The 288,358-nt window shown below is 37.4% G+C and overlaps 3 protein-coding genes and 1 long non-coding RNA gene across 4 annotated transcripts; 1 reads left to right on the top strand and 3 right to left on the bottom strand.

Annotated features, from left to right (window-relative positions):
- The first annotated feature begins 98,444 nt into the window (after nt 1–98,444).
- SULF2 (sulfatase 2) lies at nt 98,445–161,200 on the top strand. The gene is made up of 20 exons (XM_082491217.1): nt 98,445–98,669; nt 104,069–104,308; nt 117,472–117,623; nt 121,055–121,224; nt 125,670–125,820; nt 127,648–127,823; nt 130,886–131,014; nt 131,979–132,035; nt 132,761–132,890; nt 143,119–143,326; nt 149,540–149,783; nt 151,602–151,698; nt 153,309–153,403; nt 155,981–156,040; nt 156,476–156,645; nt 157,129–157,271; nt 157,492–157,615; nt 158,940–158,970; nt 159,274–159,330; nt 160,374–161,200. Exons 1-20 carry the CDS (start codon nt 98,495–98,497, stop codon nt 160,402–160,404), a joined length of 2,640 nt encoding a protein of 879 aa, XP_082347343.1. The 5' UTR covers nt 98,445–98,494; the 3' UTR covers nt 160,405–161,200.
- A 4,008-nt stretch (nt 161,201–165,208) lies between these two features.
- On the bottom strand, nt 165,209–188,492 carry NCOA3 (nuclear receptor coactivator 3; the record flags this gene model as incomplete). The annotated part of the gene is made up of 22 exons (XM_082491238.1): nt 165,209–166,104; nt 167,130–167,271; nt 167,840–168,014; nt 168,222–168,447; nt 168,925–169,029; nt 170,169–170,465; nt 171,254–171,425; nt 172,589–172,715; nt 174,162–174,401; nt 174,944–175,132; nt 175,972–176,107; nt 177,723–178,603; nt 178,857–179,245; nt 180,162–180,309; nt 181,516–181,656; nt 181,905–181,944; nt 182,447–182,580; nt 182,835–183,023; nt 183,584–183,758; nt 184,764–184,864; nt 186,576–186,748; nt 188,395–188,492. The coding sequence occupies 22 exons, from the start codon at nt 188,490–188,492 to the stop codon at nt 166,093–166,095; spliced, it is 4,290 nt and encodes a 1,429-aa protein (XP_082347364.1). The 3' UTR covers nt 165,209–166,092.
- A 4,882-nt stretch (nt 188,493–193,374) lies between these two features.
- LOC309678252 lies at nt 193,375–245,823 on the bottom strand. Its single transcript, XR_014269739.1, has 3 exons — nt 245,746–245,823; nt 226,405–226,446; nt 193,375–194,165 (listed from the first exon to the last, which is right to left on the bottom strand). It is a non-coding gene; the product is annotated as an uncharacterized lncRNA (long non-coding RNA).
- Nucleotides 245,824–252,611: 6,788 nt separating this feature from the next.
- Nucleotides 252,612–271,115, bottom strand: LOC309678310 (translocating chain-associated membrane protein 1-like 1). Its single transcript, XM_082491310.1, has 11 exons — nt 270,925–271,115; nt 265,789–265,849; nt 262,958–263,076; nt 261,853–261,969; nt 261,708–261,766; nt 259,701–259,785; nt 259,301–259,371; nt 259,127–259,216; nt 256,808–256,951; nt 255,809–255,969; nt 252,612–252,760 (listed from the first exon to the last, which is right to left on the bottom strand). The coding sequence occupies exons 1-11, from the start codon at nt 271,042–271,044 to the stop codon at nt 252,699–252,701; spliced, it is 1,089 nt and encodes a 362-aa protein (XP_082347436.1). The 5' UTR covers nt 271,045–271,115; the 3' UTR covers nt 252,612–252,698.
- Between the last annotated feature and the right edge of the window lie 17,243 nt (nt 271,116–288,358).

The following is a 288,358-nucleotide window of genomic DNA, read 5'->3' as shown; positions in this document are numbered from 1 at the left end:
TACCTCAGAGTTACTGCCATTCGGTGGAGGTGAAGAGCATGGGTCAAAAAGACAGAAGTGTGTTTTGGGGTGGGTTTTTTGTTGTCCTGTTTTTATAGCTTTAATATAAGAATCCTAAGCCAACACTGTGACTTGTTCTTGCTCCAGCTTGTTGCTTTTGCCTAAATTATCTTGGGGACCTGAGGAAATATCTCAAGTACTTAAAGTTGGGATTTTATGAATGTGTGCAGCAAATTGAGAGCTTCTTAAGGTGCAGACAGTTTCTAGATTGTGCTGTCAGGAACATTATTCTTTCGTTATGCTGGGGTTTGAAATCCTTTTAATGCTCCAGACTTACAAATCTTACTGTCCCAGGCATGTGGTATGTGCCTTGAGTCAGTTGTTGGGAATATGAGTGTTTCTAAAGATTCGTTACTTTGGGAGAGGTAGAGGTCTCTCTCAGAGAAAGGTGTATGTTAAGAAAAGATCAGCACAAAACTAGATGGGTTACCTAATGGACTGTTTGCTTTCTTTGACTCACACCTCAGTTTGGGGTGTTCTGAAGAAGCTGTCCCAGTTACTTTCTTGTGATATTGATGTGTTTTGAAATAAGACATTTCACTGTGGTTTGTATGAATTAAAAAAATTAAAGCTAGGCCAAGTCTACTTAGGTGAGCAAAACCTAAGCAAGGTGAAATCTAAGATTCTCTGCACCGTTGAGATACTCAGTCAGCTTGGTCAGATAAGAGTTCAAACAAGTTTGATGAGGTAAATTCTGAATGGTTGTCACTGCTTGGTAATGCCTTGGTTCCAGAGCATTTTTTTTTTTTTTAACTTTATTCCACAGTGAGTCAAATTCATTGCTAGTTTTCACCATCCCTGTGGACTTGTAACCATCGTACAGCTTGTGCCGTTGAGTAGGGAAAAAACAAAAAGCCAGCTATGTTGCTGACTATAATGTTTAGTATTATCAGCTTATTTTTTTAATAAAAATATGCTATATATATCTGTTACTAATCAGATTAAGGGCAATACCTGTTATTGATAAATGCCTGATGATCATCCTGAAATTACCAGCTCCTGTTTTTGCAAATGAATTGCTTTGCGCTTCCCTTCCCCCACCCTTATTTTTGGGCACATTCAATGCATAATTGGTTTTGTGTGTTATTAATTCTGTTTAAAACAACTTAACCTTTTAGTCTTCATCAAGTTTTATTTTCCCCTATGTTCCAGTACCAGCAGCATTTGAAGGACTTTCTAAAGAATCTGGCTCCTTTGTCATCCTTTCTTTGTCAGAAGATGCATGTAGAAGGCTTCAGTGGCTTAGAGAAAAATTGTATGGTTCCACTCTTAGCGTTTTTTCATTGGTAATATATGCAGAGACAAATTACTTCACAAAATGTAACTCAGTTGTGCATCGAGAAGGGTGAAAAGGCATAGTTGCAACTGAAGACAGCACTGCAATGTGTCTTCTGCTGTCTAATTCATTGGGTAAATCTTTGGATCTTGCTGTACATCTAGAAATACCATGATGCAATGGCTTCTGTGATCCACTTGGATTCTTTTCTGACTGCTCCTAATACTAGTACGCTGATTAAAGTGGAGGCAGCTGTAAGAGTGTAGATAAGTGAGTTACAATTAGTGCCTCTAAATCCCTATCAAATGATCTGTCTTTAGTCACATTTCTCTGGTAGCCTAACTACAGAATTGAAGCAAATTTTATTGAATTTCCTTGCATGTGATATTTGCATGGGTTATCTTCTTGGTGCTGTCTGCTGGAGAACAGACTTGCAACCAGTAGAGCTTAGCTATGATACAAGACCCTGTAGTTTCTGTAGCTGTTCACAGTGTGACATTAATGGTGTTAAATTAGCAAAATCAGTGATATTGACTAATTTCCTCATTCTGACTGTGACATTTGTTTGGTAAAATGATCATTGAACGTATGCAAACATCCGATGTGCAGTGAAAGATCTTTGGACCCTGACAAATGATAAATGAGAAAATTACAGGTTGTAGGAAAATGTAAATATCATTCTTTGGAAATCTGTCCTCTGGCAAGACAAAAATGTTCCCTCTAAGCAGTGAAGGATTCATTATATTCTTTTCACATCAGTAAAGAATGCTGGAGACTATTTTACATACTTAATGCGTATCTTGATGTCTCTTCCTTTTTTTCAGGTGCTGCTGTTGAATTGGGATTTGTTCTGGTTTTGTTGAGCAAGTACTCGAGGAGTGCACTGTAAAAAAGTGCTGTAGCCTCAATTAACTTCTCCTGTAATTTTCTGGGTAATTTTGAATGTTTTCCGTATTAACAGCTTTAGGTCACTCTTTTTAATCAGCTATTATGCAAGGGATTAAAGTAGGCGCTCACATAGTAAGTCCCTTTCCGTCCGATGACTACATATAACACAAACTTGCATGTTAACGGATGAATGCATTTACCATGGCTTTAGGGAAAAGATTAATCTAGTTTCAGATGATCCTTGTGCCTTTCTTACCCTTCCTGTCTCTAGCTGTGTAAGGATTTGTAGTGTCAGGTTAGAGTACTAACATCACCGGCTTCAGAACATAAAAGCTTCAACAATATGATGCATTTGCAGTAGCTTATTACCTAGTGCAATTCAAGAGTAAATTTTCTAGCTTCTGCACCAACGTTCTAGTGTGACTGAGTACAGTACTTCAGCCACTGCTGTTTATCTCATTAAAGCTATGGCTGAAGTTGCTGTGCTATCAAACAATAAAACTAAATTGTGAGTTCGTCCTGCTTTTTATCTTGTAAGATCACTGCAGTTTAAAAGGAACCAGACAGACTTGATAGTTTATTGTCATTTTCAAAATGACAAAAATAACTTTTGGAGACTTCAAAGCGTTTTGCCAATCTTTGCCAGAATGGAGATGGTACAAGCAATTAAAATAACGGTTCTACTAAATTTTAAAAACTTAAAAATGCTTGAAAGATTTAACTTTTGATTACCTAGCAACAGTATCTTTCTTCCCTTTGCCTGGAAGCTAGATTTGGAAATAGCAACCCTATAAGATTATTAAATACCTATTTAAAAAACAAAACAACAACAACAAAAAACCCCAACCAAACAAAAAACCCAAAGCTCAAAAAACAAACACCAAAACACAGAACCAGAATTCAGTATTTTTCCAAATTGGACCATTCAATTCCATTGACTAGAATGTCCGATACCTCTGTTTTTGAATGTGGATTCTCACTAATTTTTCTAGGATGTGATTCCCAACCTATTAAGGTGTGTAATTTGATGTATGCTAAGATAACTAATAGCCAAGTGCAATCTGATATGTTCGTGGTTATTTGGATGCATCTGAGATGGACCACTATATACCAAACTCTGTCAGTCTGATTCAGAAACAAATGTTTTAAGCAAGAAAGTGTTCTCCAGCATAGCAGAATCTTCAAAAAAGTGAAGACTGATTTTTAAACAAACACTTGCTGAACTGTGGAAAGGGAGAAGAGGGAATGGGAATAGAGCCTGAATATGGCAAGTTTTGTGTAGGGAAATGTCACATATGCCCCATGATATTTTGGTACCAGGAGGTGAACGGAGCACCTTGGCACCAGTAATGCTTAAAAGCTTAACCTGAAATGAAATGCTTCCCTCATTTAAGTCTTTGGCTATATTTCTAGAGATTGAGGATCTGGTTTTCATCCCATATTGTTGGGAGCTGTCAAATATCAGCATTTTTTTTCCTCTTATCTATCTTGAAAACATAACACAGGAACTCCCTAGGAGGAATCTAGAGGAAAGGAGTAAAATGATCTATGATGTAAAATAATCATTCCAGTAATGGAAGACTGAATGAGTTGGTTTCCTTAATCTAGAGAATCTAAGATTGCCAAAAATGGGTCAGCTTTGCATATACTGTGGATAAGACAAGGTAGAACAAAATTGCAGCAGAGTGACGCTTTGGGGAAGCATGGGGCATTTTGAGATAAAACTTCAGAATCCAACTTATTGAGACAGGTTGAAAGAAAACTATCACAGCTGGCAGATGGTGTTTTGTGATGGCTTTTTATTTTACAATTTCATGCACCATGGCTTTTACTAGTTGTGTTCTGGGACTAGTTGTTGTTCCCCTTGTGTAGCTCTGCTTTTATTGGACTCTCCACCACTCTCTAATGGAGGTGAAATCTTGAGCACTGGAGGGCAGGCAGAGGATCTGGATGTTTCTTTTAAAGGTAGATCACACTCGTGCTTTTGCATAAACTGACTGCCAGATTTGAGACTGAGAGAATACTGCTTCCATGTCAGTTGGTGCAGACTGTGGACAAAAGGGTGACACTGTTACATGATGGAAATATGTAATATCCATGTTCCTGGAATTAGATGATAAGCTAAACAGAATTCCTTCATTCTTCAAGGTCTAAGACTTTGAGAAAGCCTGTGATTTCTCTTCTGTCCTTTTACAAGATAGTGTACTCTCTTTGTTTCTAGTGATCTTGAGCAGGGGGTCCTTATAATAAGCTTACGGTATTTCATAGCTTGCAGAATCAACTTGCACTATGTCTTTGTACTTGTGGGGTGAACTTTTTCTTCTACCACACTGCATTCAAAGAGTAGGAGCAGAATATCCAGTAAAGTTGTGAAACCTTGTGAGAACAGGTTGGACAGATGTCAGAGAGGGAGAAAAGCTTTATATAACTCCTTTCTCCCATGGATCAAAGGCGTAGGCTGGCTGAACTCCAGTGATCCCTTCTTTTTTGAATCAGCCCTCTGTGATCAGGTTGTACTTAATTGTATTGCTGAGGTGTAAATATCTAATGCTTCCCATGTTGCTATTTAGAAAGTGTAGTTACTTGTTAGAACCACATATCCTTCCCTTAGTGTTCAGCAGAGTTATAGTAGTTAATGTTAAATTTGAAAAGAAATAAATTCCAATACTCTCTATCAGTTACCTGCTTAATCAAATTTCTGTACAGAAGTATCTGAAAAAGTATTCTTTTGAGTCTTTTGATATATTTTAAATATTTCTGCTCTATGTGTTAACAAAACTCTTTCAGCTATGAAAGACGTGATTTAGATTTGTGGATTTTACCAAATTCAGTTAGCCCTGATTTCTTGATCTTAAAGTGTCACTAACAGGATGAGTATGTTTATACTGTGGATTCTGTTTGACCATATCTCTGATTTTATGTTCCTGATAGAGAATGGAGACAATGCAACTGTGGTGGCAGAGATGAGTATGGCAGAACCATCTGAGATCAGATTCAATTTATTGGTTTTATAGTGCTTGCTTATTTTCAGGCTGCTAATAACATCAAGGAAAGTCAGTTTAAGACTAGATGAGGCCAAAATCAGCATAGTGATAGGAGGAGTAAGACTGTGAAAGTAATATTTTGGGTGATTTGGTGAGCAGGAGCATTGTGGTGTCTTAGATCTTAGTTGTAAAGATGTTTTACAAAAAAAGGCACTAGTGCCTTTCCTACTCTTCAGCATATAAATATTTATCTTTATGCAGGATTTTAAGTTTTCTTCCTGTTTCCCTGGTATGATATTAAGGAAAGAGGAGTGTGTGTGTGTGTGTATAGAGGAAACCTCCTGCAAACTAGAAAGAGAATAGTTGAAAGACAGATAAAAAATAAACTCTGATAAAAAGTAAACTCTTTGCAGTACTTACTTCTGCTTGACTTTTTCTGTGTGTGTATATAAAATCTGTAAGTGGATAACTTACCACTATCAATTCCACTGCAAGGTAAGAATATCTCTTTATTCTTGTGTGAATCAACATTAAATCAGCTTGCCAGCCAGTAAAGTTTTAATGCTCAATAACTTTTCATCATGCTAGAATTATAAGTGTTTCATCATCTGTGTGCTGAATTTTACCGTTCTCTTTGGTCTCAGGGCAAAGGCTGAGGTACCAACATTATCATGTTGATATCTTTACTTTTGTTAGTCTTCCACATGTGCATTCATCGCATCTGCGACAGCAGTCGGCGTGTTCAAGATGCTTATTGGGAGCTACTGATTCTTAGAACCTAATGCCTGTCTCATAGGGCCTAGTCTTAAAGCTCAGTGGGAGTTTTGTCTGCATGTGGAATCTTAAGCAATCCTCCTGTGACAGGGCTACTGAGCGAGTTGTGAAAAGGCAAAAGGGTTCTCTAACTTGTTAGAGCAAAAATGTACTGTAGTGGCTAGCTGGGATTCTCTATCATTTTGACACCGTCATGCTAGAATTAGTTGTTTCTTTCAGCTGTATACTATCTCCTCTTTGGCTTTCACTTTTGTTTTCTCTTAGACCCCCACCTCATCCACCTTGATCCTAACTCTAGATTGAAAGTAGATTATATGAAAGGATACAATATGGCAGTTTCTGCTTTGTCTGTGATCCTTCTTAAGTTGTGGTATGTATTTATTTATTCAAATCTTTTGAGGTATGCTTAACAAATAAGTATCTCGAAAGAATAACCATGCCAGAATATTTTCTTATAAATACAATATTGTTGAGGAGTTCCAGAATTTATGGGGCTTTTTACATATGAAGTTCAGTTAAAACAAACAAACAAACAAAAAACAACCCCCCTAAAAAAACCTAACTCCCCGCTACCCCCCCCAAAACCCTAACCAAAACCAACAAGAAACCCACCCAACCAAACACTTCTTGATAGAGGTTTTTGTCCTTTCCTGTAGGTAGCTGAAATATACACAGTCAGTAAAACATACAAAACAGTTTAAAACCAGGATATAACATAGGAAGCAATAAGGTGGGTTTTTTAGGTTTATGGGGAGTGATGTATCATCAACATAAGGAAATAAGCTTTTATGCTTGCTGAGCTTAACTGTTCATGAATTTACAACCTAGAAAACTTGGAACAACTGGCAGTAGACAAGATAAATAGTAAGAAAGGGTAGATAAATATTTAAGATTCGATATTACTAAATAATTTAATATTTGTCATTGTCCAAAATCCATTCAAACATTAGTTGATCAGCCTTCACTGCAACTCAATGAACATTCCAAAGCGACATTTAATACGTGATGATTCTTAAGCCAGAGAAGCTAAACTAAAAATTTTTAAATGCAGGTAGAGTTTCTGTTCCTTTTGTGACTGGCTCTAGATTTAGGATACTGAATGCAGCTGTATCTAGGGTAGGCACAAATGTGCACGAGACTTTCCAGAAATGGAACCCCAGACACCTGTACCCTGGCTTGGATGATCTGATTCTTAGGGTTAGGGTGCTTTTGATTCTTGACTAAATGAAACCATAAATGTTTTGGTTGTCCTTGGATGTTTGGGTCAGTCTTTGTCTATGTTCTTAGAAAAGCAGACTACAGTTACAAAATCTAGAAGCTGTGGATTATTGTGGTTTTGCAAAGCAAAAAGGAGTGAATGGTAATTGAGCCAGTAATGTGCCCTTGTGGTAAAAGGAGCTACTGTTATCTTGGGCTGCATTAGGAGGAGTGTTTCCAGTGGGTCAAAGGATGTGATCCCTCCTCTCTATCAGCACTGCTAAGGCTGCACCTGGAGTACTGCATCCATTTCTGTGCTCACCAGTACAAGAGAGATGGACCAACTGGAGAGAGTCCACTGAATGGCTACCAAGATGTTTAAGGCTGAGAGAGCTGGGACTGTTCAGCTTACAGAAGACAAGGCTCTGGGGGGATCTCTGCAATTTAGATAAATACGTGAAGGGAGGGTATAAAGAAGACAGAGTCAGGCTTTTCTCAGTGGTGTTCAGTGACAGACAAGGCAATGGGCACAGGCTGCAACACAGGAGGATCTGTCTGAGCATAAGCAAGCAGTTCTTTACTGTGAGGGTGACTGAGCACTGGACCAGGCTGCCCGGGGAGGTTGTGGAGTTTCCATCCTTGGAGATATTCAAAAGCTACCTGAACACGGTCCTGGGAAACTGGCTTGGGGTAGCCCTGCTTGAGCAGGGAGGTTGGACCAGATGACCTCCAGAGGTCCTTCCCAACCTCAACCATCCTGTGACAAACTGCAGACTACTTCCAGTTCTGTTGCTAGTCCCTCTGCTGAATTTGACTGCCTCCAGCATATCATTTCTTTTTTGTTACAATTGTGTTTATGCACTTGAATTTTGCTTAGACGTTACTGCAACAGCCAGTTGCTTAACTTCTAGAATTGGACTCCTTTGAAAGCACTGAATTAGTAAAGTTGCTGTACAAAAGTGAGAACTTTGCAGAATGGGGAAGGGAGAGCTTCCAGAAGAGTGGTGCTTTTAGATGGTATGTAAAAAAAAAAAACAAAAAAAAAAAAAACAAAAAAAAACCCCAACAACAACAAAAAAAACAACCTGGGAACTCTATACTCAGACCTCAGAAGTTTCAGATGACTTGCTAAAGGACCATGAAAATGACGATCTCTTCTGAATAGTCTTTGTTTTTTTTATATTGGTAGACAGTGGTAGACAGTAAATTATCCATGGCCCAGCAATGTGCCCTTGTTGCCAAAAAGGGCAATGGAATCCTGGGCTGCATAGGCAAGAATGTGGCCAGTAGGTCGAGGGAGGTCATTCTTCCCCTCTGCTCTGCACTGGTGAGGCCACAACTGGAATACTGTGTCCAGTTTTGGGCTCCCCAGTTCAAGAGGGACAGGGAACTGCTGGAGCGAGTCCAGCGAAGGGCAACTAAGATGATTAAGGGCTTGGAGCATCTGCCTTATGAGGAAAGGCTGAGAGAGCTGGGACTCTTTAGCCTGGAGAAGAGAAGGCTGAGGGGAGACCTTATTATGGCGTACAAGTATCTAAAGGGTGGGTTGAAGGAGGATGGAGCCAGGCTCTTTTCAATGGTTCCCAGTAACGGGACGAGGGGTAATGGGCACAAGTTGGAACACAGGAAGTTCCGTTCAAATACACGGAAACACTTCTTTACGGTGAGGGTGACAGAGCACTGGCACAGGCTGCCCAGGGAGGTTGTGGAGTCCCCTTCTCTGGAGATTTCCAAGACCCGCCTGGATGCAGTCCTGAGTAATGTGCTCTGGGCAATCCTGCTTTAGCAGGGGAGTTGGACTAGATGGTCTCTAGAGGTCCCTTCCAACTCTGAAAATTCTGTGATATTAGGATCCTGTTTACCTGGTAGATGTTCCCAGACTGAGAATAGCATGGCACAGGGGACACTGCAGTAAAAGTGTTTAAGCTCCTTTTCTTTGGTATGTTTTCACTCACAATGCATTTGTAACAAAATGCATTGCATTTATAACGTGAGTTATTGCAGATGTATCTGCAAAATAATGATGTGAAGCCACAATAATCTCAATGCCAAAAAAAAAAAATATCAATTGTTGCATTTCTGTCACTTGATGGCTTATTTAAAATACTTTTGGAAGAGGTGATTTCTGAAGCTTTTACATTCATTGAATAATTATGATGATGCGTTAAGATAAGTAATCCAATGCTATAAATTCAGTGCTCTACCACTGAAAGCATTTTGCCTCATGAGTTTACCTGTAGGAAAACTTTCTAGTTCTTCTCAAGGCATTAAAACTTGAATTTCTGCTGTGGTTCTGAGGAACTATAGGGGGACTGAGTTCCAGGTAATTTCTGAGATTCTCATACCCATTGCAGTTATTTAAAAATACGTGCATTCTTAATGAGGAGGTATGCGTACATCGTGCATCTCAGGAAGATGTGGAAATTGTCTTAATCAGCCATCTTTCAGTGTGTACTAGTCTTTTAGAGACTAAAATACCTGCTTCTTAAAGCTAATAAAATAAATTCTTCAATGCAGAAAACCCTAAACCCCTTAATTAACAGGAAAATTTAATATATGCTTAAAGGCTCTGGTGAGTTTCAGCCTGCTGCTTTTATGGATGCAGAACTGTTGCCAGAAAGATTCCAGTTTAGCTGGGTACGAATCTTAAAACATAAGACTGTAACTCACATAGGATAAAATGGAGCTTAAATAAACGGGCAGCTGAAGGATAAGCATGAGTACCCTCTTTGCAAGGAGTTCTTTGATTCTGTTTTAATATATCAGGTAGTTTAGCATTGTTCTCTTTCTGAAAACCCCTTGGCACAGGTGAAGCCAACACTACCAAAGGCAAAGACAGTGAGTATCTCTGGATTGGTTGGTGAAGTTTATTTCTTTGCAAGAATTTGTCATAATGTCAGTTTTCTTGGTTTCATCCACAGCAGAGGGTAGTATTTACACTGGGAGAGTCAGCAGACAAGATGACCTCTGCTCATCAAGTATCAACATAAATTCCATTAGGAACTGGGACTGTAAACTTCTAGAGTTCTAGGGTAGGCTTTCCTTGCCTGAAGTTTTTGCTTCTACTGTGCTGTAAGGCAGTCATTTCTGAGCACTGACTGTTTTAAGCCTCATGTTGAACAGCAAGACTTTTTCCTCCTCTTCCTGTCGCTGATACTTTTACTTGGATTTGTTAGGGTGGGTTCAGAGCCAGCAGCAGAATTTCACTGAATTGAGTAGCAAGTGTCTAATTCTTGGATTTTCTATTATTAAGATACTTCTAAAACAACTACCGCTAGCCCATATGCTTGGCTATTTCTAGTCCCCTGCCATTCCTACTTTGCTTTAAGGCAAGAAAGGAGGAGTTCCCTTGCATAGAAAAGTCTCTAGCATAGATCTAATGCAACATCCCTATGTTGGATCTACTGCCTCAAATCCTGTTTCATTATTTGCTACAAATGCATTGGAATATCTTGGTGAAGGGACAAAAATACTGTGTGTTTTGGTCACACTGTCTGCTAGAAAGTCCAGTTAACAGGAAGGAGGATATCGGCACCATTTTCAATTGTAATGTGTCCCCCTGATATTTTTTGTGTGCTCCTTGCTGCCCCCACTGTTACTTGGATACTCCTGGGAATCTCGCCTGGGTTACTCTTACCCATCTAGGCTGTGGATCACCACAGATACAGCTGCTCTGCATAATGTGGTACATCTAAGCTAGCTCCAAATGAGATTCCTTGAGTACTGGAAGCACTGTGCCTGTGTTAGTGACCCGAACAGAGCTCTGTGTTTGCCTTGTTAGGCAGACCTTGATGCTAATGTGGTTAAATTACTTTGAACTAGTTTGAGTATCTAGTTTGGGCTGGAGCACCTTTCCTATGGAGACAGGCTGAGACAGTTGGGATTGTTCAGCCTGGAGAGAAGGCTCTGAGGAGGCCTTACATTGGCCTTCCAGTACCTAAAGGAGGCCTACAGGAAACCTGGGGACGGACTTTTTACAAGGGTGGGTAGTGATAGGACAAGGGGTAATGGCATTAAACTGAAAGAGGGTAGAATTAGATTAGACATAAGGAAGAAATTTTTCGCTATGAGGGTGGTGAGACAATGGCCCAGGTTGCCCAGAGAAGCTGTGGCTGCCCCATCCCTGGAGGTGTTCAAGGCCAGGTCGGATGGGACTTTGAGCACTCTGGTCTAGTGGGAGGTGACCCTGCTGATGGCAGGGCAGGGTGGAACTAGATGATCTTTAAGGTCCCTTCCAACCTAAACCATTCTACGATTCTATTCTGTCTTTAAGCTGAGCTATGGTTTGTAGAGACAGGTAGTCCAGATTTTGCACATCTCTGCACTCTTGGAATTAGCTCTTGTACAGCAGGTTAATGTGGGGTTTTTTTGTACATTTAATAGATACATTTAGATATCTGTGTCTAAATTTTTGAGGGGAGTTTAAACATCAGTGAAGTTGTATTGATTTCACTGGAAGCAGAGAGCTCGACAAATTAGGTGTCCAAATAGAATTTCAGAATTAAGCCTCCTTCAAATTAGTGCCTTTGTTATTTTCTTCTCTCCAACCTGCTGGTCTACCAGAGTAATATTTATTTTTTTTAAATAATGTTTGAAGACTTTTGAAGATAACCAAGTAAAAAGTATAGTGCCAGTAGTGTTCTGAAAAATAAAACTACTGAGGCTACTGACTTCAAGCTGATTTATTTTTAAATTTGTCTTTGATAACCAAAGATGAAATAGGTCTCTTCTGCCACTGTAACAAAGCAGAAAACTTTTTTTTTGGGTGTATAATGCACTGTTGCAGTTGTTGACTGCCGACCCTGTCTTTGCACAACAGGAATTTTTGGAACTATGAGTGAGCAGTCAAGCAGAAGCCAAGCTGAAGCAAGAACTCTGGTGAATGACATCTCAAAGCAGAAAGAATGTTTTTTAATAACTTAAGGCATTGCCTTTAGAAAAGGAAAACAAAGGATTTGCAGTCTATTCATAATCTTAATTTCTGAAAAGCCGGGGGGGAGGGTGGTGGTTCGTGTGTGTTACAGGTCTAACATTATTTAGAGAACCCAGAGAGAAAAGATGATGAACCTGAAACTTCTAATGCTTTTGATGGTTTTTTTTTTGTGACTACAGACTGTGGTGGGTAAGCTAGGTTACTCCCTTGTTTTAATTGCGTGTGTGAAGAAATTTAATGGAGACTGTGCCTATATGGCATGGGAGCTTTGTATCAAAAGCAGAGAAATTATTAACGTTAAATTTGAATTCTTGATTTACATACTAACATATGCTAAGCTACTTCATCCTTCATCAGCTAACATGTAGTTAGATGCTATTCTGCATTACTAAATAATGCAATATAAGCAACCCTGTAGAGGAAGATTGTTGGTGCTGACACTTGGCATCCATGCTATGTGTTTTGTGGGTTTTTTCTTTATACCAGTTCTAGTCTGGTCCATTCAGCTGAATTTGAATTAACATTTGTAGTAGGTTTTTAATGGGCCTCTAAGGTACATCTTCCAGCTTACTTTCATCTAAACAGTGTCCTGTTTGAGTGCTTTGAGGTGTCTCCACAGCATAAGCCAAAGCACAGTAAGTGGGGGCAACTGGGAAGTTTGTTGTGCATGACAGATATATATTCAACCGAGTTATCTAAGAATTTTGACTGAAATAAATCACGTTTTTCTTGTATGATATTTTGCACTGAAAGCATTCCAGAATAGGATTTGTTTTCTGAAGAAGCAGTGAAATCAAACCAGAAACAATGACTTATAGAAGAATGTGACTTTTAAAAGTGAATGCAGTCATGTGATGTCATCAATGACGCGTGTAAAACCATTTCAGAAATGTTGCGTTAAAAGTAGCTATGCTGCCAGTATGGAGATAGTCTGTTTTAATTTCTTTAGCAGCTTTGAGATGACAATAGCAGCTCAAATGTTGAAAGATAGAATAGCAGAATAACTTTTCTCCCCCTTTACTCTGGGGGCCCTTTCTGCACACATGGTGACATGGTTTAAGTAACAAGTATGCTCAAATGCCCTGGAAAATGTGACCTATGAGGAAAGACTAAAAACTGGTATTTATTCTAGGAAGGACAGGTAGACATGGGTTTGGTTTTCAGATGCATCTAATCTTACTGTAAAGAGGAAGGGAATAATCTTTTCCTTGTTCATTGGAAACAGAACAGGAAATAATGACCTTAAGTTTCACTAGAGATTAAGGCTAGGGAGTTAGAAGAGCTTCTTGTTTGCAAGTATAGAATACATTTTTGAAAGAGGCTTGAAACCTCTGGAGGTTTAAAGAATAGGCAACAAGCAGGGGGCAGAATGGCTCAATGTAGCTAGGCGTGCCTGGGAGAGCTAGACGGATTGGACAATTTCTTGAGGAAACCCCTCTAGATCTATTCAATGATGGGTAATAAAGCATTAGTCTGTCTTCTGTGAACAGCGCTTTTAATGTGCAGTGTGCAATAGAAATAAGATATGACTAAAATCGTAAAGAAAGGCAGACTACAGTTAGGGTTCAGTCTAGTGAACCAAGAAGCTGATTTTTTTTTTCTACATTTGACAGATTCCAAACTATTGGAAAATGATGTTGATTTAAACCAAGGTCCAAATTTTCTGACGTGCTGATTGTCCTTACTGACGTGTGTTTGTCAGTCATGTAAATTTAAGTATCTTATTGACACTGGTGTCTACCACATACATCACAAATTCTAATGCATGCAGAACTTATGTGGTGTAATATTAATTTCTAGTTATGCTTTTGAATTAAAAAAAAAAAAATCAGTAAAACTCAAACCTGAAATAAAATTTGAAAGCTTCATAGGTAAAGACAGTTAAATGACTTTCAAATGTCTGGTGTCTTTTAAAATAGATTCCAGAAGTTTATTTTAAAAAATGCACCTTGTGGATTTGTCTTGGTCACCCAGTTCATTTGACTGTTGATCACACTTTTATTTTATTTTTTTTTCCTGATGAGATTGTCTCAGTTAGAATTAGCTAAACCAATTTGCAGATCAGTATTTAAAAACACTGAACCACAACATGCCAGTTTCTATACTCTTGATTTCTCCTACTCCCCATCCCTTCCTTATATGCTAGGAGAAAATGATCTGTCTAGTTTTGATTTATTTTGCACAACACAAACTAAGCTTGTTAAGTCCAAGTCAATTATAATGAAATCTTTGAGTGTATGTCAGCTTCCCAGAAAATTGTATTGTGTAATCCAGCACTTCGCTATTCTGACAAGCCAAAGAAATGTTTCCAGTAGAGGAATCAATCAGAAGAAATGAATCATCATCTGTGGGGAGAGGAGGGGAAAAAAAGGCACAAATATTGTCCTGTATGAATTAGACTTAATTTACTTTTGAGTGAACTCAGGCTACCTCTAGAAGGGTTATAACCTAGAATAGCCTATGACATTGCAAAACAGCATTCAAGTTGTTTGTTGTATTCACCTTCTGTATTTTGCTGACACAGAGGGAAAGATCAGCAGCTGAGGAAGTAACTTCCTCTGAACCTTTGATTCCCAGATTCTGTTACTGTTCTTACCATAGCATTAGGAAGAGTAACTGACAGGCTTTTCGTGCTTAAATGTATCTTTAGCATTGCATTGTGTTCTGAAGGAAATAGTCCAAGTTTACTTGTTCCGTTATATTATCTCTTGTTGAAGAAAAAAGTGTTGAACTTGTTCTATATTAACCTCTTCCTTTGTAAGCCTGTGTTCTGTAGAAACCACTGATAGGAAAGTTTCTGCACTTAAAGTAGAAATCTCTGAAGATGATGTCAGCTGTTCTTTGTGGTAGGAACCTTAAATAGAGTTTCAAGGTGAAACTATTTATTGCAGATATGAACTTGTCATTTTATTTCTAAAGTAGGATTTGATCACTAGATTACAGTAATCCTATTCTTGGCGCATAAATTGCGGAAAATATAAGGCTGAGATCAAAATCACTTTCAATACAATGTTGTTCACTGAATTTTTCTGATATGTCAAGGTTTGGACTTCTACTTGAGTAACTTCATTTGCCTTTACTTCGTTAGAATGACTTGTGTGACAATGTCTAAGTAGTTGTTCTCTTCAAATGATAGTAAAAGAAGTAGTAGCTAGGAAAGTGGCTAATGCGGCATGCTGTGTCCATATTTATGTAGTTCGAGACGGGGGACATTATCTATTTCTGCCTTAGTAAATAGGGAGATGATGTTGCATAACTGTTTCAAGACTTTCTATTTTGGGGTGGTTTTATAAGCAATACTATCATGCATATACTGAAGGTGTTGATAACATAATTTGAACAATGGAGTTTGTTTCAACATAAATTTGAAAATAACTTGTCGCGTATTTTATTGGTCTACTTTAAAAATATCTTTTTAGGAATCTCAGAAGTAAAAATAGCTGAAGATAAATAATACTGTTCTTATCCAGTATTCTCCTTCTCGCAGCAAGGCAATCAAAGATCTGTCAAGCCCAGTGTTCAATCTCTGGTTGCGGCCGATAATAGGCACTTAAGTGTGTAGGAACATAAACATAGAGAGGTATGCTACTGAGAAGTCCCTCTGGCTCAGCAAGTTCTACAAGTTGTACTGTGCCTACGCTGTTGCAATTAATAATCCTTGATGGATTTTCTTTGCCTACAAATGTATTTTTTCACTAAATTGAACCTGGTTTACTTTTTAAGTTTTTTGAGCATTTGTGTTTGGATTGTGCTTTTCACAAAGACTTCCGAAGCTTTCTTCTGGGTGGTAACTCTTAGTTCTGAGCCCTTCACTTAGTATCAATCAGTAAGGTGATATGAAGAGAAGGGAACTTCAAGATAACTTATTAACTGTGATTAGAATAAGGTTATTTAGAAAAACAAAAAGATAGCAGCTGAAAAAGAGAGAAAATTCTTTGTTAGTCAGAAAAATGGCAGGTTGAAAGATAACATTGCCAATGAAGGAAGAATCTTAAAGATTCTCTGTGACTTAGTTTAAAAAAAAAAAATACAGACTTGTTAATTTAAAACTATATTCCAAGTCCGATGTAAACTTTGTATTCAGAAGAAGCAATTAAAATTGCTTACCTAATGACCTACAAATGTATTTGGTATATTGTGAATATGATTTTGTTCAAGTTGGAATATGGTAAGGATTCTTTGACTCTTGGTAGGCAAAGAACTGAAGCAGTTAATAAACTCATTTCCCACAAAGCCTTTTTGTAAACTGCACTTTACAGGTTGATTTACTACTGTATCATTAAAAAGTGGCTTAGAAACATGATATAATTCAGTTGGCTATAAATGTTAGATGTTGTTGAACATTTCACATATGTTGGAGGAGGGGGAAAACCAAACTGTAAACACAGTGACACTAAAGCATATGGTGTGGAAACCCTATTGGACAGGATGATGATTTGGTTAGTGGAACTTATGATGTCTAAACACTATTATGTTTCACATCATCTACTTTACGCTGTAGAAATTGTATATTCACCTGGGCATGAAGCTAGAATGGATAATACTATAGAATTTAGTTTAGTTAAGCACTGATTTTATTGGTGGTTTGTTTTTTTGTGGTTTTGTGTTTGGTTTTGGTTTTTGTTTTTTTTTTAATTAGGATCTTGATGTGGGTTTCAGCAAGAGAACTCCTGAGCCACACTTCTGTAGCTCTGCAAGAAGTGGAGAAGGAAAAATGAGGTTTACAAGCTCCTAATGCAGGTGCTATATGTCTCTGAATTCTGGGAAAGCTTCGTGATTATAATAAGCTTTAAAAAATTGTACTGTAGAGAATTAAAAAAAAAAGTCTTTAAATTCTTGCTTTGGTTTTATTTATTTGTTTATTCCATCTTATCCCATTCCAAGACCTTAGGATCAACCTATAAAAAAAAAAAAAGTAAATTGACACATTTAGTTTGAAATCCATTATACTTAAGTGCAAAACCAGACAGTGTTGTTTTGCTTTTGTTCTTTAAGCTGTCTAGGTATATATTTTTGAACTTTTTCTACAGTTGTGCAAGATAAAACTAAGTGATTCATGAGATCAGTTTTTTAAATCTTGGTTATTTTTTAGCAGGTGGAGCTTTAAGAAAATCACCAAACAGCAATGCAGTCTGCATTTGCAATGATATGCAAACCTCTCTGACACTGTGACTGCTGTCTAATACTGGACTATTGCTTGACAGATTTATTTTTTTGAGCAATGATTTGTTAATATATTAACTGCGCGGATATTTTGTTGTGCAAAACATGATCTTGCATCCATGTGTAGGCAGGTTTTTTTCTCTAGGAAATTGCACCTTTTGCTTTTTGCCTTCCAGTGCATTTATCTTAGTGTTCTATTCATGGCCATACAAAGCTTTAAATAGAACTTGCCGTTTGTGTCTCTCATGAATCATGCATTCATCAGCATGTGTGCTAAATTATTAATCTTTAATCTGAGGATTCAAGTGTTGTCACTGAAAACATGCATCTTAGCCTGTTTTAATATTACCAAGACAGGAGAAAAATACCAAAATATTCATGACACTTGTTTTTCTTATGAATGGTTTAGATGAAAATTTAATTGCTCTGTTTATATTTATGAAAACTTACATACTGAGACACAGGTGGAAAACTAATATTTAAGGAGGGAGATGGAGTATGCAGTTGCTTGATTTAACATTATTCTGTCTGTAAGAACTACCAGTCATTAGTTAAAGCTCATGCACTCAGACCATGAAGTGTACCTTTTGTTTCTCTAGGTGTATTGTAAGCAATGTCAACTTTAGAAGTAGGAGATTGTTCAAATTTTGGGAAGCTTCAGTGGAGAGTGTTATGGTGTACTGAACTGTAATAATGTCTTCTGAATTTAACATGATTTTTGTTGAGAACAAAGATATAGGAAGAGAAATGCCAAAATCTACAAAATGTCTACAAAACTTCCAAGAAATTGTCCAGACCATTTCTAACTTTGATCTTCAATTTAGTTTACTCATCTGAGACAATAAGTTAAAAAGAAATGGAGATGAGTTTTCTTCATTATGAAGCTGTGTGACCACTTGGATTTCTTGTAAGCTGGTTCTAGGTTCAGCTTGATTCTGATTCAGTTTCAATTTCTTTTTCTCAATGTTTACAAGGTAGACCTTTTTTAAAAACAAACAAAAAAAAACAAAACCCAAAACTATTACGTGCCCTAAGAAGTCCTATTTATGGCCAGTGGGATCTATATAGGAAGAAAATAAGTTCAAATTCAAAAACAATAACATAGAGAAATTTTACATGGTGCTAAGCTCCTTCTGTGAGTCATTGCAACTAATTGTAATAGGAATTAGTTGAGATGCCTTGTTAATTTTCAGGCAGATGTTTTTATTCTGCAGACTGATATTTTAGTGAAATTTAACAGTGATAATTTAGGAATTCAGTGAAAAAATAAATACAAAGAATCAAGTGGACGCTTGATCATTCCAAAATGCAAATGCTAGAGATGGTAATGCTAGTATAGTGGCATGGAATAGAGGAGATATCATTGAGCCCAATGGTGTGGTTGCTATAATTGGACTCCTGGAGTGACAATTTTAAGATTCTTAAAGACATGCTGTTGCAGAACAGAATAACTCTTGGAGATAAAACTAGAGATGTTTTAAAATCATCTTTGCAAGAAGTTAAAGGGAGAGAGGGGTGAAAGGACTTGAACAAAAAGCAAAGTTTGAAGCTTTTGGTCTTTTCTGTTATCCGTACTGTTCTCAGTGCACACCATCGCTGTCTGCTGATCCCGTGACAGGACTTCAGATTCTGACTTACAATGCCTGCCTACCACTAAGGCTGTAGTCTGACTTCAAGGAGTTGTAACATGAGAGGTCAATATGTTTGTGTAAGTTAAATGTTTGAAGTGTGTGTGTGTGGGATTCTTATGTAGCGGGAGCCACTGGAGATTTCCAGGTGGGGAGAAAAAAATCTTGTTGGTGTGGGAAATTTCTGGGAAATACCTGGGATGTTCAGCTGAAAGGGTGCTGGGAGAATGTCCCCAGCTAAAGTAGAAAATGTAGGTGCTGTAAATTGAAATGGCTGTTCAGAGAGCTACTAGGAGGTGGAAGGACTGGGCTACCAAATAGGTTTGTCCCAGTGCTTGGCTGGGGTGCTTGGCAGAAATCATTCCTTTCGCTGCTAAACAGGAAGTGTTTGAAACCTCAATATTAAAGGTAATGGAGGATTTTCTCCTCTCCCCTGTAAACTAACACTTACTAAACAAGGGAAAAATTTTTTGTTTATGTACAAAAATGCCTTCTTTGAACGAATGGAACTGTTGCGCTCTCATTCTGTAATTCAGGTCCTGAATAATTATATGCAGTTTTAAAAATGCAATTTGGATGAAGCTACAGTATTCAAGCAGAATTGTTTGATTCTCAAAGTTATTCTTGGTAAAGAAATACTTGCTGCCTTGTGATTTGCTGATGTACTTTAAATTATTTGCTGGGTGCTGGAGTCACTATATACTGGACTGCATCAAAATACAGTACCTGCGTTGCTAACTTATTCTCAAGCCTAACACTGATTTGACTTTGACTTATTTTTCACTTTAACTTTGGATTTTAGACTGAGTATGAGTTTATTGACACTGGATTCTTATACCTGCTTGTTACTTTTATTGAAAGGGTAGTATTTCAGATTCAGGTGGCCTCTGAAGGAAAACAATCAGCTCATCTCTACCTCAAAGTTTTAGTTCCACATTACAGCTAAAACTTTGATCCACACACTCCTACCATTCAGCTACTTTTGTTTGTTTTCTCTATGTAATTACTAATACATCTTGTATGAAGCCACTTCTGATGTTTTTTTGTTACACAGCAACAAAAGAGGAGAAAGTATTGAGAACAGGAAACTAGATGCAAACATGACAGCAGCCATGGAAATTAAGGCAGTTTTGGTACTCCTAACAGACCAAGTTGGTAGTCTCTTAATTAAACCTGGTGTAGCTACAGCTATCTTTATAATTCATGCAGTCTTTCTGAACCCTCTTTTTAGTGCAGACTTTCCTAAAATGATGTAAATCCACTGCATGCAAACCAGTCCTAAATATTTAATATTATTGCCAATTCTTGCAATGTTTGGGCTATTGGGTGGCTTCTGTCACAGCTATTGAGATTTTTTTTCCTCATAAAAGACTATATTGAGGCAAAATACTTATAGATGAGTTATTTAGGTCCTAATCAAACTCTCATGAAAACCTAATGTTTTGGCCTTTTTCTAAACTCATCTAACACTTTTTAGTCTCGTCTATTAATTACTTCCTTGGCAGTCCTGTTTTGGGAAGGAAAGCTTACTTAAATATTTTTCCAGTATTAAAACAAGGCAAAAAAGCAGACCGTATACAATGTTTCATACTCTGTATTTGTGTGTGTTTGCATATTTACATTCAGAATCATTTAAGTTGTGTGCATGTGCATATACACTGTACTTTGTTTCATCAAAATAATGTGAAATTAGTTAAAAGTGGTATGAATCATAATGACAGACTTGGTGCCTTGGTATCCAAGATACGTTAACATGCTGATAAGTTACTTGTTTTCCTGCTGTGAGAACTGGTTGCTGTATTTGATTCTTTAGCTGAATACAAACTAAATTAAATCTGCAGTGACCTATATTGTGCTCTAGCTAATGACCCAGTTAACCTCTGGTTAATTTTCTGTCTCTTGGTGTCCTGGGAACAGGGACATGTTTACTTCAGTTGCCACAAACCTTTAGAAATGTGCCACTGGCATTTATTATTCTAGAGTTGTGTGTTTTAATAGAAATTAGCTAATGGGCCATGGGGGTCTGCAGAAGTTGTAGAATGCCAATGAGGAGTTTTCTTTCATTTTTTTTCTCCACCCTGATTTACATGACTAAGCTTCTAGCTTTTCTTCGGTTTGTTTTTGTTTCTTGAGTATTGATCTGTCTCCTGTGGAGGAAACAAACTATTTGCTTAACGTGCAGGAGGACATTATTGTTGGCAGCTTCCCAGAGAATCCCCTCTTCTGCATGTTTAATATTAAACTAGAACCAGTACAGACATTGTTAGGGAAGTTTGCGACTAATGCAGTTTTATTATTGCATTTTATGTTATGCAAATAAATCTGAATATAACCATAAAATAATAATAATGAAGATCTTGTATGAGGGCAGATCTGAATATCACTTTTCTGATGCAAATAGGATTCTCTAGCAACTGGGTGGGCTCATCTATGAAATATACATTTTTTTCAGGAAATGAAGTTATACTGACACAACAACTGGCAGAGCAAGGCAGAATGATTATCCACACCCATTCGTAGTAACAGTCCATATTGTCTGTGTCACAGATCTATTAAGTAATGCGTAGTCCAAAACAACCTGAACCTTTTCTGACACGTAGAACATCTAGTGTGTTGAGGCCTTGAGAAACAGCTGTTCTAGAGCCAATCCTTTCTGCTCTGTCTGTTCATTGAAGTTTTTTACCACTAATTTCCTTTGGAGACGAAATCCTTATTTTTTGTTTTGCCCATGGCAGCAACAAGAACAGGTAGAAACAGCTTATTGAGTGCTCAGCCTTCTCCTGTAGCATAGTTGCTCTGCAAAGAGCAGATAGGAACAGTCCTACAGCAATCCAGAGTCCTGTGTTGGCTGTGTAAACAGATGGGGGTGGGGGGAGGAAGTTGGGAGGCTTGGGCTGTTTTGCTGAGCTATAGGGCACTTGTTCAGACACTTGTTAGTTTTATTTTGGGACTTTTTATGACCGAAGAGTCACTGCTTGATGGTGATATGTTAAAAATATGCAATGCTGAGAGGAAGAGGAGAATTTTCCATGAAAAGATTCTTGGGAACTTGCTCTGTTCAGCCAGGTGGCTTAGAGCACCACACACAATAAGCAGTGTCTGTAGTGTGAGTGTGCCTTGGGTATATTCTGCAATTTTTGCTAGAGCCCAGCTACCTCCACTAGCTGAGGAGAACTGACGTTCTCTTTTTATCTGCCCTCATTTCCTTGTTACTGAACAAAATTGGTCCTGTTTTACCTCAGACCAGGACACCTGTGAAACATTAAACATGGAAAAAACATTCCTGAGATGACTATACAAGGTTTATTACTTGCTGTGAAACCACTGCCCTGCAAATAGGACTTTGCATATATTCTATGTGGTGGTTAAACCAATTTTTTCCTCTCTTCTAAGCCTGTCTATAAAGGGTCTACCACATCGTATCCTAGTGGGCACTGCAACCCTTCTCCTTCTTATTGTAAAGGGCAGGGGGGAAATTATGTGACTCTGTAGAAATAACACTGAAGTTGTGGTTTGTTATGTTGTTAAATATGCCTTTCTGCCTGAACTTAAATGATTAAGAAGTGTCCTGTATTCTTCTGGCTTGCTTTGTTTGTGACGGAGAAAGAAGCAAAATATCAGCTTCTGTGTTGTTTCATTTTTCTTGCAAATTAAGTTTAAACGAAAGGAATTTTTAGTTGCAAGATATTAAATCCCTCCCTCTTTAGTGACTGGAGCATCTTGAAAATGAAAGCTTTTTCTGTCAGTCATCAAAGAGTACATGGAATTCTTTGTACAGAGGGAGCTACAGTGCCCAACAGCTTAGTCCTCAGTCTTTTTTCTGTTTATGAGCTTATTCTGTCAGGGTCTGTTAGTTTTGGTATTGTTAGCGGTTTAAAAGGATTTCAAACTTGGTGGTGGTCTCCATGGGTCCTTTCCCTGTTTTACCTCTGAGTATTCCTACTGCTAGTGGGGAAGAAAGTAACTGTCACTGAGAAGATTGGAATTACACACAGTGTAATTCCCTTATTCATGAATTTATAAGGGAATAGCTTCACTAGGTTTGTGCTTGGGAGAAACTAAATCACAAGCTTCTGTAGGGGAGAGAGAATATACTTTTAAGATATTTCAAATCCTAAGCTCCATGACTTGTTTTTATTGTCTTCTCTTGTGTTTAAAAAGAAATCCATGAGAGAAGTTATTCCTGTGTAGATATATGTGGTGTTTCTATTAATTTGTACAAATCTGGAATCAGTGCTATTGAGCCACTATAAGGAGAAGAACTTGTTCAGATTGAAGGCCTAACCTGAGTTCCTTCAAGACCAGAAAAATTGAGTATATTACACTGTGCTCTGGATAATGTTCTTATGTGGTATGTGTTCAGATTAAGTTTTGTGATTAGAAATAGTTTTGCCCTCTTGTTGAAGGGGCAATCTGACATCATGTATTGATCTGTCACAAGTAGTTTCTGAATACCATGCAATGCAATGAATTGTGATCAGCTTTCAAAGATGAAGGTATGGAAGCATAAGAAAGATGAAGGAAAAAGCTAAAATGTTTCTGAAATAGGATTTCAGAAAGAAATTTCAGAAATACTGTTCACTGAATATGACTTTCATTGCATGTCTATTTGCAAAGAGGGGAAAAAATATTTTTAATATTTTGAATTATCACAAGAGACTTCATAAGAGGCTTCACTTGATGAATATCATAATAAATAACCTCTCTGAACTGCTTTTCTTTATAGAAAAGAAATTACCTTTCTAATGGTTCTTTATTTCAAATACTTAACTTTTCAGAGCTTTTGCTCTTGTTTGATTTCCTTCTTCAGTGCACCTTTACATTGACACCTACTGGAAACTTAATTGACACTGCCTATGGTTTGGACACAGTTTGGAATTTAGATACTACCTCTGTTTGTCTCAGGACTGAAAATACTTTGCATAACTATTCTGTCATGTCATGTAACCATGAATCTACTTGTTTAGCCTGATGGATATAACTTCAAAAACCTTCTTAACAAAATTTAAAATGTAAATTGCCATGTAGCTCTAGAGGTAAGGAATACAGGATGTTAGTGCTGGCTGTTTATGGATACTGATTCCATTACTGTCCCTAGGATTTAAATACCTATTTACTGTATTGAAATCTATCCTGTTACAGTTTTCTTTTTTTAAACAATATACCTAAAACCTCTGAAACAAAATACCAAGCTTTTAATTACCATCTACCTTTTTTCCTCTTTTCTTTTCTTGGTGCTCCCTAATTATTGTGAGCAGAACAACAGTTCATTTGCCAAGTAGTTTTCAACGCAGAGTGCAGAATTCAAGTAACTTTTGCTAAGCCACTTTTCTTCAAGGCAGAATTTAACAAGACATTATGCCCTCTCCAGGTAGTGCAGATGCTCAAGAAAACACTGATTAAGGAAACTCATCTCAATCTACAGTGTTTTCCTAAACCACAGCGATGCAGAAGCAATACTTTTCTCAGAATGTTTATAGAAAGAGTAAAGCATAACTGGATCAAATTTTGTTGAATTAGTTTTCATAGTTTCAGCCCTTGAATATACATAGATTAACTTGAATTTTTTTCCCCATCCAACTGACTTGAAGCCTGCAAATGTCACTTTTCCATAACACCTGTCAGAGTACAACTCAGCAAATCGAAAAGAAGATACATGGGAAAATATTCTTAGTTTGGAAGGTGGGGGGGAGAGGAAGCTGTTAAATCCATGAGTTTAATACCGGATTTAAGCTCTTATTTATGGCGTATTCTATTCTTGCCCCAGTATTAATTTGGAGTCAAGTGACTTCAGTACAGCTGCACTAAGATACTTCAATATGAAGAGAAAAGGCACTAACTCTTACCTCTTTAGACCATTTCTCTTTGAAAATGTCTTTTTTACCATTCAGGAAAAAAGTTGGTGTTTGGGTAGATGTACTCTGTTGTATATGTTGTTGTTGCTTGTACCATGAGTAAGCCTCTTCCTATGTTTCTTTGCATGGGGTCTTTTGGAGTTTTGTTTATTTCACGTTTATTAAAACTCGAGAGGAGGTAATGAAGGGAAGAAATGCTTTTTTTTTTTTTTCCCTAATGATAAGGGTGAATATGCCACACATCCAACCACATGGGCTATATCAGAGCTACTCTGAAAGGCCTCCGCTGTTGAACTGTGTAGCCTTCTAAAGAGATGCCCGGTAGATCCAGGAGGTGCATTGCTCCCTTGCTGCTGCACAGTGCTGTGGCTTCTTTTATTTTCAGATGCTGTTATTCAGATGCAGCTGGTGAATTTTCTGAACATAGGAAAGGAGAGGCTGTGGTGTACTATAAATGTGAGCCTTTGCTTTTAGCTCTGTAGCCACTGAGTTGGGATGTTTGACTGAGCCACAAGTGAATGTATGCGTGTGTTCTTGGCATTTATCTGAGGGATGCTTAGTGGAGGGAATAGCCTTGTCAGTCTTTCAGCATTGCTCTAGCTGTGGTCATTTGTCCAAGGGCTCCATATGTTTCTATGTGATGATACATGTGTTATGGAAACTTGGAATTCATTATTTTGAATTTACTGTGAAGTGTTGTTAAATGAGTGTACAAAGCCTATAAACAATTAAAGTGCAAATGCTTTTAATTCACTTGCGTGTTGAACTTCAATCTGCATCTTTTCTGATGTTGGCTGCAAATAGAACTCAAAGAGGTTTCCAGAATTTTATTAAAATATGAAATCAGAAACACTTTTATACTTGTGGTATTCGGAACTTCCCTAGTGCTTACTTCAGATACGACCTTGCTGTGCCTAAGGTATTAGATACACACCGATAGAGGGAAAAGAGCTCTATATTCAATATAAATGTAAAAAAGCTTTAGATGCTGCTGATTATCTGTTGCTTTGCATGAATAACTACAGCAGCTTGCAAATACGTGGGATTTGGCAAGGAGACCAAAATTGCAAATCCTTTGCAATACCACTGCACTCAGATTAAGTTCCTGTGAAATCTTTTCTCAGTCACTAATTTCACACTCTTGGGATGGAACCGTGAACAGTTTATACCATATAAATCTTTTAATAACAGCTTCCTTAAGCTTTAAAATGTTTTTAGGAATTGTTGCCTTTTGATAAGGAAATAGTGTATAATGCCCTTGAAGTAAATATTGTAGGTTATTAGATGTTTTGTTTCATAATCATAGCATCCCTGGCAACTTAGAGAATGTTGGGAAAGTGAGGTGCAAAACATGTTATTCTACCAGTGCAAGTTCTATTTACTGTGGCAGTTATATGCAGAAATAATTTAAAGTAACTTATTAATATCCGCTTTATTTGGAAAATAAAACTTGATTTTGCAACATGGTTTTTTATGCAACAGGAAAAGAATGTAAAATTATTAAAGTAGCTTGTGAAAACTTATACCAATTTTTCATGTGTAATATTTTAATGTAATTGTCATATGAGCCTTCTGCATCCTTTCGTTTAAAAAGGAGGTTCTTGGTGGTAAGATAGAACACCTGCCCCTGAAACTGGAAAGTTGGTAAGGGCTATTCTAGCATAGCTAGCAGCCATGCAGGGGAGGAGGAGGAAGCAAACCCTTTAACTGGCACATAAGGGAATGGTAGAACTGAGACTGAAAACTTTCTTCCCCATTTTAACCATTTGCCATGTCAATGGGGTATTAGGGAAGTGTATCTGACACCTCACCCCCCTTTTTACCCAACAACTCTTATCCTCCTCCCATTCCCTTACCTAGAGGGTCTTGATTTTATTTTGATGTGGCTGATTTTGAAGTCAATGTGATGTGACATATGACACAATATGATGAGATAGGCAAAATGCTTCCTGGGAAGCCCTAAAAATAATGCCATGTGAAACCTGATGTGCTCTATTTGGGGTACTGTGCAAAGAACATTCAGTCCAACACCGTTCCCATTTACACGCTTTGCAGCTGTGTTTGACAGTGCCCCAGTATTTACCTAATGCAGTTAAAATTAGATTTTTTGTGTAATCTATAGGTTTTACTTTTTTCAGAAGAAAGTATTTTCTTGATTATGAAGTATAAATCTACAATTAAAAATAGTTGGAAAAAATGGAAATGAATGTTCCTGGAAAAATAGGGTTTGTATTTGGTTTTAGTGAACAGAAGCAATAGATTTCATTCTTCCATCCTAGAAACATAGCAATATGTTCTTTGCAAAGCAACAAAATTTTCATACTGTCAGACATCCAGTTGGGCTTGACTTCAGTCAATGAAAAATCCTGTTCTGGCTTCTTGCTTCATGTGTTACAAAGTGAGCAAATATGAGTGTGCAGCAGTTTGTATCTAACATTCTTTATGGGTTGGTTGCCTTATGGACTGATGGTGTAGCCTTTTACTGGGTTTGAATCTGTCTCTTACCTCCTGCTACCTGGGCTGGCCGTGTGAATGTGAGAAGTAAATAGTGCTTAGGCTTCTAGTAGTGTGTAGCTACTAGGACAGACTGGTGAAGTTATAGGCACCAAAATTTGTTTGCTGGTGAAGGGCCTAGCAAACAAATCATATGAAGAGCGGTTGAAGGAGCTGGGACTGTTTAGTTTGAGGAGGAGGAGGCTGAGGGGAGACCTCATCACTCTCTACAACTATTTGAAAGGACACTGTAGAGAGGTTGGTGCTGGTCTCTTCTCACAGGTAATTAATGACAGAACAAGAGGGAATGGCTTCAAGCTCCAACAGGATAGATTTAGACTGAACATCAGGAAAGAACTTTTCACAGAAAGAGTGGTCAGGCATTGGAATAGACTGCCCAGGGAGGTGGTTGAGTCACCATCCCTGGATGTGTTTAAGAGACGTTTAGATGTGGTGTTGGGGGATATGGTGTAGGGGAGAACTTTGTAGAGTAGGGTAGGTGGTTGGACTCGATGATCCCAAGGGTCTCTTCCAACCTAGACAATTCTATGATTCAAACTGGCTCATAATCCTACAGGATTAAGGTTGAGGAGCTGAAAAAGTGGCATAATGGAATTGAATAATCTGGACTGTCTGTATTTACTGTTTCAGAACACTGTTTAATTTAGCCCTTTATCTGTGTTTGTGGCCTGTTTTCTTCAGCTTTTCTTTTGCCTTTTTTTTACTTCTGTGCTGCACGTTTATTTTGGGAAAACGTTCTCTCTAAATCAGCTGAAAAATTGGCATTAGACTTTGACTCTTGCTTCTGTGGGTTGCAGGACCGTGATCTCTTCTCTGACATGGTGCACAGCTGATAAGTTTTAATGTTACTTATGTTAGCAGATGTTAGATGGGGAAGGATCTTGTAGGGAACTAGATGTTGAAGTAGATAAGCTCTTAATGTTAATGGCTAGGCATAAATGACTTGTCTATGGAACAAATACTTCTCAGTCTGCTTTTATTTAGTTAGTTGGATTTTAAATAGAGGGATTCTTTTTTTTATTTGTCTAGTCTGAGCACTTAATGTTAGGAAGTGATGAGTTGTCTAAGAATTAGGAAATAAGTATAGGACTAGACTTTCAGACAATGCACTTCTTGGTGTTTATTACTTTGATAATAATATTAGGAATATATGTATGGGGGTGCACTGTTGTGTGTTTTTTGTGTTGGGTTTTTTTTATACCAACTGTTCCTCATCCCCCCCATATGTAAAACCAGAAGTGTGGTTTTCATTACATGTTTATGGCTGGGTAGTTCCCTTTGTATTAAAATTCCTTAACTGTATAAAGATTACCTTACTGCATTTTCTATGAGCATTCATGTTCATTAGAAATATGAAATCTAAGACACTTTCCTGGTAAATTTAGGAATGTGCTTCAGCTGTTTATCCCCTAGTATGGGCTCTACCCTACATGTATTTGGGCAAAATCAAAGATGAAACAGATCAACAGAGAAATGACAGCAAGGAATACAACTTGTTATAAAATAAGTAAAAGTGTCCAAGTTACTTTGTGTATTACATATTGCCAGGCAAATGCCTGGCAGAGGGTGCAATTGTGTACGCTGAATTAGGTTTTTCATTGTACGTGGGACACCATAGATGTTGTATTGATTTTTATTTTTTATTATTTATTATCATGTGGCTCTTAATCCTCCTCTTTTTTTTTAAATTAATATTGCAAGTGCATACTGTTTGTATGATAGTGCTGCAGCTTAAAATGTCCAAAATGCAAATATGTTTTTAAGACAATTCTTTTTATATCTGTTACTTTAAATGGACCAAGCACCGGCATTTTTATGCAGAGATGAATGTCAGCTTAATCTACATATTCTGCAGATGATGTTACCTTCTTTATATCTCAAAATGCAGTAGACATTTTGATCACTTGATGTGAAATTATGTCTTGCAAAGTTACTATAATTGTGACTGCATTTGTGACAATTACTCATTCGTATATGAGTCTGTGCTGATGGCAAAGTTCAGGTGGTGTGCTTGGTTGAAGTCTGGCTAGAAAGCTGTTTGTCTTCAGCCTTAGCTGTGATTCAGTTTTGTGCTGCCAATGTAGCCCCCAACTAAAAAGCAAGAATGTTTCAATTTTAACATGTCTTTCAACTAGAGACTTTTGTCATCTCATCAGTCTAGACAGTGTTGGTTCTGCTTTTTGCTAGTGCTATATTCCGAATGGCTGTTTAGAAATATGGAGAGTTTTATTTAATGAGAAGCTTTGACATGTTGTTTTCTATTTTCAACCAAATTGTTAAGAGGAACAGTATTTATTTCTTACTAAAAACCTAAAGCAAACTCCATCCATAAATTTGTGATGCCACCTTATAATAAAGGAAGCTGCAGTGACACATCTGTACCAGAACTCTGTTCTTTTTAATGCTAATTCTTCATGTTTCTCCAGACCTTGCCTAATGTATGTTGTGTATGATGAATTGTGTTGTGTCTGAATGAACTATGCTTCAAATTTAAGATGTGCTTAATTAACTGCAAAAAAAAAAAAAAGGAAGACTGGATAAGCCTTCTCCTTTGACACCAGATCTGTTCAGAATTCCCACTGAGCATTCTTGTAATATTATAGAAATTGTTTGAAATTCAGTGGCAATTAATAGTTTTTGTTTGGAAATAAGATGCAGTAGATTCTGCTTTGTGTAGCTTTACATGCACAAAATAATTAGTGCTTGTTGTGTTGTGCTGTACATACCACCACCAATAACAATAACAAAAAACTTGCTGTGATTTTATGGTAAACTGAAATATTGTAACATACTTCTTAGCTATACTTCTCTATCACAGAATCATTTAGGCTAGAAGCGGCCTGTGGATGTCGTATAGTTGAATTCCTTCCAAGCAGGAGATGACTTCAAAATGAAATTGTAATTTATTGCCCCTGCCTCTTGCTTAAATATGGACTGTCTCCTTCCAAGTGAGGTGCAGCTGAAGTAATAGTATGTCTGACCTATTAGTTCCATCCAGCCTCTGTTATGAAGATTAGTATCTCTGATGTTTCTGGTATCTCTGCTAATGCAGAGTGCAACAAAGATACTTGACTGCAACAGAGAGATGCCTTCATTTCACTTAAGTTGGAGAAGCTACTATGGAAAACCTAGAGCATTTCCTGACTCCTTGTACAACCAAGTTCTCTACACATCAAGTCTAGAATATGCTGCGCTTGCCAAAAGCATGTGCCAAAGCAAATGAGGAGACAATGTGGCTTATGTGGAGATCTGTGCTGTTACAGCTAATTGATTTTTACTAGGTTATTGTGTTGCTCCTCTAGCAGAGGTGGCCTGTGTAATAGCCTAACATAGGACAGAGTAATCTTCTGTAAGTTATTACCTATCCTAAAAAAGGGAGAGGAAGCTGAACTAAATGCAGTATAGGATGCGAAACGGGTACTGTGAGTTCTTTGGTTTGTTGTGGCTGTATGGTAGTTATTTACTAGTTGATCAAACTGAGTCATCCTGTCATCTGTAACTGGAAGGAAGATGCTTAAGGTGGTTTTGGCTGTCTGAGTCAATGGTAACGATTAAACTAGGGTTACCCAAAGGGTGCAGACTATTTTATCCACTTTGTCCTTGCTTGAACTCATGTGCTGTTTCTTTGATAACTCCTGTTCTCCTCCACTAGCATTGCTTCAGCTTTTGCTGGGTTCAGTGAGAGCCTGTTCTTATTGGAACTTTATTTTGTACTTAGCTAATTTAGCCATCAAACATATTTCATCCTGGCGGCTAAAAAACGAGTTATAGCTGAAAAGCGTTGGCAAGGACAAGAGATTAAAGAAGACCAGAATTTCAGACCAGAAAAGACAGTCTTTTCTGTTCAGTTATTCGTACAGAAGGGATGTGATGGTTGGAATGAAGTTACTGATGGGGGAAGTTTGTGCATTGTATTTTATGTCCTTAATGGTTCTTATGCATAGGCCTATGTTATAGCTCTGTTTTTTCTTATTTAAATAAAACAGCAATTTTTTTTGATGGTAACAATGAAAATGAGAAACCACAAATTGTCTGTTCTGCCTGGTATTAGGATATTTGAGGCTGGAATCCTTTTTTTCCTGTCATTCTTTTTTCTGTGTTCTCTGTTGCAGTTTTTTGCTACCACCATTAGTTTTGAAAGTAGCTGCCTTTCCCTGACAGCTTATGGCAGAGAATACTGTATTCCAAGTGGTCCTCAAAATGTTTACAATTCACTCTTATTTTCTTCAAATGTTATATTATCTAGGCTGTAGAATAAAATAGCAATGTAAAGAAGTTAGTATCAAGCTTTTGGGAGCTTTACATTGGACCTTCTAATATTAAGTGCATTCCAGTTTAAAGTGAAACTTCACAAAAACAAATAACAAATAGCAGACAGTATCCCATAGAAAAATATCTCTAACTTTTTTATTTTGGGAGACAAATGTCTGCTTAAGTGGTTAAACTTGTGGAAAATGTGATAGATGTTTGTTAATGTCCACAGAATAATGCTGAATTTTTTTCCCCAAATGAACCTTTTTTTTTCTTAAAGAATTTCTCACAATAAAAATATACTCCATAATAGACTCCATAATAGACATTTATATCAAAATCAATATGCAAAGCATGTGATTAAAAGACAAGCACAGTTGGCATTTGAACATCAGTTTTAATTGAGGCTGTTCCTACATTCTGTATGCTTCAAGGAAATTAATGGCAGTGTTGTAGTCCTTCAAGGAAAATTAATTATCCCTGCTGATTCCCAGTTCCCGTGCTTCCTTCTTAACCCTCTTTTCTGATAGCCCAGCAGGTTTGGAAAGCCCCTGTTTATTTATACAGAATATCTCATTGCTTTGGGGGGAGGGTGTGGGCATTTAAAAATTTACCAGCTGTTTCAGGTCACTTACAGCTTAAGCAGCTCTTTCATTTTGAATGATTTATTTAGTTGGCCTCTCATTGAGTTGTCAGTGGTTTGCAGAGACTGTAACCATGTGAAGAAAAGATCCTAATTTGTCAGCCTGAGAGAAGGGGAGTTGTTTGTAGTCAGAGAGAAAAAGGAATTAGTTCATTTTGTGATTCTGACATGTTGGCTATCCCCAGATGAAGTACTGAAATAAAGGTGGCTGTCAGCCATGCATTTGTGATTGGAGATTGAAAAGAGAAGAAGGGGTGAATGTGTGAGGTTAAAGGAAGGTAGCAGAGATTGGAGTAGGACATTTCTTCTGAAAGATGTGAGAGAATGTACATGTGTGCACATTTTATGCCTCAGAGGGAAAACTAGAGGGAGATGTCAGAACTAAGAGCAGATATGAACAAGGAACTGAGCTTTCCCCAGCCTGAGAATAAGATGGTATATGGTGTTAAAAAGAAATAACTGCAGAATGTTAAATAAGATGACTGTGAAGTATATCTCCTAACTCACGCATCTGGTATTGCAGTTCATGACAGTAGGAAATTTGTCAGATGTACGGCACAGTTGCTTTTTTTTTTTTTTAAAATAAGTTTGATAGTAATGCTGAAGTAATATGAGGCAAGCCTTATGCCTCAAATGTAAATTGATAATTTCTAGAAATCAAAAAAGAATGATGCTTGTCATCTGTGCAAATTGGCATGCTTTGGCTGAACATGTGTTATCAGGGTGATAAAGGGTTTCATCTTTCTCTGAGATGTTATGAAGGCAAGATTCTAGCTTCTCCGTAATTTTTGTATCGGCTGTAAATATATATATTTTTGGAAAAGGGTGGGTGGGTCAGTTAAGTGGCTTGTTACAGGGAAAGGCTTCAGGTAAAAGCTTCAGCTGAACAATTTTATTTTCTGTTAGCCATTTTTTGTCAGTCTGTGTGTGTATTAATCAGTTAGTGCAAACACAGGTTGGCATCAGGTGTAATAATTCTTGGTTTGGTTATAGTTTGTGGAAGTTTAGGTGGAGCTGGGACCAGGGCTGAAGAAGAGTGACATGTTGCAGAAGGCCATTTATGAATGGAAGGCGAGAAAGGGGTTGTGTTTGGTTGTAACAGGCAAATCCACATGTAAATGATGTTAGTTAATTTAATGGCTTACAAAATAAGTTGTTTTGTAGTAGAGCTTAAGTGCTAGACATGTACACAGCGCTAATGAGAACTACTTGAAAACAGAACCTGGCTTTGCAGACATAACATCATGATTCAATATATGTGATTAAATTCTGTCACATCACACACTTCCAAACTAAATTTGTTAAGAAACCCATCATCGTTAGTGTGAATTAGTGAATTTCCTCTACTGTGTCTGGCATAATGGAAAAGTGGAGTCATGTAGAGATGCATCAAACTACCATTCTGCAAAGAAGAAAATGTTAAAAAACTTCAGAAGGTAATCACTCTAAACCTGTATTTGGTAATCGCGATAGTCTAGATACAGCCAGCCGTTCATAACTGCAGTGAGCAACCATTCCATTTCAACCATATGGCAAATAATAATCCATTACGATAACAGTAGCAGATAGCAACGTATGCATATATAGATGTTATCAGTTCTTCAGGTATAACACATGGCTCATTGTAGAATGAATTATGAATGCAGTAACTGTAACAACTTTTGTAGTTGTGTGTTCATTGTGTTGCTGTGAATATATATCCTTGCTTGTGTAAAAAAAAAAGTTCACATGCGTCTTCTCTTCCTTGAGTTTTTTCTTATATGTATATGATAAAATACACATTGTGCTTGTTATTTTGTGAGCATTCTGTGATGAAATTCTAGGGTAAAGACGTTTACCAACTATATAAAGTAAAAAGTGAAAGTTGCTGAGATTTAATTTTGAGGTGTGTTCAGACTGATTCAGAATTGAGTTTCAAATTGGAAAATATTTTTCATTTGTGGCCATGCGAATGACAAGTATTTGTCACATCTCTATCTTATCTCCATGCAAACTAATCACAGAAGATATGAAGGGAAGCATGCATTTAATTACTTCTTTCTGCTAAGTCTTCTGTAGAAGGTAGTTTGTGTCCTCAAAATTACCAGCCAGTTTCTGGGAGGTGTTTGCTTATTTTCCAGAGAATCCCTGATGATACAAATAAATAAAAATGATCAAGGGTTCTGCCAGGAAAACAAAACTTATGTTCCCTAGTCCTGCACCCATTACTCTGGTGAGAAGATTTAATGAAACCTTATCCAAGTTATAAAAGTTAGTAGCATATTTCCTCTTGATCATAAATGTGATCTGCATAAACAATTTGTAGTGTGCTGTATAGAATCCATCTTTGGAATTAGTATGCCATACAAAGTAGTTCTGGGGCAGTCACCTACAGCAGTTCAATTACTGGCTGTTGAATTTTTCATATTTTCTCAAATCTTAGCTGTATATATAAACTTTATTTCTCAAATTCCATATATAAGACATTTAACTGTGTGTATGCAGAATGATATACAGTTTTCTCTGAATTAGAGAGAGATGCCTTGTTTAAAAAAAAAAAAAACACAACCAAACCCCAATTTTAGACATTTTAGACTTGCCAACAAATGCAATAAATAATGTTTTCCTTGGAGGGGAAAAGTGGATGCTGGTATCTTATCTGAAAGGCTTTCATCATCTTCCTTGTTCTCAGAATTATGTAAGACTGCGATGTGGAAATGTTGACCATTCCACAGATTTCATGGTATTTCAGTAAAGCTTGGGTTTTATCTATTTGGTTCTCATGTAGCCTTCTGTTTCATCGAGTTTTTACTTTCAGCAGAATTGTAAAAGGTGAAGGACAGTAAGTGTTTCTCAGTGCTAGATGAATCCTGACTTTCCAATGTTACATAAATTTCCAATAAGAAGATTATATGAAAGAAAAAAAAAAAACAAACGCTTCTTAATAATCTCAGCTACAGTATTTCTACTAGACAGAGCTTTTAACTGTGGTGTCATAGATAGGAAGAAGTAGGATTCCCGAGATGCCTGGCTGGTTGACAGCTTTAGATAGCGTGGCAGAACATAGGAATTACTTTTCTTCCATAAAGAAGGAAGGGGTGCTCTTCAAACCAGCTAGAAGGCAGAAGTCTTGTGACAAACAAATCAATTATTTAATATATAGAGTCAAAAAGCTATTTTGATTCTGGGTCACAAGGAAACTGATTAGGATGTTTTTGAAGTTGGGCTATTTTAGCACCAATCTGCTACAGCACTAAATTTTTGTATGAATGTTGTAATTTTGACAGGAGTGCTATAAATTAATGATCCTTAATGACAGCATATTTCACATCATGAAGGGCCATTTAAGAAACAATTCTTTGAAACTTCCAATTTGTAATGGTTCTACTTCCTCCTCACCAGGACTATGGGGATCACAGAGGGCAAGCAGGTAAAGAAATGCTTGCAGATTTTCTAGGAGATGGCTTATATTTCTTTTTTTGTTGTGTGTGTGGTATATTTAGTATGACTACTTAAGACTACGGTATCAAGCAAAATTAGTAAATTTTAATTAAGTTTGTCTGATCTCAGTCATCTGAAGGTTGTTAGGAAGGACAATGATTCAGTGCTATTGGAGCTACAGAAGTGGAGGAGATCTGAGTATTTATAATTCAAAGCAACACTTTTTGAGATTGATGTCAGTGTAGGCTGTCAAACTGGAAAAAAAAATAAAATATTGCTGAGTGAATACAGAATTCTAGCAGCTTGCTTGAATTTGAATTTCCTGTGATTACTCAAGGGCACGGTAAATCTGTTTCACAAAGTTTACAATGGTCCTATGCTATAGTCAGTAAAATGTACAAAAATCTTAATCCACAATAGAAACCAGTTTTCTGAACTCCAAGAAAATAGAAAGTATATAAAGGATGTAAGCCTTGTTTTATTTTTTACTGTGTGTGTCTGTGTGCTGTTGTTTATGTTAGGCTGGCCACTAAACGAAAGACACATGCTCTCCTTAACCTCCAATCAGGACATATCAATATGTATAGACACCCACACATACGTCTTTATGTGAACAAAGATAAATGTGTGTTTGGGGGAGTGTATATGTGTGTATGTATATCTACATATACATTTATACTTTGAAATATTCTTTTAAATATTTTTTTGCCTTTCTTCCCATGCTTAGTAGACGAGGTTTCACCTCTTTCAGGGACTGTTGTGCACTCTGTCAGTCGTGGGATGGAAGTTAAGATCCGTGTCTCTGCCTATCTACACATCTGCCAAGCCATCTCGGCATACTCCCTTCTGGAGTGATGAATCAGCAGTAAGTTCTTTAGTGCTATTGAGGTATGCAAGGTGACTAAACAATAGCTGATGGAAAGAATCCTTGTGAACGAGAGGGCGTTCCTCATGTGTTGCGCTTTGAGTCCATTCCTTTGATGTATGAGGAGCTCAGCGTGAAATCTTCCTCTACTAATAGCTGGACTGTAAGAACTGTGAGTTCTCTTGCTCTTTTTTGCCTTCAGCTGCTACCACAAAATAGACAACAAGAATTCAAGAACTTAATCTCCGTCTGAAAAGTCTCATTCTGAACTCTTGGTACATGGTAAACTCAAGCTCTCCAGTATTCTGAGTTACTGTATTGCTTCTTGATTAAACTGGCGGTATAATCCTCAACTACCACAGTAATCCAGGAAGGCAAAGCTGCAGTGTAGACTGAAAATTTAGAATTAATGTAATGTGCTGCAGCACCTTTCTCAGTGTCTACTCAATCTCTAACCTCGGTACACTTCCTCAGTGAAGTTTCTTATGCTTGGCAGCACTCTGTATTTGACCAGTGTTTTCTAAACTTTGCGGACTCTTAACCTACTGTTCCTATTTCTTGATGAGTTTATCATGGGCTTCAGAGGTCAAGATGGGATTTACTTCTATTTAAAATTATCCATGGCTTTTATCATGATTGTTAAAAAGAATATATATGTGGCAGATGGGGAGTACAGAGTACAAGAAAGTACAGCAGTCGGTGACCCCTGACCAGAAAGCTGTTTTCTTAGCGGCTGACAGTGGTTTGTACCCTTTTTAACATACCCTTACTGGTTTGCTTGTGACATAATTCAGCTGCCGTTTATGGTATGATCACATTGGGCAAAAGACTTGTTGCGGTTCATACTTAATGAAACTATCCATGTGTCTAAACTGCTTATCAGTGTACATGAAGGGTTCATGGTTCAGTTCACCAGTAATCATTTCAGGTAATTTCTTGCCCGATTTTAATCATCTCTACCAAAAATGGTACATATTTGTTTCCTGTAGAGCTTGACTGAGAAAATAAAGCATGTGTTGACATTTAACCTGGAGGCCATTTGCTAAGGTTTATTTCAAAAGGGAGTTAGGCACCCTACCACTCATAAAAGTGTTGGAAAGTCTTTAAAATGTTCCTGTCAGATATCAAGTCTGTTGGTGAGGGAGAATTGTGAAATAATATTCTGCTTTAGCATTTCAGCAAGCTGTCAGAAATAAACACCTGCAAATATCAAGATGCTTGCACTGTCAAAGAACCTTGGTTTTAAATGCTACAACAACATGCTCTACTCAGTAACTTTATTGTCTATCAATGCCTATGGGAATAAATGATTATGGTAAAATGTAAGAGTGTGGAATTCTGACATTGACAAAACAAAAATGACACAGTAAGAGTTAACAATGTTATCTAAGCAATTTATTAGTTATTGAGATCACAGACTGCATGATTACTTCACAGAGAATATTCTTGTTGTAAAAGTTGCATCAGGTAAATTAGATATCCAGGCTGGAATGATGCTTTTTCCTCTATTTAAATTTGGCTCCTAAATTAGCGGTCCTGAATTGATTTAGGGAGAAACCTGCCTTTATTCCATTTCCTATATACTGAATGCAGTATCATAGCTTGGACATCTAAAGACGAGGGCTAATATGGAGTAAGCAATAGGTCCTCACACTTCTTAATACTGGATTCCTAAAATTATTTTGTCCAAATTATGGGGGGGGGGGGGGGGGGGGGGGGGCAGAAAGATTTGGGAAGTTCGTTATCTGGAATAGATAATACCAGTAACAATAATAGTACTTGTTATCATTTGTCTTGCACATGAGCAAAAATGAAATTTGCTTAATTGGTAACGGTGTAAATGATAACAAGTGTTAGTTATTCTAATCACAGATAATATATAGGCATTCCATTTCTTTTATTCTTCCCCTTTTAAAAAAAACTTACTCTGCTGTATGTGAACAATCAATTTTTCAGCAAGTGTGACAAGTCATTTGTTGTTCTTTGTGCTGTTTTGACTAGCTTGAGTTCTGAGAAAATGAGAAATACACCTGTTCATAATGAATATAATAGTTTTCACATTTGATCGTAGTCAATACTATCTTCAAATAGTGTCATCATCATCAGATACTAATGATTGTGCATTTTGCAGCTGCTACAGCTCTGATTATTGTAAATACATTTTGAACTTGAAAATGTCTTTAAGCAGGGTGATATTTATATATGAATCATAAGAAAATTATGGTTACAAGGAACCTCAGGACATCATCTAGTCAAGCCCCCTGCTCAAAGCTGGAACAGCTATGAGCTTTACTCGGGGCTCTTCCAGTCTGGTCTTGAAAATCTCCAAGGGTGAAGATTTGTGTGTGTGGTTTTTATTTATATATACACACACGTATAGGAAAAAGGTACACATATATGTATATATATTTAAATAGAAATATAAGCATATATGTCTATACACTTTAATACACTATACTGCAACACTCAGAAAAACACAACTAAAAGCCTTAAACAATCTCTGCCCTCAAGATTCTATGCAGAAGGATGCTCACTAGGAATGCAGTCCTGAAATTTGATGCCTATACTATTCATTATCTTGCTGAGCTAGGTAGGACTTGCCTGAGTAAGTCAAGTTCTAAATTACTGCCGTGTTTGAGCATGCTTTCTAATACTTGATTAACTGTTTAATAATTCTTCAGCTTCTTTTCTCTTAGTAATACAACTGATTGGCTTTCTCATGCCACTTGGTACAGTTGTGCTAGAAATCAGTGGTTGTTCGGCATCAGCAGAAGCTTAATTTTTGATATTTCTGGCACGCTTTGGGTACACAATCTAAGTGTTGTTTCACAGTGATCTTCTGTGTATTTTTTTGTATGCAACATACACCTTCAGTCCACATTTGTCTTTTCCTAGAGGAAACAGAGGATAAAATTTATGAAATCATAAAGAACGTGATAAGAAGTTACCCTTGGAAACAACACAGACAAGAATCTTGGATGAAAAGGGAAAATGTTTACACCTTCACTTAAGATGAGAGCATGTCCTGTTCATGAGCAAGAATATCTGCAATACTGATAGCTGAGATGCAATATAGTCAAATCTTGAACAACATGATCTTGGACAGGTGACATGTCTTAAGGCTGCATGCTCTTATGCAGCTGTTGGTGTTACTATACAGCTTGCAGAATACCTGAAATATTTCTGATGTCAGTGATGCCACAATCTGAAATTGAAACTTCTCAGCTAAAGGAAGAAGAGACTAAACTTGGAATTTACTCTGCTTGTAGACAAGATACTAATGAATCGTAGTAAACAAATTAAACATTCTAATGTGCATCCTCAAATTTGTTATCCTTTTATCTCTTTGCCTCATTAAGTGGAACTGGGAATAGCATTTAGAATGAAATTATGAGGAACTGAATGTTAAGTAAAACTTAGTCAAAAAAATTCATACATGAAAAGTGCCAGGGAAATCTTCTTGTAGATAGTGTTTACTCTTGAATATATCTTACAAATTTCCCCCCATTTTATGCAACTGTTCTGCTAAATACTTACCTGCAAATCCCTTGTATCAAAATCCATATTTTTAATGGACTGACTTGGTAAAGATTTCTTCATAAATGCTTTTCCAGACAAGCTGTAGGTAGTTTGGCATAATAACACCTTCATAACAGAGATACATCTCTCTAATAGAAGTAGGTTTAGTAATTGCAAGAACGCTGTGTTGTTGAGCTGCAACGTTGATAACTTAAGATGTCTGCATCGTTTATGTAAATGTGAATAGTAACTGTGGCACTGGGAAAAAAAGTTCATGATAGCTGTTCTTGTGCAAAAATTTAATGAAAATAGGCCTTCTGCTTTTAAACGTGCAGTTCTTAACGGCTGCTTGTAAGTAAAAATTTTGTCTGAGATAGAAGAAACCTCACAGACAAGTACCCATGAAAGAATATTGAGACTGACTAATAATTGAACGATATTCTAGCTAAATTTATTTTGGCATCCTGTAGTAACTATCCTTGAAGTGAGGAAAAAGTAAAATACTAATAATGCTTGTACTACAGTGTATAGCTTCTGCACGCATGAAGGAGTGAAAAGTGAAATGTTCCAAGGTTTGCCTCAAAGTCAAGAAGGACAGATCATTGTGGAAGAATGTAGTTTTCTGGTTACACATTATCACTGTGAAAGAGGTGCACAACAGGTTTAAATAGGGAAGTTTGTGTGTTTAAGTTTAATCACATGGATAACTTGTTATGATAACTTTTTGAAGTTTTAGTGTTTAAAATCCCCTATAGCAACAGTCTGTGGTGCCTCAGAAAGAAGATAATGTCAGACCTGGTGTTTTCTGCCCTATCACATGCCTGAAGATAGCTACTTAAAGGGTGGTAGGAAAGGAATGACAAGAAATAGTTTGCGTTTTGGCTGAGCAAAGTGTTGGAGTACCCACTTAGTACATTTCAAATGCATTTGACATTTTTTTGCATTTAAATATTTTAAACAATACAGCTTTTATGTAGTACTTTCTAGTCTCCACTATTAAATGCATTTGTATTCAGCTTTCTTATAAAAATTCTTTTTTCAGTTTATGAATTGATACTAGTTGTGATCAGCGTACGACAGGCTTGAGTCCTGATCACAGTCTGTGATGTGTCTTCTGTGACTTTTGGAAGTAGAGCCTGAAACCTTAGATGGAAAATTTCACTTTAATACAAAAGCATCTTTTTATGCATCTTCAAAGATGCAAAAGAAAAACTCTCTAAAGACTCATGAAACAAGAGGAGGTCTAGAACCGAACTTAATTGCATTAACACTCTTTGAATGTTAATAGTTGCCGTCTTCAGATCTTGCCTTATCCTGTGACAAAGAATATCATTGGAGAATAGAGATCACAGGAAACTTCAGTTTTATTATGAACTGTTTAATTTTTTAAGCTGTTAACTGTTAAATTTCTGTATCTTAAAGAATACAAACTAAAACTTAGTTAATAACATTTTTGTTTGTATCTAATTCTAAAATATCGTTAGTAACAGTTCTTGTTTTCTGCTGGAATGATGTAGCCTCCTTCTCTTGTGTACAATAGATTTTATGCAGTTTTCTCAGCTATGTGTTTTCCTTTCCCCAAAACAGTTATTAATCTAAGACTATCCTTTTTCATCTTGTCGCAGACTAGCTGCACTTCCTGTTTGTACCACACATCACTGGTCTTATCTACAATCTTAGCTGTCATGGATCATGTGCAATATTTGCTTTTATCGGAGATGTCTGAGATGCAGGGATAACCAGACAGTGTTACTTGGAAATAAAACATCAAAAAGGAAAAATTACAACTCTTAGTTTTTCACTTCCGAATTATTTTCCTCAACATACGCTGCTGAGTCAAAGGATGCATGCGTGTTATGCACTGTATTCCTCAGGGTGATCTGGACATGGATTTGATAATTTATAGTAATTTTGAAATTCCACACAAAATACGTATTCTTTATTCCCTAAGCGAGTGTTTCTCCTGATGTGAAGTTTGTACATCTTTTGTTTTCTAATTCTCATTATGTGTACAGTTATAGGGGATATAGAATTTCAAGGCTTAAGACTAAATTTACTTCCTACAAAGTGTTCTAAATGTTGTAATTCAGATATCATGTCTATATACTTATGTTTCTGTAGTGAAAGGTTTGGAAATATTGTCTATTATAGGAGAAAGATCTACTTGGAAACCCATGCTTATCCCTGAATTTAGACATGAGTTATGTGTGTAAATTAAGAATACGTGTCATGGGGAAAGAAAGAAAGAAAGAAAACATGCATAGCGACCTGATTTTGTTTGCCATTGCCCTTTCAGATACTGCAGTATGGTTCAGTGCTAATGGTGCTACTCCGGAGCTCTGTAATAAGAGTAATAAGCCTTTTGACCCTGGACTGAAGAGTCTACATGTAAGAAAAACTGAGAAAACGGTGGCAAAGCTCGTGTACTCTCTTCACAAGTTATAATGTGCACACAAATGAGCTATCTGATACTCCATTTCAGGAGTAATTCCAGAAAAACTTCTGGGAAACTTGTATTTTGCAAATAGAGCCATCAAATCTGTAAGAAGCAGGGCACAATATTAATCTTGCCAGTTTACAATGCCGTCCCTCTTGATGCTGAAATGATACCATAGCTGTGCATTGAGACAACTACAAACATTGTGTCGTTTTAACTCTGAGTCAGATTCTTGATCTTCTGAGGTATCTTAGCTTTTCTTCTGATGCTGAGGGACTAATGATAGCCTTGAGAATGTCCTGGGAGAAAGGAAGATGAAAGATTTATAATTGCCCCATAAAAATGCAGCTAAACAGGTTTGTGAGAAGCTATGATTAACTGTAAACAAATGCATTCAGTTTTATCATATTTCTGAGAAAGCAGGGGGGGTTCCTCTACCTGTCTGCTCTTCTCTGTTTCTAAAATGTTATCTTGTGAGGGATGAAGGCTGACCTCTGTTAATTGATAATTTTCTGCTGGACAGTTTTGCATGTTATCTTTTAAATCTCACTTGGATTTGAAATTTGGAATCAGAGCTATAGCAATATGATTTACATCATGCTAGCCCTGTTTGCAAAGTGCAGAAACTCAAAATGCTTTGTGAATCTATGCAAAAGCTACTCAGGTTTCTAAAGACTCATAAATTTTAAAATAAGTAAGTGATAGTGAGGGCTTCTTTGCATATGACTAAAAAAAGAAATTGCTACTTGTACCAAGCCAAGTTCTCCCAAGGATATGGGAGAGATCATAATTTACCTCATCATCATGCAATAGGTGCTTACTGTTGGACTTAAACCCTATTCTGACATTAATGCAACTGTACTTTTATTATCAAATTAATGAACTAGTATTTTCACTGTCAAGGTGTAAAACCTTCAGCCCTCTTCTCTTGGGCACATTATTCCTCCACGTAACAAACACTGATCGTAAGCTGTTCCCTGCTCCAAGAAATTCAAAGGTGTAGGTGACACAGGACAAGCCGATGGAAAATCAGTTTCTCAGACTCTTTATGCATAAAATACTGTGACCTACACCATTCCTGGTAATTTTAAAACTAAATGTATTTCTAAAACTGGTGAGTTTTCAATGTTCAAAAAGGCAAACATGATATGAGAGTCAGTGCAGAATATGTTTTCAAGCAGTATCAGTTCTTTTTGCCAGCATCACTGCTAAAAATGAGATTCTTACTTTATTCATAGGACTTTTGGCACACTCTATCCCAAAGTGCTTAAAGTTTTATTTTAGTGAGCCTTGCTTACTAATGTGTTAAAACAATTCTCTTGCAGTGTTGCAGAATCCAGCAGTGGAGAGTTGAGAAGTACCAGTATAGAAATTACTGCATACAGTCTGAGCAGGTTACTTAATACAGATTTCTTTGCAGAAATTTTTCATCATTCCCATCAAATAGTATCCTAATACTTCACAAGAATTACTAATTTTCCTAGTGCAATGAAAAACGTTACAGTTGCACTTTTTTAATGGAAAATGTTATAGTTGCCCTTCACAACTGATGAATTGGTACAAAGACACAAGTCAAAAGTATCCTTTGTGCATTTTTGTTGCTGCTCTTTTGGCAGGTGGAAGGCTGCTCAACTGGAGTTAGTTTACTCTTATGCAGCTTTTTCTACATAGCAAAGACACTGACTTCAGCAACAGTTCTAAGTTCTCAGCAACTTTTCAGAAGTCCCAGTTCCAATCCTCCCCTTCCCCTTGCCTCTGTAGGGAGAATTATGAGTACACAGTCATCAGCTGTGGAAAAGTTTACAGTTGGATTAATTAGCCCTGCTCAGATTCAGGGCTCATTAATTGTGTTTGGCAATGCATTAGCATACTCATTGTGCTTGCATTTTTGAAACTAGCATATTACTGCACTGCATTGCCATCTGAATGTATTAACCCAATCAGATGTAGCACATTGTACCAACCAAGTAGACATATCACTTAGCTCCTCCTAAAACATCTTTGCTGTTAAGCAAAAAAAAAAAAAAAAAAAAAAATCCCAAACCAACCAACCAAAACCAAATCAACCAAAAAAAACCTGGGTGACAGAACTAGTAAGTTGTCATCCTCTATTAGAACGAGCACTATAGGAGAATGAAATGCACATATTGCTACGTGCTTGCTGACAAGGGAATGGTCAGTCTCAGGAAGCACAGGTTTGTTCTTTGCTTTTCTCTTGGGACAATTCAGCATCAGACTATCTGAACCTAATGTTGTATCTTGTGTTTGCCTCCTGCAATGATTTACTATAGTAACAGCTGTGTAAATAGTGAAATATATACTGCTGGACAAAAATTGTCAATAGAATTTATGGGCTAATCAATGTATTATATATTTTGTAGTACTGTGAGAAAATAGCTGGGTACAGTTTACCATATTGCTCATAAAAAGCTGTAAGTACACATAATAAAACCAAGAGTACAAGTAGTATGGAAACTGGAATTTGGCTGTAAACTGTTTACATCTTCCTTTGATTGCTGGGGAAGGTTACTTAGCACATTAATTATTTAGGGTTTTCAGTTATGCTGATTCAACTTGTGATCTTGTTAAGACACAAGAGGTAACAAATTTATCAGTATAACACTGTGGTCATGCACTCTAGAAAGAACTGCTTTTGGGAGACAAAGTACATGTCAGATCTTACTTATTTAGGGTCCTCTGGTGTTTGTCAATAGGACAGGACAAATTCCAGCAAAGCTCAACAAAATTTTATATAATATTTTTTCCCTTTAAACTTTTGTTAGTCTTCACTTCTGCTTTCTGCAGAAGATGTGGTAGACATTTACTTCAGTCCTTACCGGAAGAACAGAACTGCAAATTCTTTGGGTTGTTTTAAGATCCAAGTTCTTCATGAATTCATGAATTTTTCTGAGGTTTTTCTTCTTTCTGTGGACGCATTATTAATAATGACATAATAAAACAAGTGAATCATGTATTTCTTATTTTATTAGAAAACAGGAGTTGAGTTTAAAGATCCAGGCTGAGTAGTTCCCTACTTGTAGGGTTTATGCTTTGAAGCAACAGAGCAGCAGTGGATGACTGTGCAGGTGCAACATGGCTTAATCGGGATGAAAAAATACAATTTATACAGGAAGCATGCTATTTTTGGATACTTACGTTGACACGAATCCCTTGTGAATTAAATCATTTAATATATGAAATGGAAAAAGTCCTTCTAATCTTCCTTTTGAATGAGCCATGAAATAGGATACGTGAACAGCTTGAAGTGTGAAGAGGTTGCTATGGCTTGGTTCCAGTATTTTTTAAAAGATATTAAAATATTTGCACTAGCCAGGAGCTTAAAGGAGAACTTAACATCTATAAAATAATGCAATATGTATCTGAAAATATGTCCATTTATCATGGCAAAAGCTTTCAGTACTCTTTCAGAAAAAGTGATCTTGACATTCTCTAACAAGTGCATAATGGACTTAACTGCAAAGTATCACTTTCAAGTAGAAAGTAGTTAAATAACTGTATTCACTGTCTGTTGTTGCACCTCTTTTCAGGAAAAAAACAATGCTCACGTTTCATGTCTTTTGTAATAAACACTAGAGTGACTAAAATTAAGAGATTTATATGTAGTCAATTTTGTTTAAAACATCACTTATAGAATCATAGAATGGTTTAGGTTGGAAGGGAAGATCATCTAGTTCCAACCCCCTGCCATGGGCAGGGACACCTTCCACTAGGCCAGGTTGCTCAAAGCCCCATCCAGCCTGGACTTGAATACCTCCAGGGATGAGGCAGCCACAGCTTCTCAGGGCAGTTTGTTCCAGTGCCTCACCACCCTCAGAGTGAAAAATTTCTTCCTAATGTGTAACCTAAATCTACCCTCTTCCAGTTTAAAGCCATCACCCCTCATCCTTTCAGTACATGCCCTTGTAAAAAGTCCCTCTCCTGCTTTCTTGTAGGCCCCTTTCAGATACTGGAAGGCTGCTATAAGGTCTCCCTGGAGCCTTCTCTACTCCAGGCTGAACAGCTCCAACTCTCTCAGCCTCTCCTCATAGGAGAGGTGCTCCAGCCCTCTGATCATCTTTGTGGCCCTCCTCTGGACTCACTCCAACAGGTCCATGTCCTTCAAATGCTGGGGGCCCCAGAGCTGGGTGCAATACTCCAGGTGGGGTCTCATGAGAGCAGAGTAGAAGGGCAGAATTACCTCCATTGCCCTGCTGGCACACTTCTGATGCAGCCCAGGATGCAGTTGGCTTTCTAGGCTGCAAGTGCACATTGCCGGCTCATGTTAAGCTTCTCATCCACCAACACCCCCAAGTCTTTCTCGTCAGGCCTGTTCGTGGTCTATTCTCTGCCCAGCCTGTATTTGTGCTTGGGATTGCCCTGACCCACAGGCAGGACCTTGCACTGTGCCTGGTTGAACTTAATGAGGTTTGCACAGGCCCACCTCTCCAGCCTGTCCAGGTCCCTCTGGATGGCATCCTTTTCCTCTAGTGTCTTGACTGCTCCACACAGCTTGGTGTCATTGGCAACCTTGATGAGGGGTGCGCTCCATGCCACATTCTGTGTTGCCGACAAAGATGTTAAACAGTAGCGGTCCCAGTACCAACCCCTGAGGAACACTACTTGTCACTGGTTTCCACTTGGACATCGAGCCGTTGACTTATATTAAGTAATTTTCGGTTAAAAATCCCAAGTGTATGGTGTAGCTGGGATTTTTATCATAGTGAACTGTTTTTGTAATGCATTCACCTCTCAACATGGTGCCAATTTTTAAGCCTCTGTCCCTTCAAGCAGCATGTTTTGTCTGACATTAAGCTTGTTGTTTCTGGTGTGCACATAAATAATATTAGCTGAATGGTAACTTTTAAGACTTTTCTTAATACTTGTTATTAAAAAAAAATTAAATCTTCCTCTTCACATGAGTAACCTATTCTTATCATGACTTGATTTAGACTTAAAAGCTAAGCCACAGCAGGTGTATAATATGAATCACAGTTGCTTCTTTGAACACGTTTTTAATGATCCAGGGTTTTCTGTTGTGCTGACTATTTATAGCTCTACTTCCCCTGTCTGCAGGTTTGAGTCTTCAGCACTTCTGAAAATTAAGGCTGTCTGAGAATTTGTGAAAATGGCAGTGTCTGCGTATACAGATATGCTTGCTCCACTGCCACTATTGACAGTGCAGTGCCCCAGTGGGGCCTATTTCTGCTTTCCTTGGGTGTATGCATGCAACACTATACTAGTATCATCAGAAATAACTCCCTGTATTTTTGTCTATAACAGTAGAGATTGAAAATTCTACCCACATACCAGATCTGGAGATTATCATAATAGGAAAGAGTCAATGTGTTAGGAGCAAACTTGTTGACTCAAAGAAATTGTGCTGTTGTCATGTGTCAGAGTTGCAGTCTGCAAGAATGCACAACAGAGACTGCAGGCTGTCCTGGTGAAGAATCTTTGATTCTCAACTTGTATTAGTAATAACAAGTTCAGCAAGATTTAAATTCTTTTTGGAATGCCTAAGTACCATCAGTACTAAATATAATGCCCGTTCACGATCAGTGATAGAACTTGGAAGTGAGCAGAGTAGCATATCAGTCCTTGTTTAATGCTGGTAGGACAACTGCGTGCGGGAAGTGTGGCAGAAACTAGCTAGCACTGTATACCAGGAAAAAAAGCCACTTTTGTGTTTTGAAGGAGAAGAGAATGCCTGAGAGGCTAAAGTTAGGACCAGCATTTTCCAAAACTAATTCTACAACAGGGAAATAAAAGACTGCTTATGGATAGTTTTGCAAAATGGTGTGATTTCTTTGGTGGTGGTGTTCTCATCCTTGCCTGATGCTTTGTCTAAAGAAATCGGTCATATCAGTATTTACTTAATGCTAGTTAATAGTTGCGTGGAAGTCCTTCCTGCAGGTGTTGTACACTCCTTGTACAGAGTGCTGTTCATAGCTTAATGGGTACAGTTTTTCATGTCCTGAGTAAATCAGTACCTTAGAAGGGGTAATATAACAATGCTGTTATGCTGCCTCTTTGGAGGAAACCTCTGATTAAGGTATTTGCTGTGTATTCCTAAAGTCTGACTTTAAGTGGACTGCTTTAGTTGTATGTGTAAATTGAAGAAAAATTGTGCATGCTAGTGAATCACTTACCAATATGTTCATGTTAATATTTTACAGCTACTGATACTGGAAAGCTTGATTGCTCACCTCTGTTCCTATATAGAAGACCAATTGCTGACCTTGTGAGTGTGAAAACCCTCTTGTACTATGTTAATTGCCTAGTCTCTGTGGCACTTAAAATTCACTCATGTATTCCATGAGGACACTTGTAGACATGTACAAAGTTTATTTACTGATGAGTAGTTTTGCCTGAGGAATAGAGCTCAGTTTCCTTTTTTTAATGCAAAAAATAATTTAATTTCGGTTTCCAGGAAATCTCTTGTGTCAAATAATAGAAAGCAAGTATTCTCCTGACAGTCGAAAAATTGTCAAGTATCTTTTTGATGGTTGATCTTTACAGGAAGTGCTGCTTTTCTGAGAAAGCTTGGAAAAAGTCACCATTATTGTAAATCAGTGTAGTTGTATTACACTTAGTAGATGTATTGATTTCTGACAATTGATGATCTGGTGTGGGCAGGAGGGATTTAAAATTTTGAATGTAGTTCATTGACACTGTGGCTTCTAAATCAATTAGTACTAAAATACACTCTGAACTCTATGAAACTATCAGGTTTGTGGTTCCAATGTTCTAAGTTGCCAAGATAATCTGCTAAGATACAATTTTTTAACTATGTCACATTTGCCTTATATTGAAGATCTGTCCTGTGTCCAGTATTCTACATGGAATAGTGAATCTCTTTCATGTACTTTCAGACAATTATCTGTCCCTCTTCAGTTTAAGACCTGTGGTCCAAATATGAAACCAAGGCTGAGAGTCTGGTAGTATGTACCAGCATGATGTAATGGAAATATAGTCCATCTTTCTCTTCTTTGATTTTTTTGTTTCATGTACCTCACTCTGGGAGATGGCCTTCCTGTTTGATGTCTGACTCACGGAAGGATGTTACAAGAATGACTATTACAAATAAGGTTGTTGCAGTACATTGGTTCTAAATGCTGGTTTTCACAATAAATTCAGATTACATATCGCTGTAACTAATAATAGCTGAGCTCTTGGCCAGGTTGGTATTTTTAAAACATGTCCTATTTAAAGATCAGTTCATTTACCTTTTATTGGAGCAGAGAAGCAAACATCTGTGCTGCTCTTTTCCTAATTACCTCTGATGTTTCTGTTTAGACAAGCTGTTCATATTCCTTCTCTTCTGTACTGTTCAATTTCCTCACTCTTGCATTTTGAGAGATCTCCTTTGTCTTCATCACTCCCTTCTCATTGCTTTCTGAATACTCTAAAATTCAGTTTGGTATGTTTTCCTCTTTCTCCCCTTTGCCCTCCCTTCCCACCCTTTGCCTTGTTACTTTGGAACCACAGTTTTAGGCAAGAACCTAGTATTTTACTGTGATGCTAATGTAAAACAACACAGTACAGGGTAAATACACATAAGGAAGTAGGGGGAAGTAACCACCAGTGGGTGGAAGTAACTGTCTTGGAGTTGTGCCATTGCCAGTCTGAAGATTTGGCGACCCATTTTTTTCATGTCTGGAAGTGTTCTGTGGTTAACAATCCTCACAGGAGGAGAGGAAGCTTTCTTATTAAGAAGTGACTAGATGAACTGCTCAGTATGGTTTTCTGTCCCATCTGTGCAATGACCCTGAAGAGGTTTTGGTCTGTACTTTCAAAATTATTCCAATTTAAAAAAAAAAAAAAAAATTACTTTTTAATTTTTACATTTTTTTTAATATTTCACGTCATAGTATATATCTATAAGGGATAAAATATGCCCAAATTGAAATGCAGCCAATCAATATTGGGGAATTTGGACTTTCTTGAATATGAGGTAGGATTTTATTCCTCCATTTTTGCCATTCTATGTGTCTTTACCCCTTGTACAGAGGAAATTTGGCATAGAAAGTTTCTTATGCTTCCATTTAGGGCATGACTGAGAAATTACTTAAAATATTGATTAATTTGGATTAAGTGTTAGTTTCAGGATATTATAAATTTTTTTTCAACTGAATACATGGTGTTAGCAATGCATCATTATTAATCTATTGCAAAGGGTCTCTTTTGTCATTTTTTAAATAACAAATCTCTTGCCTAATATTCAATATAAACAGTTGTGGAGTGTGGTGGCAGTTGGATTTGCGTGCAATTTTTTGATTAATGTTTTTGAACAAACCATATCATGTGGTCATAAAAATTGAGCATCTCTCTACTATATATATATAAAAAAAATCTTCACCGCAAGAAGCGGAATAAAGATGAACAAACTTCACCTTTCAAGCCTTTTGTGTTTCACTGAATATTTTGCATGGCTTGTTATCTTGTAGACCAAGGAAGTAATTGCACAGCCTTTGAGCCTGATTGAACTTAAGTATATAAATAATGAGAAACGCTACAAAAGCTTTCTAATTAAAATAAAATTATTTACAACATCAGCAGCTGCTAGTTGTAGTGGCTGCAAATTTCTTTATGGCTGTTCCAATCTTGGGAATTTGGAGCATGTAGCATTTAGCTTTGCTACAATTCGGGCTTTTGGCAGTAACATAGAGGCTATGCTCAATCCTTCAGGAGTTAAAGAAATACAACAAAGCTCATTTAAGGGGTATTTTAGATTTTGGGGCTTTTTTCTTACATAATGTGGTGTTAGGCATTTTCTTTGCTTGACATACTTATTACTGTATGATACAGCAGGAAAGGAAGAAAAAATTGCTTAGTAGTTCACATGTGAGCTACTAGAGAAACCTATTATAAGCGTAATTCTAAGTCATAGAGAGACACCACTCTGCTGACCTTGCTATTGTGTGTGGCTTTCAGTAGAACTACATCTTTATTATGATTATTTCACCCGCTGTCCTAGGAATCTGGCTTTGTCTCCCTTTTTAACGGGGAGTTTTAATGGAAAGCAGTGGTACATTTGGCTCCCATCCTTGATTTTTCTGCAGCCAATAATGCTGCTAACAAGAGTTACTCATGGAGAAATGTGCTGCTCTTGCATGCACAGATTCAATTTCATTATACTTGTGTACGGTCCTTGACTGTGTAGTCCTCAAAAGCTGCAACCTTGTCTCTGCTTACTGGAAAATTTAAGCTCAAAGGGGTTGGTGAGTGAAAAATGATTGGCAGTGGAGAGAGGTTGATGAAAGAGATATGAATGTCTTTGTGACAGTTGCAATTTTGAATTTGAACTGATTGTGAATGAGCATCACAACTGTTTTAGCAGCTGAGGTTCGGCTGTAGTTAAATACTTAAACATGCACTGACCCCCTTTTAAAGTTAATTTTATGCCTGTAAAGTTGAGCACTCAAGTATTCTTATAGACTGGTCTCTTGCATAGGTATATTTTTGTATGTGACCATGTCTTAAATGTTTGTTTCGTTTTCCCTCGTTCAATATGTGGGACAGGTGGAGCTTACTGCGTTGGATAACTGCAGCACTTTCTTTTTACAGTCCTGATGCCTGGCTTATCAGGCACTATACAATAGCGAACCTGAATGCAGGGTTGTTAACTACTTTTGTTCTTTTTACAGTGACTACCAACATAATATTGAACTACTTTGTGATTATTACAGTAATTTCAAATCGGGTATCATTATTGATACTATCAGACAAGATACTTTTCAGACAAGGGGAAGATAGGTGTGATGCAATTTAGATTAAAATTTAGTGATTATCTTAAGAATTTGGGGGCTTGACTTATCTAGATGACTTTGCATTTTTATAGCATTTTTCAGCATAATTGTCATAAGCACATCTCTGGCTTCATTTGCAATTTAGCACGTACAATGCTTCTGAAATAGTCAGTTAAACACCCAGGAAATGGTGGCCATTGTAATCTAAACTATCAACTGTGGAAAAGCCTTGCTTTAAGTAATTTCTCAGACATTCAACAGAAGTCACTAACAGCTAAATGTTTGTGTAATCATTTACAGGTCAACACGCTTTTTGTAGCGGAGGGTTGTTTGGTTACTGCTTGAGGCTTTTTGGTTCTGTTTAGTTTGCTTTTTCTGTCATGTGGAAGACTACTGCAGGCTAGCCTGCGAGAAGAGTGATGGCAACCTTCAGGTTCAAACCATTGTGTACTACTTGATGAGTGGAGTAAGTGCTGTAGTAACAGCTTGTTATCCTCTCCCTGTGAGCCAGCTGCATGAAAGCACTGAGGTGCATCTTGCCAGCAACCTAAACAGCATTTTGCTGACAGAAAGAGGGCTTCAGCAACTGAGGGCTTCTAGGTTTACTTTCAAGTTCCAGAGGGAGGTATACAGGTGTAGTTAAGGGACTGATATCTGGTAGAGTCTCCCACTCCGTTCCACCCTACCTGTCTGTTTCTATCACCCTTTCACCTTTCTGGCTATTAGAAGTAATTAACAGAAAATGGGTGCCTCGATTCTAATAGAAGAAAGGAAACAGGTTAGACATGTGACATGTTGGCTCTGTGCCATCAAATACATGGAGCATTTTAGATGAGTTCTGAGGATAGTATATAATAATATAGTTCACTAGAGACTAGTAAAGGGTGTGTACTGTTTCAAAGATTCATTAGTAAGCACTTGGAAGTTGAATGATGATAGATGCATTGCAAGCCACAATAAGTTTTGCTTTTCATTCTATCTTTTGTTTAGTGATCTCATAAATTAAAAAACAACACTGTTTAAAGGGAAAGGATCAATTAAAGATGACTGGGACAAATTACACTGTCTGTGTTACAAGTAAATTTATTTGATTGTTTAACAGGGTGCATATTTGTTGCATAAGAATTGTGGTTGTTGCTGTGCTTGAGTGCAATCATTTTAATGTTTTTGTACCCTATGAAATACAGTACTTATATCAATAACACAAATGCCAAATTATGTCCTGGATCTTTAGTCCCATTCAGTTTCAACCAGGCAGGGTGGAATAATTTTCAAGTAATCTGCAATAGCATTATGTTTTGGTGAACTCCAAATATATTATACCTGGTGTAAACAGTTTGCTACTAAGATAGCAGGCGAGTTAGCCATTTGACTCTCTTTCCATGGATTTCTAACCCTGTTGGTCTTGAATTTTTCATCTTTGGAAAGGCATAAATATGATTTTCTCCAAAACTGACATTTGTGTTATACTTTTAATGGGTTTTGACTCACTGAGAACAGAAAATATTCTAGTACAGTGGGAGACTCTATCAGATACATTAAGTGGATTATACTGTGCATAGTTAGATGCATCTAGATACAGGTTGTAGGCTGTCCTAGTGGTTCTGTGTCCTTTGGAAGAGAAGTGGAAGCAACTGGCACAAGGAGCTTTATGGTTTTGATGAGGTGGATTGAAGGTAATAAGAGATGACAGTAAAAACAGAGACTGAACTATACAGGGCTGTGGATCAAAGTAAGCTATACTAAGTGAAACACTGGAATATGATTTGTGAAGCACCCCTAATACTGGCAAGGGGATGAACTGAATAATCTAATATGTAACAAACACAGCTGATAGTTATGCCCTTCATTTTGGGCTGTCTGTAGAGCTGAGTAGAGATTAGTTATAAACATTTTTTTTTTCTGTATGGTTTTGTTTGTACCCATGAGCTTCGCAAACACATTTTAATAAAAGCTGAAGTTTCTTATGCATTTTCTCAGGGTGTAGGTGAGTAACTAGCACACTTATACCACAATATAATACTACCTCAAAGGTGTTTTATATTTCTGACAGTATCTGTGTATCAGTATAGGCGTTGCCCTGTTGAAGAACTTCAGGACCCCTATGTTTGCTAATTGTAGGTGGATTTTTCCCTTTCAGAGTATCTGAGTATCTCCAAAAAGCACTGTCTGTGAAGCAGTAATTGTCAAAGCCCTGCTGGTGAAGTCCACTCTACCCCAGAACATAAAAATGAGCTGTTTGTTACCTGTAATGTCATGACTTGTTTCCTTGAACAGTAATTGATGTCAATTGTAGATTATGTCTATGAACTTGAAATCGTGTTGTTTATCTGCTAGGGACCTTGAGAGTGTGATCTTCTAACTCAGTCACGGTGGTATAGATTACATCTGTAGTGCAAGAATTGTCTAGGGACATAAATTACAGCAATTAAAATTAGCTAGAGGAGAGAGAATGATGCATTATTAATTGGTATAGTCATTAAAGGGCTGCAAAGAACCTAAAAGAGATACCATGTCAATACTCAAGCACTAAAAGTGACAGGCAGTGTGCAAAGACCAATGATTGTATTCAAAGCCTGAGGTCATTAAGACATGGGCAATTACATGGAATTTTATGGCTGCAGGTTAAGATCACTCCAACATACTAATAATATGTTAAAATGGAAATTTCTCAAGAATGATAATATTCAGATGACTACTTTGAAGACTGCAGTAACGCAATTAATTTCTATGTAAAGAATGTATAGCACTTCAAAATAAAGAAGTTGGAAACAACAAAGAATTGTAAGGAAATCCTATCAGCAGTCTAGGGAATTTAAGCAGAAAATGACCACTTTCCAGCATTAAATATAATAATCTGAGCTTATATAAAGAAGGCTAAATCTTGGTACACTGAAGAATGAAAACTTTAATTAAGAGCCTCTTTATAATGCAGAAACAAAGTCTTGCCTGTGTCATGCTGAGAAATATGGCAGTCTGAATAAGAGGCTGATGGTAATGCAGCTGTATATCAGCTACTTAATTATTCATAAACCTGCTTGTCAGTAAGTTGCAGTGATTTACCTATCTCGACTAATTTGCCTTATTGGAAATACTGCTTGTTTTATAAAATAGTTCATTTATAGTGCTAGAAATGAGGAATAAATGCTGAAAAGGAAGTGTCTTTCATGAGAGAGAAGTTTTAATAATTGATTTGCAAAACAAAGTAAACTTTAAATATTGGAAGTGCTAGCACAGCAATGTATTTGTTTTGACAACTAATGGAAGAATGTATGTCTATTGGGCGGAGAGTTAAAACTCCACAGCAAACATCTTAGCCTTTTCTCATCTAAGGGATCCTTGGAAAGTTTCAGCTTTTTAAAACTTGCCAATGCTTTGCTATTCTACTTGCTAAGAATTCAGATTTCTAATTCATCTCACTGTCTACCCCAACGTTTAAACACTGAATGTGATTAGCTTTGCTGTGCAGATGCCAAATTGAATGGCCTCTGTTGATTCAGAGAAGCTGAGTCGTGTCAGGGTTCAGTTACTGTGCTTTCAGGAAGGCCTCCTGTTGCCAAAATGAGCTTTCTTTTTTCTTTTTCCAAGCTGCATGCCAGAGTCTGCATCAGCATGCAACTGGACTCAAGAAAAGCATGTATGTATAGCCACTGAAAAAGCAACACAAATGTACAGCTACACCTTCCCTAAGAGCAGCCACCCACACATTAGTTGTTCCATGAGTAAATTAGGGGGCTCTCTGTTTGCCTATATTAGATATATACCTGTTTGCTTACATAAATGTTTTTGACCGTTTAGTATCCTTCTGGGCACTGAGAACCAGATATGCTGTGACTTTGCTATTTATTCTTTGAGCTGTGGTTAAAAACTATCATGTAACACAGCCTTTCTCCTGCTATCTCTAAGGTTATCCCTGTGTTCAGAGTAATAGAAGAGTTTACGTGTTCCAAGTGTAATGGTTTAGCACTATCTCACCGAAATGTGTCTGCTTTATTGTATCCAGCATTTTATTATTTTGGCTTTAGATACATTTCTTGTGTTACATCCTCAAAACTCTGCACTGATTTGAATTAACTGCTTAGTAGTCAGAGCAGGTATCGTATGATGCGGTGTACTTCATTGGTTTTGTTCTCTCTAGGTGTTTCTATGATTCAGTGCACGATGCCAACCAGGAACTGTGGAATTCAAGGTCTCTGGGGTCTAAGTAACTAACAAGCTTCCATTATTCCATTCCTGGCTTCCATTAATTTTGCTGCTGCTCTTTTCAGGCTTTCAGACTGTGTGGGCAACTCAATGCTGGGAGCTATAATCATGTCAATCATCAGAATTGAACCAGAATGGTGAATATTCATTTTAAGTCATATAGGCAAATAGGTTTGGCTTTTGTGTTCAAACAGTCTTTGGGGTTGAATGAAAAAAGTTAAGGAGATAAGTGACAGGGAAGCAAAGAATTAACTCAGAAAATTCTGAAGAGTTTTTCTGGAGTATAGCAGTTCAGAGGCTCGGTGAAGCACTATTTGTGCGTTCAGCCACTGTGTAGAGATTGGCAATGTAAGGATAATGATGTAAAAAAGTGGTGGTGACAGGTTATTTGCCCTAGGACAGCAAGCAACAGACCATAAACCTAACTGCTTTTGTTTGCTTAACGTAGTATATTGCTCTTCCTAGGTGTGAATTTACCACCATTCCCTCTAGTTGGCAGTAGTGACCCAATTTGGGAAAATCTAGGCATTGTCTTGGGATCATGAAGATGACCAGTGCTACATGTAACTGGTACCTGCCAGTGTTTTCAACATTATGAACACTGGGCAGTTTCTGTCGTCTGAGCCAAGTTATGAAAGTGTAATCACAAAGCAATTGTCAGAAACCTTGGCTGTGCTCAGGAAGCTATTGACAGCGTTGCATAGATAACATTCTTGATTGGCATTTGATGAGTCACATGTGTCTGTCCTATATGTCACTGAGATAGCAGTGATCTAGTCTTACCGAAAAATAGTCACCTATTGAAAAAGGAAATGTGTCCATCATCTCAGCTATGTTCCACTCTGCTTCTATAGCTCAGAAGTTCTGCAGTGCAGTGTAAAATTAAATCAACTGCACAAAAACCAACCAACCAAAAGGCTTTACCATTTATATATTAAAAAATAACATTTATTTAATACAAAATAGCAGTCCAGATTAAACCGGTTTTACTGAGATTTACTGCTGCTGATCAGTGTGAGCACTGAGCATTTTGCTTTGGCTTACTCAAATTATTAATATAATAGGGGAATATTTGTGTTCTATTATTGTAGTGTAGTGTACTCCACAACATCTGACTGCAATAAAATGGCAGTACTTTGCCACAGAGTATCAGAAAAGTAGTTATTGTAAGCATTGGCTCACTCTGCTTCCAAAGCTGTTTTTTCTGTTAGTGGGGATCTGAAAATCATGCAGAACATGAATTGATAGGATTATTAAGATGACGACATTTTTGTTTTAAAAAAGAAATATATAAATGTTACAAATGCACTATAGCAATTGGTGAGAAACATTTATATTCTTCATATTCTTGTTTGTAACTGGGGCTGGGGGAGGAATAATGAAAAATACAGAGAACTTTGTTTTTTCTCAGTCAGTATTTAGTGAACAGTATCCTTTTGATCAGGTTGCAAACAGCTGTGGAGCCAATTCTTACTTCCCTGCCATTTGTTCAAAACTCCTGCATTGAAGTTAGTCACAGCATTGCTATGAGCTAATCTGACAGTCCAGACAAATTAAGAGAGCTCATGAAATGACTTGATTGAAGTAAGGTTGGAAAGTGATGCTGAACTTCTGTGATGCCTGTCAGAATGGTTGCTTATTGCAGATATGTAGCACCATGTGTTTCCATTTGAGTAAACAGGAGGCTCAACTGCTCAGAAGTGCTGTAAATAATGATAATACGAAAAAAAGAAATATCAGATACAGTCTTTTATCAGATACTGTAAATGAAACCTATCTTTTTAAAAGTCTTTGAAAGCACAATTCTGATAACAATTATAGGACACTGTCTTACAGTTCTCAGACAACAGAACATAGGACATAGAACACATTCTTGCTGCAGAAGGAACAGGTACTATCTCCTATAACTACATTGCTCACTCTGAAAACAAACAAAATCATGAAAACAAACAAAAATGATTACATGATCAGTACTGTCATTTGCTTGTCTGGCAGCTGTCGGGGGGGGGGGGGCAGGAGGGAACAAATCCTGTCAATTTTCAAACTTCGTTTTTCTCTTTTTACTTTCTGACCAATTCATTTTTGCATGTGCTGTCTTTAGAGTGACTGACCATGATTTATCCCAGCAGAGCAGGGTTCAGAAGGCCTTTCCACCAATTGTTCTTCTGATCTGCTAAGACACTAAACACCTTCAAAAATACATACCTTCTATTTTGTTATTGTACTCTCTGTACTGAAGCATATGTGAAAATATTTTTTTAACCATACAATTAAAGTGAGTATGCTATACATGAATTGCAGTGTAGGAACAGTAGCATCTCCTAAATTTGATGTCTTTCACTCTGTAGTTTTACTTTCCTTTTTGAAAGGGTTTTAATATAAGAGCTTGTAAGTTTTATCGATGTTCCTGGATTAGCAACACTAATTTTATTTTCCTATGTTATGAAGTTACATGTTAATGCATCAGACTGTGAGAAACTAACAATGCAGAGAACTTGTAGATATAACCGGGCAAGCTTTGAAAATCTGCTAGTACTTTGTGTATATGGTATGTTTATATACAACTTGAAATACCCAATTTCAAAATTTTTCTCAAAGGACCCTCTCTTCTTGAGAATATCTTTTGCCAGATACATGAAAATCTGGCCAGGCGAGTTACCCCATGCTGTTTGCACCTATGCAGGCTTATGTGTACAATGTTTAAAGATTCATCGTTACTGATTTTCCTTTTTTGAGCTCTTGTGTCATTTATCACATTTTAAAAGATCAACTTCACTTTCATAGACAGTTTATTGATGATCTCCATTCAGTTAACATAGCCAGGGAACAACAGTTCCCCTGCAATAGTGCCACCTTTCATACCACAACTACTTTTCCTGAATTCTTTGAGCCATATTAATGTCATGCTGTGGATGATACACCTCACGTATTCCCATTTCACGTGACAAAGTAAGTTATACTAGAAAGTTTGCAGTGGTCTTTGCCAAGATGTATTTTAATCATCAGTTGGAGATACTAGAGTGGTCAGTGGTATGTGACCTGAACTACTCCCTGCAGACTAACCCTAGCTTAAACAGTTATTGATAGGTAAGTGGTGTGGATGTAGGGTACGTGACTGAGACTTTATGGGTGCAAAGCAATTGACTTCCGCTTCTTGCCTGTAACAAGAAATATTTTTTTTAGCCTTAAGAATGGGGTGGGTTTTTTTTACATTCGTTTATATACTAACAGTGGTTACTGTCCCATTACCCCCTTAACCTCCTCCCCCTCAATTTATGGCAATTAGGTATAAAAGATGTGAGACCTGAACTGGTGAGGTGCTCAACAAAGAGGAGAGTTTTACTGACCACGTATTTTGGTCTCAAGAATATTTTTTGCTAGTGCTACACATTTTAATAATGCAATATGTGGGGAAAAAATGTGTTAAATATATTGCTTAATAATTTATTCCATTTCCTCTGGTTCTTAAAAGTGGTGAAAAATCATTCCCTCTTCACCTTCTCCATGCATTTATGGATTTTTTTTTTTTTATCATATACCCCATTATATTTCCTGTCTCCTACCCATCTTCACAAAGTTCTCATGTATGTCCTCCTACAGAAGACATTCCTTATCTTTGATTATCTTTTTTTGTTGTTCTTCTTCTCTATACTCTTTCTAGTGGTACAGTGTCTTGACATGGGAGGAGAACAGAACTGTGTATAACACTCAGGCTGTGGGAAAATTCAGGATCAATATGGTGACGTAGTTATGCTTTCTGTTTTGTTCTGTAGTCCATTCCTGTTGTTTTCTGTTGTGTTGTTCAGCATGGGGCATTGAGATTACTTTTTCGCAATGTGTCTGTCACAAGTGAAAGTCTGTTTTGAAAATTAATATCTACTTTCACTGAGTATGAATACTTAATCTTGTTTTTCTCCATATACGTTACTTTACATTATTGACTTTGAATTTCACCTGTTACTTTATTGCCAATTACTCAATATTATGAAATTCTTTTGCAATTTTCTGTTAAATTTAACCTACCCTGAATAATTGTTGTGTGAACAAATGTTGTCATACCACTTATTCATCTGTTCCTAGGACACTTACTAATATATTTTATGGTGTGGGTCCCAATATGTATTCCCACAGGTCCCTTCTAAAGGTCTTCTCCACTGTGTAAGCTAACAATCTGTTTTGACCTTTCGTTTCCTGTTTCAACCACTTGAGTCACATGCTAGGACTCCTATTCATCCCATTACAGCTTAATTACTTTAAAAACCTTTAATTGAAGGCATTTTGTCAAGAATTTTTTGGGAAACAGGTATGCTTTGTTAATCAGATCACTTTAATCCCTATGCCAACCGACTGCTTCAAATATTTTTAATAAACTTGTGGGGTAGTGACTTCTGGCTTATAACATGGATTGCCTTCCAATATTTCATATTTATCTGTATATTACTGACTGTCTTGTTTTCTAACTTCTGTATTCATTGGTTTAGTCACCATAGCTTGAAACTGGCATAACCCAGTGAAGAATGAGCCTGGCTGTGCTCTGTTTTACCAAGCAGAGAGCAGATGCAAAACTGAGAGAAGACAAAATAAAATAGATGCAAAAGAGGAAAAAATTGGGAAATCTCAAAAGTAAAATTAAATGGTGTAGCACTCTGCTGTAAAAGAGCAGGGACATGTTGAAAGTCCTTCAGGTGTTTTTGGCCATCATAGCTTTGTTTAAATCCCATCACTGAAACAATGACAGTTCATTCCAACCAAGTATCTTTCTGCTGGGTCTTTGAGACAGCTTTAGCCATTTCCTTCTCTCCTCTTCCTCCCATCCACACATCTCTGTTCTTCCTTAACTTTTGGTAATGATGCTATGTGTGGCAGAGACATAGGGAATAGAATTCTCTCTATTATTGTTGTAATGTTTAGTTTTAAGGTAGTATCTTGTATGTGCCACACAGTGCCAAAAATCCATCCGTTAAATAGTAGTCTTATCTCTCTTTCAGATGGTAACAGAGCAAATCTGAGGGAAAGACACTAGTCTAACTTTCAGAAGTGCTCAGCATGTATGGCTTCAATTGTGTTTGCTGGAGTGCTCAGCACTCTGAAGTTCAGTATGTTAATACCCCAAACCAACAGTAGGAAGTTGATATTAGTGGAAAATTAAATTTGAACTGTGCTTCCAAGCAAAGATCTCCTAACAAAAAGTCCCTTAATTATTAACAAAATTACTCAATTTCCAAAATATTTAATTTTTCTCATTCATGTTCTGGTGGTCATATTGCTGTTACGTTTTGTGTGGGTGTTGGTACCTCTTAGAATCAGCTCATGTTGTCAAAGATTCAAAAGCTTACCACAGGAGGGAAAATATTTAAATACCCAAGTCCATTGAAGACATTTAGAAACTGTGGCTCAGAATAAGTGCACAGATCCCACTACGTCCAATAAGGATTAGCTAACTCTTGTCCCAGATAACGTGTGTATGCTACAGCTCAGGTAAGAGCTATGAGCATGAGTAACCTAGTTCAAGAACTCTTAGTTCCATTCAGGTATCTCATTTGAGCCAAGATCTGGAAAATAAGAAATCGACTCAGGCTTGTTTGTTGTGATGGCGTCTTTTTCACAGTTCTGAATTGTCTTTGATGAAGCTTACAGAATGTGATTGCATTTACTATGGATATCTGAAATCATTGGGGATCTTACTGTAAAATATGAAGTTAATACAGGTGACACATTTACATGGGAATTAATAGGTGATGGATAATGTCTTTCAAGAGAAAGAATGTGGACTTGTTGCTTTAACATTAACAGGAGAGGCCAGCATGACTTGCACTACTGGACTGGTATTATGAACAGACTTCTGCTTATTTATCTTACTGTGACTACTATGTAACAAGCAGAGGTTTCTTTTCATACCTTTGCTGAGATGACTTGTAAAATCCAGAGCAGCAGAGGGTAAAATATGTCAGGGAACTAGTTCAGGAGATACCTGCTACTTGAATTTTTAGTTTTGCAGTTGTTCTTCTGACCGTATAACATGTGGGCAAAATGGTAATCAATATATATTTAACCAAAAAAAAGCCACACTGGTTTGATAAGGCACGATATTCTACGCTGACATTAGTGGAATTGGGGTGGCATAACTTAGGATAAATAGGTTGATGATATTAAGGGCCACACACACACACAAAAAAATCCTGAGTGAGGATTCCAGGAAAGAGCAATAGGATCTTGAGCTCTTTCATTTTTAAGTCCACAAGTTCTCTCACTTTTGGTTCCTCCTCTCTAAAGAGCAAATGTATATGTAACTGGGTTATATAAGAAGCTGGACAATTTTAACCACTACCTTATGCATTTTTATTTTTTCACCTCTTTTCTAAAATATGAAACCATCATTACCATGCTGTTGATATGGAGTCAATAACTGTGCTTACATCTATTGTTTATTGCATAATTTGCTAGATAACATAGCAGAAGTTAAGGGTTTATCTGCACTTTTTTTTCAAGGTATGAATGGGGTTCTTTTGGCTTTCTTAAAAATCTCACTTTTCTGGTAAGCAGAAAATAAGCCAGCTATCAAAATATTACATTATGTGTTATTCTTGTTGCATGCTTGCTAGTTGGGTGCTGAAGTGATGCTCTATTAGAGGAAAAAGGCTTATAAGCAACTGACAATATACTTCAGCCAAATTGCATTATCTGACACTTTTGTAACAGACGATGGCTTGGCATTTTTCTTTTTGTGGGAATTGGAAGTTGTAAATCTTTGTGCTTAGTCTTAGTCTCCCCTTTCCCAGAAATGTGTTTTGCTAGGCAGAGGAGTGCTTTGTACTCTATGGTCTCTTGAGGGTATCCACTTAAATTTTCAGTTGATTATAATTTGCTTTCTTTGTTGACTCTTAATTTCATTTCATCATAACTTGGCACGTTGTTTAGCTGCTATTTCCCAAGGTCTGCAGCTCCCCTGCCCTGGTCATGTCATTTTTGATTAAGCAGTTGCAAAGCCCTTTACCCAGCTTCTAAAGGGTAAAAGTCAAAAATCAATAATGTGCCAGTCCTCCCCAAGTGCAGTAGCAGTCAGAGGTAAATGAATGATTAAACATGATGAATAACAGTGTAATGGAAGACGCAAAGTAGGGAAAAGTGCTCACTTTAGCCTAAACTCAGAGATTTATTGCTGAGTACTACAAATAATGGAATCATCAATCTTCCAAGGACTAAAAAAGGCATCCACTGCAGCCAGTTTAAAATGCAGTGAAAGAAATCTTACCTCCTCATCATTGCCTGTTGTGGTCCAATTATTCAGTAGTATCGAATACATGCTGCATAAGGAAATCAGTATGTGAACTTTGTAGTTAAAATTGGGTGCTTCTTGTACAGTTTACGGTTTTAACGCTGTTTGGCAGAGAAGAAAAAATAGCCAATATCAATTACTATGAATGTGCGTACAAGGATGCCAATATTCAAATGTTTAAATGGTACCGAAGGGCTGACGTAGATGAGTTTTGTAATATGGGACTGAGATGGTAATTATACTTACTAAAATGGGGAGAAAAAAGGGATATTGCTTAAAGAGTGAAGAAACTTTTCAAGGACATAAGGCAAAGGTGATAATTTAAAAGTTAGAGCTTCTGCAGAATAATGGGAGTAATTTAATGACAGATGCTCAACAATGCCTAGCGTTTCTAAGTTAATTCTTCACTTGGCCATTGACGAAGGAGAAGACTTAACTAGAGACGCAACAGCTTTCCTTACCTTGCTCATGAAAGAACATGAAAATATACAGAAATGGAAGAGTGTGTTACTGTTGCATTATTAGAAAAGATTTGTTGGCTGTTTGTAGCTGTAGCTTCAGAGTTAGAAGTAGCCTATACCAGAGAATAAAACCTTCCAGGACAGTCCAGCTGCTGCAGGAAATAGTGCTGTGGATTTCGGTTGAAATCCTGTATTTTGAGTTTTAAATTTGCAGCCTGGCAAAGAATAATGTCTAAGGTATCTTCAGGCCATCCTTACATACTGAAGTATGTCTCTGTTGCTAAAAGTGTGTGGGTGTGAACAAGCTCAGGGAAGTGCAGAAATCTCTTCTGGGGCAGACATAATAACAGGAAGTCTCTAAGGACTGTGTGGTGCAGCACAAAGCAGCATCTCTATAGATGTGGGGCTGCAGCCACCTCTTTCAGTGAAGAAATCTCTACTGGCAAACTGAAGACTTCTAAAAGCTCTACATTTGGTAGGGGAAATAGAACAGTGGTGAAGCTTCCGTCTTTTTCTTTCTACCTCTTGAATAAACAAAAACGTAGTGTTAGGAGACTTGTTCTATCTTTAGTATGAGAATGCTTGGGTAATGCCAACTATTTTGAATTCAAGAACTCATCGTTATCTTAGTTTTCAGTACCAGCTTCTCGCACAGTTACATTCTAGATGCTTAAATTCATCCTGTGGTTTTTAATGGGATGCATCATCACTGTTGTGGGTTTCATCATCACCATCGTGTCTCTTGTGTGCTTCCTTGCTTCTTCCCTATAATAAACCCTTTAACTCTGAGATCTCTTCACTCCTTATGTTTCACATGACCGATTAGCTCTTCAGAGAAATTCCTACTCTGATCTATTACTCTTGTACTCTCCTCACCCCAAGTACTTATAGGGAATCCACTTACTTAATATATATGTATGTCTTCCATAAATATATGGAAACCACTTATACAGATCTCTCTGGGGGATTCATAACTTCTCTGTGGAACTCTAGAGATGCTGTACACTTAATTTTGTCTAGTGGTTCTGATATTTAATTCACTTTCACAGTGAGGTCAGGAAGCTGGTACAGAATGGCCTGCAGCCTTCTTGGGTCCCGAGATCCCTTGCCCAGTGACCCTTTTCATCAGTCTGGTAGCAACCTCTTTTCATTTATTACACATATTAATTTGCCGTGGGGTCTGATATTGATCTTTCAGTCCCATTAAAATCAGCTATTTTAATTTTAACCCTTTTTCCTTGGAAGAACAGAACTTGTATCCTGAGGTGTTTCCCAATTACTGTCAAGTAGTTAATCCACCCCTTCTTTAATATTCTTGAATGAACTGCGGTGCAAGAAATAAAAAGAAGCTTTCTTGAAGAGCTTGCAAAAGCGCTGTCAGAAACAGTATTCTACCAGTAAAGAGCAGGAAGACATTGCAAACAAAGGCTGTGACTGATTTGCTTCCTAATCCTGCTGAGTAGGGTGTTACCTATGTTCCTGGGCAGTTCACTTATGTTTGATATGATCAGTCAGACTGCATCATTAAACTCCTAGGTCCATTTGAATGGGAACTGCACTGTATTAAATTTTATTACATGCAGTCTGTTGTTTCTTGTTGGCTTTCATTCTCTGCCTGATTTCCCCTCTTTCTCATCTTTTCTAGCTTTTGCTGCCTTTTGGAGCTGTTGTAGGGGAAGGGATCTAAACACATGGATTTATTTATTGTCTGCATGGACAGTTTAGATATATTTGATCCATCTTAAGTATTGTTGTCTTTCTGCCAGTTTGGAACATAGCTGGGACAAATATGTTCTGGCAGACACATTCTTGGGTTGACCTTTTCTCGGTCAGTGAACTACCACCAGGGATACTTTTAATGTAAGATTATTAAACAAAACAAATCTAGATTTCCATTTTCAGAAAACAAAGCATATATCCTGCTGTAGTGTATCTCATCGCTCTTCCTTCATAGGTGTGGAATTTGGAGGTGGATCAGTGTTCTTGCTAGAGGCTCTGGGACTGTGGTCCATGCTGTAGCTCAGGACATCAAATTTTCTGCCTTCAGCCGTGAAATAAATTGCCAACGGAACTTCTCTCAACCATTTTGTCTTTTAACCTTTATTCATTTTAGTGAGTAATTACTCTTATATGAGCTTCCACCATTTTTCTTCTGAGGTGAAGAGTGACCAGAGAACTCTTGCCCCCCCCTTCCATTTGGTACATCATCTCTATGCCTTACTGCAGCAGCAGGGAAGATGAGAAGGCATGGAGCCAAGTCGGAGGGCTATGGGCACTGTTAAGATATTGACTTTTAAGTTGGACATGTGGAATTCCTCAAGTTTCCTGTGAGCTGCAGCTCTATTCTGTGAGGCTTAAACTGGATGTGAAGATTCTCATGGAAAGACTTCCCTAAAGCAAGGTTAAGTCTTGTGACGCTGGACCCTGCAGATGCACCAGTGCTGCCAAGCAAGTGACATCAAAATTGGACAACAGACTTTACCTTTCTGTTGTGAGGAAAGTTTTTGTGGATTTCTTCTCACAGCAGCTCTTTCAGTATTCTGTATTAGGCTCTGCCACAAATCAGGCTTTTCACAAATGCTTGGACTACTTGTGAAACCTAATACTGGGATCTAACAGAACAGTCTGACTTGCATTTCACAGACTCTCATGTTGAGGGCTTAGAGTCTGACCAAGCAAAAGGAATGTGTCTGTCTTTCCTCTCAATGAGCTCACTCTGTATTGAAGCAGAAAGAGTGCTTCAGGCAATCTGTGACCAAATGAAGGGCAGATGAACTCTGCATTCCCTATGCAGATGAATCATCAGGGGATTAGGCATAAAACTAGGAAAACATTTCTTATGTTTTAAAGTGACTGTGATTTATCAGGGCTCAGGTGAATAGCATACTGCCTAGAACTAGCCAGGGAGAATCCTGCACACAGCCACGAGGTGGTATGCTCCTGCCCCATTCTTTCTGGAAAGGCTGTCAGTGCCTTGCAAGGAACTCCTTAAAATGTAGAATCTTTTCCCTCAAACATTATAAAAGAAAGGATTTTGTGTTCAAACTCCATTTGAGAATCTCACAATAGCTAAATGAAGATTTATAGTTAAAAAAAAACCCTTTTATTAAAAAAAAAATCATTACCTTTTACTTTCCAAGTTTGAGAAACGGGAAAAATATGGATTTTCTTTTCCTGAGGTCACATGCTGATTCTGTACAAACTGTCCCTTCTCACACAGACACTAAATAAGAATCATCAGTTTACAGAGTTGGCACAGAGAGGAAGAAAGCAGGTTAGAGGACTTTAATCCTCTAATTCTCATTCCTCCTCTGTGGTGTTGGTATTTTTGTGTTGTTAGTACAGGACCACAGGTGGTCTTTAACCTCTGACTCTGAATGTCAGATGTGGGGAGCTGGAGAAGAGCGTATGACACTTCACAAAGGACAGTGGGCTCATCCCTGCCAGCAGCTCCATATTGTGGGAGCATGTGTCTGTTACATGATATGGTGCACTGGAATGGAGAGAGACCTTTTTCACCTTTATTCTGAGGCTGCTTCCACCCCTTTTTATGCATCTGAATTCAGAGGGGCTCAAGGAAGTTCAGGGAAGTATTAGCTAAAAAAGTAGGCAGAGCTCAGCCTTCGCTATCAAAGGCGGCATCATGCATTGCAGATCTCTGCTCACACTGAGGAGCATTGTGATTAAACCACCACTTTGCAGAGAGGTCAATCTTGATATCTAGCAGTTATGGTAACAATTGGATTCTATTAACCTTCTCTGTCATGAGTAATTGCAGATCTACAATTAAGCATCTTAGAAACATGGGCATAGTTTTTCCTTGTGTTCCTTGGGCAAACACGCTTACGATCAAGTCTCGGGTGTTGGTAAGTCAACGTACTAGATAAACTATACCAAACATTGTGATTATTGTTACCTTTTTGAAAGTTGAATTTGATTGTTTCCTCTGTGCGTGTAAAGTATATTATGTCTTTTGTCTGCAGCAAAAGTTGCTTGATTTTTGTCTCCTCAAGGCAAGTTCTTTCTGTGCATACTGTGAAATAGTTTCTACATCATGCTAGAACCCTTACGGCTTATCTGGAAGGCTTGGCTTCGTGGAATCTCAAATAACGTGGTAACCATGTCAATCAAATCCTGTTCATCTTGCTCCTCTCAGAATGATTCATGGTCTCAAAATTGCTGCAAGCGAGATATTAAAATCACTCAGCAGCTAACATACAGGACATCTTGGAAATTTCTTCCAAAGTATGAAACAAATTTTCTTCCTCAAAGTCCCCTACTGACATTCCTGAAAAAAGCATGAGACACATGATGATTTGGAAAGCAAGTTAAAATTTGTTTGTGCTGGCATTTTTTTGTGGGGGAAGTTGCTACTGGATCAGTTCTGGCATCATTCTAAACAGTCTAAACTTCTGTTTTATATGAATGGTGTTGCTATACCCAAGAGACATTTTCTTCTGGAAAATTTGGTGGATAAGAAATTTCTCATACTTTTAAACATTGTTGATCAGCTCATCTGGAACTTCTGATTGACAAGGGTTTTGCATTAGTGTATTTCTCTGTAGAGCAGAATGAGCATTTGATCAGTTTATGCTGCTCTGTCCTCCTGGGCAGTAATATTTTATTTACTCAATAACAATTTATTTATCTCACCTTACTAGAAGACTCTCACTTTGTGTACTCTTTACGAATCAACTTCATTTCAGTCCATTATATTGTTTTACTGATTTGCACACACTTTCAATGCCAGGAAGAGAGTTACAGTTCCAAGCTCGATGCCTTTTGCTGTTGAATGTCAACTTGCATCTTCGCTACTGTTTGTCTCTCGGGAGCTGCTTCCAGAGTTCCTAGTGTTCAGCTGACTTCTTTCAGTGGTGACCTCAGTTGCATTAAAAACATGTTGGAACAGACATTGTTTCAGAAATCCTTAATGATGACAGCACCTTTTCACAAATGCAGCGTCCATTAATCACACAATGGACGTTATTTCAACGCTGAAGGCTAGAAGAGCGTGGCCATACATCTTCATTGTTGCTTATCTGACAGTGTCAGTGCGCCACTATCAATGGGTTTTACTCAATATGCAACAGTAGGAACCTGTATCAGGAGGGGCACACTGTTCCTAGGAATCTTAGTTAGTTATTCTGATGGTTATTTCAAAGTTAGCTTGTCAGGTCCCTTATTTACTTTTAAACAGACTGTAAAGGTTCTTATTCTTTGAGCATTATTTAGTAAATGCTCAATTCATGTTAAGATTTCTGTGAAAAAAATCTTCTGAAGCCTTAAATAATTAAAAACCATTTTAACATGCACCTATTGACTTTCCTCATACTTCACAGAAAAAAGCGTGCATTGATGAGGAATGGAGTTGATTCAGTTAGGGTAGCAGTGAATGCTGTTAGAAATGACAGGTATGGGCAAAAATGCAAGCCTGGCATATCAGTCTCCACTCTAACAAATACCACTACATTTCAAACGGCATTTGAAATGGATTTCTTTCTTTGCAGGTCCCTTACACCTTAAAGCTGTTAATTTTTTTTTTGGCAGTATCTTATCTTCTAAGTGATGAATTTATATATCAGAAGAGCCAAAAGAGACTGTATTTTAATGAAGGCGTCAGATGCTAAGTCCCACAGAAATGCATAAAAAAGATGCAGCCTCTGATCTCATCTAATTTGATTACAAACAATAAGTGTGAGGCTGGAGGACAAACAATACAGGTTGAATTATCGGCTTTCTGGGTGGCTTTTTACTTAAACCAGTCTCTTAACAAGCCTTCCACTGTGTTTTCTTTTTGCTTTAAGTTAACAAGACTCCTGATTACAGTTATACCAAGAAAATAAGGAAACAGTCAATATATAAAATGAATTTGCTATCTAAATCAGAATATGGACAATAGTCTATCTTGTAGGTCTTCATAGTTGCCTCGTAAGGCCAGTGTATGTACTGTGCCTGCTGTTGTGCAGTATGGTTTACAGGAGTATAAACAGATTAGTATCTTTTCTTTAAAATATCTGGCATGTATTTGCTGTACAAATCCCTAGAGTGCCTCATAAATATGCCGTGTCAGGCTCATTTCTTTAAAGAAACATTGGCACTCACTCTGTGCTGCTTTGAAATAAAAAGCTTTCCTCCTGAAACTGTTTAAGATGACCCACAAAACTTTCTCTTTTTTTTTTAATGTCTGTTTCTTAAATACATGAACCTGGCTGCTTTGCGATTTGTCCCTCTTGTCCTTTTTTCCATTTATTTGTTCTAGAAATGAACAATTTTGCTAAAGGATTAATTTCTTCTGCTGGAATTTTCCAAGCTAGAGTTTCACAGAGTATCTTTGGCTCATTTATTGAGCTTGTCAGGGGCATACTTCCTTTGAAAGCTCAAAACAGTCTTGTAGATCCCATATTTTTCTTTCGGAGAGTGCAGTATGTGGTGATATTTGTTCCTGGAGAGGTTCAAAGGACAAGATATGATTAACTTTTTTTCTTTTAAATTTCACAAGAAATGTACAGGATTCCAAGAGGATTTTTTAATTCCCAGTTTTGCATTGGGTCAGACACATGCACCCCTATATACTCACATTAAGCTGCTTCTAAAGTGGAAAGGGCATTTGCAACCTATGCTTATATGTGGCTATCCACCAACCTAGGGAAACAACCTTGGGCTCTGAAAACACAATGTTGTACTCTGTGACCTAAATGAACAGCAGTAGTAACTGAAACAAAAAAGTGCTACAGATGTATAATGGATATGCTTCCTAGTGTGACAGCAGAAAACTGTATGCCTGGCATCTTATCCAGTTGAGACTCATTAATGAAGGGACACAGCAGTATATTGCTTAGCAAATGTAACCCAGTTGTTTTTCATACAGTTTAAAATAATAATATAACCCTATCTGTTTAGTCACGCTGTTCAGTTAGGTTTGGCCAAGGAGCGTGCATGGGTAAACCCTATAGCGTTTAGGTGCAGAAATGGAAAATATATAAACAGAAATAAAACTTCAAAGTTTTCATTGTTAGAAATGTCAATAACCATTATTTGGTGTTTCCAAAGTCACGCTAAGGCGAGTGTGTCACTGTGATGAATGTATGCTGCTGCCATAAGTGCTAGGAGGGCTTTCACTTTAACATCTCTCTATTGACAGATATTTAGGTGAGCAGATCCCTGCAAGTGATCAAACTTTGTGTGCTAAGCTTTACAGGGCTCAGAATAAAATACTAATTAATACTAATTACAGCCTCACTGCTTGAATTCTGTTATATGGTAAAAGTGCCTTCTATTATGTCTTCTGTTTTTCAGGTGCTCCTTAGTTTGGAAATTAAGTTGTTGGGCCTTTTTCAAGCAATAGTGCAAGCAGTATCAAAGACTTGAAATTTGCTTAGTTTTGAAGTATAATGCACATGAGTGAGGGGGAAATCTTGTATTCTAGGAATTAGGTATGTGGCTCGCTTAAAAAATGTGTTACATTCATATATAATTGCAAAGAAAAGTAGTTTTATAAAGGGCAAAGGTACTTAGGATGGTAAACAACTTTTCATATGAGATGACTGACAATCAACTATTCAGAAACTGTAAGCTAGTGTTTCCTAAAATGCTGTAATTTGATTTAAGGTCTGACTGGAAGAATATGAGTTTACACAATGTGGGCTCTGTCTAGCATACTGGGTTTTTTCTTGATTTTTTTTTTTTTTTTTTTTTTTTTTGAGGTGAAAGTTCATGGATTCAATGTACTCTGAGTATTTGCTCTCCAGCATATCTGGTACACTGCAATAAAAGGAAAACAGAACTGAAGAATAAGCATAAAGGGAAAATGTGAAAGTACCTAACTAAATATGGACAAATGCTTGTCAAGGCATTGTGATAAGGCCTTCGCTTTGACAGATACAGATGAGAGAACATCAAGGGAAGTAGAGTTGATATGAGCTTTGTGCTGCAAACAGACGGTGCACCAATTTTGGGTGTACTGCAAATTTATGACTTGTCTAGAAATCTGGAGCAAGTGTGTTGAAAAGATGGGATCATTTGTCATATCCCAGAATACAGCAAGCCTGGTAGCCATCAGGTTTGCTGACCGTAAGTGACTCAAATCTTGGAACACTTTTTTGAAGTGTTGAAACCATTCAGTTCCTGTTTGATTCTTGTACCATCCAGATCAGCATAATGTCTTAGCATCTTGCAGTATGCTGTCACATAAGTAGCAGTTGTCCTTTGAGTTAATTCTCTTGTTCATTCTCAGTTTAGATAGAGAAGTGGATGTGCAATGCAATCCTTGGTTTCAGTAGGTTTGGTTTTTTGAGTTAACGATACATTGGATGAGATTTTTATTGTTTAAAAAAAAACAAACAAAAAAAAAAAACAAAAAAAAAAAACAAAACCCAACCAAGTTTGACGTGCACTTTGATCTTAAGGGAGGTGAGGTTTGAATTTTTTTCACCATGGAAAGGTTTTGTCACAAAACCAAGAGGAATCGGGTGTTCTTGAACCTTGTTCCCTGTTGCTCTGCATGCGTATGCTTATGTTGGTACATGTGTAAAATGAGATGGATAGCATTACATGTAAATGTTTTGCGCCTTGTTACTTAGCTACTCAAAGCAGAGGTCAGGTACTGCTGCTTTCTAATGAATCACACTGTGATTTTGAACAGATGACCACCTTCTTACACTGGCTCCCACTGAAAAAAGTCAGGGTAAGAGTGGTCAATCACAAGAGTACAAGGACTGATAACTAGGTTTCTTAGCTAACTGGAAAATGAGCAAACTGTGCAATTTCTAAGAATGAGTTTGAAATTGTGAAACTTGAAAGCCTCAGGTTAGTCTCCACTGCTCATGTTTCTTTATATCCTTAAACTGTTTTTGGGGGGACCAGAGCTTTAGAATTTTGAGATTCCAGATTTTTGCCTTTTTTTTTTTTTTTTTTCTCTTCCTGTGTGCCCCTGAAACTCTTGATTAAGACACTGAATCTTACTTACAAACTTCTAGTCTGTAGTAGTGCTTCTTTAAAAACTTTGCTGACAGACAAACATGTTAAGTCTCTGTTTAGGTGCCACTATGTAATACTGTTGTATTGGTAAGATCACATCAGGTGGGCAGACAAGATATTATGAGTGTTTTCTGTTGTGTATGAAGAAATACTGGCAGCAACAGGCAGATGTAAGCTAAGGTGAGACTTTAATATTGCGTTCATTTTCTTTTAAGTGTATTCTAAAAACATTGAGTATATATTTGATAATTATTTTTCTAACCTCTTCTTATCACAGAAAATCTTTAATCATATATATGTTATTTCAGTTAACGGAATTAAGGAAGATGGGTAACTAGAGGGAGGAGTCTCTGGCTACTAACTACTTTACCTACTTATGTAGATCTAGTTGTCTCTTCTTTCTAGGAATATTTACTTATCTAGGTCTGTTTGGCGCCTCTGTCTAGGAATACTTATTGTTTTTTCTAGCCTGGTTTCCCTGTTGCAATTGCTTGCCTTCAGTGTTAGAACGTGCTGTTTTCCCCCTGCCTGTAGACCAACTGAGGGAATGGGTCCAATACAAGATAGTCAGACTGCATCCCAAAGAGTTTCTGAATTACAGGAAAGTAGATGTGACAAATATATGATGTTCTCTATTTCAGTAAAAGTGGTATGGGGAAAAGCACCGAGATAGCAGATTGTTTATGTCACAGAGCTGACATGGAAAGGGGGCAGTCAGGGACTGATGTGTGTCTTAAGTAAAATCAAAAGCAGCTAGACAACAAAAGGAGGTTAAGTGTGAGCTGAATGGCAGTGTACATTATAGTGGTATGAAATATCTTAAATCCACAAGTCTAATTTCCAAGGAAGCTTTCAGAGAGGGAGATGAAAACAGTTTGACTCCTATCTATTCTGTGTATTACTAGTGGCTATCAACTTTGAAAATTACTTTGTGTTACTGTTATATTTCTCAGATTTGCTGGTTACTTTCTTCTACTTTTGACTGTATAGAATCATAGAATTGTCTAGGTTGGAAGGGACCTTGAAGATTAAGTCCAACAATCAACCTAACACTGTGAAAACCACTACTAAACCATGTCCCGAAGCACCACGTCTACCTGTCTCTTAAATACCTCCTGGGATGGCAACTCCACCACTTCCCTGGGCAACCTGTTCCAATGCTTAACAACCCTTTTGGTGAAGAACTTTTTCCTTATATCCATCCTAAACCTACCCTGGCTTAACTTGAGGCCATTTCCTCTTGTCCTATCACTTGTTACTAGTGAGAAGAGTATCTTAAATTCATGGAACACTGGGAGAAAAAGGTACCTTTTGTTGTCATAAATATCAGCAGCAATAATTTCAAATCATAATAAACATATCTTCCTGCTTGAAGATACTTACTGAGGCATCCACTCAGACTTCATCCAGTTCTCCAGAATTACTTAATAATCTGCTTGACCTTTGTGGTCAGTTGTGGTAAGACTGTTCCCATGTGTATTACTAGGTCAGAGAAGGTAGAAAGAAGTATTAATAATGTTGTAAATATAAAAGGTGGTGGAGAGTATTTACAAGCTTTTGAGGATGCATCGCTGTTGATTTATGGAGTTATTAAAATTTAGTAGGAGCTAAATGTATGAGAGTGTTGTCCAAATTTTTGGAAACCGTTTCTTCATTGAGGTCAAGATAGTATGAGACTGGAGTGTTACTTGTGTTTGTCATGTAGGTTCATATGTGTGTTTAATATTGAATTGCAGCATTGCCTGAATATTGGTATGCGTGAAAGTGTGTGAAAATGCAAGCTTCAAATTATACTTGTTTTAATTTTACTTGCAGAATTCACAATGCTGTATTAAATTTGTCTGTTGTAGTTCAATCTTTTTAACTTAGGAACTGCTGCAAAGCTATTCAAGTCACTCAGCATTTATTTCTAGAGCTGTAGGTCAGCAAGAGAACTTCTAATGCTTTGTTATAGTAGAGATAGTGGTATTATGCTTCATTGTAGTTACCAACATCAATTTCATATGCAGCTAATATGCCCCTAGGAATAGTCATCCTTACTGAAATCCTTAGACTTTACAATAATGTGTCAGAACGGGGACAAAATATTTCAATGCTTAAATTGCAGAGGGATTCAACATCACATAAAGACAGATGTAGAATGACCTGTAAGACTGTTTTAAAATGCAATACGTTTGTAAAAGTTAGAGGTTGGTTACATAATAGTGCTGCTGAGCATAAACTACGATTTCATATACGCTGCCTCAGACCACTGTAGTTGGACCATTTATATGATGTTCTCTATTTCAGTAAAAGTGGTATGGGGAAAAGCACTGAGATAGCAGATTGATTATGTCACAGAGCTGGCATGGAAAGGGGACAGACGGGGACTGACGTGTATCTTAAGTAAAATCAAAAGCAGCTAGACAACAAAAGGTTTAAAAACCCAACTTAAGTTAATAGTATCTATATCTGTGCTATAACTATTTGCCACAGTATTTCATTTTTCCCTTGTATTAAACTGATCAAGCTACTAAGAAACTTAAGCTTCTAACTTACCTTAGTTCATCACTCTTACAGGCACTGGGGAACTTTTCCCTGAATTCGGTTTTGTCAGACTTAACAGTGAGAGGATAAGATCAGCACATTGCAAACTAAAGGAAGAGAAATATCTGCTATAAACTTTTTGGCAAGGCTTGCTATGAGATTACTGTTGTAAAAGGTCTGAGGAGCTCCTGCTTCATAACACAGCCTATTAAATAGATAGTTTCAATCTTATTGCCTTGTGTTTAGGTCTGATAAGCAAATGTTAACACTCCCACTCCCTAGCTGTTTTAAAGCAAGGAGAGTAACATTTGCAGATTGCATTTGTGATCATTAAGATTAGATATGTGCACTACTGGATTATCTGGAAGTATAAACTAGATTTAGATCTGTCTTTTTGCCAGATTGAACCAAGCTCATAACTTATTCTGGTGAACTATGGGACGGGAAGTGATACCTGATCTAGCACAAAGTCTCTTGGGATGAAGTTAACAACATTTTTAAACATGTCTGAACTAGCAGAATAGCTTAAAGTCAGCCATTTTGTTATTGGTTTGATCCATTCAGGCCATCCTAAAATTCAGTAGATTTTTTTTTTTTAAATTTGGTTTCAACAGCAAAGAGCTTTCCATCACTCAACTTGTGATTTGTACCTCTAGATTTGTCAGCGACATGCTCACAACTGGGAATATGTGTGGAAAATTAGAACTTGCAGAGACTGTTGAGGAGGGAATGAAAGAAAAGATGTGCTACTTGAAGAAAAAGGTTCTAGTCTAAGAAAGAAGTGCTTTCAAAAGTCAAAACAAGCCCTTGAGGTTTTTCTGATGTTCAAATTTGATCTCAGAGTAAAAACTGATGAGCCATGCTTTCTAACTTCAGATGCTGTTAGCAGCAGTGGAGTCTCTCAATGATTTGAAGAGTGCACGATGCATATGTGTCAGCATCCTCAAGGCAGTTTGTTTCTAAGTACAAACTAGTAAAGCTATGCAAATGTTGTGAGTTATCACCATTGCTTATTATCAACTCTGCAACAGACAAATCTGCATTATGCTTAAGTTTTAATAAATGTTTTACTCTTAAGATCTCTTATAGCAGAGGCATCAGTTAAAGATTGATGAAAGGGACTTGGAACGTGGTATTTTTTTCTGAATCTGGAGTACGCATCTGCAAATTTTTTTTCTGTCCTTTTTGTTCTTGGGCTCAGTGCCTGTGATCCTGTTGTGAGTTAACCCCAGTGGGCAGCTAAGCCCCACACAGCCACTTGCTCATTCCCCACAGTGGGATGAAGGAGAGAATGGGAAGGGTAAAAGTGCAAACCTTGTGGGTTGAGGTAAAGACAGTTTAATAGGTAAAGCAAAGCTGTATGCGCCAGCAAAGCAAAATAAGGAATTCCTTCACTACTTCCCATTGGCAGGCAGGTGTTCAGCCATTTCCAGGGAAGCAGGGCTCCATCACGCATAACGGTTTCTTGGGAAGACAAATGCCATAACTCTGAATGTCCCCTCTTCCTCCTCCTTCCCCCAGCTCTTTATTGCTGAGTGATGTCGTATGGTATGGGATAGCCCTTTGGTCAGTTGGAGTCGGCTGTCCTGGATGCGTCCCCCTCACAGGTTCTTCTGCACCCCCAGCCTACTCGCTGACAGGGTGGTATGAGAAGCAGAAAAGGACTTGATGCTGTGTAAGCACTGTTCAGCAATAACTAAAACATCAGTGTGTTGTCAACCCTTAATTTCATCAGAAATGTGAAACATAGCACCATATTAGCTACTATGAAGAAAATCAACTCTATCCCAGCCAAAACTAGTGCAGATCCTTAGGGGATCAAGGTAAACAGAGTGTTGATTGGCTGTTGTAGCAAGATCCTGAATTGTGACTTTCCATCCTAAGTGCATTGGTGTTTGCCTACTTGCCATTTTCCTCACAAACTGGACAGGGCTTGGATGAGTTGTAAGTACCTGAAGTTATGTGATTATAGCAGAATCCTAGTTATTTACTTATTCTTTGAAACTTCCTGTTCTGTTTACTTCATGGTCTTGAGCAATTGAGCACTTGAGCATTGGGTCATCAGTGTAGATGTGTCTACCTGAGACTTCAGCCAGCCCAGAATACCAGATATGGAAAGTATAAACTGCTTTACTAAGGTTGTGTTAAGGAATTTCCGTTTTAATTTTAACACCAGTTGGTGTTAAAGGTTTGTGTGTTGCATAGGAAGGTTGTTACTGCCTTGGGTGCTGTACCCCACCATTCCCCTTGTCCTTCTCCCTCTCTCCTGCCCTCTACCTCACCCTGCACCCCAGAAACATATTGCCCACTGCAGTAAGTACTGGAGCATACCTTAGTTGGCACTCAACAGGTGCATGTGCACACACATAGGTACCTTCTTTGCTCTGTAGGCTTCTCCAGAGTATGGGGCAGTTCATAGAATCATAGAATGGTTTAGGTTGGAAAGGACCTTGAAGATCATCATATGCTTGCTCCTCAGAAGCATATTTGAGTGTTTATTGCCTGTCACCCTACGCTATTGCTCTGGTTATCTACATGGCTGAAAGTTCAGAGCATAATTGTCTGAGACCTTGATTGGCAACACTAATCTGAAAGACCTTCCATGTGCTGGAGTATCTAGGAGAGCTATTAGCACAGGATAGCTGATATGTTCTGATGCACGTATAGAAACTATGGTAAGCAAAGCAATTGATTCCTTATTATGTCTGTTCCTAGGTGGATCACTCACCTGTTGAATTGACCTTGAGAAAGTCATTTTACCTTTCTGCAGCTCAGTTTCTCAATCAGTGTCACAAATATCCCATATCTAACTTGTAAAACCCTTTGAGATCTAATTAGGAAAAGCAGTAGGTAAGAAGTAGTTACTATTAGAGGATGTAAGATTTGCAAAACCAGTTTAGCTAAAAGTGTAATGGAATTATAACTTTTATATTTTCATCTGGGAAAAGCTAAAGATGGTCAAGTTTAATTTAACTGCAGAATGGCCTCAGATCTGAACTACACTGCTATACGATAATATAGTGTCCTAATGCAGATGTTATCTTACTGTTACTCAGTGTCAGCCAAAGAGCAGTCTTAGGGTTTGCAAAAGATCAAATACAGTGGGAAATGGCTGGCCGCTCCACCTTATACTCAGATCTGGCAGTCTGTAATAGTAAGTCTGGAATAGCTTTTCTGTTGTTTCTCTCTGCAGAATTTCTTTAAACTACCTGGATTCACCCAGGCAATTCTGCATGGGCTTGTTCCGGATGATTGGTATGTGCAGTTCATGCACTGGCATAGGTTGAATTTACACTGAACTGCAAAGGAAGCGGCTCAGCCCAAAAATATTGTTCTAAACTAAAATTTGTGATCAAAAACTCATGCCTCATAGCAGGAAAAAAAAAAAAAAAACCATAACCACCACAGCGCCACCAAACCAAAACAGCTCTAGAACAATACTAACTTTAGTGGTTTGAATTCCAAATGGGAACTTTTTTTTTTGGGGGGGTGGCAAGAGAGGATGTACGGAATTGGCTGATTTTCAGGAAAAGCTGCAAGCTACAAATTCTGGCCCTTGTCTATTTGGAGTACAGATCCAAGAATTTATTTTAGGCATATCTATAGCAGTGGAGTAAAAGGGGAAATTATCAGGTGGGGGAAGGAGCAGAAGGATGAGTTAGCTGGGAGGAGAAGGTTCCAACCCTAACGTTTTTGCCTTTAAAAATCGTAGCTGAGTATATCAAATGAATATATATCATTCAACTCTTTTTCAAGCTGGTTTTGACAAATTGCTGACTGAAATCTAAGAACACTTTGAAAATGCTACCTTTTTTCCTTTGCACATATTATTTTTAAACAGAAGTATTTCCATATTTTGAAAGGTTACTTGGGTGCTTTTGCTTTTGACTGTTTTGAATTTTAATAGACTGCATTTAAAAATAGGTAAAACCAAGCGTGTTATTTTTTGAGACAACACTTCAACCCAATTGTTAGTGAAAAGTTTTTCACAGACTCTTTGTAGGGCATAAACAATATCTTGAAAGATCTGGACAAGGAGAAGAAATATCGCTTCTAACTTCTTATCATTGAGTTTTAATATAGTTCAATTAAAGATGGTTTTAAGAGATATTATGAGTTTTTTATTTTAAGAGATATTACTGCCCATAAAAAATTAACATGTTTTCCACTGTTGTTAGCATTTGAAGTGTTATCAGCTTCCTTCTAGCAGATGACACACTGCTTTAAGTTTCAAATACCTACTAATTCATACAGCATTTAAAAGCAAACGTTCTAAACAGGTGCTACCTGATATAACTCATTTTGTTTTTTCACTTGATGAGCCTGAGACTGGGATATTATTTGCATATATTTCTCCTTTTTCTGTATCTCAGATATTGGAACCACCATGTTTTGCAAGAATTTTATGCCCAAGATAGTTTTTAAAAAATTTAAATTCCCCTAGGCATTTTAGAGGTTTTAATCATAAAACTGGGAGTGTTGAACAGATTCTCATTTAGCAAGTGTGTCACAGTGCTTTTGGTGAAATACTCTTTTGTTCATTTAAAATACTTTCTTCATGGTAAAATATACTAGGATATTTCAGTTATTTTTTTATTAAGCTGATGCAAGTCAGAGCAAAATTTGGTGTGTGATCATGTGTGCATTTAGAAATATGCAAGACAAAAATCTGCTGGTGAGGGGGAAATCTACCTTGGAATTACATACTACTATAGCCAGAGCTCTTCAGATAAAACATTCCACTTTACTTCCCAAAAGATTTTGGCCTTTTTAAAATCCATTCAGCTGGAAATTATTAAGTCTGAAGTTTGTCTTGACCTATTTCATTGATAGTAAAATTCAAAACATTTTAATACCATGCTATAAATATTGATTGGCGCTTTACCTTAATTTATTTGGTTTTACCACTGTTATTACTAAAAATCTCTGTGGTGACTTGATAGGTACCTCCAGGAGCCTTATGCTGATACTATGTGGTTTTATTCAGAAAAAACTAAGAGCCAAATCTGCAAGAATAGTGTTTTGAGTATAAAATCTCATTCTAACTAATTGTTCTGTATCTGAAGTTTCATAACAACTTTTCAGTGTATTGTAAGAACTTTTTCCAACTAAGAGCATCCAGTCTAGTCTTGAAAAATAGTGTCTTCAATTTCTGAAGAAATACACTCAGATATTCTCATATCAGACATTCCTCTTTGGCAAGGGAGGTAGCTGATCTCTGTTATACTTTGGGACTAGCAAGTTTCTCAAGAATTATTACTGTAATCAACCATGAGAGTGATGAGGCATACAAATAACATAAAGCTAGCTAAAGTACAAATAAAAAGGTTGCACTGCCAAACATCAAGAGTGTTTAGCTACAATTTCAGGACACGAGGGAAGCTACATAATTTTTCAGAACTGTTTCCTGTGGGTGCTAACCACTTCTGGAAAATCAATTCCCTCTATTTTAGGTGTGTAAATGAGACTTACTGACCTGTAATTTGTTGCTTACTGGTAGTGCAGAAGTTTTGCAGGGATAACCCATATAGACTGTGCTTCTACTGAAGTTAGTAATGAAATTCTCTCTGAATTCAGGATCAGACGTAATTTTCAAGGAATGATTGAAACCAGAAATAATACATATTTGAAGCCAGAAAGGGCAGCTGTGATGTTTAAAAATAAAAAAATCAAAAATCAAAATTATGTTTAGAGGGACCAATCAGGCTCAATTTGTTCTTTGCCAAATATAGCTGCAGCCAGCTTTGCCCCTACAATGATGATGAGTTAGACTTTTTCTTAAATGGCAAATAGAGAGGATGCTGCTTGTGAATCTAGAGAAAATGACATAGAGCTAAGTATTTTTCTCAAATGAAAAGAGAAATTATGATTACAAATAATAACTCAAAGTGACAGTATTGAATAGCAAAGGGGCTCAGTTGGATCTTGTAATATGCTGTACACATGAAGAAAACATAGATATAAATTGTATGAAATAGGTACTTACGTGATAGAAAATAAAAGGCTGAAACTAAGATAATTAGGTAGAAGACCAGGATGCTAGTCAGATTCCAGAATTGGAATCTTTTACCTTGTTATATAAAGTATGAAAGAAGAATCTAATTGTACAGGACCGAACACAGTAGCTGAAGACTTATTTTTAGCACTTTAGACAACTCTATAATCAGCCTGAAATTTTGGAAGATGAACAAAAATCAGATCTATTTATACATATGTATTAAAAAAAATAAACACAAAAGATGAAAAGAGAAACAAACAGGCTTGCAGGGTATATTTCAGACATCACCAAGTCAGTGGCTGTTAATAGTATAGTATTGCAGTTGTGATCTAGGTTTTCTTGCATGCAGGAATCTTGCTGCTTCCTTACAGGAGGTTGTAAACTCGAAAGCTAGGGGAGTGATGCTAAAGCTCACATGTAGATTCAACTCTAGTTTTAACTTTCTGGAAATGAAAGTAAACATTCTTTAGCAGGGCTGGGACATGTTTCTGTTTCAGTATTTCTCTCGTCTTGAACGAAGTAGAAAGCATTTGGATGGCTTTAGTGTCCTTTGGACATTATATAAATAATCTCTGCCCTTGGGACCTAGGAAAAAAAAAATGGAAATTTTTGATTTCTAATTAAAACCCAACTTTTTCAAAAGACAATAATTTATATTTTAAGAATGCATAATGTATGCATTAAGTCTTTCAAATGACTGCACACTATCTGTACTGAGCTTCCATAACACTATCAAAACTGCATATCTACTTGCTGATATATCTCCATAGTCCCCAGAGGAAATAACCTGTATAACCAAATGACCTTACAGAAGGGGAGTCAAGAAACCCCCGAGGTCCTTGCAGATGATCAATAAGTGAGAGATGCCAATGACTGGTAGGTGAACGCTTCTCATAAAGTAACTGCTCTATCACTGATGAATCAGTTCTGACCCTCAAGGGACATCTACAAAGCACCTTCAAACGATAAGCCTCAGTATTAAAATTCATGACTCTGTTAAAAGGTAAAAATGATAGACTTGTTAGAGATACTGGTTTCATAGGTATTATAATTTTCTTAACCTCTCTTCTGATTTCTCCTGTATCCCCACCTGAGTAATAAGTCTGTGTTTTTCAGGAGATGAGTTACTACTTTGTTTAAACAGATCAAGCTGTGTCTCCTCTTTCTTTGTTAGCAAGGCTCCCTATATCAGAGATACGAGCTACTTTGCTTTCAGATGGCTTGGTTAACACATTAGTTAAACTCAGAGCAGTGTAGCTTTGAAGATTGCTGCTTCTATTTCAGACCTGAAGAAGCACTTGCCTGAGAGCATGTCCATTCCTTCCCAGGTGTAGGAGTTGAACTAATGACAGGTATTGCATCCTACCATAAGCTTTGCCTCACTTGTGCTATTGAGGCAACTGAACAAGAAAATTACTTAGCCTTCTTTGTGTGTACGAAATGCTGGCAATTGTGTAACTTGCTCTCCTAATATTTCTTAGAATTGTGCATTTGAAGTCCAGCTTAGAATATATAAATATTCAGTAAGATCCAGATATCTATATTATTATTAAGACTATTTGAGGTAGAGAAGGAGAACTTCTAAACAGTAATGATTAGAAGATGTAATGAAAAGCAGAGTGAGTAAACAGTAAGCTGTAGCTTTCCTGATGGAGGTGATGACCAATTGCATCCCTTTGGACTTCGTGCCTACAGAATAGGTCTTTGTAAGTGAAGGTACTTCTCCTGAAGGTGCAGCAAATTCATCTGAACCTAAAAATTGCAAACCAAACATTTATATGGTGAAGAGTATGTAACTGTCATGGTTTAACCCCAGCATGCAGCCATTCACTCACTCCCCCTGCCACACCCCCCCCAGTAAGGTAGGGAGAAGAGGGAGAAAAATGAGAGGGGAAAAAATCCAACAAACCTCATGGGTTGAAATAAAGACAGTTTAAATAGAACCATAAGGGAAAAGAATAACGATAATGTTAAAAAAATATACAAAATAAAGTGATGCACCACATATTGCTCCCATTACTCTATGATTGGTTGCCCAGCCCGACCCAAGCAGTGATCACAGATCCCTGCCCCCACGCCAACCTCCATTTATATACTGAGCATATCTGTGGTATGGAATATTCCTTTGGCCAGCTTGTCCTGTCTATGCTCCCTCTCAGTTTCTATGAGAAGCTGAAAAAGTCCTTGACTTACTATAAACATTGTTTAGCAAAAACTAGAACAATATATGTTATCAAAGTCATTCTCATACTAAATCCAAAACACAGCAGCTACTAGGAAAAAAATTAACTCTATCCCAACTGAAACCAGGACAATGACATGCACTGGATACCTGCTCCCATTTGGGAGCTATTCAGAGGCAGGACATGAAGGTGACCATTCAGGGTGCCAGGAGCGCCCTACTGGAGATAGATGGAGATAGTGTGGTCACTCAGATAGATCCTTGACTAACATTAAATGCACAGTGGGCCATAGAAAAGAGTGGACATTTGTAGTGTTATATTAAGGTGAGGCCTCCTGTTCTATCCATTCGCTATCAGTAGATGATACATTTTTCTGCTCTAATACTTTCAAATCAGAGCATAGATGTTTTTAGATAGGTACAGAATATTTTATCATTACATACTTTACTACTTTCTTAGGAAATATAATTTAAATGAAGGCAATGGCTATTGACTTCTCTAAAAGAAGTTTTACTAAAAGTGAAGGTAATAGTCTCTCACGTTTTCCATTGCATACCAACTTGTGCTGAGATTGCAGTTAATCATTGGGGAAGGCCAACAAGGCAGATATCGCAGTGGAAGTTCGTTACAGACCACCCAATCAGGAAGATGAGGCTGACAAAATAATCTAAGCAGATGGGAGAGCTTTCACAATCACTACCTCATGTTCTTGGGGGGCACTTCAACTTCCCAGATGTGTGCTGGGAATACAATACAGCAGAGAGGGAACAGTCCCAGAGGTACTTGGAGTGTGTGGAAGATAACTTCCTGACACAGCTGGTGAAGGAGCCAACTAGAGAGGGTGCCCTCCTGGACTTGCTGCTTGTTAACAGAGAAGGACTTGTAGGAGATGTAATGGTTGGAGGCCATCTTGGGCACAGCAATCATGAAATAATAGAGTTTTGATTCTTAGCGAAGTAAGGAGGGGGGTTACCAGAACTGCAACCTTGGACTTCCGTAGGGCAAACTTTGGCCTGTTCAGGAGACTGACTGGTGGAGTCCCTTGGGAGGCCATCCTGAAGGGCAAAGGAGTCCAGGAAGGCTGGGCACTTCTCAAGAGGTGCAGGAAAAGGCCATCCCCATGTCCCAAAAGGTGGGCTGTGGAGAGGTGGAAGACTGGCCTGGCTAAACAGAGAGCTTTGGCTGAAACTCAGGAACAAAAGGGGAGTTTATGGCCTTTGGAAGAGGGGACAGGCCACTCAGGAGGACTATAAAGACGCAGTGAAGCTATGCAGGGAGAAAATTAGAAAGGCCAAAGCCCAACTAGGACTCAATCTGGCTATTGCTGTAAAAGACAATAAATTCTTCTATAAATACATTAACAACAAAAGGAGGACTAGGGAAAATCATCCTCCTTTATTGAATGCAGGGGAAACAGAGCAACTAAGAATGAGGAAAAGGCTGAGGTACTAAATGCCTTCTTTGCCTCAGTCTTTAATAGCTGGACTAGTTGTTTGTTGGGTACCCAGCCCCTTGAGCTAGAAGACAGGAATGGGGACCAGAATGAGACCTCCATAATCCAAGTGGAAATGGTCAGTGACCTGCTGCGCCATCTAGACTTACACAAGGCCATGGGGCCAGATGGGTTCCACCCAAGAGTGCTGAAGGAGTTGACAGATGTGCTCCCTCGACCATTCTTCATAACTTATCAGCAGTCCTGGCTAACTGGGGAAGTCCCAATGGACTGGAGATTAGCAGATGTGATGCCCATCTATAAGAAGGGCCGGAAAGAGGGTCCAGGGAACTACAGACCTGTCAGTCTGACCTCGGTGCCAGGAATGCTTATGGAGCAGATTATCTCGAGTGCCATTACATACTATTTACAGGACAACCAGACAATCAGGCCCAGTTAACATGGGTTCATGAAGGGTGGGTCCTGCTTAACGAACCTGATCTCATTCTATGACAAGGTGACCCACTTGGTAGACGAGGGAAAGGGTGGGGATATTATTTATCTAGACTTCAGTAGAGCCTTCAATACTGTTTCCCACAGCATTCTCATGGAAAAACTGACTACTCAAGGCTTGGATAGGCGTATGCTCTGCTGGATCGACCACTGGCTGGATGGTTGGGCCCAGAGAGTGGTGTTGAATGGAGTTAAATCCAGTTGGCAGCCAGTCATAAGTGGTGTTCCACAGGGTTCAGTGTTGGGGCCACTCCTATATAATGTCTTTATTAATGATCTCAATGAGGGGATTGAGAGCACCCTCGTTAAGTTTGCAGGTGACACCAAGTTAGGTGAGTGTTGATCTGCTTGAGGGTAGGAGGGCTTTTCAGAGGGACCTGGATAGGCTGGATTGATGGGCTGAGGCCAATAGTATGAGCTTCAACAAGGCCAAGTGCCGAGTCCTGCACTTGGGCCACAACAACCCCATGCAACGCTACAGGCTTGGGAAGCAGTGTCTGAAAAGCTGCCTGGCAGAAAAGGACCTGGGAGTGTTGATTGACAGCCAGCTGAACATGAGCTAGCAGTGTGCCCAGGTAGCCAAGAAGGCCAAAGGCATCCTGGCCTGCATCAGGACAAGCATAGCCAGCAGGACTAGAGAAGTGATTGTCCCACTGTACTCAGCACTGGTGAGGCTGCACCTTGAGTACTGTGTTTGGTTTTGGGCACCACAGTATAAGAAGGACATTGAGGTGCTCGAGAGGGTCCAGAGAAGGTCAACGAAGCTGGTGAAAGGTCTTGAGAATAAGTCTTAAGAGGAGCAGATGAGGGGCTTTGGGATTGTTTAGTCTGAAGAAAAGGAGGCTAAGGGGAGATCTTATTGCTCTCTACAACTGTCTGAAAGGAAGGTGTAGAGAGGTGGGCATTGGTCTCTTCTTACAAGTTACAACCGATAGGACAAGAGAAAATGGCATCAAGTTGTGCCAGGGGAGGTTTAGGTAAGACATTAGGAAAAACTTTTACACTGAAAGGGTTATCAAAGACTGTAACAGGCTGCCCAGGGAAGTGGTTGAATCGCCACCCTTGGATGTATTTAAAAGCTGTCTAGATACTTAAAGGCCATCTAGGTGTGGTGCTCAGGGACATGGTTTACAAGTGGGCTCAGTAGAGTTAGATAACGGTTGGACTTGATGGTCGTAAAGGTCTTTTCCAGTCATAACAATTTTATGATTGGTGGAACAATGCATTCAGTTGATTATTGTCCCATTGCTCCATATCCATACATTTTCAGCATCCAGGTATCAGCACAGGAGGCACTCTGGGTACCTTACTAAAATGTGTTGAAAGCCTACAAGGGAAAATTAGATCAGGATGTCAAAAAAAAAAATCTGAATTCTTTATTAAGAGAAAAATTCTTTATTAAAATAAATTATTAAATCATTACTGTCTTACAAGCAGCTATTCTAAGGGTAATTTATAAATGGGGGAAAAAGGATGCCTGCTTTTTTCACTACTGTTCTCTTTTCTTCTTTGTATGGGCTGTGTGACCAACAATGATTCATTAAATTGACATCCTCTGTGTAGATCTTAAGATGCATCTTTGAGCCTTGTTAATAATATTAATGCTCAAAACACATTTATTAATTCTGTAGGCGAACTTCAGGATCATTCTAATAGTGTTTTCTTAAGAATTTCTGTTTGGCTTTCCAGGAAAGATTTGTTTTGAGTTTGTTGTCCAAATAGATAAGTTATCACTTTTATCAGTGCACGGAGGTGTTATTTTTACAACTTCCCCATCATCTTTCCTGCTTCAATATTTCTGTAAGTAACTTGCATCCACTGTTGTGAGTTATGATCAAAATTCATTTGATTAATCTTAAACTAGAATTATATCATCTTGACATTGTAAACTCATAGTTGTAACTAAATTCATGCAGTATACTATACTTAATTTTTATTTTCACACTGAAGAGTATAATGCATTTTGTTGCTTAGCATTTGGATCAAGCAAGCAAGGTGAATTTTTCCCTTCTCTTTTCCTTTTCGTGGCTGTGTTCCTCTTTTCCGTTTTCATAGTACCTCAAAATATAGAAAAAAATTTCCCCCCATATGTGATTGCGTATTTATAGAAAGTGCAACTTGACTTTAAAAGATAAGACTGGAGCAGTCGCCCACAAAATCATGTTGAGCTGGACCCCGTGATACAAAACGCATGCAGTGTGAGGGAGGGATCAAGGAGTGGAGCATATTGTGCAGTTTATGCCTTCCTAATAGCATTCTGATTTGCTCTTGAAGCAGTATTTACACATTTTATGCAACTGAAATGCAGTCATTTAAAGAAGAAAAAAATTTAAACTCTGCCATAAGGTCTCTGACCAGTGTAATTAGTATAACTCAGGACTGGTTATTGTAATAAATTACACTGAGGAAAGGCAAGTGAGATCAGACTTGTGTTCTGTTGCTGGCTTTATTTCCAGCTCTGTAAAAGTGGCTCAGAGCATGTGTGCATGCATGAAAAAATATGAAAGCAGAGAGGAGAAATCAAAATGACTAATGGTTTGAGAGGTTTACATATGATGAGTAATTGTAAAGGTAAAGATTAAGAAGTCTGAAGCGGAGTTGGAAGGCATTGACTGAAGTATTTAAAAAATGTGAAAGCCAGCCTTTCTTTTCTATTTCATGTAACGTGAGAAAAGAACAATATTTGAGCTCTGAAAGCACAATATATTTGGCAACAGTGAAAGACATGCCTCACACAGCATGTGGCCTATCTTCTATTTTGGGGGTGTTTTTTTTTTTTTAATGACTTTGGACGATCTCCGACTGTCTTCTCATTTCCCAGAAGTTGCTTCTCTGTATCACTGACATGCTGCTCTTCCTATTGTGTTCCGTTCTGGGGGTACAGTTCCCCAGGGGTGCTTGTTACACCCTGGAGTTTCAGCTGTTGTCTCAGAACTGAAGAAAATATAATGGTGTGGGTCCCCACTGTCTGCCAACTGGATCAAAGTGGATCCCCTTAATGTGCAAATCCATAGTTTAGTTTACAGTCCAACATGTAGTGTTCAAATTTTCTGTGCTGCACTACTTGAAACTGTAGTTTTAGTTTTCTCGTGTGGGCAGAGAAACTGTAGGTTACATTTTTGGAGGGATTTATGTGCCTAACAATGCAGATAGATGTGTGATGATATTTAAAGAAATGTCTGCACATCTGTTCTTTTCCTAATTTTAATAGGTATATCTTGGGATACTTTTTTTAGACAAATTATTTAGATAATAGGCAACACTTGTTATTATCAAATAACTCCAAGCTGTTCAGTGGTATACTGAGAGAGATCTGAAAATTACTTGGTCATGCACAGTGAAAAAGCTCTGTTGTGGGAATGAAAGGGAATGATCTTGCTTCTTCATTTTATCTTTTGCACTCCAGATTAGTTTGATGATCCATATACGCCAATGGAATCCTTTTCCAGGTAGTGAATTAAAAGAGTTTGTGTTATTTAAAAATTAGATACCTAAAAAGTTCCCTCCCCATTGCACCAGTAGGCTTTCAGACCTTCCTGTTTTACCAGTAATTTCACATGATTTTGTTGCCCTAGACTTCAAATAAACCACAGTGTTTTAAATAAGTCTATATCCGTCTATATACCTTGAATTTTTGGCAGTAGGAAAACTAGCTGAAATCACTAAACTGCTTTAACTTAGGAAGCTAGTCACCAAGTATGCATAAATAGTTGTTATCCATTCTGGTTTGTAACAGTGCCAGAACAAGTTCTTTTGAAATGCATGAGATGGAAACCCCATTCTCTTCAGGAGGAAGCACCTTTCACTTCGCAGAGTTGTCTCAGACCAGGGGGTATATTATCCTCTTAATGCACTTGCATAACTCCCATTAACATTAATGGAAATTACATGCACTCACTGTGAGGTGAATATAGCCTTTTGTTGAAATGAGGGATCTGTTGCAACAGATTTTCCAGTGATGTTAAATCAAATTTAGATTGCTGCACTAATGTCACTAATAGTAGTTTTAGGACCTTTGTTGCTTGTAGTTTATATTAATGAAAATTCACAATGCTCGTGTTTCTTATAATGGAAAATCCCATTTACAGTGCTCTAGAAAAATTACATTTCAAACAGGGAGCTTGTCCATTTCCTTCTCCGATGTAAAATGTGGACTATCGTGTAGCAAACTATTTTCTTTTGGCTTGCTGATTCCTGTTTGTGGTCCCTTTAGAGACAGTTTGTAGAGGTTGGGTGTCGCAGATGGCAAACTGGTGGCCTGTGGTTGGGACGGAGGGGTGCTGGGCTCCTGGTTCTGTTCCTGGCCTTGCTGCTGAAAGACTGTTTGGCTCTGGGTGACTCAGCTGCCTTATCTGACACTAATTCATGTCTAAAATGTGCAGAATCAGAACATTGTAGCTCACAGGTGTGTTGTAAAAATTAATTGCCTGTAAATTGTTTTATTGTGAGATGAAAGTTGCTAGTAAAAGGTCAAATGTTATCTCAGAAAGCAATATAACAATTTTATCAAAATGTTAGCAAGATGTAGCTCCTGTTTTACGCACAGCTTTTGTTAGTGTAACGCCCTGCTAGGGAGCGGTTTATTTATACCAGTACAGTTATACTGTTGCAGCCCCTAGTGTGGACACAGTTGTACTGACGTGAAGTGCTGCACTTGTGTTGTTTATTCCTGTCTGTACAGGAGCACACAGGGCACCTTAGTGGTGACATACACGTATTTGGAGGAACTGTGCCTTTTTTTGTTGATTTAGGGTCAGTCTATGTGTAGCCAAGAATGGAGCCAACAATGAAAAAAGGTTCAAGACGATTAGCCTTCTCCAGCAAAGTACAAATTAGCTCATTGGAGGCAATGCTTGTTTTAAAGCAAAAATCCAAATAAATCACAGATGTTACAGAAGTATTTATATATACATATATATATCTTGCACTGCTTTTCAGAATACGTTTAGAACTCTATAATTCTTTCTGAGTCTCTTCTGCTCTGGCTTTTTTCCTTAAAACTATAGCCAGTTATTTTCCTATAGCATTTTCGGGAACCATCATATTTCCTCGCTGGTTCTGCAGCTGTGTAAGTGTGTATTTTGACTTGAGTAGGGAAATGCTAGAATCTTCTTTTTCTATCTGTGTCTTACTCCTCCTCTTCCATTGATTGCTGTTCTTGCACAGGAAAACCCAACCGCTATCCCATCCGCTTTCAGCCACATTAACCATTTTCAGGATAGCATCATTTTATGATAAAAATAGTGGCGATAAGTTCTTTTTATTTTCAGATTTACATTTTCTAATTCATATTTTAAAGATACAGATTCAAACTAAAAACTTAGAGATACACTGGAATTTGTGATCTGTGGCCTCCTCCGTGGATAATTCAGTATGAGATGTAGAAATAAGTGTCAGGAGGTTCAGAGGTGACCTGTGTTGCCTGTGTGGCATTATCAGCATGAGAATGCTAGAAGAAAATGTTACACTCTTACATTTTTTAACAGATTAATGTACCAGTATCTCTGAAAGATATGTATTTAAAAGGTCCTTAAAGAATCCACTGGAGATAAACATCTAAATATGTAGTATCCAAACACTGTTGAGTTCCGGGAGTGGAATGTAACATGTTCTGAGGAGCGTAGACAGCACCTCCTGTAAACACAGTCCCTATCTCGAAGGGCTTGATGAAGCTTTTCTTAATTACTAATGAATATTGGGTCCTTTAATTTCAACCGCACGAGTGGAACGGGGTCTGTGTTACCCACACAGCGAGAAGCCGTCAGGCTCTGCTTCCACAGGTGTCTCGGCGCAGGGCCCCGCGCAGCCCCCAGCCCCTTCGGCCGCTGCCCGCCCCCCCCCGCGGCCCGTGGGTGGGGGACAGCAAGAGCATAAAATACCGGGGGCGACTAATTCACTCTCCCCACCCTTCCGTGGACAGTCCGCTGTGCTTATAAAGGCTCAGTGCATCCGGCGGCAGCGCAGCCTCGGCCCCTTCCCCGCGGAGGGGGGCTGCCTCTGCGGCCTCCCCGCTCGCTCGCTCCCCCCGTGCGCGCTGGGCTGCGGGGCCGCGTCCCGCCGGGCGGGCAGAGCCGCAGCCCGCGGTGCCGCCGCCGGACTTTGAACGAGCCGGGGGCTGGTGGAACAGGTTTCCTCCCCGCGCGCCGCCGGGGCATTGCGTCAATTCTGGGAGGAGGATCCTCGAGGTAAATGAACTTTTTTTAAACGGGAAAAGGAGAAGAAGGGAGAGGAGGAAGAAGCGGGGAGGGGGGAGGCGGCAGCACCCGCCCGAGCCGCTTCCTCTAAACGCTTGTTCGGGAAACAAACGGGCTGCGGCCGCGGCCCGGCGCCACGGCCGGAGGATGTGTTTCTCCGCCGCGCCGGGCGCCGGGTTCCGCCGGCGGGCTGTGAGAGCGCCGGCCCTGGCGCGGCACGGCTGAGCGCCAGCTCCGTGGGTGAGTGTGCGGCGGCGGCGCTGCCCGCGCAGACAGCGCTGGAAGGGGAGGCTGGAGCCCTCCCTCCCCGGCGAAGGGCGGCGCGGAGCCTGGGAGCGGCTGGGCGGCGGTGCCCTCGCATCTGGGGCTCCCGGAGGCCGAGCCGGGCTGCCGTAGCGGGGAGCCTGGGCGGAGGGTCTAATGGAGCAGGCAGCGAGTGGGTCTGGCCGCGCTCCTGCTGCATAGGTAACGGGCGGGGCTGGAAGTTGAGTGAGGCGTTCGGAGAAAGGGGGCTCAGGGCTGGGCGGGCAGGCAGGGGCGAGCCGGGGCTGGACCGGCGGAGGCTGGAGGAGAGGCGAGGCGATGCGGTCCTGCCGTCGGGATGGCTGCGTCCCCGCTGCCAGCCCCGTCTGGAGGGCCCCCCCCCCCCGGAGCGCCACCGCCCTTCGGCCCTCCCGGCCTTGGGGCTGCTACCCGCCCCGGCACGGCAGGGCGGGTGACCGTGCCCGCCCGGTAGCTGTTAACCCTGCCGGGGGGGCACCGCGCACCGGGGGCACCGTGCCGCGCCGGCCCTGTGCGGGGGAGGAGAAGGTGGTGCTGGCGGCGGGGAGTGCCGGAGGGGCCGTGTCCGTGCCACCCTCTGCCGCAGCCATCCCCGGGCTCGGGGAGAGGCAGCCGCGCCGTGCCGCGCCGCGCCGGGGGCTGTGCGGACAAGAGTTTCCAAAGACAACTGATGCCATAGCACTTACTTAGCTTCTCGTTTAACAAATTACCGTGCGCATCCGGGTAATGTGTGTATCTGAATGGCTATATGTGTTTGCGTGTGTATACACAGCATGATTTTTCTTCTGTATGCGGCTACAAAAAATTATGTTTACTTGATGGAACGGATTTGTGTGATGGTAACTGTTCTTGCTTACTTTTTCTATCTGAAAGCACTTGCATTCATTCCCTTCTGGTGTTTCTAGAAGTGAAAGTCTATGGTTATTACTGTACTTAATACAAGTTAATATAATTACCTTTAAAGTCAAAGACCATGTATCTTTATCATTTATAAATATGTGAAGATAATAAGTGTAATAGGGAAATAATTCTTAAGCTCTTTCAAGTTGTTATTGGGTTATCACGAGGTGCAGAAAAGTGTGTTTATTATTGTGGGTTTAGGGGATCCAAACATCAGTTTAACCTATCTGACTAACTAATTTCGTGCGCATTACTGGGAAGCTTTAATAATAACATGCAAGCAGCGAACAGAAAGAATAGTATGGATTTGTGGAAAGCATATTGTGCTGTGGAAAACTGTAACTAATTTAAAATTCAATTTTATTTAAAATAAAGTTACAGAATAGGGAAGAGATTCTGTAATGCAAGTAAGCTTCCCTGTGATAAATATTTAGCTTTGGTATAGCGTTCACCAGTATAAGGAAAGCGAGTCAGACAAACAGATCTGAAATAGTAATTCAGTGCTCTAATAAGTCTGGAAGCTCTATTCCTGACTTCTGAAGAAGTAGTAGATACTTGCTAATAAAAATACTTTAGCCATAGTTTGTGTAGTTGAATGGGCACAACTGTCATCTTTGAGAGTCACATTTTGCCCTGGGGGTTTGATTTTATACTTTCTTTTAAATTTTTGTCTGTCTGCGGAAAAAAATCAGAAAGTACAAAACTATAAGAAAACACAGCATGTTTGTTAGGTTGCAGCAGTAATGTTGATATCAGCCTTCCCCTGAGAACCTTGTTTGATTGCAAACAAGATTCTTCCCAATCCACATACAAAAACCTGTTTATCTCTTACAAACAAAATATAATGGTTTCAAATGGTGGTTGACAGCTTCAGTGGAAAAGGAGTTATCATAACCAAACCTGGAGGTATAGGAGTGACTCAAGAGTTAAAAGAACAGCAGCGCCATTGAATCCATTTAACTGGCAAAGTGGTTTTAATTGGGTTTGTTGCTAGGGAATGGCTCCAGCACCATCTATTTCAATGAATTTAAACATTGGACAAAGGGCACACCTAAGTCTGCTTAAATAATACACCTGGTATTGGCTCCAGCCATATTTAGAGCAGGTGTGCACTGCTTTTTGCTAACCAGTTTTCCCTTCTTCTGCAGTTCCACTGTGTGGCTTATATGCTGTTACCATGTTGTGTGGTGGCTGCTGGGCCAGTTGAACCTGCTATATCAATTCTGTATTTAGTGTTTTGCAGTATGCTTATTTAAAAAACAAACCAACAACAACAACAAAAAAACAGTTAATGTAAACTAATTAGAAACAGCTTTCAAGAAGTAGGCTCCAAGCAAGATTAACTTATGTATTTGATACAAGAATTAATTTGATACGTGTTTGTACCTTTGTTGTTAAAGGAAGAGTCAGATACTACTCTTGATTATATTGGAATAACTTAATTATTTGACTTAAGTGAAGTTGCACTGGGTTTAGGCATGGGACAGTTGTGCTGGGACTTGCATTAGCAAAGTTGGGGCTGCCAGTGTGTGCAAGCCACTGTCAACTGTAACAGGCAACGCAGTGCCTGTTACATCTGTGCCGAGCAATACTAATCAATAGCACATTAAAAATACCATCTGGGGGTAGAACTGACACCGGTCATCCCTGTGCATCCTGCCTGTGCTGCAGTAGAACTGACATTAATTACTGAGGGCAGTATTATAAAGAAGTCTTTCCTTGGTGTAAATGCTACTTGGGAACAGAACTTGGCTCCGTTCTTTTATAAATAGAATAAATGTACTGCAGTCTGGCTTTAAGTCACATTATAAATGTTGAAGAGATAGTGTAATGTTCTGCGTTGCCACACACGAGAATTAAGTTTGGCTTTTTTCTCATTCCCCATACTAGCAGGAGTTAAGAACAAAAAGAGGCAGCTGACTCTAATTCAGGCTATGAAGGGAGTCAGGGACTTGTTAAAGTCGACCGTAAACCATAGAAAATAAGAGGACTAGACTTTCTCTAAAGCAGCCTGCTAGGAGGTTTCATAGACTTAATAAAGCTCAGCTAGATGCTCCAGCTGAAGAACATTTCATAAATTTCTCATAGCACTTTCCTAAATATAAACCAGGAGTGACCAGACTTGTCAAGTTTGTATGTGTAATCTGGGAGAAAATGAGGCACACCTAATTCTCATGAGAGCCACTACAGATTAAGCATCTTTAATATTGGAGGATGGCCTGCAGAGGCACATAAAGCACTGGACCATCTGTACCACTCAGATCAAAATGCATCGTTGGAGAGGGTGCTATATTAAAAGTGAAGGCAGATTGGGACACTGCTGTGGAAGTGTTCTGGTTTTATCTATGAGTCACAGATTAAACTTGTTGACAGAATTGGGGAAAGAACTGTTAATAGAGACTTTGTCTTTTTTTTTTTTTTTTTTTTTTTTTTTTTTTGTTCCCTGAAGTTCACTGAAGACTAAGGGTTAAAAATCAATCTATATTTGACCACTGGCAATCCATGTGAAAGATGTTTCAGTTGCTATTCTGAGCACTATTTGAACCTGGCTTTTAGATTTTACTGCATATATGCTGTTAGTTGTAGCATGTCTGTCTTTTATGAATACATGCTTCAAGAAATGGGTTATTTTCTGAAATTGCTTTAATTTTCATACCTAGTTACTGGTATGAGTTTTGTACATAATTACATACTTTTAAGTTGGTTCCCAGCAGTACTTATCCTGATAATAATAGGAACATAACGTACCAGAGTAGCTGAAAAATCTTCATTGAGGAGGAGATAACAGGTAGAAGATGCCTGTTGTGCGTGACGTGAAATCCTCTCAGAGATAACTAATTCTTTTAACTATAAATATACAAACATGGATGAAATAGATGTGGAATAGCAGTTTATGTACATCCCCAAGTGTGTTAAGTATTTTATAGATAGATAAGCAGCTCTCTCAGCTGGGACAACTTCTATTTCTAGATACAATGGAGTGAGTGAGGGGCAATAAACTGTGAGGAAGAGTGGCTGAGGGGAGAGAGGTAATGAGGTCATGAGGTTACTTCCACACGTTTCTTTAAGAAAAAAAGTGAGAAAAATGTAAGGAAGACTGTTACATGCACAGTACTCTACCGTGAATGTAGTTGTGAGCGGATATAACAAGAGTGGACAGCCTTCTAAATGCTGCAAGAAAAGTCAGCAAATGCTATTATTCTGAGAAGCTATTGGCTAACATAGAGCAGAAAAAAATACATTAACTTTTAGACCTTCAGAAAAATGTTTGTGTGTAATGAAAACACCTATATTGTCAGTTTCTTTTTAAACAGAAGCATGTACGGAGTAATTTCTGAAGAGCAGAAGTCATTTCCATACTCCCTTCCTGAAAAAGCTGGTGTCCAGGAATATGTGCCTGCTAAACTAACTTTTTTTTTTTCCCTCTTGCCTTTTGAAACAGATCCAGGTTTGCCTTTCAAGCTGCTTTTGACTACTTTGGACAGTAGCAACACATTGACTCTGACATGATTCTTCCCAGTTGTACTGCTGCAGATGGAATTCTGAGTACAAGCAATGAAAATTGATAGGACTTGTTGGTGTTTCTTCTGCTATAGCCTGGCAAATCTCTGAGCAGCAGCAGAGGTACTAAAGGTGTATCTGTAAACTTAGGAAGTTGGACTTTTCTCTTTCCCTACCCATTGGAACAAGTGCTAGGATATTTAAAATCCATTTTTAGTTGCTATGAAAAAAGTTAATTTCACCTGCCTGTGAAACTCATTGGAGAGAATAGTAAGGAAGAAGGATTTTTCGTTTCCTCAAAACACTATTAGTTTACCTTATTGGAAAGCAGCCTTAATAAACGTTGCATCATACTATAGCTACATATCTGTTGACTTATATGAAAATTCAATATGCATTTCTTAAATAAGCATAGAAGCTCAGTATAATTTTTCAGACCAGTGGTTTTGCTATTACATGAGAACTTTCTTAATCAAAGTTTATCTCAAAGAGCAGACGCTGACAAAGATGAAGTAATAATGTAGCTATGAAATAATCTGCTGGAGGAAAAACTGTTTTCCCAAGTGACTTTAGGGACAGAATAGCCAGTGTATTTCTTTGGGTAAAACACACTGTGCTAAGTTCTTTCTATTCAGGCATTCCTAATCTTTACAAAAAGCAGATCATTTCCTTTGTGTCATTTTTAATTGATTTTTCACTGCATTACAAGGGATTGTTGGCACCAGTCCAGGAAAAGGCAGGCAGCAAGTAGGGAATTAATCAAAACCTGACTCATTGATCACTGGATCTGATGAAATAGTTAGTACTTGATATTTTCAATACAGTTTCATACTGTTATTTTGACTTCTGAAAGCAAGAGAAAATCCCTTTATACCAGAAGACCACTGAGCAAAACAATTACTTCAAAAATTTTTCAGCACACTTATTCATTTTTGGGAATTTTCATGTAGGAATTGCTAAGAATTTTTTATTGTCTCATTAACAGGAGCAGTACCAGTTAGACGTGCTCTGTTTTGCAAACAAGTCAATTTTGGGACATTGTATTGATGACAGAGAGAAGTCGTAGACAGTGCAAATCTTTTTGGTGCATCCATTCCCAAACATTTGCAGTAGTGGGTCTTCAAATATGTTCAGTAATAAGAATGATTTTTTTTTTTTAAGTAATAATCTTGGAAACCAAAAGAAATGCTGAAGGGATATCACGCTAACATCAAAGCCGTAGTAGACTTCAAACAGTACTGTACCATAGTTCCAAGATCTGGGCAGTTCTACTCTCTAATGAAATTTGTAAGATAAATCAATGTATAACAAGTCTTCTATCTGTGAATCCTCTATGAATTTGCAAACGGGTTGTTAACTCAGTAAAATTTACCACAGGCTTGTTTAAAAATAAGGATAGACGTGGGTTTTTTTCCTTCAACATCTGCATTTTTGAGGCAGTAAACAAACATGTCATCTCAAAACATCCCAGAACCTTAAGGAAGAAGATTGCTTTTTATACGTATCAAAGAAAAAGTAAGAGTTTGATACCCTGCTAAATCCTTGAACTTGCTGCCAAATTTGAGCATGGAGTGAAACTTCATTGTCTGCATTGGTAACAGCTTATGAACTGTGAATTTTTCATGTCTTTGCTTCTAGCTGATACTAGAAAAACATTCAGTTGCTTTGTTGTTTTGATTATTGCTTCTTTTTTTTTTTTCAAAGGAGTTAGATTATTTCTAGTATATTGCTTTTTACTTCTTTGGAGAGAACCTTGCTGTTCACTGGCGGGGCGGGGGGGTCAGGGTATAAATAAATACTTGTTTCCCTCTCCCTTACAGGAGACCTACAAACAAAAAAGAAATAGAAGCCATTAACCTACCTTGTTCAGAGAGAACACTAAATCAGCACAATATGGCACAGCATAGTATTGTCCTTGGATTATTCATGATGACTGTTTTAGCACTGTTGGATGGAAGTTCAGCTTTCCTGTTAAATCAGCGTCTGAAGGGAAGATTTCAAAGAGACCGTAGAAACATCCGCCCAAACATCATCCTTGTTCTTACTGATGATCAGGATGTAGAACTTGGTAAGAGCCCAACATAAAGTGAATTTTAGCTAACGAATGTGGCACTGCTTTTCCTTAAAGCTTGATTCCTGCATTCAAAATAATTATTTTTTTCCAGTGTGAAAAAGGATAGGAAGAACAAGTAGCAAAAGTTTAAACCTACCTTTATGTAGAAAATACTTTCTGTCTGTGTGCAATTCAAGGACAGCAAAAGTTAGCCTCAACTTAAAATATCCAACTTCCTGTTTCTGGGGAAATAATGAGATTCCTGCCTATCTGTCTTCATCTACACCCCTAAACTATGCTGCTGGCAATTACAAGTATAACCTGGGAAGCTATGTGCCAAAGCAGGAGGATTAAATTCATAACTGATTATCGCTCCATGTAATTACCCGTTATTTTGGGTGTGTAATTGCAGACATTCATTACATATACAATTTTAATTTTAATGACTTAAATGTTACCCAACATAGTCATACTATTCTTGGTATTGTCCATTTAGAGGTGTAGTTAATTACTGACCAAAATAATTTAGTATGAAAAGGTTCTGCTGTGTTATTCAATGCTATGTTAATTGTTGAAGAAAGGAGATGAAGATTAAACACACACTTTGCCTAATGATTTGGGATAATGAATTAACTGACGGAGTTTGGGTTTTGTTCTGTTACCTGCACAAGCTGATATTTACCAAATGTTGTCTGTAGTTAGGAGAAGTGATTAACGTGAACCAGTTTACATAAATAATTTTGCATTAGAAATATGGTTTTAAGTTAGGTATAAAGCCTGTATCATCTGAATGATGAGAGCTTGTATATGTGTGGTCTGCTGGGGTTTTTTTTTGGCAGTTACTGCATCAAATTTCTAGTATGGATGGGAAAAATTGGGAAACAGACCTCACAGAAAAAAAAGAACACAATAGTAAAGTTAATCAACTTGTATTACTTATACACTTAGTCATCCAGCTGAGAAGTTAATCACAGCAATGTGGCAGTATTCTTACAGATGCTTCCTTGTTATCTGCATTACTGCATGTCTGCAGTATCACGGATGTCACATTTTTCTCAAGTGTGGTGAGAAAGCCTGCTATGGCAGTAACCCTGCTAAGTACAAATGTAATTCAAATTAGTAGGATCAGAAGAGTTGTTATTGTCACTTTTTTTTTTTTTAAACGGTTATTTGGATCAAAAGTAAAGCAGTTTCAATAATGTCTATTGAAAAGAACATTATCTTGCACACTCAGAAGGTGGTCCTAAAAAATTTATCATCATCTTCTGTTCTATGCTAGCCTGCTTGTTTCTGATGCAATTGTCTAAGTCCTTTGGGCAGTATATTTCTCTTCTCTGATAATCTGATGCTTTCCGATTTCAAGCATAATGGGCATGTGTCCACACAAATTAGGATCTGACTAAGGAAAATCCATTTGATGAAGCTGAGATTTGATATTTGTCATTTGCCACTAATGGCTTGTGAGACCCAATATTTGTTTGAATTAATTTTTATTCTTGTCTGTTGTCTGGTGAACTGTCCGAGTTAATCAAAATTGCCATTTGTGGGGATTGTGGTTAATGCATTTAAGAAAGATGAAAACAAGATGTGAATTATAAATAAAAGATAAAGGAAACTTGGAAGCTATGAAAGTGTAGCAGAGAAAGCTGTGCATAACTAAGAATTCATCTGTTTCTAAGAATATTCTTAACTGATGGGTGTTGTAGCTCATTGTTCTTTTGTGGCTACTTCTGAGGCAAAAGGGAAGACAACGCAATTTCAAGTGTGCTTAACAGCCTTTCCTTTATTTAATTTAAGATAGATTTGACAATGCAGCAGCAGCAGGTGGAGTTTACCAGAAAGAATGTCATCCTTTCAGAAAAGGAGTACAATTTTTTTTTTTTTTTTTTAATTTGCACTACTGTTAATCATGAGTTTTACTTGGGAAACCAAACTTCAGCCTTGAATTGAATAAAGAAAAAGACTGATGAGGAGCTGATGAAAAGGATGCAGAATATCCAGGTCAAAGGCGAATGAGTGTAAATTGTAATGGATACAAATGGGAGAAGGCAAATGAGAACACCAAGAACTACTGAAACATACACACTCAGTTGACTGTCTAATCAAAAGAGTTGTACTGACAAGCAAAATATAAAGAAGAGGAATATACTGACGAGGAGAAAGAATTAATTAGAAAGAAAGACCTTTTTTTTTCCCCATTAGAGCCATTTAAGTCCAAGTTCGTATAAAGCTGATGTCCCCTGTGTGATGGACTCAGCATCTCCAGTTTAATTAGGTTTGCCTACCGTATTGCTGTCGTTTAACAAACGAGCTTATTTCATTATCTCATGAGTTGGAGAAAGACCTGATTATTTAGAAGATATTTCAGCCATGTTAGAGAAACCTGAGTGAGAGATGATTTGTATGTTCCTACATCTTCCTCTGAAAAACCACAAATGTGGCACGGAAGATAATTTTTCTTAGTTATCATACATGGAGATTAGGGCCTTAGAGCTTCGTTAAAATTAAATATGAGGGGGGAAAAAAAAGGAAATGAAGATGTGAAAAGGGTGTCTAATGAGTTTCAAATAGGATAAAAATAGAAGGCTTTAGGGGACAGTTAATTAACATTCTGGGGTTCAGTTAACTTGCATATGGATATCACTTCTGCATATGGATATCACTTCTTAAATTGTGCTTCAGAATAGACTAAGTCACTTGGGCCTTAATACAAGTTCTTCAACATCTGGAGCTCCCAAAAACTCATGTAAATTATGACCTCTGACAACAAAACATAACAAATGAGAAATTCAATATTATTTCATAAACGACTAGTATGTTTTCTCCAGTGATATTAGTCAAAATATCAGCCGTGTCCCTAAAGTGAACTGTGAAGACACACTAAGCAAAGTTACAGGTCCCACACAAATTTCAAGTGGACTTTCAACTTGGGTTTTGCTTCATTTTGTTCAGTGAGCATCCTGAATGCATCAAATTGATTAAACTTTCATATTTTCACTGTAGTTCCAATGGATTATTTTTTTTAAATAGCTTAGGCTAAATAATTTTTTTTATTATCAGTCATTTTACACTGGTAACAGAACATTTTCTGAATTAAATATTGGCACTTCAAAGCATGAATTCCCTTGGTACGTCCACTAATGAAACCCCAGAAGGTTTTCCAACTCAAAAGGTGATTTGGTGAGGTTCCAGTTGCTGATTAACACATAACTAATCTTCTGCCACAGAAAGATCAGTTTCTACTTTTTCCTCACAATTCTGTGTTTGGATTGGAGGCAAGCTGAAGAAAATAAGTTTTGGTTGGCTGGTTTAATACTGTTTAAAATATTTAAAGCTGGCCTATTTAAGATTGTACAGAAGACTGCTGGATTTTTACCTTCCACTGATCTGTCACTCTGTATTAGTTCTCAAGCTGGGGAAGCAGATTAGATCATGTGTTTTTGTATTAAAGACTGTTGATATATAGGGCCTTGTCATTACAACGGTTTTATTAAAGGAGGTTACTGTCCCCAAGGGGAGTCTTAACATGTACTGTTATTTATGCACAGATGCCTCTGTCATTTAAAGGGGTTGTTAAGTTGTATTTTAATATTGGGATGACAAAACATCCTTTCGCTCTGCCTATTTATGCTTGGGCTAGCTCATAAGACAACACAGAGGAAACGTCCACAGTTTCCAGGCTCACGTAACGTATAATTGACCGTTATAATTGTTAACTGTGTTGTTAGTGCCTTTGAGCACTAACACGTACCCCACAGTTATGGAAACAAAAAATCTTGCTTTCTTCAGAAACTTCTTTTTGATATGTGAACTTTAGCAAGTTCTAAAGGAGGAGTGCAGTAACCTGCCTTGGTTCTTGTCACAAAGGGATGTGACAGAGATGTGCTCTGACCTGAGAAATGCACAAACATATTTTGAAAAATTTTTAATATTCATTCCAACAAAATAATATGAAGAAAACTAAAACCATGGCAATTTTTAGGTGAAATGACCTACAGTAGCAATTAGCCTTCCTTCCTGGTACCAGAGAGTCAGATTTTGTATGTGGCTTATGACCATTTTTCCTCTAGGTTTTGACTCCTGGTTATATCAAAGTGCCCTGTATCAAACTGGCTTACTGTTGCAATTTCATAATGAAATCTCTGCCTAAAGAGCTTATAGAGGAAACCTAAACTCATTACTGACAGAAACAATATATAGTTTGTGCCAGATGGTTGCAGGATGCATTGATCAAAGCTGAACTATTAATCCAACTCAATCTTGGGTAAGTTAGCCCCAACCCTACTCCAGCATACCTTCACCTCCATGTTGCCTGTTGGTTTTCCCTGCTCATAACAAGAAGGGAGGGTTGGTGATGGAAAGGTTTGCTCTCTTTTGCAAGGTCATGCTGATGACAGGTGTCATTACAGGTTCTATGGAAAATGAAAATTCTTCCTAGGTCAAGTATAACTCAGTCTGATGCAGTTCTAACTGTCAGGCACCGATAGATGAGGGAAACTAAATGTCTTTTCTTCTGATCCTTGGCATTTCTGTGTGTAGGAAGAACTCTGATATGGATCCAGATTTAGCTCGGTGGATGTCTATGGTAAAGATTCAGTCTTTGTCCAAAGCTGCCTCTCAAATAGGAAACAGAAGAGAGTTTTAGGTAACACTATTACAAAAATGAATCAAGTGGATAGATAGATAGAACTCAGTGAATTGGTTATGGAAATTATTATGAGGGCTTTACTTTGTCTTTGGTTCGGTGAAAGTTAAAGAAATAAATACCTATTAGTACCTCACATTAGGGAAAAGAATATTCTGTCTAGAGAACAACTATCAGACTCTGGTTGAGCAGGGGGTTGGACTAAATAATCTCCAGGCATCCCTTCAATCTCAATGGTTCTGTGATTACAACCCTCAGCCTTTTGCAGAAGGTTGGCATAAAATGCAGTGCATCAGGTATCTTCTGAAACCAAAGATTAAATAATGCTTAAGGAGTATGGAAACTTCAGTCAGGGTTGCTGCACAAAGCGAGTTTCACTCTCAGACCCCATTGTCTCAGCCTAATTCGTGCTGGTTCTTGCCTTCAGCTACTGGAACAGTGTTAGTGACTCCAAAAATGCTGCACGGATAGTGCAGGTAGCGACAGTGGTAAATACTGAGCTTAGAGAAAGAGAAATTAAAAAAGCATTGTGATCTCTGTCAACAGGTTTGAGTCAAATCTTAAGATTTCAGTATTTGGCCCTTCTTAAAACAACGGGAGAACTTTGCTAGAGGGGAGAGAATAATCTCTTTGCGTTTGGGTTCACTATGAGATTACAGTGCCCTTACTACCTGTGCTTCATTCTGGTCTCTGATGTAACCCATGAACTCTTTGCTAGCTCTTGTGACTGAAACAAGAAAATAATTCTGCGATGGTTTTCTTCTTCCAGGTTCTATGCAAGTGATGAATAAAACAAGGCGGATCATGGAACACGGAGGTGCTCATTTCATCAATGCCTTTGTGACAACACCCATGTGCTGCCCATCTCGTTCCTCTATTCTTACGGGGAAGTACGTTCACAATCACAACACTTACACTAACAATGAGAACTGTTCTTCTCCGTCCTGGCAGGCTCAGCATGAAATACGTACATTTGCAGTGTACCTCAACAACACAGGATACAGGACAGGTAAGATCAAGGCTAGCTCTATCTGAAAGCTTCCTTAGACTTACTAGTACAGAGGCTGATGTATATAATATTTGAATTTGTTCTCCTAATGGACTGCAGCAGTGCAGAATGCCAGAGCTTCAGTTGTGCATGTAGGCTTAGCTTCCTTGTGCTTTTACTTGAGGACATTCTAATAACAACAACAACAAAAAAAAGTCAGACTTTTTTCAGAAGCTGGGAAGGATAAAATAATGTGCATGTTTGAACTGAAAGCATAGCACGTGTAGAGTATGTCTTCATCTTCAAACAAATAGGTAATTTCCTTGTTTTGTTTTTCTAAAATAAACACCTGCATTAATCTGGAAAGAAATAAATTAGGGGAAGTATACATACCTTATTAATTGGTTGCTGTTTCCCTCCCATTTATCATTCCTGGCACTACTATCAATGATTATATGAATACCACATCAAGGTTAATATTTTATTCTTCGTAGATTATTTGTTTTATGTTTACTGCTGTTTGTCTATTGTAATAATTTTTATATTTAGTGACTATATTTCAGGCACCTGCAATTTCTACTAACTTTGTGACTGTCCTTGTATTCATATGTCTTACATTTTTACCTTAACTTAGTGTTTAAATTTAGATCAAAGATCTTAGTGAATCTGTATCGCATTTTCAGTCTGCCTCTCAATTTGCAAACTAAAATTATTGGAACACATAGAAACAGTACTTTTACAAGTACAAAGCAATCTTCAGGTGTAAATGAGGTCCGCATTCATGTAGTTAAGTGTGATAGTTATTATGCAAATTTAACTGGGAATTGCCATTATTGGAGGTTGATGTTCATTTCCAATCTCTTGTTAAAGTCTTGAGTTATCCACTGTGAAGGATAACAAGGTATTGGAGTAAGAAGTAAGAAGGTTTTTTTTCTTTTACACTCTCCCACCTCTCCAAAGATCTGATCAAATTTCCCTGCTTCAGAAATGGCAGGAAATTGTACTTCAGAACTCAGTTTCTCAAGTTTCAAAAGTAACCTGCTAAGGAGACCATTTTGGACATTGTGTTTCTCTGAAACGGGGAGTCGTCCTTGAACATGACTGCAGTGAACAAAGGAAGATCTGGAAAGCACAAGAGTTCATTTGTAGGGTTTTTTTAAATTTATTTTATTTCATTTTATTTAGGTCCATGGTAGTACTGGTTTGCCCTGCAATCATACAGTTTAGCTTCTTGATCCCTTTTTTTTCTTTTTGAGAAGAAAAAGAGGCCATGAGGAATAAAGCCTTTTGAGGCTTGTTTTTGTATTTAAGTTCACAACCTTCAAGACAGAAAGGGAGAGGATGGTGGTTTTTTTCTTAATTCATAAGCCAGGCCTTCTCCCTGTGTTTCTTTTTTGTTCAAACTTGAAGGAAGAAATTGTACTCTCCTACTCCACTTAACCTTCCCTCTGTTTTTCTTTTCTGCCACTCGCACTCGCTCGTTTCACAGCTCCTTGCCCTCCTCTTTATTCATTGTGATCTCCTTGTGTTTTGTTCTGTTACACCGTTCTTACTGCATTGTAGTATTTTCCCTGTGGTAGCGGCATTTGCGGTTTGGATGCATACAGACTTGTGCCGCTGCTGACACCTTTGCACCTTTGGGAAATGTGCTGGTGGTATGTGGGCAGGAGGGAGAAGAGTAGTACAGGTTTCTCCTGTGCAAGTTGCAAGTAAAAATATGAGACGAGATGGAAAAGGTGCGACTTTCCTATAATTGTTTCTCACTTTCAGCCGTGGTTGTCAGTTTTATATTTTTCAACTATGGCACTTTAAAAAATTTGACCAACTTTGTTAGGCACTGGACTTGGCAGAATAGAGATGAAAGGAAGAGGCTGAGCTCAAGGGAAGTTCTGTCTTTGGCTTTAATAGTCAGGATTTTGACCATCATGCATTGGGCTCACTGTCACTTTATGTGGATCAATTAAAATAAATATCATGACAGTGCAAAGGATGGATTTTCCTTCTACAGTGGAAGCCATTGAGGCAGTAGGTGTTACATGTATGTCGTCTTTTGCATTAACCTGTCTCACAATCTAAAAAATGGCAATGTCATGAATAGCGACTGGAAGGCCGTGTTCCTGTTACACAGCCACTACATGTAGACAAGTTCTGAATTTCAGTGTGTTAACCAATCCGTCCAATTTTGAAGAGCTTCTGACATCGTTAGCCTATTACGTATTGTGGGAAAATGGCCAAGAAGGACAATTTATGTAAACAAACCAAGTCAACTGATGAATTATAGAAAAGTCAATTTTAGAAAAGTCAGTGTAAGAGAGATCTGAATCTTCACTGACTTAAAATAGTGGATGGTAGTACTTTCAACTTGGAGCAGGAGATGATTTGAATGGAAAAGAAACAAAGAGATCCGGTGACAAACATTTCTGAATGTCAGGGACTTTCTCTGCCAAAGGTTCCTGTGTAAACATTTACAAAGAAAAGGTTCTGTTTTCCATGAACATACACGTCTCTTTCTGTGAGACAGTTTTTAAAATGCACAATACATTGTTGCATGCTTGGGTCCTGCAGCAACAAATACCAAGCTGTTTTATTGGAATATAGATTTAAACTTTTCCTTAGACATTACTTAATGAGAAAAACTTCTCTTTTCCATTTGCCTGGCTGGCTGAATGATTAGGTCTTAAAATTGGTGACTGATTCCAGAATATTTTGTCAGCCTTATCTGCAGTCAGGAAATGAAAAGACATGTTTATCTTATTAAATTCAACAGAATTAGGGATGGTGGGCCAAATTCAGCCTGGCAGAAGGACAGTTTTGGTTCAGTGAATCTTCTGAGAGAGTTCTGTTAATTTATGTTAGGGCTTAATGTCTCTCGGTGTGCAGCAAAGGCAGGACACATTTTGGCTAACTTACCGTCCTTGTTCCTGTTGAGCAGTACCCTGTAGTACAGCTAACCCTGTTCAGTTAAATGAACCTATTACTAAGGAAAAAGCTGCTACTTTTATGGTGATATGTCAGTATCTCACTCTGATGATAAGTCCGTACTTGAATTATGCAAAGAATTAATAAATGCCATTTTGCACCAGTCATGTATTTTGAACATAGAGAAAAATCATTGTGGGAGGTCCACATCTCTGCCATTATAAAAAATTTCTTGGGAATAAAAGTAATAATCATTCTTAGCACTTTCACAGGGCTTTACAATAATTAACTAATGAATTCATTAAAATTCAGTGACAATCTTCCATTTCCTCCCATTAATATTAGACGAAGAAGATACAGTGGCTGACTGCATTCAAATAATTATTTTTCCACTTCAATGTCTGAGCCTTTGACATTTTAAAGTGGTTTTAACATTAAATTGTAAGAAAGAGGGAAAAGGCTATTGGTAAATGTTTATTAAAGGAGGAATGAACCTGAAAAATATGTGTCCAGATTTTAATATCTACACAGATGCCAGGAGAAATGTTCTTCAATTATTAGTTCCCTGCTGTAGAATTTGCTGTCCACGATAGTTGCTGGTTCCTTTTTTTTTTTTTTTTTTTTTTTATTGCAGAAATACTTAAAAACTTAACTGAAGTCGATCTCTGTGCATAATTGCTTGGTAGGGAATAATTGGTGACCTAAAGAGTCAAAGGGTAGACAGAAGTAGAGACAGAATAGTGAAGTATTTTCTGCAAGGTCACGTGCAGGTGAAGAGCAGCACTAAGAAGAGATGCAAGGTTCGATTCACACTCCAGTGCCCGAGCCACTGTGCCATGCTGCACGTGTATATGCAAGCATGTAACATGCATATAAAGGAATCAGATTATCCAAGTCAGAGTAACATCCTATATGCAGGACAGATCGCTTTTGCAGCTGATGGAGAACTGAAGGCCGTTTTTAAAAATAATAACCAAGTGATTTAAGAGTCAGAATTAATTTTCAGATGTGATTGGCACAATTAGGAACTGAAGTATTATGGCATTCACCTCTGAGACTTCTAGGTGACTTTTCAAAACTGGATATCACGTTTCTGAATTATTTATCTTGAAGGTAAATTGGTTTCCTTAGATCTTTTGCTTTCTATGTAGAAATATTATCGTAGCAAGGTCTGTCAAATTGTATCTGTTAGAAGGTTTGAGACCGTTAGACTTGAAAATAGTGTGAAAGGAGGATGCAGCATAGTGGCTATATCGTGATAGTTGTTATTGCAAAAGGAAACCAAGGATCTATGCTGGAAAGGATATAAGTAGAGAAGAGTCCTGATGTATAGCCCAAATCCACTGGCTTCATGTTACTACTTTTGGCAGGCTTGGTCCATGGCGGTGCATTATTGAGCTGGAATATCCTGCAAATATTCTGCAGAATGACATTTTCAAACAAAAAAGACAGTTCTGGATTTCCTTCCTCATGTGCGTTAAAGACTTCTTTTTTTTTCTTTCCTGGTTCTAACTTTAGTTCTGTACTATAAGTTGGTCTGAGATCAAACGTGTGTGTATCATTTCCCTGTTTCTATGAATTGAGTTCTAAGCATCAGTAATTCACTTTAAACATACTCTAATGTATGGTAACTTAAAATAAGAACACATTAAGTAGAGCTGTGGTCTCCTGAGGATTATGCAGAGATTGTAAAAGGGAAACTTACCTGTACAGCTACTGTCTTCTGCATGTAGCTTTGTGTTATTTAAGGAACATTGTAACTATCCTGAAGAGAGGACTATATACACTTCTGTGAATAACTCACGGAGTAAAATCCACAAGATGGCCTGCAATCCAGTCAGACTTTCCCAGGAGCCTGAGGTGAAGGGGTCCACAACTATAGAAATAAGCCAGTGTCTGTGGCTCCCTTATTTCCAGTCAGATTTTGTTTCCTTCCTCTCTCTTGTTCCTTCCCCTAAATCTGTTTTCAACATAAAATGGTGTAGATTGTGAGAAACACCTCATCTTTTTCTTTCCCCCTGCTATAATGTACTCTTCTGATAGGATGCCAATTCTAGCATTTAAAGTGTAATAGCTTTGTTGTACTGCTTTATCATTTCAAGCAAGAAGTAATTCATATCTTGATATTTCTTCAGAAATAGGATTATCATTTCATAGCATTCAAAACAGCTAAAAGTTAAATGGATTATTTGCACATTTTTAAATCTTTGTTAGTTTAGATCTTTCAGGATGACAGTATGTACAAAGTAAAAGAACCTATTGGCTTATTAAGTTTTTCATCTTCCAGTGCCATTTGTGTTCAATATTAGGTAGCTTATCAGCCAAAAGTGAGAAGAGGTTCCCTCCTTCTCGCTTCAATTTAAAATCTTTTGGTTTATCCAGTTAGCAACTTAAGTCTTTGTGGTATCTTCTTGCGTTCTTTATTCTTTGCTTTTCTAGAATGCTGGGGTTTTTTACATGCGTCTTTCAAAATAATCAAATTTAATTTAGCAATGTAATTTACTGAATACAGTTTTCCTAAGTTTTCTTTCCTATGTGCCCAAAGATGTGAGTGTTCCATGTGGCACACATGGTTATATACTTGCCCTGTGCAGCAGTGCCACACAATTTAGTGGGCACTGGAAAAGCGTAGTGATGTGGAAGTTCAAAGCTAGAACAATAAGCCATATGCCATCTTTTAATAAAGTGCATAGGAGAACAGTGATGATTTCAAAGACTCGCCAGTGCCTGCTGTATAAACTTTGCAGATAGATTCTAATTCCAGTTTCTGGAAGTTGAATTCCAATTTCTTTGAATTGGAACATCCTCGTGTCTTTTTCTGTGGTTTAGTAGCGTGAGTACTGCCCTGAGACCTTTGTCTCATCTTCCAAGTTAGAGACAATGGCACTTCCCATCCTTGTGTGTATGTTATGCATGGAAGGACTATAGATGTTTTTGAGATGGACACATTTCAGGACTGTAAGAGGTGACTGGTAATTTACAAAAAACAAGAGTGTCAAACTTTTTTTTTCTTTTTTGTCAAATGTAAAAGGTAAATACACAAATTTACCATACACAAATGAACTACTGTAGAACCTAGATTTCTTCTCTTTCCGTGAATATCTTGTTGAAAGAAATTCTGTGGTTATATTGGACCAGGGTTGGACTTTTCTCCCAACTAGTTTCAGTAAGTCTTTATTGGTTTTATTTATGAAGTAATGATTTTAGTAGTGTTCTTCCGAGTTTATTGCTGGATGGAAAAAAAACAGCTTTGTTAAAGTATAGCAAATATTTCTTCTTGTACAGCATATCTCAGTAGCTCCCTGAAAGTTGGCAATCAGGTTTTCTTCAAATCCTAGAGACAAAATGGCTCTAAATGAAATTCTTTTGGAGTTGGCCCAAATAGCATGGTGCATGCAGCCTTTGGTATTTTAGTAAAGATTCAGCATTAAGCTAGATAAGCTTTTGCTTAGACTGTTTATTATTAAAAAAAGTCTCAATCCACTGCTGGGAGGTTTTGGGTTTTTATGTGTGGAGGAGGAAACCTTGCATGTGGTGACAGCAGGATAAATCTAAAGGTTAAGATTCTTCCATGACTGTGATACATAAAAGGGAAGAGTGAAACCCGTGGTAATTTTTTAATAAAAAGTCTCGTTGTTGTGGTGATTTTGACATTGGGAAAGGTTTTGTGGAAAATCTGAATGGTCAGAATTGGCCACCAAGGAATATGAGTAGACTGACCTAGTGATGGTGAGCCATGTTGTAGAGTAGTCCTCTAAACCACGTAGCCAGCCAGCGCTTCTGCTTTCTCATGTGCTGCACGGTATAGGAAATGATGCTGTTGCTATACATTAAGTCATCTTGTCCTGAATTGTAATAAACGTTGATGACATGAAGGGTGGCATTTCTAGATTTTTTTCCTTTAACTTTCAGAGGAGTTGTGTGAGAGGGATGTTCAGAAAGGTATTTATGCCTTACAATTCTAGTCCTGCTTAAACTGGTGTAATCTGTGCCATAGACGTTAGTGAAAGGGGGCTTTGGCCCCAGTTCCATTGGGAATTAGCTCACCTGAGAAAGACAAGCAAGACTTGGCTCACCATCAGCGTTCTTCTGTTTGATTCCTTGTTGACCATTTAAAAATATTTGGTTTGAGCCCTTTTGTTTTATTTGGCTTCATCTGCTCCCCTTCAGCCAATTCCCCTGTTTCATTAAATAGATCTTGGCACTGATCTTTGGCCACAACTGAGAAATGTACAATGCAAATTCAGGAAGAGAAACAAAGGTGTCATAAAGATTACTGTGCATTGCCTTTGTCCCGCTAGATATCAGACTAGTCTCCTGGCACAATAAGAAAGCCTGTAGGCTATTCTAACTGCAGTGCTTACCAGTCACTGTGCAACATGGGTTTTACAACTGTTATGTTTCATGAATTGTAATGATAATTCTTATTCCAGTTACAGAGAGGAACTGTGCATGTAAAGGCTTTTGCATTTAGTGCTACTCTTTTTATGGCCCTGTGATAGTGGATGGAGCATGTGATCTTTAAGAACATTTTGTACTATCCCTGTGCTGTAGGTTAGAGAAAAACCGGGCTACCATGTGCAGTAGACTAAAGTGTTGTGTGTATACTTGTCCTTAGTCTAACTGATTAAGTACTTGAATTAATTCATCGTTTCAGGCATACAAAAGAAAACGAATAGTAAAAAAAACTATGTGGAGCCCTGTCCTCCTTAGAACCCAGAAATTGATGGAACTGAAGGGATCTGAGAACAGACTGGGGTCTTAATCCCCTCTTTTCCTCCTTAAAAATACTCTAACATTTACACTCACTGTATTTTTTGTGCAACTCATTAGATTTACTGCAGTTACTGAGGTATTAAGACTAATGCTGTATCTTCTAATCTTTGCAGTAGAGTCATATTTCCTGTTGTCATTAAAAGTGCCAACTAGGACCATTTTTTCAGGTGACACTTAGGAGTTACTGTTTTTTGGAAAATCGGGTCAGTTATTTTGATACTACCTACTGAGAAGTGATGTCTCTTGGAAAATCTTTCCCATGGAACCAAACTTAATACTAAATGGCAGGATTTTATCTCAGAACCCCCATACTTCTGCTGTAAATCCATTAATTTCGCTGGGTTTATTCCATTGTACGTTGTCAGTTTAAGAGTGTATTTGGCCATGCTGTGAATGTAAGGCAGAATTGACCTTTGGACATACTGCTTGTTGCATGCGTACTTAGCCATGCTGAGAGTGCGTTCTCATCTGCCTTCCTCTGATTGTCTCGTACAGGACTAAAAGCACTAAAAGTAACTTTTGCTAGATATGCAGCAGAAATAAGATCAGAAATGCTCTCCCTTCTCCCCCCACCCAATCCAAAATTAGGAGATTGCTCAAATGTAGCTAATTGTTCAACTTTGAGCTGGAGAAAACTAGTTTCAATACAGAAGTAAAAGATTTTGGAGGGGTAAACAAATCCCTTTGAGCAACTAAGACTTGCAACTCGAAACCTAAGATAAAACTTGGAAAGTTGGCTGTTGAAATATGGCAGGAAAACAGTGCTTTAAGTATGTTGCAGATATACATATGTTTAAATGTGGAGAGTTAATAGCTTAAAACATGAGTTTAACTTCGCAGTCATGGTGGTAAGTACAATTTAATGTGGTGCTAATAGGTGGATACAGCTAAGCAGCATGAAGGAATTGAAGAGAACAGTCCAGGAGGAGGGCTGTATGGTATAAATACTGAGCTTACTGTCCAGGAGCAACAAAAAGCTGAATGTTACTTTTTTTCAGCTTCAGGATTTATTATGACAGCATGAATGTTTACAAATTCTAGTCATTCCTCCTAAATTCTAAAATCCTGGAGTCATGTGCATTCAACTGAAGATGGGCCTCATATGTCACCTAGTCCATCGTAGGATCACTGGCTAATTCAGTTTGGAAAGGACCTCGGGAGGTCTCTTTTCCGCCACCTGCTCAAAGCGTGCCCCAGGCCATGTTGCTGTGGGCTTTATCCGGTCTAGTCTTGAAAAATGCCAAGGATTGGAATTGCACAGTCTGAGCAACCTATTTCACTCTTTGACTCTTTCTCTTTGTGAAAAAGCTTTTTTTTACATCCCGGCTGAACCTTACTGCTTCTTTCTTGTCCTGCTACTGTGCACCACCATGGCTTTGTCTTCTCAATAATCTTCTCTCTGGTTAAAAGGTTATTAGGTCTCCCTGAAGCCAGGCGAACTGTGCTCCACTGAGTGTATTTTTCTAGTCCGTAGCCTGACTTGGCTTTACGTATAGCTAGAGCTTTATCTTTCACTGCTTCCCAACAGAATGTAACATATCACTGTCAGGAAATTATTACCAGTACTCCTCTCATACATTCCTTTCTTGGTTTCATCTTACTTTATTTGAAATGAGTGTAAATACTATGATCATATTGTTAAGCAGGTTTTTAGTGGAATAGATAAGTGCTCTTGGCCAGTAGTTAACAGAACTGTGTCTAAACAGGCAACTAACTATGGTCAGAATCAGAGCTACCAAATTAAGGAAACTGAATGAAAGACTGAAATTGTGTGTCTAAAGCTTCTCTTCTGGCAGCTTTACACTGGTGAATCTCTGTTGACTTCCACCGCATTCCTGTTTCTAGTTGAGAACTAAAAAAGGTTTTTTATATCCAACTGCCAATGTTGGGCAGTCCATATGGAATAAAAAGGGACGAATGATCCCCTGCATCATTTTATTGATGCACCCTGAATTATCTTAGTTTTCAGTTTAATGCAGAGTTTTGTGAATATCCTTTGTAGATGCTTTTTAGTTATGTTAAGTATTTTTAGGTAGGTATTAGGAAAAGAATTAGTGTTTAAAAAAGGGGGGGGGGGGCGAACCCCAACGAGCTTGTAGAGTTTGGTAGATGATATAGATAGGTGAGAGAACTAGCTTGAACATTTCCAGTGGGGTTATACGATGCCTTGATGTCCATTCTTTTCATTGTGCTTTTACACTACATTTGACACTATGCTAGATCTGCTTTTTAAGCAATGAGTTGTGGCTGTGATATGTCTGTGGTTGTGTTACATTCAGAGCAGACCTTCGTATTAATTGATAGCACAGGGAAAATTCTTTTGTGTGCAAATTTTTTTCCTTACAGGAAGAGTTTAAAAACAAAACCGCTTGTAAAAATTCCTCTCTATACCAAAGAATTTTCCAGGTGCTTATCATCGAAGGGTGAGACTCTGAGAAAAGAACCTTAGAAGGTTATGAACCCTTGCGGAAGTGGTAACAGTGTACAAAGGACTCAATTCTTGTATATCCTGTTTTCTGTAGTCTTAGGAGAAACTACGTTGTATAGTATTTAAAGCAAAGGAAAATCCCATTCTTAATGCAGTTATTAAAAACGGCTACTTGGATGTTTTTTAGTGATCATTTCATAGACTGGATATAGGAACATGGCTGAGCATATCAAACAGCAGCCTCTGTGAATGTTTATTAATGAAATCTTGGAGCGGTTTGAAATTGGATGTACCAAAGGCATGTGTACTCTAGTGAGCAGCTGTCTCTGGTGGTGAACTAATCTGATGAGGGGAAAAAATGTGTTAGAGAATCTTTGCAATCCAAAATCGAAATCTTTCACCAGCATGAAGAGAGCTTTATTGTAACCCAACATTTTATACTGCAGAGGAGTGACGTTTAAAAATTTTTGAATAACAAGCCTTTAAACAGCTGATAAGGAGAGGGAAAAGAAAAAGATGTGAAATGGAAGACTGGAAACAGCAGAGAAAATTATGTAAAGCACTTTGACATCCATGAAAGATTATAAAGACATCCTGAATGTACAATGGGGGGTATGCAAAAGGTGCTGGAAGGAACTTCCGCCAGACTTCCCTTTAATGCCTCTGCAGAATAACAATGAGGTAATTCTTTACAGAATGCCTCTTTCCCGAGTTCTTCAGCTGGCTCAGCCAAAGGTTTTAGGAATGGATTGGCTCCTGTGAGCAGAAATGCCAAATATATCTCTGTTTGGATATAATATGTTGAATGGGGGACAAAAGGCTTTGGACTGCCTTGTGCATACCTGCTACTGTAGACAGGGGTCAGTGTTTCAATCCTGTGTTCTTTGTTACTAGGACAAGAAAAAAGGTGCATCTGTATTGTTTTATCACCCATAGCCACTGTGAGTTGCCTTTCATTCTAAAGCAAAATCATTTGGAAAAGTGTATATACTGTATACACGTAGTCCCTGAGTAATGTAATAGTTTTCATCTACAGTGGTGTAGATTTTGCTTTCTTCATTGCTGCTAGTTTATTTTTCTTGGTTAAAGAAGACATCATGAGGTGGTTCAGGACAGCGAAACAAATTCTTTTCTGCAGCATGCTTATCAGTCACTAAACCCTTTTGCAAGTGGCTCATCTGTAAAATAGCATAGCACCTCACCTGCTTTTGCAAAATATTTTGAAGCACAGTGTAAATTTAAGGAATCCATTGTATCCCAATAGATGAGTCCTCCTCATCATCTGTGATGTAGATCTTAATTTTGTCAGCACTTTCGTCTCTTTCAAACACTTTGAATGATCTCACTTACTTTGTCTTGGCTCATCTTACATATTAACTGAATACATTGAAATTTGTTGATGAGGATGATTCAAAATATGCTGTTGCATTCTACCTAAGCATTTTGAGTTGGATCTTATGGACATTCACTGTACAATGTGCGTACTCCCTGTAGATTTCTTTAATTCCATTCCACCGTATTATTATGTTGCTAACATCATGTTTCCCATTTTTTTAGAAATAAAAAACCTATCAGGTAATGATATGTAGGTGTCTCAAATACTGTTTTAAATAGCAGTTTCTCACTGTGTCTATCTTTTGGACAGATATTCAGCCTGCTACAAAAAGATGTAAATCCATTGCCGTCAGTGAGGCTGGCCCTTTTTACACTGGCTGAACACCTGTTCTACTCTATCCATGGTATTGCTCCTTGCATTTGTATAAGTACAAGAAGGTGCATTATCAGACACTATAGGCTGCAAGCTTAAAAAAAAAAAATCTTTAAGAACCTGGGAAGTGTGAATTGTGTGCTCAAGTCCTGTAGATTGACGTGAGATTTAGTCTTAAGTCTAAGAACAGGATGTTAGATATTCTGTCATTCTGTTGAACAGATGTTCACTGCTAGATGGCCAGTGTGAGCTGCTGTAGACACTATGCGCCTCTGGGTTAAAAATATTTGTAATGACAAGTGTAACAAATGTAAAGATCTTTGTGCTAATCACTATGGTAATGCTAACTTGTATTGCCAGACCATTCAAAAACTGTGATCTGAACTCTAATCACAAAAAGTCAGATGCTGAATTGTGGTGCATTCTGCACACCCAAGAGCAGAATTTTGCCTTTAAGCTTTAAAAAAACCTAGCTAGACAAATGGAGTCTTACAGCATAATTTATCCTGTAATTGCATAGTGATGATATAACATATAAACTAATACTGAAGAATACGTTCCTTTAAATTATTTATTTTTTTACTGGAATAGTGTGAAAGCATCTCTGGGTACATCATGTACTTTAGAGAATTTGTGTTCTTCTCATAGAAATCTAATGCTTTTCATTTTCCTTAACCATTTTCTGGAAGATAATTTGCATCTGTACACTTGTGGCTTACAGAGCAAGGCTAGCATATACATAGCTTTTCTGGGAGGACGGCTCAAATGCCTGCCCTGTGTTCTGCAAGAATCCTTGTACTCATTCTGCATTTGTTCTGCCAAACAGGCTGCTGCTTCATTTCTTCTATGCAGCAAGTTTAAAATCTCATCATATTTATGGTCCTTACTTGTCATTATTTCTCCCAAGCCAGCCTCCTATTAGTGACTTCATGCTTCTGCCAGTTCCTTAGGTGGAGACGGCTTAAGTGGGTGTAACCAAAATGAAAAATGCAGCTAAATTGGGTGATTCAGAGTAGGATGAGATAATGTGGCAACTGGCACTATTTTAAGCATTCTCTGTTTTGTTCGTATGACTTTGAATGTATCAGACACTAAAGAGAATATAGTGGTAATTGTCATCCAGTTTCTCACATATGTAGTCGGGTTGTAAATCAAAAGATCTGCATTATGGAGACAATAAAGAAACACAGGCAAACTTATAACTCGACTTATGTCTTGTCTTAAATACATCAGCATGAAGAAAACCAAGCTCCTCCCAGAAGAAACAGAAGGGAAAGAATTTGGTTAAATGTGGTGTCTTTGAAGTGTTTCTCTTACACCTGCTTACTATGCTTCTGCTTTTTCTACCTCTAGCTTTCTTTGGAAAGTACCTTAATGAATACAATGGCTCCTACGTGCCTCCTGGTTGGAAAGAATGGGTTGGATTACTTAAAAACTCTCGATTTTACAACTACACACTCTGTAGAAATGGAGTGAAGGAGAAGCATGGATATGACTACTCCAGGGTAGGTCCTACTGATTTGTTTCTATTTTTTTTTTAACATTTGGACGTCACCACAAGAGAGCTGCACATTATGGTTTCAGTCTGACTAAAGAACTCTTTTTGTCCTTGAAAGCTGCTACATGTAACATTATCTACAAGCCAATAGGCATGGTGTTTGGACTTTTCCTTAGCTTCCATTCCAGGAGGGTCCTGTTACTGAAAACATTATTAGCAGCAACGGAAACAAACAGGATGTCCTAAGACCGTGTTATATGTTATTAGCTGAAGGTGTGAAAGTGGATTTAAATGCTGCATGATAACTATTTCTGTGCTTTGCACTTTCATTATTGTGTGCTGAGTCTGATTGTCATCTATTCCCCTGGTATAGAACTGACTCCAGTGGAGTTACACAAGGGTAAATGAGACAAGAATCCAGTTCCTTCCAGCTAGATCCATCTTTTTGTGTCAGTTTAAGGAACTTGTTTCACAGCCATAATATGCTGGAGAATTCATAATATCTTGGTATATCTTATGATGATTCTAAATGAGTAGAGAATTTAAATATTAAATTTATATCTCCGTGCATTGTTACAGGTGCATATGTTTCCTAATATCCTTGCAAGGATGTTATACCCTGGCCAAACTTACTAAAATGCTTGATAATCATTGTCAAATGCAGTATCATTTTTTCCTCATCCAGCACCTGTTTGCAGTCAGGAACATGTTTATTTCAGCCAAAAATGTTACCTTTCCAAAGGAACCAGCTTTTGTGAATTCCTAGAATGACCTGAATTGTCTCTGAAGTACGATGATAAATAAATTTATCCATAAACTGCTGTAGTTTAAGTAGTATGTAACTTATGAAGTTGACTTGCTCTGGAGTGATGCTAATTTGTAAGGTGTATTTGCTTGACAGGGAGCCGGTTTGCTTTCTCTTATTGAGCTCAAATCCTGCCTCGATATTGTGGTTTATTAGCAATGTGTTCACAGTCAGTTTTTCCTTTAAAAGGCTGATGTCTGTGTGATTTCCCCCGTCCCCTCCCCTATTTGCTATTTTTAATTGAATGTACTTTGTGTCAAAAGGTAAAACTTAACAGGCTTTTAGGGTTTTCTTTTCTGTCACCAGCTGCTAAGGGAAAGGGGCAACTGATGTACAGAATTCTTTGTCTTTTATTTCCCCTCTGATCTATGAAGAGTGAGAGAGCTAATCTTTGCAACCATGTACCAAAAATGTTATGATGGAATTGTATCTTATGTGGAACAACGTCAGGCAAGTGATTTCGTAGGGCACTGTTCCCCATTGTACCAAGAACCCAACAGGGAACTTTATGTTCCAGTATCCTCAGCTCTGTTCTGTGTATGCCATACTTGAGAATGTTTAGGTTTTCATTTGGTTTATTTTTTTCTTACCAAGTTTGGTAATAAATACAAAAAAAAAAGTCTGATGAGAATATAAATGTTTTGATAATCTTCATATTCTTGCATAATACCCAGCTATGGCAATAAACAGATGATGGTGTGCAGAGCAACAGCACCTGTTGATGTTAACACTGGAGTTCAAATGAACAAGCAAAAGATGAAATACAGGACTGCTTCTCTTTCTTTCCTGCCGTTTTTGTTGCTGGAAACTTGTAGTTTTTAGCCCTATATACTTGACATAGTTAATTTTAATTATGTGTCAGTGGAAAACTAGAAAAAAGCATTACTGATTCAGTCCTCCAAAGCAACTGCTAAGCACTTATCCTCTGAAAATCAAATCTTTGCAAATTCTTTCAGATTTTATAACAAGTTGTATTCTACTTTGATTTTTTTCTTTGTCAGTTTCTGTCAACTTTTTTAGATGAATTTTTAGTTTTGTATGCATTCACATAGTCTACTGCAACCTCTAAAATCTCGAGCTTAAAAAAAAAAAAAAAAAAGAAATCAGTTAAGGGAAATGTTTCTGTTTAGTCTTTTGGCCTGGTAAACACTGGTTTTGCAATGTTGAATTTGAACGATTTTCACTTTGACCAGGTGAAAACCTTCCTCTTCAAAATGAAGTTTGAAAACTATGCTCTTGTAACAGCTAAATCAAAAATTAGTTACACACTTAAAGTGAACAACCAGCTTAAAGAACAGGCCCATTTTAAATGTCAGTGCATTTTTGAGAGCACTCCAGTATTCTCTCTCAGCTCTGAGTATGGTTTCAGGTATTGAAAGTACGCTCAGAAGTCAGTTTTGCTTTGGTCTGACTTATTTTACATTCTCCCTTCCCCTGCATATGCTTATGAATGGAGGTCTTTCAGTTAACTTTGATGGAATTATGCCTATTTACACCTGCTTTCATGAGTGAAACTATCATATCCACAACAGTCATAATGATGGCAGTTTCATAATAGACACACCTCATATTTGGGACCAATGTGTAAAATTATAATGGAGACTTTGCCAGCCTTGTTATGGGATACACAGGAAATAACTTGGGGAAAGTAAACACAGTCAATTAAAAAGGCTTCCTTTGGTGAATGGTAAGCTGACTTCTCAGACCAAGGAAGTCAGCAGTGGGAAAGAGGAGCAAGTGTCTGAACCACAGACAGAAAGCTGTACTGAAAAGGAGATGCAATCCAGTATGTACCACACCTTGTACTTGTTCACTTGACCAGAGGCAGATGTTATGTCTGATTTATACATTCAGATGTGACGTGGCAGTTGTTATTTTGTCTTATAAAGGTGCAGTTTCGTATCGTACTCATGTTTGAGGGTTATTATTGCAGAAATTCCTGTGAATGCAGCCTAAGAGAGAACGTGGCTTGTCATTAACAATACTGTCTTCAGTCCGTGTAACTCCAGCAGATATCAGAAGAATGACAATGGTACATCTTAGAAAATGGAAAGATAGTCCATAACTTCCAAAGGAAGTTTTCTAAATTCTCAGCAATTTATTTGATAGGGTATATCTCTATCAGTCACTGTGTCTGAATATTGAATGAAATTTTTGGTCCACTTAGCCCAGCATCTTCTAGCTTTAGTGACTTCTGATTCAGAGGGAGGATAAGAAGAATGAACGTAATGGTCAGACTATACACCCTGAAGATATTGACACCCAAAAGTGTAGAAATTGACCTGTAATTTTCTTTTTTTTTTTTGATAACTGGTCATTGTATTTAGTATTGTGATCTTCATTGTGTAATTACACATTCTGAGGAGAGAGAGTCCTATTTGATCTTCTTTAACGTCATTCATTTCTGAGAGGAAGCTGTTGCTTTTCATATTTCTAGGCAGCGAAAAAGGACAATTTGGTTTTAGGTTTTGAAGTTTTAACATCTGTAACTTACTCCCTCCTCCTCCCATTCTGAGTGAAGTAGCTTCTTTTTTCCTGTTTCTTGTGATACCTCAGACCTCCCCTTCCCATCTCACCCCCCAACTTGAAATTATTTTTCAAGTATCTCATTATACTTTTACTTCTACTTGCAGGATTATCTAACTGATCTGATTACCAATGACAGTATTACCTTCTTCAGAATCTCAAAGAAGATGTATCCTCACAGGCCTGTACTGATGGTTATAAGCCATGCTGCTCCTCACGGCCCTGAAGATTCAGCCCCTCAGTACTCACATCTCTTTCCTAATGCCTCACAGCACATGTAAGGAAAGATAAAACCATTTCATTTCCAGGTTCAGGAGCATAGAAGCCCTGGGTGCCTCTGGGGGAACAATGTTTGCATTATAATACTCTTGGACTAAGTTTGTCACAACTATATAAAAAGAGGTTTGAGATTTTTATTTTTTTTTATCTCTTCAGACTAGTTTAAGTATCTTGAGAAGGGCTACTGCATGTAGAACTTGGAATTGTAGCTCACTGAGATAAATGGAAAGATTCATGTTGAATTCATTGGACATTGTTACAACTTATTTGGGAAGTAAAGCACTGTTATGCTTTGAGCAGTGGGATCAAAATCTGGTTCTTGGGCTGTAATTTCTTCACGGGAAGAAATGCTACCTCCCTGTCCTTATATATTATTTTATGAGCATTACCAAAAATCATGTAGTATGCAATACTTATTACTCGTGTTTCATATATGGAAAGAAAGGAAATACAGGTGCCTGCAGCACCAAATTAGACGAGCTATTTCTGAATGAGCTGGTATGTCTGTACATGACCCAGTGCAATGTCTTGAACAGGTCCCAAAAGCAGTCTCACCCGGCTCCCGAGTTAACATGTTCATAAGCTCCATGATGAGATGGTTCTTGTTTATAGCACAGAGACATTTTACAGGTACAGTTCTGTAATGCTCCATTACAGGCATCTCCTCACAGGCTGATAAAATGAATGTTCTCCCAAATCACCTTTTGGCACAACTGAAAACATTCCAATATTTTTATAATTACTGGCTACGTACCTTCCTTGATGTTCAACATTTATAACTTTCTTCCTATGTGCCCTTTTTTATTTTAAGGGGAAGTTTTGGATTTTTATTTTGGATTTGTGAAGGAACTGGGAACTGATGGAAATATTAATAAATTGGTAGCCAAAGCTGCTCAAGACTAGTCCAAAGTCCAGTGAAATCCATTTGAGCTTTTTCACTTTATTTAAAATAGAGTCTGAGCGTAAAAGCTTCCTTTGTTCTATTGTCTAGGTATTGCGTAACTTGGAATTATATATTTCATTATTTTGTGCTGTGTAGATCTGTGTCCTAGATCTACAGCCATGCAGTATTTCGTGTTTGTTTGCCATCTTATGTGTATTTATTTTCTTTGAAATGAAAATTACAGAAATGCCAAATGAGCAACATCCTATAACTTATACCCAGTATTGACCTCAGTCTTATTAGAAGTTCTTTTGGGAAGGCATTTGTATCTCAGAGATGATAATCATTTATCAAGCAACATTCTGTAGCAATTTAATGATGCTAGTAGGATGAAGAGCAGTAGAAGGATTTGTGGAAGGCCAGCAATGAAAATATGAGCTACGTCTACTTTTTCTTTTGCTCATAGTTTAAATCTTCTTTTTTTTTTTTTTTCACACAAACTAGGTTTATCTTCCTGATTGTAAAGTAGTTACACAAACCTGGTTTTAATTGTAGGTGACTTTTCTTACAATGATTACAATTATACAGGAAGAGTCCCTTTGTGGAAACAAGTTTTGTTTGTAAAGAAACAAATTATCTTAGTAGATTAAGGAACTGTGTTTTTCTTTTGGATATGAACATAAAATATGATTTTAAGTACATCTTGTGCAAAGAAACTGTTGATCTTGCTCTAAACAATTTTCCCGGCACTATATAATAATAATCTGTAAGGCTTTTCATTGGCCTGGGTTTAAGATTAAATGTAAAAATGCAGAACGTGCATCATTCCCTCACTGTATGTACAAATTAGTTCCCTGCTTTCAATTTTTTCCCTTGTTCCCACATTCCAGGGAATCCCTCAGTGACAGATAAATCTGTCGAAGATAAAGAGGTGTAGACATTTCTCACTGCTTTCTTGTCACATGGATATGGTAGGGAAGGATCAGAACACAGGTAGAACACTTATTATGAATTGACCGAAAGCAGTAAGCAATATCCTGAACGAAGTCTTTGCCTAGCCTCAGAATCAGAAGGCCATACGCCATGTGGCACATCTCTGTACCTCTTCTTGTGGCAGCGCTGACAAAGTCTGCAAGTGGATCCTTGAGCTATATCCACAAAGCGAAGTGAAGGTGTGACTGTAATGCTTGAACTGGTTGATGTACATACTGCATTGTGTAGCATTGCTAATAATAGCTAAAAGTTAGTGGTGTGGATTTTAGCGTAGACTGACAATCAGAGTACTACTTTGCTTGGGAACTCTGGTATGTACTTCTGTTGCTAATTTATGCTGTTGTTCTCTTGCTTCTATTATTACACGTACTAGCTGGTATGACCACTCCACCCTACACTGAAGTCTCTCTCCATCTTGTTCTGTCATGTGCATCTGCTGTCTTTTCTTGTTTGAAAATTATTCACATCAACCAGCATTCACACAGCAAATCCCTAGGCTACATGGCTGGTTTTCCTTTTTTACTGCCTATACTGATAGCTGTAGAGAATGCAACAGCTGGGCAGTTTAACAGTGATCAGAAATGTTATTTCTATAGAGGGTACTAAAATGTACCCATCTTTTCCAAGGTCAAATGCAATCAGACTAGAACTTATCTTCTGAGTACATTTGAAGAGGTTATCTTAACCAACTTCTAGGAACGTTATATTTGTGTATTTTTCCCATAAGACAGACAAATCTGTTAAGTGTAAGAGGGTTACATTTGTAGTAATCAAAGAAAATCACAGGCTTTGGTTGGATTAAACAGCGGGAGGTTTCAAATCAGCCAGGAAATCACAAAGTAAGCTGAAAAGGAGTTTGCCAAGCATTTTTGATTCATTCTGGGCATCACGTAGCAACAGTTTCCATAACTGTCAGCATTTTCAAAGGAGCAATGTCATTATTTCAGCCACAATAACATTCTGAAATTCAAGAGGCTATTAACAATACAGAGAGAATAAACACCAGCCCTTTCCTCCCTATATGAAGAAGCCTCCATTTGCCGCCTACGCACATTTTTCAGATAGCATCTAACAGTGGCTTTCGGCATAGAACATTTCACTGTCAGATTATTAATTTCATGTTTATATTAAAACTCTTAAGACTACCTGTCATATTCAGAGAGACATTAGATACACAGTATTTTAAGAAGTAGTTTCAACTTCTATTACTATTGTTTATCTTAATAACTTACCCTGCTGCATATGCAAAACTAACAGTAGATATTTGCCAAATAAGAGCTGACTTTATCAGGAAATTTTGTGTTGGGAAGAAGAAAATAACTGAATATCTGCTATTTTTTCCTGTGTTACTGTGTCACCCTCTTGGCTTGCACATTTGCATAGACTGAAGTCGTTGCTTCGAATGAGAAAAGGAAGCCTCAACAAATCACTTCAGAAAAGTAATTTTTAATATTTTAGACTCTGCAAGTGATGTGTTTGAGCCAGGGTACGAAGAAACTGACAAAGGTGGTTCTCGATCTTAAGTAATAACAGATTTTTTAGTAATAGATATAATAGGTAAAAATATTATTTATTGCAAATGTAAGCTATAATACAGCTTTCTAGTGAGTTGGACATGACACAGAAACTCAACATCATGGTAATAATGATATATTAAATTTAATCTTTTCTTTAGATCCAGCTAACCTAGAGCAATACAATTATGCACAGAAAAGCAATCTCTGGAACTGCCAACAACATGAAATTATGGACAATGAGTGATATTTATCCTCATCACTTTAATGGTGTCCTAGGATCACGAGAACTTGGAGGGGCAGTGCGATTCCAGGAGGACGTTGAATCCAGCTCTTGGGATTTTGCAGGAACTGTAATTAAAGTTTCTGTTTGTCACAAAGGAGTTGGTGGCTGGAAAGTGTCTGCAAAATACAGTCCTAGTTCCCCTCACCCCTGCTTTTCTTGGCAGATCTTTATAATCTGGCTGTATCCACTTCTGCTTGCCGTGAGCTCACAGGCAGTTTGATACCACTAGGTAGGGTGCCTGTGCTCCTCTAGGTACACGAGTGTGAATGTATTCAAGTAGCCAGTCACGCTGAATTCAAAAAAGCCATTGAAGAACATAGTGGAACCTTTTCAGCAAGTTTTATGGTTATTATTAAACAGCTTGCAAAAGCCATAGTATTTGGTGCTAAGGTGGGCAGAGTGAAAGCAAAGCAATTAGATGAGTAGGAACCCTATAGTACATGCTTCATCCAGATCATACTTGCGGAGTTAGACTTCTCAGGCTAGTCTTTTGGCCTTGAAATGTAGCCATGTTAGTCTGAGGACACTGCAAAAGCAATGTGTACTTACTCTTCAATAGATTTTATTCCCCACAGGGTTCTTTTCATTCTCCCATCTTTCATATAGAACATAAAAGTATAAGACTTTTCCAAAGTAAATCTAATATTTTCTTGTGCACCTCAGAGAGTAAGTCCTATAGTGTTGATCAAATAGAAATTGTTGCTAGACATTACTATGACTTTTTTTCTACACTGCTAAAACATTCTGGTTTTCTCTCTGTTCCTTAGCACTCCCAGTTATAACTATGCTCCAAACCCAGACAAGCACTGGATAATGAGGTATACAGGTCCCATGAAGCCTATACACATGGAGTTCACTAACATGCTGCAGAGAAAGCGCCTTCAAACACTCATGTCTGTGGATGACTCCATGGAGATGGTAAGATTAGTACTTTTTTTGGCTAAACAGATCTTGAGTTAAGATCCAAGCTGTGCTGTATATGAAGATAAGGGGGAGCGAAGGAGGATGAGGAGGGTGACTGCATCAGTTTCTTAATAGTGTATAATCCTCTCACGTCTGAGGATTTTGTGTCCCTATTCGATGTGTAAGGATCCTCATCTGCCAAAGACAGGTACTGTGAGTTTGGTGGTATGAGCAAGCTGATTTGTTGCCACAGAGCCACTACTGATGAAGGGGAAGAGGGAGGGAATCACCTGAAAAAATGTACATCATAAATTCTGAAGATGTATCATCTGATAATGAAAAGTCATCCTACAAACTGTTGGAAATAACTACCTGACTGTGCGCCTATTTTGATGCTGTAACACTGAGTTTCTGAGAGAAGAACAGCAGCAGCAAAAAATGATGCTACAGGAGTCTTAACTAGAATGATCACATGGTAAACCAGGCCCATGATGTTAGATGTTAGAACTAAATAAATATATAGGTGTTTTGTTTTTTTTTAATTAAGTGCATAATGTAATAATGAAATCTCTTAGTGCAAGCTGGGTGTCTTGAACAGAAACATCTGAATTAGCTAAAAGCTACTCTGAAAAAGAATGGGTTTCCAGTTGTAAGAAGGCAGATTTAAAGGTGTTGCAATTTACTGCTTATCTCTTGGCATTCTTATTCAAAAAAGGCAGAACAGAAAATAAGAGATTCTTGTAAGGCAAAGATGAGATTATCTGGATGGCATTGCATCAACTTGCTCGTAATGTCTTATAATTACTGATTGAGGCAAGTATGAGCTCTACTTCATATTACTGAACCTGTTTAGATGGATCAGATACCAGCATTAGGGGAGATCGGCTGTTTTACTCCGCTATTTTGATTTTCTGTTTAGTAAAACGGTTTTGCTTTGGGTGGTCTACCACAGGCAAAATTAATTGTGTTGTTTTTTAGTTGCAATTCCCAAGTTAGCCTGATTCTTTCCAGTGAATTATATCTCACTCTTTCAAAATTTGAAAAAAAAAAACCCAAAACAAAACACCAAAAAAACCCCAAAACAAATCCAAGCCCACAAACAAAACAACCCAAAAAGGAATCAAAAAAATCCCAAACCAAAACAACAAGAACAATAGAGTTTGTTTTCTTCTGTGCTACTATAAAAATTGATCTTTGGTGCTCAAGTTGGTACGTTTCACGTAAAGATTCTCATGTAAATCCATAGAAGCAACCACAAACAGAGTTAAAGCTCCTCTTAATTCTCAGTGTTAGTTCTCCAGCTGGTGAGAGAGTATGACTGAGTGATATTTATCTGGAAGAGATTTTGGCAATATTCTGCATAATGGGGACTCATTTGTCTGAAGGCAAGATCATTGAGCGTTGCTTAAATAAGCGTGAGATTCAAAATACTGTCATCTTATTAAAATTGTTTGCTGCAGGAAAAAGATAAAGGTGGAGAGAAAATTTCAAAAATGCTTATCACGTTGAAACTTTTCTCTCTGTTACTGTATGTCTTTAGTACTATCTTGACAGCTCTCGTGCAAAATACTGAACCCAAACACTTTTGAAAATATGTCATGCTAATGTGTTTACCTTAAAATAGAAAACAGAAGTTTGCCTTGTAATAGCCACAATATTCAGTTAATAAAATTATTATGTGATTATGGATTATTCAGAATGGTTCATTGTGATATCTCAGTGTCACCCTGAACTGCTGTTATGTATTTCTATATTAGACATAGGCAGAGAAATATATCCAATATTCTACATATAGTATTACTCCGTGGAATTAATTTCATATTTTGTTTTCCTGTTTTTCAGATTTACAATACATTGGTTGAAACAGGCGAACTGGACAATACCTATCTAATATACACAGCAGACCACGGTTATCATATTGGTCAGTTTGGGCTGGTGAAAGGAAAGTCCATGCCATACGAGTTTGATATCAGAGTTCCTTTCTATGTCCGAGGTCCAAACGTGGAAGCTGGGTCCTTGTAAGTTCTTGGCTATTGTGTGCTTGTAAGTGTATGTAATTACCAGAAGAATCCTTTGTGTTCACATGTCTAGTCATCTTGACTTGGCATCCAAATAGAGGCACAAAGTTCTGCCCATCCTGACTGACTTCTTGCTCATCTTTGGCAGAAAAATATGCCTACTCAGAAAGTAGAACTGATAGCATGTACCGATATAACACAGGCAAGGGTTTATGCCATTGCTTTTGCTTGTGTGTGTGCAGCACAAGCCAGTACACTTTTGTCCATGTAGTTGAAAAAGCCACTTTGAAATATGTCCAGTCTAGGAGAAGCTTATTTGCCACCTTTTGAGGGATGCAAATAATACACATAACTACGGCATTTTCAAGGTAAAAAATACATTGTATAATGTTGACTGCCGCAGTAGATAATTATTGCTGAACATATAAGTGGAGTCACTTGTTTCAGTTTATGAAGAAGAACGTACATAATAGTTATCATCCCCAAAAGATTCTTTTTGGTTCATCCTTTGAGATTACATAGTTAGGGCTGTTTGCTGGATGCACGCAAGCATGCAGAATGTGACTGTTAATTAAAATGGTCGCTTTGATCAGCTAAGAAATTATGTAAATACACTTTCTAAGCAATTATTTCAATAGCAAATATTTGCACTTAAGTAATGATTTTGGACAGAGTGCCATAATTTGCTGCCTTTTTATTTATATCAGTGTGCATGTTTTAGCATAATTAACACACACAAAGTCTTCCACACGCAATTTTTTTCTTTACTGCAGAGGAGCAGATCTAGTGTATAATATGGTAGCAAATAGTTATGACAAAATCTCGTTCCATTTGCTGGTTAAATTCCCTGATTCACATTATCAGTAGGCACAAAAATGTTAAATTCTGTAGATGCTTCACTGTGCATCTAATTTATTTACAGCAGTTATGCATGTGAAATAAGCAATGTTACTTCTCTAAAGAGCAGGGGAGGGATTCCTCAGGTGGAATTAAACGTATTACCTCAGCACTGAAAGAAGTTTGTCTGCAGCAGCACAGAATTTCAAGTGAGCTGGATTAGCCTTCTAAGAACGTGCTCTCTTTCTTTTTGACTGCAGTTTTTGGTCTTACTGGAGAGGCAATGCTAATATGGCCCAAGTAGACTGAGCTAGTTTTTCTGCAACATGCAATACTAGAGACCAGCTGCTTCACGCCTGCTCTAGTTCAAGGATCTTTACACCCAGACATATGTAAAAGCTGTGAAACCTTCCCGCTCAAACTTATTTTTCAATGGCTTCTGAAGATGAAAAAATACTTCTGTTAGGATGAGAGGAGTCAGCCTGACGGTCTAACTGAACAGAGCCCATCACAGTACAACAAATAGGAAGAACAGGATAAAATACCTTGGAGGGGGAATGTATCAGATAATAAATTGATCCTCCCTTTCAGCCTGATTTTCTTTAAATGGCAGAACTTCCATCATCCATGTTTTGTGTGAACCTTATGTTTTTCCTGCAGAGTAATTGTCATGACTCCCTTTTGATACCAAAGAAGATTTAATAGCAGTCACTGTAGCAAGTCATTACTAAGCTCTCATTTCTATTACCAAATATGCTACACCACAATTACCAGTAATTAAAATCAAATTAGGTACATCAATTTAATTCATCATCCATGCTCTTGTCAGTGCCTGTTTGCTCGCTTGTTCAAAAATGTAGTAATTTTTAAATGGTGTCTCATTAATTAGTGTGAATTTAACAGCTTTCTTCTGTCCTGTATTTTGAGCTAGAATTCTGCACTGACATGTATAGCCGCCCATCTGGTCCCATCCCTCCTTTGTGCCCACAAATCGTGGCACAGTGATTCTTTATGTTCAGTGCTGTAGAAGACTGGCTGTATAGCAGTATGCTCACTTTCTTTTTTTCCCACTTTTAAGAAATCGAGTGCCTTCCTTGGTATTCTTTTTTAAAGAAATAAGGAAAAGAAATAATACACAGCTAATAAACAGTACGTATATATGTAATATTGTGGGTAATTACACAACACTGTCCTAGACATATTTGAAATGAGTTTTAAGGTTCAACATAAACTGAAAACACTTCTGCAAAACCAGACCCATAGTAAAACCAAGTCATGTGATTAAAAATTTGGGCATTAGTTTAGCTGCTGAATGCTGGGCTGTGCAACCAGATGCTCTGATGCGTGAACTCACATTTAGCTGTGGTAGTTCAAGGGATTTGGGGATAAGGGCTGTCTGTGCTACTCAGGAGTTGATGCCAATGTTTTAACCAAATTTGAAATCAGTTAAGGTTCAAATATTGTCCTCTTAACTGTGGTGGCCGAGGACCGTATGCCATACTCTGCTAAGTAACAGGGCATGCCTCTTTGCAGAATGGATAACTGTGCGCTTGGGAAGATTGGTATCACTTCAATTAAAGCTGTACTTTTATTTTCTCTCTCTTTTTTTTTTTTTTCCTCCATACTGCTTCTGCTCTGCTCTTTCTTCACTGATCCCTTTCCTTTTTCTGTCTCAAACTGTACAGTAACAGCAGCTTTTAGTTATTTACTGTAGTGTCTAGCAATATATTTCTTCTCATGTTCTCTTCAGAACATGCTTGTTGTGATATGAACCAAGATACTTATTTCTATACCATATTTTGAAACAGATGAAGCATGTGTTTCCTGCCAAATCTACTTTTTTATAAAGTCATCAGCATATTTGGAAGACGCTTTGATTATATAAGACACCCAAGGAGTTTTTCAAATGCTTTCTCATGTTTTGAAAGACTTTTGAACCCTGTTTTGCAATAATTAACTAACTTTGCCTTATGAACTACTTTGTTTTCTCGAAATGCTCTGTGCAAAAGTATTGAATCTTCATATTAATCCCTCTTGAGGTTATGCAACTTCCCTATATTTTACATTTTAATTCCCTTCATGGAAAGGAGTTGGATTGTGTCCTCTTTTCTTTTTTGCAGATGTCACAAAATAAGCCTTTTCAGATCCCTGGTCTCTGTGGAAGAGCTGGAGTTGCTTGGTATCATTGCATAGACTTTAAACCAGATCCTTGTATGTTTTTTCAGGAATCCTCACATTGTGTTGAATATTGATCTTGCACCTACAATTCTAGATATTGCTGGATTGGATATTCCATCTGATATGGATGGTAAATCAATTCTAAAGCTTCTGGATTCTGAGAGACCCGTGAATAGGTAAGAAATAGAAATGAGTGTGTAAACATGGTTGTGTTTGTACAGGAGACCGAGCAAGTATTCAGCAACGTACAGCAAATTTAAAGGAAAATATAATAAAATTACTATCTATATGAGTACATCATTCACTGGAAAATATTAAGACCTATTTGACAGTATGTGACTGACTTTAGTTACTTACTTTAATTTTGTCAGGTTCACGTACTAGCTATGTGGCATGTAGGGCATCTGGATATACTAAATGTAATCTGTGTAGCAGTGAGGGCTGCACATGAAGGTCTTTAGCCAAATGAGTTATAGATTTTAAATGTCTCTGTGGCATCATTTGTAGCAAAGCATTTCATATTGAATTAATTATAGAATAACTGAGTTGAAAGGATTGGTTGTATATTAGACTATAATATAAAGAGAGGTGAGCACTCAGAATTGCAGCTATTATTTGAGACCTTACAACAATACTTTCATTGGAAAAAGACTGAGGAAGAGAATCAGACTGGACACTTGCTGGAGAAAATTAGCAGAAAAAGGGAAGAAGGAGATTTGCTTTACAAGTAGTTGGGTGGAGGGAGAGGGGGAAAGAGCAGCTGCTTTAGAATAGGATACTTTGGGGGTAGGGTACACGTTAAGAGCCCAAACTGGAGTCAGGAAATCCTGATTTAATTTGCGATCCTTTGTGATCAAGGACAATTCAGTTAATCCCCTGTGCCTTAAACATGCTTATGTTGGGATAGTTGTACTGTGTGAATCTGTTGTGAATTTTGTCCCTGTGAGAACAAATCTATCCTGTGTTTGTTCATGATTTGCACTGGAGAGGCATCTGTGACTGCTTTGTAAAGCTGGATGTCCCCTTGTGCAGTTATATGTAACATTTCTCATCTGAATTGGGGGTGGGAGAGAAAACTGGGGCATGCCTTGATTACTGGTTTTGTGGGAATTGCTTCTTCCTCTCCTTATTTCCTCCCAGGTTCCATTTAAAGAAAAAGATGAAGGTGTGGAGAGACTCGTTCCTAGTAGAAAGAGGGTAAGGAAAGCGTTAAACACAAAGCCCAGTCTTTTTAAATAGAATGATACTGAATAGCTAAAGCCAAAGCAGCACTCCACCACAGACCTAAAGCCATTTAGCTGTGCCAGCAGGGACAGGGCTGCAGTATGCCTAATGGCAGTGATTGTGTGATAGGAGGGGATGTATGGCCTTTGCCTACAGCCTGCATAAATGTGCTGTTGGGGTGGGGGAAGGGGAATTTTACTTGGATTGAGAGATAGAAAGGCATCCCGTTTTTCTTTAAGCTACTGCTCAACCCTCCTGCTTGTATCATGGGGGTACGAATAAGGCTATTCCTCTCTGCACGTTCATCTGCTGGCCATTCCCTCTGTGCCTCTGCTTTAATACGTAACACGGGGCATGAAAGGTTTGCAAAGTGCAGCCCTGTAGAGTGAGGAGGATATGGTCTCTTTATATCAGCTGTTGTTACTGCCTGCCAGTCAGACCTGAAACACACTGTCTGGGTTTTGTATGTTTTTGTACACTCCCTGAGAGCATGATATGAATAAATTTTGTGTTATCAGAGATGACAATAAGTGCTAGTTTCTACTGGACTATTAAGATTTGGCTGTCAGTGATGCCGAGGACTTAGCAGATAACCTGCTCCTCTGAGCCTTTTCAGCAAACTGTATATGTATTAATACATGCATATTAATGCAAAAATAAGTCTTTTTTTAATGTCTTTTTTCTTTTTTCCCCCCTAGTAAACTACTGCATAAGAGAGAGAATGAGAAGGTAGATGGCCAAGAAGAAAACTTTCTACCCAAGTACCAGCGCGTGAAAGACCTCTGTCAGCGAGCTGAGTATCAAACGGCCTGTGAACAGCTTGGTCAGGTAGGGCATTGCACCCCTGACTGAAAGTAAGCAGTTGTAGTTGGGCTAAGCTTTACACCTTAACTGTGACAAAGTCCTTCACCTTGTCGTTGATGCCACCTTACAAATCAAATGGCTTATTCTGTGGCTTTTCCTCAAAACTGTATTACAGCATTTATGAGCTTGACTGTCAGTCAGGAAATTGCTGATTCAAGTGCCTTCTGTATTGATTCCTGGCTACCGTTAAGAGAACTGCCTATGCTGTTTTAACATTTTATTATTCTAAAATAGAATGTGGTTGGGATTCATTAGTATTGAGAAGCTACAATGAACCTAATAGATCAGCCCCCTCTGAATACGTACAGCTCCCTTTGCTTTGAATTCTTAATTTAACTCATTTTGTTGCTATTGTTTGGAATTACATATAATACTGGAAAACACGTTCTGTGAGTGCAATATATCCCTCCTCTTAACTAAAATATACTGTGAAAACACACATGCAATTATGACTGCAGGCAGCCTGTGTGCATATGGGCACAAAGCTCATTGATTGTGTGTCATTTCTCTTGTTACTTAACTGCTCTGGGCAGATATGAAAATGCGCTCACTTTAGATCCAAGTTAGGTAGAAGAAAACCAGGAAAAAACAATTTAGGGTAGTATGAATACAAGAAGGTTTTGCAAATTTACCACAGCAGTGCAAAGGCATAGCAAAGCCATCTCCAGCAGCTCCACACGTGGGGAGATTTACCCCCTCTTGGGGAGATTCTCATCCTCTGGAAACAAGGCAAAATTGACTCTGTGCCATTGCTTTCTCATCCAGGTACCAGTCAGAGTACCCCCTTCCGACAACTGTAACACATTCTGCCTGTGGACATGTGGACAAAGGGGTGAAGGTAGATGGGTCCACATGCTAATGTGTCTGTTATTAGACTGGCATTACCTCATATCCTGGCAGCTCAGAGGGCTGTCAGAATACATCAGTCTGTGGAATATAACCATTCTTGCAGACATGATCTGAATGGCTTACCAAGGCTATAGTCAGTAATGGGCTACTTAGGCTACAGTAGTTCACTTTCCACTGTCGGAGGCCAGACTCCCTGCTTCTGGCTGTACCAATCGTGTAGTTCAGTGCACCTGTGAAATGAGTCCATTGTTCCTTAGGTGTTTGGATCCAATTTATACGTATAAGCGTTTTCCAGATGCTTTTTTCCTCCTGTGGCTGCTTTGTCAGATTTAGTATACAGAGAGAGTATAACGTCCCGTTCTTCCTAAAAATACTGAACTGCAGTAGTTTATTGTCATCAGATGTCTTGAGCTGAAATTTTAGATGGGTGGGAGCAAGCCATTGTTTTTTGAATTTGCAGTGTTCTTTGAGAAACTGGGGGAAAAGTCATAGTTCCTACTACAACATCATCCAGTAAGTAGTTTGGGGAAATACAGCTTTTCTTTTTCCATCAGTATTTTCCCTTTGAGAAGTGTTTCAACTTCTTCCTTTTGTCTTCATCTTCCCAATTATTTTGAACATTATTGTAAGAACAGAGGGGAAGAGAGACTTTCCAAGCCTGTGTTGTCACTGAAGCTGTCTCTTTGCATAAGGTAACTTAGCTACATTCAGGCTTTCTTACTCTAATTACCACATGTCTCAGTTATGGAAGAAAGGGGGAAGGCCTTGTATTGTCTACACACGTTCACAGGCTTATGTTTTTTTCCATGGATAACAAAATATCTTTGACATCTGCAAGAAGTGGGCATAAAATGTCAACTCCATATTCAGAATTGCCAATAAATTCCGAAGTGAAGGTGTGCTAATAAGAAATCCGTGTGCTGCATCCTCATTGTCAGGAGACAGAGAGGAGAAGAATTGTTTTGAGTAGTTCAGTCAGATGTAATTGGAAGTGATAGGATGAAATTGAGCAAAAAAGAAATTTAAGTTGGACATCAGGAAAAATTGCCTAACAATCAAGGCAATTAGAGTCTGGGAAGGGCTCTCAAGGGAATCTCAATCCATCTAACCCCTACTCGAGAGAATATGTCCTAGTAGTCTGTCTAGACTGCAGGAATAGTGGGAGATGAATGTGCTTATTTGAGGATAAACTGTGTCTAAATATGGGTGCACCCAAAAGTCTTTTCAGAGTGAAGCAAGAATAACTTCTCAAATGACAAATGGGTGTTGTGTGTTTGCTGGTGCTGTTCACAGCTCTGCATAGTAAGTAGAATGAACCCAAATGAGAAACATACCGCTGCCTTGGGAGAGTTTATGGTATACAGATACACTGGTTATTTAGCAGATGTCTCCTGATCCTGCAGGACACTTTATTATTGTGCATTTAACAGTACCTGGAGTGCTTAGTGCATAAGGTGAATTTTCTGATCCCGATGCAAAGATGAAGACAAGTCTGGGTCAGAATTTAGGTGAAAGCTTGCTAAAGTCATTGGGAATCTTTCTTTTGACTCAGACGAGTTTTGGGGACCTGCTATTCCATGCACAGAGAAGTCTGAGCAGTGCCAGGGAATCTGAAGTGCGATCAGGAGACCAGAAGGACAAATGAAGGACAAACACTAGGAAGGGGAGTGAATGAGAAGAAACAAGGACAGAGCTTAGAGTAAAGGAGAGGGAAAAAAAGCTCTGAATTGTGGGAGGGATAATTTGAAATTCTGCTTTGTTGAGTGTGCAAGTTTGTGAATACAGTTCTATCACCACAAAATGCTCTTCCTTTGCAAATCTCTGTCACCCTCCTTGACCTATAATCGTTTTGATAAGAGAGCACCAGGACCATGGAGATGAGGCTATTCACGCTGTGTAAAACCTTGTTTCAGAGTGCATTATGTGGGATTTTTTTGGCAACACTAATATATGTAAATTCTTCTGAGTGCAATGGGAGTCTGTGTGTTGCCATGTTTTCTTTTTCAGTTAGTAGGGTTTGGTCTGTGTTAGTTATTTGCATCCAACAAAGGGAGACTGTAGGCTCAGATGAAAGAGCAGCTCAGCATTTATATTCAAGGATTTAAGAGATGAGCTCTTTCTTCCCACATGAAATAAAAAACATTTATCCTTGTACCTAATGGCTTCCACACAAATTTTTTCTCTTCAGTGTAGTTCAGCCTTTCATTCTAAACTGGCTGTTAAGTGGAAGCTGACCCACTTTTATCTGGCGGCCTGCATTAATGTGCTTTTGTGGAAGCCAATTATGATATCAGCATTGCTCTGTAGAGTATTCCCAGCAACTCCACAGTATCATAACAACAGCTGCACAAAATCTCCCTCTAAGTCATTTGCCAATTTTGTGCACATTTGCTAAACATGCAATACCTGCTGCACTGCTGATTGCTATAGGGAATCTATGCTGTACATATGGAAAAAAAAAAAAAATACTAATTTTGTCTTTAGCGGGACCTAGTATAGTGCAGTAATATTGCTGATGTGTAAAGAAAAATAGTTTTCTGAATTCACATTCTTTCTTTTTCAAATCCTTTTTATTTTCAAAGCTCTATTTATGTGCAAATCTGATAGAAGTAGAATTTGCCTTTAAATAGTATTAAAAAATATTATTTTATGACAGTTTTCACCAGGAGAACATTAAAAATGGAAAAATTTGCACTTTCTTTCCTTCAGATATTCTGCAAATGAAAGGTTTGATACAGTCTTCTCTCTGATTGCTTTGGGATGTACCAGTATCAGGAAGGGATATTCTCTTTTGGCAACTGGCATGAAGATATCATAACTAAAAGTATGTCACGTATGCGACTGGTCCCCCCAGTTATCTGACATAGCATGGCATAGCAGTGATGAAAACTATTCTGATCAATGTGTGCTCCCCTACAGCAGTTCATAAGCAGTACCTCTATATCATATTCCTGCCACCATAATCATTAGCCATTGCCTAGTGCCAAGGGTGGAGCAGCAGAAAAAATTACTTACGTTTTCTCCCTTTCCTGACGGCACTGTAGCTTGAACTTACGTTAGCCTGACCTAGGAAAGTAAGTCAGGTTTTAAAAGCAATTTCTTTAAAAACTGTGAAGAAAGCTTTTGATCTGTGTATCTTTTGTGGTTGTCTGGATCTTTTGTACCTAGTAACCTGAGGTTACTAAAGAATTTTCGTTCTGTTGATAAGTGAAGCATATCAAGCCAGCTAGAATCCAGATAGTTTTAATAGCTCATTACGCAGATCTTTGGAGTTCCTGAGCTCCAGTGCGAGTTGCACATGCTCAGCAACTTTCAGGATCCGGTTCTTAGTCTGTGATTGCAACAAGAAGTGACTTGTTGATAACTTCATACATTAAAAATTTTATCAGCTCTCAAACTGGTAACGTTAGGAGGCAACAAACCATGAAAATTAAAATCATGATGATTTATTAGGGGCTGTTATTCAAGGATTGTATTCCTTATCAAGAATTATAATTAACAAAATTGTTTTTCTCCTTTAGCCAGAAATAGCCTACAATGATTTCCAGAGGCTATTTTACTTATGGGTTTTTTCTCTTGTTGTTGCTTCACAAACCCAAGAAATTTGCATCTCTTGTTAACTGAGATTTTTAAACTCCTTGTCATTACAGTAGCAGATGTTCCAATTCGCTTGCCAAAATCAATAGTAACATTTAATGAAACCCCGAAATTTTTCAAATGTCCAGGCATGAGTAGCAGTGTAGTTTAGTTCAAAACACAACGAGCTGGAGGTCAGGAGACTGACTTCACTCTCAGAACTGTTACGGACTCAATGTGGGACCTCAAACAAACCAATTCCCCTTGTGTTGCTGCTGGTTTTTCCTCCACCACTAATGTAATTTCTGCTTAGGCTGGACTCGCTCCTCAGCTTCTGCAGTACCTAACACAGCAGCTGGGACCACTTGATACCACAAACCAATTATTATATTAATAATAAATGAATTATATAATTGTAATCTTAAATTTAGCTGAATACCTGATTTTTCATTTGCATGCTAGATGATTGTCCCACCTGCCTCACTTCAACTACAGTTTGGGGCATTAAAAAACCCTCCAAATTTTCTGTCAGTAAATTGTTCCTTTATCTTAGAATTTTAAGGTTTGAGTGATCTGTAGTGTGTGACAACTGAAATTGAGCTGAGAGCCCAGAGGTCTGAATTTCCAAAAGTCATGACTCAGTGTAATGAAATAATGTCCCATTTGGAATGAAGATCAGGCAGTGCTACTTGTATACTGATGACATGAAATAGAGGCAGAAAAAATGATGAGTCTGAAAAAAAGCAGACTCATCCTTTGCCAATGGATAAATTGGATAAAAAAAAGGTATGGGGCCGGGGGGGAGGGTGTAGTTAAAAGATTAAGAAAATAATACCTATGGGAAAGAGCTAAGGAACTGGGCAGATTCAGTCAAAAAAAACCCCAAAACAAAACAAAAAAAAACCAAAACAAACAAACAACAACAACAACAAAAAACCCAGCTGAGGAGGGGGGAATCTGTCTGCATGAGTCTAAGAGATGCTATAGAGAAGATGTGACCCAATTATTTTCAGTTAACAAGAACAGAAGAGTAGTAATATGTATGAAACAAACAAGGGGAAAGTTCAGGTTGACAGTCTCCTGAAACCTGTCGCATCTGAGCAGCAGGACAAGCCACCAGCAAAAGCAGTAGAACTACCTCTTGTGGAGAAGGGACTTGTGTCTCTCTGGATTTTGCTGTTTGTCCTCATTAGCCCAATAAAAAATAACACAAGGAGCAAACCACAGCAAAGGAGAAGAGCTAACTGAACTGTAACCTCAACTGTTTCATAGTAACTAAACTGTAACTGTACTGTTTTATATAAGAAAAAAATGTATCTGGATTACTCATGAATCAGTTTGGACTGGGAGTAGAGTATTTCTAGTGATTAAAGCAGTCTGTTTCTAGCTTGCCATCCAATGTGGCAGCAAGGATGGGATTCAGAAAACATCTGCATAAACTGAAGATGATGTATATTGCTGAAGTGTTTTTGTCAGGTTGGTGACAGGGACAGAGGACCTTATTATCCTGCAGAAATTTTGATTCCTAGAGCCTATATTCCTCAAACTGTTAGGGAGGGAGCCTTGCTGGCAACTAACTGATCAGAGAGTTTCACTTTTCGCTTCTCTGTAAAAGGGAATGGAATCTCTTTCGCCTAACAGAAAGAGGAGCTGATGAGGCACAGCATGATGATTTAGGGCTCAGCTCTGAGAGCTGTATGTTTCAACGGGAATCTTTTCTTAGCAAGGCTTGTGTGATCAGCCCTTTTCCCCTAAAGAAAACAATGTCAACTGAGAGAGATTCACTGAGGGAAATGAGTGAATTGTAGGAAAAAATCCTACAGGGAAGGTCGTGGCTATTTGTTTCTGATTGGGGCCTCAAGTAATGACTTTGAATTAACGTCTGTGATTGCTATAGTGGTAAGAAGACATTGATGCACAATAATGCAAAAAACACTTGATGGTGATGACGGCTGTGAAGGAAATAATGGGGTTTTGACACACAGAAAAATACATGTCTTTTTCTGCTAAGGGGTCATTTGCATGTTCAAGGTGAAGAGTGTTACTGGAGGGAATTAGGGCATCTGTTCAGTCTACGACTGCTGCTGTTAAGATTAATGTTTCATAGATATTGAAGTCCTAATTTACTGTTGTTGATATATAGAGCAGGTAGTTTGGTCTGGAGTGGAGAATATGTGTTACAAACTGTCTTCTCTTTACCTTTGCTGTGTACCCTTGAACAGGATTTCTGTTCAGTAGCACTAATTTCTCCATTAAACTAAAGCCCAGACTCTTCTGCTTGCACACAAATAACTGAGTAGCCTGTGTTGTGCAGTGGGAGGCAGGGCAGAGGATGGAGTAGAAGTGTTAGAACAAGCCCAGCACAGTAGGTGGCAGAAAGCACAAGCACAGCAGCTAACTTGGCCTGCCTGAAGATGGTGGGAAATTTCCAGCTGGAACGGCTTTAATGATTAAATGAGGTGTCTGGAAAGTTTTGCACAACGTGAGCTTGATGGACTTCAGGACATATTGCAAAAGCCATTTATTTGATGGTTTGAGTAGCTGTTCTGCAAGGCTTTACAGGAGGAAGGATAGGTTCTTCCTTTGGAGTTTTGATGTGAGCTGGGAGCAAGGTTGTGGGGGAGTCTGCACTTTCCACTGACTTTTAGTTTGTGTTAAACTGCCCTCCCTTTCAGGACTTGGCTCTTGTGAGATATTATGAGCTATAGAACTTGAATTAGGAACACATCTTTTGGCCTAATGAATAGAAGACCTGAAAAGTTGGGGGCAAGTGGTGAACTAAGGGCACTTTGTTTTCTTGACTGGTTGAGTTAATCCACTATTTATATGTAATTATGTTTTGCTGCTGGATGGTTATCATTTGTACCTGTGAGCCAAAGTATCTCTGGGGCACTCTGGAGTTCTTCATATAGGGACTTAATTATTTAGGTGATTACCTCTTCTAAAATATTTTAGTTGCTTCCAGGGGTTGACGCAGGTTTCTGCATGATGGTATGCTATGTGCTAGAAACCAATTTAAAATGCCAGAATTCACAATGTTTAACACTTCTTGACTGTCAAGCAGGGGTTTTCACAGTTCCTTTGCAATTACTGCCCTTTTCCCTAAGTTTGAAAGCATGCTGTGGAAATGACTGCAACTAATATAGCTGTGATACTGACCTAGAGAATTTGTGTTTGTACTTACAAGCAGACCAAGGGTAAGTTGTTGAATCCCAGACCCATTCACACACATGCCTGTATCTGTTTTGAGGAAAAAAGTAAAAGCATGGGACTTTAGGTTGTTCAGAGGTTTTTTTTTTTCCCCTCCACAGGTGTTCAACGTCTGCTTCTAAAGTCATTTACGTAGTTCTGCACTGCAGTCCTTCAGCAGTGGGCCTGTTAATGCATACAACGTGCCCTTCCAGCAAAGCCTTTAAGATGTTTTCACTGTAGCATACAGCTGCCTTGGAAAGATTTAAACTGCACCAAAAATTAAAGGATTTTTTCCAGTTCACCTGGAGGGGAAAAATGAGCATCACTTTCTTGACAGGAGATGAAAGAAATAGAGAAAAAATATTTTTGGGCTACACATCAGAGCACTTATTTACAGTAGTTCTCATCATGGTATTTAACCTGCCCTCTGTTGAATCTTCATTTTTCATGTATCAGACACGTAGAGCATAGAGCTCTACTGAGTAGAAAATGCAGTTTGTTCGTATATTTTCAAAAATAAGACTTAGAGGAACTGAAATGGGAAATGGCAACAAATATTTTTACATGTTTTTTTCATTGTGAAAGAGACCATTGCTTATTCTAGTAAAATAACTTTTACTTCAAACCTCAGCCTGTGCATCAATCAATGTTAGACATTTATAAAAAAAAAAGATAAAATTAAGACTCAACAATTTATTCTTCAAAGGTTTTTTTTTGTTCTACACCTCATCTAGGAAAATGTGTCCTGCTTTACAGATGAAGGCAGTCATGCAAAGGTGTCTGATGCAAATGTCTTATTGTCAGTATCTCTCATTGATTTTTCTGTGATTTCTTGTGCTGAAAGTTAAGCCAGGTTTATCTGCATCAGTGCAAGGCTTGGATTGTACAGGAGGTTGGACACAATATCTGCACCGGAGAAATAATTATAGCTCAGGAGAGTTGGCATCCGATTGTTTGAGGAAGTAAGCGGACGCACCATAAAACAGCAATTGTTTTAAATGACAGGATCTCCCGTGGACGTAAATAAATCCACTGTAACTAGCCAGTTCACTTCTGACTCCTTTTAAATTCTGTATTATAAAAGCACAGTGATGCTGTTTTCTTACTTTGCTGTCATGCAAACAATGGAGTGAATTTCAATGGAGAATGTAGGCTTTGTTGTCCTAGCCTGGGCGCGTCTCTGTGGGAATGGAAGTGACTGAATCTCCCTCGTAGAGCTGCAGGCTGATGTAAAATGTCATCTCACTTGGGAGCTGTTGCTGGTTTTCCTTCTGTTCTTTTATTTGGAAAATTCTCAATATTCCAGTGAGTCCTGGAGGCACAGACTTAGGATTTTGTAATAGGGAAAAAGAGGAACGCCTCTCAAGACTCAGCAAAAAGCTGAAGTGTTTCTGTGAGTCTCTACTTAAAACAGTACCAACTGCTACTGTGAGGGTTTTTTTACGTATCTCAAAGCCTACCTCTGAAGCTAATAGTGTGTTGGTAAATAAAGGAGTAGGTGAAATTATTTTATGATGTATCTGGGAAGTGAGTAAAACTTCTGCGCCAGATTGAAGGCGGCTAAATTCCCTTGCCCTCGGCACGGCTCTGACAGCAGCACAAAGGGAACTATAAGCAAGTTACTTCAGGTTTTGAGTAACACAAAGAATTGGATATTAGAGATGAGATTTTCTGTAGTTTGAGTGGAAGAGGGAGGAGATTCTCACTTCACAGGCATCCGGTGCAGCTCACCATTGCTTTTTAAGCCCAAGGGTGTTGAATGGGAAAAGCTCTTAAAAGAAACACTCACGATGGAGATAAACGCGTGGAACTACAGACTTCCATAGCTGATCCACTCATGCCACCCCTTTTAAAGATCAGTAAAGAGAAACGGGCACTTCTGCAGGGTAATCCTTTTTCTTAGCTCTGTTGCACGGCCACCTTAGGATGAAGTGAATTATACCCTGGAAGTGACTGTTCCTCCTCTTTGAATGTTGAACGAGTCTAGATAACCAGCTCAGACCAGATCTTTACAGTAGTGGAATCCACAACTCGGATAAAGTCATCCCACCATCAGGCATTTGAACTAGGAAAGAGAAGGAGGCTCTTCTCAAAAGTATTTTCCCTTCCTGTAGAGTATGGGATGGGGCTGAGATTATATGCAGGCCTGGAGCTTGGTGCTGTTTTAATGGCAGAATAGTGACATAGATTTCTGCCAGCCTGACAAACACACTTGCTGGTAGGCAAGGATTCTTTTCAAACCTGTGGCTAAGGCTTGAACAGCCTTGGTTTATGCCCCAGTTACGCTTCTGAAAGTTGTCACTTGTCACCTCCATGTTTTCAGCTGTAGTATTGATTTTGTTAAGAAATTCCCATTGTTCTGCCTGCGAGAAACAAGACCCAAAGCAAACGTAAGAGTGTTCCGAAGACTTCCTGTTTTGTCTGAAAATGGGATTACAAAAAAATTCTGGTTTGGTAGTAGGTGATAGATGAGTCCCAGCTTACTACAACAAGGAATCTCTGATAGATCACTGGAGCTGGCCATTAGACAAAGCACAGTTGGGACAGAGTTTTAATGACCAAATTTTTCTTCCAGAAATGGCAGTGTGTGGAAGATGCCAGTGGAAAGCTCAAGCTACACAAGTGCAAGGGAATGGCGAACTTGGCAGCTGCAGGCAACAGCAAAGGCACCTCCAATATTTTGCCCAAGTATTACAACAGGAATAGTGAAGACTGTAATTGTGAAGAGAACGAATACAAGCTGAGCCATGTCGGACGGAGAAAAAAACTCTTCTCCAAGAAAAGTAAGCGAATCCACTGTACCTTCTGTCTCTGCCTTAGAAGACTGTTATTAGTTTGTTCGCTAACACATAAATTGCCCTGATTTTCATGGGCATTGAATTCTATCAGCATATTTACTGTGCATCTGACTGTGAAACAGTGGGCCTTGTACTGAACAATGAGATTTGAAAATATCTCTGTCTGTGGGAAGAGGAGAGTTTTGATCCAAAATAGGGTCCTATATTTATGTCTTTTAAAACTGGGATTTGCAGTGCACACACTGAAGTGGCAAGTAGCACATCCTTACGTAGGCCGTGAAACACAGTGGTTTACAGCAAATACTCCAGTTTTCAGTAGGTACTGCAATGCTTGGAGCCATTACTGCAGTAATTTATTTTTAATAAGGATGCGTGTACTTTGTTACAGAAGCTGTTTGCTTCTAACATCCTTTCCTTGTGCTCAGTCAGCAGAGACAAGGCTGACTTTTAACCAGAGATCACGTCCAAGGGGGATGACTCTGTTTCTAGTTTCCTTGGCACAGATCAGGTGCTTTTTCAGAAAGCCCATTCCACTGGCTCTGTATTAAACCTTAGTCAGACTAACATCTATATTTGAAGTACATAGTCTAATTATAGATTAAAGAGGCAAACGGCAGCACAGAATTATTATTCACTTGTAATGTTACTTTCGTCTCACTCCACAAACACAGAGCCTTAATTATTTAGCAGATTAGTCTTTCTGTATAATGACCTGGCACAAGCTTCAAACAGAGAGTTTAAATTGATTTTCTCCCATTATATTTGCCTTGCAAGCTGATTAGTACCTACTAAGCTAATTTTTAGTTGAAAAAATTATTGGTTCCAGGATGAAATTACTCAACTATACTTGCTGTTTAAATATGTGGCACAGCAGATAATCTTTAAATAACACTAGAACTTGCAGTTCAATTATCTTTTTTTTTTCCCCTTGAAGTCACACAGAAGAAAGTTCAGTCATGGGGAGTCAAATAACAGTAGATCGAAGGCACTTAAATGAGAAGAGGAAAACAATTAGGTGAGGGCAACAGAATGCCATCTGATAATACTTAACACTTACTTAAGTACTGTTCTTCTCTGTTCTGCTACCTAAACATTAACTAATTTTCACAACATCTAGAGGAGGTGGTTAAGTGTATAATTGTGCATGAAGGAGATTGAGGTAAAAAAAGTGAAGGTTGCTCCCTCTAGCAGAGGGATCAGAATGGTGTTTTTTTCCCCTGTTCTGCTCAGAAGAGTTTATGCTATAGCCTTCAGCTAACTTGCCTCATTGAACTGTAAGGCATAAACTTTAGCAGCATAAGATAGGATCTTGGCAATCATGTTCCCATTGCGTGTGTCTTGAGTAAAATAATTGACTCCGCAGATTCTTTGTTTTTCCTCCTACCCACATCTAGGGTGTGCCATACAGTGGAAGAGGTTAGCTTGGACCTGTTGACGTAGACTCTTTGATTTGGTGTTGGCTATTTTTTCACATACACTTATCTAATAAATCACACACTGAACGCAAATGAGCACAAAGCAATACAAGTCAAGGTAACATACCAAGGTTTTTCTAAACAGCTTACCTAGAAAGCTGCATTGTGAATGCTAAGAGGGTGACCTGAATACTGATGATGTGTATGTGGATTTTCATGACCTGTTTCATGAGACTTGGGGATAAAGTGCAGTCTGTGCTGGGTTGCATAGCTCTGAGGGCATCTTTGGGGTCTGCTACTCAGAATTTGGTGAGTGCATGGGATGATACTGCAGCCCTACTTGAATGCCAGTAAATGCTATGCATGGGATTGAACCGTAGCTAAATAGAAGTTTCAAACTGGACTAAGGTCACGTCCACATTAATGCTTTAGTTGACAGCAATGGTGTAGTTTTGAAGGAAACACCCTGATCACCCCCTTCTATCATGCACAACAGAGATGGATTTGCAGAGAGCAGTTTTGACGGATTCTAATCTACAGTCATTTGCAGAAAACTAAATTGGATGCTGTGCTTCTGAGGTGCAAACCCTAATGGGGGTGTGAGGATTGGCCTTTCAAAAGGATTAAAACCAGTCATGTGTGGTGAGAACATGTGGTCTAAAAGACCAGATTGAATTGCTGACAGGGGAGCTGGAGCAACAAATATTGTGATAAAATAAGGACTTTCTAATGTAGGCACGGTCTAGACCCATTGTCAGGTGCACCACTGCATTTAGCAGGCAAAATTTTTTTCTAAATTGAGTAAATTCAGTTGCAAAACAGGGTCTTGTCATGTACATGCTATTTGGGCCATGTACAAATAGACAACTCCCCTGCAAAGCTTTTACATGCTAGAAACACATAAGCATTAATGTTTGGGTGTCAGGGGATGTTTGCATTTCTGTGCCGCCTTTATTTTCTTTAGTATGTTTTTATTTTTATAAGAAAGATGAAACAAAGCTTTTCAGTAGGAAGAAAGCTTAAAGTAATAGTGAGCTCTTAAAATCTTTGGCTGTGTTGTGGTCTGTTATGTTTTGCTTGCTGTGGATTTGATGTCCTCCTCCTCTGATGAACAAGTGCATGTGATTAAAGGAGTTATTAAGCTACAAGTAGAGAAATGATGATAGGCCACACAGATTTGTAAACAACAAACAGAAGTGTGTACAAAGGGGCTAGAGCATTTTTATTCCAATTTTCATGTCATTAGTTTTTCTTTTGAGGTAGTCTCAATGCTGAAGCAAAATGACCTCCTTTGTTACTACAAAAAAAAAAAAAAAGAAAAACAAACCTGAACATCGGCTACGTTAAAGAGAATGCATTTGAAGTATAATTTTTAATGGCAGTTGGGAGAAACTGGATGTGAGAAAGTTTTTTGGATTGGCTTTTTTTCCTCTTTTGAAATATCTAAGGACACAGATTGAAAATAAGATTTCTAGAAATCCCTAGGTACCTAATGCCCAAGAAAAAACACCTCTAAACCTTTATCTGTATTTCTAGATACTTGAGATATTTTAAAAAAAAAAATTACTTCAAAGTGCTTAATTTTCCTTTGGTCTTACAGAAAAAAAAATGCTTCTTCTCTACAAAATTCTGGAAAATAGACATTATTGGGAAATGTCAAGCAGGAATTCATGAGGCTAGTGGTGGATATTTTTCTTGTGACACGTGTAGGAGCAGAATCCTTGCATGCTGGTTTACTCTGTCGTCATTGTGATGCTGGAAAATACATCAGATCCAAAATACCTACGTAAAGTGTCAACAGGGAAGACCCAAGAGTTCTGGGTCTTCTGCAGTGTTCCTGCTGAGCAGTCACACTCTTGCTTTGCAGAAATCGCCATGGAGTAGTTGTAGTTGGGTACAATCTTCTCAGTTGTCCCTGAGTGATTATCATTTCCAAATGATCTTGGTGTTAAATCATGAATTTGGCGGCTGCAAAATAAGTAATAGGGCTTGGGTGACGAGGAGGTGAGGCTGGGCGTGTTTATGTCAGATACAAAGTTTCTGGTTTTATAATACAACATTGCCTCACTTTATACAGTTGAATACTAATTTGGGATACTGCAGTTCATGCTTTCACTAGACAGTGTTGCAACCTGAGATGCTACCGAAAAATAGTTGTGAAAAATCAGGTGTGTTTGAGTCTCTAGACTGTCTGGGGGAATCTGGACCAGAACAGTGTCCTTCCTTTCAGGTTCCAGTGAAGACAAGCATGCTTGTCAAGTGGTCCAAGAAGACTCAGCTGGATGAGTGGCGCACTGAAATGTAGACAGCTTTCTTAGCCTTAAATTTCTCTAGCCATTTCCAGACTCAACTCCGAAGGCGCAACTTTTCAGTAATACCATCTATCAGACAGATGGCTTCTGGAAGACCAGAGGAAGAGGGGCATCGAGACTCACAGAGGTTACCAAAGCCAAATTTTAATAACTTGAAAAAGGGAGTATAGGTGTGTTGGGCTGAATATTTAACAGCCCTAGATCTTTGTTTGTGTGTTGTGTACACAGGGACATGAACTGGAGAGTAAAACTTAAACCCGGGGGAGGATCAACTCATATGTAATTAGATATTGGTATTTATGCTTGCAGTGCACCTTACAGGGGGGAGAGCACAACACAGATGAATGTTGATCTTTTAAAATATTTGAACCACTTCCTCTGAAAAGAATGGAGTTTGGTACTAATCACAGTGCTGAGTCAGCACTGTGATAGCGCATTGTGATACAGGAAGTCCTTTATGAGCTGTCTTACTCCAGACCAATTTGTTCACTGTAAGGCTGGGTTAGTTTGGCTGCAAAGCAGGAGAAACTCCTGGCTTCTAATTCTTCAGGGACGTGTGTAGACGACAGTTCCCTGCAGCTATCTGCTGAGGTTCAACATGCTGGATTGGCATATTAGACTTGGAAGGAAGGTAAATTGTTAGTTGGCTGAGCTTAACAAGGTGAAATGAGGGAACAATTAAAGAAATGGGAGTTTATACTTTGAATATAATTGTTAGGGTGTAGCTTTTTGGAACTTCCTCCTACTTCTGAAAAGGTGGGAGTTTCCTTCTCATTTAGTCAAGCATTTCCTGAATGGGTGCCTGAAATAGGGTTGGTCTTTTGGATTTTTTTTTCCCTTCAGCAGTGACTCACCTGGCTTAATATCAGCAATAAACTTTTAACCGCAGGTGGAAAATGTGCAATGCCAGACAATCCAGCTGGTATTCCACTTTCTGTGTGTGGCGCTGACAAGAATATAGTGCTTGGACCAGTTTCAGGTGGGAGGAGATGTTTATTTCTCTTCCCAGTCTGCAAAATGGCTTTTGAGACTTTTGCGATCCATTTGGAATGAATGTAAGGCTTCTTGAAAAGTCACTCTGCATTAATGCCAAAGCATTCCAATGGACATGAATATTTCTTTTGTCAGTTTTGGTTTTTCTACCTCCCATTCCTTTTTTCCCCTGCTTGTTTTGCTGGGGAGATTACCCCATAGAGAAAGTTGACTTTTCTGTGGAGCTTGGGATTGCAAGGAAGATTGGTCTTCTCATTTGGCACATTGGTTGAGTTTTTGCCTTATCAGATTGCAGAAGGAAGCCCCCTTCTTGTGAGATGTGCCGTGTGTTTCAGCTCTGTGTAAAGGGGAGGTGACCGGAGGAGCCAAGGGACTCGGTTGTTTCCAGTAACATCTTAGATGACTCCAAGCCTCATATACAGGGCAAAGACTCAGGCACTGGGCAGGGAGGAGAAGAGAGGCTATGGTTCTTAGGTTGTACTTTTTTCTCAAGGAATGAGATGATTATGCTTAGTGTAGTGAGTGACTCTGGGCAGCTGTTGGAGTGAGCAGGAAATATGGTCAGAGATGGACCCCATCATACAGTAGGGAAGTTTAGATATGGCTTTAGATTCCATAACTATGATATATTTGTGCCATTCCAGACCAAATAGAAGAGGAGCTCTGGGGATTTGGGCCAGGACAGAGAACTTTGGAAAGCAGTAATGGTGAAAAGATCAATGAGAATCTCCTGTGTAGTGACAATTCATAGCAAATGTTTCATTTTGCCTTTGGACTGCAAATGCAGAAGCAAAGCCTGAGGGACTGCATAGCACTGGAGGGTGGTGCTTCATGTTGCAACTCACTGACTGTTCTGCATATCAGGAAAATAATTGTAAAGAAAAGAATTAGATGTGGATAAAGGTAAAGATTCAGATATTAATCCCTCCCCCAAAAAATAAAGCATCTTACCTTGAAGAAGGAGCATAGAATTGAGAAAAGGCTCAGGTGAACACTGGGGACAACTTCACAGAAGGGTTGCAGGAGTCCTAGCACTGGGGCATTGTACAGTAGACAATGGAAAACAGTAGAGAACCTGTCTGTAAGGATGACCCAAGATCTTGCCGTCTTGAGTTGTCATGGTTAGTTTTTAAGGTCTTACTGCCATCTAGTGACTCTTGGGGGGAAGAGCAGAGTCTCTCTGAAGAGCTGTTTGTTCTTCGTGTTATTGGACAAGTACATTTTCTTTCCCCTCAGCCATCCCTGTGCATTTGCGTTACATCTGCCCTCTCTCTCATGCCTTAAGGTATCCATCTATCCATGCGAAAGGTAATGAAGCAGCAGCTGTGCGGACAACTGCAACAAACACCATTTGTCATCCAGTTAATTCCGAATGTCACAGTAAGGGCTGGGGTTTTTTCTCCCAAGAACCACAAAGAGGACCAATTGTAACATGCTGTTCTCCCCTTCTTAATCCTTTCACTTCCTTTTCCATGCAGAATACAAACCAAGCTACGTCCGGAATCGCTCAATCCGTTCTGTGTCTATTGAGCTGGATGGAGCTATTTATAACTTGGGTTTAGAGGATGGCTACCAACCTGTCTTACCAAGAAACATCACCAAGCGACACAAGATGCAGAGGGCTATTCTTCGTGAGGAGGAAGATAAAGACATGGGGGAATACAGTGGCACTGGTGGCATTGCAGAGTATACAGCCCCTAACCTAATAAAAGTGACTCACAGGTGAGTGCATGTGGTATATTTCGAAAAACTTTTGCTGCTTAAGTGGCTGCTTTACATAAATTGATGTGGCAACTTGTGATAAGGATATTGTGTCCCTTTTGGATACCCAATGTAGCTTCACTAAAATTCTTCTTCTCATCTGTACAACAGCTTTTGGGTTTGTTTTAATTTTGTCATGTACAGAGGCCCATGAAGCTACCGAAGAACTACAGCAGTGCTTTTATGTCTTCTGCACTTTGGAGACAGTAATCACTGATCAGTGCATGTTGCCAGTGAGGACAAGCAAAACTGTTTGCAACAGTTGTGTGTACACCTATCTGAAATCAGGAAAGGCTCCACCCATGGAAATCTCAGTGTGCAGTGGGTAACTTGGCCTGGCTGAAGACCAAAGGCTCTAATCAGAGTATGATCTAGTTCATGTCATACTCCAAATCAGTCCTAAGGGAGGACGCAGCCTCTCAGAGCTTTCTCTAGCCAGTGCTAAGAAAGGAAAAATCTTTGTCATGAAGTTGGATGGATGAGGAGCACTGGGAAATGGAACATATTGAGAAAGAGGTGAGGGAATTGTCTGGGCACTCTAATAGCTAAAAATCTTTTCCTCAGTGTGCAAGTCTAGGGACTGGTGATGTATCTTCAACTGTACTTAATTAGTTTAGCCACCATTTCCGCTTGTGAATTACAGGAAATCCACCAATCATTATTGATTACATGCATTAAATTGTTTCATGACTAGCTCATGTAAACATGCACGACCCAGTTAGGTGCTGTTGAAATCTGTGGTTTCTATTTGACTTCCGTTTACAGGGTTAGAGACTCACTAGTACGAGGAAACATGGCGAGATTGACATCAGAGAATTGTGCCCTCTTCCCCCAGCTGTCATGAATGCTCAGGACCCATGAATCACTATTTGTACTTTTCTTCTGGAACAAATTAAATTGATTTTTGCTGCCTTAGTGGGTGAATCCCAAATCCATGCAAGGAACTGTCAGGAAGGTTGTGCATAATTCATGAGAAGTCCCCAAGAATACTTGCAGAAAAGAAGGCAGTGGGACAACGTGCATGAATTGGTTAAAAGAAAATAAAGGAGTATTGAAAATATTCTGCTTTAATTTAAACAAGCATTCAAAAATGACTACATGGTACTTGTTGACCCCTAATAAACTTCTCAGGTAAATCTGTCAAGCATTTGTTTGTGTGTTTTTGAAATAATTTTAAAACCTGGATTGCATTAGAAGTTAATGAAACATAAGCACTTAAAATTGTCAGAGGGTATTTTCCCTTTGAAGTCAGTGAGATATCTTTGAAAAATTTTATCCCTTTTGTAGAAAGAGCAAAATTTCTTTGTTTCTTCCCCCCCTTTCTTTATGGTGTAGTAACACATCTTATAAATAAATACTTTATCCTTGCCCCTATCCCTGTATCACCTAATTATGCATTGGGAAATTGCTCCTGAGTAATGCTTTCTGTGCTTGCTAGTTAGTAGAGATTATTTATGTAGACAGCCTAATGAATAAGCAAGAACTCTGTGCAGCGCAATTTGCATACAGAAATTAAGCAGTCAACAGGTTTTGCTTGATAGGAATATTCTCCCTGAATTTTTCTGCTTCTGAAAAATTTCCATGGCAGCTCATATCCAAACTTCTTTCCTGGCTCATAGCACACTCCTCTTGAATGAACATTGTCTTTTTGAATTCTGCATGTCATTTCCAGTCTGGCTTCTCATCTGTCCTGGAGCTGGGTTATTAAAACCAGCTGTTTGCATTGCTCTGTATGTGTGTATCCACTATAATAAATGTTGTTTGCTTTCCCGTGCCAAGGTGCTATATCCTGGAGAATGATACCGTTCAGTGTGACACAGATCTGTACAGGTCATTGCAAGCTTGGAAGGACCACAAACTTCATATTGACCACGAGGTGAGTGATGTTATCAATCATGTGTTTTCAGCGTGTGTTTTTAGCATGGTTTTCTGTGAGCTGATAGGATCACGCTGACTTGTGTCTGTCCGCCTCTGGGTATCTGTCTCTCTGCCTGGAACCTTTTGAACTTGCTGGCTGATTTCAGAGTAGATATTTCAGAGATAATTAAGTGATTACAAGTTTGTGGAGACAAGATGCTGAGTGGAGGAGAGAACAGCAACTGAAGGGACAGCTGAGACATGTCATAAGCCTTAAGAGATAAATGAGAGACGTACAGGTCTGCCCAGCCTGGGAAAAATTTCATCTGGATCTTTTTCACATCTTATTAGCCCTGCTCTCCAATGTACCTCTCAAAAAGAAGACTTCAACTGTCAAACACAAGCCCAAGGAAAAGTGAGCTTCATTAGTTTCAGTACTTCTAGAATTATTCATTTTGCTTGCTTGTGTTTAACCCTTGCACTTTGGAATTGAATTCATTTTCCTTAGGCTTGTGTATATGAAGAACCTGGAGATAATGGTGGAACAAATGCCAAAGGGAAGCATAAAGAAACGACCTCCTGTAATCTCTTACCAAATGACATGAATTCATAGCACAGTCCTATGTAAGAACTTGTTGGCTCCCTTTTATGGTACAGGTTGATGTGTAGCAAGGCAGATAGACACTGGAAAACTTACTAGCTTTACAAAAGGGCAATTTCAGTATCACCATACTCTTCTAATTCTTTTTTCTTCAGAAAATGGAGGCTATATGGAGTGCTAAAGAAAATGAGAGCTCTGTTCTGTCGTGTTCCTGATGTAGGGTCACAGGGCTGGATTCTTTGTGTATTTTTCTTGAACGTTGCCATGTGCTTCCAGTAGACTTGTGGTCACTGATGTCCAATGGTAGCTTTGCAGTGACTTTGTTGTTCGTACTGGATTCTTTTGTTTTTTTCTGCTGCGTAAAGAACTGAAGTAGAAGCCTGTAATATCCACCTGAGTGGAAATGGGCCACACTGATTGTGAGCTAGACTGAACAAAAGCAGTAGTTTCATTCACTATAAAAAAAAATGGGCAGTTAAAAATCAACCATGTCAGTGGCACATTTAACTGCTGATCCATATCCCATGCGGCCAGATGTTGCTAAAGACTGCCATGCAAAATGATGGAGCCTTGCTGCTTTTCTTTTTCAGAAGCTCTGAAGAGGGGACTTCAGAGCACTCCCTCCCCACCTCCTTCTCAGATTCATACCAGGCTGAAATTTAAGGGCTTCATTTTCCTTTGAGTAACCTTTCTCCCCTTGCAAATGTGCTGTAGAGCGCAAGAGGAAAAATCACAATGGAACCGGGAGTGGTTGTCTCAGTACCTGAGGCTGTGTGGCCTCTCATTCCCCCAGTGCCACATTCTGCTTTCACATTCAGTGATCAGAGCTGGCAGACTGCACCAGAGAGATTTCCTCCTGCTGTAGTTTCCTTTTGGAAAGGTAGATAACCTGAAAATGCCTGTTAGTGGTGGGAATCATGGGAGATGGTGAAAAGGAAGCATTTGGTGCAATAGAATGGGTTTGAGAAGGTTAGAACAAGACTAAGTCCTGCTGTATTTTTTTTAAACTGTATCTTTACTTTCTTTAGATTGAAACTTTGCAGAATAAAATAAAAAACCTGAGGGAGGTGAGAGGTCATCTGAAGAAGAAGCGTCCTGAAGAGTGTGATTGTAACAAGATCAGGTATTTCTTGTGTACTTCAGAGTAATTATTTGTAGTGTGCAAATGTAACTGATTTGCGTCTTCACATGAGAGAATCAGAATCTGTTTTTCTAAGTGGCTGCCTACTTACCGTACTCTTGTGTAATGCTTTCTGGGGGAGCTGGACTGATGCAGAAGCACAAGGCCCACCTTCTGCCAGGAGGGAGTTTAATGCCTCTGTTTCAAGTGGTGACGATGTAAAAGGACGTGTAACATGGCTTATAAACCAGTTAGTTATGATCTTGTACTGAAGATGCTGCTATTAGATAACAGAGATGAGTATTTTAAGCTGCAGGCTTTTTTCTGAAAACTTTTGTCCACAAGGGCAAATTGTCAGTATTGTGCAGTGTTACACAAATCTGTTTCAAAAAGAATAGTATGTAAAATATATGGAATAATAGGGTAGAGAGATGTCAGAATTTCTTCCCATTCAATTTCTTCAAGGCTGGATGTATTACCTCCTAGGATGCAATCACTGCAATATTTAGCAGCTATGCCAGGTGGGAGAAGCAGGAATTTAACAGATGATGCAGAATAACCATATTTTTGTAACCTCCGTTGACTTAGTGCACCGGATCATTTTTTTCCCTAGCGCAGATGATTTCTGAATTTTAAGTGCAACAGGTAATATTAAAATAGTGATTACACATTAAGGTCTCTGCATAGTTGGTTTCTCAAATAGCCAAATACTTGCAAAATGCCCACCGATCACATGGAAAGAAGGTTCGAGCAAACAAGCACAGCAGAAAATCTTTCAAAATTAAATGTTAACCCACACGGAATTTGCCTGTGAGAAAACTGTTCAGAAAGAAACCAGGAGCAGCTTCTCCTGATCATAGTGATCACAGAGCAATCTCTGAGGCTGCTGTGAGCCAGATGTCACCAGGAGTACAGCAGCCGCAGTGGCAGTAGCGGTATTAGTATGACAAAAAGGCTGTATACTTGAATGTACTCAAAACCACAAGGCAGCTGTGCTGTTATCTGTGGCTAAATCAGCTTTAACTAAGTAGCCTTTATGAGAGGGTATGGATGATACTTCTCTGTCTCATTGGTATAACAGAATGAATTTTTGACCATAACACTTAAATCCTTGAGGCATAACACACCCTAGTTTACAGATGAATTCTGCAACATAGCGTCAGCAACAGCTCACTAAACTATGGAGAAGATCAAGTTCATGGGTTATGCCACCCCATACGTGGAACCCATGGCAAAAAGTGTTTAAAATGAAATCAGTATCATTCTAAATAGCAAATCCCCCAAAAGTTTATAAGTTTATATTGTCTTATAATCCACTGCTTTCAAAATTGATGTTAACAACTGAGTTTATTTAATACATACTGTAAAGATTAAGTTATTTTTATAATTACTGTTTTATAGTAAATGTAAAGAACGTTACATTTTTCAGGCCCACTATAGGAAGCACTTATATCTGCGCATAGTGTTATTAAGATGAATAATCTTAACTACTGAAATCAATTAACTTAATCATCTGAAGTACGTATGTTTAAGTATTTGTAGAATTGCGTTGGATTAGGACTGAGCATTTAGGATTAGTTAATGAAATACCCAGTGTCTGTGCAAGATGAAAAAAATGACTGAAGATAGAGAGGGTGTTAAAAATGTTGTTAATTTGCTATAAGGATTAAATTTATTAAAGCTCCGAGTAGCATTAATAATTTAAAAGATTTGCTTTGTTTTGAAGGGAATTTTAGCCTGACAACTAGCTGAATTGTGATGCACTGCTTAGAAAATAACATATATTGAACTTAGTTTGTCTTTGCTGATTTGTGTGGGTAGTATAATGAACTTTACCAGTCAGAAAATACTGCCATTGACTAAGGCTGTTTTGTCGTTTTTTTTTAAACTTTGCAAACTATATAGAAAGAAAACTTCTGTAAAATCTTGTAATCTGGAGACAGAGCCAAAACAGTAGAGCCACCCAGCTAGAATCTGTGTGTCTGCTTACACCCTCCATATCTCAGAATACATTAGACACTGCTATTGCTGGAACAGTTCCATGCATCTTGTTAAATTTTTCCTGGAACTTCTGGGTAGTAACAATGGAGAAAAAAACCCAACCCTACAAAGCACAACTGGTATTTAAATTCTTTCATTCAGAAGGAAAATAACAGGAAGGTGGTATATGCTTGTTGTCTTATCATCTGAACAAATAAGCGAATACTCAGTTGAAGAAATGTAACTGAATTATGAGTCTGTTGATTTTATCTGCCCTGTGTAGGGAAACAAGGACCAATGACAACTCAAACTGAAAATTGTAGCTGGAATAATCTGTGGATGAGTATTGCGATACAGTGTTAGAGCAGCAGCTGTCACTATGCACAAATGAGCTAAGGAAAGAGAGGCACGACAAGGCTCAGAAGTGCCTGAGCCAGTCTAGCAAGGCTGCTTTTGTATTCAGCTCTAACCCTGAATGAATAAATTGAAGGGAGGAGTGACACTGGATTAAATCTGCTCCAAATCCAGTATGAAAGTGTGGTATGAACAGGAGCAATTGTCTTTCTGTTGATCATCAACAATGCTGTTTCTATTTTCCAGTTACCATTCAAAACACAAGAGCAAACTGAGGCACAAGGGATCTAGTCTTCATCCTTTCAAGTAAGTGAAGGCCTGTTCCTTTCCAAGAGAAAATGCAAAGGCGTTAACGTTTGGTTCACGCACACAGCTATAAACTAGGCTAGAGTAGTGATATTTCATTTATCCTGTCTTAAGAAGAATAAACACAGAGACACCTGGGCAAGGAACCAAGCCCGTGTGGAAATGCTTCTAAATTTGAGATGAGGTTCCTGGTTTGGGAAATGGCACATCACAGATTCAGGCAAGCCTATAAGCCCCTTCAGCTTTGTTTTCTCTTTCAGTGACATTGAATTTCAAAGAGTTATATCCAGAGATATTTGGAAGAGAAGCCATTTAACTAAAAAATGCCAGTTATTTCTTTCCCTCAAAGCAGCTTATTTTATTAGCTGCTTCAGTTTTTTTAGATGTGTTCAAGTATAATAGAGTCTGCATGACCCTAATGTTTCATGTGTGCAGGAAAGCCCTACAGGAGAAAGACAGGCTGTGGCTGCTCCGGGAGCAAAGACGAAAGAAGAAACTGCGCAAACTGCTTAAGAGAATAAAAAATAACGACACTTGCAGCATGCCTGGACTGACCTGCTTCACCCATGACAACCAACACTGGCAAACTGCTCCCCTGTGGACATGTAAGGATACTTTAAACTAAGTAATAGGTGGGCAAGGTAGAGGCTAGGCTGGGCGGGGATGCTGGGTTACTGGGAGTTAGCGCTATCAGTAGTTACGTAGCCAAAGCTCCGCAGCCTTCCTCATACTAAATAATCTCTTGTTCAGTGTTGGCATTATCCTTGCACAAAAGGCAAGGAAGTAAAAAACAAAACCAACTGCAAATAAAAACCTACAGATATTGTGTACAATACAATTATGTGTTGTATGTCACATCTGGAATGTTTCCCAACCAGACAACTAGCCAAGATGCTGGTGAAGTTAGCCATGTCGTGTGGGTTAGCCATGCATAGTAGCAGCAGCTGATGCTGGAAGGCATTCTCTGCTTTAGAGCTCAGGAGTCAGAGAGAATAACTGTCTATGAATAAAGTAATACCATAAAGAAATAAACAGTGCTTAAATACAGCAGCATGTAGCTTATGTCTTTATAACTCTTCAATTTGCAGTGGGCCCTTTCTGTGCCTGTACCAGTGCCAACAACAACACATACTGGTGTTTGAGAACAATCAACGAGACCCACAACTTCCTGTTTTGTGAATTTGCTACTGGATTTTTGGAGTATTTTGATCTCAATACTGATCCATATCAGGTACCTGATCATAGCACAGCTCTAGAAATACTTCATTGTTCCTTATTGATGATAAATTGAAATAGAGCCATATTGGTGCAGGATCTAGATGAGGCCTAAATTGCTGAAGGTAGTACAATTTGGCTTCTTTCCTGTTGCAAACAAGCCATATGTATTCCATATATGACAGTTACTAAACTACAGAGCAATAGTTACTAATAAGAACCCCTGCTTATTGCAGCTAATTAATGCAGTGAATACACTTGATAGAGATGTTCTCAATCAACTGCACGTCCAGCTCATGGAACTAAGAAGCTGCAAAGGGTATAAACAATGCAATCCGAGAACCAGGAACATGGATCTGGGTAAGTGCTTCTCCTATTACACTCAAAACCTCTTACTTACCATTATCAGTCAAAAGGATTTTAGTATTTATACATTCTATTAATGTCCTGCTGAGGCTGATGGCTGCATGCTCAAATTTTTGTATTTGTTCAATTTGTGTTATGTAATATTTCTTAAATGAAGAATGGTACTTAAATAGTACAGTGAGGAGTGTTGCTGAAATGCAGGGGAAGGAGATGAGGAAGGAATAAAACTGAAGAAAGAGGGAAAAGAATGCTCCAATAGCTGCTTGCACATTCAGAGACTCGTAGGACAATTCAAGTTTGAAGGGACTTCTGGAGTTCCTGTAGTCCAAACTTCTGCTCAACATGGGGTCAGCTGTGAGGTCAGACCTGGTTACTCAGGGCTTGATTGGTCCAGTCCCATCTTGAAAACCTCCAAGAATGGAGACTGCACAACCTCTCTGGGCAACCAGTTTGGCCGTTGAGGTTCAGCATTTTAACTGAAGGCATAGTTTTTAGAAACACTTCTTTAGAGACGGGGCAGTGCATGGAGCATTGTGGTCAACTGGCTTAAAAATAACTTCAGCTTCACAAAGGACACAAGTGCTTAAGCTGATCAGTTTTTCCCTACCTGTGTTAGTGCACTGTAGTTGGGAAATAACAGCACATCTAAGAAGGGTTGCATTATGCTACTGAAAGAGGTGGTCTTGTAACTATGGATTTAATTCCAAAAAGCAAAATGGGCCTTTACTCTTGTTCTAGGTTTCTTTCATTGTTTCCTATCCCTTAAATTTTCTCTGGGTTTACTCAATGGATCTTGGTTTTATACCACTCGTGATTATTTTTTTTTTTAAATGTTTGATAGCAAACCAGAAGGTACAGTTACTTGTATTTCTCTTTTTAAATTGCATTTCTTATACCCCTTAGTACAATTAAGTTGACACAAGAAATGCTATTTTTAAAAACTCATAGCCTTTAGAGCTTGAAGACCCCCACCCCAAAAATACTGTTATCTACCGGAGTCCACCAAAGCCAAAAATATTATTTTGCATCTTAGTATGTGCACCACGCAGCTGTATGTTTTGAAATCAACAGGTGTTGGCATTTAAATACACCACTGAATGACATTTACAGAAAAGTTTCAAAGATATCTATCCCAATTTACAACCTATTTTACCTAGAATAAGGGCTTAAATATGAAAATAATTGCTCCAGTTTACATGTATGGCAATACACGATAATCTGCTAATATTCTTAGGTCTCTTTTTAAATTGCAACTTACCTGATACCTTATTCTGTTGCAGGCAATGGTTAGTAACTTTGTTAATTTTTCCTCATCTAGGACTTAAAGATGGAAGCTACGAGCAGTACAGGTACATTTTTTTAAAAATAGTTAAATTATTATTCTCAAGTACTCCCTGCATGCTAAAGGAGTTAGGAGTGTGGGATTGGGAACCACATGGACAGACACTGCCTGGAATGGTGTTTGCAAGATCTTCCGATCCCAGTTACTTTGAAACACTGGAGCTATGTCTGTTTCAACGTTACAGCACGTTCTACTCTTTGTAGTCAAAATTCAGGCTAAACTCTTCTTCTTCCTCATCTTTCAGACTGTAGTGCTGGTGGTTTTCTTGGTGATGGTTAACTTTTTTCTCCTTTTGCTGCTTGAAAATTAGGCAGTTTCAGCGTCGAAAGTGGCCAGATGTGAAGAGACCATCATCTGCCAAGTCACTGTGAGTTCGGAGCAGTTTGCAAAGAGCATTAAGCTTTTACTTACCTTTATTTCCTTCAGTTCTCTTTTTGCATGCAGCACCTTTTTTCTATCCTCGTGGAATGCTTAAGTGGGAAGTCCTCTAAATTATGCAAGAGATATGATACTGCCATCACTACAGAGAACTCCTGCTGTACAAAACCTCTTGGTACATGTTATCTGGGAGCATTAAGGTTAAGGCAGTTTCACATATGAGCAAAGGTGGATGCTCAGTTGAAGAAACCAATTATGGTTAACTCATTAAAAGTTAGAATGATTATATTGGTTTTGTCTAAATTTAAACTTGTAGCAGCTACCTAGTAGTCTCTTACACCATCCAGAAAGAATAAAACTGATTATAATTTCTCGGAGTAGAGAGAGTATTGTGTATTTTCTTGCTGTTTTACCAACCACAGCTTTATCTGCTGTGAGAAAAAAAGCAAGTTAGAACAGAAAGTAGACTACAAGACACATCTGTACATTTTGTTTTCTTCTGACGTTATACTAAAATCTAAGATTGCATTTTGCTTACTTAACTGCACTTTAAAACTTGAAGGTGATATTCAGTTCTCAGCTTGCCAGAACCCAAAGGTGAGATACAAATTTAAAGACATGAAAAAATACTACCTTTGCTGTGCCAGTTGCTGTCTCTGTATCTCCCCTTAAACAGAGGGTTGAGACTTCAGCTCACTGAAAATCCTAAGGTGCTCTCAAATTGTGCAGAGAAAAAATACACACAAGTACCTTAACAGGGCCAGTCTAGCGTTCTCAACTCCTCCAAGAGGATTTGCTCATTTAATGGTACCATTTGACTGGCTTTAGAACCAAAATAAAGCTAGAATTAATGAGCTACAAGTTTTGTACAGGTTTCAAACATTGTTGGATTGTTTCTGTGATATACCTGCTATATTTTTATAGGTGGACCACAGTGTTAAAACTCTTTTTACCTGCATGGAACCATTAAAGATATATTTCTGCTTCCTACTAGAATGTCATACACTAAATCATGTTTGTTTTATTTTAAAGAGGACAACTGTGGGAAGGATGGGAGGGCTAACCTCCCCCTGCCGCTGCACCTCCATGAGGATACAAACTGGCCAGAACTTGAATCCATGGACAGACTAAATGCAAATGCGTATGACTTCAGAAAGAATTATAACGTTAGCCTGGAGGACTGGATAAACTTTGGGGCTGAGATAGGTAGAATGTTTGCACTGGTGAGTGAATTAAATAGAAGCAGTGATATTATGGGAAAGGCTGTCAGAAATACAGGTCTCTGAAATCCACTATTGTACCTGCTTTTTGCTTTGGATTATACCTCACCTGCTTCACAAGGCATTTTACTTCAAGAAGACACCACTAACACTGACCCGGGAACTGCCTGAAGAGGAAACAGAGCTGCATCCCAAAGAGGATTGCCATCCCCGTGGGCAAAGTGCACACAAAGACAGCAGAAGTAAACGTAAAGCATTTTTCAGTTCAACTTCGGATGTCATGAGAAAAACTTCAAAGCCAAGAACAACTATGAAGCAAGATTTCAAAAACACGGACACTTTCGCTTCTAACTGGGGTAAAGGTAACAGTGGAAAAAAACTTTTAAGAGATTCAGGAATTGCAGCGAGCAGCATTGAATATTCTCAACACCATCGTATTTCTCAAATTTCCTCTGAGGATACATATTAGTTCCACGTCCATTTGTTCATCCATCTGACACCTCTAGGAAAATTAGAGAAAATCTTGACTAACAAGGACACTAGATCTTTGGAGGGGTTGTGTAAATATTGCTCAATATACTGTTTGAAAATAAATCCCTTCAGGTTGTGAAGAATTTTGTTAATAAAAAGAGTGGAATGCCTACACACCATTTCTCAAAATTTTACTTAATGTTGCATAGTACATTTCAGAATTTATCCATTTTTAGAAGTACTGAAAAATTTCAGTAAACGTACATCTTAAATTTTAATGAAATCAGATTTGTATGAAGTTTTTTTATGTGGTAATATTATATTGTATGTTCAAAACCAAAACAAGTCCTTTGAGAAAGCAGCATTTGCTTAGGAGTGTAACTTTTACATTTATTTAAAAAAAAAAAAAAAGGCAGCTCCGAGAAGTTCAATACTTGTAGCCAATAAAGAATAATGTAGTTATAGTTCAAGTCTACAAAAAAGTAGATGTTCTGAATGGCAATTACTGCGTAAAGGATTTTAAAGGGAAAAAAACACATCATTTTACTACAGAAGCACAGTGTACAGAGTCGATTAGAGTATTTTCATAAAGTCGTTATTAAATACATTGTAGTACAGGCACTAGCGGTGATATTTGTATTTATAATTTTTTTCACGTTATTCTGCTACCTGTTTTAAAGGCACACGCAGGAGGGAGCTCATGTGACAGACTCAACCAACTGTGGCCTTCACTCTTAACAAAGAGGTACTTTTTTTCAAAACACAAACTTAACTTGCACTTATAGAAACACAGTGTGAAAATACATCACAGAAATTATTTTGATACCCTTCCTGGTTTTTGCACATTAGGAAATTCAAGTGGAATTCCTTCCTGAGGGATATAGGTCTCTGGTACCACATCCCCATACTCGAAAAATATACTTGAACTTACTATACTTTAGGAACTGAGGAAAAGAGTGGCATTGGGGTCTTTCATTGTCTGTGCTAGATAGTAAAACTAGGCTTGAGCTTGTATTTGTATCGCACATGAATAAGTCAAGTACACTTCCAAAATTTTCTGGCAAGTTGTTGTAATTATGGAAGTAGTATATGATTGTCTGTCTCAATGGAGCCATAGATTTTGTTTATAACCTGTTACAGATTTCATGCATTATGAAAGAAACATCTGCTAGATGATGAGATCTGGATCAATACGAATAAGTAAAAAATACTAAATTTTAAACTCACTGATAGAAACACATTTTTGCCACTTTCCAGAGAAAAGCGGTAGCTGTCTACCATTCCTGGTAAGCGTGCAGTAAGAAAACTAGGTTAGATTTAAAAAAATTGCACTTACCTTTTTTTTTTTTGTGTGTGTGTGTTCAGCCTATAGTCTGGCAAGGTGAGGGCGTGACTATCAGAATCCCGCACGGCCGTGTCAGTCAGACGCCTGAGAAGTCAGCGTGTCCCTTTACACAAAGTGCTGAGCTGTGGGATTTGTATGTCACACAAGAAGCAGCTGTTATTTTCTGGAAGGTAGGTTGTTGCCAAGTTATGGGGAAAGCTACCACCTCTTTTCCTTTCAGCTCTGCTAAAGGCTGCTATTCAGGTTGAAAAAGACAAATCCCACTCAGTGTCAACGCAACTGTAGTTGCTAAATGGGTCTCATAGGTGGAAGGTCGAAGTTGTTACTCTCTTAGCTTTTACCGCCAACCAGGAAAAGTTTAAATTGGTTGCTATACACAGCTTTCCTCGGTAACAGCACCGGCTTTTCTCTGACCTCTCCAGGATACTGTTATCGGCCTTAAAGTATTAGACAGCTAATGCACTGTGTTAGCCAGTTCTGATTTTAAATAGAAACCTTTATTTACAGTATTATTAACATCCAAACACAAAAAATCAGAAGAGCAGGAATACCATACAACCAACTCTTTTATAAATCAGTCCCCATGATTTTTCTGTTCTGCAACACAAAGATACAGGTATTTCAAGCAATACTTAATGTAAACTAAACTTAAATGCAATTCTCAATACTGTATGCCTTCTCCTGAGAATTTTTTAAAATATTGCTCTCAGAATTACACGATTTCATACTCGCTGTATCATTCTGTCATCTGGTAGTCTGCACATAAAATCTGAAATAAAATGTGTGCTAATTGGTACAACATTCAAATAGTTTTGTCTTATGACTGAAAAATGGTCCTGATTTTCTAACTTTAAAAGCAGTATTTTAGGCCAAGATTGGAAAAAAATACTACATGTGAATTTCATAAGACCATGGTTTCTGTGATCAAAAGAGTAACAAGAGACGTAGCAAAATGACGCTCACTATGCAGCAGTGATCAGAGGTGGCTGCGCTAGCTAATTGTTCTCTTACTGGGGAAAAACGTTACACAGGTTGTTTATAAAAAACATTCAGAAAAGTCTGCTGCTATAGAACCAAAACAGAATTGGTGGAGATATTAAATGTCAACAGATTTCAAGGTCGGTTTTATTTACTGCAGCAGCTAAGATTTTCAAATGAGATTTCAGATCAGTGCTGCCAAGGAAGATGTCATCAATGCATTTTAAAAATGCCCTCTCCCTCCCCTTAATCAAGTTTAAACTAAAAATCTTTGGATTCAGCAAAAAAGTAGGTACTGGAAAGCTCCAGCATGCTAAACACAGATGAGAAAATGATGATTCTTTTATAACATCAGTCAGGTACCAATTATACATAGATGTATAAATAGAACCACTCATTTAAAAAAACACTAAAAGGGCACGATGTATAAAGTAGTATATAGTCTAAGAGCTCACCTAATGAAAGCAATCAGGGTTTGTAGTTTCCATCAATATAATGAACAACTACAAAATATAAAGATTGTTCTACTCTGATTTGATATAAAAAGCAAGGGATTGTTGCCTTTCAACTTCAGTAGGCAGCACATACTCAACAAATAGATATGTTCTAAGAAATAAAAAAGGATAAAAAATCCTTAGGCTTTTAAAAGTTTTGCATTAAAAAACGCACATAAACCGGACTGAAGGTTTCCAATAAATACTATCGCCTAATCTATATACTCAGTACTAATTGAAGAGACAGGGTTGCATAAAGTAGATCGATTGAATCGACATTCCCTTTGGAACACAACCGGCTGTATGCTAAGGATGAACTTTTTGAGAATATTTCTACTTAAAGTTATTTCTACTAAAATGGAAGATCACTGAATATTCTGAACAATAACCCCACCCCTTGCTTACAGTACCAAGAAGAAGCAATCAAGAACACAGATTATTATTTTTTTTTTTACTCACTTGGGAGAAGTCAGTTTTCCATTACACAGTGAACAACAGAACAAAAGCACCACACATCTGAAACATTTCTGGGTCGTCCCTTATGGAAGTTTAGAGGTTTGACTCGTGTAACTGTCTGAAACTGGAAAAACTGCAAAGGGCTCTTCAGTTCAAGGAACCAAAATAGAGGGGGTGAAAAACACCTATCAATCAGCAAATAATATGAATAAATTTGTAACCAGACTTAAATACTGATATGAGAGAAACCTGCTTAGAAAATACATTCATTACTATTAGAAGAATCTGATGAGGTGCAGACGTTTGGTTAAAGTGTGGCTTAATATCCTTAAAGGTTTCTGGATGTCATGTAACAACAAATATTTTGCAACAGACAAAAACTTTTTGAAGAACATTTAGAGTTTGTTAAAATTGACCAAAAAAGAGACAATGCAGATTCATCAACTGAAAAGGCAACATATTATAGAAAGACACGACTGTCATGACAAGTCATAACATCTTACAATGCAGAGCCTTTGTGTCAAATCGCCTTATGTAAAAAGAAATGTAACAAAGTGCTCACAGGTGGAGAAAGCATTTAACAACTGGTCTTTCATAAACAGCTATGTGTTATAGATGTAAAAATAAATGAAGTGTTGAAGACCAAAGAAGAGAAAGATGTGGGCCAAAGTCACCCAGCTTCGAAGTCATTAAATTGAATTTAAAAAAAAAAAAAAAATCATCTATTTGGACCTCAACTACACTGAGTTTACAGAAATCAATTTTGTTAAATATTTAGCTTCACAAACTCTGCAAAAATGAGTTAGTGACCTACAAAAGTCATATATATAATACATTATCTTAAAGATCATATTTACAAAATTCACAAAAAGACTGCAAAAATTCTGATTCAGACTGCAGTGCCTTGCCTTGAGTTTTCTGAAGTTATTTTCAAAAAAGAGGAAAGATTATTGCTCTAATTTCCATACACAGAAAACATTACATTATGCAGTCTTTTCAAACAATTCTTAAGAGATTGTGTTTGAGAAGGAACACGAGTACACCCTACCTTCATATTAAGTCCTTATCAAAGATATTGCATTAATCCATTATATAGTCTTTTATAAAGTGCACTCAGCGGCACGTCAATATGTAAATATTAGTCACAATTGTGTTTAAATAATTTAAATTTATTATCCTCTCTTTTTACCCCTTGGCTTCAATAGACAGGATTTTGGACTAGTATGTGCCAATTCATTTTGCACTGTTACTCTGCTTGGGAAATCCTGACTCTTGGGGCTAAGAGATTAAAAGCAGCATTTATATTCAGGAATTAATATAAAATAGTCAAGGCTAGGAACTACATTCTCTGTCAGATATTCTTACTAGAGAAATCAGAAAATTCTTATCACCGTGACTTCTCCAGGCACTTTTGTCTGCCTGTAGTTAAGGGGCTTTGGGTAGCTACAGTAAATAGATAAGGTACACCCGGAGTCTACCCATCATATCTACCAAAATGCCATTGCCAAATTCACATTTCTAGAGGCAGAGCGCCAGAAATATTTATGACCTTTTTTGTACACCACAATATACAGTAATACAGAGACTGCTTCTACTAAAATGTTTTTTTGTTGGTTGTTGGGTTTTTTTTCCCTCTGAACGAAGTAACTTAGGTGAGTAACAGGAAAAAAAATCACTTATTTCCATAAGGCCTGTACTAGTTGCTGTGAAGAATGCGTAGCTTTCCTTTATAGTACTAGTGCATCATTAATACAGCGCATTCTTGTTTGAAGATACGGTTCTAGGTGTCAGCAGTATTTCTGTTAAAGAAAAGAAGAAATAATCAGAGAAAAAAAATACCTTTGCTGAAAAAACTGGTCAACACTGTATTTTGCAGAGAAAAGTACTGACAGTCAACTTCTAATCAGAAGAATAGTGATTTAGTGATCAATTTCGTTTAGAAGATCATTTTGTAGAAAAGAAAGAACTGCTGTCCTAGAATTTCCTAAACAGGTTATTTGGGTACCTTCATTGCATGACATGTGGGTTTGGAAAGTCTGACATTTCACCTTCATTTTCCTCTCTTTATGAAATGTACTTGTTATATCAAAGTCTTCCAATACCTTACTTATCCCCCAGAAGTCCTCAGGTTATTTTGGCTGCCTCCTTAGGTACCTCAGACAAAATTTCATGAGGTACTTCTTACTTGAATAAATTTAGCTTATCTTAATATTACATTGCTCATCCCTTGGTATTTTGTGGAAAGATTAGAGCAAAAGTATATGTAGTATTCCAGCCTTCTTTGCAATGCCTGTTATTAGCTCATCTTTTGCTTGAAATAAGGGACCTAGGTTTTCCATAGTTCCTGCTGTGCATACACAAGCTCTTGTAAGGTATTACAAGGCTAAGTATCATCATCAGCTTCTGCCAGAAGGAGGATACTGCACTACCAGCATTCTCGGTCTGACTCACAAGAGCTATTATATATAATCTTTTACATCTGCTGAAGGATGCTTTTCACAATCTCCGTGTTTTGCTCTCTGGGGTTTCGCTAGGCTCAGAAGTATTTAAGCATCCTTTGTGCAGTTTAAGCCTTGATCCTACCTATGGTACTTCAAAGTCAACAGCTAATCACAGCACACAGCTTGCATTCATCATGGATTCGATTTAAATATCAACAAAAATAAGGTATCTCTTGGGACATACAAATGGCAGGTCCACAGATGTAAATATAAACAGGATAACTGAGAACAGGATTGTGCCAGAGGAATGGCTTGACGCAAACTGTACTCAATAGGAAGAGAGTCAACAGATCTTTTCATCAATTTTTATGTAGGACTTTTACCTGGTCTGGACCCATTGGCATCCCTGACATAGGCATGGTATTAATATTCATCTGTCCAATATGGCCACTGCTGCCATTCATGTGCATCATACTGTACGCTGCTGGGTTACCCTGATGGCTGAACTGCTGCTGGGGGAAAGAACTGAAACACAAAAGGACAAATAAAATTACCTTCCAAGAAGTTTACATATTGATACATTGCCTTCCCTGTACCAGCTGTCAACACATGAAAGATAAAACTATTTTTACATTTACTTCTTTCTTCCTAATATCTGTTTAACGTAGAAACAGAAATTTCCCTCCTGAAAGGCATTTTGAATTTTTAGGTACACACAGAAGTATGTGTATGTGTTTCCCATTGTAACCTTTTTGGAGGCTTCTGTTAGGGCTGTATGGTCCACTGTAGTACTATTCTGAACTTTTGTATTTCCCCCCAAGTTATTTTTTGAGTATTCAAAGACTGAATATTGCTTCCAGTTACAAAGATTACAGAAGTCCAATATGAATAAATGGATCTAGGCATAAGATACATTTAATCGGTCTATTTCCTAAACCAGAGCAGGATCGAGGACAATGCAGACACTAGAGACATAATTATTTTCCCCTCTTCTAAATCCTTTTCCTACTAAAAGCTATTTAACATCATAGCTTCTACTTTTGACAAAACGAAAGTCAATTTTTGACCTATGGGTTATAACTGAGAGGTTCACCTGCTCCTGGCCATGCTTCCCGATGGCCAGCCCTTCATCTCAGGGGACTGGTACATTGCTGCTGTCTGAGGATGCTGCATCATAGGATTCTGGGAGGGTCCAATTCTTGATGACATCATTGGGTTGGGAGGGCTTGATACTCTGGTAAATGCAGGATCAGGTTGTTGGCTTATTCCTTAAAAGACAAAGGACAGACAATATACTTCAGTTATCAGCACCCGGTACTTTTATTTTACCTTCTTTCAGTGACAGGAAGGGAAAAAGTCATCCTTTTTTTGCAGAAGTATTTTCCATTTTTCAGAATGATTGGTATTTAGGTAGTTTGGGTTAATAATAAATAAATAAAAACTAGAAAGACAAAAAAAAAAGTTAGTACTAGTACCGTAATTAGGTGGATAGGGGAATTGCTGCGGAGCAACTTGAGCCATTGGAGGGCCTGTCAAAGCACTGTCCATGCTTCCCGAGGCAGTCACGTTTGGTGGTGGACTGAAGGCCTGAGGCTGCTGTTGCTGCTGCATCATCATTGCCATCCTCTGTTGTCTAAAATGATGACTTATTAGCTCCCTGTTACGTTGAGCCACCATTTGAGCATTAAGAAAACCTTGCTGCTATCCCCCAAAGAAGAGAAAAATCATATTAGAAAACACTTTTACAAATGAAATCATGTCAGAGTCAATCAAACCATCTACACTCTTTCTAACTCTAAGACCCAGCATATCTGTTACCAGAACAGAAAGTTAAGACCACCCATAGCCAGTACAAAAATCATCAAAATACCAGACAAAGATTTTCATTAAGTTGTCATCAATGCTAAACATGATAAAGTAGATTATCTACCACATCCTACATGGAAAAGACTACTGGCACACTGTATTGATAGCATGACCTAACGAACAAATCCCTCTGAAATCTCATGAATAACAGAGGTTAAAAAACCATACCTTTTTTTAATTGTACATGGGAAAAACACAAAACAAAAAGGAATGCTGTGGAACCATGAAGGAAGATCAAAATTCTAGATAAACATGTAAAAAAGATGAGTCTAAAAATTACTGTTTCAGACGGCTAGCGTAACAATTACTTACCTGTGATCCCACCTGTGGCTGCATCACTGGTCTCATCACTGAGGTATTACCACTGACTGCATTTTCCATTTTCATTTCAAGTGCTTGACGAGTCTGATTCATAAACTTGGAAGAAGACATTTTAGCACTATTAGCTTGAAAATACCAGTATCTGAACAAAGTAGTGGCAACTGCTCCAAAAAACATTACTTACAAACCTCGTGAATCCTAAAGTGCAGTGGTTGATTTTTGCCTTATTTGATCTATCTGGAGCACCAAACTATTTGGTTAAGCAGCCCAAACATACACAAAAAGAAAAACCCTCCAAACAGTGCAGAACTATCTGGCTTTTTTTTTTTTTTTTCCCCCTTCCCTCGTAATTAGCACTTTTAAACAATAAATACATAGCAGACTATCTATTTGTTCCAAATAATGTTTTGGGCAGAAGGGTATAACCACTAGTTTGCTTAAAATCATAAAATTCTGTGTCCTTCCCTCTCCCTCACAAAACCCAAAGCCATACAGATTGAATTAGTGTCACAGAACAACAGAGAGAACACAGTATTTCCTAAGGATTAAACTCTGCCATTCCATGTCACACAGCACTATCTCTGTTTTCTGAGTTTTATTTGTACACTGTATTTGATATGAGGACTGCACTTTCACACAGGGGATTCAATGATGAAATCACAGGACAATTTTTTTAAGCGGTGCTTTCAACCCAGGGTTAAGATCTATGTGACCGTATCTACTCTCTCACACTTCATCCTAAGTAAATGCCTAAAATGACATCAAATTAATAAATGGGAAAGCAAACCTGTATTTCAATAAGCCCAAACGGTTAGTTAGAAAACACAGTGAAAAAGAAGTAACATTTGATTTACAGGAGAAATGTAGCTGCCCGTTTAATGCTGTCAGTGAGATTCAGAAAAAATACTAAATCTTAACATGCATAAAGAGATCGTCCAGAGCTACGTTGTACAAGAGTACTGTTTTAAGTAGCAATAATGTTGTGTGCTGCAGGAACCAATCCAATCTGTAGCTAAGGAGGCTGAGGAAGGAGAAACACTTGTCCCAATAAAGGTTCTTTCTCTCCTACAGCCATTAGGCACTGAGTGTGAAAAGCACTGTCAAAATGAAAGATCTGTCCTTTCAATCATCTGCTGTAATGTCAATTTTCATATTCTTGAAGCAACACAGTTCAGTGAGCACCTCATTCCATTGTGAAACAAGAAGAAAGTGTAAACGCTGGAGCAAAAGATTACCTGCTGCCCCTGAAGTCTCTGCTGGAGCTGCATGCGGAGCTGCTTTGGTGTATTGGTTCGAGGTCTCATCACGTTTGCTCTAGGATGCATACTTTGAAGTGGAAAATTGCTCTGTTGGCTCATCTGATTCATCACTGAATTAAAGGCTGGTTGTTGTCCCTGAATGTTACTAAAACTTCCTGGCATTGCTGCCCCTTGGCCTTGATAAGGCTGACCGTATAACGGAGGCTTCTGGTCAATCATAACTGAAGATTCCTGACCTTGAAATGAATCTTGTTTGGGTTCCAAAGCTTGTCCCTTCAACAGATACAAAAGTGTTTTCACTAGCAGTATATTACTTTAAGAAGGAATTGAAAAAGAAACAAAGCTGACAACACAGCATGCAACTACCAGTAGCTTCTTGGATAGAATATAGCATAGACAGATTACTATTAGTTTCGTCTCCAGACAAATGAAATAGCAAAAGTTTTATTCATAATTATAATTTTTTAAAATCAGGTCTGATGCACACTGCTTACACAGGCGGACCAGTATCACTATTCAAGCCTTTCCAAACTTTTAAACTGAAATTTGTACAAATGACAGTGTGATTGTGTGGTTTTTAGCAAGTTCCACATTATTCATAGAATTTCTTTTTCCTATTTGCTAGCCATGCAAATTCAAATTGGAACTGGAGGAGACGGAACTGGAGGAGACGCATTAACACGTCACTGCCAGTCAAATATTTCACAACACAAGCACTTGACAATAGTTTACTAAAGAAACCCAACACAATTCTTCGCTTGTAGAATTATAATGATTTACACTCAAAAAACCCCTCCTATATACCAAGACATATTACAATAAACTTAGATAAGAAGATGCCATTTTATGTTTTTGTAATGCACAAGAAATTTAATCAAGACTGAGCTTCTCCAATGAAAACCACTGCTCAATGTAGATGCTTCCAAAGGGAGACTTAGGAAAATGAAGACAAGGAAGTGAGGAGACAGAGTGAGTGAGGAAGCCCTCTTCAGTTTTTTTTTCAAGCAACAAAATAATACCGTTTTTTCGAAAATAAATGGCCAAACTCTTTGTTTACTTACTTGGTTTACAAGATCAGGAATTCCTAATGCTCTGTCAATTTCTTCCAGACCTGTGACATCCGTATTACTCAGTAACGTGTGCAGCTGATCCAAAAGTGCTCTTTCGTCATTCTGGCCTTCCATATTTGGTGCCGGACATAAGAGGTCATCCAAAGAGTTTCTAACTAATTGTCTATAAATATAAAAACATTACAACCATTATGGACTGTTGTCCTGGTTTGAGCAACACAGGATTAATTTCTCTTTCAGTATTTCTACTTTTCAGTAAGGTCTCTTTTAATGCTTGGGAAAACTGCACTTTTAGATGACTCTAGTGTCTGAATTTGTGAAAGTATTTACTTCACGGCCAGCTCTGGTACACAGGTTTCAAGGTCTCAGTGTTTTTGAGCTCGGCAGGTGCAGGAATGAGGGGCAGCGACCCGGGCACTTGACCCACACTGGCCAACAGGATTACTTCATACCATGAACGTCACACTCAATATAAATTAGAACGTTCGCTGAGGAGTTCTCTCTCCCTTGATGGCTGTGATCCTGAGAACTTCTTGCCCCAGTGCCGGAGCCCTGAGCCCTTCCCTTTCCCCTGAAGCTGCAACGCTCACAGCGTCCCACATTTGCTGTCCCCTGCTGGGAGTGCACATCTTCTACTGATAGACTGGGCTAAGTATAATCCTTGTATATTTTATACTGGTATCAGCATCAATATTGGTTCTTTAGTATTAACGTTAATTATTTAGTCTTATTCTATTAAATCTGTTTATATTTCAACCCTTGGGTTTCCTTGTCTTTTCCCCAATTCCCCTTGCTGTGTTGGGAGGGGTCATTGGGTGAGTGAATAAATGTCTAAACAAGAATAAATTGTTGCGGGTTCCTCAAACCATAACAACTATAAAGGCCTATATAATTTTTATATAATATTTGGACTTGGAGATGATTAAATACTATAGTCACCCAGAAGACTGAAGTAAGACAAGAATTTAAGTCCCAAATTTAGGTCCTCAAATGTCCAGTCAACTGCCATGTATCCTTGAACACACATAAATTCTATTTTCTCCCAGTTTCTGCATGTACCACAGAGACATTATTTCAGATTTTACCACCTCTTTTCTCTGTGCCTCCCAACTCAAGGACTGATTGATTTTGTTAGCAATGCCTTTTGTGGAGCTGGGTTAAAAAACATACAGTGTCAAATCATCAGCAGAAATGGAAAGAGATTCTGGCTCCAAGCTGTTATCCCCACTTTATATGCCGTGTTAGTTTTTTTCCAGGTCTTAAATTGTTCTGACAAACAGTGAACAACTTTATTTAAATTTATCTTAAAACCTTCCCCAGTTCTACCTGTTTTGCGAACCCCGCGATGCTTGCTCCATGGACAGCATGTTGTCAGGCCACGATCCTGGTTGGTTAGCTGGTCCTGGCTGTCCATACGGATTCCCCCCCATGCCAATGTTCATTTCATTTGGCCCTGCAAAGTAAAACATTCGTGTCTTTTTTAAAAACAAAAGGTGTCATCTTGTTCTCCCCGAGTTCACATAAAGCGTTGTGGATGATCACAGAAATTGTTAAGCAGCTTCACGAGCTTTCCATTAGCATGTTTTAAAGTGTACACATACATAAACTCACAGTCAAGGTAATTTCAGAAATGTAACAGACCACTGATTTAAATATGACAGTGATCTAAAGCTGCTACCCTGTTAGAGCAGAATTGCTATTTCAAATCATTAAGCCCCTAAACAAATCATTAAGTCCCTAAACTAGGAACTTGACAGATACAGCAACTTTACATTAAAAAAAAAAAAAAAAAAAAAAAAAAAGACTTTTCTGACCAAAGGGTTTTCTGGGTACTAGCAAATACACATTGTCATAGTGACATCAACAACATTTGCCATTTTAAACTCCAAAATAGGTGAAAAATAAAAGAAACAGAAGGTACATACTGACATTTTACTCTTTGGGAGTATGGCCTTCCTTCTGCCTATTCAGACATACAGCACTACATAGGAGAGTTTGTGTCATCCCATTATTTCCCAATATTTGTAGGAATCACCTAGCAATAATGATTTCTAGGAAGCTAAGCTGAGGAATTCTGACTTGGTCAAGACTGCACAAATTTCTTCCTGATTTAGCCTTACGTTCACAGGTCAACATTCAAACAGTAAGTCTGTCTAAGGGAACTGGTAACAGCCCTGGTAGCCTTCCATGATAAAAAAGGAAAAAGGGAATGCCACTGTCTATTTTGGCCCATTTGGGGCATGCCAGCATTGGCACATTAGACAGGACAATTTCAGCTCTAGGCTAAATCTTTGTTAGAGATACAGGACAGGAAAAAAAAAAAAAAACAACCCACAGGCGTTACGACTCTCTTCATATTTTAGACATGCAGTTTATTTTCTCCCATGCAAACATAAATAGAGAACCTGTATTTGCAATGTGGTTTTATATTAAATTTGGATACTCCATGTGAGAAGAATTTTGAAATACTTAAGAAAAGGCTTTAAAAAACCCTGATTACCAAGAAGTTAACAGCAAAAACACTTCTATATCAAGTACAATTAATTAATTTAATCACAATGCTGCTATCTTCAAATATAATCATAGATGGCATTTAGTTCCTAGAATTTAGCAGAGAAGTACTGCACTAAAGAAATACACAGAAATTATCCCCCCAAATAACGGAGACTCTGCATGAATTATCTGTGTATGAAACACGCAGATATCACCAGAAGAAAACAAAAAGAACACAAAAAAGTCATCAAATGTCCCAGTCAGTGAAAATAACAGTCTTTACCTCCAAAAGCCTTTGGATGAAAAGCTGGCATTCTACCAAAACCCAAAAGATTTTGGTGATGAATGCTGACGAGGAAACTGGTGGTATTGTGCTAAGTAGGACAATAAAAAGTGAAGAACTTACTCATGTGAATCATTTGCGGTTGTAGCATTGGTCTTGTACCAGGTATGCTGTTAGAACGAACAGGCAGCCCAGACATAGAGCCACCCACCGCAGGTCTGGGAAGGGACGCGCTAAACTCGGGTCCTGGCCTCAGCATGGAAGCAGAACTCGTCGGTTCCAACCTGTTCACCTTTGAGTTTGGCAAACCCCAGTCTCCTGACTGATGCTGATTCATCACTACGTTCCTGTTGGGAGCACTCGCTATAATGAAGAGCAGAAAATACAGTAACTTTTAATCTAGAATACATTACATATTTAGGTTTTAGAATTATTTTTATGCAGGTTTTTTGTTTTGTTTTACCAACAAGGACACCTGCCAATGACAGAGCAATTCACTGAACTCCTACAAAAGCACCTAAAGCTTACCAAGTCAAGTTCTAAATCATCAAACAACTACATTAATCTAAATATATTTTTAAATATTAATCACTGACTGCCACTGTGGCCTGTTCTTGCTTCTATATATCAAAAACATGTTAAATTCAAAACTCAAAATAGTAAAAAATAATTTAACTATTAATCAAAAGTAAAGTACTGCTAATAATACACAGATGGTAAACAGTTATGTTCTTATAATTTTAGCTAGGGAGAATAATTAAAAATTGTTTATATGCTGATGGTAAAATTAATACTCTTTTACATTAAGGTTTCTTCTAACCAAAACTCACATTATAATCTTGCAACATTTTTTACATAAAACTTTTTCCTTTACAATGAGATCTATTTGAACACAATCAACAAACCCAGATTTGCTCCAAAATTTTCCTGGTTTTCAATCATTCTCGGACTTCCACCCATCAAGTTTTGCTTTTGTAATGTGGAGAATGCATTGACGTTCCTCACTGGAGCACTTGAGCCCACAGGGCTGTCTAAAGACATGGCTCTGGTGAAAGGTGGGCGGGTAGTCGGCACAGACTGGGGACTCCTCATACCTGCTAAACAATTAAAAGATGCATACAACTGTATGTTTTAAATAGAAAGTACCATTAATGACTTAAATAAAGAAGCCGTATCTATTTATGGGCACGTATATTTGACCTAAAACAGGCCCAGAATAGTTATTTTGCTTATGTTCTCACTACACGAATCACATTTTGAGTACACAGTTAGGACTTTTTACAGAAAAAGCCAAATGCAGTTGCCTTTGGCCCTAGACTTAAAAAGGTTCATTTTAATTTATGTTCTGCAACGAACCATGTTTTTCACATTTTGAAACACACGAGTATCGCAGTCTCTTTGATATCTGTGCGTGACTGCCCAGCCTTGGGATAACTCTGACATGGAGACAGAAACAAGTCAAATGGTTCTGAACAGGCTGAATCCAGATGCAGTGTGTTCCTGAGCACGGTGTGCTACATGGACTAATTACCCCAGAAATCACTGGGTTGCCTCCAACCCCATATTATTTCCCTAGTCATCTGTAAGCAACAAAAATTCTCAATTTTAATTTACAACTCACAAAACATTTTTTCTGATGTCTTGTCTCTGAGAAAGCTGTTAGACAAACCCAGAAGAAACCACAAAAGAAGGAACCGAAGATAATGTTAATGTTATTCATTGCGTATATCATAGAGGAGTGTTGTCAAGACAGCTAACAGTTTACATAATAGCCTATGAAAGCATAATTAGCCATTTTGCATTACATTGGTCCTTGAACATACAGGAGATCAAGAAAGTAATCTCTAAGGATCTGAGGATGCATTATGCTTACATCAGGTAAGAACACCACCCTAATTTTAAAACCGAAATGATATTAGATGAAATTCCTTACCCAATAGGGCATTTCCTTGAAATAATGCTTGCTTTGTTCCAAGGTTATTTCCGTTTGCAGACATAGCATTATTGTAAAACTCTGAACTAGTCAGATCACCTAGAATTGCATCCAAATTATCCAAGTCTCCACTCATCTGAAAAAGACACAGTAAAATACCAAGGTTATTTACTATCGTATGCCTATCCTTCAGCTTTTATTTAGCTCCTTGCTAATCTTAAAAGATATAACTGAGACACAAATGTTTTGGTCACTGACAGTACCTTGGGCTATCTCTCAATTTTCAACAAACTTCAGATACCATTTAGCTACATATTTTTTTTATTTTATTTTCCTTGACTAATTTTGAGAATTAGGAGAAACTGGAGGTACACATAAATAAAACAAAAAGCACCTTTGAATATAAACCTTCCAGTTGTCACAAATTACAAATATAAAAACATTAATGAGAGCAAACAATGTCAAGAATGTGTGCCATTCGGTGATAAACAAAAAATATGCATTTGTCATACACAAAAAGCCTAATTTGATCACTGGTAAACAGAACAACATATGAAAATTACCCACAGATTTTTCTGGTCAACTGAAGCCCTAACCTTCTTTAAAAATTTGTGTTTAAATCAGATGCAGTTTTAACAGAAAGAATGGCATATATATAGGATTCATACCTTCACAAAACAAGCTTCTCTGAATATGTTAATTGGATCTCAGGAGCAAGTACTGAAACTGCGCATTGGATACTGTTATGCAGTTGTTAGTGACTTTTCCGTAAGTGGTACTCAAAAAAATGTTATAAGCCAGCCATTAGCTAATATAAAAAATGTGCAGTAATGTTTACTAAAAAAAATTTTAATATTTGGTTTTAATTTAATCAATAATTAAATTAATATTTACTTTTAATATTTACATAATTATTACTGACTTGGGAAATCCAAGTTCTAAGATATCAACGTGTTTTCAGTAAACTCTGCCATACTGACCAGTGTTATTTACTTTGAATCAGTTCCAAATGTGACTTCGGAACTAAATACAACAGAAATATTATTATCTACACTTTATAATTTTAAAAACAGTTGTCCCTAACAAGTGTACTGCTGCTTTCAGGAGAGCTCTTCCATGGTGATATAGTTTCCTGTATCATGACATTTCTTGGAATTTCAACTCTAGAAACATTGAAACAAATAAATACACATGTATTTATTTGAACGGTAAATATATATGTATTGGAACAACATTTTCCCTCATTTAAGGAAAAGAAAAAAAGAGCGCTAAAACCAATGAATGAACTAAACCCAATCTATAACTATTTTAAGTATTACACATTTTTGTGTATTGTTTATATTTTGAAAATGAAATTGTTTTACCTTTTGCTATTGTATTGCCAACTAAAGACAGAGGCAATTACAGCTCCATTTCCTAATAAGCCATACACATAAACATGTGCTATGTTAAAGATCTGATTTTAAGGAATAATTTGTAAGTATACACTACCTTAAATCGTACCATAACTTAAAGATAGATAACATTAGTCCAGGACTTCGGCACAGCACATTTAGTTATATACATATCCTGCAGTCTCTTCGTGCTTTTTCAGTTACAATAAAACCTGTGTAGAGTTTCATACCATTTGCACAGAACTTTCTAAGAAATATTTACACACGCATATTAAAAAAAACGTTCTATATTTAGCCATTCACTGTAATAAGAAAATATTGGTTTGTCCACTACCATCATTTCATGTTATACTGTACCTCCTCTGCTGGTTCCATTTTTATTTTCATCTCTTTTTCTTGACTAGAAGTAGGAATTGTAGAACTACTGCATTGTCCCATTTTATTATCCACACTTTCAACTTTAGGCTTCAACTCTTTGGAAAGCGGGTCTTTAACATCATCCTTATCTAACAGATATCTTAGTAAAGCATTGTTTTCCTTCTTCTTTGGGCTCAGTTGTTCCTGTTTGACAGTGCCTTCTCCACAGGGGGCTGTATTACTAGCATCATGATACGTGTCTTTACCGGTAGCTTCAGCTGTGATCTTGGCTACCTCTGCAGGAGAATTACCATTCTGCAACAATTTATGTAAAATCCTGTGTTTCTCTTGCAGGAGTGACCCATGCATGTTTGAAGACGAAGATACCCCTCCAGATGTTGACGAGGAAACTCCTGAAGGACTGGTAACGTTGGTAGAAGATTCTTTACAATTTGAGTCCAGAGGCGAGTTTGACGCTGTAGAATGTCCTCTTTCATCTGAGGAGCACGTGAGAAGCTGAAGCAGTTTTTTATGCCCTTTGCTTTCAGATGGTCCTCTCTGACTTTCAGATGCTTCCACATTTCCCTCTTTACTATCTTTTTCACTGAGGAGATCCCTGCTGTTTGACTGGCAGATGGAACTTTCCACTTGGTTTTGTTCACAATACAAACCAGAAGGGCTTTTGGAGTCCTGGGTACTCGTTTTACTTTGCTGAGCTATGCTCATGTTTGGGGAATTATCCAGCTTAGGACCCGGTGAAGAAAGTGTTGATAAAAGGGAAGTTCCAACACCCTCGCTAATGGCTTGAAGAGCACTAAGAGAACTGCTAGAGAAAGTGCTGTTGCTGGTGTTGCTGGCAGATCCCATTGGAGAGTGCATACCTGTCATCACATGACAGAGATCAAACTTATTAGAATACAGTACTGTCTGTATCTATTTTTCCTTTGGATTACGTATGACTGCACATTGCGTTAATTATTTTAAAAAAGTTTTTACCATGAAATTAGATATACTACATTTAAGTAACACATATAAGGTCATAGAGAAATGCTAAAATGGATGAAAGATGGAATTCAGATAAAAGTGAGAAAAAGATAGCTTTAAAAAAAAGAGCTTATAGCAAAAATAAAATACCTGTAACTGGAGAAAACTGGTGTGAACTCATTTTTGGACTCCCTCGATTCCTAGGAGATATCATTAGATTCTGTTGGTTGGAAGTTAAACCAGGACTACCATGTGGTGGGCTACTTATATTTAACCCATAACTGTTGTTCTGATAAGCAGAGGACTGCATTCCAGGTCCAGAGTTCACTGGCCCCATATTGCCAGGGCCTCCATAGCGCGTGCTGCTGAGCTGACCCACTGCATTGGGGTCTCCTGTACCATAGTTCCTGTTCTGCATTGGCATGCCTTGACCAGGTGACATGTTCATAAGACCACCAACAGAATTTGTGTTTCCAGCCACAGGTGTTCTGATGTTCTGCCCAACTGAATTAGGGCTTGGCCGATATCCATTTTGTTCTCTGTAAGTTCAAGAACATCCACAGAAACCCCAAGAAAGCAAGTTAAAACCTTTTTTGGAATCAAGTGCTACAAAGACAGAATAACATTATTAAATAATTTGCCAAATATTTTTTCAAAAAGAGCAGTGAGAATTCAAGCTTCCACAAAAGCAGAACTAAGCCATGCCTCTCATTTATTCATTAAACAAGTGCTTGGTCCTTCAGGTGATTGGAGTTACGAGTACATACCGTATCACCCCTTCAAAAGGCTTTCATCAACAGCCATTAGTCAGATTTATCAGTTTAAACATCTTCCTTCTTTTACTCCCTTCCTGAGTCAATGCATGACACCATTCTACTGTGCACACTAACAATGCCCTGGAACAATCTCAGCTACATTTTTCAGCATCTGGAGGCACTATAATGCCAGAAGCAGACACATTCCCTCCAGAGTGGCATTTCAATTATTCTTGCAATCAACAAGAACAGGTCACAGGAAGTGCTATTTAAGGTACATTTAACATTGAGTCATCAATGATGCATCTGAGGGGGTTTTGTTGTCTTTTTAATTGGTCTGCAATTAAAAAGAATAAGATAAAGCATGTAACTGAGCATTTCTATTTTCGGTGTTTCATCATTATAAATGTTAACCCAAAAGAATAATGAATACATAATACAGGCTCCATGCAGGTACTGAGGAAAAACCTCTCTTCTGACTGGGACTGTCTTTCTGCCACACATTTAAGTTGGGAGTGTCAGTGTTAGGTTAACACACTTATTTGTATGCTATGCAACTCTGCTTCCCAAGTTATTCCCCCTTTGAGTTTTAATCAGATAAAATATCTTTGTATACTTTTTTTTCCCAGGTATCTTCAAGGTCAGATATATTTTTAAAAGCTATGACATTTAAATGACAAACAGATACCACTGATTTCACCTTTGAAGAAAGTGGGTAGAGACAAATCCATGGCGGTCATTAGTTACAGGATTTCGAAATAATTTACTCTTTGTTTGTGCTGTCACTATAGTACCATCCGCTAAAGAAAACCGGTACAATGGTGTTTCAGCATGACCTTGTGTATAAGCTGCAAAGGAGATACACAAATATAGTTCATATTTAAAAAACCAAGAATTATTAATATGCACTCTACAGATTTTTAATACAATATCCATTATTTGCTGAAAATTAAAAAAAAAAAAAAAAAAAGACGCACCCAAGATAGAAATTCAGAAAAAGGAAGTATTCTACATTTTCTCCTAAATTAAGTAGAGGGAAGATAAAGGCAAACAAGATTATTTTGATGCTGCAGTATTTTGGGCTCACCATGCACAGATGGCAAAGTTCTACATTTGTTAACAGACTTCCAAGTCTCAGTTAATAGGTTTCCATGGCTTCTCCTTGGGGAGAAGGACTAATCAACACTAAAATATTAAGTGCACTAAAAAATATAGGTACTTAATATGGAACAGAAATGAAACTTGGAAGCCTTCAGATGAAGTATTTTTAAGTTAGAAGTTTTATTTCAAAAAAAATTGTGGAAACCTGTGGTTTTAATCTGAGCTCCAAATTTCTTGTTATTTTAGGATTCATTTAATCGGTTAAGTCAAAGAAATTCCAATGGAATGGAAACTCCAGTTTCTGCCAGTATGAGTTTCTCTTTATTTAGTAACTCCTCTGCATGCATCCATCAAAAAGACTAGAGTTTAGAAAAGTTAGAAAATGTCATCTTACTGAAGACAATGGCTGTACTCCACTTTATGTATCATGGTTATCAAATTAGCATTACAAAATACATAACACTGGAACACTGCAAAATATTTCAAACCCTTGTGTCTTGAATAAGAAAAAGGCATCAACACAACCGTTACCACTTTTAGTAAGCTATCCTTTAACAAAAGAAAGGATGAATTAAAATAAAAAGAAAGTCAAACTAATGTTAAACAAAGGTAACAAGCTAATGATACTTAAGGATTACAGAAATATAGCTGTCATTGACACTGCTATATCCATCTGTGGAAAAACAGATTACTTCAGGCTCCCAGATCATGTATCTGATATTTTCCATGGAAATTGTCAAAAGAGACACATTAGAAAAAACAAATAACTTCCATAGGATTCCTGTTTCTCAAGAGGTCATCCTCCTTCAGCTTGTAATATGAGTCACAGCTATTAACACTAATGAAAAATATGAAAAAAATGAACACAGGCAGAATTTAGCATTTTTGTGTTTCAGAAAAAAATGCAGCCACTAGGAGAAGCAGTACAACCAAGACTGCAAACAGATTTTTACCTTCATGATAGTGGCGTTTGTTTGACCATGACTGTCCATCATTATGGCATAAGAACCTCTGAATACACCGCCGAATTATATCTTCAAAGCCAGGTCTCATGGAAGACCGTAATGAGTTTGTATCAATGTTGACAAGTTTGCCTGTAACAGGAAAGAAAATACACAAGTTAAACTCTTTATGACTATGCCAATCCTTTTGTATAAATATAGTACGTTTTAGAAGGTTTCAATATCACCATTTTACTTGTTCATCAGCCAAACACGAAATTTTTAGTATGCAGAAGTTGTATTTATGAATTATTGGCTATGTGAGAATATGATGCTGCTTGTTAAAACATCAATATTCAAAGGGATTTAGATAACTGAATAAGAGGAAGTTAAGCACCCACAGGTTAATGCCAGAGCTTTAGCAAACAGTAACTTCAGCCTCTGGTTACAGGTACCCAAAGGATGTATACACAGTAAACTTTTCAAAGATACATCCACAAATGAACATCATAAACACTAGCTGGCATCTGAAAAAGCCCCATCTAGATTATACAAGTATTTAAAGAGCATAAAACATTAAACATTAAATTAGCTCACGTACTGTAAACATTAGCTCACGTACTGTAGAAAAATACAAGTGTTCTAGCTTCAGTTATGATATAAAATATTTCTTATGTGTAAAGGAAAGCACAATGACAACCACTTGAAATGTTGCCAAATTAAAACACAAGTAATGCTTTATACCTAGCTGCCAAACAATAGCATACTAGCATAGAGACAGAAAATGCGGCCCACAGTTGTTATTGTACCCCACTGTCAACAGAGGTATATTGCAAAAACCAGCTGGGAATTCTCAGTATGAATTCTGCTAGTCACTACAGATACACAATTTATTTACATATTTGATTTATTTAAAACAAGAGCACACGGACAAAAAAGATACCTTCATACCTTCATCGTGGATATGTTTCTCACCTGAAAGATCATGTCTTGTAATAAAGCTTTCTGGATTTGTTGGAAATACCCTTTCTGCAGTTGTGATACGACGTGCCACACAAATCATACAGGACTGCAAATCTGTATTTAAAAAATAATGTTTCTTCTTTAATTTCTCTCCTGCTTTATTCTATTAAAGCATCTAATAAAAAAGCTGAAGCGTCGTTCATTGTTAAAAAGGAAGTATAAACAATGAGAATTTAAGTTTTTGCATTCTGTTCCTACTTACTTAAAAAAGGATTGCAGAAGCTACAGATTTCGTAACACATACCAAATACCAAAAAGCTTTACTCGGAGATTTCTTCTGTGCACAGTAATTCCACAAAATTTCCTACCTTCCCCCTCTTCCATCATAGCTCTTGGCTGAGATAAAGCAAAGCACTGCATTGTTTCATATCTTTGACGTGTATCCTGGTGGCTGCCTACATCGTCCAAAAGATCATGAGAGGTTTTCACCATCATCCGGCAATTGAATGTGTGACTCTTCTGCCTAGGTGTCTCATTGGTCCAAGCAACTCCATTAACTTAAAAGAACACAGTAAGAATTTATAAAGATTTTGAGATGAAATCAATTTATAACAGGTTTTTCTTAGTTTAGATACCTTGTTCCAAGATTATAGAGATTAAAGAATATATTAAGATGCTTTCTCAATATACCATCAGTTTAATACCTTGGGTACAGTAGTATTGAGAAGCAAATAATAAAACCTCTTTCCCTTACATGACACTTTCAGTTATTTGAAGGAGAGCTGAAAAGTCATTCACATATTTAAAGAAATAAGCTCCCTCAGCTAGTCTAGTGGCTTTAGGCAACCTGTTCCTTTAGTATCCTTGCTTTAAGTTACAGGTAAACAAATCGCAAAGGCTAACGCACAGTGTGAATTTCCAGCATGTTTATTTCTGGTAGTGTGCTTTAGTAAGAACACAGTAATATTTTTCAAGATTAATATACTTGTATGGTCAAATATTCTTTGCATAAGTAATTTGTTTTGAAAGGTTATCTATTACAAGCTGTTGTTGTTTTTTTTCCCTCTGATCATTTGCAGATAGCCTAGTAACAGTGTAGTAAGTCAGCTTTTATTACCTGAAGATTTAGGTAAGTTTTTAAGGAAGTCCTTCCGGTCCTCTTCATGCAATATACCATAGACACTTGTATTAACCAAATCTTCTTGTTTATATTGCAGATACTGTGTGACATTTTCTGACACAAACACTATGTTCCCATCTCGATTTACAACAAACAGGAAACCGTCCAATGCCTAAACATTAACATGACAAAATATCGTATAAGACATGCTGCCTAATTCTGAACATAATTTAGTTAAAAACTACGTGGGTGATACATGTCAAGTTACAATACACGCATTACATGCATCAAGGGCAGAGCTGAAGTTTTTTTTTCTCTGAGGAAGATTGTGTCTGGTAAGGAATGATTTCAATATTAAAAATTAATCTGCTCATTTGTTATTCCATTGAGCTCTTTCACAGTGATAACCAGCCTTCTGGTTTTATTCTTGCTTTATCTGAACACAAGATAATGAATTTGTAACATTATTTCAATAGCTGGCAAATTGAAATAAAAAGAGATTCAGTAGAAACAAGTAATAAGATGTGAACATGGAGCCATTTCCACCAGCAAGTGACAAGATAAGAGAAGAGGGTCTATTCATGTCTTAAAATACTGTATTTTCTTAACTGAAAGACAAAAAAAAAAAAAAAAAAAAAAAAAAAATCAATATCTACGTAAACCAGTTAAGTTTCAAAAGTGCTTTTTAACGGACTTGTAAATATGGGATTGGTTTTTTAGGTATAAAGAAAAGGTATCTGCTATGCACCTTTTTTTACAATTATTCTTAGCTTATTTTACTTGGTGGCAACATTTCTTTAAAATGCTTCAGAATTTAGAAACACAAACCTCAATACACATCACAAACCTGTAGTCTGTGCAAAACCTCATCCATTTATTTTAATGCCTCTCCTCTAAAAAAAGCAAAATATCCCTCATGTTACTAAGCACTGCTTTAGTAGTAACTGCTGGAGAAAGTAAAGCACAAGAACATGAGAAAAAGCCAAATGCTATTCTTCTTTATCCTTCTACAGAGAATTTTCGCAAAATTAAGAAAACATGATATTTTTTATTTCTGTCCCTTTCAAACATTGTTCTGTATAGTTCTTGCATGCTCTTTATTACTGTAGGATTGCAGGCCTTATTGTAATATTTTCACCTGCCTTAAGTACTGGTTTCCATAGGGATTTACACTTGCCTGTAGTAAAAGAGGCCCCAATGAATCCTTATCAATAACCCCTTGACCCGTAGAAGATACATCAGCTTTCTGAACATCATCATCATTAGAAACTGCTTTTCCTGAAACCCAAAAGATACATTTCAGTAAAGCAACACTTCACACGAAGACCACATTTTAATATTACAAGCCAGATTCTTGGAAATGTGTAAATAGACACAAAAAAGCACGAATAAGAGAGGAAGCCTCAAATATTGTTAGTGGCTTAAGACCAGAAAAAATATCACAGCTACATAACGCCAAACTCGTTGCTTACATAAATTGATGTGACAGTTAAAGTTGGACCAACTTGCTTTGTGATCAATATTGCTGCTGCTGCTTTTGGGATCATCTGTCTGATGAATCCCTGCTGCATCTTTCAATGGCCATTAAACACACTTGTTATACATATCTCTTCCTTCTGGTTTTACTTTGATCATCTCATCAACATTGATCACCGTTTTCAGATGCCATCACCATTGTTCTACAAAAAGGCTTTCACTCACGCTAATATAGGTGTGCGTATGTTTGTATGTATACACATATGTATGCATATAATAAAAATAATGTTTTAAGAATCAAAATATCCTAAATAAATTGATTGCAGGGGAAGAAGGAATAGGAATCCACACCAGGCAGCAGAATTACAGAAAACAAATCGTAAATTTTGTTCTGTAGAACTTGCTGGCTGGCTAAGCAGACCACAAGAGTACAATATCCTATGGGAAGATTATCACATAATCACCTCTATAAAGAAACAGAATTATTACATTAGAATACACTAGATTACACTAGAAAAACCTTAAAAACAGACGTTAAGATGAATTTTTTCTTACACCTTTTTTTAACATGTTTTCAAAAGATGTAGCAATTTACCAAGACAGGTAAAATACACACCGTAGCTCGTTTGATTTTTTTAATACTTTACTGCCCAAGGAAATAGGAACACTTGGCAGGCTACGGTCATTTGGGGGTGGGTGGGGGGAAGGAGGGAGGGGTTTAAAAAAAAAATTTATATATATACCCCTCACCATATATTTCAAAAAACAGCTTTTGCATATACTTGTCTGTTAAAAAAAAAATCTGTTACTATACCACTTGGGTTTACACTCGCTGACAAAAAATACCAAAACTTGATGAATTGTTATTTTCTCCTTTGTTGACTTAACTATATCCTGAGTACAGTCAACTGCACTATTTAATTATTTGATCTCAAGCTAAATGCATTTTAAATATATTGGAAGCATGTCTTAAACAGCACAAGAAAAGAAAGCAAAGTCCATAGAAACATTAATAGGAAAAATAGCAATAAAAATTAATATATATGAATGGAAATGTGCCCCACAAGAAACTAGGTATTTTTTAAGAAATTAATTTCAAAGCATTAAAGTCCCTTTAAGTGTGAAGTCCCTTGAAGTGAAAGACAACAGCATGTATTCTTCATACCATTTGGTACACTGTACCAGCTGATGGTACGATATTATCTGGTTTTAGTTTCTCTGTGGACTGTCTCAAGCTTTCCCAGTGTTTTCAGGAAACTGATAAGAAAGGCCATACAAAATTTTAAAGTCCCGATTCCCAATAAAGAAAGCGATGGTAAATAGTTGCTTACTTTTAAACAGAAAATTAGTTAAGGCGTATTAAAGGTTTGGTTCAAGTCAGTCAAAGTCTGAAGAGTTCCTCAGTGACATGCTATTGTGAAAAACACTACTCAAATTCCCAAGTAACTACTGCTTTGGAAAAGGAATCACAAGAAAATGAAATTATTTATTTTGGCTTAGCAGAGAACTGTACCTTGCTCTTTTATCTGTCGAATCTGTCTCACAGTTTCTTTTAAAATAGCACATTTGTCTGGTTTGACATTGAAATTGTCAATGTCACTCAGATTAGCAGATATCAGTTCAGCCAGTTCTTCAATGTATTTGCTTTCCTGCTCACGACGACGCTTCTCACCACTGCAGGTCAGACTAGGAACCAAAAACATCATTTCATATATGTACATACCATCATATACAAAAGCTGGGCTCACTCCGTGAATTTTAATGTACTTCATGTAACATCTACCTATTAAACGTAGGTAGTAGTTATTCTTCCAGCAAACATAAATCTGAAGGGGCGTTGGTGTGTTTTGTTACATTGTTGTTTGGTTTGGGGTAGTTTGTTTGGTTTTTTTAAGAATGTTAAGTACAAATTTATCTTAAGAGGATATGAGAAAGTTACTCATCCAAAAAAATCCTCCTGTGATTACTCTATCGTTAAATTTAATGAAAGTAGCAATTGCCTATTATAAAACTGTAACACTCGTACAGAAAGTATATTTTAACCTTAAAAGTTACTTAGACTTGTTTATAATTTATTAGATGAAATATAACTTTATAATTTATTAGATGAAATATAACTTTAACATTCTATGAAATCTCTTTGCTTTGCTTGTAACAAGATGACAACAGAAGGTAGGTTGCTGGAACAAAGATTCTCTCTGAAATTCCTTTTCCTACATAGATTAATGTGCTGAGTAAAGACACTGTCTACAGCCTAAATCAACAGAGAGAACAGTGTCATACACAGAGTATGCCAAGAGTAGGAAAAGAAGGACTCGGGAGAAAGGGAAAGGGCAAGAATGGGCACACTGAGCGAATCAAAAGAATGAATATTCTTTGACAAGAAACCAAGTGAAAGTTAGAAAAGTATGCATGGACCAATATTGGAGAGAACAAATACATGACAAAGCAGGGGCGTGAAAGATAAAGAAAGCTAATGAAGGGTGACAAACTGAAAAACAGAATTCCTGAATGGACAGACGCTGGAGAAAAGGAAAGAGAAATTGGAATGGAGGATACTCACAAAGAGATATGGGATACAGTGGGACAATCTGAGGATCTCATACACAACCTGTTGCATGATGGAGGTAATTAGCATGGGATAGTGGGGACGTATATAAGAGGAATAAATATGAGCACACACGATGCCTGGTATTTTGCTGAAACTGAAGACACACTTAATAAAGGCTAATACTCTGCGGGAACAAAAACATGAAAGGATAACACAGAACTCTTAACATGTGGTGGAAAGCAATGAAGTTGGAGGGGACAGAAAATCAATTCCCTCAGATAACAATTTCTGACAGAGTTGAGTGAGGGGCAGGAAGACAGCATGGAATGTCAAAATTCAAGATGAGCTTGCAAAGAACAAGTTTGGAGAAACAGAAGCCAAAAAAAATGCTCAACCTATTGCAGTATCTGTGCTGACCATAACCACCTGAAATGACGCCTGCCAAATCAATTACCAGATATAAGATGCTGCCTTTGAAATTTCTGTGAAACAGGTTGTTTTTCTTCTTTTGCCTTGCAATCACAGCTTCAAACAGTGATTCCTTACATATTCACTCTATTAAGATTTGTGCAAGAGTCTAACTATGGAACACAATTCGTCAGCTTTCGCATATCTACACATAACAGTAAAGTTCTGTGTCTTCACAACAGAAGCTGGCCTAGAGAATTTCTCAACTCAACAAAATGATTAGTTAGAACTTACTCTAAATTGCAATGAAAACTTGAAAAATATTTTTAAAAACTCCTAACACAAAACCAGAGAGAAGTCTATATAAACCTACCTTGCACCTGGTGTATCACAGGGCAATGGCTTGCGCTTCCTTGACTCATTGGTCAAGCTATCCAAGGAGTTTTCTCCTAATCCACTCATCTTGACCATGCATTGGCAACTAAAAGCAATAAAGAAAGAACTGTGAATGAACATCTCAAAATAATAATTTAAAATGCAGAGAACTTATCCAGATAAGTTATTTATTTTTTATAAGATTTATAAGTCATTATTTTTACTGGAAATCTATATACCATTATTAAAAAATAATATTTGGTTGCCATTTTTTTAAAATCCGTTTTGTATCTTGCCAAAGCAAAGGTTTACAAAGTTTTATTTCAATGTAAACAAAAATAAATCTAAAGAATGCATTTAACTTGATTCAGAGATGCTTAAAATTTTGCACTATAGTACTGGGACCACTGTATAGCTTCAATTTGTCCGAAAATAAAAAGATTGTCAGTGTTTTAATGTATGTTTAGATAACTTGAAAAGAAAGTGGTAACTTAATATGTTCTACCAAAACACAGTTAAATATTAAGAACAAAGTTAGCTATCATTTAAGAAAAAGGCAAGTGATACTCTAAGGCAATGAAGGATGGGTGAAAATTGAAAATACAGAAATGTTGAATAAAATTTCATTTTCTGTATCCCCCTTTTTTCTCTTCACGTAATCTAACCACTGGAGCCACAAATAATTGTCATCCTTAGGAGTAAATCAGTGGACTTAAATCAGAGTTTCATACTTGGCTTGGTATAAAGCCAACAGGTTACTATTAACCATTTCTAGTTCAACAAGTTACTATAGTCTTAACTTCATATCTCTTGCTAAACCTTCTAAAATGAACATAGTTTTCTAAAACTTTGAGGACAAGGCAAAGACATCAGAACTCTTTCAACTCTATTACTTCAGCAGCAAAGATTGGGCCATAATCCAATAAAATAATAGGTTGCTTTTGTTAAAGCCTAGTTAGGTTAAATAAGCCTGTTAGATTATTTTACAGTTCTAACTATGTTCTAATAATTTGTATTATTTTTTTTTTTATATCAGAATGACAAGATGACACATCCGGGCAGTTAGTAGTTTAGCATTATTTTATCCTTTTTACAGAAATTTCCAAATTAGATGTAAATTTAATTTACTGCAATATAGTTCAGACTGCATTTCTTTACCCCACACAGCAACAACAGTAACTGGTCTTAAACATTTAGCTAAGACACTTATACTTGGTAGCTGGAGAGAAACTTTTTCATGACTTATAGCCCAGGCACTAATAAATCTTTCAGGAAAAAAAAAGTTCTTTAAGGATCTCCACAAGCCAAACCCACCGTTACTACAGTTATTAAAAAAAACTGGCTTAGGATGACCAAATCCCTAGGAGCCTGTGATCACATATCACAAGGACAAGCAACTGACAGACATACTTTCATCTAAATGAAGTTTACGTTAAAGTATCAGAGGCTGGTGGCCAACTGACTTGAAGCAGCTCTGCAGAACAGGATCAGCACACCTTGGTGAACAAGAAGTTAGTTAAACAAAACTCAGCGGTGTACCCTTACAGCAAAGAAAACCAACCCGTTAGAAAGGCACCTTCTCAACTAAGTGATTCCGGAACAAGATATCTAAAGACAAGAGAAGTGTGCGTATTACTTCTGATGTACTAACCTTGACTGATTGGGGTTTTTGCCTACTGGCCTTTTGTGGGGGAAAAAAAAAAAAAAAAAATAGTAGTGCTTTAGTTCTTTCTAAAATCTAAACTGAAAGGGCAAAGACACACGAGAACATATTTGCAAGAAGCAGCATGTGGTTTGCTTGCAATAGCTAATACAGTTATTGCAGGATGTTAGCTACAGGTGGAGAATTTAAAAGGATATTCTTAGAGCATTACAAACCTTTGAAAGCCAGACAGGACAGAGGACTGCTGGCTGCACTGGGGAGCTGACATTGGATCACTCTGGCACACGTACAAAGCTCAGAAGTAAAAAGCATCTCTTTAAAGCACAAGTTCTCTTTGTAGCTAAGCAAAAGTTACAATGCTTAACATAAAATTGTATTCACAACCAATCCTCATCCCAATTGATAGGCATTAGGAGAGGAAGGATAATATACTTTGTACATCACAATAACATTAAAAACAACAGTAAAACATAACCTTGCATTTGAAATAAACAATTATAAAAAATGCCTAAGTCCATAACTATGGTCAAGGGCTGCACAGATAAGAAGTTGGGTTTACATCTAAGTATTTCATACAAAACCAGGATGAATAAGGCAAAACCCAATATATGGAGAGATGAAAGAGCAAGCCAGAAGACTTTTATTCAATCACATATTCCTCCAGGGAAAAAACCTCTCAAATACATTCATAGTGGCCCACCTTATGTGACGTTCCAAAAAAATATACTGTTACACCAGCAGATGACAGTATAGTACTGAACAACTGCGGGCATAGTTTCTTCAATAAGCAGCTGAATGAAAAACTCATCTGAACAAGTAAGCAGTTTCAAAAACAGATTATATAAACAGGCTATGGTCATGCAAAAAGCAGCTGATTATCTGAAGCTGAGACTCAACAGAACATATGACTCATAAGGTCTCATGCCTACAGACCTCGCAGCTAAGGCTGAATCCTGAGAGTCATTCTGTAGGTGACACAGGCACACACTCCAGGATTGCTGATTCCCCCCTGTAACTGCATTCACAGGCAGAGCATAGAGCTGCAGGGTTAAGAGCTACTGCGGAAAAAGAAAGGACGAGCTTAAAACATAAGACTTAAGGATAGCTCAGGAAGGGTGTGGGCACAGCAAGTATGCCAAAAGCCAAGAGTAAATTCTATTTAAGAGAAAAGATACATCAAATAGTTGAAAATTTGACCTAGGACAGAGATATCAAAACATAATTTTGCAGGTAACAGAGTTGCATTAAATGATTTAGAATGGAAACGTTCTGGTTTAACATCTACCTGTACTGACAGATAACTCACAATATGATTAAATAGAAAACCAAAAACATTTTATCTCAGAAACCTGATACATACCAGAGAATACAACCCTTCTTCTATTTAAGAAAGCCATTCAGTGCCTAAATATAAAAGCTTGGAGAAGGAAGGAAAAATTAGGTAATTTGTGTAGGCTGTTTCCTTGCTATTACACCCAAGTAACTTGTGGTAATTTATTGAGGCCTGTAATGCCTAGAACAACTCTGTAACCGCTTCGCTAAGGAAATTACAGAAGCTGCTTCCCAATACAGACGGATTTACAGTACAAATTGTTAACAGTCAAACTAATTTCCCTGCTACAGGAAATATTTGCAAAAGAAGCCATTATTCAGTGAGTTAATAATGAAAGAAATCACCAGGTAAAAAGTACTAAGTGTTATATTTGTTCATTGAATATGAATCTATAATTTCTAATGGGCTAAAAAGTTTTTCCAAGAAGAAATCTATTTTGAGGGGTGTGGCGAGTTTTCCTGAAGTTAATCACTATTTCAAGACAGCTCAAAACACAGCTTTCAAACATTAAAACTCTGATCCATTTAGCTATTGAAAACAGATGACACGAGCCACACTTTGCTCGGTCCAATATAATTTTCCAAAAGTTATTTGGAAAAACAAAGCCCTAGCTCTTGCCAAATAATTTAGAAAGGTATACATTTGTATGAAATAGAGAATGTTAAAGTTGAATGGAAGCAAATATGTCCAGAGCCCTCCAAAGTTTATACTTAAAGTAAATTTTAAGAAAAACCAAGAAGACTTAAGAGATGGTTCAAAGTCTTCAAAGTAAGACAATTTCAATTTCATTGGTTGTAGCAGTAATGAATCCTTATATACTGATACTCCATCAGTGGAATGGAACCAAAGGCAGCAATATTTGGAGAAAAAGTTCCAAAGTTTCATGATTATTTGCAAATACCAAATACTAGCTTCTGCATTACCATTCGATTTATCTTTTCAGATGTAATCCCAAATTTTCCAAAATTTTTCTCACTTATCAAAAAGGGGAAACAAGAAAACAAAAAACAATAAAGACCTTTTTGCTCATCAATAACTGCGTTAAAAAAACATTTGCCCTTATTAATACGGTGCACATGTCAACGTCCTTTGCAATGTACTGTATATTTTTCACGTCAGGCCTGTTAATTTCTCAGTGAAAACCATAGATAGATTGTTAAAAAGGTACTGTTTTTTGCAGGTGAAACACGTTTTAGTAATTATTAATCCATCCATTGCAACAACATACATACAGCCTTTCTAACAAAACCACAGAATTTAAAGAAATCATCAGCATTTAGGACTAGTATTTTTCAACCTGGCAGAATCCCGATATTTTGACAGGCTAACTAAAATTCTGTCCCAGACTACCAAGAAAAGGATGCACATGTCAACAATACAGTATGTTTTAATTCGAGAAAGTTCCTAAAGCCAATTCCTAGACAGCGGTCAAGTCAGAAGGACATTGAGAAGTACAAAGCACAGCAAGTAGAAAGTTTTCAGGTTGATACAATAGTTTCTTCCCTGGTCTTACTCAGCTCACCCACACACAAATTGGAAAGCTATTAACTTAACATTCATTAGATTACTTTCTGCTAGTTTGTCTTTCAATGCACTGTTTTCCTTCTCTAACTCAAGCATTACTCCCCTGAAGCCCATGTTCTCAGCAGTTGTTGATGAAAGACCTATTCACCAAATAGGATATGGCAACTGGGAAGGTTTTGTCCTACAAGGGGCCCAAAAATAAAAACAATCAGATTCTTCAGATTTAGTTTCTGTATTTGTTTAGCTGAAATTGTTGACCACACACACACAAAAAAGCAAAACCCAGAAAGCACAACCATACAATACTAATTTAAAACATATCCAAACTATTTTAAAAAAATCATATTATTTGCATAAAAACATTTTTAACACTTCTTTTGTCCCATGAAACCATTAACTTTTTCCTATACTAAATATATGTACTTATGGTATCTTGCATGCTTGGAAGCTCTTCTGTCTGAGCTGATTTCTTGTTTGAAAAATTCACTAGGGAAAAAGCATAAATTGGCTCTTAGCATTCCCCCAATCCTTTTCAATGAATCATGAAGATGATCTGGATTATTTTAATTGTATATAGTGTTAAAATATTAAATATAATCATCCTTTCTAAAAACCAATACATAATTCACAGTTTTTTAAGATGCAAAATACAATAAACCAACTGGTTTACACTAAGAGAAGCCCCCAATATTTAAATTTTATTTGCTATAAAGAGAATAGAGGACATTCCATTCAGCAACTCTGTATTCTTAGTGAAAATTTGTTATTTCAAACTTTTATTTCCCTCAAATACACATATATAAAAATTATGATAGCCTTCCAGTGAAACTTCTGACTCAAAATATTCTTGAAACTATGCAAAGATTCTTTTGTTATAAGACTGGCCACAGAAACAACTGATGTTCCTGTTTATACAGATAGGAATCCACAAGCAAACAAACTTAGAAAATGCCTTTCTGGCAGTAGTGAAGTAAGGGGGGGGGTTTCTTTTTTCTTTTTTCTTTTTTTTTTCCTTTTTCTTTTTTCTTCTTTCTACCCTCCCCTCCCTTTTCTTCTTTTTAAGAACATGCTGCTTCTATACTTACATGTACAGTTTGTAAATTGTAGCTTTAAAAATTATAACGGAACAACTATTCAGGTACATGTAGTCCAAATATGAAATCAGTCACTTACTTGTCCTTAGCAAACATTCAAGCACAGCATATTTTTCAGAGGACCTTCAGAATCAGAAGTCATTTTAAGTCACATTCTGAAAGAAAAAAAGGCTGTACATTAAAGAAAAAGTGCTTCCTTTTAAATTTTTTGTCTAATATTAATAACATTACAAAAAACTAAATGCTCAATATTGAGGTATTGTAAGTGAGTTTTAAACATGGTTGACATTAAAATAACTGTAACCAATTGTCATCTCTGCTATATACTAAACAGCTCAAAAGTCTGAATCTTAAATCACAAATGCCACCCAGTAAGTTAGACTTCCTTTCATATAAGAACTAAATATATTTATTTTAAATGTAATTTTTTTTTCACTTTGGAAGAAATAATGAAACTGTTGTAGATGTTTGATCTTAGTAACTTTTAAATCTTAATATAAAAAGCTGCAGCCCCTAACTATTTTGTGAAGTTATGACTGGCAAGTAAAAATTAAGTGCGCAGCCACTCTACATCAGCCCCGTACACATTGCTTGGTACATAACTATTACATGAGAATAGCAAACTGCTTTCAGAGCTATGAACACTCAGGTTTCTGTTACTCTGTTTTTCTATGAAATTCTAGGAATGATTAATCCTTATTATCATGTGCTTTATACAAGGTATGATTAAGTGTACTAATTAGTGAGATTCTGGGTCTCTATAGAGAATTACAGTAACTTAGGAAAAGTTTTAAACAACAGCTGTGTGATTGAATTGACTTACTGAAAACTGCTTCAAGCCCTACGTAAAGCAGAGGCTGTTCAAGCTAATTAGAAAAATAAATTGCTCTTGGGATATATTTATGAGACATTCACATGTAAGCACACACCATAGCCCTACCCAAAATCAAGAGTTTCAAAATTGATACTTCTACCCAGACTACTTAATAGGCAATCACTAGCAGGCAGGTAAAGGAGTTTGATTCAAGTAGCTCATTTCTTAAGAAATTAAACTGAAGCTTTTCATATCAACTGGTTGTATATGCGTTCATCTGCTATTTTAAGTATCCCTCTGACAATACTGATTGTAGCTTTATTTATATGAACTAGAATTACCAATTAGAAGGTTGATTGACAATGTGGTCACGTAAGAGTAAGCATCAAGGGTAAATTGCCTCCTAATTAAAGGCTTCTATAACACCATTTTATGCTAAATCAACCTCTGCTAATCATGGAAACCAGAACAAAAGTATACCCCAAAAAAAAAAAAAAAAGAAAAAAAAAGTAAGAAATCTTAAGATGCAGTATAAAAAAATATTTGCACATCATGGGAAATTAAATCCTTCAGTTGTTAATTTCTGTAAAAATGCTAAACCAGACCTATACTACACTCAGTGGTAGTTTGCTATCTAGCTTCAACTGGGATGGTCTTATACCCCGCAAGGGTTATTTTCTGATGTGTCCACTGGACAGAATTTATGAAACAAAAAGGTAGCATAAATTACATTCACCGTTCCGTTTGACGTGAGTTTTTTCCTCAAATTTCTACAACAGCTTGATAAACTGGTGAATACACTTGTGCACAAACAGGAGCATTCAACAGAATCGCAAACAAAATTCTCACTGAGAAGTTGATCTATGCAGGAGAAATGAACAGCACAAAATCACTTAAAAATGGGAGATTCAAGACCCACAAGTATCAAAAGGATTCTACATGACTGGAAATGCAAGGGGAAAGAGAAGAACCCTGAAAATGTGCTAAGTTGAAGACCACATAAAAACCTGAACGCAACTTAAATTAGCTTTAGAATATTCCCTTTATATTCCTCTCAAATAAATATTCATTCCATGAATGTCAATATCTGAGCTGTTTAAACAGAAGATGGAATACAACTTCTCAAAGAAGTACTGCAAGTAAAGTAAATAAAAAATAACCTTCTGAATAATCTGAAGGCTCTGGAAGTGTTAGAAAACCATCTAGAGCAGCATTTGCACTCATTTGGTGTGGCCAAACACTGCAGAAGAACCATCAACTGGCAGGGCAACCTAGACAGGTACTCTAAATTCTGTTCTACAGACCAGGATGAAATTAAAACAACCTGAAGCAGGGATGAAAACCCTACCCAGTAAACCAAAAAGTTAACACCAAATACACTACAGTAAAATTTTGCCATATATCAAAAGTAAATTAGACCTACTATATTACTACCACTATAAATAAAACAGTATGTTAAAATTCTATAATCTAATAAATCATTACATTGTTATAATCTACAACATTTAAATGAAAAAATAAAATACGACCCTCTTTTTCAATTGTACTTGGTCTTTTCCTGCTAATGAAAGCCCAAACTCTTACATACTGAAAACTGACCATTCAACTCTGTTACAACTACTCAAAACTTTTATGGTTCCTCTTCTGAGTACAGAGATAACAGCCAACTTCTTAACTTTTTAAATACAAAAAAAATATTTTATTTCTACATCATTTTCTGTTCTGTTTCACATTAATTAGTTTAGGTTATTAGAGCGCCTGAATCAAAGCACAGTCATGCGCTAAGCAATTGCCAGTCTCAGAGGCAGTATTCTTCTAAAAAGCCTGGCATTTGGGGCTGTGCAGTCAGCTTCTCCACCAGCTCTCACCACACCAGTACCACTTTCAACACGTGTGCATACTATTTCCTGTCTAAAAAGTGCTCAACCAAAAAACAAGAGTGCTCCCACAAAAACATCTTTCGGCATGTTTTGATCTCAATGAGCTCAACATAGTGACCTTCGACTGATTTTCCCAGTTTCAGGATGAGCTACAGTGATATTCAGTTTACACCATACAGAAACTAGGCATCCAACATAGCCTGGCTACCAAATTTAAGTGTATATCCGGTCTCATTTTTAAAACACATACAAGTTAAGAAGATTACATTACAGTTTGGATGGGATGGCTAAGTGACAAGCCATATTGTTGCCTGTAGCACAGAGAACAACAATATGACAGAGAGCTAAAGCTACAGTGCTTTTACGGTTAAAAATATACATATATATTCATAGTAAAATGTGCCAGATATGGTAAACACAATTGTTGCTTTTTGAAAGAAGACATAAAAAGGATTGTCTTTGTAATCCTCCTTAAATGTTTCAGAGATAATCAATGTGCCTGTTTAAAAAAGAGATCAAATACAATATACGACACTTCAAACTACGGTACATAAAACCAACGTAATTTTAAACCTCCTCTGGGGGCGGGGAAAAATACAGCAGATAAAAAATGCCACTGAACCTTAACTACAGCTTTGTGAATCTGAAGGTACAATGTAACAAACTACCAAAACAGATAAAGAGACTCAAGTACACTGAGTTAATAAAAAGGTTTTGGTGTACTATAACTATTTTGTACTAAAAAGTCTTAACTTATTTTTTTAGATTAAAGCAGCTATACTTACATGATGAGGCGAACAGCAAATTATATTAATTATACTGATACATCATTATCTTAATCTAGCACTTCCATCAGTACAATAACTAATAAAATACTATTCCAAAACATACTCATTTGATCATTCTCCACTTCCTCCCCCCCCACACCTCCTCAGCCAAAAAGGCCATTTACTAGATAATAAATAACTGACTCAGAGACTTCACTGAATCGGGGCTGTCAGTTAAAAATAATAATAATAAAAAAATTTTAAAAGTGCCATCTAAAGTCAGGTAGGCAGTGAAGCACACCTTGTTGCAACATGTTAAATAATCTTAACTCGGCACATATCCTTTTATATTATACATTCCGTCTTAGGGAGACTATAATTTTTCAGGCCTTGTCAGGTTTCATTTACCAATTCCCCTGCAGTGTTTAGTAAGCACTATGCACTCCTCGGCTATTTTTCAGACATGACAATTAGCTTGAGCCTTGTTCACTTTGCATACATTAAAATGACAGGACACTTTCAGTTAAAGGATGGTCAGAGGTGGAACACACTCAGAGTGCGTCTCCTGTTCCTCTGATAAATAATGCGTGTGCTCTATTTTTGGAATGTCATTACTTGTTAATTTGTTTCCTATACGTCCCTGTTTGCCAGTCACAGCAATAGATATAGGACCTTGTTATAACAAACCAAACGTATGAAAGAGAAAAGAGGGGCTCCAGTGAACTCACTGTTATTAAAAGAGTAGTCTTTATCCTTATGCCTTCACCATGCCTTGCAGAACACGTACAAAAATTTCTCACCTGTCAGCTCTTGCACAAAGCACTGTGGTAGAGTGGCTACTGAATCCAGAGACACGGAAGTCACGTTCTAGACTCAGAACAACTGCTGCTGCCCTCATAACCCAGCTGTGGAAAGGTACCGAACTTATCTGGCTAGATGTGTTTGTCAGGATAGCGCTCCTGTAAGTGAAAGGCAATGGGCATAATGCAGCCACACCACCTACTTGCACGACACTAGCAACAAGAACTGGTATGCTCCAACACAGCAAGCAAAAAAAATATTAAAGGTGGTCTTTAATGGTGACTAATTTCCAAATCACTGTACTGGAAGAGGTAATTCGGGCTTTCAGTACAGCTGATGGCATCAGTCAACAGTTTTTAGAATATATTTGGAACGTTTTTAACATAGGTAAGTCCTTACAGACTTGTGTCCAGAAGAGTTAGTAAACAGTTATTTAAAAAATCATAAATATATCTAGAAAGAAAAAATCCCTACCTCAATTACCACAAAGAAAGAAACAGGATGTGATGTCTGGGCTGCTATAATGGGACTTGGTAACTACTTAACTGGTAAGAAACCACAGAACACCACCATTCTTTTCTGTACATCCAGACACTTTAAAAGCAGAAGAAACTCAAGCAAGTCAGTAGCTGACTGAAATATATATGGGTCTACTTAGGTTTTATATTAATATTTAATGAGGTCCTACAAGTGCAAAACACTTCTTCCCATCATCCTTGCCAAAACCAGTGGGTACTATGGAAAGAGATTGTACTGTGACCAGTGCACAAACCTCTCTACTATTACTAACAGCTATAAAATTCTTAAAAAATTTATATAAAAAGTGGTGCATTTGAAAGACAAAATACCCTTGCCAGAGCTCACAAGAGAGTACCAAGACCACAGTATTTAAGAGTCATTTTCCAGCTCTATATACATCTAATTCGTAAGTGACTCCATGGCATTTGACACATGATATAATCCACAGGTCAGTAAGACGAATACAGGCTGAACAATGCATCTCTACATACTACAATGTCAGCTAATTAGGAATTAAGCTTGAATTAATTCACATAATTTGTTAAAATGGAATTATGTAATCCTAGATTATTTAAAGATTAGTCCAAAGTACAGAATCTATCTAAATTAGAAAAGGACATCAACTAAGAGCCTTAGAGCATGAAACTATCAGTTTGACAATATAAATCAGAAAATATTATTTATTATTTTAATCATTTCTAACTTTTTATGTTTTGTTTTTAAGCAGATATATTAACTTACCTGATGAAAGCTTGCTTCATGCCTTAACAATATATGACCAATTCTTAGACAATTTTGACCACTACACATTACAACAATGTGACTACCTTTTCAGTACAAACTATAATCACTGCCATTATAAAGAAAAAGTCCAATGCAAAGGGATGATTGCCAGAAACGAAGTAACAATCACATCAAATGCAAACACAAAGAGGTAACTACTAGTAGATATTAGATGGGATTCATGGCACAACTTATAAAATTGGGAGAACTATATTTTATGGGAACAAAATCACACACAAATATGGGATGTGTTTTTCTTACAGAATACAGTAGCTACTGTAAGATAACAGAATGACAGAAACATTTTCCTACATGATCCAATGAAGATACAAGAGCTCTTATCTTAATTTAACAATTACTAAGGAATTAGTTTTCCCTTACAATGGAGGAAGCAACTTCCCAGTTTCAATAAAGTAAGAATTCAATCTGCAAGTTTTCAGTAGCAACAACTACCATTTTCTTTGAGGTAGCTATACACCATCTGACACTTTAAAAGCAGAGAGTACTTATGAAGTTCTTGGTGAAAAGAGGAAATGTAATCAACTAAACTGAGTTTGTTTCACTAAACACACGTGATCCCTCTCCAAGTCATCAAGTCCATTCCCTTTCCTGAAGCTCTGAATGTGCCATCAGCAAGTCCGTTCTCCTTCCTGAGACTCTGAATGGGTTCTCATACATTTTTATACATTATATACATGCAATTTTTTTTTCTGCCATTCTACACTACCAGTGTCTCATGGCAGCAAAGAATGCTTGCTGGACTTCTAGAGACAACTTAAACACAACTATAGTATTACAACTAGCATTAACGCATTTAGTGCTATGGCATTGTTGTAACTGAATCAGACCCTATCATGCCAAAACCTTACTCATTTTACAGCGATCAGTTTTATATAAAGCATATTTAGAATGCAAACAATTGAAAAATATGAGTTTTCCAAAGCAGCACTTAAAAATTGTGCAAAATAACAGCAATTGCCTTGTAAAAGCCTGTCCATTGCAAGCTTAAATTTAGAGACAAGTCATTTTACATTTGGATCAAAATCTCTAACAATACCAAAATGCCTTCAGACAAAGGGAAAAACTGTTTTTGACAGAATGAAACATTTACTGTACACACTATCAGTTTCTGACATGTGATCTCTATCAAGTAGATGCCAAGCTTAATCCAGCTTTTGAAGTTCTACAAGTAATATACAGAAAAGCATTCAAGACATTAATTTGTTGATTTTCTACAGCTATTATTAGCAATAGATGTTCACCCCCGATATTTCCAATTTAGCCTTTGAATCTTGCATATGAATTGAAAGTATTCATCAATCCAGTAGGTATGGAGATTAGCTTTTAAGAAAACACTTATTGAAGAAAAAACATTTTCAAGTGTCTAGTTGCAGAGCAAAAATATTTTTAGAATTGCACAGCTAAAAAATAAAATCTAACTATTCTTTTTATATTTGCGTTTTTAAAAGCAAGCCTCAATTAAAAAGCAAGTCTCAATTAAAAGCTGTATGCAATCTAGAATTTTTGCAATGATCCAATCATAGTTTTGTTACTACTTCGGGCAACTGTTCATCTTGGGACATCAGATGTGACCTAGTTGATGCTCGTGTGCCTTAAACAGCACTGTCATTAATCATCCCACCATACGTTTAGCCTATCAGCCTGTTCACTTCATCTGCCATTCCCTAGCACTTGAATAATCATGAATTAAGAAGCACAGAAGTTTATCAACAGCTGGAAGCTTCAAATCCTTGAAAAGAACAGTCCTGATGCTTGTGAATATTTCTACACAGCTCTGTCATATTTTGCCTTTGTGCAATTCCTATTTTCAGCCAAACGGACCAACTGAGGCAAGTTCTTACGCTCACCATAAAAACCTCTGAAAATACTTGAACATTAAATACATCAGAACAACTTCAAAATTTACTGGAACGTCCTGATCATCAATAGAAAGAGCCTCCTTGATTCAGACTACTAAAAAGCAAACCCTTCACTTTTATGAATGACAGAAAATTAGGTCTACAAAGTATGCAATCCAGTGCTACAGTTTCAAGAATCTTTTATGTTAGTGTCTAGACAACAATCTTTTGTTCTGCATTTATAAGAACACAATTTGTTACACAATTAACAAGTTAGTTTCCGATATTAACCTTGGAAAAACTCCAAACTCGCAAGACTTCCATAGCACAAATATCAAGAAAACACCACAATATAATGCTTAACGAAGTATTTTGGTTCCAGTTTTTATGATGCTTCAAAGACAGATTTTGGTACTAGCAGCAGAGTTTCACGCAAACAAATTAATAGAGAGAAATAAGGCTTGCCAGTAGTGCTCTGGGTCCACAGGAGATGAGCTGGGTGGGATACAAGTCACCCAAAACATGCTTACAGTAATTTCTGTCCCTTTTCCTAAACACTCAAAGCCAGTTCTACAAAACGTACTATCTCAAACTACCAAGCCTCCAGTACTGGACAGAAGCATTGATTAACCTCTTAAAAAAGGCATGCCATAAACTGTCATAAACTGCTGTCGTGAATTTGCAGCCACCTGAAATACACAACACTTTCAAGGGCACAAATACTTGAGGGAATAGTATTCTGTTATTACAGAACAACAAAGACAAACAATAATGAGAAGCAGCTTAAATAACTTAGCTAACACGTTTAGATTTCATCACAACATCCTGTAAAACAACTAGAAATTATGCGGTATTTGTGGATTTTTTTACCTTTTGAGTGCTCTTAACTTAAAAAATAGGACTAGACGACAGACAAAACTCAGCCTACAGAAGCCATGAAGAGTGTGACCTGCTAGTATTCTTTAAACACAACACTAGTTCTAACTGGAAAATAAAGTAACCAACCATAAAAGGATGTTGGTATAAGACAGTTCAGAGATGTAATGCAAAGCACAGAATAGTTTCCTATTTCTGTAAATGCTTGCTTTTTCTACACACGAAGAGCATATCTGAAGAGCATGTAAAAAAGAATTTGTTTGCTTACAGAAAAATCATTCTTAATGAACGGAAGACCACTGCTACCACCTGCTCAACTCAACCATCTGCGTATCTGCAACTTACACAGTCTATGAGCAAATACAAATTGCCTACCATGATATCTCAGTGTACAGAGCCGAGAGTCGTAACATACGTGGGGTTCCAGGTACTTCAAAGAAAGCTACACCCAGGCTTAGAGCTAAACCCTAAATTCACTGTCCTGACAGAGGGGGAACCTGGTATTCAGCATAGCTAATATCAAAATAGAACAAAAATGTCTATATTAATTTTGAAATAAGAATACATAAAAATAAAAGTATTTGCTTAAAATAAGCCGCTTATACTACTAGTTGTTTTAACAGTACAGATGAACACACCTGCTTTTAATCTCTAAAAAGAAAAAGTATAAATATAGCTTTAAAACTCTTTCAATTGCACAATTATATTTCACACTAAAACTGCATACTCTTTTGGTGATATTTTTAAGTCAATGATCTCCAAGAAGACAAAATAGTATTTGTTGGATGAAACTAATTTTGCCATAAATTTACGGTATATACAAATACAGACCTAAATCTTCCTCTCACTCAAATAGAATAATTTAAAGATTATTTGTGACCTAAATGCCTCTTTGTATGGCCTATGCCAATTTGCCTGAGAAAGGAATCAAAGGAGTAGCGGTCATTAGAGCTGCAAGAGAGAAAAGAACCCAGAAGAGTGTACACATCTGTGACATCTCAGTATGAATGGAGACAATAGACGCCTTATACGGCTATAATGGAGGGTGTGGGGGAGGAAGGCGAGCAAGCCTTTTTGTTTGTAACATGAAGATGTGAATAATTCTGTAAAATGCAGTTAGGAAGCATTATGAACCATAACTAAATTAGTCTTATTTCTTGCTAGATTTCTTAGCTGCGTTCCCTTTTCAGAAGAATCAGGCAGAAGTCATGAAACAGACTCAAACACAGAGAAACAGGAAAAGAAAATGCCAGTCTGCAGAAGAAAAAGTAACATGCTAGGTGTGATGGACACATTTTATAAAAGATCAAACAAAAGGGCAAATCCATGGGACAAACAAAGCCTAGCATTTCTATGGACCTCAAAAAACATTATTTCCTGGCCATCAGAGAAATTAGAGCAGAACCCTAGAGAAATCCTGAGGTGAAGACAACAGAAAACAAAACAGACCAAATTCTTATGAGAACTCACCAGATGTTCATCGATTAAAACATAGAAGATTTTCTAAATTTAATTCCAAATTTGACATAGTACTTAGGGGATTTTTATAAGACCAACAGGAGTACTACTTAGAATGGAATTAATCGGCTTTGAATACGTCTACTGTAAATTCAAAAAGGCCTTTCAAATCTTAAGCTTCACTTTTAATATGACTTTTTTACTAGGAACGCGCATTGACACACTAAAAAGACTGAGCAAGCAAGACAATCATTGCAAATCCCCAGCTATTTAAAACTTAGAAGTCTTGAGTTACACTATAAGAATGAAGTGAAGATTTAATTTTCGTAACTACTTAGAATTCTGCCAAAACACTTTTCCACATTAAACAAAGACATACAGACAGCACGACACATGCATTCTAAAATTTCTAGCACATTACAATATTGTATTTATTTCTTCATTATATCACATCATTTGTAGCTCTGGTTTGAAGTATAAAAAACAAGTATCTTAAATAGTCTTAATGGGGAAAAAAAGGGAAAAAGTAGTCAGCACATTAAGCAGTTAACGCTTGTGCACACAAATCAATGAAATTCTCAAAGCTGTTATTATTCTCCTATAAAGTTAGCTGTGTTTAAAAAGCAATATGCAGCTTAGAAGCAGTGTGGAATATTAATTTACACATATCTAGTGATATGTGAGGATATCACCACACACCCCTAGCCCTCAAGATGGAAAAGTGATTATTCTGTCACTGTATGACTGTACCGTGATGACAACAGTGAGACAGGGAGAGAGACAAAAAAGATGCTGTCTCTCAAGTGAATTCTGGATAGCAGCTGCTACACCTACGCAGCTTTTGGAGCAGAGAACAAAAACATCAAAAAAATACCTATATGGCTCTATAAGAAAGTTAAAGGGGATGCTACAGGGAAAAGGTTAGCATTTAAAAAGTGGAAAGCTTGTCTACATGGGAAGAACTGAAACACCCATAGAACACGGTAAATTGAATGTAAACAGGAAATACAGGGCTAAAAAAAGAACAAGAAGAGTGCCTCACACCAAACTCCAACTGATAATAAAAAGATATTTAAACAACACATTAGAAGCAGGAAACCAGCTAGGGAGATAGTGGACTTCTTCATGGCAAAGGCATAAAACAGGCACTCAGAGAGGATAAAACCATAGCTCTGAAAATCTCTTCATGCTGGCCTTGACCATTGAAGATACTGGAGAGATTCCCACTTCCAGCATTTCTTTGTAGCAAACTGGTTGGAGAAGCAAAATGAATTTTAAGGAATTATAGTGGAAGAATTAAAACAAACAGATGCACGAGGTGTTAATCAGTCACCAGGATACCCTTCACCCAAGAAGGGGTTCAAACGTGAATCTTCAGAACTGCTGGGCAAACTGCACAATCCGTCATTACAAACGGCTACTGAGGGCTGGCAGGTGACTTAGGGTAGCTTCTACCGACATCAAGGAATCCAGAGGGCCTCTCAGGAGCTATGGACTAGTGCATTTGACATTCTTGCCTTCATTGACTTCCATATCCAGTAAGATGGTTAGAAATCCCCCCAAAAAATATCACCACTATGCACATGATTAAACAAAGTCTGCGGCACAACAGCCAACATGACATGACTTCTGAATAGGGAAAGCTTCTTTGAGGAAAAAAAAAAAAGAAAGTTGCAGAGAATTACTGTGACCTCTATGATCTTCAGATTGATCTAATATTTCTTGTCGTTTTATATTCTTTAAAACTTGTAAGATTTTTTAAAATTAATATTTATTTAATTAATAGTTGAATTGCTTTAATGCAGCAGCAAAAATATATTTACCCATATAACCTATTTTGCTCAGGGAACTTGCATAGAGACTCCTCTGTCAGTATGAAATGCGATTTTACTAAGGTTTGTTAACAGAGCTTTACCATGAAGCTTTCCTAGTAATAAATTGAGTCTCAGAAAAACTAGCAGGATAAACATGGCACGATCATTCTGAACATCTAGTATTTTCTAAAAGTCAAAGCTTTTACCATTTATGAGCCAGAGGTCAATGAAAGAGCAATGAAGAGAGTTCAGTGAAAGCTTGAATTGTGCAACTCAGGTTTTTTGGGTTTTGGTGTTTTTACTTCCCCTTTACAACTATGTATAATTAAAACTCACAATTTTCTCCTTATTAAAAAAAAAATAAAGAAAAGTGTCTTCTAGATTTAAGCTCCTTGCTTCTTCATTTTCTTCAGTCAGACTTCCAAGTAAACTGTCAATATTTTCAAATTTTCTTTTACAGTGCTGAGGGAATGGAATCTGCTTTTCTTTTTAAATGAAAAATGAGATGCTTTGCTAGTCGTGTCACTGTCACAGTTGGGGTTTGAAGAGAGAGCAAATATAATGAGTTTTGAAAAAATAAAAAAAAAAAAAGGCAATACTGCAGCCTGCAACAGAGACATACAAACGTGAAGAAAAAGCAATTGTGTTTTCCTTCCTGTATTAACTGAGAAGTATTTTAATTTGAAAAATATTAAAAACTACAACATTAGCTGTGACTTCCAATTGTCAAAATTGCTTCAAGAAAAAATATATGACAATTATTTAGGTCATGAACAAACAAAAACAAGCAAATGAACCTAGAAAAAAATGTATTTTAGAGAAAGAATGAAGAAAAGCGCTTGACCATCATCAGTGCATAGAAGGGATCTGTAAAACTCAAAACTACAGGCTGGTTTACATGGGAAGATTCACTAGCACTATTATACCAATAGAACACCATCTCTACATCACACCTACCTCAGAACAAACTAAGTGGACTTAAAATACCCTAATATCAGACGAATTACTTCGAGCAAATATTCAGCTGGGAATGTTCAGCCACTATAATGACAAAAGTCTACAAACAGTGGCATAGTAACACTGGTATATTTTACCATGTAGATAAACACAAACATTTGTGGAGTAGGTATACAAGTTCCTTAACTAGGAAATGATAATACAGTCTGGCCAACATATTCAAAAATTACCTGTGTGTTTATCACTCCCTTCCTTTTCGAGACTGATTGTAAGTGAATGAACGTATATCTGTGAAATATTTGAAAGCAGAAAAGCTAAGATTAATCAAGCAACCCATGAGAGAATACACTGCTATACTGTACCTATACTGCAGTATACTTTTAAGACTTGCACTCATTTACAATAATAAAATTAGTTTTGCACACAATAACTGTAGCAACAGTATAACACAAAAATGGATTTCATTACAGCATTCTAATTTCACCATGCTCCCTACTATATAATTTGCTGTTCAGTATCAGTGACCAGCACTGCTAAAAATAAAGCTACTCATCCATTTTTATTATTACAAAATGCTTTTTAAAACAAAGGATTCATACCCTCACTCATTCTCAGCATCTACAGTTTTACATAATGATGCTTACAGGTACTTCACAAGAGATCCATTTGCTCATCATTCTACCAGTACTCCATAAACAGCAGACAAATTATGAGGGACGCTGCTGAAGAGAAAAATGGATCTTCCGAACCACCTGTAATATGCAGATATTCACAAGTAATTAAAAACAATCATACTGGCACAACTACACCAACTTTTTATTCCTGTTTATAAAAGGATATTTTCTGCTATTCATACAGTTTATTTTGTCTGCAAGACCAAATTTTACTAGCCATCAGTTTAGGGTTCTCATGAGTCTAAACAAAACACTAAACAAAAATGTCTACAAGGCTGAAATTTTAAAATATCATAAAACAACACACTCATTTCTTTAAATGAGTGTCCAAAGCCTTTAGGAACTGTAGTTATAATATATGGATTATTTCAAGACCAATACACTTAAGAAACAGACATATTTTCTATTGTCATCTTATTTGTTTGTTGCCTGTATGCCTTTAATACCTTATTATGCATTAGTAATATCTTGAGATGATCTGACAAAAGTTAATTCCACATTTTAAATTCATTATATAAATGGGGGGGATTTGAGGGTTGCTACAATTATGATCACAATTTCAGCTGAGGTCAATCCAAAACACCACAGAAAATACAGTGAACCCATTATGCCTCTTAGGAGTGTTTGAGATCAACTAATGTTTAAAACCCTGCTGCTTCCAAACTGGAGCAAAGAAATCTCATCTCGAATCTCTAATTTTTAACAAACAGGTCCACCAAAGTCTGAATTCCGGACTGGCTTCAGACCTTAATTTATCCTTTTACTTCAGCAATTTGGATATTATTTAAAGAAGAAAAAAAATTTCTTAGGTCATCTGAAATTACTTCTGTGCAGAAGTGACAAACTAAAAGTATTTGGTATGAATGTTAGTAATGTTAGTATGAAGTATTTAGTAGGAACATTAGTAAGAAGAAATGTACTTTACACCACTGATCAGCAATTAAAATGATGACCATCACAATCATACCCATCCATTTCATCTTTAGGAGTCACCTACAGTTTCGAGTTACCTGGCATCAGACCAGTGTGATCTGTTTAGCACTACACTGGGTTACTGAAGTAACAGGAAACTATGAGTCTAAAAATAGACCAGCAAACTATGCAGACTAGCAGAAAATTTGTCAAATATGAAAATAATAATTTCTTCCAGACAATTCTCCCTTTAAGAGGATTATTAAGCAAGAATAATTACATACAGAGTTTTGAACATTTCAAGACAATCACGTAATTCTTTACAACATTTAAAGCAAGTAGAACAAGTTTTTCATTATGTGGCCAACGCACACAAGCTGTTTACAAAGGTATCAAAATGGCTACCAGACAGTTTGTTCATCACTGAAAAGAAAATGCATCTTTCTTTTTTTTTCAAAGAGAAGCTTTAGCGCTTTACTCTCATAAGAAACAGCATTTTTACTGTATTAAAGTTCACGATTTCTAGAACATGTATGCTTCTGAAAGAGCACTGTACATTCAAAACAATCCTGTGTACTGAAAGTCTGGTCTAAAGTTCACCAAAACATTTAATATGGAAAAGTACTTTTAAGCTTTAAACATTACTCTTACTGTTTTACATTATAGTGACAGTTTACAAAATGTTAACGTTGTGACTAAATTTGATAAACGAAAATTGTTAAGGGTTTATAGTCTCGATTCTCATCTTAATGAGAGTTAACATCTTTAGAACAAAATGTTCAAAGCTGCAAGACATATGCTGAACATGTGTATACACGTAAAGCTTTGAAAGCTGCTTAAAAATGTGAGAATGAGTAAAGCTCATGTTACTCTTGATAAATGTCAGCTGTCAGGCATCACAGCCCAACATACACTATTTTTTCCACAAACTAGAGCCCAGAAAAATGCAATTTTTACTTCACCAGCTGAACATAATGCATTATATATACATGGCAACATCTACCCAAGGTCAAAAGTTTAACATTTTCAAATTTTAACTTCCAAAGCAGGGTATTGTTACACAGACAACATCATCACACTGAAATTAATGGAAGTACTTCCAAAAATCTCAGGCAAAGTTACATATAACATTCTAATAGACACATTCTACAAACATTCAATATCAAACCACGTCAAAAACAACCCAAAAGAGAAAAAACAGTTGTTCTTATATCCACTACCAATTCTGTATTTTTACAGTCCAATTTTACTTAAATAACATTTTCTGCCATAGTAAATAACTCATAAAATTCTGCATTTTGCAGAATTAGCCCCAGAAACTGAGCAGTCTTAGAACACTAGCTGTACAATAAAAGGGTGGGGTAGGGATAAGATTGGAATAACTTTTCCATTAAGAAATGTTACTTTTTAATGTGATATAAATATGTCAATCCTCCTTATCTACAGTAGTCCACTTAAAACCTGTTCATTCCCCAGCTCCCTCACTTGAAACCACATTTTAGTTATCATTCTGTGTATATGAAACATTATTACTATGCTACCATTCTCATGCCTAACAGTGAAATGTCCTTTAAAAATTACACTGTGATTACCATGCTAACAAGCAGGTTTCTTCCTCCACAGCTAAGTCTGAAGCACTATGACAGTCTTCCGTGACTTTTAATAAAAAAGTATTAGCTAGTTTTCCCGAGCAGGTTAAAAGCTCAGTGTGTTGAAAGATTGTGAAATACACATGTCATATCAATGCCTTTCCCTCTCTCTGTTTAAATAGTAAGTATTTTGATCCATTGACATTTAATATACTTCTACTGGGATTTTCAGAAGCACCCATCGATCTATGTCTGTTTCTGTTAATTCAATGAGAATTCTATAACCAGCTCCAAATAAGTAGTAAGGCTGAAAGTAGTATTTCTTTCAAAATTTTATCTTCAGCAGGAAAAAAAGAATAAATTACCTGAATATTTTTATTAACTTCAAATAGAATTATACAGTAAGCATATTTTATACTATCAGAAGACCTAAATATTAATTAAAACTATTTCCCAAGTCATGTAGAAACATAGGTGTGCACTGTACACAGAGCCAAGAAAACCCGATGAAATATCTCTGTTTGCTCAACAGACACCTTTTAAGAATGTTCTGGTACTACTATCTATGTTAAACCTGGTTTCTGAATTGGAGCAATACCTATTTAAAGTTGTTATTCCAGTATACTTGATGTTTTCTAAGTAATAACCCACAATATTCACATTTTTTTATTTAAAAAAGACATGCTTTTTACACACTGTCTACTACTTATAGTTATGACTAGTAATCTAAATTATCTTTCGTCAACCTCATTGAACACCAGTGTTAACTGCTAGACTTACTACAAAAATTGCATTTTTTGTAGCAATGTAAACATCAAAATAACATCCTTTAACTGCAAAAGTGATTATAAGCACTAATCAGAGCAAACTATCACATTTCAGCAGAATACAAAAGCTCTTCAGATCTTTTATGGCATAAAATATAATACGAAGTATAAAAAAGTCCCATTGCAAATTTAATTTACAGTATTTGTTGCATCTGCTCTGAAATCAACATTTCAGATGTGAAATTAGAGCTGACAATCACAGCAGAAAATCTAATGAAAAGACTGTATCCTAAAATAAGTTGCCTATTAATACCAGCAAGAAGATGTAAAGCTCTGAAGAGTAACACTTGTATATTCTGTTTCAAAATAAATATCTAACTTTACATACTACTTAATGCTATAATCCTCATATCGACATTTCAAAATAGGTACCCTCAAAGAGACATATTAGGAATTATATCCCATATTACTCTGACAGACATAAAAAAAAAAGGAAAGAAGAGGTACTAAGAATGACAAAACTCATCAAATTAAGGACCACAGTGTACCTACTACTGACAGGGGAAAATATCCTGCGAAATGGAAACCAGTTCATTCAAGTTTGTCCTAATTGGTTAAGTCTTAAGTTTTAAAGCATCGCAGAAGATGTACAATACTTCATTGAGAAATTTTTCTTAGTCTTTAAATGATACGTTTCCTTCTACCCTCACAACTTCCAGAAAGATTGCTAGATGATTTCATTCATTCTAAAGCAAAATCTGTCACACTTAAAACCAAAGTGAAGTTTAGTTTGGATGAGAGGTAAACTTCATCTGTCTGTCACAGAAGAGTTAAATGCCACAATTTATGAATGATAACACTCCTTGGATTACAAAAGAACCACAAATCCTGCAATTTTGCAGTAAACACCAGTTATTTTTACCGGTACACATCTTTCCTAGCTCTAGATATTCTTTAAATTCAAGGATCTTTGCAGAACTCTGGATGATGAGTGGGTATTTCTTCCTATCTTTGGGCAAGTGAAGGGGTTACCACTTACTGCCCTGCCATTACTGCATGGCCAGCTACTCATTGACAAATTGCTCATTACTAGCCATTAAGATATCACACATCACAGTGGAGCATTTTAAGCAAAATGAAACTGGTATCTTAAAAAAATCATCCTGCAAGCTGCAGTGGTTCAGGATTGACAAATAACTGTCACACAGTACAAGCAGGGCAGAAGCTATCAGAGATCCTGAGACACTACTAAAAAAAATTCTTACGTCTCTAAAACACCTTTTAAAAAGGCTACTTTTTTAATGATTGCCCTTCAAAGACACACTGAATTTAAGTTGCTTAAAAGCAACACTAATTCTGCTTTTACAGCCAAGCAAGTCAGCATTTTCTTAACTTTTTGAGCCAATGAATGACTAGCAGTCTTCAAAGTTTTTCAGAAGCTACCCTGAAACTTTATGAAACTGTTAACTGAAGAACACTATGAAGACAGCATGAGTAAGTAAAACAGCACCATTAAACAGTATTAATCTTGCTCTGATAGACTGTAGAAGCAAGCAACAAAGAGAATTATAACTTAGAATGCTTTACTTCTAGAAAGATCAGAAATGTCCTCTGCATAGCTGAAAAGACATAATTAACATTGATATTATATACCCATAAAATAACATGAGAGCAAAAGAGAAGGGTTATTTCCTTCAAATAAAGATAGCATTTCTGGCACTGTTTTCGTTATCAATACCTGTTTGCCACAGAAACACAGAATTCACCATGACATATCATATCACAGCCTCATTTTATTCAGTATGAAAAAAGGGTGAATTTACCAAAGGGAGGTTTAGCTTCCAGGAATGAGTAGGAAACTAAAACATACCACAGAACACCCTTATAAATATAAACTCTACTAACTGTAACTACAAAGATTCTCTATTAAAAAATACAAAATACTTTTTAGTCTCCTAATAACTTGTCTGATATCATATGCCTGTTAACTGTGTGACTTTCTAAAATCAATTTTAAATGGTTTTGCTTTTCATTTAACAGCATGCCCCCAGTGTCCTCCCCATAAAAAACAAGAGACTCCTGTCTGTTCTTATGTGTCATGCTCTGTTATTCAGTTTCTGAAAACCTCAAACACTTTCCCTCTCTCCAAATGTTCTCTCCTGCCTCTTATAGCAAGCTTAAGCAAGCTTCATAACGATCTTAATTTTCTTCATTTTCAATTTTAGGATATTTCAAAATAAGATTCCTCTTACTGAAATCCTCAATTCTAATCCTGTCACAACAATACACGAACAACACTGACACAGGACCCAGGAGGACGGCATTATACAGGTGGTTAAAGAATCAAGGTGAAAAAAAAAAAAACAAAACAAAAGAAATCTAAAACAAAGAGACAGAATTGCTTTTCCTAAATAGGCTGTATTGGGGAGAAAAGAAGGGGAATGGCAGCTTTTGAAATAACAAATCACTTAATGAATATTCTATACAAGAAGATGGAAAAGAGAAAAATAAGCATAAAGTTATCAATATATTCAATATATATAATTTAAAACATTAATTCAAAATTCCTGAAGTTAGTATTAGCAGAAATGTTCCTACCTACACAGGTATTTTTCTTATGAAGAAGTCATAGATCAATTAAAAATGATACTGTGACCATCACAAAGCTTGCAATTCCCCTTCCTCCTCCATTTGCATAGGCAGGATAATTCAGTTTTACCCCCTTAATTTATAGTTACATTACATAAACATTGAATAAAAAGCAACATAAGAAAGTCTTTCCTAAAATAAGCTTTCTGTAACTGCCCACATTCAGTACACATGGCCCGTTTTCCTCCCTAGGACAGTCAAAGCTTAGCACTTGAAAAAAAATTAGATTAAAAAAAAAAAATAGATAAGCATCACTAATTTTCCTATTCTCTATCACATCACAACCCAAGGTTTATTACAAAAGAATGTTGTCTGTTCCAGTGCTGGAAATGGGAATACGTTTAAGTAGTAACATCCAAAATTAAAAATATTCATCCTTTATTTTCACAGTATCATTACCAAAAGACTACAAAAGCACATGGAGCCAGTAAGACAAAAGACATACCGTTTTTGCTGGCTTATCATTTTTGCTCTGAATCTATTTATATTTGTCAGATCCTTGATTTACCAGGACATTCCCTATTTGTACCTTGAGAACTAACGCTGTCTACTGTAAGGATTACAGTATTATTATTATAAAGGTTATTGTATTGTGCTTTTAATTTATCTTGAAGGAAACTATGCATTTCTACTCCCATTTGTTTGCAGAGAGCGAACAATAGGCATGATGCAGTGATACATCATGAAGAATTTTTGATACCACAAACTGTAGAGTTGATCCCTTTTGTTGTCTTAGCCTTCCAGATCTAGACTTGAGCCGACTATTGTAAGGATGACTACATACCACAAATGAGTGAATGCAACACTTATGAAGAAAAAAAAAAAAAAAAAAAAAAAGATTTCTTGGACACTAATTCCTGAACTCCACTGCCAGAGAAACAAGACTGTATGAATGTACACATACACTTAAAGGAATCAACATGTCTCCAGCTTAAATTTTTTTGCATCTATTCATCTTACTACATCTCAGTGGCATGCAAGAGAACTTAAAAAAAACTATGATGCTAGCAGAGAAGGTGAAAGAATGAATATGTTGGTTTCTTTCTTTTACTGTCTTTTAAGAAGCTGCTGCTATAAACCTCCTCCAAGGCAAGAGCAAAACTGGACCTGAACATTGGTTGAAAGTGTTTTGAGGACCTCTAGATCTGATTAATGTATTTCTTAGAAAAGATATGTCTCCGTATCTAATACAGCTCTTCAAAGAGGGATTTACATTCCAGAAACCCAGCCCATTATTGCTGCAGAGGACCAAGAATTCACTCATCATTGGAGACCTGCAACAAGGATGCAAACAGGACAGCTTTGAGATGAACCTACAGAGGAAGAAGTGGAGAAAAAGTCGCTCATTGCATCCCATGATGAAACACTTGGACTGCAAATAGTAAATTTCATCACCAACTGAAATAGAAATAAAAGCAGAGAAGACAGAGATACAACGGTAACATTTTAAAATCAAACAAATATCTAAGTTCTAACTACTACAGGTCTACTCTTCTTCAGCATCATTTGTGCCAGCACGACACTTAAGACCTGATTTAGGGGGAAGTGGCAAGCTTTAACACTAGATCCCAGAGCCCAGCTCACTGTACAACTCCATGATCTAATCCAGTAGACTGAGGTAAAATAAGCCAGAAGAAATTTGAAGCACACAATAGAAGTACTGATGAGTTTAGGAATATAAAATAATTTTCCAAATTGAGAGCTTGTGCTCTAGAATTTCCTCTAAATCATCTTTCCATCCTTCAGTAAAACACGACAATAGGAACTGCTTACCCTAGATAACAGAAAGAATAGAGAATAGATGAAAACACCTTGTCATGAACTTCTTTTTAAATTTCTCATTCCCAGTTTGGAAATATTGGGGGGGGGGGAGGGGGAGGGGGAATTCTACAAGGGCAGCTCCAAAGCGGCTGGCAATTCCCCTGTAAGGAAAATGGGGAGATGTAACCAACCTCAAAATCTACTCTAAATAAACAGACAGAATAAAACAGTATAGAACCCCGTAGTTTATTTTCAGTTTGTGACTGCTCATTTACTGCTTTTTGGTTACAAAATGCATTGACAGTATACCTGATACCCCTCTTCCTGGCCATTTTCATTAGAAGTAAAAGTTACACTAGTGATTTTTCTCCTGATCAGCAGTGAGCTTTCAATAATAGCCTTCAATAACACTCTTCCCAAAGTAGGATACTTAGAAGTCATAGGATTTACTAATCTGGTGACGTTTGTGATTCTTTAGCTTGAGAGCCAGTGTTCATTTTTTGTCAGTTTCCCACTCTACTGCTGGCATACGCAGTAATATTTTTAGAGATCACCCATTTCTAACGCTAAAAGGCACGTGTACCCAATGTTACCACAATGCAATCACACAACTTTTCAAAATAAGCCTTTCAGATAGAGACATTTAAATGACACTTCAGAAATAGAGTTCACAAGTGATTCTTAGTTCCTAAGAGTTGTTACTCACTCTTCTTTCCTTTAGAAGAGCATTTATTCCATTTGACTGCGATAGGCAATATGATTTGCAGCTTCAGTGCAGGCTGACAAACCGCCATGGAACGGACAATGAGAAGCAGACAGGATGCACAGAGGCACAGGGAGGACAGAACAAAGAATCACAGGGACTGGAAAAAATAAACTATATAATAGCTGCTGCTTGGGAACACGAGCTGGAACAAACAGGGAGGCCACCAACTATCATTACAAGCGCATGTTTCTTTTGCAATTGCAAGGAGAATTGCACACAAGAGGGGGCAGGGGATCTGCTATTAATCATATTATATTCATTGTTCCCTTGATGCTGCTAGCAATGCTTCAGGAGACTCCCTCAATTCCCAGATAAGACGGCAGCGAGAACAGCAGCACAGCGAGAACAGCAGCACACTGAGAACAGCCCACACCGAACCTTCACAATCTTGTCCTACTATGCTAACACTGCTGTAAACTAAACACTTCTTAACCACCGAACTGCTTATTGAACGGAATTTAAAAAAAAAAAATCCAAATCACAGCAGTTGAGAGTTCCTCCCCACCCTAATCTCTCATTAGGAAAATGAGCACACTGTATAAAATCTGATGAAACTATTTGCAAGAACAAGCCACTAGAGAAGTGAAAACATGAGCCTGAAGTAGTCAGGAATCAAGTTTCTTTGTTGAGGAAGAGTTCTGAATGTTATCTCTAAGTAAGGTGCTGAGTGACTCCTTGATTAAGTGACACTTAACATTCAGTAAGTTTAATGTTCCAGCAAGAATAGCAGGCCGATACCTGTGCCTGGGAGTGGGGGAGGGAGAAAACGGCAGCTGATGCAGTAAAGTAACCAAGTCAGCTATTCTTTTGTCAGTGAAAAGACAGTCATGTTTAAGGGAAAAGAAATGTGGATTAACTAAATCTCGTATTCATACTTCATTGAAAACGTAATGCTGCTTTTATTTGTCTGGTTTGGCAAAGCCACAGAGGGAAGGTGAATTTTCTTGACCACAGATTTTATTTTATTTTTTTTGTGACAAACTCTGCATAGCATGAAAGTGACACACATTCTAATAAAAATGCATAACATCGGCTACCATGGGCCTCTTACACTTTGCAAATTGGTAATGAGGTTCAGCTGGTACTACCTGCCTCCCAGACTTAAAAAAAAAAAAAAAAAATACATTATTTGGGGGGTTGGAACTAGAACTTTAATGTCCCTTTCAACCCAAACCATTCTGATTTTGTTTAAGGAAGATACAGAATAGAAACACAGTTACAGTTAGGGAAATATGTATTTAACGCACCAACTTACAAACTCAGTAGTAATAACGAGACATTTCTACCTTGGCTTTCAGTAAGAAAAAACCACTTCACTCTTTAAAAAAACAACACGTTTATTAAGCAGCAGAGCTGACTGCATCCAGCGTGCCCGGTGACTCATCCTCCCTTCCCCACTTTCTAATTAGCCGTGATAGTCAGCAGCAATTTGGTGGTTGGTTTTGGTTGCTTTTTTTTTTTTTTTTTTAAACCACACAAAAAACATCTTGGAAGTTGAAAAATGGGCTCCTCCTTGTTTACCGATCGGAGTTTTAGGAGATAGCTGGCACTAGCAGTAAGACATATTGCAGCTTTACCGTTAGCTGGACAGGCAAACTACTGGCGTGTGCCTGTCCTCCCCCTCCCCCGGAGAGGCCGCATGCGGCACGGCACGATCACAGCGAATAAATACAGGAAAAGGGGGGGATAAAACAATAACAACAAAAAAAAAAGGGAAAAAAAAAAAAAAAAAAAAGCCCTCTGCTCTTGGCAAGGGGAAGGCGTTCCACAAGAACTGCTACAGGGTCAAAAGTTTACGGTGGTTTCAATTTCACCTTTCCGCAGCCAATGAGAGCGCGGCGGCCGCAGACAGCACCGCGGGCGCAGTGCGGCCCTTAACTCCTTGCGGCCCGGCCGGCCCCGGGCCGGGGGAGCGGCTCCTCGCCGCCCCTTCCCTTCGAGCAGGGCAGGAAGCGGAGCCCCCAGCAGCCTCCGGCCAGTTGAGCGTTTCTTTTAGCGTAGCAATAAGAGGGAACAGGAGCTGCGCAGAAGCGGCAGGCCAGTGAGTCAGAAGGTGCGAGACGCAGAAGTGGGTCCCCTTACCCCATTTTAGTTGAAAACCGGGTCAGTAATCCGAGGGGTAGGGCTGACACTAGGCAGTATTAAAGCAGTACTGAACTATGGAGCTGTAAGTGGCGGCAGCGAGATTGCGCTGGCAAACAGGAAAGACTGACCTTGCGAAAGGGGAGGGAGGGAGAAGACCAGCACAGAATTGTCGGAAAAGATTCTGAATGTGCAGTCCAGAGCTGCCAGTGATTTACTTTGCTTCTTATCAAACGAGGAATCTGTGCTGCCCTGGTATAAGGCTGGGCAGCCCAAGGAGTACCACTGCCCGCTGTCCAGTCCCCACAGTACCATTAATAATGCCCTGCTTCAAAATGTTGACTTTGAGTCATCCTCCACCTACTCCAAGAAGGATGGACACTGAATTTGTGGCTCTTGGGTTCAAAAATCATCGGCTCTTCACAGTCTTGCATAGGAAAACAAGTAATATCTAGCCACAAAAGTAGAAAACGGTCTGGACACAAGACATCTGTAATAGATTGTCTTGCTTTGGCACAGAAAGAGACAAGATGCATCTTAGTCTCCACTCATTTTAAGATTACAGAACTAGAGGAAGAACATAAAACCAGTCTTCTTGTTCCACTGTATGCCTACATTCTGTATCAATGCTTCCAGCTTCTCTTATCTCCTAACCAGTAGTTCTGGTTTAAAATTTTAATGGAGAGAATTACGACACAAGCTTTCCAGAGCCAAAATACCATCACTAGCAATGTAGTTTCATCTCGGGGACTACTGCCTCAGTGAATCAGTCCATGGTGGGGTATCCCAAAATCTGTGATGGGACCAGTTTTACTCTCTGGGAAATTGATGAAAATGCTGATGACAGCAAATAATGAATGACACAATCTATGATTGTGTTTCAGCATCTTGGAAACTATCAGCTGACACTTAAGCACAGACAGCAACAGATTTATCACCTGTTTGTTGGCCTTGCAGACTACAAGGAAAGAGGACTAAAGCACTCTAAGCAAAAACGTAGATGGCGAGTTCTTAGTTTGGTGCAGTAACAGACAATATAATATGAGGCAGCATGAAGAGAAGTGTATAAAAAGTGTTTAGTTAAGGCAAATTCAGTAGCAAAGTAACCTAAGGGCATGTTCAATACAGCAAAGAGGGGTAGGAGTACACAGAGATCTTGAACTGAATGATTAGCAACTCTGACTTGATACCAAGTAGAATGGCAAGTCATTGCATACATTGGCAAGGTAAACAACACGGAATTAAACCATTACAAAACAGGCAGCAGTCAAGTCAGGAAACACTTGAGAACATGCATGTTAGCATACTCAGGTCTCCAGCACACTGCATAAAGAATGACAAGATTCTGAATATAATTGTGAAGAGGTAAAATGAGTAAATATGCCATCAAAATGCAGAAGAGGTTTACGCTGAAGATGCCAGTTAAAGTAGAACACAGTTTTCCAAACCCTGAAAACCAACCAGATGGTAGATTGTTCAAGATAATGCACATAACAACCTAAGGGGAAAAAAAAACCATTAGTCAGGTGGCAGCTATTACTAATTCTCCAGAAAGATGCACTTTCAAAATTGGTAAATTATCTTACCCCAGAACCTTAAAGGCTTTCACAGCACTTCGTAATGATGAAAGATATTCTGGTCTCAGCCCCCTGCGTAGGTCCCAAGATACTCTTACAAGCAGATATGCCGGCTGAAAATACTGCTGGCAATTTTCTCTTTGTAACTCAATTCACAAAATAGTTTTGGGCAAGAAGAAAATCATGCAATACTCTAAAAACCTGCTTCAGGAATAGTCAACCACTCAATTAAAAAGCAGCCAATGAAAAACAATTTCCAGCTGGCAGGCAAGGTCAAAGAGTGATTTCTTGAACAGGCACAGGTAGATTCTTTTCTCAATCTATGCAAATAGACATAGCAGCTCAATACAGCTACTATGAGGTTAAGTTTAATGCTTTGAGAGCTGCTAACAAAAGATGCAGTATGTGATTAAAATACATCAAGTCAGAAAGTTAAAGACATCATGAGAATCTTAGCTGATTGAGATCGTGCCCTACTACCATGCTTTTCTACTCTAGCTCAAAAATGGTAAGACACCAATGAAAATGCTATCAAATAACGCTGTATTTTCATAGTTTAGCTAGGCTAAAATACAGTTTTGCCAATAGTAATTTAAGACTTAATTACATGTATAAAAAGCTATTTTCCTCTCAGCAAAAAGAACAGTTTGGTTTTGTTGTTTTACTTTCTCTAAATACCATGTCATTTTAGAGAAATTCTTTTGAGATATCATAAATAAATTCCCTTTTTATAAGATGGCCTCATTTTAAAAGAAAATGGATGCTATAAAATTTTACATCAAGTCAGCATGTTACCAAGAAGCTTTTCTGTGTGTTCTGAATTTGATTAATACAAGCCAAGGTCACTTCCTGAAAGATGCCTACCACTGCAGCTGCAAGCAAACTAGACTCCTCTGAGCTCAAAAGCTGGGGGATGGGGAGACTACACTAGCAATTTCTAACACTGTCTCCAAAAATACACTAATTACAAAACTTGAGTAGTATTTAGAAGTGTTTACTAGATCACCACATAAATAACCTATTCAGTAAAGTCTGATTCTGTATAATCATGTTTTCAAGCAAAAAAACACTCAGAATGATGCACCAGCATGTCTGCAAAAAAAAAAAAAAAAAAAGAGTAATTCTGAGGACCCTTTACTAAACTTTATGCAATTCCCTTGAAAATGTCCTTTTTTTTACTATATATGTTTTATTATGCAGCTCGTGAAGCTAATAAGAGACTGCCCTTGAATTAACAGCATGTCTCAGTCCTACTGAGACTGTGAGGCTCCACCCAATCTACACTGTGTCCTATTCTGAAGCCATTTAGGAAAAACATATTTCGGGAAAGCATGCAAGCTCTTTCCAGAAGCCTACAGCATGCATTTTTCCAGTTTCTTTAGGCTGTGCCTATTATTTCCAAAATCAGTTAGAAATTAGCTGTGTTCACCTGTAATTTCAAAGACATTTTAAGAGTTATTCTACAAACATGCCATATTTGTATTATGCATGAGGCGAAACAGATGTAGTTTCTTCCATTCCCAGACACAGTTAAAACATACAGTTCATGAAAATAAGACCCATAGCAAACAAAAGAGAGTATTATTTTTTGCTTTTAGTATGTACAAATAAAGATTCTACAGTTTGGAGTACCGGGGGGGGGGGGGGGGGGGGGGGGTAGTATGACACAGATTGCTGAAAAACATTTAAAACCACACACACCAACAGACACTTCCCCACAGGCATCTGTTAGTCTAGGAAAGGGGCCCCAGTGACTTTATTTATGAACACATACACACACAATCAATTTAATACACTTCATCTTTACAACAGCCTTGATACACCCAACATAGCAACTCAAGTTTCATACTAGGCTAAAATTAGGAGGCTCTACTGAACAAAAGTTAATTTTGACAAAGTGATGCACTAAAAAGAAAAGAACATTGCTGGTTTCGGGTGGGCCTCTTTGCCTGAAATAGGAAAATACACTAAAGCATATCATTACCTATGCAGACACAGCTACATCTGTGGTTAAGGATGCCTAACATTTTCCATCACAGAAGCCTGTTCTAATTCTTTAATGACTGTCTCACACACCCCTCAGAACTACTTTTTGTGGAAGACTTGCATAAAATTGGTTCAGACATTTAAAAACAGAGTAGAGAATTCACTTGAACAAAATATAACCTTTTATTCAGTCTGAAAAGTTGAAGCTTTAGAAGAGAAACTGATCAAGTGCCTGAACAAGCTAAACTTCATCTTGCTGCTCCAATGAAGATATCTGTAGAGACAATAAGTGCCTTCAAAGTCTTTGAACATGCTCAGTTTTGTTTTAAACCACTTGCCAAGACCCTCAAGTATTTTAGGTAAGCTTTGTTGTTGCACAGCTCCTCCATGCTGACAAGATAGAACATGCTTTATCACCGTATTATAAAGACCAAGAGCAGCTTCTCTATAAACCTGCCAGCTACGAAGCAGTTAAAAGCGCCTGGCAGCACAGTAGCCAGTGAACAGGGCCATTTTTTCTAGGTTATACCGCCCCACCCATACACAGCATCCACCAAACAGGAGGCAGCAGTAGGATCAAATGCTTAGCAAAGGCCACCCTTCCCTTCCCTCCCCCCAATTCAAGATCCCAGTTGAAACCACAGATGGGGTTCTTGGCCAGGAATGCTAAAAGACTATGCCCCTCTAGTGGCTAGCCCATGTAGAAAGCACACTCAGTCCAGTGACCAAATCTGCTCTGGGGGATTGCCAGCAAAGTTGTCATCTGGAAATGGAGCAGAAGTTTCCTTATGGTGAATTATACCATTTTTCCATATGCTCTTTTAAGGCATAGAAAAAGTTAAACTGAAAATACTAAGGTTGCAAGGTCATTCAAAAACCTTAAAATAGTATTGTCAACTCCAACTCTCTACACTTCTTCCTTTAACCCTTGCTGCACGTATTTAATTAAAAGTATATTGCTGTGTAACTGCTTATTAGGCTCTACATGGGACTGCCATCCATCAGTTCACAGAAAAGACCACTATAGACTTATTCACATGTGTTGTACCATCTCCAAGGTGCATTACTATTTCAGCAGCCATGTTCACTTTACTATACAGTGACAGGATAAATGGAGAACTGAAGTCTGTCAAGGACCTGTATCCTAATTTGGCCTTTGCCAACATGGGTACATAAGAGCTTCAGTGACATTCAAATTAGGACATGGGGGTTTTCCTATGAAGAGGAAACAACACTGATACATACTGTCTTGATCATGGCAGATCACAACTTCCAGTAGAATATATTCATTTAGAGCAGACTTTAAAGTGGCATTTAAATCACTGATTTAACTGTTAAAAATATTTACACCCATCAATAAGGAGGGGCACATGAGTGAGAAAGAAATAGTCCATAAATCATGTTGACTTGCCTTAGGCATGTTTTGCCAGTCAGCAGATACAGTACTTAGGGACATTTATTCATGATGCACAAGAAGTAAGCTATAGAATTAATGCCAGTAAATATATTCTTTTACACCGTAAAACAACTAGTTTTAATCAAAGCTCTGGATACATTACAATTTTAAAAACGTAGATTCATATTCTGAAAAAGTGTCTGAGTGCTATGGGGAGAGGGCAGGGGGAAGGCAGCTACCCATTAGGGGTTTCTGTATTATATATGCACAGACTCACACAAACTGGCTTCCATGGGAGTTAAAATGCCTGGTGTGTTAGAGTGCTTTTGAGAATTCTACTTGGTGTCTCTTTTCATCAGGCTACAAAAATAGATATATTTTTTTTTTTAATTTATTGAAAAACACACATCCCCTTTGCTTTTAAAATCAGATCCTCTTATGCTCTGATCTAATAAGAGGCCTGTTAATGAAGTTTCCTGAGTTTTTGGCATAACTAGACTCTCAAATTTGAGCGTACAAGATCAGAAACTAAAAACAAAGGAAGTTATTGAAGAAATGAAATCAAAATAGTTTACATTTCCCATGCATAGTATCAATGTTTATATATAATTTACTTCATTGTAAGGAATAAGTACAGCTACTTAATGCAAAGGTGACATTTCTAAAACACAATTTGACCTTGAAATATGGAAATGTTCCTAGCTCAATGCTGTAATTAAAATCTGATTGTTCTGAGTGAACACAGGTACACTTAGTATGGCTGCAAGAGGTGTTCATTCAGTTCAACACAAATGCTCACCATTCAGAATTTGAAGTGAGTTGTTTATCTACAGAATACCGATAAAAATTAAAAAATCCATTTATTTTTTTTTCCCCATGTACCTTACTATATTTCATATTCATAGTGACCAGAGCTTAGTAGAGCACCTTCAGCTAAACTGCAAAACAAAGACAGAATAGAATCACTCCCAAATTTGGTTAATTTGTCTCTCCACAGTACAGTCAGGTTATCTTGTATTTCAAATGTTGCCCATCTACTCTGTACCAATGTTGTAACATCCAAGATGTTACAACACAAAGCATCTGCTAAAATTTACCGCACAAAACTGAAGCTGTAACATTATTTTGCATGTCACTGGTCACTGAATCAAATCTTAGATTTCAGGGGCCAATTATTTAAAAATTAAGCTAAAATGGAGGAGAAAAACCCCAAAGCTTGGTGCCTTTGTCAATGCTACACAAAACTTAAAAACAGCACCTAGAGATATTATAGACTGGAGAGTCAGAGAGTCTCCTCCGAGGCCTACAACAAAAGGGCAAGAGGCAAGTTTTAGTATCTGCAGCAAGTTAAATTTCAATTTTAAATAGCAGTTAAACACAGGAACTAGTTCCAGACAGCCTGCAGAATCTCTAAGACACCTTCAGGACTTCACTGAATAAAACCCTGACCAACCAGCTCTAGCTTTGCTCACTGATACATCATTTTTCTACGTTTTTCAGTAAAATATTGCCATCAGAGAACCATGTACTGCAGCCCAATGATAAACTGGTACCATTATAACAATGGGCTACTAAGACAAGAAAGTACTTTACAATTGATCCTACTCTGCCTTAATTTTAAGATGTATTACACCATTCTTTTCGGCACTCATTTAAGCAGGTATGTTGCATTAATCTTGTGTACTCTATGTTTTGCATACATCCATTAATTCTCCCATCTTTACTGGACATAAAGTATGTCTTCCTGACCACAACACTAATTCCTACCACCAAGGATGGTAGGAATTTTTTTTTTCCCATTTATAAGAAAAAGCAGTATGCTTTTGAATAAGGATCTCAATGCCCTGTGGATTTTTTTGTCCACACTTTTCTATTCTTTACAAAGAATTTCCATTGCATTACAATCTTGTGCTCGTAGTTTTTCTAATGTTTTATTAAAGAAGCAATACCTTCACTTCCATAAAATACATTTTTCAACAAATCTCACACTAAGCTCCTAAGATTCCTGCAGCAGGCAGAAAATCAGTTTTGCTCCTGTAAGTTTTTTTTATACAAACAGCACTTCTCAAACACTGATGTTTATCTGCAGAATTCTCCAAAATGACACTATCATAATTAGCACAGAAATTCCAAGTAATTTTAGGAAGATTTGCAGCCATTCTGTATGTTAGTACAAGGGTTCAGTGACTGCCAAAACCCAAAGAAAGGATCACATCCTTCCCCTTCAAGCGCCAAAAACATTTGAAATGTTTTGTTTCAGATCCAGTTGCTTTCTTGTTTGTAGATAAACGGCTAAGTAGTTGTGTAGTTTCACAGCGTTAGGAAGCAATTTTATGTATTTTTATATAGTACACTGGAAGAAATGCCAGGATAGAGCTGTTGATTTTTTTTTTCATTATTACTTTTTAAGTGCATTGTATCTTTATTTCCATTACAAGTAGACAGACTGAATTGTATCTTACATTCACTAAAACCCTGGGCTAGTGAACTATTGTTTGAGCATTTGTCTGCCAATGAGACATCCAAGAGGTATCTGCCATAACTTAAACAACTAATTTTCTCTTTTACCATGCTTCCAGGTCATTTTGCAGTTCAATTAAAAGTTTAACTTTATGCTAAGCTTTAAAGTTAGTATGCAGACACACCTCTGCACTAGGAGATTTTTATATTAGCATCCGGTAAGCATATCAAACATGGTAACTGTGTAGCCCCAGTCATGCATTTATGTCATACAACTGGAGTATATTGACTATACAGTGTAGTTGATTCAATGTGTTTTATTGCCAGTAAACACCACACTGCATTTGTCCAGTTAGGTGACATCCTATTGCAGTACATCACACTCAGATGGCACTCTTAAAAGCAAGGGAAGTATGCTTAGGTACACCGCAGTCAGATTGTTATATTCTTGGGCCCTGTCAAAATTATTAGGAGAAAAGTTACTAATATTGTCTCCAGGCATGGCATAGCTTTAATACTTTCTTTTAAAAGCCTGCTAAGCATTTTCAATGTACGTAGTGGTCCATTAAAAGTTCAGAAAGCTATAAAACCTTACCTACACTTGAGCTTTCACCAGTAGAAAGCTTACTTTTTTAGATTCTCATATAGATGAAGCCTATAAATAACAGCATACATACAATAACAGGATAAACAAAGCAAACCACAAAGGGAACACAAGAAAAGAGCACACAAAACTTAAGTCTGATGTCATTAATTTTGTCTTACAGAATAAAAATGCTGTGATTTAGGGTTTTTTCCATGGCAAATCGATTTATGACAGACAATATGCTTAGACAAACGTCTCTATCCAGTCAAAAGCAGAAGTTATTTATCCCTTCCCTCCACCACGTATTATTTACCTCTGTGTATTATCTATCTGCAAATCATTGCTTAGAAACTGTAACATTTCAACGAGCACAGCTATCAAACAAAACACAATCTGTGCTTAGAAGAGATCATTCTCCAAAGGTTTTTCTTCCACTGTCTCCTTTCATTTTGCTTTAACTTTACCTTATTCTAACCAGGCCAGCTCACTTGAATTTTATTTCAGGACACCTGCAAAGAGGTTGATCTTATCACAAGAGATTATTCTGAAGGAAGTGCTTCCTTTCCTGACACCAAAATCCCACTGAATGAAATGCCCCAAGTTATCAGTTTCATAAATCAAAGTAGTCCTGGACAATTAAGTCTTCAAAAAGAAGACTTACCTAGCACAGTGATCTCTCTCCAACTGAAGCCAGTAGGAATGCCTAGAAAGAAAAAGGTAAGCATATGAATGTGTTTCAGCATACTCTCAAACTTCACAATCTACAGCTCAGGAATTTCCTGGTTCAAAAGGACTGAATTTCCCAGCAGTGGGATTTCTTTTCTATATAAGTTTCTTTCTGTATCCATGAAAATTAATACCGCTAAGATATTCTGTGGCACTCAGTTCTGTAGTTAAGCTCTACACTATGTGAAAGTATCAGTTTTTTAGTTTTAACTCTGCCATCTGATAATAAGGAGGAGAATAAGTGAAATGACTGAAGAGGAAAACACTTTCTTCCTGTTGATTTTCCGTGACACTTGCGGTTATTTTGTATAGACCCACCTTGTACTCTCAAGCAAAAAATGATGGCTGAGAAGTGCTGGAAAATTCTGTTTCTCATTAAAAAAAAAAAATTAGCTTTGATCTTTAAAAAAAATTAGAGAAAGATAAAGTTCACTATACTCTTTTTGATACAGCTTTTGATACATAGACCAGAATTACTTATATTCAAGAGGAAGGCATAACATGACTGTATAATGATACAGTATTTTCAATTTTGTATTCTTTTTCTTCACTGACAACTCACAATGCTCAACTTTTTGAATGCTACTTAGCACTGGTCTGTCATTTTGACAGAATAATTAATTCAAATATTTTATTTTTTTTATTGAGTTGGAAGAAAATTAGGCAAAAATCTTTTGGTTATAGCAGTCTTGCTTCTCCCTTAAGTACATTGCTAGGCATAAAGACAAAAGCATCACTCAGAATAAAAACAAGTCTCCTAAATCAAGTGCTAAGGATACATACAGCCACTACACCCAGAAAAGAAAGTTCCCTTAAATCACCATCATTTCTTATTCAATGACCAGCCTGACAGTGACTGTAATTATTATCAGTAGTTACCAAGTCTACATTCTTGGAGGACAAGAATAAAAGATCAGAGGTAGGCAAGCCACTATTAGGATTTATTCCCAGAACAAGAAGAGAGAGATGTTTTCTTTAAGTTTAGCAAATCCTCATGCAATAGCTCTGCAGAATTGTTTTAGTCAAGATCAGTCTTATTTTTATAAAGTAATTAGAAAACTTATCAGATTAGTCAATGAATGAATTTATGATAAGCAGAATAAAGAAAGATCTACGCAAACCCAAGCTCAAAGAACACTGGAAACTTCTGTAAGTCTGCAGTACACAACTCCATACAGTGAAATATCTGATCTGCCACACTGGCTTTGTCCAAAGACCAAGTAAACAAATTTATTTTAGGCTTTGACAATAAACACATTTCAGTTGTCTTATGTCTTCAGCAATATATTTTGCCTTTAGGTGAAAAAAAAAAAGTCTTAGTAAGACCTAGAAGTCCCATCTCCAAGTTTGAACTTTGCATCAAATTTGCACAGTAACATTCAGCTAAGATATCCAAAATGTAAACAAAGCAATGACAGCAGCTTTATTTCACAATGCACAGTTTATTTCAATACTTTTAATCAGTGAGAAACCAACTAAACAATACACAATTCACAATACAATCCTTGCAAAAGCTGGAAAAGATATTAAGGTTCATGTCAAGTTCAACGTGCTCTATTTTTAACTTTAATCAAGTCCCTCCTCATTAGCAGTAACTTTATATTTGAGAAAGGATTAGGAGCAGCTAGGAAGTTAGTTTGATATAGAAATTTATGTATTTAAAAAATAAATATTTAGCCCAACAAATAAGTCAAAGTTACTTAGACCAAGACAACTAATGTGTGCTCTCCCATCATCACAGTATACCAAATCAAGGCTTACAGATTGCTTTAGAAAGTAGCAATTAATTGCTTGCTAATTATCTTTTCATAATCATTGTGTACTTCATAAGCATGTTTCGTTCCAAAATGAATAAAAAAAAACAAAACAAAACCAAAAACCGAACAATGACCCACATCACAAATTCTAGACTCCACCTTTGCTCTAGCTCACAGAGAAATGTAGTCTTCATATCCATATAGTTTGACACTAACAGAACAATTCCTTTAGTGTACCTTTTTAATAGTGAAATTTCGGACACTGCTATAAGACCTGCTGAAAGTACTTTTTAAAGCATTTCACAAGATCAAACCAACCCCGACAATCTCATGACTGACTTACTAGGAAAAAAGCAGAGAGTTTACATAATAGTGAACTGAAAGAAAGCCAACGCCTTTGAAAACAAGCCCAATACTTCTGCATTTCAAGGATGCTAACAAATAGGGAAGAGGCAGGAGCATCTGCTTGTCTAAGAGATAAGTTGTTTTGAGCACTCCTGTATGTGTGAGCACCCATATCACATGATAGATAGCCTTGTTTAGAGACCAGAACTCTTTCAATAAGTCTAAGGCATAAGAACTACCTGTTTTTCCTAGAGATAGTGTTAGCAATAGCAGAGACCATGACATATTTACATACGTATGGCAGATATTGAAACCTTTCAGATGACTGCTAGCAAAACGGTGAATTAGTGGCCATCTCCATGTTATTTTACTGCACATAAGCAATAACTTACTTTCTCTGAGAGGATTAAACTAACTTTTGCCAATTCTGACATTAGTACCTTCTGCTCTATTGTGATAAATTACAACTAATACAGAACTTAACATTTCCAAGATGACAGTAATATTTTTGTAGCTAGAGCAATAGGAAACTGTTGGGGTAAACTTTTGCCTGGAGACAGTTTAGTCACATCTGGATATATGGCAGCAAAACCAAGATAAACAAATTATCCCAAATGGAAAACAACCAAAACATCTTAATTCTAGAAGCTGTGTTTTCTGCTTACCTGAAATTATTAAAGCACTTAATTATTCTTTGTTTTATCTGACTCTTGATCTGTGCTTTGTCCTTCTGTTTCTCTAGCATTTTCATAGAGATACTATCTAGGTCTGCAAGCACTGAGTGCATGGAGTGAGGCAGATTCAAGATAATGCCATACTGGATAACATTCTAGCAGACTTTGTCAATAAACTCTTTTTGCACTTAGAATGAGGAAAGAATGCCTAAAATAGCTGCCAATGAAGAAATTTAAGGTGATTAGAGATGCAGGTAAAGAGCTTTATACCTTCAGCTTGTTCCAGATTTGCTTCAAAAAAGTGCCAGTGATACAATTTTTATGGAAAACCAGCTGTTTTGGGTGGGTCTACTTCGTGTATCCTCTCAAAAGAGTTAATAGAGTTTTAATATTAAACCTGCTTCATCTGTTCTGCAAAACATGTTTACAGTATCATTTTATGTAACACAATGCAAATTCCTCCAGCTATAAAATAACTGATGGTGGCCAATCTCATATTAAGAATTAAGCAATTACTTAATTGTGCTCCATGGCCCCTCAGGTTCTTGAAAGTAATATTGAAATGCATGAGGACTTCCTATGCAAGTATACAAAGGAAAGTCAGAGCAGTTTCTGAAATCCCCAGTTCAGAGGCAAGGTCTTTAATTTAGCATGAATATGCTAAAAATGCTACCTTAATATACTAGGCAAGTTAGAACAAGCCACTTTTCAGCTGTATGCTTTTGTGGTGATTTGTGGGTGGGGTTTTGTTTTTGTTTTAGCCTAACCAATAGCCCTAGATATATCCTTGTTTCAACTAATGTAGCTAAAGTCTCTCCAGGGCTGTTACTTATTTTTTTTTCCCCTGTTGATGCTATGGAGCCAGTGTAACTCTAGAAGAGAAACATTCCATTTAATGGACAGGTTTTTCTATTGGCAGGGTGGGTTTTTTTTTGTTGTTGTTTTTAACATAACAGTACATTAAAATCTTTTCTAAATGAATCAATCTTTGGTGAAGTGCCTTGCTAACTTTATTTGGGGAGGAAGAAAAGGCTGGAAGATTGGCAAGTTTTTTATTATTCCAGAAAAAACAAGTCTAGACTGGATTGGAATTACTAAATAGCAAGGCCCTGTAATAGAAGAAGCTTTCAGGGGAGTGAGTATGACTACAGGAAAGTATCCAACCTTTTGTTCAAAATATTACGTTTGAAAGTTGAAACAGCCTTGCTACTGCAAAGAAAAAACTTTTAAAGGGGCTGAGGCAATTAACACAGCTAAACTTGAGCCTATTTTGGGGATAGTCAGTACATATACATGGAATAAAATATTGCTGCCATCTAGGGTCTTAGCTTACCTGTGTTTATTAAAAGATATCAACTAGCTGCATCCTCAAGGAATCTGTAAGAGCTGTGGAAGATTAGACTGTTTCTCTCATGAACTCTTGGACAGTTCTTAAATAGGAATAATATACTGTAAAATATCATCAAAAACACAGGCGTAAGGCTGATCTTAAGTCTAGCCTGTTTAGTTTTGGAAAACCCTCGAGTGCACATAAAGTGAAATACAGTTCTGATTCTTCTCTTAAGCTGTAATAACGCTATCTGCTATACGATGGTTTCTTTTAATGAAATTTGCATGAATAAGCCTTAGGAAGCTTTTACCAGCAGTATAGCCAAGATATTGCATTCAGCAAGAATTTCGTGTACAGTCTGGATAAACTTACCCTGGAGCTCAGCACAGGCTCACCGACCAGTGATAGCCATCCTGTGGTGGTACAGCTAGGGGATTGCACTGGCAGCTTTGGGGTGATAAGCCTGTACCTCAGACTGCAAACACATCCCTAGTAATTAGCGATGCAAATACCAGCACTATGGCTCAAATTATCTCTGAGTGTATACTTCCCCATGTGCAATTTCTTAGTCGCCTGTGTAAGACTGTTTGTTTTGTAGACAAGGAAGTGCTTGTATATGTCACTACTTCATATCATGTGGAAATTACTTGTGTATCACGCCCTGGAAACCTCTGTTCTGTGGCAGGGGTGAAAATTGTTCTCTTGCTATGGCCCACGCTATAGCAATAGATACACTAGTATTTTCATGCTCTAATGTGTGTTAAAATTTGAACAGACTGCTTGTTTTGGAGAAAAAGATACAGACACTTAAATGCTGGCACTTTAAACACCAACATTACTAAAGGTAGAGATTTTTCTTAACCCCCTTTTACCAACAGTTTGAACATACAACTTTTTTCCACCCTTTTACTACAGTTTAGGCTTGTTTTACTGCGGGTGGAAGGAGACAGGATTACTAACCTGATATCCTTAGCTCTTATGTTTTCATTCCTTCCTTAAACATATGTATATCCTGTTAATCTAGAAATAGAAGTACCAGCTCGCCTATCATTTCTGTGTAGTACCAGTAGTACTCCAAGGATGGAGCTCCTTGGGTTCTGTGGACAACTACTACTGAACCCAACTCTTAAAGGCCTTGAAGACAATACCTAAGTCTTGGTTATGTTTATTTAAAAATAGACATCTCCAAATCCAGTTCCAGAGAACGGCGCCAAATCTAGATCACGCTAAAGGAAATGACTCCTTTCCCACAGCTCCAGAGATGTTAAATGATTCTGGGGACAGCTCTGTAAAGTATGTCTTAGTATGAGATATACAAATCATGCACTTGGGAAATAACAATATTCCCCTAATCTACAAACTAATCAGAAGTTAAAAAACAACACGTGTTGGGGGAGACCTGCTAATACATGTTTTGGAGGAAGCTAGAAGAACTTGGTCTGTTCAGTCTAAAAAGCAAAAGGAGGGATTAAATTGCCAACTGAATACATTAATTTCTGAAAACAAAAGCTTACCACTTTGCAAAAAAGGTTTGAGATATAGTCAGACATAACATCAACTACTGAATCTAATGGCTGCTTCTGTTGCTATCACACTACTATTTTAGTCCATGAAATGATGCAAGAGGAAATAGGAAAAGGCAGTTTAAATCCAAAAAGGAAAACCAACCAACCAAAAAACAACATAAGACATGGTAGCTTTTTACTAGTCAGGTAGCAATCCAAACCAAGGAAACAACACTTTGTCATTCTAATCAAATTTTAGTCTGGTGGATTCATTTTTATCCATTTAGTATACTAGTATCTCGTGTAACCTCAGACATAAGATCAACTTCATGAATAACCCCTTCTCTAGTCTTATCTCTGAATCGCTGTGCATTAGACTGAAAATGCTGCTAAGTGTATTTGACATTCTCTAACTACATCCACAAGGATTTAAATGCGAGAATGCATCTAGATGTCTCATAAAAGAAGCCTTTAAGTATTAGAAGCTCTGAATTCTCAATTCAGCCTAAATTTTCACCATCTTGTCTAAATTTTCATCAGTCTATACAGTTATTTTTGCACCATAAACTTCAGGCTTGGTCACCAATTTCTATTTAATTTCTTCAGCTTCTACAGGTTCTGGTTTTTGTTTTGTTTTGCTTTTAAATAAGACATTTCTCATATCATTGATACTAGATTACTTACAATTTACATTCCAACTAAACCCCCCCAATAATTCTAAGGGTCTTCAAATATCTGACAGAAGAATATATAGAGCAATTAAAGAGAATCTTCTTTCCCTCAACCCAAAAATAAAATACTGCTTTTCGTCCCTATTGTTGCTTTCTCTAAGAAGAATGATCATTTCCTGAATTGTTTGGTGTAGATATTTTGCTTAAGCAGCAAGCACTCCAGGCTACAACTGATGAGTGACCTTGAGACAGCTCTTAGAAGGCAGTTGCCATAGTAACACCACCACAAATGTGGTACATCCTCAGCTGACACCACCAATCTGGTGCAACAGATCCATAATAAGTACATCTATCCTGTATTAGTGTCTCAATATTTAAGGAGAAAGTTAGTCGATTTATTATTTTTTTTAGAATTATTTCAAAACCCTCTTGTGCTGTGGTAGAGACTGGATATTCTGTATGAATACAAGTGGCTAAGGCTATACAAGTCCACACAGTGCAGGAGTTAAAGTACCCTAAAATAATGCACTACTGAAAGTTGAAGCTACTCAGTGTGTTAATCCAGAGAGCAGTCCATGGTCCAGGAAACAAGTCTAGTGAAGAAGCCTTACAACAGCACATAACTTTAAGGAAGTTTGTTGTCTTTTCTCAGATTCTCTAATACAAATAAACTTTATGGAGCTCTGCTGTGTCAAACAATGCAAAATGGGAGCATAATGGATTATTTTTGTATGCCAGAATATTCTGTCTCACCTGTGCAACCTCAGCACCTTGAATAAACTTTCAAACCAACTTAGCACTAACAGTGTTGCCCCAAAGGGTTTTTCTCTATGTAGCATGCTACTAGTTCTTGTGAGCTCCGCAAGAGAAGGAAAAGGTGAATCATTGCTGAAATGTCAACAGAAATGAAACATCTAGAATTGAAGAGTGCTAGTTAACAAATGTTCAGTAGAACCATTTCTGTTTAAAGACAATGGGTTAATGAACAGATTAAGACAGTTAATTATAACAACCTAGTAGTCAGACATTAAAGTTTACTTTAAAACTAAACTGCTGTTTAAAGACTTTTTCTTTTTCTTAAACACAAACCAGCAGAAAAGGCCAATCAGATAAGTTTCATAGTTTGTTGATGTTCAAGAAATTCTAGTATAGGTAAAACATTTGTGTATTCTAATTAGAAACAAGACTTAGGACTGCTCTGCCTCTGATAAAGTCAGCTCACTTCATGGGTTTTGCCCTTGTCATAAAGGAAAACATTTGTTGAACCTCCATACCAGTGGAATCTGTGTCAGCTAAGAGTTAATTCCAGTTAGAAGTGAAGTCATACACTCTAAAACAGGCTTTTCAACACTACAATCTAAAGAGTCTGGGCCATAGTTAATTCAGTCAGTCAAGTACCTGCCCTGAAACCTGGCCAAGGAGCTCCTGCATCCATAACTGTAACCTAAACTTAGACAGAAAACAGGAAAAGAAGTTCCCAGACAATACTAAGCAGACTTTCAACTGGGCCCTAAATCCAAAAAAACATCAATTATTTTGGCAACTGTATGTTATAGTGCAATAACCAATCAAAAGGCTTCAGCTGTGTTGCTTTGGGAGGTCTGGAAACACTGCCATCTTGGCTCAAAAATGTATTAGAGATCGATGATCCTATCAATTACTGTTATGCGCCACTCTTCCCACTTTCCTCACTTCTGTGAAGTTGCAGGTAACACAGCTATATTCTAAATTGACCTACGTCCTAATCAATCTGTGTACAGGCATTGAGAGACTCCTTTTGAACAAGTGCTCATATAAACTTTGAATACATTTCTATTTAGCAATAGCTTCCTACAGTACACATACTTTTATCAGAGTACAGTAATTTGTCTTCAGCTTTGCATGTAGTTGTTTATTGTGGCCTAGCTGTACAGGTAAACTTTGCAAACTATCTAGACCTAGATATGAAAGGCACACTTGGTATAAAATAAGACACAGCCATATACAAAATTTGTTCTGTACTGTCCTATGTCCTCCCCTTTTGCTTTTGCCTCCATTAAAAAAAAAAAAATCTTCAGACAAAAAAGCTTAACCTTGATTTTTTGGAAGTGAAAGGTAGAACTTAAGTGACACTACAGATTATTAAGCACTGATTCTATAAATGCTGCTAAAGATGTCAACCTACTCAGCAAGTTCATTTAGAAACAAGTACCACCAACTATTAAAGTTCTTTACTGTTCTTAGTTCTTAAGCTCAACCTAGAAACCAAGAAGCCTTTACCACCTATAAAGGACCACTAATTCCAACACATTCAGAGAAACAAATAGTAAGAAGGTTTTTCATAACAAAACCCAATATATTCTAATCCTACAGTCCTGTTAAAAATCCTTCAACCCTAGACCCAATAGAACGGAGCTGCCAATCTTCTGAGTCTCTACAGAAGTTAGCCATTTGACAGATTAATTCTACCCCAAAATAGAATTATTTCAGTACTTACCCCTTTCAGTAGGTTATTCTGATCAGCAATATATATATATATATATATATATATATATATATATATGCATTACACTAGTAACAAATACACATTAAGTATTTGCAGGTTTCTTAACACCAGTTTTCAGAACAGCACTCAATGTATCTACTTAATCCCTATTGACTTAAGGGAAATTAGTTTCCCCATGCAGATACAACAGGTAAGGAAGTACCAGTAACAATACATAATTAGTAACTCCACCAACTCTTTCTAGTTATAGCCCCAGGGTTGACAAAGGTTGCTGAATTTCTCCACCCAGGTACCACTTGAGTCTCTCTTCTATAACACATTTGTTTCAGAAACAGAGTCTTAGCAGAACTCCATCCAGTTTAAATTTTGATACAACTGTGGCTGATCTAATCCCACCCCACCCATTCCCTTGCACTATTACTGGTGTTTGTGCAACTAGGGGTAAACTGACAGCCAGAAGTCATCCGGGTTGTTTTGTCTGGTTTGGGGGTTCAGGTTTTTTTGTTGGCAGGAGGGCGGGAATGGACAATTTTGAATTAAATCTGTTTGCTGACTGCAAGGGCCTCAGTCCCAGAGCAAGAGGAGGAGAGGTAACAGAAACAAAGCACAGTAGCTCTGATTTGGTTTGAGCAGCTGTGGAAGTGTACCACACTGCCTTGGAAAGACAGCATTCCATGGGAATGCATTTAAAAATGAGTTCTGGGTTTATACTTTCAATCAATACTGGAAAGAAGTCAGTTTGTTGTGACATCGCTTGCTTTTTGCGCAATATACCACCTTAGCTCCCACTCCAGGATTTAAGCAAAAAACCTCTCCGTCCATTATATATAGGATTATTTAGGCCCTAACTCAAAAGAGCATAAGTCAAGAATAAATATCTGTAGTGACAGAAAGACAAGGCACATTCAGAGTATAGAATCATCTAGATCTTGGAGAAAGGTCAGGGAGCCTTTTGGTAAACAAGAACTTCAACAGAAAAGAGCTTCGAGGTAGACAAATGAGGTTGAACCTGTAGATCCCTTCAGTCTGATTTTCAGCAATGTATCTGAAGCTCCAGTAATTTTATAAATAAACATTAAATAGGTTTTAAAGTTAACTGTGTAATAAAAGAATATGATTAGAACAGGATATGCTTCCTAATGTCTGTCTTTTAGTATATCAAAGACACAACAATTAAAATTTCTCGTTTAGCAACATACAGTCCTTACTGGAAATATTAGTCTAGAATTACTATCAGAAGCAAGAAAAGATGGATTGTCACCTGGCAATTATCATCTAGTAACAGTTAACACAAACTGTAAAACAAGAAATTGAAGGCATGATGAATATAATCAATATAGTTGATATCCAGCATGGAAGCAGTTTAGGCACGTTCTTACAAGTGAGAACCTTTTTTCTTGACAATTCATTTTCAGGGAGCATTTCCTCAACAAGTAGCTCGAAGTTTCAGTCAGAACAAGACTTCTAACTGAAATTCCAGCAATATAAGCATGCCTGCATGTTATTAAAGGAAATAGTGGAAAATTTCACAGGCTGACATCCAGAACGTCTGCGGTTCCTTTTCATATTTCTAACTTCTTGCAAAGCAGTTATTAGACCAAAACTTAAATTTTTTTTTTAATTTTTTTTTTTTGTGAAGCCTGGAAATTTCCACTGCTTTAAAAGATTTTTTAAAAGCTTTCTCAAATGTACAGCTCAAAGAACCTTACACTTCTGCCTAGATAGAATCCTTAATTTAAGCAAAAGTTTCATGGACGTAAAGCAGTACTAAGGTAGGGGGGCAAGGGGAAGGAAAAAACTTTGCTCATATACCAAAAAGCATTGCTTGGCCAATGTGAAATATTATCGCACTACATATTAATTTCTTTATAGATGTGATTTGAGGTCCAGCTACAGACACATAGGTAAGAGAAGATGAAGCAGTTCAGGATAAAGCTACCTTGTAACTGTACATTTGAACAGAAAAGATAGTAGATGACAGTGCAAGCTATGCTGTCCGTTATCAAGTGATGGCTCTCCTTTAATTCCCTCAAATCTCCACTCTTATGATCTCTAACACAGCTAATACAAGTCTGGCAAGTTTGCTAGCCCTGGTTCTACACCTCACCTCTACAAGTCTCGTTTATGAGCTACGAACACACATCACCAAAAGATTAGGGGCTTCAACATAAAATCCACAAGTGTAATACAAAAGTATTAAAAAGCTACTTCAGTCAGTGCAGGTGTCTTCTTTTTTCAGTTCTCTGTGCAATGATCAAAAGAACTGCTACCCTCTGAAGGGGGGATCAAATAGACATTCTAGGTGAACAGAGGTGCTGGTTTTGTTCCATTTTAGTCAAGAGAACAATTTGCAGATAAAGTACCTTTGCTTCTGTTGCCTTTACAGCTATCTATGACTAGGTAAATACTTTAAATACTGATTAAGAAGGGATTCTATCAATTGCTGCCTAAAAATTTTATTTGCCATTCAGAAATTTTAATGAGAAACTAAAACTTTCAAATAAGGAAACAAATTATTTACCAAGCAAGAATAATGCACACGCCAGCGCATGGCATTGAACTGGTACGCAACCAAATGAGATACCTTTAGAATGTCTTGAATCCATTTGTTCTTTTAGATTTTCTTGTTTAAAAGGCTACTGCAAAATTACGCTTATATGAGTACAGCAGAGTATGAATTACAGCAAGTATTTTTAAACTTTTTTCTTAATACTTAATACATAAGGATTCTCTCTTAGAGCACTTTTATAGTTATAACTGCAAAGCAAATGGTATTTTATAAGTACTGGGTAAATGGATTAAATATCCATACACACCTAACAGCATTACCTAAAGTGCGGTCCTCTGGTAGGCCATGTGCTGAGGTCTGTCCATTAAGCCAGAAATTCCCACTCTGAACATCAAAAAGGCTCCCATAGAAGATAAAAACAAGAGCGTACTACAATAAAAGATGCTGTTATGTCTGCTTTAGTTCATTGCAGCAGCAAAGATGGACTGAGCACAAAAGGGAGTGCAACATGAGCCATAATTCCCTATTTCTATCCAACCTCTTTAGCCCAGCCTTTATGGGGAAAAAAGTTATCATAGGGGAAGATGGCTGAAAAATCTATCCAAGTCACTGACAAAAAAAGAAGTTGCAAATTTTTGTTTTAAATTATCTCCTTAAGATGTAAGCTGCTAAGAATGGATAACCATTTTAAAGTCACCATTGTGAATAAGAGGAAGGAATTACTTTTTGAACCTTCTTCTATAAGCTTCCAAGAAACCATACAGCACTCCATGCACTGATTGCATGCGTCTAAACACACAACAATTGTCTAAGAAGTTTTGAAAAGTTTATCCAAGTAGACTACATTAGCTGTTACCCACTCACACACATATAGTAGCAAAAAGCATGCAGCACATAAGTTTCCCTTTTCCTGGGACTCACTAGCCTCCAGAGAATGTGATGAAAACACATCGTGAGTATTTGACAAAACCAGCAATGTTAAGAAGTTACAATTTGAGCACACAAGGCAAAACCAGGGGAATGCTACCTGCGCTTTAGGTTTTAGTTCTTCAGACTGGTGTGGAAAGAACACAACACAATCCTCTTGATTGACTGTTCTGAACAATAAAATGTTTCCTCAAAATACTGGAGTAGAAAACATATATTCCACTTTTTTTTTCCTAAATAAATTGCTTACTTTTGCCTTCTGCTTAATGCTTCCATTAATAGATACAGCAACAAAAGCCACCCAACCCACTCCCTGCTCCATTACCTGTTCTGTCACTTCAGGATGTTTCAGTGAGGCAGGGTATTCTGGTATTAGACATAAAGTAACCATAGAGAAAATAAAGTATGTAGAGCAACACAATCAAATTGCTATATTTTATATTCTAAGAAGTTGTTATACATGCACACCTAACTGCATTTTATTAGACTTCCCAGAAGAATAATTTCCTCAGATCATGCTAACAAATAAAGCTTTTGAAAGACATTTATGATTTCCAGGATCACTCATATAAGAGTTAACCAGAAGCTGATGGATGTATTTTAAGAAAGTCGGTTCATAAGTGATTTTATAACCTAACTTTTCACGCTGAATCAGCATTGGAAGTTGGATTTGACTTCACATTATCTATATGTAAGTCACACAGCTTGTCAATATTTGGTCAATGGGAACTAACAAAACATTAAACTCACACAGTCTAGAAAGGTTCCTTCCTAGACCTATCACAGTAATTTAAAAGTCTTTTTAAAAGAATAATAAGAGGTCTAAAAGAAAAAAGTAAACAATTGCTCATGCAGGTCAAGGCGGCAGCTCATCTATATACCACAGATTTTGTCCTCACAATTTTTAAATTTTTTTAAAGTTACATTTCACTCATTTACAATAAATAGTAAATAGTAAAATAGCACCCTTTGCCAATGTAGAAATAGCTGCTTAGTCTTATGCTACAACACTTCATATCTTGTCCTCAGAGCAGTAACAGACCTGAAAGAGTCTTACAACTTAAAAAAACAGAAATTCAGAGGCTTTCCGGTGAGCAAAATGGAAAAAAAAAGCCCTGTACTTCACTACTGTAAACTTCCATTGCTTAGTCATTCTTTGGCATAGTGAAACCTCAAAAACACTTGAACCATTTTTCACATTTCTTCCCAAGATTATGCTCTTGTTCTTTTAAGTCTTTATTAAAAAAATGAGTCTCCAAAACAGCACATAAAGACAACATAAGACACAGTAGTTTTGCAGTGACTGGTGCTAGTGAGCCAGCTTTGCATTGTCCTTGTGGAACAAGTATATTTACCTACTTGCTTTGTGCAGTTCAGAAAAGCATGGGATAAGAAACAGTTTGCTGGATTTTACCATGCAGCCTATTGCTAACAGATTTCAATATTGCACCATCTGGTAAACTGGGAACATTATTAGCAAGTTATACCTTTAAAAAAAAAAAAAAAAAGGACATATACACACACTAATTTTCAAGTTTGCCACAACAGTTATGAAACTTGAGGTTTCTAGAAAAACAAGAGTTTAAAACCTCCATATTGGTTTTAAAAGAATCAAAAAAGGGTGTGTGTGTTTGTTTTTAAAATCTACCAACTCCTCCTCAGGGTCTTTATGTCTCATGACTTAATATTATAACACATTACCCAAAAGCACTGAGTAAAAGTTATGATCCTGCCAAGATATTTAACATAAAGCTTTCATTGTGAAGAAAAGCCACTAATAATCACTTTAAGAAGTTTCCCATTAAGCATTATGACAGAACCTTTGACTTAAAGCTGTTCTATTCCCTCTTCATTAGGTAAAGATGACAAGCATTTGATACTATTTAAATTGTTTATAAAAGCATACCATAAGATCTAGAATAAAGATATAGTTTTCCTTTAAAGTTTGAAATTACCTATTAATGAGTACAGAGAGGAAGGACATTTAGCACACCTACGGTCATATAAAGGTGATCTCTTACCTCCAGGAAAACATTAATTTAATAAAGCATATCATCACAACTGTACCTGCAACTTGGTTCAGTAACAGGAAGAGACATGCTTCCTTAGACACAGCATGGTGACACTGAAGTCTTGTCTAGTTTGTGATCAACTACAAAGATAAATGGGTGTTCTAAGACACTTGGAAGGATTGCAATATATGAATTAACAGTTTTGCTACAGCTGCTTTAGGGAAGAAAAAAAAAAAAGGTGCTGCATTACAGTTCTGTTGCACACATGACCCAAACACTGGCATCGAAAAGAAATGCTTAACATTAAAATTAACTGGGTAAGCTTTCAAGAAAGTCTTTGACAATTGTTTTGAACATGCAAGCACCTAATCTGCCCATTGTTTTCTTCAGCAAAGACAACTGGCAAATAATCTTTAGACAACACATTTTGGCTTGCTATTTCCTAGCCTTAGTGTTTTCCCTAAGAATAATTTTTCTTCCCTTTCCTGCATTCAGTAATTGCTCTTCTGCATATATTTCTAACTACAGGAAAACCCATGTTGAAGAAGACATTAGAAAGGATTTTCATTAGAAACAATTTAAGAGCTAACTGTATTTGTTGAAGGGAACACAGTCCATTCTCAATTCTTTGATATTTGTAGTGTTGTTCAAAAACATGTTTGTATGGCCTAGCAATAAAATACTCCAGAAAATTTCACTTTTACAATTTGTGTTTGCTAAGAGAAAGCTACTGGAATCACAAGAGACAAGGTATGTCATTCCACCTCACTTAAAAGTTTACGAGAAAAAGCACAAGTGTAGCCCTGTGGAGATTCTAGGCAAACAGAGAAAATCCCAGAGAGCAAGTTTCATCCATATATTAAATAGCCTTACAGTTTCTGAGACCAGGGCTGCCTTTTCTTTCTGCCCTATTCCACTCAGACCCCCTCCTACTACTGCCAAGGGCAGAGGAGGGAGTGTTAGGCTACAACTACCCAAGAGAAACGTATTATATTGATAACATTTTTAGCCATGCAACCTGTTTCAGTATTGCCTTTGAAAAAGCAGACAACTCATTTTCTCACTTCCATGCCTCAGAGAACAGAATGAGGAAAAAAAAAAAAAAAAAAAAATCTTCATAACTCAGAAGTCACATACAGAATATTCCATGCAACTATATATAGAAACATACCTTGAAAATGTGCCTCTAAAAGGCCTTCTGGGTATACCTGTGATACTTGACGATCTCATTCCATGGCTCTGACACATCTTGACATGCATGGAAGTGTGGAAACGGTAAAGGGTTCAGACTTTATGACAAAATCTCATACTTAGCCAAGGCTAATGCAGGTGCAAAATCATCATGGCGAGCAGTATAACAGTTACCTTGTTCTGCAGCTGTCCTCTTCTCTCTCCTACCCCATTTTCAGGTGCACCTGATAAATCAGGGCAGAACTGCTATTTAGTTTAGCCACATGTGTAACAACTTTGATGAAAAATTACTTGCCCTGACCTAACAATTACAACATTTTCTGAAGAACTTTTATATTGTGTTCAGATTTCTAGAACAATCACGTCCATAAAATGCAGTTATGATGCTTTTAGACTTCAAGTCATAACACTACCCATCTTTGTAATCTTTAAAAAAGACCTTAACTTGATGGTAAGAAAGCTTTTAAAATAAAATTTCCAATAGGGCAATGACCCATAACCTAACAAAGAATGTTTGACAAACAGTTTAACTACACTTTACCTGAACAGGTTCACATTTAAAATAGTGAAGGTGACAAAGGGGGAGGTTGTAGGTACACCAACAAAACAAAACAAAACCAAAAAACACACACACCACAAACCAAACAGCCACACTTACACAAAGCACACAAAGTCAGGGAATACTTAAAGCTGGATAGATACCTGTAGAGCTGACCTTATCACCTCCACTCTTCTAGTATATTGCAAAAGCAGTCACAACCTCAGAAATAAGCAACTTGCACCATATCCTAAGCTTATCAGCAGCAGTAACAAGCCTGACTTTCTAGGGTATAGCAAAATGAGCAGTGAAAACAGTGGTGGCCCCCTTGCCATCTACTCCCTCTCATTTAAATAGCATGCTGTCTTAAGCAACTGCCTTTCTCTTACCTCTGTATAATGTCAGAAATAGGGCTGGGTCTAGAAAACATAAAAGAAAAATGTGTGTCTACATCTAAAAGCCTAAAACCTCACCAACAATAATTTCACATACTGCAGATGAAAGACTAAAAATCCCTCATGAGACTGAGTCTGGAGTCAAGTAAATTTTGTTCCACTTCAAAGAAAATCAGCTTATCAATAAGTGTCAACTAAAAATAAAAGCCACCAATTAAATTAAAAGTATTATTAAAGTAACCGGGTCCACCTGAAGTATACCTCCTATTTACATAGGTTAAAAAAAAAAAAAAAAAAAAAAGGATTTGAGGTACTTTCTCTTAACTAAATGCAGCATCTAAAATCAGAGTGGAAATATATTCCTTAGCGAATTTATATCAGTAGCAGTTAAATTCTTTCACAATTGCCTCTTCCCTAATACTCTACTTTTAGAAACATCAATAGATCTAGGCAGAGAAAAAAGCACACAAGCATGTTGCCCCAGCATTCAGGTTTAGGTATTCTTCACCGTCTCATATCCTTGGCATAAAGAATACTATTCTTCCCCCCCCCCCCCCTTTTTTTAGTATAAAAACAAGTCGGAAGGATATTTAAGATATTTCTAAATATTCATAATCAAAAAGCTTCCATGAACACGATGCGGAATATCCTGTATCATACAGTCATTCAAGACCACCTCTTCGAGGAAGGCTCATTGAAATGCAGGAGTTGAAGCAACCTCCAGTGTCAGACTGTAGTGTCCAATATCATTTTACATGCTATCAATGGCTTGATTTTGCAGACAAATATAACCAAGACACCCTTTCTTTCTCAGTTCTTTAAAAAAGAAAACAAAACACCCTTTTCTATGCAAGTGTAACATAGAAATGAATCTTGAAGGTTTTGACTGTGACTTCTTGTCCATTATTAACGAAAAAAAGCCCATGATCAAAAGATAACATCCTATTGTAAAACAGATTTCCTCCTCCTTCCTACTCTGCATTTTGTCTCAACTATACTGTCTCAGTGATACAATGCAAAAAAACTGATAAGCAGACAATGCAAATTTCCAAGTTAATAAATCCAAAGCCAGGATGAACAGAGGTTTTAAATGAAGAATTAAAAAAAAAAAAAAACTAAAAAAATCCCAAACTACTCATGCCAAATAAAAGCAGACTTGAAACAGCACACTGTCATCAGGAAAGATACTTAAAGCAAGGCAGAATACTGGGGTTACTCTGTTTGCTATCACTTCCCCTATTCCCCAACCTCTGGCTTCACATCACAGCAGCAAATCCATTGATATTAATTAAAAAAAAAAAAAAAGAAGTAGTAACAGTTGAATGAAATTCTGAACAGTCAGTTAAAGAGCACATTACAACAAGTGCTAACAGTAAATGAAATTACTATATGTTATCGTGCACAGTCTAGGCAAAAAAAAAAAAAAAAACCAAACAAAAACCACCAAACAAACCAACCCAAAACAAACAAAACACAAAACCCACCAAAAAAAAGCAACTCACAATTTTGTCCGTTTCCTCTAAACCCAAGCTGTTATGCTGGGGTTTTCACTCAGGCAGTATTTGTTACTATGAAGCTATTTATAGTTAGAACACACACCTATTTGTCTCATGTGTGGCAGCTCATTATAAATTGGAAATATATCACAAGAAAATATTTATTTTTACAATAGCAATGATAGAATTTTAAGCTTTTGAAATGTCTGTTTTAACTGTATTATAGATACTGTATAGCTAGACATTACTGTCTCTCACACCTCCAGATTTGCCTGTTTTGTCTTGTTATTCCAGATAGAATCCAACGTAATATTTTCTGTTAACTTTTAAATAAAAGATTTAAGGGCACAATCAGATTTTTTTTTTTTCTTAACAGGTTAAAGAGGAAGGATATACTGCCTGAATAAAGGAGACTGATTTAAAACTGTGTTCACTGCGTGAGCTGACAAAGTGGGAAGCTTCTCTTTTAAAAGAAAACCTGACTGTGCCAGAGTAGGAGCAGAAACCACAAACAGAACCAACTTTGGAACCAAACAAAGAGGACTCTGGGAATTTGTCAGCCTCAGACAACATCCCCACCCATATTCACCCCATTAATACCCCAGAATCACTAACACCTACAGTGGTATGTGACCTCAGGGAAATAAAGAAAAAAAAAATTTCACCTCCATCCCTCAACAGCACAGTTTCATTGCAGCCAAGAGGCAGAAATAGGTAAGAGGCATGGAACTCAACCTTCTATTTGCAGTATTTTTCATCCCTTTCCTTATTACCAGAGACGAGGAGACAAGAGAAGTCACCTCTGAAACTTACCGAGGCTACAGGATGATCAGAAGGAGAATGCAGATAACAAGGTCTTTGGAACCGCCTCAGCATTCTAGCCCAGGTATTTCACCCACGCCCCCCCTCTGCTCAGGCTGAGAAACAGAGGGTCAGACGGTTCTGAATACAAATCCATAGCGACCCCAAGTCTCTCATGAGGAACCTCCACCCAAACCCACCCTGCTTCGATACGCATCACACAGCGTCAGGGGAAGCTTTCCGCTCAACACACTACTCCCCCACCGCTGCCTCAGGAATGCCCCCTTCTAACTACACTCAGCGCTAAAGTTACAACGGTTAGAAAGAGGTAAAGGCATTTACACACCGCCCTGGGAATACGCGCATCCCCAGCCCTGCGATTACTCCTCACACACAGCCCGTCTACGCTCCCCTTCCACCTCCCCTCAGGGAGACACATCCATATTGGGGAGGGGGACGAGAGGGAGAGAAGAGAGCCGCCCCTCAGGGCCAGCCCCAAGCTGCTCCCTTCCCCGGCGAGGTGCAGCCCGCCCTGCCACATCCCAGTCCCACCCCAGCGCTCGAAGCAGGGGAACAAGAACTCGAACTCTCCTCCCTCCGCTCGTTACTCCCTCCCTCCCTCCCTCCAAACCCCACTCACCTGGGAAAGGAGCCAAAGCTCGGCTACGTCTCCTTCTCCCCGTCTCCCCCACACTCAGCCTCTCGCCGCCATTTTCCTCGCTGACTGGATTTAAATAGGAACCAGCCTCCCCGACAGGAGACACCGGGCGGCGCGGGGCATTGTGGGACCTGTAGTACGGCCCCGCGCGGGTGCTCACGGGGACACGCCCCCTTCCGCGCGGGGCATCACGGTACTTGTAGTACCCGCTTGGGCGCAACGGGCTTCCGAGCCACCGCTCCCAGCGGCCCTTGCGGGCCCGCCCCGAGTCTCCCGGTGGCTGGCAGGGGCTCGGCCCGGCTCCTGCTTCCCAGCGCTGACCCCAGAAGGGCAAGTCCCAAACGGGCTCGAGGAAGCGGTCCCGTGGGAAGCTCCCCGTGCCAGGCTCCCCCGCACAGCACCCAGACATGCCGCTCGTCGAGGCCCATTGGTTAAAGGCGAGGCTGGCACTCACCAGGCCCAGTATCAAACACCGCTGCTGTGAGTGGTCCACGATTAATAAAGAGCGTTTTATATGCACGAAGGATTAAAATACAATAAGGTATCAGCCCTGCACACAGCACTCAACCACAACACGGAGGTGAAAGTTACAGCTAAATAATGTTCACGGTGCATTTGCATTTTCCCTTTCAATAGAGAAAAAACAGTCTACTGAAGTGAATGTTTAATAAAGCACAAACAGGTTGGGATAAAAGTTAAAGAGAATGTAAATAGCATCAGTTATTCTCTACTTGAGGTATGTGTCAAGGATGATTTTCAAACTAACTCATAAGAGCAGCTCACTTCCCATCCGTACAAAAGCAAGGCAAGGGGGTGAAGGATTTGGGGCCTTATAGCACATCACCTTCCTACACCTACCTTACCTGCAGAAATCCTGTTTTCATAAACTTTTAAACTTTGCGGACTAAAACAGGGTGTGTGGAGAACATGGTATACTTCTGTTTCAGGTACTCAAAGCAGTCATATAAAAATGCTCTTTTTATTTTGCAAATTTCTATAGTGTGAAATAATGAAAATGCATGGATTTAAGTCCTGCCAAGATATTCATACAGAGCTTATTACAGGACACAGTTAGTATACAAGATGAACAGACAAGTAAAGCCATTAAGTACACCTTCCAGTAATTCCCAAATAAAAAAATACATCAAACTAGTGTTGGGCACCTACAAGCAAGTTTCTGGTATAATATGAGGCTCCAGCTACCTCCAAAACAAGCATTCAAAACCAAAATAAAATCCAAAGATAAAAGATAATTCAAATATGTCAAGTTCTGGGAAAACAAGCTCCACTTTAGATTCTACCTTGCAGTTGTACTACACAAGAACTTACCAATTATAAATATCTGTTCGTACTTATGAACTCAGATTTAACCAAGTGGTAGAGACAGATTCCCGATCACATTATCACAACAGAAAAGAGTTCATGTTTTTAGGGTACCTTAAGAGGAATGAGGTCCTCCTGCATTTCCTGAAAGTGAGAGATCTGCTGTTTAACGATTCCACTTCTTCCATTCCAGGTAATCTTTTTTCTGCAGGTTGTTCTCTTCTTCCACTATGAATTATAACAGAGCATTTATCAGAGCAAAAACAAAAGAGGTAGGCAGAGAGGAAGAGGGTAATGAGGGGCAGCTGTACCACTGGAACTTAGTTATGTTGTGGTATTTTATTTTTTTTTTATTTAAGCAAACCACATGCTATTAATATTTCTTCCATTTAGATCATAAGGTCTTGAATTATACTTACATTGCATCTATGACACCTTAGGCTCAAGACTAATACAGAATTTATAGTGTCAATAGAGTACAAATATTGTGTGACTTTTTTTCCCTTTTAACCTTTGGTTTCTGTTATAGCAATTATGAACAGATGACTTCAAAGTTAGCTCTGACTTTATATAATGAAGGATAGCATGATAAGTGTTTTCATTTTTCATTGGTATGTGATGCTCTATAAAAATTAATAAGACGCCCGCAAACTTTTGTACTTGTCTTAAAAGCTGATCATAGTAAAGGTAGCAGTAGAACTGTAACATTCAACGTTTTTATCTATTTGCTCCATCTGATGGTGCATATTCCTTTTAAAGCAGTCTTTAGAAGCTTAAATGTATTAAAAATTTGGCCAAAGATGTACACAAGACACAACTTCAAGCTGAACTTGTGTAACGTACTAATTAAATCCAATCTGATCTCAACATTTTCTCAGTCAAAAAAAAAAAAAAAAAAGGCCAAAGGAAGCACAGACTTAGGGAAACATAACCCATAGCTCACGTTTTGGACACCGCCATTCATTTTTATTTTGATAATAACCCAGCCAGTCATCATTTTCCACCATCTGTTTTTCTTCTCAAAAAACCATTTTCTCTTCCACAAGGGCAGCTATACATAACTGATTTGTCTCCTCAATTTTCCAAGACCAATTTCTGTTTGGACAACTAGTGCAAGAGAAACGTCCCATTTCTTCAACCCATTTAACTGTTCTCTGCTCAGAGAGAGAAAAAAAGCCACTATGACAACAAGCACTCTTTATAAGAAGTTTTACATGAGCTTAGATTTCCTTCCATTCCATCTATTGATAGTTTTGGGGGTTTTTTAAACGTTTGTGTTTTTTTTTTTTTTTAATATTTTGCAAGGAAATAGTATCAATATTCCCATAAAATAAAATTAAAAAATCACCAGCCATTATTTCTAGGTTATGACATTTTCCAATAATACTCTGGAACAGAAGTAGCTTTCCATCCCTTCCTACCTTGCCAAATTAGAAGCAGACAACACAAAAGAGAACAACCCTCTCTGCTCCCCCAAACCTAAAATGCACTCCCACCCCCCAAATCTTTGGTATTGGATTTTTTTTATATATATTCATAAACAGATTTTATTTTGGGGTTCCCTGATCTAACCAGGGTAAGCAAGAACTAAGGTTTGTCATACTACCACCAGGCTTTCTGGGGTTGAACTGGCACTTTTCAATGATGATAAAACTTTAACTCACTTTAACTTCTGTATTATTATTTTGAAACAAATATAGATGAAACATTGTCTCCTCCATCCCAATTCATTTACCAACAAAATTATGAAGGTAATTAATTACTTAGCGAGAGCTACACAGTATTCAACAAGACTGAGCATTTGGAAATTCTAGCATTTTTCAGAACTTGCTCAAAACTCCATCTTCCAGACAACAACCTGCATTTTTAGAACCTACTCTGCATGATTTCAGTTTTTAGTGGACTTGAACAGGAGCAGGCAAGAGCAACACTATTGTCCACATCGCTATGCCACCATACAACCTCCACTCTATTGCACTTCATGCAAACAACTCAAAACTTCAGTAAGAAGAGAACAGCTAAAGAAGGATTTTTGTTGCTGTGCTTCTAAAACCAAGACAATCTGTTCATTCCTATCATACAGTTCAAAAACAGAAATACAGATTTGTAACATAAGCTTTTCTGCACTGCCTAAAAGATGCCCTTCCTTTTATCTTTAAAAGAATAATCGGGAGATAAAACAACTCCACTACAAGGAGAGGAAAGTTAAAAATAAGAGGACCTCATTATGGTTTCCCAACAAAACAGATGCACAGTAATATTTTTATATTTTGATGTGCTCACGACTACTTGCAAAGGACCTCTGACACATGAATTAAGTTTACAATTAGATTGTGACAAGATGCAACACACAGTTGCTCTGAATGTCTTATGATTTACATAAATTAAAATCTTAAAATAAATCTAAGAAGAGCTTAATAGGATCATTCATTACAATATTACATCAGCAGGGAACATGCCTGAACAGCGGTGCTGACAGATTTTATGCAACTTAGCAAAGGCGACATGGTTGAAAAAAGAAGAAATCAGTGTTCCAATTTGATTGTTACTCTAGGTGACATTCATAACATCAAAAAAAAGTGAAAAATACAATCAGCTTAGTTCTCAAAAAACTGACAAAGCTATATTTAAATATAACAACAAAAATCCCAACCAAACAACAACCAAACAAATCCAGAAAACAAACCCCCACCAGACACAACCCTAACACCTGGCAGTCTTTATACTAGACCTCAAGTGTAGGCTGACTTGTCTGTTTCATGGCACTGTGTTTCTAAGACCTCTGAAGATCTCCTGTGACATAAACGTGACTGCAGTACTCCTTACTCTTGGCTTACATTTGGCTTTAATTAGGTCTTACTTGGCTAAGCACTTCTGTATGAGAATTTTACTATACGGTTTGTTTTGTTGACTTTACAACGAGATGCCTGGATTGACCTCAGGTTCTTGCTATGACGTAAGGGGTTTGAAAGTATTTTGGTTAAAGAAAAGTCATTTCAAAGACATTAGACATTTTTGGCAATTTTTCTGTAAAGCTGTGATTCCAAAGAAATTCTCAAGCACTTGGGAATTCATAGTTGATGACCTATATCTCATACCTTCCCTATAAAATATTGTGCTTAACACATGGAACAATCCCTGGATGTGGCAGTTTTTTCTAACCATGGAACAAACCAACAAATTTTTAACAGTGTAAAAGGAGTTTAAAAAAGTAATTGCAGAGATAAGCTCAGAATCATCTTAGTCTTGTAAATTTCAAGAAGTTACTTAAAATACATCTAAGCAAGTACTCCGATGAATTCATTTTAACCCAAGTTCTACTTTCCTGACTCCTTACTCCCACTCAGCCAGAAAGAAGAAATATGACATTTAAAGAAAACCAAATCATCTTCACCATCTGATTTAACAACCACAATTCAGCTTTAACAAACTCTCTATTAGCAAGCCAATGAAAAACAAACAAAAAATCATAAGAATCAGTGCCTTAAATCAGTATACTTCTAAAAGCATATACACTTGCTTTTTTGTTAAAGAACTAGTTGTTACACCAACCTGCTCATCTTCTTTATTTGTAAATTCCATGGAACTATCTTCGTATCTGTAAAGTAATTACACTGTGACATTTACAGCAAGTTTTTAAAATAAATTAAAAGAGACTTTTTGTTGCAGTTTTCTGAAACATATTCATAACAACAAGCCTAGAATTAACTAAATGCATTTGATGTTACTGTAAGTATGTATCGAAATACTTAGACAGTGATTTTCAATTAAAAAAAATCATCTTGTAAGATGAAGATTCTTACATAAAATATATGTGTACACAGAATATAAAAATAGCTATACATATACTTGCATTGTATTTGTATTTCTAAAATACTCATTTAAATAAAATAAACTATCTTTAAAGAAAAAAAAAAATCAAACTTCTTTGAAATGGCCATCATGAGTGTCTTGCAATAAGAATATTTAAGAGCATAATCAGTTTATTCAAGTGGCAGTATTAAGAACATACTTTCTGATAACACTGAAAGAAAAAAAAAAAAAAATCTTTTAAATTCAAACTTGTCTGGTCTTACGTGCCTGGTATTGGATAGTGGCACCTAAACCACTCTCTAGACTCGCTTTTGAAAGCCTGGTAACCTAGGTGTGTACAAATTGAAGTGTAGAGGGACTGTAAGCTTCAGTTGCTGTATACATCAAAGAAAACATTGTCTTGTGAGGAACGTGCTGAGAAATACTTGAAGGCTAAGCAAATCTTACCCAAACTGCTCAAGGGATGATACTTTTATCGCACGAAGCATTCACTGTTATACAAGTTTATTAAAAATATAAGCAAATGTATTCTAGTTCCATGGTAAACATGTTCAGTAGAAATTTATAGGCTTATGTGAAATAATTTAATATTCCTACAATCTATTTGCACAGAAAGAAATATGGCAAATAAGAATGCGAGTTATGAAATTTATCCAACATTGAGATACCAGCCCCAGATCTATGAATGTTACTTACAAAAATACCATTAATTTTTTATAATATAATCATGTTAATATTAAAATCATATCCAGATAAAGGGTTCACATAAGGAGCAAATTAATACCTTCATAGATATAAAATCCTTGAGTCAGACTAAAATCAATTATTATCTACAGGTTAAGGAAGAAAGAAAAAAGCCTTTAGGTTATGCTTGGTGAAACATTGATTGCAATATTGTTGGAGCAGCTCCCCTGAACATCTTCCAAGTAGACTAAGAAGTTTAAGACACATCAGTTATAAATTAAAGGAAAAAAAACAGTTGAGGAAAAAAAAAATTCGGTACATGTGATTGCAAGCATGACATCCTGGCTCTTTAGAAATATTTGGAAGTTTTGTCTTTTATTTCAAATGGGCTAAGATTATACTACAGATTAATTAGCTACTTTTCTTCCCCCTGCTCCATACAAGATAGTACAATCCACTGCAAAATCCAGCAGGCAGCCCAGCATTTTTCCCAAGGCACACAGTTTGCATCTTTACTGAACATCAGTCTCACCTTTATACGGAAGGAAGATTAGTGATGTCCTGTCATAATTTGCCCTCTTTAAATCTGTAATTTTTTAAGAGAAATCACGCACATAACATTTTTGCTTTTTTACCAGGCTACATCAGACATACCTCTTACTCTCTGTAAGATGAATAAAGAAAAAAATTCTTCGGGAGGGAAGAGGTGGGGAACAGACAGACATGGTAAGATCATTTTGGTACAGAATTTTTATTTTTTAAAAAACAACTAGACAGATAACTTAGATTTAGACAGCCTTCTGAAGTGTCTGTAATGCAAATATTACAGAACTGGAACAGCTTCTGATCACAGAACCAGAAATTCAAACAGACTCATTTGCTTTCAGTGTTAAAGCTAAGTGAAATTTGGAGATTACTACTGGGTTAAGGTAGATCAAGGACTATCTTGTCATAAACATAGGGTTATTAAGAAAAATATTTTAAAATTATAACCTGATAGCATCCATTGAAATAACAAAACATCCAAATAATAGCTCTGCAGTGTCAATTTTTTATGTCATAGTCTTCTGTCAAATGTTGTCTTCTGATACAAACTTGTATTCTCATACTGATTTTCATTTTCTTATTCTTGGTGACGCTCCACCTTCTAATTTTACTGCTCCATTGACAAAGTTAGCTGTAATTTTAAATTAAAGTACAGTAAACAAACACAATTTTGCTTCACATGAAAAAAACATAGAAATTAGACAAGGAAAATGATAAAAAAGAGTATCAAAAAAAATCTTAAGTATCTGCTTCAATTTCAGAAATTAACTTCGAGTTAGGTATGTAAAATCTTTTCGGAACTCTGACTGTACAAAGTTGATATGAACAGGAATCAGATGAAAGTTGCTTCCCATCTACTGTCTCCAGGAGTGAGAAATGCTGCATGAGTAGTATTAAAAATAGGGCAAATACAGAGTGATCCTACCAACATAATTCCTTTCAGGTTCCAGGGGAGCCTTAGTGACTTCCTGAGGTCTAACTTGCATTTAGAACAAAATTTTATTAGCCACTGACAGACTGAACCCCAGGAATTAAATCTCAATTCATGCTTTTGCAGAAAGTACTTCTACAAATTCTCAGTATTTTGTATCCTCCTCGTGTTCATTTTAAATATGCTATGACATTAAAATTGTCTATTCTTATGTTATGAGAAATAGCAAACAGTAATTTTCTATCTACCTGCTCAAACTCACTTAAGGTTTTAGAACTCTATGGTGTCTCCTATCAGACATTTTTTAAGCTAGGTAGTAGTCTCTCCCTTTACTGTCATCTTTCTCTGTATCTTTCTGGCAATAGTCCAAGTCTTTTCAGATAGGATCATTGATATGACTTACAATTTTTTGGATGCAGATACACACACAGATTTATAGAATGGATGGTATATTCTAGCTGAGGGGTTTTTGGATTGTATTTTTTGTATTGCAACAAGAAATTGACCTGATGTTTGCAGGAAAACACACACCGACTTAAAATCTTTCACGAGACAAATGCTGGTTTGAAGTCCATTCTTGCGTATGTATAAACTATGTTTCCTTTTCCTTCCCTTCACATGTGTTACTTTGAGTAGCTTTAATATTTAGGAATTGCATTGCAAATTAGGAATTTGCCAGTTTTTACTTATTCCATGTTTGCAAGTTCTTTCAGCAACTCTCTGCTGTAAGAAATTCAGGATAATTTTGTTTGTAGACTTTGTTACCTCAACAGTTTATTTAACATGCCAGCACAGAAACTTGCGGGCTTGGTTGGTAAGCTGTCTTCAAAGTCCCAACTGACCATTCTTATATCTTGAATAATTACTAATTAATTAACTAAGTATTGATCAATGTCTCTTCTTCCGTGACACCTTAGTTTAACTAGGATCTTCATTTAGTTGTTCTCCATTATTTCTTAAATCATTTTACCAATTCCTTAGGAATTTTTTTCTTATTATACAGCATTCTTAGTATTACACCAGTAAAGCATGTGCTATCCTAGGCAATCTGCTGTTGCTCACTTACTAGCTGTGTCTGTCATTACCTTAAGAAGATCAGGCCACAGCATGAAGAGAAGCTAAAATAGGACAGATAGAACAAAGCAGTATATGAAGGATTATCGTATACTTAACTTCTAGTCCCTCTTTTGGCAATTAAATCTGAACTTGATTGTTTTGGCTACATAATTCTCCACACCTAACAACCTCAAATATATATTCTTTTCCTATACTGTTGGGATCCTATGCCAATCGTGCCTAAACACTGTACAAACATATTAACTGCAAACGAGTCTGAATTCTCATCTTAAGAACTGGGGGACAAGACGAGTCTATTTACCTTCAAGCAGACTAAAGAAATGACTTACAGTTAATGTCTGCAACTCAGCTACTGGCTTTAGTGGCACCCAAGCTCTTCTCCAGAATACTTCTACAAGTGTGAATACTTTTGCATTTAGAAATAAGATAAACAATGCAAAACATCTTTCCACATATGTAGTCAGCGAGCTATAATGCCTGTGCTATTCTTCATTTTGCTCAACTGAAGCAAACATCAAGTCAAACTACAGTATCACTTCTGTTATTCCAAACTGTAATCATCTTGGGAACTTAAGAATTGCACTAGTTTTATAAAACAACACAGAAAAGCAATGAAGTTATTAATCTGTAAAGAAGAGAAGGATATGCAAGACTGGAAAAAGAAAAAGGAAAAAAAAAAAAAAAAAAGCATCTGCAGCTATATTCAGAGCAGAAAGGCTCCTCTGAAACGATAAAGAAAAGCAATGTTATGAGCACCACTATGGTCTAGAATCTTCCAATTGATTACAGCTAATGCTGACTCAGCTAGTAATCTCGGAATGCGAAGAGCTTCAACCCCTCTTGGTAGAAACTAATACATAAACATCAACTTCAGAAAGAGAACCAGCCTGTGGTAAAATTCCCAAGAAACTGCATTTTTCAAACCTCTACCCAAATCTCAGAAGTGGTTCTGAATCTTTTATACATAACGTTGTCCAGTGGTTTTTATATATACTAAAGGGAATATGAAATTTCACTCTACCAAATCTTCATAACTCCCATTTAACTCATTTAATTGATATAACATTGGAATTTGGAAGTTATGCAACATCATTTAACAAAAAGCCTTTCTCCATTAGCTGTCCTTTGTCAGCTACTATGATGTTCCTTTGGAATTCTTTTTCAGTGGGTTTGATGTTCTTTACATGACATGTCCTTATATAGAAGAACACAGAAACTTAATTCTAATGGTCTGAAACAAAAGAAGCAGAATTTATGAAATACAGTAGAGATTTTGGATGGTACATTTTTTTCTGATGTTAAATCAAAAAAAGTTTTAGTGGCATTGTAAAAAACTGATTTAAAGCAGAAAGAAAACCCTGCAATCATTAAACACAGTTTCATTAATATTCCTTGCATGTAGATTAACAAAGTTCAGTGAATGATCCTGAAGATAACCCAGGGCTAACACTTAATACAGTTAGCACTCTGTGTGCTGTCCTGTTAGCAATATGGAATTAGAGGAGAACATGCCCTAACATTTGAAGAAGCTATAATATTATCTATATTCTCTGCATGTCAGAAGACAGATGTTTTTGCTCTTTTACAGAAAGGAAAGATATAAGGTGATATATCTGGTATAAAAACATTTGACCTAGAAATAACTTTAAAAAAAAAATTTTCACCACTGACCTCTGTTTGGTTCCTTTTTTGTTCGTTTGTTCTTTGTGTTGGTTATTTTTTTCTTTGGAATCTGTTTCTTAACATGCTCTCTCCATTTCTTTAGCTGAAAATTTATAAATTTCCGCATCATCCAGGCCTGTGTTAGACAAACAGCACCCAGGCAGCCAATCCTAATAAATTTGGAGACAGTCAGATAAAAGTTTCAGTTAACCATTAACAGACTGCAAATCTGTACCCATTTTATTTCTTCCTCCAAAAGCCTACTATCGAAACAATCAAAATCTTCATACTAGGGGAAATCAGATTTATCAGAAGGCTTTACCCAAGACAACATGTGTCACACAAGAAGTTAATGGAAATCGTATCTAAGTATATTACTAGAAGCAATCATGTTTATCAAGGAGTTATGACCATCACTTTCAACAGCTTATAGGAAGTTATGTCATTGAGGCCCCTTCTGCCAAGCTATCCCTGAATGAGAAATCATGTAGATTCAAAATCCCTCCCACACACTTTATTACATTAAGTTATAAGGGTGAATGTTAAAGTGATGAGCTTATGATGAAAGAGTACAAAAAATTAAAATTAACAAGCAAGAATAAAAGATATACAAAAAATATTTTAGGAAGGCACCAAACAAATAATTAGTTAAAAAATTGTGGGTATTAATATCACCAAATGATACTATGTCTGGTATAGATACAGGGGAAAAAACGTTTAGAGATGATTATCCCAGGCTTTTTGGATGATTATCAAAAATTAATTTTAAAAAGTTTATTTTTTCTTTCTTTTTTTTCCCCCCCTCTATTTCCTATAAATTCTGTTCTAGTAGTTTTGTGAAAATAAGATAGATAAAGAGTACAAAATTTCCTTTCCCTTAAATATTCAAAAGGAAAACATCACCCAAGGCAATTCTTAAACACCCATTATCATCCTGGATTGTTTCTTTAAAAGATATTTTGAAATGCCACATTATACAAGCATGAATGTCTACTAGCCGTGTTATACCTCACAGGGAGTATGTTGAAGTTTCCGTCTGCTATGGGAAAACCTGGATTCTCTACTCTTGCCAGACCAAATCCAAATGTGAGTACAGATAAAGTTAGGGTCAAAAGACGCACCATTACGAAAAGCAAAGCCCAAATGGTAAATCTGAAAACAGAGTAATGAAATTAAAGTGCCTTCTCCTTTAGTCCATTTCTTTTCAATAAAGTCAAACATACACAGAACTTTTCATTAAAACTCTCTTAGCCACAGTAGGGAAATGTCCACAGAGGAGACCAATAATTACAGAAAAATTTGGTCAGCTGCAAACATTCAGTCCTGCTTCATTATACAATCTTTTGACTAGAAAGCACAAGGAATTAAAAAGATGCATCTCAAGCTGGCATTCATGCTGTAAGCCATTTCTAAGTAATGGTGAACCTATAAAGCCAGAAAGCTGACGCTAAAGGTATAATATACATTTATAAACAGTTGGAAGATCAAGACAATATATGTAATTTTTAACAGCCAGATGTTTATAGGATAAGAAGAAAAGGTAATCAGATAGCTAATAAGTAACAAGTGACAGTTATTTCACTTTATAGCTAACAGAGAAAGATGCCATCCTACAGATTTTCAGCATTTTGAAGTTTTTACTCCAGGATGTAAAAAAAAAAAAAAAAAAAAACTCTGAAGAACAGGTTTACTAAGCTGACAATAATTAATTTAGAAAATTGGTATGATTACTGCCGTTACATAAAATTTTCTATAGGAAAAAGACTTCATATTGTGTGACTGATGAATGGATTAAAAAAAAAGACACTACCAATATAAAAAAATTATCTTTCCAAAATTCCCATTGAAAAAAAAGAAAATCAGCTCATTCAACTGATTTCAAACTTAAAGAAAATGTACTTCAAACCTCTCACAGTGCAAGCAAGACTGCTTAAAAATCAACTCTCTTCACACCCTCCTCCAAAAAAGGATTTTGAAAAAAGATACTATGTCTGGATGTAAAACTGTAAGAAGAAACAATAAATTCTGAGCTAGGAAAAATACCTAGTATTTGATGTTGTGTTGTTTCTACAGTTTACATTATAAGCGCTACATGTTGAAACAGAAATAAAATATCCCAAATACTTCTGCAATTCATCAGCTATGAAAACCAATTTCCATTTCTAGTTATTTAAACTGTGGTAATATTGCACGTGGGATAACTGATTTCCAGCCAATGAAAGACATAGTTGCTTATCTGTCCATTAGAGTCTTCATAAGACTAGAAAATATGTCCTCCTATGAGTATATTTAGCCTCCGTGCTTTTGGATGGCGTATAACGAAAAGCAGATGAGCTCACATCTCCAAAAACCTCACAGTTAAGTATAACATACAAGTGAAAGATAAGTTAACTTTCTGTCAATTTCTCTATTTGCATCAGTAAACATTGATTTTTTTTTTTGCAAAGAACATTCAGCATACCTATTTAAAATGCCAGTTTTAAGGAGTAACAGAAATGAATCTTGTGAAACAAACAGAAAAAGCAGCAGCATTACACTGCCTCAAGGGAGGCTGCCTATATATAAGGGATTGCATCAAAGAAAGCAAGGCATTCATGATAATCTCTTCGAGCTGGGCAGTCACTCAGAAAAGGAGAAAAGAATGAGAGCCAAGAACCCATATATGGTACAAGGGTGCTTTATTTAAACTGGAACCTCTGAAAGTCCTCACATTCAAACGGTGAAACGTACCCAATCCTTCCTAGCGTGCCTCAGGGTTAAGTATCTCAGTTCCTTATCTCCTTCCATTCTCAAATGCATTACTTTTATACCCATTAATTCTCAGAACAGCTAAGAATCTTACTCAAGAGATGTATAATTGAAGACATCATATCAACTACACATTTTGAGACATTACCTTCTCTGTTGTATAGTTACTCCCCTTTCTCACCTTACCAAAAGGAGAGAGACCTACAAGAACTTATAGGGAATGCTGCTTTTCTTACTTTTTGGATTAACTGTTTTTAAAAACAAGCGTCCCTACGTACAAACGTTTATGAACATTTAAGCAAACAGGCAACTTACAGAACCAGAAACCAATACACAGATATCCAAGATGGGACTTCAGCAAAAGCTTCAGCAAAACCTTACGATGATGATCATGAAGCAGTGTATTTGTTTCCTTGACTCTATGTAGTGACAATGACTTGCTTGTGAATTCAAAGCAGGTAATAGTAGACATTAAACAAGTGATGTTTGCTACCTGAGTACTTTTACACGCATGCAAATTCAGTTATATGCAATTAGAAAGCAAAGTTCTGAATTTTAATTAATACATGCAAGATTTACCCTTTTTGGTTGTTTTCATCACCGAAGTAGAAAAGACGTGAGGCATGAAAAATGAGTTCCACCATCAGAATTAGCCCCAAATGCTGCAAACTATAAAACAGAAGAGTTAGAAATTTCAATGAAATTATGAAGAAAACAGATCCTTCTATTCAAAATGGACATGCAAATACTTACTTTAATATATAGGCACCAGAGATATGACCAATGTAAAGGCAAATATAACATAGCTGCCTTGGAACATCTTCCTAAAATCAGAAAAGTTATAATAAATGCTGTTACAGTTTAACCATATTGTCCAAAGAAAAATCGTATCATTCATTAGGTTTGATTATTGTTTCCTCACACTAACATATAAATTTCTGGAAAGACTATCTGAATCAAAACACTACACATCACTTAGACTAAATTAGATAGGAAATGCAAGCAATTAAAATATATAAATAGTATATAAATAAGTGAATAGATACATATGAATATGTAGATATTTATATAGTTAATATAAACAAAAATATTAATATGAATAATTGGAAAGAATAGATATTTAATTAACTGTACTGACAACTTCTCTCCATACCTTTCGGATCTTTTGGAAATATAGCTCTGGCAGTGCATGAAACCAATAGGCTATCTGGCAAACATAGAAGAATTTTACCTGAAAACTAAACAATAATTCCAGTTAAGAAAACAAAAGATTATGAGTTTAAGCTTTCAACATGAGATACAAGATTTTATTAAATTATCTTAAATTAATTCATTCTGACTCATTATAGTTTATGATTCCTAAATTACAGGAAATGCAAATACAGAACAACTCATGAGGCAGATCCTGATGGAAACTCTACTAAGGCACATGGAAAAACATGGAGGTGATTGGTGATAGCCAACATGGTTTCATGAAGGGCAAATTGCGCCTGACAAATTTGGTGGCTTTCTACAACAGCGTTACAGCATTGGTGGATAAGGGAAGAGCAACTGACATCATCTACCTGGACTTGTGCAAAGCATTTGACACTGTTCCACATAAAATCCTTGTCTCTAAATTGGAAAGACATGGATTTGATGGATAGACCACCTGGTGGATAAGGAATTGGCTGGATGGCTGCACTCAGAGTTGCGGTCAATGGCTCGATGTCCAAGTGGTGAACAGTGCCGAGTGGCATTCCTCAGGGGTTGGTACTGGGACTCATACCATTTAACATCTTTGTTGGTGACATGGATGTTGGGATTCAGTGCACCCTCAGCAAGTTTGCCAATGACACCAAGCTGTGTGGAGCAGTCAACACGTTGGAGGGAAGGGATGCCATCCAGAGGGACCTGGACAGACTTGAGTAGTGGGTCTGTGCAAACCTCATGAAGTTCAACAAGGCCATGTGCAAGGTCCTGCACACGGGTCAGGGCAATCCCATGTACAAATACAGGCTGGGTAGAGAATGGATTGAGAGCAGCCCGGAGGAGAAGGACTTGGGGGTGTTGGTGGATGAGAAGCTCAACGTGAGCCAGCAATGTGCACTCGCAGCCCAGAAAGCCAGCTGCATCCTGGGCTGCATCAAAAGAAGAGTCAAAAGAAGAGTCGTCAGCAGGTTGAGGGAGGGGATTCTGCCCCTCTGCTCTCATGAGACCCCACCTGGAGTACTGCATCCAGCTCCGGGGCCCTCAACATTAGTACTGGAAGGCTGCTATAAAGTCTTAAAGCGGTCCTAGAAAAAAGGTGGAGAGGGACTCTTTATCAGGCAGTGTGGTGATAGGACAAGGGGTAATGGTTTCAAACTGAAAGAGGGTAGACTTAGATTAGATATTAGGAAGAAATTCTTTACTGTCAAGGTGGTGAGGCATTGGAACAGGCTGCCAAGAGAGAAGTTGTGGATGCCCCATCCCTCGAGATGTTCAAGGCCAGGCTGGTCTAGTGGGAGGTGTCCCTGCAGCAGTGGTGGAACTAGATGATCTTTAAGGTCCGTTCCAACTCTAGCCATTCTATGATTCTATGAACTGCGGTGACATTTTTTTGAATTAGCATCCATAATCTTTTTGATAGCAAGTTCTAAATCACCTTCTGAGACAGCAGGAAAGAAAAAACACCAAAAAAGCCTAACACAGAAACAGTTTAGAGTGAGCAGTGGAACTCCCTTCCTGAAAAACGCCTATCATCCCACTTCCTTCTACCACACTCACCAGAGAAAGAACGAGGGAGACGCCCAGAAAAACAATACAATTTTGTAAGTCATTAAAAAAAAAAACACCTAGAAATCCCCTCTAATTTGAAAATTCAGTCTCCAACAAACGTGTTTCTTTACTGTGAAACATATCAGCAGTCCTACTATATATTCCATCTTGCAAACTCTTTCACTTTAACTCAGCTACTAAGGTTAAATTAAAAAAAGGTAAGAACACATGTATTGATGGATGCTCAATTCATCAAAACCTGCCTTTGGATAAAACAGCCAGCATTTTTTAAACAGAAGAAAGTATTTTCATCTAGTTGTAATTCTTAGAAGGTACGAATGTCACCACCTTATTAGTGGTTCCCTAAAGTTTGGGTGATTAGAAGTACCAAATTTTTTCAAACTTAAAATAGAACACTTACAGCATACAAGAATGGGGATAATCTTTCCAGAGTGAGCTTGGGTTCATCATGAATTCTTCCTAAAAAAAAAAGGCCATTGATTTAAGGACCTTCTTAATACTTTAAGTCTATTTTTTAAGTAAAAACAGCAAATAGAGTGACTTACTGCATTCAAAATACTTGCTCCCCATATAAATGAAAACAAGTAGAAAAATGCTAGCTGTCCTGATTCATTGAATTTGCTGTGCTTTGTTTTTGACAAGTGTAGACGTCTATTAATTTTCTGGAAACAAAAAGCAGATCAATAAATGTAATTTCTAAACCAAGAAAGCTATTTGGGAATTAGTGTTCACTCTTGGGGTTTGGTTTTATTTTCTATTTTTTTCTTCCCAAATCTCCCATTCCTCAAACAAAATACATAGCTTCCATCATTTAAGACCTTGATCAGCACTTTATATGACATTTAGCTTCAGTAAGACTTGCCACTATGGTAAAGTTCACATGGAAAAAATTCAGATATTGTATGAATTGTGTATGAAATACAGATATTGTATGAATTCCCCCCCTCCCCCCATATTACTAAATTTTACTAAATTTTCATATTACTAAATTTTTCAAATCTCTTTGCACACTTAAAAACCCCTTGAGCTTCTGTGGTTCAGATGACCTATTTGTAAAGACAGTCTAAGACCATTCAATAATAGTCTTCAAAATGGTTTTAACAAATTCATTTTACTTTACAACTGAGTTGGTGTAAAACGAGCACACAATGAATTTTGAGCTCCCTCTTTGAGGAAAAGCTCAGCTGACAAACAGATCTACCACTGCAGTAATTTTTTGGTTTGATCTTCTGAATATATCTTATGAATTTAATGCAGCAAATCTCATTCACAGATATTTTGAGTAGGGCATGAACTATGTCTGTTTTGACAGAAAAATGTACATTAGATTAATTGAAAGATTCACTGGTTTACACCATTAATACATTGAGGAAATATTGTTATAAAAATACCATAGAATCATTTAGGTTGGAAAAGACCCTTAAGATCATCAAGTCCAACCGTTCACCTAACACTGCTAAGTCTACCACCAAACCAAAGTCTATTTGCATTTTTGTCAAAGAACAAAAGGATCGATCATAACAGGGCTTCAAAATGCTAAACCATTCTTTGTACCATGGCTTACACTTACCTTGAAGAACAACTGTTAGCAACTGATGACTAAAAATAACATGTTTATAAAAGCAAATTATACCCCAGTGATAAACTTACATCTAATATGTACTCCTGGGTTACAGAATGCAGATTAATAGCTACGAGCATGTAGAAGAAGATTGTGGCAATGTCCTTCAGACCATAGTCATAAAAATGAAATTGGTCACTGTTGTCATCTAAGGAAAAAGAAAAAAAAAAATGTATTTTTACATTCTGACAAAGAAGTACTCTGTGCAACTGAGAAAGGACAGCAGTGAACATTGTTCTTAGAAGTTACGTTAAATTGATACGGGATACTAGTTATAAGTTTTATGTTTTTGAAAATTACTTTTTATGCCTGATTAGATAATTTGGATCTTCTTTTCCTTCAATACAATGGTATAGTTATAAGGCTAAAATACACTATTGAAAGCAGTATACACTGAGCTGTAAGCTTCGATCCATTTCTTTCATCTAGGTGATCAAAAAGAAAAAAGAAAAAAAAAAGGAGAGAAAAAGAGGAAAAAAAAAAATCTCAAACACACCAACACCCTATCCTCTATACTTTGGAAAAGACTAAATGAGATTCCATCTTAAGAAGCATGGCTATATGTAGGAAAAAAAGAAGCCATATAGCAAGGATAGTATCTCTAGTAGTTCAACACACTGGTAAGTAACAACTTCCCCAGAATTAGTAATATGTTCCTATAAATCAAAACCAAAATTCCCCCCCCCCCCCCCCCCAAAAAACGAACATTTGCACTGTTAGAAAAATACTTCAACTGTTTTTATTTACTGCGTTTAAGTGTGGGAGAACTTACAAATGAAATTCAATTAAAAAAGCATGTATCGGGAGCAGTAGATGTAAGGAAGCCTTATTTGTTAGGGATGTCTGTCCTTTGGCCCCCAAACACCCATTACAACAACCTCACTTTGTGCATCCGAGATGTTGCAATGGAAAAGAACTACTACAACTAACCAAGAGTCACGCTCATCCTGATTTACAGGCTACCACATCTAACATTTACATTCTTCTGCTTTCACTTAAGAGAGGGCATTAATTTGTATGTCTTATCTATACAGCCACCACTTTTCATAAACATCAGGGAATTTTGTTATCTTTAAGACTTCTACCCTTTGTCAAACTCTGTTTGTGTTGTCCAAATGAAAAACAATAGAAACACAGATAAACAACTTTCTTTTTCCCAAAGGAAACGAGGCTAGAAGTTGTCAAGAAAGCAGTTATTGCTTCCTGTAACATGAATGGTACATTAAGGTCCTGATGCACAGGACATCCATATAATATTGTCAGATGTCCTACTCCTATGTTTGAAAGCAGCTTGTGATACAATCAATGAACAAGTAATGGCACAGTAAATGCTATTTCTGCCCAGTCTCTAGCACTGTTTTTCAAAATGGACCTTCACTTGTAATATATTCATTGTTTTCAGAGGGCCAGAGTTGAGACCTCAAAATTGCTTGTGCAGAACTCATCCATGCATCCTACGGAAACTAGAGGAAGCGATACCTTGTTCATTCCATTTTATGTATGTATATATACACACATACATACACACGCATGCACCAAACACTACGAAGAAGTCACATCACAGGCATCCAGGTGATTGATATGTGGATTTCACTTTTGTCTCTGCAGTAGGATTTCTACTTGATGCTGCTCAAATATCAGTGAAACAGAAGTCTGTATACACCTCAAATGTTCAACATTAAACATCTCAGGAAACGTTTCCAAAAAATGATACATATTCATTACTGCGAGCAAAGTTGATCAATGCATTATTTTGAAGATATTAAATTCAAAATTGGCCAGCCTCTTTTCAGTGGTGCCCAGCAACAGGGCAAGGGGAAACAGGCACAAACTGAAACACAGGAAATTCTGTCTCAACACAAGGAGAAGCTTCTTTACTTTGAGGGTGATAAAGCACTGGAACAAGCTGCCCAGGGAGGTTGTGAATTCTCCTTCTCTGGATGCGTTCCTGTCCAACATGCTCTAGGTGAACCTGCTTTGGCAGGGGGGTTGGTTGGACTAGAGGTCCCTTCCAACCCTGACCATTCTGTGATTCTGTGAAATGCAGTCAGAGTGCTACATTATTTGGAACGGTTGCAGCACAGAGTTCTCAAGTTTGGAAGTCAAGATTAGAACAAAAGTCATAGATTTTGCTAATTTCTCTGGACCTTAGTCCCCCATCTTGAATAATTCTACCACAGTATCTATTTTTTCCAAGGCATTGTTGCAGATTAATTCCTGGAAAGAACTGAAAGTTATGAATACTATTAAGAAAAATTAATATTTCCAAATACAGAAATTCCACTAACTGCTTACCACTCTTGTATATAGTAAGAGTACTGTATCTGTATAGCAGGTACAAGAGATTCAATAAAATGAAATATTGTTTGGGGGGTGGGGGGGGTAAACAACAACAACAAAAAATCAATACTTTCTCCCTTTGTTTTTTAAAAACATGACTGAACCAGCAAAATCAGTTATTTGAGAATAATGTGATATTTTTGAAATATAAATCACAAGTCCATTACTAATGACATAAGAAATCATGAATAAGCAATAGATACATAGAAGACTACCAAAATATTCTGTTACTTGATAACTCCTATTGATTGTATCAAAAACTGGAAAGAATGCATGCTTTAATGCAAGGTAGTAGCATATATAGGAAAAATAACACAGTATTATTCATAAGCAACAGAGAAAACACTAGAATGTTTCAGTGAATATAGTATTAGTAAATCCAAAAGCAGACAAATATGAGAGTTCTATTATATTACAAAAGTTAAGTGAATTGAAGTCTTGAGGGGAAAAAAAAAGTAATTTTTAATAGGTGAGGTCTTGCATTAGAAGAAAAAAAAAAATAGATTTGATTTAATCTCACCAGCAGTATAGGTGACATTGTACTGCTCAGCAATAAAGATGATGGTGTACTTGGCTGGGACCTGGAATTCAAAAAGAAACAAGGAAAGAGTATCAGATTTTTCAAATAAGCTAGATCATAAACACCCAAAACTAGAAGATTATGCCATCAATAAATGTTCTCCCACACATGATTTAAGTCAAAGAGGTCCCGAAAGTGTTATTCATCTCTCACAAATGTGGAGGCTCACCTTGCTGCAAATCGTTTAACATTTGCTGCATAGGGACAGGACTTGAATTATGTCCTTTTAGCTAAGTATCAAATTACTCACTGTTCTACTAAATAACATTTTAAAGTGTTTAGAAGTGTAAATGGCTTTCACTTATTTCAAAAGTTAAGAGACACTCTAAATTAAATCAGATGGAAAGTTTTACCAAACTTTGCAAGATATTAAAAAAAGCAATGTTCTGGCTAAGTGTCCATATAAATTCAAAATACCAGAGTAGAATTAGAAGATTCATCAATTTCTTATATGACAAATCAAGCATTTCCTAAAAAATTACAGTACAAAGTAACTAATGGTGTACTTTTATGTTACTTTTTCTCCAGTGGGAAAATAAGTTTTTAAAAAAATAAATAAAAATAATAAATAAAAATAATATTTTTTAAATAATAAAAAAACCACATCACATACCACCTTAACAGTTTCAGCCATCCCTACACCTTCAAAATGTCTTCCCATCCCTTAGCTGTAACAATGGAACTGTTTATAATGTGGATACCCTACAACCCATTGATAAGAGGTAAATATATTTGCTTAGTTTTGTTGAAAACATTTCATTATCTGGTTTGCACAACTTCAAAAACAAACAGTTGTGCTGACATAACTGAAAGAGTGGTAAGCTATAACACATATAAGTGGAAGGGGGAAAAAAATAAAACCCCACAAGCCTGGTTCCTTTGCTGCAAAAAAAAAAAAAAAATGCAATATGGGATTACGTCCTACACTGGCAACAGCAAATACATTTACTACATTTGCAAGCACTCAGTCATCTAGTCCATAAATCAGAGAAGTACAACAGGCATAATCTGAAAATAGATGTAAAAAAAAAAAAAAATACATTCTTGTACCTTTTACACTTTCTCTTAAACTGATCTTCCTAGATATAACTTAAAACAAGGAAATATAAACAAACAAAAAAAAGTAAGCTATTTTCCTCATATGTTACACCATCTAATTTCTGAAAGCATAACTAAGAACATTCAGGAGCATATAAAACAAAGATTAATTTATCCAGCTACAAAGTAAACAAGAGGCACAACAATGCAAAATAAGATCCTCTGTAGCAAAAAAAAAAAAGTGAGGAGAAGGCTAATCGCTTCAGTACACTGTGAGTGCACCTGTGAAATTAGGCAGTAGAGGAGTCAAAATACTGAAGAGTGCTTTTAAGGGGAAGTTTCATTACAGAAAACAAAAGTACCAATTTTTCTGGCATACAAAATTGACTTTAAGACACTGCAGTTCTATGAACAATTTAACCTTTTGTAAGCCAGCAGTACCATCAAAAGAAGCAATCCTGCCTTCCTTTTTACTGCCAGGTGCTTCTTGTCTCTGTCCCACATTTGTGCCATCAAAAGTAGTGGTGTGGTGAATTGGACAGGAAAATTATACAAGTTAAAACTGACCCATCAAAAGAGGAGGGAGGAGAAAACCCTATTAATCTTAACACAGATGAATTTCCTAATATGCCGCACCGCTCAGCTCAGTTCTTTTGTGGGCTTGATGGGAAGAATAAGCAGCCAGGGCATCAATACCAACTTAAAATGTTCATGGAAGAAGAGTTTGAAAAATTCATTGCCATCTGCTCCTGGAAAGACAGGGAAAATACAGTTACATGGGTATCAATGTCATTCAGCACCTAACTAAAACAAACACGCTTGCTTTCAGTAAATCATCACTCAGGACCCACAGCAAGTCTCCCTTGAAGAAGGTCATTCAGGCAGCACCATGTAACTTCAAACAGACGAATTCATTAGGGAGCTTTCCTGAGAATAAGCTTTTTTTTATGCTCTTTGGGAGAAGAGGGTGTTAAGAATCTTTACTAGAGCCCAGCTTTCCTGTTTTTCCATAAAGCACACAACATAATAAGACAAGCATTTCACTCTGCTGGAAGTGTCGGAGCCCCATTAAGTGGTATTCTGCGGTAAGATACAGATACAAAGATGATGTAAATTGTTCTAGGAGGAAAGAAATCATATGAAACTCTCTGAGATGATACTACAAGCTTAAAAAGAACTTTCTTTAGAAGACAAGGCCTACTCTGTTGTCAAGAATAGCAGTAAGATTGGATGCATAAAAGACTATAAACATTCTCAGAGAAGGAAGAAGAAAGAAAATAACAGTTAACACTAAAATTTTAATGCCACTTTTCAATATGTTAGAATCTGAGTGAATCTCCCTACGCACATCTATAGACCTCATAATAATCAGCAAATTTAAGGTACAGGAAAGTACAATTAAGGTGAATAAACAACCTCGTGTAAGAATTCCCCTTAAAGAAATTCTTTTAATTGAATCTATGACATTCTAATGCTTATTTGTAATTTTAACATACTTATTGGTTTTTTGGATGGTCTCTTGGATATGGGCAATTGAATGCCACCTAGAAAATAAAACCCTGTATTTACTATAGTACTACGTAAGCCCAAGCAAATCATTCAATAGGTGGTCAACTGCAAAATTTTTTAATCACACATTGGAAAATGGAAAGTGGAAATCTGCCATTGACAGATGCATCTGAAATCACAGTAAGCATAAAATGCTGTGAAAAGCACTGATTTAAAAAAAAAAAAAAAGTTGCCCTTTAGTGCTTCAAACTTAAAACCTAAAAATAATTTCACCTTAATACAGAGAGAAAATCAAGACCAAAAGAAAATACACATAACAGCTGTGTAGGCAAGTTCAGTAACACTTACGAAACACTCAATATAGAATCATGACAAATGTCACCAAAATTTACTGGAAAACTATCAGTAGTTTTGTTTGTTTGGCAGACTGGATTATAGCATCTCTATAATGGGTAGGACTTAGACAGTAATCAATGGAAGTACAGATTTCATTCAAATAACTCTGGTATGCTTTTCTACAGCAAATAAGGCAGAGGTGAAATACAGGTCTAACCTGTTACATAGCAACACTGTTCCTCTGCATAATAAGTGAAAGGTGACTCAATCAAAAAAGTAATTTTTGCATCAAAAAGGAGAAAAGGAGATGAGATGTTTAAATTATACAATAAGTATAAAAGTATATATTCAAATAAGCACAACAAAAGCATATCACAAGCTACACTAGAGTCTAGTCTGTATTTGAACTTTTAAAATTATGCTGACTAGAAATGAGATAATTTGCTTATTATCCTTGGGTGCTAACTAATATTACCTCACCCTTTTTCCTCTAAAATAAATCAGCTTCATCAAAATAGTAATGCTAACCCCAGGGGAGCTGCACAGTCCCTTCCTGTAGAGTTACAGAAATACAGCTTCCATAGCGCATACAAAGCTTGAGTTAAGACAAATGGAATTCAGAGATGGAACTCCAGAAAACATACTGTTTTTTTAAACAGCAAAAAGACACAGAGCAAGTACCATATATTAGGATAAAAAGTCCCATTTGGGATCCCAAACTGGGTTTACTTTATCCCAAGTGCAGACATTTACTTACTTTCTTAAAGCCGTTATCACCCGAGTTGTCAAGCCTCTAGCTATTTTTTTATCCCAAGATTGAGTCCTGCATTTAATATATTAACTTTTATGACATACTCCTCCATAGATGACACAACTTATTATACCTCAACACTGCATTTGTCCACCATTTAGAAGGAAATTATCTGACCATCCCTACTTTCTCTACTTTACTTCTGTCTAGTATCCTTAATGTTTTTGGAAGTGAATCAAGATATATATATTTTTAAAGACAAAACATCTACATGTAAGTATTTTCTCTCAGAATTTAACAATACTTCTAATTTAAAATGATCTGATTTTTAATCTTATCCAACTGATGGGAAATGTTGATGTATTTCAGTTAAGTATTAAAGCTGTAATAACAATAATATTTCAGTAAAGTATTTAAGTTGTCTATCCAGAACTTAAACTCTATTTACCAAGCCTTATCCCATACCCAAGACCAACACAAAATATTAATGTAGCAACACACAAGACTTTTGTCCCAAAAGTGGGGAAAAGATGCCTAAGAGAGATGCCTAATCCATCACACCGGAAACTAATAAGCAACTTGCACATGGAAATAAACTTTACGATAACTTTCAAATACAAAGGCAGAGGAATTCAGAAGGTAGGCTGAGACTGTCTAATCCCACATTTTGCTTCAAATTATCCACCGCTGGGGAGCTGAGCCAACAACAGCAGCACACTGAGCAGTGGTGCAAAAGGGTCACTAGCAGATTTTAACTACCATCTGTGTCAAGCATGCTCAAAACAACAGAGATCTCTGAAACCCTCTTTATAACAGAGTTCCTAACTACATTCCCATGTGGACTGTTGAACAGAGGGGAAAAAAGAGAAAACAGTAAATAGACACAATAAAGAGACATAAACCGGCTCTGCTTTAAAGCAACGGGGCTTGAAGAGCTTTATAAATCAGGAGACTGGAACTGAGTAAAAGGGAGCTCATGGGAGGGTGCTAGGAGTGAAACATATGCAGAGATGAAGGAAAACAGGCCGAGAAAAGAGAAGAGCAGCAATCTGCCAGACGCAGCGAAGAGAGGGGCTGCGCAGCGAGAGCGGGAGCCGGCAAAGACAACTCGGTAGAGACGGCACTGGGCAGCACGTGAGCTGGGGCAGGACGCAGAGAAGCGAAACTTGCCGCACTCGGAACGACAGCCGAGAGACGGAGAGGGGGCTGCCCGGTCGGGGCATCACGGAGTTCGGTAGAGAAGAAACAGGGGCAGAACCCCGCAGGGAGCCGGAGGGGCCGGCGCAGAGCTCCTTGGCAGCCAGGCTGCAGCGGGCGGGAAGGATGTGCTGCGGAAGCTCCAGAGCGGGAAGCCAAGGGCGCGGCGGCTGCCCCACAGCAGGACCAGGTGCTGCTCGACCCGGCAACCATCGGCTCCCTCGCCCCCTCGTCCCTCCCGGTACCTCAAACACGAGCCCCAGCAGGAGACACATCACCAGACAGGACGCGGCGTCCGCGTGATTCTGAACGACGAACTCGTGGCTTAGCACCGCCGGGCTCTTGTTTTTGCTGCGGAGCCCCATGGCGGTGAGAGTTCGGGCGGTGAGAGGGGCGGGCAGCTCCCTCAAAGGGAGCAACACCTCTTGCTCTTCCACAGCTGTTACCTCACGCACAGTAAACACCGCTGGCTGAAAAGCCCTCCCCCCCCCAAATTACGGCCAATCAAACTTGAGAGCAGTACGATTGGCAGACCTGGAAACGAATCGTTACATGGCCTGGTAGCGCGGTTTTTAAGAAGGAGGTACTTCAGAGGCAGGTGGGCATTTACGGCGGGGGACGAGGTTTGGTATGAGTGACACGGGCCTCTGCCAATCGCATGTGCGGGTGGGTGAGCCTTGTTCAGAAGGCCGCCGCGGACTGTTGTGGGTGGGGCTTGGGTGGTGCCGGCGGCGGGTTGGGCGCTGAGGAGATTCCCGCCGGCAGAGGCTCAGCGAAGCTGGTGCATGTTCTTGGGTTCCGTTCGATTCGGCCTGGCTTCTGCGGAGTCTGTGCTCGCCGCAGCTCCGGTGGTGGCCAGGTAGCTGTTCTCGTAAAGCCTACGAAGCACGTTGGTCGGTCCGCTCTCCTCCTGAGTGTCAGGATTGCGGCCCACCTAGGTGATAGAAAGTGGTTCCTCATCTTCCCCTTATAGAGTTGAGCTGTACTTCCTTGCCTATGGCTAAACAAAAGCGGAAAAGCTGTTGAGAAGCTCGTGTTTTCCTTTTTTTTTTTCTCCATTAAAATATAGAGAATGGGGATTCAGTGTGCTTTGAAGTCCTAAAACCGCAGATGTTTGGCTGTTTGTTCTAGCTGGAATTCTGGGGAAAGCTGTACCAATTTGTCAAAAATAAAAAAAAGGTCAATGAAGGAAAGGGTGAAGGCCGGAGGGTGGCATGGCATCCCGGAGAACAGGGTTGGAAGAGAAGAGGAAAATTAAATTCACCTGGCAACAGGATGTCTGGCCTGCTGTACTGAGCGTGGTGGCCTCGGTTGGCTCCAGCGAAGAGAGGATCTGCTTGGACCCAGTTGCCGCATAGCACCTAGAATTCACTTCAGCTGTGAAGTAGTTTTGCTGCCTGTTGGTTAGTAAATGTTTAATGGTCACTGAAACTATTATTTAGTATACCTGGATTTGCTTTCTGTTAAATGTTATGCTTAGTTGTTGAGTTTGGCTGTGCTCATACTTCATTTCCCACCCTTATTTTGAGTTGTGTGTTAATATATTCAGATACTGTGTTTTACATTTGAAATTAAGAATTGCTACAGAGCACAGGTGCTATTTCGGACGTTCATTTGGGAAGCAACTGCCATGCATGTTCTTTTTCTCTGCTGAAAAGAGGAATAAAAATTGAAATACTTGCAGTAAGTTGTCTACAAATCAGGACTGATTTTTTTTCAATGAGAAACAATGAAATTCAAAGAATTTCATAATAGTTTAGCATAATTGCTGTTTCTCTCTTCTTTTTTAAAGCTACAAAAATAATTATGACTGAGAATTAACTGTGATTCAAAACAGTTTTGTTTCTTCCTGGAACACATTAGAGAAAGGGGCAAGTAGATTAGATTTTTATTGGCTGGGAATATTGTTTTCTAGAAGATTCCTAGGGCTTTAAGAATTATTCTATATTTGTATTGCTTCTACATTTGTAGCTTGTAGATAATTGTACTTTCAGCATAAATTTCAGCTTTTATACTTGCTTAAGTTACAAACAAGTAACATTGAGTTTTTATTTTGAAACAAAACTAAAGCAATTTAGGAGCAGATAACTTCTATGATTTGTTATTTGCTTACATAGGTGCATGCTTTCTTTAGGACAAGTTAAGATTTAATACATTACTCAAATTTAAGATTCATAATTAATCTAGTAATTACACTACCTTAGCAAAATTAATCTTGAAGCAGATTTGCTAGCTATAAGACTTGAAGATTTAGACCGTGAGATATGAGACAATCAATATGATAATTTATAGTAGTATTAGACTAGTGTTCAAGTGTATGCTTCAAGAAACATCCAGTGACTTCTGCTCTTCTATAAATTCTAGCTTAAATTTTTAGTATAGACACGATGTATGCTCAAGAGGAGATTGCAGTTGTCTAAACTGATTATTTTAATTGACAAAAGACTTGAACCTATTTTTGCAGTAAAACATGGGCAAGGAAAGGAAAAAGGCGTGATGTTGTAGACTGCAATTTTACTGTTTAGAACCCAGTGGTCAGGTTCTGGTTTTCCTCCTCTGGCAGTTAACGACAGCATCATTTTAAGGTAGTGAAGTGTCCCCTTTTACTTACTATGTGTGTGATATAATTTTTTTGATAAATCTCTAATGTGCTGCATTCTTATCTTTGGAAAGTAAGTAAAGTCTATTTCTTAAAGTAGTGTTCATGTGTATAAAAACAGAGCAGTGCAACCCCATACGCCTACTACTTACTTGGTTTTCTCATGTATCCCTTGAGTATTTAAATTATCTAATGTTTGGAAGCCGAGATAACTGGATGGACCTACATACGGACAACCCACTTATTTTTCTGGCCTCCCACTTTGCTGCCTGGTTTATAATTCTGTGTCTATGTTATTTAAGCTTGTCTATGTTATTTAAGCTCTAAATCCCGGATTTAAAGGCCCAAGGGTGTTTGTTTTGTTTTGTTTTTTTTTTAATCTATTTGATTCCACAGTTTCTGTGTTATATGTTGGGCCCATTTTACAAACAGCCCACTGTCATTTTCGTTGTCCTATCCTTTAAACAAACAAACTTAGCAAACATAGCTATTCTTATTTTCGTAGTTGCTTTTCCTGGTAAAAAAAGTGAATGAAACAAAAAACCCATAGCCTTCGGTTAAGAGAACATTTCCACTTTTCTGTTGGTTTATCATTTTAAGAATTTAGTCAAGGAATTAAACAGAAAATTAGGAAGTAATGTCCCACCAGCCACCAAGGTTGAAAACAACTGCATAGAATTTTGTCCTGGTTTAGGCCAAATCCACTACTGGGGACCTGGGGGACCCCAGATGGGACCAACAGATGCTTTCCTCTACCTCTCTTCAAAGAGAGAGGCAGAGAAGGAAAAAGAGACTTATGAGTTTAGAAGGAACTAAACTACTTTAATGAAATATTAATAATAAAATAAAAAGAAATTATGAAAAATATATACAAAACTGTATCAAGCTCCCGAGATGACAATCACGACACTGGCTGGCACTGGGGCAGTCCCAGGCTGGACTCAGTGACGAACGGGAACTGGATTCCGGATCTGGATTCGGGATCGGGATCACAGACAGATGAACAGAGTCCTCCTCAGATGTCGGCCATTGAAGGAATTTGATTCCTCTGCTTTTATACTGAGCATGAGGCAAATGGGATGGAATACCCTGTTGGTCAGTTTTGGGTCACCTGTCCTGTCCACTCCTCCCTTCAGGTGGGACCCCACTATGCTTTTCCGCTTCTGACCCTTCAATGTGGCAAATAACTAAGTTGGTTGGCCTTGGGGGTTATAGCAATAAGTATAAGCAAGAGCCTCTCTGCATACCGTGCCTGGGCATCAGCTATAAACATTGGTCTTATCACTCAGAGAGTGAACACTGTCTGCACAATATGCAGTTGATTTCAGTAGTTAGAAGAGGCCTAGCTAAGAAGCGAAGTTACTGAACAAAATTGGTTCTGTTTTACCTCAAACCAGGACAGATTTAATACTTAGTCTGCTATTAAGTTTTGTTGATTTGTTGTTCCACTATCAAGAAAGCAAAATGAAATTAATTTCTTTCAGAGTTGTAGAAACCAACCAGAGACCTGCTTGACCACACAGAAGTAGCTAAGAATGACTCCTTTATTTTGTGCTTCAGTTAAACAAGATGAGCGAATTCAGAATTTGAGTAAGTTCAGAGAAGGAAAAAGGCCCATTCAATGTCAAGGGGTAAGTAAACCCAGTTTAAAACTCATAAGGCGAATGCATTCACATTGGCTATATGATTTCCTTTTGTGTGTTAAAAGACCATGAAGATTTGGATTATTTATTTATTTAATATTTTATTGGGCATTGTATAAACACAAAATATCATAGATATTCAGTCAGAACTCTAACAGAATTTAGGATCAAGTAGACAACACAGATTCACTGTGGGGAAGAATGACACCCTGTAAGCAGTGCAATGTCATCAAAACACATACATTGTGTTCTTTTGGGACAGGGAGGAGAGATTACTTAGGAAAGGATAAGCTGAGAAAAGCAGAAGAGAAGAGGCACATGTACAGTAAAGCATTATGAAAGTCAGATTGGGGCAAACAGCCATTGGAATGATGACTGTCAGGCAAACTTGTAGGCAAATTTTGAACTGCCAGAGGTCCTTGCTTTGCATTCTGCTTGACTCGCATGTTAGAATGTATAGGTGATTTCTCTCTACAGTCTTCAGCTACAGTGATATGGCAACAGTGAAAGTGGTATTATCTGGGTGTGTACAAAGTGAGGATGATCTTCCTTGATTTGTTTTGGGCCCAGGAATACTTGAGGGTAAGGGACTGAGGTGTTTAAGCCTGTTTTGCTGTCTGTCTGTTCTTAAGATACAGGTTTTACAAGGCAAAGTTAAAAAACATCAGGATTTCTGGTGTATACGTTTGTAAAATATTCTCTTTATGCTAAGCATTTTGCCTGTGCAGAATCTTCCTAAAGCTAATGGAATTCCAGTTTATGGAGTATAAAGATTCTACCTTAATTCTAGAAGGATAATGACATATGAAGCAAAACAACGTGCAAGATACCTAGATCAGATATCTTCACTTATTCTTTAACTAAAAGCAAAACTTACACACAACAGATTAAACAACTGGCATTTAATGACAAGCAAAATAAGATCCAGTATCAACAGAAAATATATATCAAAAAAACCCAAACAAAACAAACACCACCACTGCCCCTCCAACTTCTAGTTAAACAATAGTAACTGAGATTAATATTACAAGAGCCTATTTATTAATCATTGTCCATTTGGGAATAAAGGAATTATCTGATGAGCTAAGAAGGGAGTTTTTCTGTCGCACTATAATTTTTCATACCAGTAAGTAGCTTTCGGCTTTCCTCTAAAGTATATGTTAATAAACTGTTCTAGCCCCTGTCTCTGCTCCTCAGTGAAGGACTCCTCAAAGATGCCTTCATCCCCTCAGAAGGGAAGCTGTCGTTTCAAAGCTTTTCCAGGCAGTGGTGGCACTACAATCTTACTGTCTCGTTCCAGCTCATTCTTCAGCCATTCAAAGTCGCTGTATCGTCTCCTCACACACGACTCCTTCAATTTGAAGGTAGGGAGGTTTGTCCGCGCTCGTAGCTGGTGTATCTGGCGCGGCCCATGCCCACAGTCTGCGGGTTAAAGATGTCGATCTCGAGGAAGTTGCTGGGCGGCCTGTACGCGTCCGTCAGGTTCAGTCATTTTTGCAGACAGGACTCTAGGTGAATGACAGATATGTTTCTGTATGGTATTTCTTGCTTCTCTTTCCTCTTCATAAACCACTACAAAGCAGGCTTCTATTTTGTAAGAAGGAAAACTCGGGTTTTAGTCTTTGCATAAAAGTGTTTCCCATTTTTACAAAAATGGAACTGCACAAAAAGGGGATGGCATTTATAGCATCAAATGTACAACAGTGAATTCTGAAGATTCTGTGCTACAGTTCGAGAACAATCTGCCTATTTCTTGACACTCTACTATCTCTGGAAAAAAGAAAACTTAAGAACGTAGAGGGTAGGTCATATAATTTGGACAGGGGAAGTGAAGCACATATGGATTTGTGTCTCTGCCCTATAACTTAAATTTTCAATGGGAAGCATACATCAAAAAAACTTTTACAATTAAATAGCAGTTGAAGTCATTTTACTATAATACGTAATTGAATGATAATTGTAGAGCCTTAAGAAAGGTAGGAAAGGAACAAGTACTAGATTTTAGGTAGCATGTAAGAGTGAAAAGCTTTCTTGCTGTTTTGTGAAAAACAAAATTAGAAATCTAGTTCAATGTCTGCATCTGGTAATCAATTTCTGGCTGTTATGTAATGATGTGCAATTTCTGTGGTGACTGATTGCAGTTTTTATATGGAATCTATTAAGCAAATATTCTTCTTGCAGAGCAGGTAGAACAACTGCTGTGTACGTTAAAACAGCAGTGCATTCTGAAGAGATCATACGTTGAATACAAGCTCTGACATCTCTATCGTTTTATGAAACCTTTTGTTTCATTCTAAGACTGGTTCCTCCTTTCAGGCTGAAAATCCGGTTGCAGTCTACTATCACTTCTTTGTTTTCAAGGGTGTCTATTAGGTGATGAAGTGATTACAAACTAGTTTGTAAGACTATATTTAGAAAGTCAAATGCAGTTAAATTTTTTTTGTCATGGCATAAAATGTTTTCTAGAAGGGAAGGAGGGGTAGTGAATTAGAAGTGGAATGACTGGTTTGGGGAATGGTTATTTAGAAGAGCCAGATTATGGTTTTAATATTATTTCCTGGTTTATTTTCTAGTACTGTATTGACTGTACAGTTAAAAAGAGGTAGCATTGGAATGAGCTTTCAGATCACAAGAAAAATGTCATTCTTATTGGTGTTTCAGTAAAACCTTTGAGTTAAAGATTGCTATTTATAAATCATGTAAAATGTTATTTTACTATTGTAGCATGGCATGAAGATCGTTTTGATGTCTAAATGCTTAGATTTTTCATATTTATGTTGAAAGCCTCTGTTTGTGGGTACTATGGGGCCTGTTCTTTCTAAAGTATTTGAGGTCCACATAGTTAAAAATGGAAAGATTGAAAGGATTTTGTTATTTAATGTAGTAAGTAGGTTCTCCAGATAAAGTAGATTCTGCACAGACAAGAATTTCACAGTAACATACATTTAAAAAAAACAACCATAAACCTGTATGTTGGTTTTTATTGGTTGTAAAACCTTGTTTTCATGTTTAGTGCATTTCATATATATCTGCTTGGCACTAAACTTGCATTGTTTTACAACATTTATATTTACCTTGTTTAAATGGTAATCATTTAACAACTGATATATACAATATGAATTTTTAATCACCTATTTCCACATACATCTTTGTGTATTTATGTATTGTTTCTATTGTAATATATATTTCCCTTTTGGAGTGGAGTTTGTATTTCTGGATATCAAGTTCTTCAAAGAACCTCAAGATCACCAACTGATTAAAACTATTATATTAAAAAGTGTTATCTCAGAAATTACATTCTAGAAACTAGAAAATATAAACACTTCTATTTAGTGTTACTTTGTCAGAATAATACATGCTTTTTCTGCAGCTTGGATAATGAAAATAAATTAGTGACTTAGGTTTTCAGGCTCTTACCTTTTTGGCCATGTCTGAGGCAGATTTAATTTCAAACAAAACTATTCTAGGAGAAATTTAAGCTAAAAAAGTCTTAAAACATTTCCAGAAAACACTTCACATTTGCATTTTATTTTGTAAAAGTATTTATTATCATTGGTATGAGTCTATCCTGATAATAACCATTTCATTTTCCTCCCTGTTGGGTTAATAATATAGTAGTAAAACAAACAAACAAAAGGTTGCACTTTATACTTTAACTGACTGGCACTTTATACTTTAACTGACTGGCTAATAAAGGAATAATAATATCTTCAAATGCAGTATATACACCTGTACGAGAGGCCGGTTGAGAGTCTGGAATAATTACCAGCATGATATATGGTGATTGCACAATGATCCAATAATTTGAAGTAGTTTGTGAATAACTACTAGTTATTCAAAATTTCTAGACTGCATTAGTAGAGAAACAAAAATATATACTATTTTGCAAATCACAGAAACATTCAGGCTGAAAGGGGCCTCACGAAGTCTCTATGTCAATCTCCTACTCAAAGCATGATCAGGTTATGAGGTTAGACCAGGTTGCTTGTGACTTTTTCCAGTTTGGTCTTTGAAAAACTCCGATGCAATCCAATCCATGCAATAGAAGAAGGTAAGCCAGCAATGGTGTTCAGCCAGGGCTTTATAAATCTGTTGTAAGGAGAACAATGAGCTGTGACTAATTATTGGTAGTCATATCTGTTTGTCTTTGCCAGACTGAAGGCTATGAAAGCCTGTGGGGCTTTTAACAGAACAAAAAACCCCATGTATTAAGACCTAAATTGACCTTTGGCAGCGAAATTGTGTGTATCACAAACAAGCAACCTGGGTTGTGAAACTATTTTGTTACAAATCACAGCCAAACTGATAGGCATGGTTTTTAGAATGATTTAGACTGCTGAACTCGCTACTATTAGCCTTATTTCCAAAGAAACCCTTGTCCCATCTTGGTACGTATTGTTTTCATGCCTACAGAGTGCATGCCTGTATGCTCCAGTGGTAATAGCACTATGCTGAAGCAACGTAGGTTACTTGTTAGAGGATGGACCTTGAAACCCAAGTCCTAGTTCTATCCCAAATCCCTCTCAAGCCCATTAACTTCTAATAACTGATACTGTCTAACTTTTTTATTTTGGCTTGAAGGTAGCATATATTTTAACTAAGGAGTGAAATGGCTTAGGTGTTAAGGCCTTTTTCCTGCATCTTATGATTCACCAAGGATTTATGAAAACAGAAATCAGCTGAAGAAATACTGGACAATTTCCAGAGGCTTTTGGATGTTTGCACTCAAAAGGAAGAGAGAATGCACACCCTTTTCTTCAGCTCAGTGTTCCCTTCTTTTATATTCCAAGCTGATCACTCCAGGTAATAATACTGAATTCATCTTGTCTTTTACAGAGTGGAAAGTAATTTATTCTCCCTTGCATGTTTTTTCAATTTATTAAATGAGCAGAGTAATGCTTTTGTAAAGTGTTTCGCATAAAAAACAAAGTATTGATAATTGCAAAGTAGTAACAGTAATACAAGAAAACAGACTAATGAAAAATAAAATATGACACTGCGGTTGGAAAAACTCTTCCAGTTCCCTTCAATATTTCTGCCAACTTAACGTTTCTACTAACTGTTGTTGTTCACAACTTACTCAATAGACAGAAGAAGGGCTTAGATACATTAATAATTTTTAATTTACCTAGAAAAGATTTTATTGTTCTTGAAAGACTATAATTTCTGTGCATTGAGAAAACAGATTGATGTCCTGGGTGAAACTCTGGACTCACTGGAGATAATAGGGCCTGGATTTTACCATAGGGTTTTATGTAATAAGTTATTAAACTGACATTTAAATAGATGACCACGCAATGCAAAGAGTAATATTTCATTCATGCATTGATACGTTAAGTAGTCTGTCAAGGAAAAACTAATGACAAGAAATAATTGAAAATGAAGATAAACCATTTTTTTTAATCTGACGTTTCTTTCTCTCTTATCTGGGTGGATAAACTCCCTTAATGTTTTTAACATTCTAAGGATTGTTCTCCCTAAATCAATATTTCTAAATATATATTATGCTTTCTTGAAAATTTGCTGAGCTAGTGTCTCTGTAGTAGTGTGTCAACATATTGCACTGGTATTTCTTAGATGTGGAATCGCCTAGCAGCAAGTCTCCTAAAATGGGATAAAACAATTAAAAAAAAATAATTAATCCATTGTTGACCTTTATCCCTCCTAAAAGTGCAATAAAACAACAACTCTAGAAGGACTTGAGAGGAGAATTTTTTTTAATCCTGGATTTATTGTTATGGTTTACTACTATTCGTATTACAAATTGAAAGCTTATGTGAGACTGTTGCAAACTATGAGGCTGAGGTCACACAAATGTTATTTGTATTTGCCAATCGAGCCTGGGCAGCACAGATAATAAGAGCTAAGTGTCAGATGCACAGAAACCCTGAAATCCTTCTTTCAGGAACTTTTTTTTCCCCTATTTTTTTTTCCACCTTGTTAGCTTTTATCCTATAACAAGGAATATTCCATCACAGATGTTGACCAATAATATGTTCTGTATAAGCATCTGTTCTTATTCTCCGTAAATAATAGCATCGTTTCTCTTCTGTGCAATGGTTACACAAATTAAGCATTAAAGAAAAATTGAGAATTAGTAAGTAGAAACCAGAGAATTAATGGTGTTATAAATACAACTTGCATAACCTAAACACACAGAAGCAAATATGGAAAAAAATACCAAAGAATCCATATTCTTCACTTTTCTGTCAAAACCCGATCTCTTGCCATTGTAACAATATCAGAGAGCAAGACTGAACAGTGTAAACTTAGCTTTATTTTTGGTTCTGTTGCTTTCTTTTTTCCCCTCAAAATCAGTTATCAAATTAGCTTCTCCCAGCTTAATCCACTTACTCTATCAAACAGACAGTGAGGTATTAATGTTGGGAAGAAATGTTTCCTGATCATGTGCATGTACGAAACAGGGAAAGGTGTAGCCTATAGTATTTTAGTGGCTGGAATAATGCAAGGTGCATGCTTGGGATCATAAGGGGAAAAATTATTGCATGTACTGCTAAGCGACTTTATGCTTCTGTGATTTAGTGGTGTGTGTATTTTAAATGTATGAATTAGTGGATTATGGTACAAGATGTTTTCATCATGGCTTCCACTGTATATATGTGTCCTGGTTTCAGCTGGGATAGAGTTAATTTTCTTTCCAGTAGCTGCTGTGTTCTGGGTTTGGCGTGAGAAAAATGCTTATTGTTTTAGTTGTTGCCACGTGATATTTACATTAGTCAAGGACTTTTTCAGTTTCCCATAGAAGCTGAGAGGGAGCATAGACAGAATTATTATTAGAATTTTGTAAGGAATTTTATAAGGGTTTCAGTCATGGAGAAATATTCCACATCTGCTTTATCTTTGTTTCTTCCTTTGCTTATGTTTATAAGACTAGTCTGTTCTGAAAAAAAAAAAAAAAAGTTCTTTCCTGTTATATGGTAACCACCTAAAACTGTCTTACTAATGAGATTAATGAGACATCAATAAAGACCTCTCTCTGTAAAAAGTTGCATTGTATAGAACTTCACAAACCAGCTATGGTAGTTTAAGCCAGGTAAGAATGTATCCTGTCTGCCTGGATATATTAATTCTGACTCTTCTGTATAGCCTGTGATAAAAGCATAGCAGTTAAGCATAAAAGTGAGTGAAAGCTTTGATTCTTTGATGGTCCAGGTAGCTATTAACCAGCACCCCAACTATGTCATATTGTCCAAGAATTTTTCGAAAGGTGGCTTTTAGCTTCTTAAATAGAGGTATCTAGTGTAATTTTAAGTGCTCTCTGGGAGCTGAGATGTCTTCATGGGTCTGACAGATATGGCATGGGACTGATTTATGAGAGACTTGGCCTTGGGAAGTAGAAGCTAGAGGCCGCATGGGGTGTTCTAGGACGCTACAATATTGCAAGATGTCTCTCCAGTTCTCTGAATTATTCTGTTGACATAGGAAGATTTTGGGGGTAACAGGACTAAATAAAGTGCTCTGCTTTTTAATTTCAAAACTGAGCAGATCTCTTACGCTGCTGACAGGTGAAGAGGTTTCTCTAAAAAGCACTACATCTTTCTACTTAGAAAGGTTGATTAAAACCATTTGTAGTACAGCTCTTGTACCAGTTTAGCTGGCAAAAAAGTGTCATGCCATCCAGAGGAGGATGAATTTTATATTTTGTTTATATGCACAATGTTATCAAGGTGAAGTGGCTTCCTCCCCCAGTCAGGGTGAAAAAAAAATAAAAGAGTCAAGGAAACCAGCCAGAGGTAAAAAAAAAAAAAAAAGTTTGTGACTGGAAATTATCCCATCTCTAAACTCAATGCACAATGTGCATGGCATTTTTAGATAAATTAGATTGTAGATAGATTTAGATAACTCCATTGGGTTACTGCAGAGAACACAGATATTCTGAACTAAGCCATTATGTCCTTTCTTGATTAACTTGTAAAACTATAATAGTGTGATTGTCATACCACTTGAAAGATTATTTTTTTTTTCTATTTTCTAAGATATATGGGAATATATTCAGTTCAGAATCAATGACATTCTGGTTGCAACTGCTCACTTTCAATGTATTTAAACACATAGATCCAAAAGCTCAGATACATCTGCCTAATTTTTAGTTAGTTTTATAGCAAAACTGAATTTAAATCTGACATGTCAAAGCTCAAACCATGTGTGCTTTGTGCAAGACTACTAATTCTGAATGTCATCGAGAGTTGACAAACTTGGAATAAATCTGGTTGCAATCTGTGATGGAATTAGAGGTGTGTTTTTAGGGCTCACATGCCTGCCTTCTCTCCAGAGTGTTGTCATGGGTACCTTGAGCTCTTTGAAGTGTATATTTATTGGGGTTATGTGAGTGTCCCCTGGTGGTGGTTGCCTTATGCATTCTAGTAGAGGAGTCCCAATTGCCTCAGTACTTAGTTGCTGCACCATACAAAACCCAGTTTGCTTCTAGCCTTTGTCTTTTTATCCATGTTTACTAAGATTTGTTTACATAGTACTAGATATTTAACTGTAACTTATATGGCAAAAACATGTCTGGACTGAGACTTAGCAGTGATTTCAAATACTTTGCATTTGCTTGTTTGTCTTCTGAGAATTAAATTTACACATGAGGCATTTGATGTGGCTAAAGGAGGATTACGGCCTAGCATAATGAGAAGTATACTAGCTCTTCTTTTCCATCAAAGTGTAGGACAGATTGTTCCATGGTTACCTCACTACGAAAGCACGAATGCTGCTGGCAAGGGTTCATCTGGAGGCCCGGAATGGTAACTGCTTATATAAGAGCCATGCAGGTCAGTATCAGATGGCTCATCCATAGTCTTGGTGTTGACAGTAACCAGTATATGGGTTTAAAAATGCTCTTTGATTGCTTCTCTTCATGCTGTTACAGTAGAGAGATATCTGTTTCCCTTGAGGAAACCTTCACCTTAAGGCTTTTTTTATAGTTATCAGGCAGATCACTGAAGTCTCTAGCTAAAATCTTGACTTGAAAATGAATATTGAATCCTATGGCAAAAGCTGTTCTCAATAGCATTTGCTGCCTGTGAGTAGGTATTTGCTAGATATGAGTAGATATAAGCTAGGCAGTTGCCGGCGTTTTCCGGGGTAATAACATAAATGAACGCTAGGGGATGCTACACATCTACTAAAGTTAGTGAACTATGTAGGGAAAAAACTGCCAAATCTGTGAAATTATTACCATTCTTTTTCACACAAAAAGTAAGGAAAACAGCTTTTGGTCATTTGATGTAACAGGGGTATCTTATTGGAATGTAGCTGAGTGAGTAGAAATAGATAAATTTTTAATTCTTTACTAAACGTCTGGGAAAAATGTTGTTATTATGTATGTACAAAGAAGTTTATTTTTAAATAGCTATCCTATAGAAACATCCAAGTCAAGATTAGGATCCAATTTCAATAGATTACATGCAAAAATAGGTGAAGAACAGTTCCAATACACTATACACAAAGCTACAGAGATGTTTAGTCCAGGGCTGATCTTAGAAAATGTCCTTTGACAACAAATATGAAACAGCTTGCAGGTTTGAAATTTGCTACAGGACAAGCCCAGTTGCTCCCTTCTGGAACTTGTTTTTCCTTTAAATAATTTACATTGTTTTCAAGTGCTTATAAAAACTATACAAAATAGAAATATTTAAATGTTGGACAATTATGTAAACTTTTATCATATTTTAACATGAAGAACAAAATCATGTAAAAATGTATGTAGATGACTTTTAATTAAAACGCCCTAAGAAGCAGGAATGACAACCTTACCTTTCAAAGAAATTGCTATTTAGAAATTGCCTGTTGCAGCATTTGCTTTACAAATCTTTGCAAACAGAAGGAATGTTAAAGAGAATTTTTAATTATTATGCATGAGTGACATAGAACCATTTTTATATTTTAAATTATACAGACAGCTGCATTTCAAGTTTTCTGCTGATAGCCCTGCCTTATACAGCCATGCTGCTCAGCTCTTAAAAAGAGAGCACAGTATTTGCTTGTCATACAGTCCCTTTATTCTTTTCTGGGCTGTCAGAAAAAATGTCAATATCATCTTTTGGGTGCAGTTTGAAATTCTGGTGGTATTCTGTCCATAAAGATCTAAGTTTTCCTAAAAAAATGCATTACATGTAAATAAACCCAAGAGGTTGCTGCAAATGTACTGTGGGGTTTGTGTTTTATGGTTTTGTTTTAGTTTTAATATAGGCTTTCACAGAGGAAAAAAAAAAAAAAAGAACAAGCCAAGTGCTAAAAGGTTCATTTTGCTCACAGGAATGCCAAGAACTAATCTTACCCAAAACACTGTAAATGAGTGAGAAGCATTGAGAAGTCAAAACAGAGGAAGTCCGGAGAACTGGCCAGTATTTGTGTGCAATTTTCTTTTTGTAGCAGAGACTTTGAGGTAAAGCAGGACATGCAGACAATTTGAACTGATCTAATTGCTGCTAGCTGTTGAAAGGGGTAATCTCCCTCCCTCCACTATTTATGGCTGCAGAGTCTAACCCCACCATTGCATCTACTTTTCTGCTGATTGAGCAAATTGAACCAGCTCACTGAAGGGTTCTACAAATAATAAATCCAGTGCAATGGAAGGAGTGGGAATATGTGGCTGGGAATACACTTGGTAATAATGGTTCCCCTTTCAGTGGCAATAAAGTCTTACATAAACCTTAACCATCTTAATTAAATTCTCAGGCCTTATTTGGGAGTTGGACCCCAAATATAAGTACAGATAGTGTCTCTGGTTTGATAAATTTGCAGTTTAGGAAGCATATTTTTCATCTTTTTGAATTAGTGTTTATGTCACGTTTACAAGATTTATTTATGTTAAAGGAGGAACTGCTGCTGGAGCACACACACCATTCATGGTGACGGTCATGCATGCACTTACTCACAGGCACGCTCCCTTCCTTCTTCAGGCTCAACCCTCATTTTCCTGCAGCTGAGTCTCAGGTGTTGGACTTTATAAAATAATTAATTCAATTGAAAGGTATAGCAGCAAGAACAGCCCAGACTGGGTGCCTCCAAAGAGACTGGCCCTGAACAAAGAAATCCCTGGGCAATTATACTCTTGTGATCTGTATACCCACCCCTCACACACCCTTCATGTGCTGTCCATGTGTCTTTTAGTGCAATGGTGATTTTTGATCTGGAGTCTTCTAACACACAGTTGGATTCTTTTTCTGTGTCCAGGCAGGCCTCATTGATTTGCAGTTTCAGCTGAAGGTTGGTTTACACTCCTTATGCACCTGCACTCAGTGGCAGAACATGGAGAAATGAGGAGTCCCAGACTTGGGAAAAACACTACCAAAACATCAGTGTGATATCAAAACACTTTCCCATACTAAAAGACTAAACGCAGCACTGTACCAGCTGCTAGGAAAATTACTGAGAAAAATAACTCTATCGCAGCCTAAAGGCTTCAGTAAATCTAGCTGAGTAAAGTAAATGCTAAGTAAAGCTGAGCGAACAGCACAAATCACACCATATTATAATCCGAAGTAATTTATTCTAATTAAAACTTATGTATTTATGCTAAACAACTAATATGCCTCACAATTTAGGTCATGAAAATGATTTTGATTTGTATCCTACAGTTAGGATTGTTGGTATATTTTTTTCCTTTTGTGTTTTATGTATTTTTCTGCCATCATATAAAGATGAAGAAAAATGCACTGTAAATAAGAATTATAACAACTATAAAATCTTTTCTTTTTTTCCCCTGAATCATGTTTTTCTGCTGTGTTGAAATGTTTGCACAGTGCTAATGTCCAGGATTGGTTGTTTTCCCAAAACATTCTTACATCCCTTGAAAAAACAAGCAGTTATCTGAATGCACAGAAAAGATTAAAAATGTGCAAATTGCAGGACTGGAATCTGAGTGATTTTAAGAGAAATACAGCTGAGAGATTGAGACAATAGTAAAATAAGGGTTATAATTTTATCCTCCACCTGTGAATGCATGTTGCATAGAGTTGCTTAAGAAATATTTGCAGAATTCTTTTTCCTCCTCTGTGAAATATCTTGGTATTTCCTGAATTACTAATGACACTGTGAAATGCAGAGTAACATCACAACTTATTTTCAGTATGTGTTGTAGATATATTCTAACATATCTTTAAAAGCTGGGATTAAGCAAGGCTATTATACAAGAAGTCAGAATAATGCTTTACAAAAGGGTAAATTGACATTTGTGCTTACGTTCTTTTTGGACCTACAGTAGCTTCAATACAGAAATATATTTATTTCCCCTATACTTTTGTTCTGTTTCTCCTTATGTGGTTGAAATGTTGCAAACAGCTTTGCTTTTGAATCCCTTAAACTCTGACATCTGTCCACTCTATTGTCATATGAGGATATTGTGACTTTAAAAAAAGTATTGAAGTTCACTTAATAAAAAAGTTTGCAGACTAGTCACATAGGACTTATTTGTCTGCCTAATTAACACATGCTTGGATTTTATTATGTTATTGGCAAGTAGAATAAATACAGCATGTTTTGCTCTGCCTTTTCAGAATTATGTTTTTTAATGTGGGTATAGATTTCTCTACAGTAAAGCCCCCGTAAAGTTGTTTCCAAAAGGCAGACATTAGCTCAGGAGTATTCTCATTTCTGTCACCTGATAAGGAGGATTTAGCAAACATGGTATCTAAGTTCAACAGTGCATGAAAAGTAATAATCTGTAAAGGTGCTAAAATGAATTCAACAGTTTATGCAGATGTTAGTTAATGCGAATGAAATGTGTGCTAATTATGGGCAAGTCTTTCACCTGGCTTCAGAAGACAAAGACACAGCTGGAAAACGTGTTGCTTCTTCTCAGATACATGATTATATTTCAAAGGCTTGCTTTCTTCCTGCCCTTTCATAAGGTTGAAGAGACAAGGACAGATCTACAGTGTCATCTGGGCATGAAGAAAACATAGTTAATAACACAGATCTAGTGAAAATACGAATACAGTGCTTGATCACATAGTTTAACAAAAATTTCTTTTAGTGGTAGTGATGGTTTAAACTATCTCGAGCTGCTCACTCCTGCTCCCTCAGTCGTGCCACTACAGTTGTTATTGCAGCAGTGTTGTGAACTATTGTGAATCGGTGCCTTTCCTGGGTTAAAGTTAACACAGTAAATATTTGATTCACTGATCCTGTTCTCCATGCAACCATACAGACTGTTCTGCTAGAAGTGTGACTGAGCTGGGTGCTGAGGCTGGAAGGAAATGCAAGATGTTTAAGCTAGTACATCTGATTAAAAAAAAAACCAAACAAAATAAGTAGGTGAAACTATGGGTTAAGCCTTTGTGAAAGTGGTTTTACTGCACGTTTGCGGTGGAAAAAAAAAAGAAGGATTTTTTGCTAGTGAGAGGCAAACCACAAAAATGAAATTAATATAACAATTGGAATAGCAGGTAGAGAGTAGAAAGGTGTGAATAT

This window comes from Vanellus vanellus (assembly GCF_965231255.1).
Source record: "Vanellus vanellus genome assembly, chromosome: 15".
NCBI classification, from domain to species: Eukaryota; Metazoa; Chordata; class Aves; order Charadriiformes; family Charadriidae; genus Vanellus; species Vanellus vanellus.
Note: the sequence above shows the minus strand (reverse complement) of the source record. Positions and strands in the feature narration are given on the sequence as shown.

Coding starts and splice junctions, on each gene's coding strand:
- SULF2 (XM_082491217.1), top strand. CDS start 98,495: ATGGCACAGCATAGTATTGTCCTTGGATTATTCATGATGACTGTTTTA. Junction 157,272..157,491: donor TCAATACTGATCCATATCAG/GTACCTGATCAT, acceptor TGCTTATTGCAG/CTAATTAATGCAGTGAATAC. Junction 158,971..159,273: donor GGAAGCTACGAGCAGTACAG/GTACATTTTTTT, acceptor CTTGAAAATTAG/GCAGTTTCAGCGTCGAAAGT.
- LOC309678310 (XM_082491310.1), bottom strand. CDS start 271,044: ATGGGGCTCCGCAGCAAAAACAAGAGCCCGGCGGTGCTAAGCCACGAG. Junction 261,767..261,852: donor GAGCAAGTATTTTGAATGCA/GTAAGTCACTCT, acceptor TTTTTTTTTTAG/GAAGAATTCATGATGAACCC. Junction 256,952..259,126: donor GATGAAAACAACCAAAAAGG/GTAAATCTTGCA, acceptor CTCTGTTTTCAG/ATTTACCATTTGGGCTTTGC.